Here is a 233089-nt window from a genome sequence, read left to right as displayed (position 1 = left end):
CTGTCAGGTCTAGCAGACGAGGGCCCCACTATGTGAAACTTTGGATTTAACAAAACACTGTGTTTATATTTGATACATCCCACACTGTTTCAGGACCGGACATCGTTTTTATTTGTAGGAAAACTGTTGGTGCCCACTCAGCAGATTATAATCCAACAGTGTGGAGAAAGCACAGATTGTGTAACAATAGAGGAATGAGGATTTCTAAATTCAGAGCTGAACGATAACACCTGGCATCAAAAAGAACAAAGACTATTTAATCCTACACTGTCACTGTTCATCATAGTGGGATGAGAGTTTTAGTAACTTGTGTACTTTTTACAAAATTTATAATCTTCCTTTCAGGGGGCTGAGGTTGCAATAACACCTTAGCTGCATGCAGTATGTGGTGGCAACGAAACCTGCTGACCTGTCCAGGGTGTTCCCTGCCACTCACCCAATGACAGGAGAATACGACATCATGAGGAAGGTGCTAACCCATGGGCCTGTGGGTTTTGAGTGCTGCAGACAGCTGGTTTCAAGGTTGGATAGAAATTTTGGGGCTGGGTGGAGGGGGCACGGTTTTGGGGGACAGGCACAGACAGTGTGTTTATTTGGGTGTCAGGAGTATGGATGGTGAGGGGAGCAGCTGAATTTGCTCGAGTGTTTCAGCAGAGAGGAGGAAACTGTGAAAGATGAGACGTATTGACAATGACTGTGTGTGTGTGCATATGGTGTGTTACCTTATGGGGGTCAGGATGCATCATTAAATGTGTGTGTGCAGAGAAGTGAGAGAGGAGAGTGATCCTGGAGGGCACATGTGTATTTTTTTGGACTTCAGGGGATTTTTTGCATCAGTGTATGTTATGTGTACACATGTACTGTCAGTACATAAATACACAGAACAATTGTGCTCATGTTAAGTATCTGTAGTACCATCTGCTTCTGCATCTTAAACTTTGTATTTCTGTTCTAACATGTTCGATCACAAGCCTTCGTCTGTGCTGTCTGTCACACAGCTTCTCTTATTGTTATTATTGGGACTCTTATTGTTTCATATTGTCCTCCATAAGTTCTGCTTGATACACACACATGTTGTGGAGCACTTTGTCCGCTCTCCGTCTGTTGTGTCCTATATGTTCATGTTGATGGTGAATGTTTCATTGTGTGCAGAGCAGAGTTGACTTTGTCAGTTATTTTATGCATTTTGTTTTAGTCCTAAGAACAAAAGTTGATGTTAGTTTTAGTCATATTTAGTCAACCTCATCCTTTTATTTTAAGTCAGTGTTAGATTTTTTAATGTCTTAAAACATATATCCGGGAATTCTTCTGCACTTAAGACCTTAAAAAAGCACTTTACTTTAAAGTTCTTCTCCTTGGCTTAGATATTTTGCTTGCTTTGTACCTCAGCGCTATGTCGCTTTGGATAAAAGTGTGCCAAATGACTAAATGTAAATATAAATGTTAACCTTAAATTTGGCTTTGAAACACTTCCAACTAGGGCAGATGATAGTTCTCCCATGGTAGAAGAGGATACTTGACAAGTGGCAGAGAACTTTAATGCATGACTTTAATGGGTTTGTTCTCTGAAGCTGTATGTGTCGATCTGCTTTCAGCTCCAAGCTCAATCCTATAACTTTGACTACTTAGCCTCTTGCATTGGCTTTCTAGGCAGTCAGCACCTGGTTACACAATAGTTTGACGTACATGTCTGAATAGCAGACCCAATTGTGTACTGCTCATCACAATTCCACAGCTGCAATTGCTATCAACTGTAAAAGTCATGCTGAAGCCTTGGGATGTCCAAAGTGACTCACTATGATAAACTCTAAACCTAGTCAAGTTTAACTTACCACTAAATAAACAATGTCTGAGAATCCAACAATATCTAATAGAGTTACAGTTAAACACCAGTCAGCCCACAAACAACTAAAAACACAACATGTCCGTGACATGAGAACAACTTGTGTGGTGCACAATGTCATGGATATACAAGATGAACTCCTACAGATTCTTTTAAAGACTGTCTTTTACACTGCCATGACTCTGGAGGTGTAAATAACAGCATGTGAAAGCACAGGGTAGGGTTATGTGTGTAGGTGAGCCCGAAATGTGCCAGTGCCCTGTGATTCAATTGACAATTGTTAGTGAAAACAGAGAAATGGTCAGAGGAAGGAAGGGAACACATACCAGCACAAACAGTACATCATCAATCTTCAACTTATCCGCGCAATTACACCTCTGTTTTCTGAACAACTGTTAAACAGGAACAAGAGTGGGCTGTGGTTTAACTACTATATCTGCATTAAAAGTGTCATTGAGTTGCTTTTTTTTCCCATTTTATTAAATGAATCATGTAAAATGTGTTTATATGTACTGTTTGTAGATTAAAACAACAAACTGCACCTTTAAAGTTATTGTAAATGATCTCTAATTATGTCAAAACCACTATTACTAGTAATATATTTCACAACAATAAAACAAATTATATAATAACCGTTAAAGACGTGACACATAAAAAGTAAAATGTTATTCAAAGCTCATCTGTGTCAAACGTCGCTCTATGTTGAGGTTTTATTATTTTGCGCCCTCTAATGGTCAAATTAATACACTGCAAAGAGAGAGTTTGTCACTGAATCAAATTTAAGATGTGACGTAGATATGCAAACATTTATACACATTTTATTCCTATTTGTCAGGTAAGATGCCTATTTTAGCCTAATCATTCAAATGCTTTTAGTTTATATAAAAAGGAAAGTAATTTTTTTAAAGTATCAAATAAGAAGTTTCAAATAATGAAATAATCTGAATTATATTTTAATTCTAGTGTCAATGGTGTGTATGTAAATGTATAGCTTTTTACAGTTTGCTGTTAGTTATTTTCCTCACAATTTTAGATTTATACAAAATTCATTATGTATCCGAAGCTGCTTTTGACCGGCAGCATGCATTAATGGGCCATTTAAGGTGATTATTTGCAACACATCTTCTCCTGCAGCACTATTTGTGCAAGTGCATGAAACTGTTCCCGTTTCAATGAAGCGCTAATGTCCTCATTTCACTTTCTTCCAGCGCCTCAACAAACCTGTCGCTGATTGGTCCAGATTTGACATCCACCTCGTTCGACCAATCAGATCGCTAGAACCTTGTTGGGGGGGCATTAAGGAAGGAAAAAACACAACTGTCCACAACCTCAACCTGCACAAGTGGATTATTTCCAATCAACCCTGTCCCAGCAGTTTGGCAGCACAGGTATGTCCGGAAAATCTAAGCTGCACTTTTGTTTAACGCCAGTGTTCATAACGGTGTTCGCGCACATTTATATCCTGAATGTATTCAAGGCTTGCGAGTTAGCATTACAGCTAGCAGTATATTGTTAATGCTGTAAGGACGAACTGGTTTCTTTCCACTTGTCATAAGACCCTGGATGTTACAGGATTTTAATTCCCTACTGCATTTATTGTACATGAGAGGTTGTGGAAGGGATATCTTTAAGACGCCAGCTGACTTTTCAGCGGACGAGTTAGCAGCCTCTGTAGCAAAACAGTAGATTGACGACGTGTTGTGCGACCAGTTAGCAATGGTGCAAGGACGGGGGAGCGTCATCAGAGCCAGGTGAAGCCGACGGTGCTGAACGCACTCCAAACCTAAACCACGGTGGCTCATACGGTATATGTTAGTGTTTTAAACACGTTGTTTTAGAAATGCACAATATCTGCAATAAGTGTCATATAAGCCTGTTGCAGATGCATTAAAATAGAAGTACAAAAAATGAAACTGGCCCAAATTATTCAGTATGCAGGCCCACAAATTGTGTAGGAACAGTTTTCGGTTCTGCAAATTCGATATGCGTGCAACACCAAGTCACCTCATCTCTGTCTCAAATGAGCCAAAATATAACGTTAAAGATTTAAAAGATAAAGCGCCTTATTTAACATTTCTCCTCTTGATTACAAGTGAGCGAAAACTGCGTTAGCAATGGAGTAGTTGTGCGGTTCAAGTCAAATAAATGAGCACGACGAGACAACTTTTAAATAAACACAGCACTGAAGGAACTATTGTGCAAAACAGCTTTTGATGCAGTGGTGAAGAGCAGCTGGAGGAATAATGTTGCACACATTATAGGCCTGCCATTTTGTCCTGCCAACATGCACCATATTTTATTATACAGTTTACAGTCATAACTGAATTCTGGCTACCAAATAAAATACATGTTTATCTTCTAGGTGTGCATGTGTGTAGTCAGTGTAGCAGGTGGTGTAAGGCACCTATACCAGAATAATAAGGCACTCATGGGGATAGACTAAGGAAAATGATTCCTCTAAATGACAATGAATAAGCTAAGTTATAAAGCACGTCTATTAACTTGTGCTATGTTTAATTAATTCAAAACCCTGATATGCTTGAGGGACACTAGCATAAGTTACCAAAACAAAACTCAAGGCTTATTCAGTAGCCACCATAAATTACACTTAGCTTAACAACTCCCACACAACATCTGTTCACTTTGACCAGTTTGTGCTTCTGATGATTCAGTAATTTGACGGCAAGTCTCATGTTACATTATGGAACTGATTTCTTAGTTAAAAACAAATCTCTCTTCTTCCAGCAGAAAGCTAAGATTGCCTGTTCAGGCAAAACATGCATTCCACCTGCACTGACAAGTGAAATGGTAAGATGATGTGATAACACTTATAATAACTATTATTTTAACATCATGTTGACTTAGTGTTTTATCATTAAATGCTTTAGATATGGAGACTTCATGGGTTAATTTATAAATAAATACTACATAGACTAAGTTTAAAGAATTAATAACATTGTGGTTTGATATTATGATTAATAGAATATCAGGAAATGTAATAATATGTTATCTATGCAGTACTTTGTTTAATAATTTGATTAAGCAGACAGCACAAACAGCAATTAAACAAATTTCAAAGTGATTGGTTAGACTGCAGCAGTGTTGATGATGAATATATGAGGTAATTTGATATGATCCATAAATGGCTTTAGCTTTCATATGTATCTGTTTACTAAATTAAAATTTATTTTTCCATCTATTTGTTTGTTTGACAATTGCCAGAGTCCTGTGTGACAGACTTCCCTCAGAGAACTAGATATACTCTCCACAGAAGATGGTGGACTCACCTCACATGTACATCTCTGAATTTGCCGACAATGAGGATATGGAGGAGGAGGAAGAGGAGGAGGAGGACGACAACGACAACATTTCTCAAGATGAAACTAATGTGGAACCAGTCATGATTTCGTCTGGGAACCCAGATTATATCAAACATCCCAGTCAGCTTACTGATAGAGGCTGGGACTCTTTTCTTTGCCAGCACTGTGACAGACATTTTGCCAACATACAAAACTTGGAACGACACATGCACATCCATGCTTTGGCAAATAATGAGGAGCAAGCATACAAAAGCAATAAGAGCATCACATCTTTTGGTTCAAATCTAGGTCAGTTGCAGAATGAGAAAGTGGAGTCTCTGGATCCAGGAGGCTTAGTCATGCAGCTTCATACCTCATCCCCCATTAGCTCGAATATGTCTGTTTTGTCAACTGGAGACCACACTGCTCAGCCAGACAAACAAGGAGCATTAGACAGCCATCATGCTTGCAAATACTGCGACAAGATATTCACTACACATACCAACAAGCAACGACATGAACGCAGGGTTCACAAGCAGCACCTGCAGCACATACATGTTGAAAAAACCCAACAGCCGCAGGAGGAAAACCTTCAGAAGACATTTAGTGAAACATCTCAACAGGAAACACAACTCATTGGTGATACTGCACCTGCAGCTGTTCTGCAGAATGAAGGGGAGCACGCAGAACAGTACATGCTAGATGTGTCTAGTAATATTTCAGAGAATCTCAGCTTTTACATCGATGGAAAGATAGTGTCAACAAGTACAGTCAGTAGCTGTGAAGCAGCAGAAGTTCATTCAGGGTCTTCAACTTTAGTTGGACTGGATGCCTTCATTTTAGACCCCACACAGATTACCCAGGTTTTAAATACAGATTCAGTTACATGCAAAGATATACCTGGTCAACCAGTGGTTAAGAGACGAACTGCAACACCACCTCTTCTGCCACAAATTAAAACTGAACTGGAGTCTGAGGTGGTAGTGTCTTCTTCATCGTCATCACTTGTATCTTCCTTAATTGAGAATCTTCTTCCCCAGAGTACAGAGTCCACTGTTTTGCAGAATGAAAGAACAGTGTTTCTGTCTCCTAAACTGAAGCAGCTCCTGGAGAAGCAGGATGGCCTTAAACCTACACTTGCCCTGATCACAGATGGACAGAAGCCTTGTTCACCTGTATCTCTCTCTGTCCTGCCTGCTGGAACAGGAAGGTTTAAAAGAAGGACAGGATCTCCAACAAGCTCTCCACAACAAAGTCCAGCATCTAGTGAGGAAATGCCAGCACCAGATACAGGAGATGTTGACACTGTATGTACAGGAGAGATTGAGACCCAGCGTATCTCACCTGTGCACCAAACGACAGATGATAGAACACCATCTGTGGAGGAACCAGCAGTGAAACCTCAGACCTGGCCCCCCATCACAGGTGGAAGTTCTTGTAACCAGCAGCCACTGGATCTTTCTAACACCGTTAAGAGAAATGGAGATGTAGCTTTAGTTGATGCTGTGCTGGATTTAAGTTTGCAAAAGAAGAGCCTAGGTGATCTGGGTGAAGGTGTTCTGAAAGAAGAAAAATCAAATATGTGCATGATGAAAAAAGCCATAATAAATATTGGAGAGCAGAATGTAGGACTAGGGAATCCTGAGGCTCCTTTAGTCACAGATTTCACCATTGTTGCAAGTTCAGATATGGTGACCCCTGTTGAGCCTGTTGCTGAAGGACTTGTATATGGACTAAGCCTGTCTCCCACTTCTCTGACTCCATCTTCTGCCTCCCTTAATCCTGTTGCTTTGCAGCCAGCTTCACCGTGCACTATAGCATTTGCCTCCCCAGCCTCACATACAGTGCTCCCTACTGCTCCTTCATTAATCACCGTTTTGGCACCATCTATTTCTAACCCTACAAGCCAACCAATCCAGGTGTTGGGACCCAATATATCTCCCAAACCTTTGGTAATCTGCACAGAGAATGCATTAAATTCTTCAGACTGTGATCTAACTACTGCATTTGCCACAGCAAGTACTACAAACCTTGTCACTCTTTCCCAACCCCTTGACCCAAATTTAAATCTACCTGGTCACGTGTTTCTGACTGATCCAATTGCAATCAATCCTCCTATAGTGGAGTCAACTCCTGTGTCAGAAGTGCCATTCACATCCACTGTAACTTTAAATGACCCCCTCATCAATTCTTATAACATCACCAGCAACACAGTGTTGATTGAGTGCACCATAGCTCTTGAAGCCCCAGGGAGTGTAGTCCCCGCTGCAATTACCTTCCAAGAAAACAATGTGGAGCCGCCAGCACCTACACAGATGGTTGTTAATCATATAGAGCAGCAGCAGATTGTATCGATGCCCACCCCTCCGACTTTGGACCCCACTGTTCTTGTGTCCTCCATCGCTGAATCGGTAACTCTGTCCACCACCACATCAGTGGTATGTGATGATCCTCCTGGGGGTGAATCAAGTGCTGCCCCAGAGCTTGATGTTAATATGGAGCCACCAAAAGCAAAAGAGGAGGAAGCTACTGACAGTTCTGTTTCAATTCCCAGAATCCCATCTAAAACCTCACTCCCCTCTGAGAAAGCTGAAGAGGATGAATCATCAAATAACACACCGAGTGATGCACAACAGCAGACGTTCACCAAGAATTTCATCTGCAATGTGTGTGATAAGCTTTTCCATTCAATGAAAGAACTAGGCCATCATGTAGGTGACCATGCTGATGAATGGCCCTACAAATGTGAGTTCTGTGTGCTGCTCTTTGACAAGCCCTCCGCTTTGCTTGATCATCGTTCGAGCCTCCACGGTGTTGGCAAGACTTACGTTTGCAGTGCTTGTACAAAAGAATTTGTCTACCTTTGCAATCTGAAACAGCATCAGGAGGAATTACATCCTGGCCAGCAGTGTACACACACAGAAGAAGAAAAAGGAAAACTGAGACCTCAGAACTACAACTCATCTAAAGCCAGTATGGAGCTTTCAGTGTCTGATGCCCCAGAGGAACCCAAGAAATTAATTAAAAAAGAAGAAGGTGAAGATGAAATGGCTGCTGAAGAACTGTTCACAACCATAAAAATCATGGCTTCAGACGGAGGCAAAATTAAAGGGCCTGATGTTCGTCTTGGCATTAACCAACACTATCCCAGCTTCAAGCCGCCTCCATTTCCTTACCATAACAGATCACCTGCTGCCTCAATGGCCTCAGCCACGAACTTCACCACCCACAACATCCCACAAACCTTTAGTACAGCTATTCGGTGCACCAAGTGTGGAAAGAGCTTTGATAACATGCCGGAGCTACACAAGCATATCCTGGCTTGTGCAAATGCTAGTGATAAAAGGCGATACACACCCAAAAAGAATCCCATTCCTCTGCGCCACTTTGCGAAGAGTCAGAATGGAGTTTTGTCTAATACTAATTCTACTAATGGACTAAATGCTTCGAACAGAGCGAGTCAGTCAAACAGGTCCAAACTTCACCAAGAATCGTCAGTAAAGTTGAAATTCAAAGTGCTGAACAAAAGGAAGAAGAAGTTGGTTCACAGGGTGATGCCACAGCGGAGCAAGTCAGTCCCTTCATCAAATAAAGTATCGTCTACACAGGTGGATGAGGAGCAGGAGATTTTTATCTGCCCACATTGTAACAGGGAGTTCACAATGCGTCGCAGCAGAACCAAACACATGGCAGTTTGCCCTAAGAAACATACAGAGGTGAAGAAAAGGAAACAAGGAGGTCCCTCTGTGACAAAGGAAAATGATGGTCACCTCCATAGAGGAGTGTCTCATATTGAAGAGACACAACAAGCCTCAGCTCAGCAGAAAACAAGGCTTCAGGCTTCTGACCCTGCTAAGAGGCCTGCCATTCTACCAGTGCAGACTGTGTTTTCAAACAAAAGAAGTAAAATAATTATAAAAGAGAGCACGCAGCCAAAAGAAGACACACCAGCTATGAATGAATTTCCAATTGTTCGCACTTTCAACCCGTCTATGCGACAGTATAGTAGAGTGCAGCATAGTACCAAAGGAGTTCCCATTAAAATCACCATAGTGAAACCACAACAGACTGCACCACAGAAGGATGAGCTGCCTCTCACCCAGAGCCGAGAAGACTCAACGGGGGCTCTAACCAGCAGCTCGGAGAGGAATGCTACAGCTTGAAGTTTGCAGGATCAGCAGGTACAATTTTAAAGCACAAAATTAACTGCAAAAATCATAAAAATAACCTGTTTGTGTTTACAAAAAGACGCAGTACGTGCAGTTATTGCAGAATGGATGTTAACAGAAATTACTCATTTATAGGTTTATGAGTAAGTAAGTAAGACAGAAGTAAACAATGCACAAGCAGCCTCTAAAAAATAGTAATTAATTTAGTTATTAAGACCAATGCCCTGTCAAGGTTGAGTATACAGTAGTAATGAGCATGCATGTTTGTGAAGCTGAAAAAGTACATTCTACGCTAGGCCAAGTCTTGTCCACATCTTTCTCAAAATGTTTTTCTTTTGTTCCTTTTAGGACCCCACTGTGTGGAACTCCTCATGCATCTTCAGTCTTACAAGAGGGAGTTAACCGTTAATCCCACAGTAAACCCCACAGGTTGCATTTTACTGTACAATAAGAGAATTCAGGATGGATAAAACATATGACTAATGATACTGCAGTGAGTGGATGTTTCACTGAGTAATTGAGTGCTTTTGTAGTAGCTTGGAGTTCTGTAGATTTATTTTGTAAAATTTCGGTTATCAGCTTGGATTTGCACTTCGAAGTTAATGTTAATCTGACTGCCTCATGTCACAAATTGGAATTGAAGTGGGAGGAATTGAGCTGACGTGGGGGTTTATTTAGAGAAGATGTCAGGTGGCAATCATGTTGAGTGTGCATTTGCACTTTTCCTTATCTGTTCTCTGTGGCCTTTTGGTTTAAATTCTTAATGCATGCTGTGAGATTGTACGGCAGCCACATGAATTTATGATTTACATTGATGCAATTAGGCATTTATCACCAAATCTAATGCTGCTCTGTTGGTGTAATTACAGGAACAACACATCATTATTCAAAAGAATCATAGAAACGTCACATTCCCTTAGTAAAGTGTGATATTGGGCAAAAGATGCCAAAATTCGTCAAGCTATCAGAACCGTTAATTACTAATTGGAAAGTCAGTGGGTTCATTATTCGTGTGAACATAACACTTAGTCAGTTTAATGCTGTGCATTATCTATTTGGCCCAGATGCATTCTATTTTCTATTTGTAAGTGTTTTGAGAATAATGCTTTTCATGTGCCATCAAATGTAATCTATATGATGAGACTACATGTGGCGTAAAAATGAGAAGTGTATTTTGGCGGTCCAACCAAATAGATTAACCGCTAATTAAACACCGTTATTAGTATGTTTCCCTTCAACGTTCAAAATGCACTTGCTTAAATAGAACACAGTGTACATCAATATACAGTTATACCCCTTAGCTTGTGAATGCAATGCTTCTTCCAGATAATAATGTCATATTTTCAAGCACCACAAATAAATGGGAAACACTGCAGGTTGATGTACGTTATTTTCGCTGCAATTCCAACCAGACGTCCTGTAATAATTATCTTGCCACTCATACATTACAAAAATATTCAGAATAGCACTAGCAGAGTTCTAGGTTGGTTTTAGGCTTTGCTTTATTTTGCACTTATACAAACTCTTGTTAAAAATATATATTTTTTGCCCCTCCCCCGCCTCCTTACGTCTCACCCCTTCTGTCTGAAAATCTTCTTATCCAAAGTAGAAGTCTGTTTAGGTCTTTGTCATCTGAAGCATACAAACACTTAACCATTGTTTCTAATCTGTGTCAACAGTTGTCGATAGTTTATTGTATCTAGTGTGCGTATAAAGAATTTGAACATGTATAAAAGACAAATTGGAAATTAATCAATCATGTTTTTTTTGTTTTTTGTTTTTTGTTTTTGTTTTTGCTCAAACCCTGTAGTGACATGAACATATTTGTGGCAAGTTGTCACTGATCTCAAAGAGTGAGTGTAACAATGCATTGTACCTGATTACTTTAAATCTTTATAGCAGCTACTTTGACTATTCAGTGCTTTACAGGGTAATAAATACATTATGGATGAACTGAATTATATTAATTTGGGCAAACTAAAACTTGACTATAATCTATATCTGAGAGAGAGTGAATAATGGTACTTTGTTCATTTTGCTTTTTTAACCTTAGCTGGTATAATTCCTTCTTTCAGACTGCAATGTGTTGGGTGCACTGGATTGTTTGAGAGACTGTTATTTAACTGTGAAAAGTGCTTGTAGAAGTTTGGAGTGCAAACTGAGTTATGTATATTTATTAATAATTTAAAGTCACGTTTCGGTTTCTCTGTATGATTTGCACTAAGGTTTTCTTTTTCAAGTGAGTGTTAAAAATAAATGGAGAATGTTAAGATCATATGTGACGTTTGTGTGAAACCTTTCTTTAGTGAACGACATTAAACTAATCACATAGGAAGTGTATTAATTTAGACATGGGTCAAATCCATAGCAGTCATTAGTTCAGTTACTGAATCATAACTAACTGCTAAGTGCTAAAGCGTCCAGGTGGTGGCACACTTTCCTTACTTTAAGCTGTGGAGCAGTAGCTTCAGCAGTGTTGGGATTTTGTAATACCACACTGCATCTCTGCACTCCCACATTCTGTTTGAAAAATCCATTTACATTCTCATACATCTTTCTGCTATTTTTGAAACACTCGCCACTAGTATTTTTAACATTTTCTATCTAGATGCTAAAAAGTCATGCAAAGGCATCCAGAGTTTCCAGCCTGTGACCTGTTTTGTAAGGAAGCGGTGAGTCATCAGGTAGATCAGCTATTTGCTGATACATACATTCACTAGTACTAGGACAATGGGTTTTTATGATTTTGCCTTTAAACACCTCCACAATAGATTGAATTAAAGCGGTTTCATGCAAAGTACCTTTATGTTTGAGTATTTGGATATTAGACAATAGACTAAACTTGAAGATTAATTAAGCAGATAAAAGGTCGATTTGATATCAGGTATTGAGTTGGCATTTGACAGCTGTTTGACCCTCATTTGCTGCAAAGGATTTTTATCTAGCTATTAAACAAATATGCTTACATTTACAATTATGTCACTTTTGAGCCTCCGAAAATGGAGGTATTTGGCTCAAAATGGTTGGCCATATGCCTTATTTTTGTGAACTTCTGTAAAGCTGAAAGTCTACATTTTGATCACAGCCTCTGTGATGGTGTATAATAAAATAATAATGAATAAAAAAATCATAGAAAAATCATAGAAACTCTGTCATTGCCCAAATACTTCGGGACCTAACTGTATATATATAAAAAAAGCGACAGCGGGAACATCTTTATAAAGAGGTCACCATATTACTCAAAGAAACTAATTTGCAGGAGCTCAGTTTCGTAGAGAAAAGCCTAATTAGTAAAATTGGCTGTAGGAGAAGGAGTTGCTAGAAATGGTAGAAATATCAGTAAATACTGAGTGAGCAGTGAAAACAGGGAACCAGAGATTGATGATTTCAAAAATAAAACTAATCTAGAAACTGGCAAGAATCTGACAGAGATGGCCTGAACTCAGTGTCTTCGTCTACAAAGGGGAAATACTAACCAGTAAGCTGCTGTGATGCCTTTGGAAGCTGTTGTGGCTGAAGTCCAGTCAAGCAAATCCCAAACAGCTGCCGCCACTGGCTGCAATGTTCTATACGACATATTTCTATATGCTCTTTGACAACAATTGGCCATGTGTGCACCACAGTTTAAATATTCAAACAGTATATTCAATCAAAACCTTTTTTATTTGAATGGACAGAAGATCTTTGAGAGGATCATGGATATACCCTGAAGCACTGTTAAATGTTAAATTATGCTCTGTGTTTTGTTCAAATAACCTGCTTATCATAACATGCAGTGGGAATATGCTCTGTGGTTGTAGGTCTGTGTTAATAATGATAATACATGAGGAAGCTCAAGGTAGAAATAAAAAAAGGGAAAACCAACAACTGGAATGGTCTGTTACTTCAATCATCATAATCTTATAAATAGAAAAAAAAAGACGCTTAAAACGAGCTAGTGATGCAGTTATAACTTTTTGATTTTTCTTACTCATGGAGCGTGAACGAATTTTGAAATCTGCCTTTTTTGCTTTTTTGTTTGAATGCTGCCAGTCTTATTCTCCTCTGCACATCAGCGTGTTTATTGGCATGTTACCTGATTAATCCCCATTAATCATGCCTCTGACTTGTCTTTGTTCCTTGTAGCCTGTCTGCCTGATAATTTTTATCATTACCTTATCTTCTAATAAAGTCACTTCACCACGTCTGTCTTCTGCCTCCCCACCTGTTGTGTGACACTACGAGAGTCACATATGCGAGTGATTAGCATCTCCACAGGATGGCCAATGATTATGAGTCCTTACACATAGAAAGGAAACAGTTCTCCTTGTCTGTGGAGAACTGGTCCAAGTGCTGGTCTGTGTCGGCATCCTCTCTCAATCAGACGTTCACACAGAGAAAGTATTCTCGGCCTAGGTTTAATTGTTCATCAGTGTGCAGCACAGTGGGCTTGAATTTAATTGGGTTTTTGGCAGAACCTTTTATTTGCTGCAGGCAAATGATTTAGGGTTCCAGGGGGAAGATCTTTTTATGATTCTGAAGTATTACGAGAAAGCACTGGAAACAGTTGCTGTACTGTACATCAATCTGCGACATTGACGTATCACTGTAATTCCCCCCCATCCCCTTGTGTCGTGGCTATGGCCAACACTGTAATAAGATGCAGAGGACTTAGCTGCAGGTGAAACAAGCTGCAGTCTACCATGTGTATATATGACTTGTGGGTTTAGTCTCCTCCTGAAGGTTGTATTTTCATTCTTCAGAGGCTTTCAGTGCTTCCGTGACAAATCGACACAAGTGGTTTAGCTGTTATTTTGCCTCTCAGACACGTTCAAAGCTCCAGCAAACTGTTTTAACTCCAAATGAACATGTAGGGTTTAAAGCACATGTTGCAACACGCATTGTGATTGAACAGAGCCAAACCAGAAGCCATCAGATGCTGTACCTGCACTGCAGATATGGGCATAAAAAGCATTCATCTCTTTTTAGTAATTAGGAATTGAAAAGTCCAATTACACTCTGTGGGAATAAGGGATCAGCCTTCAGGTGGATTAAGCTGCAGCGACTGGCAGATGATTTTTTTGTTAGAGGAGTTGTGCCAGTGTATAGTGACAAACCACAGCCCTGAGGTGCAGGATCTCCCAGAGCTCACAAGCTCAGCAATAACTTCAAACTGCAAGGCTGCATTTGTATGCTCAACACGGCTTAAAAATTTTAGCCCAGGGCCATGTTGAATTCTCACAGGAAGTTATGATGAGAAGTGAGGACACATAATCAGAGATGGTCAAAAACAAAAACATCCATCCCAGAAGTCCGGGGAGAAACCTTTGATCTGCTTCTCATTAATTTCATCATCCTTACTGAAAGTTTGATACTGAACTGACACCAGTACGATTCTTTGAATCGCGAATTCAACACAGTGTGAGACAAACTGTGAATTGTAGCTCCGTCTTGCACCTGTTTTGTATAAAGACAAAGATTATGGGGACAGTGTGAATGATGTATTGTGTCATCTGGAGTTGCAGATTAGGTTTAACATGTGCAGTGCGTGAAATGATGACAGGGACATGTCAAGATCACAGGGTTTCAGGTAAAGGCGCATGAGAGGACTGAGCCACACCACCTCTGGCACTGCAGGCTCCGGCTGACGTGACAGTGATGTGTTTCAGGGCCGAATCACTGGGATGTCACTGTCTTTAATCAACTTTTTCAACCTTTCCTGTGTTCATTTTTATTTTGGTGTCAGAATTTTTGGCCAGATCTCCCATGAAAAGCAGACTCCTAATCTCTGTGGAGGTAGTCTAGCTGAATACAATTCAAATATTTAAACACTGTAGGCTTGGAGATCTCACAATACAGCAAATTTTCTGCCTCCAACAACTTATGTCGAGTTCAAAAGGCAGACGAACGCATCTCCGGCATTATAAAGATAACCAAGCCTCCTGCAAGCAGCGCTGGGTGGAAATAATAATACCAACAGGATATAGGGATAAAATACTTTTGTACTATTCTCTGCTTGCCTCTGCGCTTGCTGTTCACGTGGGGTGACTGAAGAGACATGGAAATGAGGACATTAATAAAGGATGCAGATCCATTTTTAATGATCCACCATCCCCTTTAGTTTGAAAGAGATTTTCCTGTCAGTGGCTGAGTTTTCTCTTCAGAATCTGTTTCTTGCTTTTAAAGAGAGAGACTTGCAAATGTGTTATTTTTTTTGTGCCTGTGCAAGCAAAGTGGTGCACACAGCCCGCGTATACCTGACTGCGTGTGAATAAGAGAGCGAGATGTGGGTTTTGTCTTCTCTATCTATATTTGGAAAATAATCCTCATGTAGGAAAGTAAAGGGGGTAAAGGATGGAGGAGTTGAAAATAACTTTTCTGTTATTATTATTTGTTATCCTGAAGGATCCTGGATTCAGGCAGTAAACACATATAACAGACCAATGAGAGGAGAAGAATATAAATAGAAACCTAATTAAACTGATAGAATCACAGGTATGAGATCGACATTTTTCCATGACTACTTCCCTCATCCCAGTCCACCTTTCTGTGCAACTGGTCAACAATGTCACAATAGGTGGCATTCACCCTCTTTCTTTTTTATATCTGTGTTTAGCTCCTGCCTAACAAGTCCTCTTTAGCAGTGAGTGACCAAACCCTGGGACACATTGAGGTATTTGCTTGCAGCACATATACATCAGACAGCTGACTGTGAATTAGCCAAACTGGTTTGAGTCTTCTGCCAAAGACAGATGTTACCATGCTCATCTTAAAGACATAAAAGAGAAATGGTAAACCACACAGCCTGTAACCACAAGCAGCAGTGTCACTTTAAAGTGAAGCAGCTACACTGTAATGTTAGAAGTGGCTGTACACACAGTCATGTCTATTCTCACTTTTGACAGAGGAGAGAATCTGTCTTCTCTCTGCAGTGGGCTTCTTCTCATCGCTTTCTCCCTCCCTCTCTCTCTCTCTCTCTCTCTCTCTCTTTGTTCATGCTATGTTTGCTGTGCTCTCTGTCTGAAGCAACGCCGCTCTGGAGCACTAATGAGCAGACTGAGCGCAACCCAACACAGATCTCGCATCAGTTGAGGAGCAGCTGCAACTCTGACAGCATCTGAGGCGACGGCGCAGAGGACTGATCTGCAGTCAGTGGGGAGGTAGCTGCAATAAGCGAATTACAGCCCCGAGAAAAGGCACAGGAGAAGTCGTGAGGTGGCTTCAAAGGCAAATAAGCAGTCAGTTGAGCAAGTGAGAGGATTGCACCAGTGCAACAGCCGACCTTCTCCGCTCTCAGAGGCTGACCCTCAGCGCACTCTCCCCTTCTGAACAGGACCTTTCCCCTCCCGGAGGAGCTCAGCCATGGAGGAGATGCTCACCTGCAGCCGAAGCCCTTTCTCCCAGGTGTTTGGGCGTCAGGGTCAGCTAATGAAAGCCAGTGAGTGTTAACATCTGCAAAATGTCAAAGCAGCAAAGTTTTATTTAGTGTGTGTGATTCTGATTGACTTTAAATTAATTAATGTGTGTTTGACTGCTAAACAGAGCAAACATCAGAAACTCTGATTAAAGCAGGTTGTTGACAGTACTTAGTCAAGAAGTTAGTGCAGGACTGTAGTGCAAAATCATGGCTGGTAGTGAGGCAACAGTTGAAAATGCTGAAAATGTGTGTCCCACTTATAACATTAACCTGCAGGTAATAGTAGTAGTTCAAAAAGCTTTTCTGGTGCAACAATTTAATCATGGTACATTATGTAAGGAGTATCCCTTGTTGTGATAACACAATGTAAAACTTGCTTTACACTGCATATTTTTATTTTAAAACATTATAGAATATATAAGAGAGAGACGAGAGACCCGTAAAAAAGTGTTTTTCTGTTTGACACAATGATGCGTTGACGCTGATAGACTGTGATGCTCCCTTTATGCCCAAGAGAGATGTCAGGTTTGAAAACGTGTGTGTCTGTCTGCAAGTGGATTTGCACGAGAAGACCTCTCCTTTTATACACATGGGTACCATCCTTTGATGTATTTGACAGAACGAGCAATAGAAAAAAAAAAAATTAATACAAAAAAAAAAAAGACAGAAGAAAATGCAGCCGTCTAGAATTACTGCACACAACAGTTTGACTAGAAGATAACTTATATTCACACAAGTTAAATGATGCTTAAAGGTGTGAATAACTAAATAATAAAAAATGCAGTAATTCTGCACCAAATGCTGTTGCACCAACCCTACAAATGAATTTTGTAGATATCATCTTTGCAAATATGTCTGAGGCTGCTGAGTGAAACTAGCAATGAAAAATAGATGATGTTTGTGTGCTCATAATTATGCTTATGTACTTCATGGGAATTTTTAATCAACCTGAAAGAATCCCAGGCAACATGGGTGCCAGACACCCACAGCTGCCATTCAAACTCTGCGTATGTGGGTGCATATATGTACAGTTGTATCCTTATATGTTACATGCTTCTGTGCGAACTGTACGCCCGAGCTTTGAGTTGCTGTGACTGCGTTTTTTTTTTTTTTTTCCAGGATCAAATCTCACAGCATGACAAAGTGAGCCTTAGGTGTTCTGTTACAAGGTGTCACATAAAATTCCTGAAACTGAAAATGGCACCCTTTGGCCATGACTGACCTGATATGAAACATAGTGAGTTGTGATTTCTCACAGGTTTTTTTTTTTGCAGATTCACATGATTGCATGTACGTTCTTGTATCTGCCGGGCAGATCTCCTACTGTGGCACAGAAATTGATTTTTGTCCTTTGTCTGCTTCTATTGTCATGTGAGGCAGGACCTTGAGCTTTTGTTTGGGGACTGAGATAAGCTCTACCTTGTCTAATTTTATTATTCACCAACAAATAATTTCCTTTTTGGCTGCTGTTTTGAGGCAACAGCCTTGTTAGTGTAAGCAGAAAATCATTGGAAAAGACGTGACCGCTAGTGTTAAATGTTTGGAGGCACATCGAGCTTTTTTTCTGCAATTTGCCTTTGGAGTATCACGCACTGAAAAGCAATTCACACTGAATGTTCTGTCTTTGTTGCACATTTATTTTACATATGCCCGGGGGTGTTTTTACCTTCTCCGTTGCTTTCCCGCATTCAAACTTAACTTAAAGACAACTTGAAGTCAAACTGTGGTCCTCGTTCACAGCGACTCTCCTCAAATGCCCCCTTATCAGCCGCAGCGTAGGTGACAGAGCTGGCTGCATTCAACCAAAATGCCACTCTCTGCTTGTGAAAATGACATTATCATTGCATGTGTTGTGGTGAATTGCAGTCAGTCTTGCACTCCTGAAGTTATCTATGCTCTTTGAAGCCAGCCTGTGCTGCATGTCTGCGATTTCGGATGTATGAGAGAGGGAAGTGAAGGGGAGATGGAAGGAGAGAAGAGGGAGGTGAGGCAATGGGGGCAAGAAAGTGAGCAAGCTGCAAATTGTGGGAGTAAGAGATGGGGGGTGTTGTGTTTTTTTTCCCTTCCTATTTTTAGCAACAACCTTACATACTGCTGGAAGACTAATCCACAGTAGCATTGGCTTGCAATATGAGAACAGTAATTATAAGGGGATTTTTTTTTTTGTTATCTTTGGCTGTCACCCATCATTGGATCAGAAGTCCCTCAGCTATATGCAAAGGCCTGCCTGAATTGTGCAGAAAAAAATCCATTACATGAGTCTTGCACATGCCCAAAGAGTTGAATATTAACTACCTTCTGGTGGTACCCTGGCAGGATAAACACTTGACAGATTTTTTTTTTTTTTCTTTTCTCATGCATCACGTTCACGTGGCAGTGCCAGGTGAATGATCCTGCTACAATTCTCTTGCTCCCCACTGTGGAGTGTGATGTGTTCTCTGTTCAGTGTTGTGATGTGTTGTCATAAATCCCTTGGCAGCCACTGTTCCCGTTTGTCGAGGGAGCGTGACAACTTAGTTTCCTTGCTCTGAACTAGTTAAAGTATTTGGGGAAGGTTGATATCTGTCTATGTCTATGACTTTTCAAGGTTAGTCTAGATCGAGCATAATCTCTACCAATCGTGTATAATTGTGCTGAAAAAAATTCACTTTACAATGTACAATAAACACAATAATATCTTGTTTTTCTTGAGGATCAAAGACAATTCTCAGCAAAGTTTACTGCTCAAAAGCTGAAGATTATATAATTATACCTGTAGACTGTTGATAGGATTGTGGATTAATAGCGCCACTTCATCAGGACCTGAGATTTTTTTGCAAAATGCAACTCCTGGCTGTTACTCAGCTGGAACAAAAGTGTCCTGATTTCTCCTGTCTGCCATTGTTTCTTGGCCCACATTCCAAATATCAACCGCTGTCTGTCTGAAAATAGTCTGAAAATAAAGCTGCATGTAAAATGATTAATGGAGAACACTATTTTGTTTTACTATTTCTGCCTTTCTGTCTTCTGTGTGTTTATTTATTTGTCATTCATGTCATTTTTAAAGCTGCAGTGACACACTTATGCAATTAGCTTTTTAAAGGTTCCCTATAATTTAGTAAAATAACAGCTTTTTGAGAGAAATGAGAGTAAAGTTCATTCTCATGTATTAATTGCAATTAACAGTATAAAGAGATCTGGGTAGAATTAGTCAGTCTTGACATTGTTAATTGTTTCTAATTAGAATTTGACAACTTAATGCCATTTTAATCAAGGCTACATTTCCAATAAAACCACAATGACATTATGATTTTCAGAAACAGTGTAAACACTGGAGGAGAATATATGAGTTCAGTTTAACAGTCAACATTGGATTCTGTTTCGTTGCTTTACCCCTGAGTATTCTCTTAATACTTCACTAACCACTGGTAAATCTCTGCTCTGCTCTCTGCGTGATTTGAAGTTTTAATACGTGACCACTGCAGGTGTAGAACACATTTTGGTCTTCTTTGAAGTGATTAATTTCTCTCCTTCTTCCACTTGTGTAATGGTTCCAGCGCACTCACAGATTCCTCACACCTCCTTACCCATTGGGCTTTCCTGCAGTAAGAGATTAGCTTCATGCTCCTGGTGTTGCTAATCATGTAGAAGCAGTCACGTTGCAAGGCATGTGTCTGTGTGTACTCCCTGTAAGGTAACATTTCACTTTTTTCATGTGAAATGGTCATGGATCTGGCCCATTTTTGAAGAAATAAAGTTGCTGGAGACACATTAACACTCAGTTAAATTTATATTTACCCCACAGAATTCACTACACCAGAAACACCATGACTCCTGATTAATGTCAAAAACACACTTCAGGGTTCTGGAGGGCACCGCTCTTTTGCTAGAGTTTGTAGTTTGCAGTGGATGTTGTAGAGTTTAAGCAACATGGAGCATGCAGTGGCTCTTCAGGGGACTGAAATTTTGTTGCCTGTTGCGATAATTAGCACATCCACCATTACCATTAAACAAATTAGTGCTGTGCCTAGTTGACTTTGCTTACCTTATACACCCAGTACCTTGAGGTTTTGCTATTCCTGAGGAATATTTCATGACTACTTTGATCTATAGTATATTCTGTATATTGTGTCTTTCTTAAACATTCTCAGTGAAAACTCTGCGTTAATATAATATGCAGTTTTTTAATGCATGTCAGAAAAGAGCATAAACAACACTGAATACCCTGCTTTGGTACAGTAGTTAGTAAGGATTTAATGTTTTCACTGTGGCTTTGCTGCAGAATTATTATTACAGCAACACACAGGTAAAACTGTGGCAGACATTGTGTGTAGGCATTTGTCTTGGGAGCCCATTTCCACCTCAGTGGATCTCTGGTTTAGAAACATCTGGATTAACAGTGATTTAATGACAAAAGGAGAAGTCTATGTCACAAGAAAAAAAACTTTATGTCCATACCTAATACTGACAGGTCAGTCACAGATGAATACAGATCAGCCATAAATCGAAATCCCTGCAGGGCACAATCACATGCAAATATAAAACCTTGCACTCTGTTCACTAAGACACTCATGCAGAGGACTATGAACTTTGCAAATTATTGCTATTACAAACAGCATATGTGTATTTTGGATTTTAGCTATGCAGATGGTGGGTGCTCGAAACTGTTCCGATATTTCTGCAGCAAAACACTTTGTGTCAAGTTGTTCTGGGAAGTATTTGATTCAAAACTTCTCACAGAGGAAATGTGCTGTCAAGGCAGACATTTGAGTTTAAGCAGCGTACCATGGGACACCTGGCACACTCTGAAAAATTTACAATGCTCCCCCTCCTACCTGTTCCCGAGCTTAGAATTGGACGTCGCTAGCTTCCATTAACCTTCAGATGAATGAGCACGCTGTCACAGGCGCCTGATTGAAAACAGTGTTGGGGTCAACAGGCTCTGTCTCTGCATCTCCTCTGCCTTGTCCTATTTGTCCTCACTTCTATTCTATGCCTTTCTAATACAAAGTTAGTGTGACAGCACACACTGTCACAAAGTAGGGGTAGTTCTGAATACATATTACATGTTTAAAATCGTTGTGGCGTTTTATTCTGTGTTGTTCTTCACCTCAGGAGTCAACATTAACAAGAGATATAAAGACCTTTAGCCTGTAGATTTTTATCTACAGTGTAATGAAGGCAATGAAGAGAAAATGTCTTTGACCTTGTGACAATATTGTACTGCAGAAAGTGGAACCATCTGCAGTAAAGTCATAACATATCTTCAAGGGCATTACAGTAAATGGTATCTGTGCTTGGAGCCTGAGACAGATGTCTCAATTCAAGTGTTTCATTAGCAATGAGCTTTTCTCTACTTGCTGCACCACCCCGTGCCATCTAGTGTTGAATGTTTTGTTAATAGACAAGAATGCATGTCAAGTGCAGTCAAGTATTTTTCTACATTTTGTGCCCAGGTTGCATCAGAATTAGTTGCTCCTGTAAAAACAAGATTTTGTCAAACTATGACAATAAAAAAAGCTGAATAATGACAAGTTTCTGTCAACACAGTGTGTGTTATATATTTTTTCTATATAGATGAAAGAGTCTGTGTTTGATCCGTTTGCTTTCTAGCACATAAATAAATTATTAGTGTTCCACAGAAATATTGAAAAATTGGGGAAATATATCTCTTCATGTAGTTATTTATTTGTTTCTTTAAATATTATTACTAAATGGTATTTTTATTCTGGGTGAGCTCCTAAATATGCCCATTAAATGCTGATATTATGCAGGCCACATGGTGGCACTCTAATAAATACAGATTATTAAAAGTAAAAAAGAAGAAACAAAAAAATCTGATTGAAGGACAACGACCTGACCAAGCCATCGTTGGTGGAGACTGACAGGATTGTTTTGTAAATAATATTTTACAGGATATATTTAGATCATACATGTTCACTTACAGCACTGGAAAGTCAGATAGGATTGAGGTGAGTCTGGACACACCTCTGATTAACCTACAGGTATCCAGAACTTAGCTAATCTAGTATAATCTGATTTACAGTGGTTGTTTGGGGAGTTGGATTTGTTGTTTCTACTGAATAGCCTGCCTGTTGTCCACGTTGACAACAACTTCTCATGATGGGAGTTTGTATTGTGACGTTTGTTAGACCTGCTTCAAGGTGAATCAGATGGTGCTTCTACCACACAGTTTATTATTGACGGTTCAACAGTTTGTGGAACTCGGTGATCAGAGTTTCACTAATTGCCAAAATGAATGAGCGCCATTTGTCATAATTCACCTCTGACAGAGGTGACAGGCAGCTGAGTTTAGATGGAGAATACATCATTTTATAATGATTCATCAGACACCAACAGATGTATGGTGTGAGAGTCACAGGTGTGCACAGACCCTTTGATGTTCCCCTGCAGCTGATTCTATTTTACTAATGATCTTCTACTGCTGCACGCAGGTAAAAAACTTCTGCGTGAATGCAACCTTCTGTTTTTGTGCAAGATACGAGATATTTATGTTTTTGTTGTCAAACAGCAGGAATTTCATATTGGATAGATCAGACCAATTGTGGAGATTAATAGTTTTAGTTGGTATGGGGTTGTTTTATTTGTTGCTTCTTTACACATGGGAATGCAACAATTTGTTGTGTTTTGCTTTCATCTGTTTGCACGAAAGACTTTTTGAGATGAGAGGAAACTTTCCTCTTTATTTTCATTACATTACTTTTGAGATAATCACTAAGTAATCAAGCAGCCCCACATTTGTTAAGGAATAAATGATAGTTTTTTAGAGTCAGACTGACAAAGTGCACAGATGAAAGCAGCTGAGTGAAAACTGCTGTGCTCTCTGAATGATTATGGGTTACATAATCATTTTAATAAATGTGAGGTTTTTTTTTTTTTTGTCCAGTTTTTGCTGATAATTGAAATTTTTGGCTTTTGAGTAGGAGTGATTATTTTTTTTCATCGCACATGGCCATTAAGTAGTTGAAGTCACTGAATTAATGTGGTGTGCTACATTACGCTTTAGTCACATTGTGCTGCTGATACAAGCAGCACTCACGTTGCCACATACACTATAACACAGGATTTTTGTTGCTGTCAGTGGGCAACTGACGTCCAAACTATGTGTTGGATCTCAGTGGTTTTGCAATTATTGTGTCAGCTAGCAGTGATGCACCCCACAGGGCTGGAGGGCAGGATGTTAGATTACTGTCAGGCACCAGTGGCAGCAGCCTCAACCACTCTCTACCTCGGCCACGGACTGAACAATTTATATTATATATTATATTTTTATATTTTGTTTTCTAACCTTTTCCTTTTCTTCTGTTTTCAAATACATTTCCACTTACTGTACTGTGGATGTAACTCAGTTTCATGTTTTGGCCTGATAAAAAGTTTTCTTTTGCAGACAGCTGTTCTCTCAAATAATCTAATTACAATCTTGAGCTTTCATTTTGACCCCCAAAAAAGGATGATGCATTGGGATGCCACATTTTTACTCTGTGCTTTCATTTGAACTAAAGGATTCAAATTAAACTTGACTCTATTTGAGTTATCATAGGCAGTCATGCCATATTATTTGCCTTTGGGTTCTCTGTAAGTCAACTGTTATCCTCGTTTATCTCTGAAAATTGATTATGTTCACAGTTGTGATTGTTTCAGACGTGTTTTCAGGTTCTTTGGTCTTGAGGAGACACATGCATGTTTTTTTTCCCCTCATGGTCTTTTTTCTTCTGATGCTTTAATCTGCAGCGACAGGTGGATGATGTCAGTAGGAACATGTGATGCGTCTGCCAGTCATGTCAATCCTAGTCTCTAATCCTTCACTTTTCTGTGTCTAAATCCTAACTTCAGGCATCTGAGCTCTCCTATCTAGACAGTTCATCTGCGCCAAGCTTTCCTCTGTGAGACGAGCGATCGTTGATGAGTGATAAGAGCTTAGACTTTAATCCCAAACACATACGGGATTATCCGACAAGTGTACTTTGGAGGTATGAAAACAGCTCCTGCTGTGACTTTGAGAACATGAGGACTTTAGTTGTTAATTTGTGCAGTAATAGCAGTAAATTATTATTCAAGAAAATATCCAACCACACATCTGTAAATAGTTGTCTGAGCACTTTCAGAACAGTCTTTGGCCACAAGTAACTTTTACTTTTTGTTTTGTACAGTATGTACGTTACGTATGTAGTAGATCCACATACAGACATTTCTAATAGTGTGTGATGTGTATAAGATACAAATGTTATAGATAGAACATAAAGTTCTTCTTTGAACAGAGTGTTGCCCAGAAACTCACCTCATCAATAGTTTGATTAAAAAACAATGAGTGAAAAGAAGAAGAAGCCGACAACTTGAACAAAGGTTGTTAAGACAAGAAAGTCTTATTTTTCTTTCAGTGCACATAGTCAACAAGTCGAGTTTAACTGTGTGAACAAAAAGGCTAATGAAGGAATGAGGATTGTTGCTTCAGGTAATGAACACAAATGCAGTTCAGATACTGAATTACTAATCTCTCTCCAATGTGAGAAAGACACAGTGAACGGCACATTTATGCTGCCATCAATTAAATCCTCCAACATAAAATGTCAAGTCGGGGCTAATTGTCACAGAAAGACATGATGAAGTCTACTGTGTATATTATATAACCAAGGTTAGGTGTGTGTGTGTTTCATTCCCTGGATGTGTGTAGAGGCTTAAAATCTCACCTTCAGCTGTTATTATCAGATACCCCATCGCCCCAAGGGAGTAATCACACTCTAGCTGAGGTGTGAAGACCGCACAGCACAGCGGGGTACAAAAACCACACCGAGCTCTTAGACTGAACTGACCCCAAAGATCTGCCATGTCTGAACAATTAACCAGTCAGCGGTGGCTCAGCTGCAAGCTTTGAGTCTGAGTTCTGGGACAATATGAGAAAGAAAACAATGTTAGAAAAGAATATATTATACATTTTTCTAATGGGAAAACATAATGTAGTCAACTATCCAAGTTAGTCCAAGATCTAACAGTATAACACACCTGTTCGATGAGTTTTTGGTGCCCTGAAACAATTTAACACACGTCCACAGAAGTGGTTTTATTACGTAGAAGTTCTCCGATGAAATGCAACATTCATTTCTAACCTAAATGCTAAACTCTAACAGAAGGCTGTCATTATCAATGTAATCCCTCTTGTTTATGTTTTGGCAGCAGCTTCCAGCCCCCACAGCCAAATCAGCAGGGATGACAGTGAAAGAAAATAGCCTTGTCAAGTGTGATTCATACACCCAATCCGCTCTCCTGGTGCTGGTATAAAGACTTCTCGAGTGTAGCTGGACAAGCCGCGGTATCTGCTCGTGTTACCGGCAGCCATGGTTCACAGCATCATCTTCGCTGACCATCACCTGTATCACCAAAAACACCCTCAGTGATATTAACATTGTGAACGTTGAGAGGTTGTGTGATACATGGGAAGAGGTTGTTTGTTTATTTATCCAAAAACCTTAATAAATTAAGGCCAGTTCCTCCTGTCATACTCCTGGCATTCCTTTTCATTTGCCATAATATTTTTGCTAATGCACTCAGCATTAGCCATTAACTGTTCATCCGTGAGTTCAGAGAAAGTGCATAATCCTTTTAGAGAGCTTTTGAAAACATCTCACAGCGAGTGCATTTTTGTCTTTAAAATGCACACGGCGTTCACAGTGGCGCCTTTAAAAAAAAAAAAAAAAAAAGATCCTGCCTCGTGGACGTGAGATGTTCAAAGAGTTCTCGGTTCAACTTTGAACTTGCGTTGAAGGTGCTGATCCTGCTATGCATATTTTAATTCACGATTCAACAAACAAATGAAAGTCTGTTTCTGAATCAGAAACAAGCAGAGACTCATCAGCCTCTAGATACTTGGCCTAGATCCACGCTTGACAGTATTTACAAAGACAGTTCTTGTAGATCAGAAACGCACACAAACAGCGCTCTCTCAGACCACCCAGTACGTATGAAAAAGACTCCGCAAAATGTTCTCAACGCATCAAAGCCACATAGTATTGAGTTGACATAACAGTTTAATCTCATGTAGACTTGGGCAGAGGGCGCTGTGTGTTGAATCCTTCCTGTTTGTGCAGAGCTTTGTGTCGGCTGTGACCAAAATCAACCACAGACTACAAAGCATTTAGACATGAGGTCTTTCCTTTTAACTGAAGATCCCCCTGAGTCTGTGAGCCGACAGTGTTCATGAGGCTTCATTATTAGACGATGACATTAATGCACACACAACATTAGTCTAATTATATTGTCCCTTTCTGCTCAGACATCAGATGCTGTTTTATTTCTATTATTCTGCCGCTTGTGCTGGAATAGAGCGCGCGCTCAAGCCGGTCTGTAATCCATTCAACTACTGAAGCTGTTACAACTGCAGCAGAAAAACACAGGAATGAGGGCAGAGAGAAGAGGAGCACTTCAGCTGCGTAGAGCTCAGCAGAAACACAAGTCAGAATTTGAGGGGGATGTATTCTCTGCTGGAGGGGGGAAATGGACAGATACACACACACACACACACACACACACACACACACACACACACACACACACACACACACACACACACACACACACACACACATATTTAAAAAACATTTCAAGCTGGCACAGCTAACCACCTCCAGGAAGCCACATCCCCATTTGTGCTTCTCCCCCTTTATTTCGCCCATTACAACTGTAACAGATACGATTATTGGAGTTTAATGAACTCTGCACTGATGAGAGTTCTGCTTGCTGCTCTCTACTTCACAGACACAGAACCCCCGAGGTTTCGTCTTCGCCAAATGAATAGTGGGTGTTCATTGTTTGCACCATCTCGCCCTCTTTATTGTAAAGAGAGCGAGTCTTGTGTGGTGACTGAAGGTTGGAAGTTGGGTCACATAATGTGCGTTTGCTGATTATTTTCTCTAATTTGTTTGTGTTGTGTAAATGTGCTTTTTAATTTCCTAGAGCCCAAAAGATTTTTTGATCCATCTTTTTTTTAATCAAATCTGTTGAAAACCAAAAAACATGAGATTCAGTTTTCCATTATACATTAATATTATTGATACTTCTGCAATGCTCAATCCGGCTGAGGTCCCCAGGGTTGGTGGAGAGAATCACTTATTATTAAGATATCCTGAAATTCTAGGATATGTTACAGGATTGTCTCACACAGATTCATCCTCTTCGTCACATAACACACACACACACTGTCTTCGGACCACAGTTTTCGATATCGAAAGCCTGAACATAAAAGGAAGGAATGCGAGAACCCTGCATAATCAGCGGTCCATGAGGAGATTTTTGCTTCACTGAATGACTGGGATTCACGCATCACCTTGAAAGACGGAATCTTTTCCAATTTGTGCATGCACATGTGCCTAGTTATCTGTGAAGGTATTTGGTTGCTTTAGATAATCCGCCTTCATATCCCTCACCAGCATCAGCAGTGCAAACCCACACAGCCACTTCTGAAAGCACTTCAAACATCATCTGCACACACATCACGAGTCAAACAGTAATAACGTCCCCTTATATTGATACAATACGCTGAAACCGTCCTTCCGAGGCAATATAGATGAATTCTGAAGACATTACTGTGCATGTGTACAACACATTTCAGTCAGAGCAAACACTGTATTTTCACATTAACAAACATGATGGTAATATAGGGATTGTTTCAGTTTTCATGAGATGAAACCTGAAACAAATGAAAACTACTTGCAGCGTTACTAAACTCAATGGCAGTGGTGTAAACAACAGTAGACTATTGGACTGTAGTAGGATGAGTCGGCCACTGCTGTTTTATTATCAATAGAGGGCAGCGCTGTGTAGCACCACTACCTAAACAGATAATTTACTCAGAAACGATTTTTTAAAGTATTATTCTATTCTATATTATTGATTGAAATCTTTGCCATAACATTTTCTAAAGTTCATAAACATAAACATTGTCCTTAATATTTACCTGCTTGAATTGTCTCTTTTGTTTGTCTGTGCTTTAATGGATAAAACCCCTTTTATACCTTCACACCTGAAAAAAATCTACCTGCTTGTTAGAGCCTATCAGTAATTTATCGTTCACTAAAATATCTTTGTAATTGTAATGTTAATGATGCCTATTTATGATCTTGCGCATACTTGAATGCAGAATTTCATTAGTTTTATCTTTACATCTATAATTACCCATCTGTTCCAAGTGCATCACCTAACACTGTGCTTAATTGTGCACACTCGAAGTCACACGCAGAGCTTTTCATTAAACATAAACTGAATTAGTTTCTCCATTATGAACACAAGATTATTCCCTGGCTGAAATAGTTTTCCAATAGTGAACTGGTCCTATTCAAATCGAAACACTGTATGATAACTATCAAAAAGGAACCCGATGAAAAAAGGCTGTAATTTTGATTTCACAGTTTCAAAGTGTGAAATTATCGCCCAGTCTCACTGATGAAGCTGAGGAATTGAACTTTAAGTTAATGTTTTTTTATGGCCTTTCATAATAAGCCTCAAAGCACTTTGCATAAAAGGAGAAAGCACCGGGTTAGACGTCTGTGAAGATTCTCAGTCCTGCAGGGCGTAGTTGTCCCAAAGGTGCAGTTCAATGGCAGCTGAACTTGCTATAAGTTCTCAAAGACGTTTGACTTCTTCATCATTTCTGTCTGACTGGACTGAAAGACTTAACACTTAACAACCTGCAGCTGTTGTTCCACCTGGGATTCATGTGTGTCCCTGGGACCACGTGAAACACGGTGTGAATGACTGTGGAACTGCTTAGGGAGGGGACAAAGAAACTGCATTGTCGGTCGGTGACAGATTTTGCCTTAGGCCACCTGTGGAGAAAGGGATCTGACAAATGAACAAACACACACACGGACAACTGAGTGATTCATTGTTAAGCTCAGTGGTGATGATTACAGTACTGGTTCATGCCACACACCTCTCAGAAAAGAAAAACTAGGCTGCGTACCAGCTCGTGCTGCTCGGTGCAGAGCAGTAAATGCAAGTCTGACCTCAGAATACCCCAGAATCCAGAAATGGATTTCAGCTCATCACTCTCCATATTTCTCAGTATTACTCCAACATTTCATGTGTGCTGCGAACAATTCCCCTGAAATAAGTCCCTTTTATCTCAACTTCAGCCTGACTACTGCACCTTATCCTCTTAGGTTTCCTGCATTCATTCAGTTAAACATTTTTCATTTGTAGTGATTTTATGACCCCTGTTTTTTTCCTCCTGACCAGATAAATAATGGATGGGGTGTCTTTATCTACCTGTGTGCAGTGATTATCCTTCTCTGTAGGAGGGTATTTAAGTCATGCTTTGTATCGAGAGACAAAAATATAAATGAGGAGGAGAGAAGAGAAACAAAGGCTGATGTGAAATGGCAATTTAATTCAAATAATCTTTGCACCTAGTGTAGTTTAAACACAACAATCTCAGCTTCCTTTTTCCTTCCCACCTGCATACATGTGCACCTTTTTCAGATTTGCTGAAGGCAAGCTGTAGGTGTTCTCTATTTCGGTTTTCAGATGAAGACACAGACTGTTCCTGTAGTTCGGTGTATTTTGCATTGTTATGCTTAGCAGCCATGTCACAGCCTTACCCCGCCTGTCACAGTGATGTATTAGGTCGCTTTTCTAACACAGAATATGTGAAAGTAACAAAGTTTACATCATAAATGTTTAATGTCAACAATATCAGTTTATAGCCTGTTAGAGTTTTGTGCTGCACTGTACATTTAGTTATTGGCCTGACCTGAAGAATCAGTCCAGGCTGTGAATGCTGCTGCTTCTTGAATTGGGATTAAATAATTTAATTATTATAACTCGTATTGTTTAGGAAAATACAGCATATAGAGTATGATGAGATTTGCTTTATAAAGTTTGCACATGCTTCTTATTATTACTATCATTGTTATTATTCAGGATATAGTTTGTGGTGCTATTGAACTGTATCATTTGTCCCACCACATTTATATCAACTCCCTATTTATCTATTTATTTGCCACGAAGTGTCTTGGTTATCTAAAGTGCAAATGACAGAACAAGCTCATAAAAATGTGCACAGTAGCGCTCCACTATCACCACAGCTGGGGCCAGACTTTACATTGTGACATTCTTCTTTTTATTTCCTTCTTCTTCTTTGTTTAGCATCAAATCTGTATGTGTCAAATCTCTGGGTGCTCACAGAACTACTGTTTGCTCGGTTTTGTGTTTTTTCAGAGATATAAACTTGTAAATGAAAAGGATCTGCACATGTGTTGTTCATCCAGTAGAGGGCACTAAGAGTAAGCGTTTGAATTTGCCTCTGCCACAGCTCCACTGACAGACATGAGGAGGCTGTATGTGTAATTTCTAACGTGCCCACGTGTTCTTTCCATTTGGATGAGAAATAAGCAGAATGTGGCATTTTGCCTTCAAGTCAGCTAAAACTAAATAATAAATAATGATAAATGGGACCGAACAGACACATACTCACTTGAAAATGTACTGCAGTCCATCTGCACGTGCTTCGAGAAGCTGGGCTGGCCAGTGTCTGTGAACTCAGGCGACAACTAACCCACTCACATATTTAAACATGCGATGTCTGCTCCGCTCTTCACCTCAAGGGGACACAATCTTCCTCTTTAGCCCCCTCGTTCACTTCTTATCTTTGCCGCCCTCGGTGCCAACTTGTCAAATTTCGTGCTCAGCGCTTGTTTGCTTGGAAATGTCAGCCACGGTGAAAGAATTCTTGGTTATGTAACACATTAATCTATGCCCTTTCTTCTTTTGGCGTGGGATTTTATGTGTGAAAGAGGCTTTATATTTGCATCCTGAAAAGACCCTATGCAGATTCTTGGCCTAAAATGACCCCTCATCGTGTGGTTTTATCGGGTTGGATTTCTTTATTTGGCAGCAATGAGCCACTGCATGATTAAGGCAGAGATTTAATTTCTCACTGTCTGTATAAGAAGACTTCTGCACAGAAGGCCAATATTTGATCACTGCACCTCCACCTCCGCCTATAATTGACAAAGCTGGAGGTCTAAGTTTTAATGTTGGAAAGATGGGTAATGAGGCATTAGGGGTTAGTGCTACAGCTCATGAAAATTACAAAAGATACTTACTGTAAGCTAAAAAGACACAGAAATGGAAATTGCTTTTCTCAAACTCTTTCATTTATCCAACATTTCCACCATGTGGGTGGCCTTGGAAATAGTTGTGGTGACCTTTCAAAGACTAAAGGGGATTCGTCGTAAGTGGAAGATGTTTGAGGAAGTCTGTTAGTGTGTGTGTGAAGAAGGAAATACAGTAGGGGTGCATAGTTTTTAACGTGGGAGCTTAGCTGGAGAGGAAACCTGGAAGGAGAGGTTTGCCAGGCATACACAAGGGCAAGAACAAGGAAACAAAAACAGGATGGCTCTCAGGAACATGGAACAATCTGGACCAGAGAGGGCGTTAACACAGAAAGTCAGTGACAGTCTGACTGTAGGAAACGGATCTTCCACTGTGTTATCCTACTAGTCAAAGGAAGAAAGTGTGTGTGAGTGTGATGGCCATCAAATATAGACTTCAAATAAAACTATATTTGTGAGGTTTAATTGCCTTTCATGATATCATCTTTTTCCTGGATGATCAGTAGGAATAGTTTGAGACTAGTGAAGACGTACACTGATATTATTCTAAGTCAAAAAGCACACTGACCACAGGGCCTGTTGTTCACAGTCCGTTTGTGATGATTTGTGTATTTTTGTCTCCTTCTAGCTGTGCAGTCTCTGAACAGCCTGAATGACCAGATTGCCAGCTTCATGGTGACTGGACCCAAGTCCCTGGAGCAAGAGGAACATGTCTTTATTCCCCCTGAGAAGGAGACCCTGCAGAAGTCCATGACCCTGATGAGGCACCTCCTTGTGGATGCTCAGGTACAAGGAAAAAGGAAGGTAGATGGGGTCAAAGACAGAGGCTGACAAAGTGGGTGATGTTGGAGGGTCCAGCTCCGCAGATATGACACCATCCGGGTGCTGAGCCAGAGGGACACAGACATTCATACAGCAAACATGAAAATAATATTTAGGAAACTAAATTGGATTTTGTTGCTTCCTCTGTTGCTTCCAGTACTTTACAACGTGACTGGCCACAAAAACAAAACATGAATGAACCAGTTTTTTTGTCTAGATAATTGATTAGTAATTTAAGTCACGTTCCAGCGTCTCTAATGTGAATTTGTCTTTTTTTTTTTCACATCACTGTAAATTGAATGCTTTTGCATTTTAGACTTTTGTTCTGACAAAACAAGACACTTAAAGACATTTTTAGTATAATTCTCTCGCTCTATCTCTTTTGCAGATAAAATAATTTAATTGCTAAGTAAATAATAAAAAAATGCTCAAGGCACCATTAGTTTGAAAGATATTTTTTTGCAGACCTATGTAAAATGCAGTGAGATTGTCTAGAGTGATAAGATGAAACGCATTTACATCCACCTGATAAATTACGAGATAGTGAGATGTTGGTGAACAAAAGGATGTCTGAATTTGTTAAACACAACAAAGGAAAGCTTGTGCCGATACCTCGCAGACTTGTGGTGTGGGAGTATGCTTCATGCTTCATTTTGTACCAGTGCAAATTGTTTGTGAAGACACAGAATGTTATTTCTGAGCTGCTCCACCAAAGGGGCTCAGATGAAATGAAAATATTGACTGTGTGTAATAGCAGAGCAGCAACAAGGTTAAGTTTCCTCCATCAGTCCATTGCCGCCTAAATTTCCTCAGTGCAGTGACGGATCTACTAAGTGTTAGAAAGTATTCAAACTTAATTTATTTTATCTTGCTCCACTCCACCCCACTCCCCTCCTCACCTAAATCTTCCTCCACATCCTCTTATTCAAAGATGACCTCAGTGTCCTCAAAAATGAATTTCTGGGGCATTAATCATCCAAGTGAGCAGCTGCGAGAATGATTGAGGATTGATGTTTGTTGACTGCCAGCTCTGGCATCTTAAATTGCCGAACTCTGTCTCTCTCATGTTTTGCTGCTGTTCTTGCCGATGATTTCGCGTGACCTTTTTGAGGGAAGAGCAGAGAGAGGAGGCAGTGAGAGGCTGGATTCCTATGAGCTCCAATTAGCGGAGGGAGGACGCAGCCAGCTGAAGTGGCAACGTCAAGAGCGTAATTGAGCTGGTTGTGATTTAATACACATATGCTTGTGTTAATTTGTGTGATCTGTATTCTCTCGCACGAGTCCAAATTAATTTGTGCTCAAGCATTTGCTGCACGAGCTACAGTATGACAGATGTTGAACTACGATGGTCATGAACTCAAACTTACAACAGTGTTGCTCTAAGTGTATGCTGGCTGCTTATGAATAGTTGTCATTTATCCAGACACTAGCCTTTTTGTCTCTTTAATTTTCTGTCTATGAAGCAAAAACACATGATTAATGATTCAAGTCCAAGAAAAATCCACTTTCCCACTGGGGACAGGAGACACGTGGAGACTGGTTAAGTGACTGCTGAGTGACAAGCCTTTCTCCTTTTAGCTTTATCACTTGATCTTTTAAACTCCCCCTAAAACAACACAGCCCGCTCTGTCGTGATAATTTACTCCAGTGCTTTTTTTTTCCTACATTGTTCTTTTCATTTTTAACACGGCAAAGTCCAATGCGTGTGGTTTTGGTCAGATCCAGTGAGGACAAGAACAGAAAACATTAACCCGGCTAAAATATGAGATGAATATGAACAAAGATGCCAACGGACCTGATCTCCACACCAGTTATAGTGATATAAATTCTATTGTAGTGCACAATTTAAAGCTATTTATTAATCTCTTCCTTGTTGCAGATACTCTCTTTATCAAATGTCTATCTCATGCAATATAATCTACAATGCCATGACCTATCATTAAAATCAAATACTACCATTGTCCTTCAAGAGACAACATACTATAGAGCTGCTCCATGCAGATCTTCCTTTTCCTCCAAAGGCCCATCTGGTGTGTATCCTGCAGTCAAGCTGGGAGAAGACTGGCTGCTGAGCTTTGCCACTGACCCTTCCTCTAACTCCCATTCCCTGTGCTTTACCCGGCTGTGACTACATTAGCTGAGCTGTCACTCATCAGTTGAAAGCAGTAGGGGGAGTGAAAGAGAGAGTTCAGGCACATAGGGGACATGGACCCAGTTTGGAGGCCAGTAAAGGTGACTTTGACATTGACTGAGTGGATACGCTGTATAAATAAGATGCGTCTGACTCCCTCTGACCTCCACTCTGCTCTAATCGTCAGCGGAGAGCTGCAGACACATCTGGCAATCACACACAAAAAGCAGAGCGGCAACATAAACACAGTGGACTTGTAGAAAAAGTAAAAGTGAACCAGTTGTAATATTACTGAACACAGCAGCTCGATATTTCTAGCATTGCTACACTTCAAACTTTGCTTTTCCGTAACGTACTGCAGACTTAAAACTGCACCAGTCAGTATTTTTTTAACTAAATGTCAAATAATAATGTGAAAGACGACGCTGTTGGTGATAATTCCATAGGGAACTACAGCTCAACTCAGAATCCAGTTACCTTGAGCTCTGTGGAACATTTGTAGCAGCTTTCAGATCCCACTTGTTTTCCCTGTACTTACTGTCTCAGTCCCATTGCTCTCCTCATCCTTGTTTCCAGTGAGCTGCTTTTCTTCAAGTAAAAAAAGCTCTGATTAACCCACTGTTTACTACCTGCCCAGCAGCAAGCTGCAGACAAGCAAGTTAGCACCAAACTGGTGATCACAGTGGAACATAAAGGCCTGTATACAGTTTTATGCAGCTGAATATGGCGTAGTTGTAAAGGTTTCAGTCAGGGGACTGTAAGGCCTGTTCCACGTGTCAGCTTGTGTTTCTTGAACGAGTTCATGGTGAAGTTTGAGGTATACTTTGGGTCATAATCCTTCTCAGTTTCACTTTCCATTCAGTGTCTGTATCAGATACAGACGTTGCTTTAGTGGAGTCCATTCTTCCATTGATTCCTTCAGTGTTTCCTTTGCCACACAACCTCAAACTATACTTTCACTCCTGAACTTGGGGAATGGGGTTTTTCTAATTACTGATTCGACAGGACGCCTGAAGGTGTTCACTTGCTATGATTGCTGTTCAGTTTTTGTTAAAGTTGTGTACAGCTTGTTTCACTGCTTGCAGTGGCACCAAAAAAACAATTAGTACAGGAGATTTTTAGCAAGTGCAGATTGAGTGAGTCAGTTGTATTGAATCAAATATCTGTCTTGCAAAATGAATAATTCCACACAAAGGGCCGACTTCCACATATATTAGCCAACGTAATACTGGACCTGTGCCTAGGGTCATGGAAGAGCACAGGCTGCCTGCAGTCTCCGAGGACTAGGGGGAGGTGCTGCAGAGAAGTGAGTGTGTGATGGCTCTGGCTGGGTCATGCCTCTCTCCAACTGGGGCCTCAGCTGGCCCTCCAGAGCATGCTTTTTACCCATGCATAATACATCACCTTGGTCCCATCTGCCCTCTCAACCCTTCCACTGACTCCACCAGGCCCGTCTAATAGGCCCTGCTCCAATGACGACCAGCCAGACAGGCTTGCTACTATGGTGATGGGTTACTGTGGCCCAGCTTAATCCCGGAGTGTGACAAATGAGAATGGAAATTGGGCAATTTGCTTCAAAGTGTCTTCATCTACTGTTGGAAAGAGCTGGAGAGTATCACGGCTTTTACTCTTTTACTTCAGTATTCTCAAAACTAGTTTCAACCAAGTTCACGGCTTCAGTGTGTTGTTTGAAACCGAAAGCGATTCTCACAGATCAAAGGCAGAAAGTCACATTTTCAATTACCTTATTCATATTTTATGTTTGTGTTGCCTCACAGTAATGATAGCTTGATCAGGCTGAATGTTATTTGCAGTGATGGCTTTGATGCCACAAACAAGGACAAATACTTGTGATTCTTAAAGACGATGTGGTCAAGAGTTCTGCACTCAATGAAATGCCCAAGGATTTTCCATTCATGCAACATGCAACATCCAGCAGGAATATATAAAATTGCTTTGCCTACTCTTTATCTGCTACTTGCAATCAGATTTTTTTTTGGGCCACACAAAAATTCAATTGTCGTGTGAGATGCATAATATTACTCCTCTAGCTGTAGGACTTGTATGTTAAGCAAATTGAAAATGACAGCTTATCTTGTAAGGAATAAATTGAAAACATTTCATTATAGGAATACAGTTCTGAATGCTGCCTGTGGTGAAAAGAGCTCCCTCTCTCTCACAGTGAAACAGTGATGGTATGGAAATTGTGATTAGTTAGTAGTAGGAAATAAAACAATGAAAAGAAACAGTATCCTACGTCTGTTTGGACTGTGATAATTCATGGACAGTCATGCCTTATCAAGTGTTTACCTAAAATAATTAAAATATATTATTCTTGTTATGCAGTTTGTGTTTTTGCACACACAGATTGGTTTCAGAAAAACATGTTTGTTTGCAGAAGTTGCTGAAGTTTACACAGTAGTAAACATATTACTGAACAAAACTAATCATGTTTCCATATCCAGTTCTGTCCCACTGAAAGGGAACTACACCCTGCACATACAGTGGCAAGACAAAGTATGTGAACCTTTTGGAATTTCATGGTTTTCTGCATTAATTTGTCATAAAATGTGATCTGATCTGTATCTAAGTCAAGAGTATTAACACATATGATGTGCCTAAAATAACACAAAAAATCTCATCTGATCTTTTGTGTATTTAATTTTTAACAGTTACAAAAAACCTGTCAACTGCGACATGTCCTGCTTTATACACTTGATTGATTCCTTAATAATAAAATCATTCTTATGTTCATTTTAGCCAGCAGTACACTGCATTACTATCTGAATCATGTTAAGTATTTATTAGTGTGTTTACACTTGGTGTTGCCAACATCCTTGAACTACTATAAATACCAGTACTGTCCTACAGTAGAAGTATAGCTGTACAAGAACCCTGGATCTTTTCACTCGATGTACATCTGAAGGCCCATTATATGGAATAAATAATGTCATGTTTAAAGATTGCTCTCTGCAGCAGAAACTGAAAATGACTAGTCTATTGATCAGGAAGGTGCACTTAACAGAGCAAGGGCGAGCGCCGATGATTGTGAAAGCCTTTAACACTCCACGGTTCTCAAGCTCTGCTCTCTGCAAGTGTTAACTCTTTACATCAGAGGTCATGTTCTCAACATATACAAGCTATGAAAAAAAAACAAAACATGATCTTATCAGTCTCCATTGATTCACAATGCAGTGTCTCTGAGGTACTGTGATCACAAGTCCTCCATGTTGTTTTCCTAACACAGCTAGAGCAGTGACTAACTGTCTCCTGGGAAGATGAGGATAAACGTGGCAATTGTATTCTTCAATGTGAAATAATGGCTTGAGGTCAGATTCGAGCAAACCAGTAAGTAACGACATTTAACTCTCAAAAGGATGTTTTATGATTGTAGATAAGAAGATTCCCATGAAACTATGGGAAATAGTTTCCTCCTCAAACTAGTTTTCATAACTAGTTTTATAGTTTTAGTAATTTTGGTATTGAGTGAGAAGGCCATTTCAGCTTAGCTGTATTGATGTATGGTTGGAAATCCCATACAGGTTTGTCTGCCACATGATAATCTGCAAAGGGATAAAGCAAGTTGTTATACCTAAAAGAAAAAACCTCACAGTAGCTAAAGCTTATAACCAAATTCTGTTTACCCACCAAAACGCTAGACATGGCTCATAGATGCCTTTTACCTTTCGATGAAGATTCATCATCCTTTCTCACACACATCCAGGTCTGAATGCATTTGGAAGCCTTGGAGTATTATACTGTATGCTTTTAGACTGCAGGACTTTCTAACAATTCAGTTATTGTTGTCTAATGACCCAGAAAATGGCACTCAAGGGAAATTCAGTCAACTGAATAACTTATGCTTTTGGACTGAATCGAAGTATTTGCATAACTGGCCAAGTCATACCCAGGTTGCTAGGCAACCTGGCTTGTCTGTCAGGCACCGTCACAGACAGCCATGTTGAATCTGTGCTTCAGTATTTTAATTTTAGGTTTTTTTTTGTTTTTGAAGTTCTGCATGTGTGCTCTGGCTTTGCATAGAAGTTGATTTTATTTAAGGTTTTTTTTTTTTTTTTTGCAATGTGCCAGCTCACCAGGAGTACCCTGCACTATGTAGTGGTTCACTTGGTCGCATGCTTGCAGCTTGCAGTGGTGAGTGGTGGCTTAGTGATGCCACTCGTCATGTGGAGAATAATTACTGTGTCATGGCCGCGCCACATCATGCACAATGCTCTCCCAAGCTATCCTGCTCATCTACTGATGTAGCCTAAGTGGAGACCACAGTTGACGAGACTGCTGCCTCAGATGTGTGTTTGAGTGTAACCTACACGTGCACATGAGAGAGTGCGTTACTATGGAAACAGGTCATCAGATGATTATTTAGATGGTATAAACAGGAGATGTAGGCAGAGAGGTGATAACCAGAGCTTGTTTATGTTAGTCTCTCTCTGTCTTTTTGCTCTCTGTTTTCTTATGTTTGCAAGTTTCCTTCATATCATCCCGCAGAACCAGCTATCTCCCAAGATCAAAGGCTCTACCCTCAATTTTGGATGCTGGCTTTTACAGGTATCGCCTCTGATGCACATGTGTGCTGTGCTCATAGCTTCAGTGTTTAGTGGAGGTTAACTTATCACTCTCAGCTGATAACGTGAAAAAGTATAGAGAAGAGTCACTTATTTCTGTAACCTGCAACAAGTGAGCTGGGCCACACATGGCTGTTGTAACCTTACATATGTGCACCATTCAAAATTAACTATGAATACAGAGCTGTCAGTGGCGGTATCCTTGGCAACAGCAGCTTGCATCAAGCTCTAAGACTAAAATGAAATCAAACTAATGCCAGCAGGATGTGTCAAGCGTTGTGCGCGAGTTATCGTAATGTTTGAAATCTTGAAATCATGATGATGTTAGGCGACTCATTGTAAATGATCTGTGCTCCTTTTTGCCCCTGCACAGTGGGAGTAATGTTTCACACACTTTATTACATACCTGGTTGTGAATGAAGACTTGTTTGAAGGTAACAGTCCATCTGATTAAAACGTGGTTGCAATACCGTCACAGCCGACATGAGCCTGTGTTTGTTTAGAAGTTAAGCTGGTAGCTGTTCTTGATTGCAGTAGACCTGCAGATGCACAGGCAGCTGTCACAGAATTACTGTGATCCTGGTTCTCAGGTGTTTCTAATGTTTTGGCCCCCATTATTTCTGTACATAGGATGGCTTAAAAGTCAGAAACTCATATAATACTTTAACAAACTCCAGTACGACTCTACCACCTTCTATAAAATAAACATATAGTAGGATTATCGTCTGTTGAGAAATCATAACCTTGTAAAAGATTACTACAACATTGCATTATAGTGAACAGTTATACCCAATAAAGTGGCCAGTGAGTATGTATTAATTTAGTAAACACAGCTAGATGTGTTAGCAGGAGATGACAAATAGAACATTTCATACTGGCTTAGTCCACAATTTGAAAAGCACTCATGCAGTCGTCAAAGCCCTCATGTCACTTTGGATTATTCTCTCTTGAATGAGATTTAAAGGAATCAATCAATAAAGAGCAAACGTAACAATACACAGCTCAGCAGTGTTTCGTTTTAGAATAATCACTTTGTCAGCAGGTCATGATGAAAAAATAATTAAAGGTTATAGTATCTTTGAATTAACATGTTGTTTTAAAGCATGCGTTGGTGCCAGCTCTTTGTATTTCAAAAGTTCTAGAGAATTTATCGTTGTAATGCAGCTGAGAAAAAAGATTATTGGATTTCATGGAAGCCTCAAGATAAGAATTCCCAGTGCAACATTTGGACTATTGGTTATAATTGTCTTATCACTTCACTTTATTAATTTACTTTTCTTTGTTAACAGATTGAGTTCTTCTCTTATATATCCTGTCTGTTGAAACCCCAGATAAGCCTGGTTTCCAAGGCCACATAAGAAATAAGAAAAAAGAAGTTTTATAGTAACCAAAAAGAAATAAAAAATATTGTCACTGGGGCAACTTAAAATTAAATGACATTCTTCTTCTATCCATACAAAGAGTATTTACAGAAGATGGAGAAAGTATTGAACTTAATTACCTTATTCGTACCTTTATGTAATTCTCACTCACAAGGTCCAAAGGTCACGAGATGGTACAAAGAACAGTTGAAAACAGAAAACACAAATTATGCAGTTGTTTAACGCAACTCCAGTAACAGGTTCCTTTAATATTTAATTTTTACTGTTTGGTGGCTACATCACTTTTTTGATCCACAGTTATCATCTCAGGAACATTTAAAAGTTCCTGCTCCCCTGGGCATATTTGTCTGTCAAGCCTCTCATTCCCAAATATGACAAAAAAATTAAACTTTGAGCAACAGCAAAAAGCTGAGGACTCAAATTGCACGCTCTGAATCAGTAAATGCAGTGCTTATAAACAAGTACCCTCAGTTCTTGAGTTCAATTTCTGCCACCTTCTGATACTTTCCATAAGACGAATTATTTTTATTATGCCTCATGTAGAGGGATATCAGTTTTGTCTTTGATCTTGGGCAGAGATTACAAACTATAAATGTAGACAGGGTAGATCTCCTCGTGGTTGAATACCAGAATAAATAGGATTAGATTTTGGTTTCCCATGAATCCAACTGATCCCGCCTACCAAGCTTTTAACCTTACCAGCATGACCATACCACTGCCCAAGTAATACACAGGCAAGAAAAGGTAAGTGAGCCTTTTGGAATTTCATGTTTTTTAGCATTAATATGTCATAAAACGGGATCTGATCTTCATCTAAGTCAAGAGTATTAACAAATATGATGTGCCTAAACTAATAACACCAAAAACAAATCTCCTAGTGCTACTGAAAAAAGTATGTGTATATTCTCACATTACCCTGAAATGTTTTTTGATATACACCAAGCCCTGATGTTGCAAGGCAGGCCCAAATCATGATGTTTCCTCCACCATCATTTACAAGTGGGATGATGTTTTCATGATGATATACAGTGCCCTTTTTTATGCCAGATGTTGTGCTGTGTGTTTTTTCCAAATAGTTCAATCTTAGTTTCATCAGTCCACAAAACATTTTGCCAGTACTTCAGTGGAGTGTGCTTTTTGGCAAAAGTCAGGCGTACAGCAATGTTCTTTTTGATAAGCAGCAGCTTCCTAAGTGGTGTCCTGCGATAGACACCCTGCTTGTTAAATGTTTTACCTACTGTAGACTCATGAGCACAAATGTTAGCCAGTTTTAATGGTGCCTTCAAATCTTTGGCTGTCACTCAGGGTTGTGCGGTGCAAACTGCAAAGTTTGAGTGTTTTTTGTCGGTCAGAGTAGCTGTAGTCCACACCACCAAACCAGTTTTTTTTTAACTTATGCTAACATCTGACTCCAATTAGCTTTTTTGAGGTCATTATTCCAAGTGTCCATACACTTCTTCCACTCACACTATGAGGTTTTTATTGTTGTTAGATCAGAATTTTTGTGTTATTATTTTGGGCACATTATATTTTGTAATACTCTTGACTAAGATGAAGATCAGATCACATTTTATGATTACATTTATGCAGAAAACCATAAAATTCCAAAAATGTTCACATACATGTTCTTGCCCCTGTACAAATTAGCACTGTTCCTGTGCTCATAGTCTTCAGCGCCACTGTTAGTGCATGTCTAACCCCTTCTAATTTCATTGAGGCATTCTCAAAGGATGTACCTGGACAGTAGAGTGGATTTGCATGAAAATGTGCTAAAATTGATTTCTGAAACCGTGGGCGAACAATGAATTCACATTTTATTGGAGCTGTCTAGTGAGGACCACAGCCAGAAACTTCTAACATTACTAAAGGCAAAGCAGACACAATTTGTCTGACAATACAAGCATTTAATTTGAGTGAGCTTTCAGTCAGACCTATGAGCTAGTTTCATGCACAAATGTCACCTGCATAGGAGGATTCTTGTGCAATAACATGCTATTACCTCTGCATCAGTCTGAGTTCATCTGTCATATACAGTAAGAGACAAGTGCTTCGTGCTGTTATTCATGAATAATGTACAAAATGAAAAGACAAAACTTTAGTTTTCTGTTCTACAGGATATGCAGATTTCATTCTAAATAACTCTGTTAGAATTGCAGGTAAATTTTATTTTCTTGAGGTATTACAGTGAAAAGAGTCCCTGAATTCCTAAGCAACAAATTATTTTTGCATAATCAGTATATGCAACATTCAATCAGGCCTTGGGTGGTTGACTTCAGACTGGAATAAAGCAACAACAAATTCCAGAGAAATGTTAATATTTGTGCATGTCTGTATACTTTATTATAGAAAACACAAAATGCATCTGCTGCAGTGTTCAAGATGCAGCTCGTGCTCTATAATGCACACATACTGTAAAGTGCACCTATCTACTTCTAATACTGTTCCTTCTTTCTGTTAAAAGGACATCAGAGTTGCAAGTTTGCCAGTTTTTCGCTGACTCTGCCTGGGCACGCATGGGCGTCTTTCAATTTAGCCTCTACTGATAATTCAGTCTCTTCCAATAGATAAATATTAAATCAGAACAAATGACTCTCACTTTCTCAGCAGGCAATTGTGTCCTCTTCCCCTGAGGCTTTTAGCATCAGCTAAACAAACACTGCTGCTATCTGTAATTAAGGGTGGAAAAAAACACACACACACACCAAAACACTTCTGAACTGCTAAATGAATGACTTTTGCATTATCAATGGTAACCATCCAGCTGCCTCCTCTGGATAGCTGGACATTTTCCAGACCGGCTCTGTGTCTTTCTTTCACTGAATCTATATTAATGAATATTCCTCAGTTTGGAAGATGATCACATCATGCAAACAACTCGATGTGCTTTGCTGGAATGTTTTTACTTTCAGTGTCTCACATATATTCATAAATAATCTTCTTGCAGAATCCTTTTCATGTTTGTTTTTAGCACAGATTCTAGGTTCCAGAGAAGGTTGTAATCCTGTAAGCCTGTTTGAGTGTGTAACAATATTAGTATAACATGATTTGGATGGCAAAAGACAAGTGAGTTTGATTGGGTATTGCTCCCGGGGATAGACTTTTGGATGAAGGTAATATTGTGTAGCATCTGACTATCTGGCACACGTTATTAGATGGTTTGTGTGATGGGGACATGCTGAAAGCTGCTGCAGATGGCTCATATCTATCTATGTAGCAGCAAGACCTCTGCTCAGAGCCAGTGAAAGCAATATCCTGAAGTAGATATGCAATTTGCTATATGACAGTTTATAAATCAATACTTGTATTATTGATACACATATCTAGATATAGTGATTTATTTATCTCTTTGACAAGTTAGTGGTCTGTTTATGTTATCCTGAATACTTTAAGACAGCCCTTGTCGCAGATACTATACTATCATAAATAAAATACAATGTAAAAAAAGGTCATGCATTCAGTACAGAATATATACTGTACCTCTTTGTGTGTGTTTGTGTCCTTTAAGCCCTTTTGATTTGTGAACAGCATGGGTGGATATGGCTGTCATGCTTCTTCTTGCATATTGCATTTGTAGAATTACACCCAAGAAAAAAGGCACAGACAGACACGTGCTGCTTCCTGATATGACTGTCTTTGACAGGACACGCGGCATATTTCTTTCCCTTCACAGTAGGGGGAAAAGTATAATACTTATAACTCGTGGTCTTTAAGGAAGACATTAAGGAAGATGGATGATTTTGTGCAGAAATGCTTGCTTTGATATGAAATTTGATTTTGTGCTTCAGCCACCCAATGTAAGCCAAAAGAAAATGAAACAGCATATGTTGCTGGTTCTGTAGTGAAGGAATTAAAGCAAGCATACAGTAACAAAGCACTTGGGTTGGGGATGTGGTTCAATAGCATTTTATTGAATCTCAGTCCACTTCCAAATCCACTTATTATCCACTTTCAAAAGCCTTATCAGTACATTGTTGGAGGGAGGGAAACTAAAATGTACTGTTTTTATTTCACTCAGTAGTGCAGTATAAAATTGTGTAACTTGAGCTATAACTTGAGTTTCTTCTTATCATGTTCATATTTTGGTGATTTTAGTTGTGATTTATGGACCAATTACAGACAAGTATAATCTAGAGATTAATGTAATTACATTTCTAACCCATTTTATCAGTGCTGTTTGACACTCTGTAATCCTGCCCTAACTCATTTTCCTTGTGCTGCTGAAGAACCAGAAGTAAAAACAATAAAAAAAATATTTTATTTTAATCATTCAGTGAATATCAATTACATAGCTAATGTGTTGCATGCACAATGCAATTAACATGCTTTATCCTCATGCTGACTTAGGGACAACTCTCATGATCTGACAGGGTCACACAGCATAGTGTGACACTGTCCTTCTCAAAGGATCAAAAATAACAATAGGAGGTAAATAATATTGTGTCTTATACATGAGCCTTTTTTATTCTGTGCCACTGTATTGTCAGAGAGAGAGAGGCAACATATAATAAACTGATGCTGTGACAGTCAGACAGCATAAACTGCAGATAGGATCAAGTTCTGAAATGTAGAGTGCGACTCTTTTTACTAGCTCATTGGTCAAAGGGAACCCTGACCCAAGAATTTCCTTCTCCGCCTCCTTTCAGAATGTGCTCATAAGATAAACAGAGAACCTTCTTGTTAAGCTACGCCTGCTGTCTTCTTCTTCAGCAGCTCTTCTGTGTGCCGCTGTAGACTTTGCCATAGCAGCATTCACAACGTTGAAGAATAATGATCCCAAAGACAGCAGGCAAGTACCAACACATAGCTTGTTGTGGACAGAGCACACTCGGCTGCAGAGGTGCACGTTTGCGTGTGTCTTCTGCTGGAAGCCGTAAGCTTGTTAGATCCTTTAGTGTCTTGCTAAAGGATTGGACAGGAGGAGACAGAGGTTTGAACCACCAATGTCCTGCTATACCCTCCACATAAACACAACCAAAATTAAACTATACAGGTAGCATACAGATAAAGACATATTAGCAATGTTGCTCTGACATTGAGCACAACATCATATAAAGGTCCTGCTATTGTGAACATAAATATGGAATAATATAAACTGGGGAAAGAATTACAGTCTAGACAGTTGACTCATCTTCGGTGCAGTTGCAAAAACAATTGCAAAGCCTTTACTGCTTGACATGGTATAGATTTGAAAATACATTTATTTTAGCTTGCACCATGTTCGTTTCTGTCTTCTGTCTTTCGAGGCTGAGGGTAATTCTTAAGCATGAAAAACAGTGAAAGTGCACACTGGACAGAACAAGGTAATGTGGCACAGCTCTGCAGTCTGTCCTCAGTCATTTAGCTGACCTCTCTGTGCAGACGCCATTCATTATCAAATAAAGGATGAGATAGCTGTCTTCCCTGGTTTGCATATGGATATTAATGGCTTGCAGTAATTTACATTTCAATTCCAGACACTATATGAGAAATTAGTGTTGTGCAAATTATGAGCTGGTGAATTGTTCAGGAAAATGATTGACATTTTTCAATTAATAATGCCTGAAGAACAGGAAGGAAATGGAAATGACCCCTAACTAATGTAGATTCAGCATGATCTTTGAGAGGCTCTGCTGGGGTCGAGAACCCAGCTACAACCAGGAGAGTAAAATACATTAATGCAGAGTCGTATTAATTTTGATGGAAACGTCACTATCAGACTGAGCTCCTGCCAAATTAAAAGAAAGATCAGAGTTTCTAAGTCTGAATTCTTCGCTGTGTTTCTCATTGTCTGGCTCTGGTTGAAAAGGTCAAATCATCACTGAATATACACAGCAGTCTTATAATGGAAGAGCCTGCCTGTCTTTGAAGTGTCACGTGCATTAGCATGTTACGTGGCTGGTGCAACTCAAAGAAGAATGAGCTTTCCAGTTTGTTAAGTGATGATGGTTCATAATAGAATAATAATTAAAAAATATATATTTATTTATTTCCACAGCTTTTGAGTTGTAGATGCATTTTAAATATAGTATACAAATACAGTGCACATCAAATATCTACATCTAACAGCGAAACAAAGTGACCTGTTATAGCAGAGTGACAGACGCAACATTAATAAAAATATATTTAGAATAAGGACTGACAAAGGAGATATGAAATTGACAGTCTACTTTTGACTTGGGCATTATTTGTTATTTCTCAATGCCTTGTGCCCTGATTCTACCTCAGTACTGTAAACGACGTTGACAAATTTCTCCAGGTTTTAACAGAAATGACAGAATCAGACTTCGCTGTGATGTCGAAATGCGAGCCTCAGTCATGAAATATTAATTGCATTTTTTTTTCTTTTGGAGACGTTGTGCATAAAGTGTAGAATCAGAATAGCAGGATTTTTTTTTTTGCATCAGCCCATTGATCTGAGCTCTCACCGACTGAGCTCTACCGCTTATATGTCGTGATCTTTTCTTCTGCCTTTTGGAAACTCTTAAGCCATGCGGCATGTCAGTTATGCCAGCGTCATACACAGGGTCTGTTTGTTCCACAGTGTTTCTCTGCTATAAACTATAAACTGTCAAACACATTTTGTTGAACCTTTGGGTTTGGCTGAGGACACACTCCTGGTAACACGAGGATAGGATTTCAGTGCTCTTCCTCTCTCTCTCTCTCCCTCTCTTCCTTCGGATTTTACTTCAGCTATAGCTTTCATTTCCTCTGCCCTCATTGGGTATGCTCACTGAAAGTTACCTTCTATCTGGCTTCTTTTGACACAAGTAGTAAATAGCAGTGAGAGTAGCCATAAAACATGGTAATTCTTCCTCCAGACCTTTTGTCCGCATTGATCACTCAAGTGCCTTTGAGACCCACCTGTGAGTCTGTCCCACTAATGTAAATTAAGTAGAATCATGGGGACTAATCCCAATAGCACCTCTCTGTATGCACATAATTCTGCAATAGAGCAGAGTGTGGATATGTGTCATGATAGCCTTTAAAAAACATATTTTTACATTCATTTAAAAATGAAATGATGAATTTATCATTCAAAGGCAGATTAAGGAAATCAAATCAATGATTGGTAACACTGATTGTTTTTTAAATGATTTCTTCTTTTTCAGTTCTTGCTTTGTTTGTTTGAATACAAAATTATAGTGTTTATGCCATTAATCAAATTGATTAATGAATAATTACACTGAAAAATCTATAATAATCAAATTCAGTCAAGGTGGATTATTTTAAGGTAAAAAGACAAGAAGAGGATATTTGTTGAAATTCTGAATTTGGGCTTTAGAATGGTTTTGTCAGCAGTAAGAGTACCTTCCCACTGGAGGAAGAACATTAGCATGCTTAAGTGAATCACTGAAGCCCTGGGCATACGAAGGGCAAGCAAAAAGAAATCAATAAAATAATATATCACATTAAATTACATGACATGGTCCTTGGATACTGCAGTTTCAGACATCATGAAGGTTCGTACTGTTTTTCTCACCTTTGACCATTGTGATGTTGGAGAACTATATGCAGACACCAATATATTTGGAAACACAGCTGGCAAGCGGAGTGGCTGACATGTTAATATTTGCCTTTCTGCTTCTTTCAAGGTACAGTTTGTAAGATTTAGTGAAATCTAGCTTAGAGATTTCAACAATCTGTATTCCCCTCACCCCTGTGCCTCTTAAGTGTGAGAAGGCAATTACACAATAATGACAACATGATAATGAATACTACTTTTCATTTCTGGGAATAAATCCCTCCAAATCTTACGCACTGCGCCTTTAAGACTACACTGTTATAAATTACCTCATGGGAGGCTCAGTGTGCTCACTGAGATAGAAAATCATATTTGGATACATAGCTAGCAAACTAATCCTAATCATGCAGAACTCTGGACTGGACTGGTAACAGCTGTAAGGCATCCTCAAGCACTGGTGCGTCATCTCTCCCTATAGGCAAAAGTAGGATTAGTCTCTGCAAAATGTGTTTTATCTCAGTTTTGAGATAATTTTGCACCCCTTCATAAATACTTCCTTCATTTGCTTTCCAAACCCATCTGTTTGGTGCTGGACGATGCAGGGCAAAGTGCTGCTCTGACAGCTCAGGGTCAAACCCTGATGGTCCTTTTACTATATCTGGTTTATTCTGCATAAACAGGACGAATTACTTTGAGACTTGGACAGGTTACATATGTAAGTAACCTTCATACAGAGAGCTGGCAGGAACAAAACATGTATATTAATGGCTTTGTCAGCATGTGCTCAGTGTAATCCTTCAACTTCAGTTGAGCACACCTTCACATTTGGTCTTTATATTTGAGTCTGTACCTACGTTTGTAGATTCAGCTATTTGGATCTTTTTAATGTTAGGTATAATTACTTTTTTCAGTTGATTGATTTTGATTCACTGTAGAACACATAACCATGGCAACACTGTTTCCCACCATTGAGAGTGTGAGTTAGTTACTTGTCATGATGCAGTACTGCCTTCACACAATATGTGTTTCTCGTTTGTATCCTACTGACGCTATCTGCTTGATTAGTAATGGAGTAATGTTGGAACAGGCCACACTTGGCTTGTCGGCCATTTTTCTATCATTTATGGACCCTCAAATATGGCAATAATTTCTGAATGGGTAATGCCACTCTCCTTACATTGAACCTGAAAGTCTTGGCTTTCTTGGGCTGGCATCTTGAGTGTTTTATGTTTAAATTCATTGTGGTGGTGCACAGATGAAAAACCCCACAAAAAATATATCTTTGTACCCTTATTTATAAACTTGACTGTAGCTTATGAGCAAGCAAGCACACTATAGGGCAGACAGGAATAATAAACATTTTCGGGCTGCTTATAGCTCTCAAGGAACAATATAAATGCTTCACTTCATGCAGTCCAGGTAATTTTGACTTGGTAATCACAAAGAACCCATAGGTGTCTACATCCCATTGTTCACATAATCAGCACTTAAAGCACCTTAACTTAACTGCTTAAGCACGCTACACTAATTTAATATCGAAGGCCATGAGTTTGTTTGAAAATCTGTATTATTTGAGAGGAAATAACCAGGAGTGATGGAAAAACATCCTGTTTCTTTCTTTGATCACAGTGACGCTGGGAGCCTGTTGAATTCTCCTGCAAATGACTGAAGTGTAAACATCATCAGGTATTAATATGAATTACATTAATGTACAAGCTGAAGTTTGGTATGCTTCACTGGCTCAACTAATTGCTACTGAGGTGAATCCACCATATAAATATTATTGGGAAATAACCTGTTAATCCAACATCATTTTGGTGTTTTCAGTTGTGATTTGATTCGCATGTTGGAGCAATGATACATTCATAGGAAATGGTTTAGTTCTTACATTTGAGTTTTACTAAATTCTTATCATGTCCATTAGTCTAGTTTAGTTTATGTTAATTATAGCAAAAGAAAGAAAATGCCTGGAAATCACTTTTTCTAAATTAATACATTTAAAGTGTTAAGATAAAATTGGTTTGAAGCTACTTTTGCAAACAGGATTGAAGCTTGAATCTTCTGGGTGGACATTTCCTGTGACACTGGTCGAGAACTGATATTGGAGCCCTTCTGTCAACTTCTGTGGTGCTGACTACTGACTAGTCAATGTCACACAGTTCAGCCTGGAGTAAGAACTTTGATAAGAGGTATTGTACTCCCACGTCTCAAGAGGTCAACATAGTGTTAGCTGTCAGCTGTTTGTGATTTATATTGCCTGATCCTTTACAGCATCCAACATTAGGGAGCACCTACCTCTTAAGTTTGTACTACACTTCGCTTAGCCTGCTTAGCTTAGCTTGGCAAAGTTTGTCCTGGTTCCTACAACATGTTCCTTTTCACAACACCGGCTGAGTCATCAGCAACTCCCATTGTATCTGCAATGCATTAGGAAAAAAGGCTTGCTCTCATTATCCATCCTTCTTTCACATCCAGATGAGGTAATGGCAAACGAGGTCAAAGCTCACAGAGACCGATATTCCTGTGGACTCAGCACGCCTCACAGTGCTCTGTTCGAATCACAGCACAGTGGATTGAAATCACAGACAGGACTCAGCAGTGACAACATCGGCCCCCGGCTGGTTAACAACCTGTTAGGCGGTTGGGGGCGAAGTGGTACACTGAAGTATTTGATTGCCTGACCAGAGCAGCAACGTCACCTTTGGTATCAAATATTCACTGGGGAAATGCTAATTTTGTTGGTACCTTCACTTCAGTATTTTTATTACTAGTCCACAAATCAAAACATGAATCAAAAGTTTGATAGTTTAACTTTATATTGTGGTGTAGGATATTTTTATGGCTCTATGCACGTCACACACACCTTAAAATGGGGTTTTCAGTAGTATAAAACCTCTTCCTCTCATATTGTCATAAATAAAATATTTTTGGTATTTTCCACCACCTTTGTTGTTGAAGTGTAGAGAAGCTTGTCATCCATGTGCTGTGCCTTTGAAGGAAAGTGGTTTTGAAAGGATGCATCAAGCCAGCCATTGTCAACCCCCCTACAGCACCTAAACAGAGCTCCTCTCAATCCCTGTCACAGAGACGACAGCTGCTGAATACTGAGCAGAAGAGACAGGAGCTGCCCTTCAACCTGAAACACACAATTATTCCCTTTCACACAGGTCCGTCTGTGTGTACATGCAGACACATAAACACATGCAATTACCTACGCTGACTCAAACAGCGCACATCTACGCGGGGATTTGATTTCAGAGAACACTAGCAGCAACAGACGTGCAACCACACACTTCCTTTCAGTAGGAAAATAGACCATCTGTGAGCACTTCAGGCCACCAGCCAATGACATTGTTAAGGACTCATTTAAACAGCAGCCGTGAACTGCATTTTGAAACTTTTTTTCAGCTGTCTCTCGCGCTTGGTGATTGAAAAAAGCTTTTTGTTCGAGATGTTCTGTAAACATCTGTTTGTCAGATTTTGTTAGAGCTTTACTAATTTCTCAGCTAGAACACTGTGTAAACCACAGTCGTGTTGTTGTTTTTGTTTTGAACATATTTGGTCTTTTTATGAATATGAATTGACTAGTTTGGTCAAGCTGCTTATTGGAGCTTCAGTAAAACACACTAGACATTTATCAAAATGTCTTGCATATCATCCAATAGAAAGTGGAACTGAAAGGTTAGGGTGCCTGCTCAAGCACAAAATCCACTTCCATCATCTCTAACGGAAAGACCAGTCTTCACCACCTTCAGTGGAAGGTGATTAATGGCATCACACATACAGATTCAAACAAGCATAAAAGCGGTTTTCTCTTTTGCCTATAGACCCGTGTGAGATCCTCTTTCTCTGCCCATCTCCCTTTTGAAGTAGCATGTATCTAAATTCACATCAAAGTCTGCAGCCCTGTTTGTGCCTCAGATTAGCCTTGAGCCTCTACCACTGAGCCAGGGTCCATTTGGAGTTATAGCACGCTGTCCGGATCTGCCTCATGCTGACGGTGGGAACGGGAAGGCGGGAGAATGCGAGCAAGAGCTTAGCGCGAATGGGCCGAGAGATTAAAGAAACTGGGAGAGGTGGGATGAGGAGGCAGGATATTCCAGTAGCACACTTCCTCTCCTCAAACATCCCCGCTCTTGTCAGACAGAATGGAAAACTTATCTGTGTATGTCAACAAGCTGTGTTTACCCGGCAGCATCTGTGTATTTTATTTCTTACCCTGTGCATGCAGTGCTGACGGTGGCAAGGACGGCAGTGGCATCAATATCCACTCACTGGCAACCTGCTTTCTGCCTGACATGACTTGTCCATCTCAGTGTGGTAATTATAATTACAGACAGTCTTTAGGAGAGAACAGGGATAAAGGGAGTGAGTAATAACTAAGGAAACACTGAATCTCTCTCTTGAGCCTTGACATTCAGTTCATTAACACTGCTATTTTTTTTCTAAATACATTTATAACGTAGCACAGTGAAGTTATGAACATGTTGGAAAACATGTGTATTTATAATATAGAATCTATATTCTGCATATTTTAGACCTACAGTGTTTACACACCCGGGAGGCAAAGAGCAACATTTGCATTCATTTAGAGTCCAACATTCAGTCTCTCCTTGCAGTAGCTCTCCGTTGCTGATCTCCGTGTCCTGACAAATATATCTGGCTCTGTAGCGGCTAAATGTTGCTGACTTTGTCTGACATTTGGTGCTGGGCAGGAAGCACACACAGAAGGTCTGCTGCTGCAGTGTTGCAGCCCCCAAACCCGAAACAAAAATGCCACACTGTAAGGCTGTAGCACTGGGTGATTATTTCCCTGCAATCACAGTCTACTGTTCATATAGTATAGAACACTATTAATACTTTAGATAAGTATTTGATTATTGTACTATACCCTGTACACTTTATGTCTTGCATATATTTATTTCCAAGAAAACATTGTAAAGGTTTGTTGTCAATGTTTACTGAAAATAAATTAAGTGGCCCTCAGTAACACTTTCGGAATTTAACTGGCTCAGACTAACACCGGTGTTGTGGGTGTCAAACGTGTTCTTATCAGTTATAATCCGCCAGTAGTGTATAGCTGCCATTGGGTTGAGAGCTGTCTTTCTCTTATCCTCCAGCTGCTCCATTTCAGATAGTTCAAACAGTGAGGCAGGAGGAGGGTTGAGAATAAACAGATTAATGCAGGGAACATAATTCTGTGTTTTCATAAGGCTCATGTCTGTTTTTTGTCTTGGTTTGACCCACACTACTGGAATAAGCTCAGAACTCTTTCTATTTCACACAGCACCTTGTCCAAACCGTCTTTGTACTTGTAGAAATGAGCCTTTATGTTTGCATGGGAAGACTGGTACTTAAATCACCTGCTTTTAAACAGAGAATCACTTTGCTCTTGAGTCATCTGAGTTGTGACAGTGAAAACATCAAAGATGATTTTCTCCTCATTAACAGAGTTTGTCTGTGTTATAACGTGGTTTTTATTATTTTTCTCTGTTTTGTTTGGCCTGGATTCCTGCATTTATAAACTGGGGTCAAATGAGAAGCTTTTGGCAGTTGCCAAGTTACAGGAGTTGAGTCATTTCATTACATATTTTCTATTATAATCATTACATATAATAAACTGCAACAGAGGACAGACCTCAAATAAAGTCAATTATAAACAGTTAATGTGGTTCCATGAAGCCATTAACCACAACCCATAGATGAGTTTCTTAAAAAACAAAAATATTTCCTGAGAAATTTTTGTTTGTTTGGTTTTTAGCAGTGAGTCATAAGATGAAGAACATAATAGATTCTGATCATTCTGGACCTGTCACGTAAAATCTGTAGCCCTAATTTAATCTCTCTATTTGTGGAAGACGCCTTAGGCATGTTCAGTTTTTTTTCCTCTGGGTGCCGTGTGGAGCTTCTACCCATGAGTGTCAAGATGCAAGACTTTGTGCACAACAGCGGTCATAAATGACACAGACTTGGTAAATGTTATGATCTAACTGGGGAACATCTTTCTCTCTCTCTCTCCCAGTGTCTCTCTGCTTTCCTCAGTGCCCTCTTCTGTCCCTTCCCCTCCACCACTGTGTGTGTGTTTATTTGTATGTACAGTGTGTTTTGACTGTGCAGACAGAGTTTTTTTTTTTTTACTGAACCACATTCTCCTTCGAGATAAGATGATCGAGATAGTGTTAATCTACAAGAACTCTATTTCCTTACTCCTGTGGGGACATTAAACCATTTCCTTTTGTTTAAAAAAAAATAAAAAAAGGCCCTGCATTACAGCACCTTTTCCACCTCATTGACTGGCCTTTCCAGATGCTATCAATGAGCAGGTAATTTTGGTGCAGCCCATAAGTTCTGCATTGCAGAGGAATGGACTGAATCACTAAGCACAGATTGCGGTTTTGGGATCTTTACAATATATTTAGATTCCCTGCAAAGCAGTGACCCCAACTGCTGATAGCAGGAGGTTCTATAAATATAATACAGTAGATTCTTCTTTTTTCTGTGAGTTTTTTGTGAGTGCCTCCTTAGATACCTTAGATTGTACTGATTTTATTTTTCCTGTATACAGTAAATGAGTCATGGTAAATGTATACTTAAGTATGAGACCACTAAAGGCTGAATGTAGGATTCCTCTCTTTGTGGTCTCCTGTATGCTGATTTTCACATGCAGTGATCAATTAATGAAGCTTATTTTCGAGGGGAACGTATCTCACTGCTTGATTGTCCTGATGATCATTTTGTAACTCAATAAGGAATCAGGAAATATGTCCTATACCTTTAGTGAGTCAGGCCTGTGCCATGTGTAAAATACCTTATGCAGACATTCTGCAGTTAAAAGCCTTTTCTATAGATAACTCCAACTTTTTCCAACCTTTTTGTCAGTTTTATAATATATTATAAATATGACCCTCATAAATTATTTTATATGACCTCAATTTTCTTAGAGGTGGTCAACACACAACATGTGGTGGTCCTCATCACATAGACATTTAGTTAAAAAATAAATGGTAATAATCAAAATCTTTGACAAACTGGTGATGATCAGTTCTGTCATAGTTAAAAAAAAGGCAGAAAAAAAAACTTTGTTTAAGGTCTAGTGCAAAGAAGATAAATACTTTGCTTGTTAACTACAACAAATAAGAGTAGTTATAGTAGTGTAATGCTTTTTTACAAGAGAAATGTTTGTTAGACACAGTCACAGTTCTGTATTTCCAAAGCTTGATGGGAACACAAGAAGAAAATGTCGTTGAGAACATGAGACAAGGAAACATTTCTGACGGTTGTAACAAACGTTTATACATTTTCTGTAGGTTTTCTTTTTTACCACCATAGCTGAAATCCTTTTTCATTGTTGCCAGGCAACAAATACCATCCCAGTGACTACATGTGTGTCTTGACTGTTATTGCTTAGCAACAAAATTCCACCTCAGTAAGTAAAAAATTAAATCAGTCAGGCTTGAATACGGCTGTATACAGGCCTCAGTGCTGTAACTTTTTTTGCATGACTTAAGTTGAATCCAGTCACTTGGCTGCAAAAGGCCTCAGCTGTGGCACAATGAGGAATGGTCACAGAGCAGTGATCCCACTCCCCACTCTCTCTATTCATATGCTAATCCAAAACCCCAGCACACCAACTAATTACTGATCTTTAGGCAACCACTGGGTCCAGATTCACTTCACTGACCAGCAGACACATTCAAGAACTCATGAGAGAGATTTGAGCAACGGGTCATTTGTGTCCATGAAGGCATAGGGGAAATTTATAACACATGCCTTCATGTTTTGAGCGTAACTTACAATAAACCAGTAACTACTCTTGAGTTGTTAAGAGCAACAACACAAATCTCTTCTGCAATGAAAGTTTTCAAAACTCAGTTTTGGTAACAACCACTTTCTAATGCATGACACCTTGGTACAGCTATACAATTAGATCAGTTTTGGGGAAAGGTCAATTAGTTATTATTGAAAAGTTTCTCCTGAATCCATGGGAACCTACCCACAATGGGAAATATTGAGGTAAAAGGTAAAAGTGTCCACCATGCAGGATATCTAGGAGTGTTTTCACACCTACAGGTTTTAATCTGTTTAAATTGATCTTGCAAACCTCTGAACAACTGCACCTCTAAAAGTTAGTCGTCTGGATACTAACCATCTGGCGAACTCTGGCTTGGTCCTCCTGGTGGAAAACATATCAACCCAAAACAAGACCAAAAGCTATGAATTGCATGATTTTAGAACACTGGACTGTATGTAGACTTTAATTTCTTTAGTTTGTACACATACACATCGAGTTGTGAGGAGATGCAGTGCCTCACAGACATTTGGCCAGAGGACCGTGATATAAGTGATATAACGTAATAAACATGTCACAGAACCGTTAGCAACAAAATCCAGTCCACAATACAGGCTCTTCTTCGTATTCATGGATGTTCCTTCTTGGTATCTCTCAGTGGACTAGAACACAAAGGTGTGAAAGCGCTATACACCTGTCGAACAGCATAAACGAGTTATGAGTTAGATATATATATATAGATGTCAATAAATAGACTTTGATACCACAGAATCCTAATTACCCTGAAGGGTTCAAGAGACATTTGACACCTGGCAAGAGATGAATTTCATTAATGAACATGGAATGACTTTGGGATTATTAGCCCCCTAGTGAGTATGTGTGTGAACGAGTGTATGTGTGTGTGTGTCTCCGCCTGCCCTCCCCTGTGACTAATGTATCATAAGCAGCAGCGGGGTCGTCTATAAATAACGCCATGATGTTCATTTACTGAGCAAGAGGGGTGACTTGTGCCTGGGCAGATGGATGAAGGAGTTCACCGTGTGTTTGCAAGTTATGCCTTATCTCTTAGCTGGCATACTACACTGGGTGGCTGGTAGGTTTTATTTGAGACAATGATATGGACCTCACACACACGCATACACACACACACATGCTCACAGAGTGCCTAAGGTTACAATAACATTTTCTCAGAGTCCAACACAATCTCTCGCTACCCCGGCTTGTGCAGTGTGTGTTGCTTCATCTGTGCTGACCACATGCAGTATGGGTCGGGGTCTTAGTTCACGTAACCTTGGGAAACAACAACACAGCTGTACTTCTGAGTGAGTGGGCATGCTTTGACAGCTGACTGTCGAATAATAGCTAAGAAAGGCGGGATGGAGTTGGGGTATTGAGTGGGAGCTAAGGGATTTTTTTCTCAACCCCGAGGCCCTGAGACAACTGAACTGAGTAGTTAATTACGAGCATTTATTTTTACAACTAACAATTAGAGACTAGTGTCAAAATGGCTTTTCACAGCTGCAGGATTAGATACTGAGAGCATGACATCAGATTTAATGTCTTTTATAAAACAACATTTAGGGATGTTGCAGTATTGTGTATTTAACAGTTACACCCTCTTTTGTCATCTAGACGTCATGGGTTCACGCTCCCCTGCCGTGGGGAAGTTGGATGTGGATTTTCAAGTTGCCATCTGGCTGGTGGATGGGAAGAATTTCAGTTTGAACTCTGTGTTTAAAATTGAAATCTTGCTTTCAATTCCTAAATCTAGATTAATTGTTTTATTTTTGGCCGCTTGGGAGCAGCACGACAAGCTTTAAATGCATGTTTGACACATTTTGCGTGATTTATTACATTATAGCTGCTTATTTACTGAGCACATGTGGGACAACAGTGTCATACATTTGGAAATCCTGGAAATGTAGGTCTTGTATTTACTGTCCCTTTAACTCTGTTTTACTCTTTGCCAACTCCTGGAAAAACAACAACATTTTTACATAATTAATTCAGATGAATGCATCTGTAAGTATTTCTATATAGCGTTGCATATTCATGACTAAATAAGCAACATTTGAGGTTAATCATCCTTAAGATATTTAATGCATGCTTTGACGCGGCTTCTTGTTTGACAGGACTGTGTAGGTGTGATTGGGTTGGATTTAATTGACGTTGTTGTCTCCCTGGTAACATGAGTCCCATAGCTGTCATCCGACACTCAGATTCTCACGGTACTATATAGTGTTAAATCCTGCTTAGTGCATGGAAATATGTGAGATCATAATCATCTCCACCATAGCACAACCTCTTATAACCGGTGAGAAAAGCACAGACAAACGTGGAGTCACAAGAAGAGAAAAGCAGTGCACGGTAATCCTCTAGCACTGTTTATATTGGACACCTATTGACAAACATGTTCAGTGCCTGTCAGCTCAGCATTAAGATCAGCGTACGGCTTTTCTATCCATCTCTTATTTGATTCCTGTGCTATAGTTGACTTTTAGGAAGCAGTGTCTGAGCTTCAAAAACAAAAAAAGCAACGGCAGCAGATACATTACTTTCAACAATACCCCTTTGTGGTGATGCAGAGAGAGAAAGAAGCATTAATGTTTGATTTGCTGTCAACGATCGGCTTTATTCTGTAGGTAAACTAGTGACTGTCAAAGAGGGAGAAAGTAGAACAGAGAACAGATGCACGAAGCAGGTCCTTCAGAAAAAATGTGTAATTATAGAATAAAAAGCCTGGTTAGGAAAAATGAACGAGGAAAAAGTACAAACTTTCAATACCAGTGCGTAATTTAAGACTTAAAGGAGATAAACAAAACTGACAAATATAATGGGTTTTAACACTGTGCTCTGGACCATACCTGATAATTGAATCATTCTTCAATCTCTAATGATTTTGTGTGAATTGATTCATTCTTTAATCAACTAATCCATTTGACACTAGTTGTTTCTGGATCTCAAAATGGACCTTAACCAAACAAATAAGTCTTTTATGTTATATAGATTTTCTCAAACATTATAGCAGCATTAAAAAAAGCATTTGTATTGCTAGCGGAATATCACACTGTGATACTTTGACAAAAGGTATGTTTGCACAACTGTTATTGTTTTCTTCTTGCAAATACCTTTGTCAGACTAATGATTTCCTTCCCTTTGTCCACGAGTCCATGGTGGGAGGCACACGTAGGATGCACACAGAGAAAGGAAAAGCGGCAGTGTTTCACTGGACTCTGTTTTCACAGGGTTTAGGGAAATTGTGTGTCAGTTCACTCAAACACACAATCCCACAACCTTACAGCAGTGTCTCCTGGAGAAAGCTGCGCTGAGGACCTCTGACTTCCATGTGCTTATATGGTCTAGCTCACTCTGCAACCCCCCCCCGACTTTCGCTGCAGTGGTACAGTCCATTTAAAAAGGTGCTTGTCATCTCTCAATGCTCTGTGTCCTTTCAACAGTCAGCTGCGGGGAGCACATTTCGCAGGGGCAGTGCTGGCTCTATAACACACACACACAGACATACACACACACACACACACACACAAAGACACGCACACACAGGCACAGTCTCTCTCATGCTGTTGTGAAACTCTCAGACACACACAAAGGCATGCTCACACACTGACACACTTGCACCACACATAGACCATCTCCAAAGCGTACACTCTTCCTGCAGATACACACTTCCCTTGAGCCGGATGCCTCTCTTTAAAGGACAGGACAAATTGCTCTGAGGATTTTAATTTGGCTTTCCTGTAAAAAGGGAGCACGGACAGACAGATAAGGGAAAAAGGAGGGATTTATTTGGGGACACCTTCCTTCACAGGAAATGGTCAGCTTGTCAGCATGACACCTTGTCTGGATTCCCCTCTCCTCCTCAGGCAAAAATCCTGAAAATGATGGATGACAACAAGCAGTTGGCCCAGCGCATCGATGGTGCCATTCAGTCAGCCAGCCAGGAGGTAACCAACCTGCGGTCAGAGCTGAGCGCCACTAGTCGCAGGCTGGCGGAGCTTGGGGCAACGGACTCCTCTGCCAGCATGCTGGAGACCCTGCAGCACAACCACAATGGTAAGAGAGCTGCTCTGAGAGTAGAGTGAAACTGTGCTGTGTGCTGAGAGGCTATGAGCATGTGGAGAAGGATGAGTGCACTGATGCAGCTGTGTCAAATGTTGCAAGGTGTCAGTACGCTGTCTTACAATGAGTTGAAAAAGCCTCTGCAGACGACTTTATCCATCAGAATAACTGCACACTTGAGTCAGTCAGTGAGCGGATGAGTTGAACAAGACCGTTGAATTGTTTCTGTTGGCTTGTGTCCACTCTGTTCTCCCACAAATGTTCCTTCATGTTGAATAATTAACCTCCTGAACCTTTAAGAGGAGGGGGGTAGTGCTGCACTTTAGTCCGGGCAGAGTGGCTAAAGTTACAGCCTCTTTTCACTCTCGGGCACTCTGTGTGCTAGTTCATTCGGTTCTCCCTTAACTGGGCAATGGATCTGTGTCTCTTGAGGAGGAAGGGAAAGGGGGCAGGTTTTAGAGTTGCCGTGGGTTACTGTTACCAAGAGCTGTTTGAATGGCTGCCCAGTCTGTAAAATGCTGTCTTATGTGTGTGTGTGTGTGTTTGTGCTCCAGCTGCTTTCTTTCCCTTACACCAACTTTGACATGTGCATAGGTGACAGAGAATTTATGTCTGTATAGAAGCTTATGCACATGTGGGCACATGTGTTGCCATGTCCTTTCAAACACTGGGACATGCCTACTCTCTAACTCTTGCTGACTCCATAGCAGTCCGCTGGTACAATAAGCTTTTTGATAGGATAGGATGCACTCAGTCTTGAGTTTGGCAACAAACTGCTTTGAAACCACATCTCTCCTGCATACTTCCTAGATCAAGTTCAGCGATAGGACTGCTGTATTTCCTTTCTCTGACATTCACAAGGGAAAGGTGTTGGCTGGATTTTTTTTTAGAATGACACAGAGTTATTTAGTCCTCAGTTGACCTCTGTAAGGAGGAAAATGAGAACACGGGCTGCCTTACACAGCTGGTCAGGAACTGTTTGGTCGTGTGCCAACATTGTTTTCAATGGATTGCCCCTGTCGCTTCGTTTTTCAGTTATTTCTCTCGGCTTGTGTGTGTGTGTGTGTGCCTTGCAGTATCCCTTTAACCCTGGTGTAGGCTCACACTTATGCCGTTTCCATAGTAGTGTTTATGCATCGGTGTGACTGACGACAAGCATTCCTCCGAGAGGATTTGAGCACTGATGTCATTGTCCCTTGTAACTGCTTGTCTTCACAGCTGAAATGACGCCTAAGATGTGCACGCTCAGTGGTGGAATCACATTCAAGAAACTCACACTGACATCACCAAAGGCTGCAGAAAAAGAGTTGTCCATTCTTACAGTGTCTCCAATGTTACCGAAGTGAAAAAGCTGACACTTATCTGGAAGATCTCTGTCTAGATTGTCGTGAAATACGGTGCTAAGTGGTGCTGAGTGCCCCTCGTCTCAACATCAAAATCAACATGCGCATGTCCTTTTGATGCTGAAGATTACGGTTGCCGATTCCTGTCTCTGATCTTCCCACTGTCATTGTGTCACTGTCAATGAGTCTTTTTTTTTTTTGCTTCACACCTCCCCCTGCCTGTTCTCACTCCCCTCTTCTTCCTCCTCGCTGTTCTTTACAAGCCCAGGGTGTATAATGGAAACAGCTGGGGATAGGAGGATTAGGTAATATATTACCAGTAGCTGTGTTGGGAAGGGAGGTGCAAGCAAAGGGTCGCCGGTTCATTGCACATCCGGCGGAGTGGGAGTCCTGGGGGAAGCTGTGTCGGGGCTGCTACCTGGCACTTCACTACCAGCAGCACTAACCTTGCTATAAGGCTAGCTTACCTTAATTGCCTTTCTACTGCCTGGGGCTTTGCATTTGCATGTTGCTTCTATCACAGCAAGTGGAAAAGTTATGAATAAGCGAGGGTTCTTCATTTATTGTCTTTTTGTGGTGGTCTGCGGAGAGTTATAGTATTTGTTCACAGCTCTTTTTAAAACACATACATAGATCCAGCCTCCAACTCGCTTCCTCGAGCCATCTCAGACCTGGTTTAGCTCACTGGTATACTCATGTGGTAGTTTGTGAGCTTCCCACTGGACTTCCTGGACTACATATCGCTTTCTTGTAACACAATGGGGTTGCTTATATGGACAAATGCTGAGTAGCCTTAAAATTGACCGAAAACGTCTGCTGTGGCCTCAGTTTGTGCCGTTCTAAATTTCCAATCTGTATTGAAGAATCTCACGTCCAGCTTTATTCTTTTAAACTTATTATATTACTCATCCTGTCAGATATTTATCTGTGGTGACCTTTGCTGTCTTTAACTTTTATAAAGTTTGACTGATTGTGGTGATTTCAGATTTAGTCTATTTTTATATTGGTGCATGCATGTGGAAAATTCTTCAATCTGCAGTCTCTAGTTTTGTGAAACACAAATTATCAAACCAAATGTGTGCAAATTTAAATCTACTGTGTAACTAAAATGTTATCTTTTGTATTGTACACAGACCTTTAGACCCCACTGTATGATCCGTCATGATTTTGAGTGGTCTAGACATTTGACATTTTGAGACTACAAAAACATTATGTGATATTTTCCTTAAACCTAGAAACACCAGAAAGTTTAAAATCTGATTCACATGTATTTTGGTTCTGGCTGTGTTCAATGGGCTTTAAATAGTTAATTGTCCATGGCATCATTTTAGAGGACGGTCACTTTTGCATCTCATTTTGTTTTCTAACTTATTATGCAGAGTGCTTTATCATTTGGAGCCTCTATAGACACAACCATGGACCAAACTGAGAAGGCTGTAACATCAACATGTAATTTACCTTAATCAATTAGCCCCAATCACACAGTGATTTATAATCACTTTGTGTAGTGCTAAAGGTAAAATGTACCTTTTGTACAGTCTGACCTGTTTTTGTATACATAGGATTAAGTGATCGTAACATGATACAGTTTTCGGTCAGTTTACACACCACTGATATTACAGAGATTTGTGTTTTTATTTATGTATGCTGTATTATAACAAGTGAGTGTGAATTAATGTTGACATGACCAGAAAATGCTCATAAGAAAAACAGTATTGTTTATTTATTCAGCATTCAAATGTTAAGAGAGAAGGTCAGTCCTACTGCTTTTAATGACTCATCAATGCTTTAGTGGAGAGCGAGGGTATTTGAGTCGAGCATGGTTGGTCAACCATTCACAAGATTATTGACAACATTACCGCCTTAACACAAAGGGCATGCTTTTCTGTCTGAAGCTCATCAAAAGGCTTTGCACAGTGTCAGGGTAATTATTCAGTAAAACAAAGATTTTAACCTCCTGTTAATTAAAAATACCAAAATATATTAATCTTCAAGGAAGGGTTATCCTGAAGTTCAAGAATGAGTTAGGCCTATTATATCATTTAGTAAGGAGAATTTGCTTCTCCCTATACATCATTAATGAGCTGACAAGTTCTGCATGTTAAAATGTTTCTGCAACTGCAGTGAGGCGATGAGATGTTCTGTAATTCTGTTCACGAACATCCTCCTTGGCCATTGACATTAGATATTTAACAGGATTAAGATTATCGGGAGGCTATTTACCTGAAAAGTAGTTTCACCTCAGAGGTGGCGAGATGAGCAACCTAGCCATGACAAGATTACTTATGTTTAATACTGCTAACTAGTATTTAAACCGGAATGACAATAGCATGTGGTATTGGGTGTTTCTATTCTGTTTAACTTAAATTTCCTAAGCATCTTAAAGGATGGCCTACAGCTCTCTCAGACTGGTCCCACCTGAAGTCTCCAGAGCAGTACTGGGATTTGTTAATATAAGCTTTTGCAACTGAAAATGAGAGACTAAGCTTATCTTCAGCAGCTGTGTGGCACATCCCATAAGTCATGTGTCAGTAAAGGAAAATCTTTGCCTCCTATCTGTTCTTATGAACTACAGGCAGTTTGAGAATTGCCATAGAAATGCCCAAGATCCTGTGGGTCATAACCCCTTTCAGTTAGTGTATACATTTCTACTATAAATATACAGTAGTTTCTCATTGATCACATGTGACTACATCACTATTTGACATTGCAAACACCACAAAACAACATTTTTAGAAATCAAACAGTTTGTGTTATTCCTGACACAGTATGTTGAGAATTTTCTGAACTGTGCGACAACGTTTGATTGCTGCATCAAGTATTGGAGCACAAATCTAATTTCCACCATTGCTTTTTTATTGTTAAGTTGTGGGCCTGTCAGAATCCCAGCAGAGTCATTCAACTGTTCAACGTCTTCATAGATTACAGGTTTTTCCATGAATTGCTTTTCGGGCTGTCTTTTGTCTGCTCGACTGTTGTTGAGAAAACCTGACATTTTGCAACATGCCATTAGTTTCACCGCCTTTCATACTCCTTTTCACTGATTTAATGAAGAGGGATAGGTGTAAAGCTGCTGTCACTCAGAGAGGCATTGTGTGTAGTATGCTGGCTGTGTTACAAAAAAACAAACAGTAAAAAACATGAAAGATATAACCGGGTAATGTAGTCATAAAAGAGTGCAATGAATTACCTCAAGCTGTGAAAATGACATCAAATCTCATTAGAGTTTTTTGTCAATGGAGATGGCTTTTATCTGTGTATGGCTATGAGAAACTTAATGACTTGTGTGGGGGAAAATGATAGTGCTCCTCAGGTTTTCATGTTTATGGTACATTTTATTTGACAAAGTCATCCAACAGATGGTTACTCGTCAAAGCAGTCCTCAAAAGCGCAACAAAAACCAGAAGTGCCACAATTGCCTTTGGCAGACTCCATTTAACTCCTCTCCTGGCATCAACTGCAGTAACTTTCCTAATGAATTCCAACTTTAGAAGGAATCACCACCCACTAGAGTTTTATTTTGAATGAAACAAGCCATGTTGGTATAATTTAATAAGGATAAAACCTGAGCATGTGGTTAAGGGTAGTAATTACTAGCCTATAAAGCATCTTAATGAGTGATGTTAGTCTGAAACCATGTGCTTAAAGGTCATTCATTTACATGTACATGCAGTCATCAAACGAGCAGGAATTACACTAAATTACACTGATTACCATGAACTCTATGTTTAAAATATATGATGTGCTGTCTCCTACAAGTGTTTACCATATTCTGGGAGTGTATTTACAGCACTGCCAAACACACACCTCCATCTCTGTGGCCTTGTCACAAATTATTGAGCAGGGGAGAAACATGTTTTCCAGATAGTCATCAGCTACTAACAGGCTTTGACACATCAGCAGTGGCTTTGTTTGACATCATAACCTTAATACTAATTAACTCACCTCCCACTTATACAGGCATGCACACACACACTCTATTTATACCTGAATAGACAATTTCATGTCCTTCATTGCATTTAGGTAGGTTAGGCCTGTAGTGTAAATTTGATGTTTTGGGTTGGTCACCGGACTCACTAATGAGTTTGAGTGGCTCTTGGGTATGTGAATTTATGTTGCTCCGTGTCCTTCAGCCGGCTTTTCTTGAAAACTGATGCTAACAGCACTCTCATGAACAGTGGCAGATGGCATGAGCAAGTGTGCTCCGTAACCGGTGACATTGCACATATTCAGATGTCATGAAGTGCAATGCTGAGCTGTGCCATGCAAAACTAGAGGGAGAGGATGAGAAAAAAAGTTCTTTATTACAACTTATTGTAAATATCACTTCCCTACAGAAAGACATTTGACAGCATTTTGAATATTCTGTAGCTCCATGAAGGTCACAGGTCAGTGTCATAAATAGTACTCTATGTCGACAGACTACTGTGAACAATGATTATGACGCCTGTTAATCTGATGGAAAGCGTCATTATTATGTGATACTTGGTGGTTGGCATCATTGTTTTCATCCACTGAGATCCGCCATTAGCCTCTAGATGACCTTAATGTTATATCTTAGCCACAGGCCCCAGCTCAAGTATATTCAAACAGACATTTTCCTCACGATACAGAGGCAAGAATCTTTTGTAACCCTATTGCTGCCAGTTATCCAGTGATCACAGAAGAAATAAAATAGTAAATTAGAGCAGCTGAATATACAGTATGTGCCAGGCTATACTGCGGTTACATCAGTTGGGACTCTGGTGTAGAAATCTGCTCTGTGGAAGCTGATAGGTCTGCTCTGCAGCCCCAGAGAATGACTCCTAATAGGCTGAGATAGGAGATGAGGAAAGTGTATGCTGATCAGCATGCAGCCCCCCAGTGGTTTTTGAATGATGTGATGTGACGGGGACTTGGGGATGAGGAGGGGACGAAAGAGGTGGGGGGTGTCCGCTGCGGGGCTTCCTAAGATTTTGTCAGCAATTATTCACAATGAGGTGCAGACAGGCAATCGGCTGTGGCAGCAGCAATGATGAAATGACATTTCCTCTGTTCGTCTCACATTTCTGGAAGTGGTGGATTGAAGGGATGTGAGTTTTGCCTATTTCTGTCTTCTGTTCCATCTCTGTGAGGGCGATGTTGTGCACTAAGTGGGTTTGAAGTGCTGCAGCAGTCTGTGGAGACGGCGTAATTCTTGACGTCACCCTTTTACTTCATTTCTCTCTCGGCAAACTGAGAGACCTGCAAACTTCACTAACAAATACTTGTTAATATTTTGTACAGTACCATCTTACCAACCAGCAAGGAGATAATAATGACATTTCAGTGCAGAGCACTGTTCATCGTCAGGTCTCCTACTAGAGCAAGGTGTTAATTTTGGATCTTTGCTCGAGGGTTCATGGCATGTGCAACCCAAGATGATAAGGGTATTTTGGGAGCAGGTACAGCGAATAGAATTACTGCATAGCTCTGCAGAGGCATTGCCTTGCCTCAGAGCATTTTCAGACATATGCACTTGTCCTGGGTCAGACACACATCTCGCTATTGCTACTTAAGCGTTTACAGATAGAGCAGAATGCCAGATCAGCAATTTTGTAAAGCCTTTGCTCAATGTGTGAGACGGTTTCTACCACCTCAAAAGGCCCGGTCCAGGCAGCTGTGGAGGTTTTACAAAGTTTTGTGAAACGTTGCCCCAAATTGCTTTATTGCTCTTGGAAAAGGGCACAGGATGTTATGGTCTTGGTCTAAACCAATGACGCTGAATGTTTACAGACAAGGATCAGTGGGAGTGTAGAGGTACTCATGCACAACGGACACTAACTTAGCTAACATAGCTATTAAAGACATGAGAACACCATCATGTCCACCTCCCACATTTTGCACTTGACATGCTGCTTGGAATGATGCCCTTAGATCTTGCTGATGCTATTGTGCCTGGGTAAGTGATGTGTAAGTCTGTTGATTTAGGAAAGTCATATTGTTTTTTGCAAGTATTTACAAGTGAGGTTTTAGGACTTTTCAAAAAGTTTTTCTGTTTTACTTTTTAACTGTGATCATTGACACTTGTGATTATAATATGTAGCTGTGAGTAGCAGTGTTGCTAATTACAGTCAGACTGAGGTCATTGGGGGCAGAAAAATCATATAATTCATATTGGTATCAAATACAAGGCCTGATAACTTGCTAACTGATAATTATCCTATGAACAATAAGCATACACAGACTGTGTTTGTTCTAGTCAGTCAGGCTTGACTATTGTGAGTATGAGTGAACATCCAGCCTACAATTGTCCATCTATCAGCATGCAGGCTGTCCGGCCAGATGGTGCCTGCTGGATTGGAGACTCAGATTGGGCAAGCCTGGATGTCACTGTGGTGGCAGGTGGGGCCCACCATCGGGTTCCGCGATGCCCACTGGCACAGACGCAGCCGTCTCAGAGCTGCGCAATTGGGAAGGAATGGGCTGTCTTGAGCCATGTGTGTGCCAACCCTGACAAATTGGATAAAGCCTCCAGTGGATAGGAAGGGCAGCGCCAGTGTGAGGCCGACATATAAAGATGACTGGCACAGTGGGGTGGAGTGAGCAGAGGGTGGGAGGGGTGAGGGTGGCAGAGAGCAGATGTGTGTGCCATCACCACCGTGGCATCACGCTGAAGGAGAGGAAGCATTACTTACGTTAATAGCCACAAGCAGGCAGATGCACACATGCACGGAGGAGTGTGTGTGTGTGGAGGAACCTTCTATAACAAGGCTAAAAAATACCTGCCAGGGTGCAATATTTTACACATACACAATGGCTGTCTAGGGATGCTCTTCATTCTTTACCTCATTACTTCTTCACGTGTCATAAACCAATTTATTTGCGTTTCTGCATCTATTACCTCATATGAAAAATGACTTGAGAATCATATATTACCTGCTGAACATGCAGTGTCAGGTTAGCTGTGCTATTTTTTTTTTTTTTTGCAGTTACAAACTGTACAGTATACAGCTAACTGCAGAGAAACTAAATGTGATGCAGTTGTGCTCATAACACATCTGTTTACTTCAAAATCTACAAGGCTCCAAGCTCAATTTGATATTCTTACAACTCTCAGTTTAGGAATACGTTCTTTATTGCACTCTGTGTTTATTGCCATTATTGACAATGGTCATTGTCATATTCATAATCTGTGGCACTTGAGCTCTGTTTTCACTTCTCATACCGGTCCTAGCAAAAGCAGGTGTCTAACTGTCAAAGAAATTGCATTTGTGCATTGACTATACTGCATCATTGCATCAGGCCTTCATTAGCAAGCTACAGCAAAATTGTTTACACTAAATTCTTGCTACTTTTGCTGTCGCCTCATAAATGAGGGGACCAACTCAACCATTTCTCATCATTTCTAATGACTCGGGTTACCTGTTATTATATAAATATCTATTATCACATTTAATTTTATTGATTAGACGAGCACTGTAATACCTAACTTCCAGTATGTAACAACAACATTACACAGTAAGTAAGAAGATATTAGATGATATGTTGAAAGCAAACTGCAGCCTCTCATTAATTGACTGTAACTGCCACTGAATTGATTATCTGAACTGCTGGTCTGAGCAATGATGTCAGTGACTACAACATCCAACAGTGTTAGTTTAGGGTCAATGCATCTGAAGGCATCATTGGACTCTACTGAGCCTACACGACCCCTAGTCCTGGACTACATTTCCTTCACACTGAGGATTTGATGTCAACACAGTCTTTAGAAAGTAACTGTTGAAGGCTATAGAATCTTTATCAGCAGGAAGCTACACAGATGTGTAATCAATAGGCTGAGAAAGTCACTTTTGTTTGTAGGCAGTCACCCAAAGAAAGTCCCTAAACCAATGAAAATACTGTGAGTTTGTATACAGTGTGTATGTATGACATATTTTAGATGTTTATAACTTTTAACTCTAATGCTCATTTAGTTTTTTGTTTTTTTTATATGTTTAACATGTTTTGCACTGCCATGGATTTGGATTGGATCACAGCACTGTAAAACTGTGGGGGAAATGTGAGTGATTTAATAATTAGTTTATTCATTGCTGAGATTTCTGGCATTCAGCAATGCACATTCTGGCCCATACTCTTGTAAACAAACCCACACATTGGTTCATTTTCAACTACTCAGGGATGGAGGATGGTGCTACCAGCGTGACTGTTGGTGTAACACTTTTACCATAAGCCAAATTAGCTTATGGCAAAAAAAACAACAAAAAGAAATATGTTTTCGAATTTGACATATTTATTTTTACAAGATATTTCCGTTACATCTCTTATTTTAAATGATTAGGTTGCTCATAAGGTGACTGGAACATCAAGCAATGCAGATGCCTCTCACTGAAAGTTCTTCTAAAATGCTTTGGCATATTTGTACCACAGAAGTTTGTTCTTATCTGAGACATAACAAAGGGGCAGGTACTGCCAGGTGCTCTGTCACTCTAGCTAGAACTAGTCATGACACTTCATCTCTCTCGAGTGAAGAGGCTTTGTCTCATATCTTCCATCCAAACAAGTAGAGTTCAGCCAGAGTTCAAAAGGAAGTTGAGAGGGAAAGTGAGATTTTTTCTTCCCACTGTGTCAGTTACTCCTTACACCTTTTGGGTCTTGCTCTTCTGGCAAGACAAGTTGTTGGTTTGACAGCTGTTAGGTTGTGGATATGTGGGGGAGACATATTTCTTTCTACCAGCTTCTTTTTTGAAACAAGTGTGCTGTATAGGAGGGTTTGTCATCTTCCAAGGAGTATTAAGAGGGCTCTTTGACTCGGCGAGCCCCAGGAGAATTCTTTTACTCTTTTACCTTTTGCACCTGGCCCATGAAAAACCCAACGTGATATAGTTCTACACAAAAATATAACAGTAGTGCAGCAGGTGAACATTAGTAACATTCATTTTTAAACTGTGTGTTCCAGACGATAAGTTCACTGGAAAAATTATTGGCAGAAGTAATAATAATAATAATAAAGGTAACAGAATTAGGAACTCGTGCTAAAATCCTTTGCAGTAAATAACCTGAAATATGGAACCCATGAACATGAACAAGTCTAATCTGGTCTTTCTGTTGTTTGAGCATTTCCTGTGCTTCGCACCTTGTTTGTATCTATAAAGCATTTATTGACTAGACACTTCTCTCTCTTCTGAAGAGTGTTCTTGACTTGGCTAGATGTTGTAATAGCGTTCTTCTCCACCATACACAGAATTCTGCATTTTCGTCCTCTGTGGTCCTCCAGGCTTTTTGTTTCCTTGTTAATTCCTTCTTTTTCTTTTAAAACTGCTTTGGCCACTCCCAGTGTTTTTGCACTTTCTCTGATGGCTTTATTATGTTTACTGAGCCTAATGACGGCCTCCTTCACTTGCATAGAAACCTCTTTGGACCTCATGTTGCGAGTTCCAGTAAACAGCTACAAAATGCAAATGTAACACTTAGAACCACCTCTAGCCCTTTTATCTGCTCATTTAGTCATGGGGTAATGAGGGAATAGGCCAAACATAGCCATGGAACTGCTTTTTAGCCATTTATAAGCCCCCAGAAAATAGGGTGTGTGTGAAAATGGCTGTAACTGCTCAATGGTTAATACCATACTTTTGTCAGACCCCTTGCATTAAAGCAGAACGTCTTGACCTCACTCACATCTCAAGTGTTTAATTTCAAATTGTGGTGGTTTACAGAGGACAAATGCCAAACTTATCATCATCCCATTATTTATGGACCTAAGAAGTAGACAGGCAGGCACACACACCCTTTCACATACATGGCTTTTCCAGGTCATTTGTTTTGTTCAGTGAGTGATCCATATGCTCTGTGGCCATTAATTGATGCAGCTGACTGTGTAGGCAGGACTGAATTCTGGTACAGGCCATAAAGCACAGTGTTACAGCTTTTTGCTGTCAGAATCTACAAGGTCTTTAACTTGACAGGAAGTGGATGCCACCATTGAACAGATTCATGGATAATGTAGTGGATACAGGAAAAAAATGTACAGCTATTCTGCAATAATCTACCGGCTATAGTCTCCCCGCTGTGTAAAACTCTTGTATAGAAGTCAAATACTGTACTAAATACAGATACTTTAGCCTCATTTACTAAAACAGTTGTAGTTTATATTATAGTATGGGTTGGTTGTTTGGCAAGCTTACGTTATTACTTGAGTTGAATTTTAAATTTTGTTTGTGTCTCAGTGGTCAAACTTTTAAACTTCAGTCTAAAATTGAAATTGAATAGATTTAGACCTGACCAAACAAGAATACCAACTTTTTCCAGTAAGTTAGCATTCTTGCAGTATTGAATACTTGAGTTGTGCTGCCATCTAGCACTGGCTGCAAGTGTATAAAAGTAATTACAGTGCAGAAACTTCCCACAGAAGTTGGTGCAAGACATCTCGACATACAAAATTTTCTGTGAAGTCAAAATTATATAAATCAATTTAAGGAAATATGTTCTAAAACCTTGTACATCATGTACTGTTGTGATACTAAAGAGCTGCTTCAAACTGTGTTATACCTTGTTTATGGCATTGGCCTGTTCATGTTTGTATAACAGTATACAGTATATTTCAGAGATTGATGTCTGCATGCATCTGGATCCGAAGCAATAAGCTGTTTTTATTACAGTAACCTTTAACAACCAAACAACATCTTGACTTTTTTCCCAAAATCCAAAACCAGACCCTGCACACAAACTTTTTTTTGGACTCTCTTAAATTCGCTGATGAATTGCCAAAACCCTCAACCTCATAATGCCCCATAATTCTGCCGCTTGTAATGCGATCCATGTTTTATCATTTGCATTTCTTTCTTGAGAGCTGATACGGCTAGACACTTCTCTGTGGCAGGCGAAACAACTTGTGAGGAAGAATAAAGTCTCTTGCCTCACTGACAATCGATCTTTGTTGGGAGTGACGTACCAGCCTGTGCAGTGTCTGACTCCTTCCACAAAATTGACTTACATTAGGCGTAACGCTTCGATATTGCTCTGCTGCTCAGGGTGTCAGAAAACCATTCCCAGTCTTACTTTACAAAACAGTGATGTCAGTGTATCAATGATTCATTGAAAGCAATAATTCTGCTGTACACAGTGTCAATGTGGTTTAGAGTTTATGAAGAACAACAGAAAAGTAAAAACTTTGCTAAATAGGTTTTGCTTGCCTGGTTTACCAATTATGTGCATGTTTGTCTGAGAAGATTCTCAGGTGACCAAATCATGTAAAATAAAAAATGCTGTTCAGTTCTTGGAGACATTTCACTTTCCATTGAGAAGGCTTGATGTTCTGTGGCAGTCCAGTTGCCACTGAACAACATTTTTTTGGTATACGTGCATGTTTTTTATATTATTTAACATATTGGATGGTATTTTCTGTGTTTATGTATTATTTTCTTTACATTCAAGTGTAAAAACTAAAGTATATACTGTAAGTGTTTCCAAATATTTGGACATAACTATTTTAAGGTACATTTTCATTGTGTTTTACAAAAAGCTCGATAGCCATGTAAAGCACCTTTTAGACTCCCTAAACTCCGTGAAAACGTCACACTTTCTTTAGGCTGGTGAGGGTTTTGCCTTGCTGCCCCAGATCAAAGTGTTGCTTGAGGATTAAAGTCACTTTCTAACCAGGCTTTCCAATCCTGCAACGGCATTATCACAGCCACACGATCACACTATCAAAGCTCATGCCCATGCTTCAGTCTGCAGCAGCCCTTTTAAGATGTTAACGGCCCAACAAAATGAAGAGCCCACGATCATGCAGAGAAGCTTAATTGCGTGTTTTCGCTGTAGGTGTAGTTTTTCGTTCCTCCTTGTGGTTCTTCCTTTAGAGGCTCCACGACAGTGTCTGTGTAGGTGTAAGGTCCTGTACTAGTGCATGGCAGCATGGTTGCTGAGGGCACTGAAAGAAGAAATGTGAGTTTTCTCTAGTAATTAGGATTCTGCAGTGCCCATTGAGTGAGGCTGAGATGAGGAGAGCTGATGAGAGGAAAGTCAGGAGAGGGCCAGAAATAGATCAAAACCGAACTGGAGTCCAGAGCACTAGCGGGCACAGAGAGGGAAGGAATGTTGCCCCTGTAAGGCTGGACATGCTAAATTGAGCTGTGTGGCTGGATGGCAGAGAGGTGCCCAGAAGAATGGCAGCAATAATGAATGGACTAGCAGTCAAACGATGGAAAGTATTTAGGAATGCAGATAAAAGCAAGAAGGGGTCTTAGTTGTGATTGGAAAGGATGAAGATTAGAAAAACCCTCAAGCCTCAAGCAACTCTTTCCTCCTCCTGTTATCTCGCTTTAGTTTTGCTATTCTGAATGTGATTAGCAGCGAGATAAGAGGCTCAGGATTCTTCTATTTTCTGCTCCATTAGTCTGCCTCACTTCATGTGGTTGGTCTGTGTAAGTGGCCAAGTGGCTGGTTGTCCTCTCGCCTTCATCATCTTCCATCTGTTTTTCTGTTTTTTTTTTTTTTGTTTTTTTTTTTGATGAGCCGTAAATCTGCGAGTTGTGCTCTGCAAAGTTTGAGTGCCATTCAGTTTCTGGGGAGTTTGTGATGTGTTTGATTCTACCGAAGAATTAAAGATGTGAGCAAACATAAGCTGGATTGCTTAGGTACCAATTCCCTTTTCTGTAATTAGGATTCATCAAAGAAAGTCTGAAGTGAGTGGGCTGTGCATCCAATATATAAATAAGATGATTATAGCTTTTTGAAAATGTGACCCTCAGTTTAGGAAGTCCACTCTCCCATTCCATCCCTCAGCTTCCCTTCAAACAGACCATTAGTACCATGCTCGCTGCTCTGGAGCTGAAAGGATGAATGACATTTAAGAAACATCACCTTTAGTCATTCTTCTTCTTCATCTTCCTTGTTGTTTAACCTTTCCCTGTGTCTCTGTTCCTTCCTGTGCATATTCATTTCTCACTTCTCTCCTTTTCTCTTTTGCTTTTCTTTCTTCTTGTCCATCTGTTACTTACAAACAGCCTACAACTCGACTCTGTTAGTCTCTCTTTTGCATTTCTGTGCATCTGTGAGTGGAACGGATGCAAATAGAGCACAGTAGCAAAGTAGAACAGGCTACTTCATCTGGTAGCGAGCCTGGAAAGTTCCCAGTCAAGAGTACACCATCTCCATGGAGACAAAGGTAGAGATGCTGGCACTGGCTGCGCCTGGTGTTTGTGAAGGTCTTGGGTAAAGCAAACAAAGCCAAGGTCAGTGCCCCTAAGGGTCTTTTTCAGCATCTCAGACCACAGAGACACACCACAGTCTACGAGTGTGGATGTAGTGGGAGCTTTTTATGACTCACTGGACCACCCTCACTGTGGTTTACCACCCAACTCATTTTGGTTTGTTTTTTTTTTAAGTGCAAAGTTCTCCAACTTTCCATCCTTATTTTATTCTCTGTTAAATCCCAGGGTGAACTTTTCCAAATCTTTTTTATATTACTAAGGCACAGACCATAAGCTCTATACATCTCCATGCAGCCTCAGCCCTGCATATTTAATATGAACTTGTTTGTGTGTTCCTTTATTGGATGTAGCTTTAAGGTTCATACTTAGTCACATTTTTAGCACTACATTGTTATTTTTTTGTGCTGTTCAATTATCTCTTTCTCCTGCTGCAGCCCGTTGTTCTCTCTTGTCTTCCACCATGCCCCTCTGGGCCACCTCCATTTATTGTGCAATTTAATTATTAATGTTTTTAATTCTAGATGAGGGAACAAAGCTGCTGTGTTGTTTATTTATGCCATTGAGTTCTGAGTCATTCCCTCTCTTGCTGCCACACTTACTGCTGCAGAGTCACAAGTCATTACTAGCCGGCTAATTACATACCTGCCCACACACAGAGCACAGACATTTATTTTTGTCACATTTCATCATCACCACTGCCTGTCTTAGACTGTGAGCTCAGTGGGAACTTTGGGTCATATCAGGGACTGATGAGTGCAAAGCTAGTGTGTGTCTCAGACACATGACAACATAGTGGATAGTGTAAATTAGTGTATTTCAGCTATAGGGTAGAATTTAGCAAAAATAAACTTGCCTGTACAGCCTTGTGTCTTAGAAATCTTGTTCATGTGCTACTAATTTGCAGCAGCACGGTTTAAAACTAATGCTGCCTGACTTTGTTATTAACCACACAACAAGTAAACCTCTTTAAATCTGAAGTCACTAAATGTTCATTTTTCATTTCTTACAATATATCATGGCAATATCCTATGCCAGTGAAATGCTTGCTAGTAGCAACTAAAGCATAATTGTTAAATGGTTAGATTTAATTAAAGCTCTTGGTTAATGTTAGGGAACTAATTAAACTCATCATCTACTCGGAGCGCCCCCCTATGACTTCAGTGCATCACAATAACACATGGGATTCATAAATCTGCATTATGTTAAAATACTGTAATCAAAATTAAGCTAAACAATACATTCATTATGTCCATATGTGATTAAGCCTATATAACACATTAAACTTTACCAACTGAAAGCCCAATCTACAGTATGAAAACACTCTGTGCAGACATTTTGATTTTCAACACTCAAACTCTTACATTTGTCTTAGCAAAGAAAAACCTTTCATGGTTCATGCCTGAATTGAATGACATCAAACTGTAAATACATAGTAATACCTGATATACACACCACAACACAATAAAATCAGACAAAAAAACGTCCATGTTACGGTTTATTGTTTCTCCAACAGTCAAAATTCACACGTTGCTAACAAGCTGCAGCTTTTGGCTGCACATATAACTGTAATTCACATTATGTTCTGTGATGCTGTGTTTGTGCATAAATTGTGCAACCCACACGTGAAGAGTGTCAGACTCTGTCCCAGATGCAATAGGGCATATATCTAGCCATTAATTGGGGCGGAGGGCAAACCCATTGCAGATGGTATTTGCACTGTGTGATGAAGAGGATTTTCTGGGTTTACTGCAATCTGCAGTGCAGTTAATGGTGGAGAGGAGAGCCGAGGAGACAGGAAATTGGAAAAGAGAAACGGGGAGATGGAAAGCAAAGAGAGGGCTGAGAAAGAAAGTGACAAATATTCAGTGAGGAGATTGAAGGAAGGGATTCACCGAGAGCAAGAAGGGGAGTGAAACGCAGAGATGAGGATGACGTGAAACACACAAACAGATTGTGTGTAATCCCTTATACCTCTCTGTTTAGCTTTGTTTAGCTGTTTGTTTTCTTTTACAGTTGTGTGAGAATCTAATGAATTTTAGTTCAGATTCTGTTTAAGAAGGTAGAGTCATGTCAGGTACGGAGACCCAAGTCAGGACAAAGGCTAACCCCCACCCTCCACCCCCTCCATCCAGCGCATCCTATAATTACCACTGATAGAATCTCTCGGAAACTCATTCGACTTGCTAATGTGCAAAGTTAACTCGATGAACATCAAGCAATAATGCACCTATACCCTTCATCAGTCACCATTAAAACTGAGAGCTGGCCATTGCCTCTCGATACAGCCTTATTAGCGGCGGGATTTCTCAAGAAGATGGAGCACTCCGCATACAAAACCTGACAAGAAGCCTCAGTATCATGCTGAAAATCACAAAGAGTCGAGATTCAAAACTTAAACTAATTAATAAACTATTGTTAACTATTATTAATCCCACAGGAAAATGGTCCTTTTACCTGGTTAAACTTCACAGTACTGCTTTACTGTAAGGTTTTTGACCATGAGTTATTGCGACCATTTACTTGTACTTGTATAAGTTTGTTGTAAGTTAACGGTAAAGGTAGATACTGGAACTCTAGAGAGACACAGCTGCTTTAGATACAATATCCTCTGACATTTACATTTCATTTTCAGATATTTTAGAGCTATCAGGAAAACAGCAAGGATCCCTCAGTGGCACCCTTTTGTTCAGAGCTTCATGCATTTATAATACAAACATGCAAAATAAGACTCTAAGGATGCAGGGTTCAACCTGCCCCTCCCAGATCACCCATTTTCAGCACAGTTGCACAGTTGCACAGTTTCTTTTTTCTTTTTTTTTACATACAAAAAGATATTCAAATAGGCTTTTTTGTTGAACTAAACAATTATTTCCCCCCTGACTCACACATGCAGCCCACACAACATCCCACATATGCATCTCAGTACGTCATATAGGATGATCTTTTTCTGTTCTCTCTGCAGACAGCCAACATGATGAATGCCTTTCTATTTTATAGCTTTTGTTCTTTTCACATTTTCTCAAGACTCCACACTTATATGTGAATTTCATTTTTTATACTCCGGAGCTAAAGCTGTAATGTCAAAGTATACCGCAATCTGACAAAATTGCAGTATACAGTATACGGTACAATTTGATGGATATCGACCCTGAATGCTCTATCTACAGGGAAAAGCCATTAAATGCGGCAATGGTCCACAGAAAGCTTGAGAGACATGTTGAGACAAAATACCAGTGTGAGGTGGTGCTGTGAGAGAGACAGAAAAAAAAAAAACACAATGAAGGGAGGAGTTGTTTTCAAGACGCTCGGGAACCATTCAAACTCTCCATGCAGATTCTGCTGCAGATGTTAAAAGAATTTTAATGATGATTTCTCCTCCTCCTTCTTCTCTCCTTGGAAAGTACCACTGTAAATTGACGTAGTGTCCCAGTTTCACTGATGTTGATTATTGCTGTTTGTGTTTAAAATGTCAAATGTCAGCTGGGACAGCTGTCACTAACCAGTGTTAAATCCATGACTCAAACTCATGAGTGGTCAACGCCGTGCGGTTTGTGTTTTCAACAAACTTTGAATCTACTGTGTGAAAATCAAAGCTGGTTTAGATGTAAAAGGTTTCACTCTTAACTTTCACTCTTGTACACAAACATAAAGAAGCACCTGGAACATGAATACTTATATATAGGTATAATATAATTACTATGCATGTAGTATGTGTAGAATAATCATATAAAATGGCTGTAATAGATTGTTATGCCTCACAGCAGCACCTCACTATGGAGTAACAGAAGCACAATCACATCTCTCCTCTGCAAACATGATGGATCGTAAAACAGCCAGTGTCTAGAAAAACAAAGGCAGCGTTTATGCTCTTAGCTGCCCACTGTTCTTTTCTGTCATCTCTGGCATAAATCTCAGTCAAAGCATACAGAGTGCTTCCTCTAAGAGGGATGAGAAGGGTTATTTGTTTTACTTTGTGGTGCATCCACAGTAGGTGGCTAGTGGCGTTTTCACCTTGTCTTTGGGGAAGGATGTAGAGGCTGATGAAAGAGGACAGCAGAAAGACACTCAACATATTTGCATGTGTTGTGAAAGAATGTGCATTTTTGAGAACAGTGTCAGACTGGAAAATTCAAATGTGTAGGCCAATGATTAACCACTTTTCCTGTACTACATAGTTACTGCAAAACTATACACAACAATATAAGTAGCTACAGAAGAAAGACCTGGTAATTACTGAATTGTTTATGAGTAGTTCCTGCTTAACTCAGAATGAAGGACTAAATAGCAGAAAATATTGCAAGCTGTCGATTGCTGTCCATAATTGTTTTCGTACACAATAATTTCAGTTCTTCTGGGATTTGCTTTTTTTCTGCAACAACAAGATGAGTTCCCACAGTGTTTACTCTGTTGTCAGGTGTACTGTATGTCAAAGACTAGACTCAGAGACTAGTGTCTCTGTATGTCTCAGACAGACAGCTGTGTAAAATCTACATAGAACTGCGACTTGGGAGAAGAGCTGTTTTCCAGTAAGACTATGACCCCAAGTATAAACTCATAGCTACACAAAAACGGTTCAAAAGCAGCATTGTTACTGGTCTGGAGTGGCTGAGTCAAAGTCCAGACCTCAATCCAAATGGGACTTTGTGGCTGCACTAAAGGAGAGATGTTTACTCGTGATCACAGCACAATCTGACAGAGTTTGAGCAGATTTGAAAAGAGGAAACCAGAATAATTACAGTTTCCTGATGTGAAAAACTTTATTCACACAGGCTCAATGCCGTAAATGCCACAATAACTACATTTAAATACTGAATACTTATGCAAACACCTTTTGGCTTTCAGAGTCCACTTCGACACCATTACCTACTGCCAATGATGATACTACGTAACGGTCAACAGAGTTGACAATTAATGAAGTACATTTAATTAAGTACTGTTAAGTACAATTTTGAGGTACTTTTACATTACCAGGATATTGGAATGACTTTTACTCCACTACATGTATTTGACAGTCTATGGTTATTTTCTGTTCTGTGAGCACACAGTTCCATGCATTTGGAAAACAATGTTTCTTGATATTGCACAAGCCACTTTGTTTTGCATTTACCCCTCTCTCTGTTATCTGTCAGCACTATTTCTGCACCATGTAAACAAACTAGGCTTTGTGTTTCACATGAGACTGTAAGGCCTTCTAAAAGTTTCTTTTCTCAATTGCAGTATGTTGACACATTATAAGGTCATAAAATGCATCATGTTTAATATAATATAATTCTTCTGTGGACACTAGACTAAAATCTCTACTGAGTTTTGAACAAGCCATGTGTTTCTCTAACCCGGCATCTAACACTTACCTTCACTTATCTGCTACCATCTGCTGCGCCAGTTGACAAAATCTTTCCAAATATTTTAATGTGTTTAATTTATTAACAGATCTTCTTTGTCTAGATAGAGACCTCTTTGGGTCCGGTCATGGACCGGTATGACCTAGTTGATGATCATTGATATATAATAACACTGCTTTTGCCACTTTTAGGCCAGGACTATACTTGCTGTTAACTATGCAGACACATATGCAACATGGCACCCTTGCATATCCTGCATTGATTTGGTGCGTTGATTGTGCACATCATCAGAAATGTTTGCGGTATACGTGCAAGATGAAATCCCACGTATACCCAACCTTGACAGTATCAAACTCAACAACAGCTATGAAGAGTTGATTTGGCTGTAGTGTGCCCCGTTGTGGTAAATCCTCCAGACAAACACAAACTATGCAGCACAGTGTGTGATGTTGCCGTTATCTACACATACGCATTGGTGGACAACAAGTATTCCCCCACCTTTATGGGAATATTACTAAAGTCTTGTTTGATTCACTGATGGGTGCAGTCCACTTCATTGGCTGGAGGACTCATGAGATTGACATGTGCTGTGACATCTTTTAGACATTCTAAGGACCTTGTTGTATGGCTCTTAATGACCTCCATATAAAGCACAGTGTCTTGTGAGTGCTTTGTCTGCCTTGTGTGTGTGTTCATGCTGATCAGGGCGTGTCTTCACCAGTCACCAGGGGGCCAGTGCAAGGGTGCCTGGAATGGAGATGCATCTACACACACACACACTCAGGCTCACAGACAGATTAACAGGGTAAGCTGTGCCGCTCATCTGGGATAAATGCGGTCAGAGAGGGGAACAGCTGAGCAAACAGCTCTGGCAAGAGGCAGAGAGCAGAGTGGAGAGGTGGAGATGGAAGCAGGCATGATGGACTATTCATCCCGGTACAGTGCTGGCGACCGGCTGCCACGTTGGATATGCATCAGCCCTGAACCTGGAAGAATGGGGACCAAAGGAGGTAATGGCTACCAGACACAGATACTATACTTGGTTGCCAAGTGTGTGTGTGTGTGTGTGTGTGTGTGTGTTTTTTTCCTGGGGCAAACTGCAATGGGAATGGGAATAGTAAGAGCAAACTAGTTTGCTTTGCCCTGTAAGAAAGAAATAATTAGGCTGCCTGGGAAATCCCTCATCATAGTGTCAAATCACACACCAGTCAGGGTGACTTATTTCTCCCAGAGGAGCAGTTTACCCGGTTTCATCTTTTTTTTTTTTTGTGATACCATAAAGATAAGTGCTGTTAAAATTAGAAAAATTAACATTTTGCTCCTAAATAACAGAATCGTACACTACATAAAACAGAAACGAGTGTTTGAAGTGACATGATTTGGAGAGCCCCAGTTGTGGCACAGCAGCTAAGTGAGAGGAGTCATGTTTTAGATTAAACAGGAGCAGAGGTATTACGCTGTGATACGTACCCTTGTTGCACTGTACATTATGAGGCCAGATGGCATGATTGTGATTGTCAGTTATGAACCAATGAAACCAGTGTCATTAAAATCGCTAGATGCAATGTGCCAAATGAATGTTTCAGCTCTTTGTAATGAAGTAAAGAAATACAGTAACTGTTTAATTTGTCATAACCCGATTGACTGAGTTTATGGTACTACCACTTTGGTGTCACACACATTAGCCCATCCCTCATGTAACCACTCAGAAAAGTCTAAACTAATAGCTATGGCTCAGTGCAATTTAGGTTGGAAATTGAATTGTGACACTTAAAATCCACTTTAGTGTCAAGGCTTTCAGAGGTTGTCATCTCCCGGACCCATTCTGTTGCCCAACTCAATTTACTCACACTGAAACCTTCTTTTCACGGCCGCTACAGGCTTTAGGAATTACCAATTGAAATATGAAAGTGTGATCCTGCAGTCTCATTTTGGCACATTGACATTTCTAGGACGGAATTGTTGTCGTTGAACACGCTGGATAAAAACTACATGAGCGAAAAAACTTTGTCAAAGAAATACCTGCTTAAAAGAAAAGATGTCTCCAAAGGAACATTGACTTGAATGTCTGGAGACATCACGTTCCGTTTTCTGTCCTTAACTTTTGGCATGTAAAGAGTTTGTTTTGCCTGGTTTTCCGCCATTGTTGCCTTTCATGTCCAAAAAAGATTTGACGTCCAAAAACTGTTCTGTAGTTTCAGAGAAAGCCTTTGTCGCCTGCTCCTCGTGGTGTGTGAAAACACGGCACATACACACATTCTATTAAGTAAGACACCTGGGAGGTCTAAGCAACCTTTTGAACAACTTTCTGAGCAAGATGCAGGATGTTTTTTTGTGGATAGATGGTTTTATGTTGTCATACAGTTTTTTGATTACTGCTCTTTATGGCTGCGCAGCTGCTGACTGGGTTTAGTGGGTCATTTTACATATAAGCATTTTAAGTATAAGCCTGTTGTTTTTTCAGGATTTATCTATTGATGGATTTATGTATCGTTCAGAAAATAAGGTTTGCATCCTCTTAAAACCCCCAACTTAGAATTAATTTCTATTTCTTATCCTGAGATTAATCTTTGAGTTTGTTAGCAGGGTTCTGTTATCCCTCTTAATAGAAGAGGCCTCGACATTTGTAGCCTATGCACTGCAACACAACCCTAGGCAACTCTGCATCCTTCTCCTGTAGCAGCAGCAGCAGTTCCATTGTCTCGCACCATCACCTCAACAGATTGGGAGAACAGCTGATGGCGGTTATCAAATTCCCACTGCTTCTCTCTGTCTCTTTACCATTCACGTCTGATGTGCAAACCTCCTGCCTGAGTCTCAGGGGTTTCTCCCAGTTAAACCAAGGTTAAATCAAATCAACTCCCATGTCCACATGATTAGGCCTTACGAAATTGTTAATTAGCCACAGCATGGGGGATCTGATAAAAGTGATGGGCTATGAAAGAGTGGCATGGGGATAGGGGCACTTTGATCAAGAGAGTAGGAGAGTGCTCTGTGGTTATGTGGATTTCCTTATTCCTGCCTCTACAACGTCAGCATTTGTTGCTTTTCTTATTTTATTTGTAGTTAGTATAAATGAAATCCCTTGTTTTTTGGCCTGTTACCTAGTTAATTGTCACATTTTTATTTGGAAACCTGTATACCTGCTCAGTTATTAATAAAAACTTAAAGAGAGATTTCCATTAACACAACTGTGGTTAGTTTTCCTGTTTTACCAAATCACACTCTCAACAAGTCAGTCCAAAACCCAATAATATATTTCCTTCCCTTTCTTGCCTAAAAGTGAGTCATTTGAAATTTTGCTCCGGTGTCTGAGATTTCCGTCTGTTGCTCTGCCAGAGAATGGTTTTGTCAGGCTATTTTAGCTGAGGCTTCAAAGATTACATTTCCCCAGATTTGCTATTCTGGGAGTAAAATGCCCTTTGCGGTGTAACAGGCTTCTGATGGGAAATGCTCCTGAAGGGAGAGAGAGAGCGAGAGAGCCCTGGGTCACTGCAACTTTTGGACCTGTGGAGATGCAAATACGTTCAAGCGTCTCTTGCTATTTGGTTTTCAAAGTGCTATAGCTGTGAGCTTCATATGAGCAATTATACATCCAGACACAAATATACTGTACACACTCATTTTTATTTACAGTGTTTAATTTTGCTTTTGATTGAAAGATAAACTTCTCATCTGCTAAACTTTCATTCTTTGTTGTGAGCATAATCCGACTGGTCTCAGCGTTTCCACATCATCTTTAAGCCACAGATGTCTGTGGGTCTTCACTGCAACCCTCCGGGAAGCCACACTTTGCATGTGTGGTTTGTGCATGTTTGTTTTGCCATGTTTCTCCTGCTCCAGCTCGATTTGCTGACTTTGCTTTTCACACCATTCAGCAGCTGTAATGAGTAGGACACTGGGTGTAACAGGCCTCACACAAGCTCCATGCATTATTTAGGTAATGGTCAGGTGGCAGATGCTGGAGTGCTTGTTCTGAGATAAGTGTGTCAATTGGCAAAGGCTGCCTTCCTTCCCTCAACAGGAACAATGTTTTTTTATTTCTGCATAAGATCAGCAATGTTCCTTATATTGACAGAAAGAACATGTTTATGCTGTACATGATCCATCCCAAACTCCTACATGTTTTCAAAGATAAAGGTGATATTAAATCTTTAGTTTTGAAATTGGTCCAGCAGTACAACATCTACTACTATATACTTTGCCTTTGGTTTTTGGACTTAAGGTCACCCAGCACCACCCAATAATAAAAGTAGTTGATAGTTGTTGCATTGTTTTTACCTTATATTTTAACTCCGAGCACTTTGCTCTAATTACACCAGAGGCTATGTTTCTATGAGGCAGTATGGGGTAAATGGTTCAGAGCAAATTAGGTCAAGTAATTAAGTTCCTTAGTTATCAATCTAACCTCTCTCATTACGCTGTTGCATAAACAACAAACAATCATTTTCATACATGAAGCTGTGTGGCAAAAGCATGAAATGTCTGTCCAACTTTACGCCAGCTGAGGCCCGAGCCCGGAATTTAATGATGCTAATTGCAGTCATTAGCTTGGCTTCAGGGGAGCGGCTCAGATGTTGTTTGGATATGGACGTTCATAGTGACACATTCTGTTGTATTGTCTAGTATCATCCAACTAACTGGAGCACCATAGAGCGCTGGCTGGTGTAATTGGGAGATGTTAATTAGACTATTGGATGGAGCTTGTATCCTCCTGAGCATTGTCTTTGTGCGCTGCCCTTTTCTGTGTGAAAAGCCAACCTAATGCTTATGTCGGTGTAAATGTCTGTGTGTGTGAGTGTGTGTGTGTAAGAAATCATGGGATATTGTGTTTGTCTCTGGTTGTATATATACACATGGCACTCTGGGGGGGTCTCGCTAATGAGGCAGTCATTTGTTTAACGTAATCACCCACTAGTTTATGCCACCCGCTTTCCCTGGCATGGTACAAGTCCCTGTTATAAAAAGGGCGTGTTTGAATCACATTAGCACAGCAACAACCCCCCCCCCACCCCTCGTGTCCATCCACCCTAACTCTCCATTCACACACGGAAATGGACCACCAATACCCGGCTTCCGATTCTCCAGCCAAGTATTAATGATGCCATTCACCGGGGATGCGTCACTGATGCTGTCAGTCTTAACTATTTTTGAGCTCCTACTGTAACTTCCCCTAAAATATGTTAAATACTGAAAAGAGGCTGTTCATGACACTGAGCATACAGCCAAGTGGATTTTATGCACTGGCTGTTATAAGATTCCTTCCATGAGTGGTTGCTATTCATGAAGGATGGAAGGTGGTGAGATGGTAATGAAGCCAAATATGTCTGAATAGAGTCAGTTCTTTAGATTTGATTATGTTTTCAAACTGTAAATTGTTTCTGGCCTTGTTGCTTGTTTAGTTTTTGTTGAGTTTTATTTTCTTTCGAAGCACTGAAAGTGTGCACTCAGGGCAGACCACATTTCATTTTAAACATAAACTGAATGGGAACTTGTGAAATCTATCTTACTATTTCTCAATCGTGACTGAATGACATTTTGCCAGTGCTGTTTAACTTTTAAAGTTATTGACTAATATGATTAATTTTATGGAGGAAAATAACCTTTTTTTTTTTATTATCCTTGCAGTCAGGCGCACACTTGACGACCAGTAAATCAGTCGCACAAGCCGTTTGTAATTCGACAGAAAGCAGACGATCTGCAAATCAGATGACAGAAGGCCTATCTGATCTTCCAGCTGCCTGTCGTCTACAAGATAATAAATATCAGCCGATAGGCCGAGAGCTGCCGCTAATGAAAGCAGGCCTTTCATCACTCTTCTGTCTTGAAGTAAAAAAAAAAAAACTAGAGGACAACATAAGAGCACATAAGGCATTAAGTTGGCCTGAAATGCAGTTTTCCTTGTTTGTAATGGGAAAAGGAATAAACACCTCGCATCAAAGATAAACAGTTATTTCTGGCTGCATCTTTCCTCTTGTTTTTGATCTATCCTTCATGTTTCAGTTTTTAAACTTAGGCACAAATTGCACTTGAGGGAAGCGCTGTGCATATTAGGGTCTGAGTGTAACGAATTGGCTTAATTAGAGCTTACATGGAGAAGGCTGCAGATATCAGTTGATTGCAGGCCTGAAGAAGTTCAGCTGCGCATTCATTCGTATCGAAACCCAGATCATATTAACCAAAAGCTGCTAAAATGAGTTCAGACATGCGCTCACAAGCCACAGCTAAACAAATAGTCTATTATTACATTATTTTATCTCAGTATTGTGCAAATGACAGATAAATTCAGTTTTTGGATTATTCTGTCAAACCTTTAGTGAGTAAAATGGGGAAGTCTACGCAACTTTAGATATCTTGATGATCTGAGCATCTCAATCTGGACAGTCACATATCAAAAGGACCAAACCATTTTGCATCAATCGCAGGCATATACAGTACAATAAGGGAAAAGAGTGATTTAGTCTTTGACAGCAAAGATACATATACAGATACATACATCAGCTGTCAGTGCATTTAACATATTTTATCAGTTATTTATAGCAAATTTAATGGAGGCTCTGTCATAGGGATTGACTTATTTCAGTAATCTGGATTGGAAGTTATTTCATTCCAGTGTTAAGGCTGCACCTAAAAGTGCAAATGGATTCTCCCATGTGAAAACACAGGCTAGTCAAAGCTAATACTTCTAACCAATGTGATACGTACTACATAGTGCTATCAAGCTGTATCCTGTTTGTCTGTGTGTTTATATGGGGATTTGTTTTTACAAGGGAGCACAGTGGTGAGCAGATGATTGAAGATTACACTTTGTCATGTGCACAGTGATTTCTGACCTCATTCTGTACTAGCAGCTCAGATATTAGACTATGACATGCATGAAATGTAATGAGAAAATAGACCTGCAACACTGATACTCTTGCATAAAATTAACAAACTTAACACACTGCTACGCAGATCAGCTACTGTTGCTTGCTAGTGCGACACAGTATCAGACAAGTGTTTTTCAGGTCTTCTAAAGCATAAAAAGCAGTGTTTTTGCTGTGAAGTGCTTTTGATGTGGTATTCTAAGAGAAGACGGCAAAAAGAAAGATGTATGGAAAATGTAAAATATGCTGTCACCGTCTCCACCGGATAATGAAAAGGCCTCCACAACAGAGGAGGAATCCTACTTCAAAAAATGCATCTGAAGTTAGAAGGGGACCTTTCCCTCTGCAGGCAAAGTCATAAACACTTGAATTTCACATTCTTTAAGATCTGGCTGTGCTTGTCATGAAGGCAGACAGTATTTTGGAGATTTTTGGAGTTGGTTTATTGCGTCAAAGACATTTGTGAGAGTTAACTTGAAAGAATTTGTGTCATTCTGCCTCCTCCTTTTTTGTGGAACTGTTAAGGAGATGGCAGATAATGTGATTATCCTCAAGAAAGTGACTGATGGGGATGCTGAATTAATGAGCATACAGGCTAAATAGACAAAAAAAAAAGACGCTCTAAGAATTAAACCGACCATTGTTTCACCAAGTCCCTGCCAGTCAAGTCAAATCTGGGGACACAAGCGAGAGGGGTAGAACATTATGTAATCACATTGGCACCTGGGAATTTTCTTTCTAATTGGAATGATTATTAATGCAAGGGGCCAGGAGGCCAGCTGAGTCCGGCAGTTGCCCTTGTGCTCTCTCCTCCGGGGGCCTAACTGTCCCATAGAGCTGAGGGCCAAATCAATGGCTACAGCTGGGTCTTCTCTACAAACATTATCTCTCCCACCACAGGCTGCCTCATTGAAATAAATGACTGTTCATGGTAACAGCTGTACGGTGCACATGTGAAATGGACACATGGTAAAGGGATATTAGCTGTTATTTACAGTTTAACGATGATGCATGATATAAAATCTAACAGTTTGACCTGTTTTGAACACGCTTTTAATCATACTGTATGAAGTTAATGTGACTGTTATACCGTATATTATAGAGTGATATTATAAATGTATGTGCTATGTATTCTCACAGTGGTAATGAAGTCATTACCATACATAAATTATCTGTAAATTTTAATGTCATACTATTGACAGTTCTTATTTCATAAGTAATTCACAGTTTTTAGCCACTAATCCTTTTGAGTAATGTTACATCCATCCACCTCTTTGCCTGTAAACAGTGTTTATCACTATCCAGAGTGGAAGGAAACAATTTCAGTTTGTTTTATTATTGTGTGAGAGTGTAATGTGTCCCATAAAGCATTGCTATGCTCTTATTCTTTCAAGCTATCCCATCATTGTTATAGACTAAAATCACTCTAAGAGTCAGCACAGGTTCTGATATTTGGTGCAGAGGCTATATATTTGTCACAGGTATAGTACATTGAGCTGGAAAACCATGGGTTTGCTGTCAACAAGCAGTACATATAGGTGTGTGACTTTCTGATATTGATTCTCATCAAACTCTCCGGACTGCTAAAGCTGGCACATATAATTCCCACTGCTCAGAGTGAGCAGACTAATCGGGTGTATGTATTTTTAATGCTTCACTTGCCCATGTTTTTATTGATCACTAATGTGTTGCACTGTTTTACAATGCCGGTAGTCAAAGAAAAAGCATTAGGTTAAATGAAGACCCCATTAAAGACTGGGCCACCTTTGCAGAACTGGCTGTTTTACCACTTGGCTTGCCATGCATGTATGTGGTCGTTAACTATCTGACCTTGTTTCACACTGTCTGCACCACCGTCCCTTTAACAAGCAAATTGTAGCAAACAAAGACAATCTTAAATAAACCATGGTGCTAATGTTCATACCCCAACAGACAAACCAAGTTCTGCAAATAAAATAAATCACCTAGACTCAAAGTATTTTCTTTCTATCAGTACTGAAGGTGTAATCCTGAGTGACAATCTTTGTTGATATTGCCAAAAGCAATTTGTTGAACATATTTGCTTCCAAATGAATTTGGGAATTAAATACAAATGAGCAGAGGAATGTTACAAATCACTGTGTGATTACCAGTGATCTGGGAAGAACAAATATCTGATAGGCAACAAATCAAATATGTAGTTACAGCAGTCTGCAGGTTTTAGTATGTCAATTTCTGCTCCTGGATTACTGAGAAAATCTAAACTCCTCTAGTTTTATAATATGATTAATAGCAACAAGGCAGTTGGGTAATAATGTTTAAACCCAGGGCTTTGGAAGTCAAAGTTTTCTACTTTCACGATATATGATTATGGAAGTGTGCTGTTATTGAGCTGTTTAGGCACTTTTCACTTTTTATAATACATAAAATCCTGTGTTTTCATTTAAGTGTTTGTTTAATTTTTTTTCTAATCATCTTTTGCAGACACTTTTCCCTCTGTCAGGTCAGTTTTTGTTTGAGCTTGCTGTTAGTTGCTGTGCGGCGGAGGAAGATTCAGCCTTGCTTCCTATTCAAAGAAAAAAGTAATTGTAGCGACTTTTTCTGTCCTTTTCTTCTACATCTCATTCTCCCTCTCTCTTTTATCCTCTGTCTCTTCCCCCTGGGGGATTTCTGTCTGATAGAAATGTTTTTTTTTATTTTTTTATTCTTGTTTCTTTTCTCCAAATGTCAGCTTTAAGTGTCTCTTTTCTGCTAGTGCTGTTGTTTTCTACATTCTCTTAATTAAAATTCTTGTTTGCGTAGTTGCTCTTGGTTCTTCAGCTTGTTGTTACCTTCTTTGTTACAGATTTTGTTTTGTTATTTGTTTAAAGGTTAGTCAGTGTGGGTGGACTGATGTATTGCTCTTCTCCTCCTTTGCATCTCAGACTCATGCTTCTGTGTGGTATGCTTTATGCTCTTAACATTTTGCTGAGCTTTGGTGTATCGATCAAGATCTTGTGCCATTCCCCGTCAATAACTTTTCAGGAGAATCTCTTAGATTTTGGAGTCCAGTCATGCCTTATCAGCTGACAGTTTCTTTCTGCCCTTGTATTCCCAAAGTGCTCAGCCTTGCCCAACCTTGCCCTCACCCTCAACTTTGCAATTTGTGGCAGCCACTGTGAAGATGACAGGATTGTTCCAGGTCGGCCATCGAGCTTTGACCTCCACTCCTCTTTGCTTCTTACCGAGAAAATGGCACACTTGCTTGGCTAAGCCAGCTTGATTTCACCTCAGAGCCCTAGCCTTTAGTCATGCTCTGGTAAGTGACGGACTCTAATGCTGAGCAGTCTCTACAAAACCGGACATTCATCTTACAGACTGCAGATATACTGGTCGCCTGCTGATGCTTGGTCAGCAAAATCAATTTAGCAGCAAATCTGAGATAGTGAATGAGTACTGCGGAAATGTGTTATTGTAAAAAAAGAATCTGCTATATGCTTATGTTACTGTCTGACTCTTCCCAATTGGCCTCTTCACCCATAAGCAGTGTGTCAACCTTCGGGGGCATGATGTTCATAGTGTCTCAAAGTACAAATGAGTTTCTTTAATTCAAAAGCTGAATTTGAATAACTTGAACTAGTGTGATCAAGTCTCAGTAGTTGCTTTCTGAACTATTACCTGCAAAGCATCCCCATCTACTGTATGTTGCCTCTGCCTAATGCTAGTTAGTAAATTATGTCATGTGAAAATGCTAAATTAAGTTAGTGAACGTGGTAAACATTACACCTCCTCAACATGAGCATTTCGGTATTGCCATTCCGAGTCCTTTTGCTTGTTGAAGTTGAAATCTTTTAGCTCTAAGCACTGCTTAGAGTTACACAGCTGCCGGTGTGACTGCAGACTCTCAGTCTGGACCAGTCAAAGCTAACCTTCATATCATTGGTTTTGCTTTTGAACCCTTTAGATCTTTAGTCATCTGGATGTTGGATCATCAAGCTTGACTAATAAGAGACCCTATATTACATCACCTTTTAATCCCATGTAGATGGTTGTCATCAAATCATCTATCCTTAGAAACTCTGTCTCTTCCTCCTTTTCTGAAAAGATGTCAGCTGGCACCAGTGTAATTACAATCTACTCGCAAGATGTCAGATTGTGAGTCTTTAAATCTCTGCAAATGGAGTAGTCTGTCAAACACTTGTCTAAACGATGAGATGGCAAGGCTAAGGACTTACAAAGTCTGTTTTGTCTGTAAATCTCCCACACTACCACAGTTTTCACTTATGAATTCAGTGTGGGGAAAACTTCTATCACACCTGTTAGGAGGTACTTGTGTTATTGTCAGAGAAGTGGAATCATTAGCAGGATTGTGTCAGTAACCATGAGTGACTTAAGTGTTGTTATGCACGCTGTAATCTTTTAGCAGTTTAACAGTGGAAGTAGTGTGCTAAGATTTGTCGTTTGATTTGAGCTCATTACACTTTGTAAGTTTGTTGTAGGGAGACTTTTCTGTCGCACATGTGCTCAGGCTAGAAGAGAAAGGCCTATTTTTCTGTTTCGAGAAAGTACATAGTGGTAATAAGAGATGGGTGGACAGATATGAAGTAGAAACAATGCAAATCAAATGAAGAGCTGAAAAAAGGAGTGATTACTGTGTATATATAGAAGCAATTTAAACATCTAATACCCTCTAAACACCTGCAGTTCGACAGAGCTACTGCATTCAATTATTTTGTAGGTGTGCTTATTATTTGTGCATTAAGAAAAGCTAATTACAAAAGATGAATCACAAAAAAAACAAAAAACAAAAACAATGTTGATGATTAGATTGAACGCAGTGTGTGATCATCCCTAGAGGCAAACATTTCTCAAGGTACAACATGAAAGCAGAACAATAGCACGCCTGCCAAGGTATTAATACTATTTTTTGTATGAAGCTGATGATCTGTTGAAAAGGGAATCTGAGCAATGCCTGCTCTGAATCACCAAATCATCAAAGCCCTTCATTAATCTACAGCCCTAAAGTAAAAGCTGGAATGACACCTATTAAACATTACTATTACCTAATTTTCCAGCATGGGTAAATGGTATTTTATTTTTGGTTGAATAATTTACTGCCTAGTTCTGTTTAATTTATTAAGGCAGCTCATCATCATCAAGTGTCTCAAAGCGCTTTACAGCCAATACAGACAAGTTTATCTAGATCTAACTGAAAATGAACACGGGATGAAACAAAGCAATTTATCAAGCAGGAAATAGAACATGGAGAAACAATCTAAATACACAAAGACACTGAATGGCTCAGTCTAATGAGGGACAATGTCTGAGAAAACCATGTGTAAGAAAACTTTAACATCAGTGTAAATTGAGTTGAACTCCATCACTGTCTGCCTCGTGTGTGCTGAAGTGCTAAGAAGATGTAAGGAAGGTTAGAGGGACAAGAAATGCCGACTTCACCTCTAGCAAAGTAAACTGACAAGAAACAAAAGAACAGAGAAGAATCCCTCGACTGCCACAAAATGCTGACTTGTTGGATGACTATCCTTGAAGTGAAGGAGAGCCTGGAGTGACAGAGAGCGAATCACCAGGGAGATCTAACGCTCGAAAGGTGGAGAGACAGCCGGAGACACAGCGAAAGAGAGATCTAAAGAGGGAGAGAGGCAAAGTGACACAGTAACGGCGGGCACAGCGACAGACCTAAAAAGAGTGAGTTTGTAGGGCAGGCATGCCTCAGGGTGTGCAAACCTACTGCAGAGGGATTAATGACGCCGGGTCAGACCTTAAGCTTGTTTACAAAAAGACACACAGCTGTTCTCACTATTGCTGCCGTCTCACATCGTGCTGGAGGGCAAAAAACCAAAGTCTAGAACTACATTACCCAACATGCAGCTAGAGAGGTGGACCTGAAGAGCAGAGGAAGTGCTATCATAAAAAGATGAGAGAAGTTTGTTTCTATTTTTAACCACTACTTCAGAAGAATGTATGTAAGAACAGGTGGATGGGAAATGTACCCAGAGGTCATAGGTGAATATGTGAAGGATGGAGAGGAGAAGAGATGACGTTTAGGTGGACTGGGGGAGTCTCCTGTGGCTTTTCAGGCAAGCTGGCTCTGTGTTAGGTGCTGTGGGCTTATTCACTGGACATATTTAGATCTACCAACTAGGACACAGGTGTAGTGCCTGTAGATAGAGACGTGTGTTACTATATGAGGGCCACAGAGCTTGAGACCAAAGAGAGTGATTTACCTCTTGTTTAACCTTGACCACACGAGTGCAGTGACTGCCTGTACACTCTCTGCTGTGTGCTGTCCTCCACACAAGTAGATTTTTATTCATGACAAGCACATGCAGTTTCAAACACATACTCCACGATGTACTGTGTGCTAATGACACTGACCTCAGTGGTGAGGGTGCACTGTAGTATCCCTTACAAGAAGCTGTTTTTAACCCAGAAGGCCTTCTTTATTTAGCTGAGGCGCTACTCTAGGTGACCTGTGAGCAAACCACCAGACTGGCTGCTCCACTGTGCTATTTTGAATATGGGACAGGATCAAATCCACTCAGTCAGCTCCCTGTTGTCATACCGCTCTGCAGACAGTTGCAGGGAATAATGCATGTTAGTGTAAATGTGATTGAAGGTTGTACACTGTTGTACACCGAGAGCAGTGTCCTCGCTTTGTGCACATTTTACCAAAATCAGCCAATGTTCGGCCTGACCTGATCAAATGCGTTATTGTCAAATTATCAGTCTGTTATTATGAAGATTATGTGACTAATTATGTAGCAATTATCTAAAACCCAAAGATACAACAGCAAGCGTCAGTTCTTCACTTCTGTGAAGTTGCTCTCATGCTTGATTGGTATTCGTCAGTTCATTAGTTCCAGCGGATACATAGTGAAACACTTTGGGTGTGACGTGATCGCTGGTGAGAGTTATGAGCTTCTCTGTCAGTTATGTATTAAACAAAATACCTGGCAGAGAATGGCGGCAGCTTGACAAGCTTCGGAATAGCATGAGGGCAAATAAAGCAATGGAGCGACTTGGCAGGGTCAAAAACCTGGCAGCGATTAGACGCGAAGCGCACAAACCTGCCTGTCGTCTGCTGTTGGCAATGTTTACTCGAAAACTCCACTTCTTGTTGGTGGCAGGCAGACAGTAACATCAACACTCGGTAACTGCAGCACTTATAAAGTCCCCTCCACTTCTTTGCCTAGCAACACATTGCAGTGACAGCTTACATCACCAAGCTCGCTGACAGACCCCTCTGTTTCAAGCCTTTCAGCAGCTATCTGTAGATGGGAAATGGCAAAGCGTGGCATCTGAAAAGGTGACAGGGAAATCTGAAAAGGCCTCCAGCTGACAGCAGTTAGGCCCATTTTGCGATATTGTTTTGTCAGCATGAAATATGACATGAATTGTTGTAAGTGAACTGTTGTTTTGTCTGAAGTTATGTCTGGGAGATAAAAAATCGTCCTTTTTGTTACCGAACACCTTTTGACTTAGTGTGATGGTACACAAATACTTTTACTGATGAAGTACAGTGATTATTACCAATGAAAAACACTTACAGACAGTGCTGGATGGGTGTCACTGTTTACCTGTGTATGCTGGTCTGTCGACCTCATGCAGTTCAGTTAATATATTGTTGTCTTGCAGTAGTGGCTGTCTCTGAATTACACCTATCACCGCTTATCAAATTTTTCACAGCCAAATTTGTCTTTGTATATTTGCCATATTAACGCGTTGTGGTTTAAATTGCAGAAATTATTACATTTGTTTTGTGTTTTGAGGGATTCATATTGGCTATGTTTGGTCTTAATTTATGTGTTAATCTGTAATCTTTGTTTTTTATAGCATGAATCATGGTTTGCTCCTGAAAACGCTACATATATGTGGATAAAAAGATGACTTGTGTTGAAAATCTCATATTTGTTTTCCTTTTATTTATATTTCTGTCCTTCTGTGGATGGGCCCTACAACCTCAGCTCCTATGAACTCAACTGTAATGTATATTCTGCATGTGTTTCCCCTCTGGATGTCTTTAATGTGTCTGCACTAACAATAAGGATATATTGTGCTTTCTAAGGGTTATGTGGGGATGGATGTTTGAGAGTGTAGGGTTAATGCCTGCCTTGTTGTTCATTCGTATTGCTAGAAGCAAAGGTTTTACACCCACCGAGTTTTCCACTCAGTTCTCTCATGGCACATTGACTAATGTGACCGCTCCAGTGCGAACCCCCAGCCAATATGTCTCTTAGGACCTTGTTAGCCGTGGACCCGCAGTGACCCAAACGCCCTGACAGCTGAAAAAGTTACTGATTTTCTTTTTTTCTTCCTGATTTAGTTTTTACTGCCTTTTCTTGATGGCCGAACTCAGATGATTAATTAGGTTGTAATTTTGCAGTTAGTGACTGAAAGAAGGTAATAAGGAACTCTATATTTGTTTTAATTTGTGCTTTATTAGTTTGAGTGCTATTACTTGACAATGCAGCTGATGCTCAGTGTTGCTTGTCCCAGCCCACCGCCCCCCGCTCAGTTTTCCTCAGACCATTGACTGACACCCAGCCCCCTCCTTTTCAGAGTAGCCAATCGATAAAGCTCTAAAATACACCTGAATGGTTGCTGCTCCGACGCTGCTTCAGCTGAGTGCTTTGGAATGATGAAGAGGGTTTGTTTGGTTTTATAGAAGCTAGCGGCTGCCAAATGGGCATCCAGAGAGGTTGTGTGGTTATGGCCAAGCTTTAAAGATGGATTTATTATTTGTATGTGAAAGTGAATCAGAAAATAAAAAGTGGAATGAGGCAGGCAAGTTGCTCATTTTGAAAAAATTCAACACGACTGTTTTATATCTAATTCATTTATATTCATGTTTTTTTCAGTCCACATGCAATTTATACAGTAGCGCTGCTAGTAAGAGATGGCCCATAGGACACGCTGACCTTTTCAGTCTGTACATAATAGGAAAAGGCAGCGCTCATTGTAAATATGAGCATTTTATTTGCTAAGCATCCTTCCTTCTTCGGGGTGCACTCTAGCAGTACGATTACATCCAAGCATGTAAACTCTATAACTATCAAGTGTAACAGTGTATTCACTATGTTGAGTATATCGATTTCATTTCTACTAGCGTCCATCACGTTCCTTCTTTTTTTAAGTTTCCTTACTTATATCCAGATAAAGTTGATAAGCACTGTTATTTCTTAAGGCTGACTCTGTCTGCCACTCCACCACAATCTCCAATGCTTCCTTCCGCTATCTGAAGTTGACTGTTGAGACGCTCTTCTGCAGCAGTGTGGGGTTAAGTGGCTTGTTGAGCACAACCTCAACTGTAGATGATGATGGAGGAGGGATTAATTTGCTTTTGCCACCCACATTTCCCCAACTAGTCTAAAATGTGAACTCCTTGACTCCCTATTTTCTCAGCTGCCACCATGCAGCAGGGGTGGTCTTTCACAGTATTAGCAGATATCTCAACGATGACAGTAAATGTTAGTAACCTTTATTTTTTTCTCCTTATTTAAATGTTTCGTACATTTTTCTGTATAGTCACCTGTCAGAAATACTTTATCTTTGTAAATTAACATTTTTACTGTTCATTTTATACAAGCACATGGATGTTATCCGTATTAATCTGGTCACTTTGAACATCATAGTATTCCACATACACTGTATGAAAAATTTATAGCAAACCACTGAGAGATGTAGACTAGAGTAGTTTATTTCACTCTTCATATCTCATGCCCCCCAGAACTCTGTGGGAATGCCGCAATCATCATTCGGTATTCCCAGTCGATGACTGAGTGCTGAGTTGTGAAAAGATTTCGCTCGATGTGTAACATGCCTCAGAGCCCACCGAAGTTCATGTCTGACAGTTGGTTGGCCTTGAAGTGGGGGTAAGCGATGCTTTACTGGCAATTTGTTTTACGGTCTGAGATATTGAATAAGTAGTGTAGCAGTGGGCACCGTCATGCTCCACAAGCTTCACAGAACATTGGCAACCTGTTTGATTTGTTGTATCTGCACAGATTTTCTCTCTCTGGAGGAGAAGTGTGCTTCCTTCCTTCCTTCTGAGACCAATTTGATGTGCATCTTCACACAGAATCCATTTATGTACCCAAGATAAATTTTTAAGCAGCTGACAATTCCAAACAATTAGATTCAGACAGTGTCAGTTCTGTGCATTGTGGAGCATTGCAATGCTGTAATTTGATTGTGTAAACACACATTTCTGCCACTGGTTACCTACTGGAGAAAAACCATCTGCAAAAAATGACCCTAGATATGTCTGTGAAAGGGAATAAAATTACCTTCTCATTTTAAATCTCATTTTCATAAAACCTAACAACAAACATTAGTGTTTACAAACTACAAAATGGTTTCACTATTTGATTTTGTCCATGCAGGAAGTCAGTGAACGAAGCACAGTTTGACATTTGTGATGACTCTTTACATATTGCAGTTTTTTGAATGTACTAAACTGAGTGTGACTGATGCTGTCAAATATGCAGACAGAACAGCAGAGCTAAGAGATTTTTTTTAGGGCTTGACATCAACTCAACTCTCAGGTAGACATGAGACAAACACCTATTCATTATATTTTTATGTGTTAAAGTGACTTTCTTGAGGGTGAGAAAGGCAGGTGACTCATTCAGCGTTTCTTCTACTGGAAAGCATGCATACGTTTATATGTTAAGTTTGGCCCAGTTAGAGACATTAACATTGATCCAACCTTATTCCACTCATGAAACCATCAATCATCACTACATGATACTGCATACAGCAGTGGTCACTAATAGGTGGGCTATGGTCCCATCCGCAGAGTCCAGTAAATAAATATTGTTGAAATGGCCTTGAACTATAGTTTTTGTGGTTTCATTTGAGTCGTTGACTTCACACAGTGCAGGTGTTGATACTATGACAAAGCTACTTCAATATAATTCATTGTAATGTTTCACTACATTATAATGCAACTTAAACATGATAATGATGCAGACCTGAACATGAGGAAATGTTCTCTCTAAATCAATATGAAATACACATCAAAATACTAACTCTTTGTTCATTACGTGTCAGTTTCGCCATGTTGTATTTTCACTGAGAACATGTGTAGCCGTTTCTGGACAACACAGTGACACATCTATCATACCACTTAAATGTCAGGCACATCAGCAGGAACATACACATACATTCAGACATAATAATCTCTGAATGGACTGGCTCCTGTGCTGACTTCAACAGACTCAATTGGGAACAAAAATCCGTTTCGTCGACTGCATACTGCTCTTCACTATATTGATAGAATGCATCACTAACAGCAAAGATGAGTTCGTCCAAATCCCTATTGATTATTTACCTTTTCTGAGCCAAGCATTATTGTTTGAATCTTTGGCTCTTTACTGCAGTTTTCCCAAATTTTGCTGTTCTCCTGCTGTGGTACATGATCAGATAGCTACAGTATTTTCAAACTCATGCTCAATCACGGTAGGAAATAAAGACCTCAGAGTATTGTGTAACCTATGTTACCTTCACCTACAACACAGTCCAAATGAAAACGTAATGCACACCTGAGTGCAGGCAAATGACCAAGACAATGTGAGATACATAGAAGTTACTTTATTTTTAGTTCAATCCTGCCTTAATAACATTATAATTAACAATGGTATTACAATTTATACATATTATTGTTATTGGTAGGTTTATGTTGTTGAAAACAACCAGGTTACAGTCATATTCCCTACGTAAAGCATTTGTGGTTGCAGTTTAGTTGTATAGAAATGCAGTTTTTAAGAGACGGCTTGTGTTTTCATGTACCAAACTACTGCACGTTTATTTAAATAAATCTCAAATCTGACTACAAGTTGCTCTCTACAAGCCTTCCTCTTACGGTGTTACACACAAAAAAAGACAAACGTACAGAGCAGGTGAGAGGAATACAGAAAAGAAAGAGAATGAACGTGGAAACAAGCCAAGAGCAAAAAACATAAAGAAAGAAAAGTGGATAAGAAAGGAGGGTAAATGTGCAGAAGGTTAGAGGAAACATAGGCAGACAGGGAATGAGCCGGGCTGGGATCTTTTGGAAAGAGAGATAGAGAGAGAAATGATGTACAGTCATCGAATGGAAGAGAAAGTGAGGAAACAGAAATGGGTATTTGTCAGCTGTTAGTGAGTTTCTGAGTGAAGGGAGAAACTTGAACGGAGAGGAGCCTCAGATGATAGCCTCTCATCACAGAGGGATGGAAGAGTTGTTACTGCCGAGGATGAGTTTGGGAGAAGAGGCTACTGTTATCATAATAGGAAGCTTGTGTGTGTGTGTGTTTGCTGTTGAGATGAGGGCTAGTGCCTATAGCAGAACTTTTGCCAGTACAGTTAAGAAATATTTGTATCTTCACGAACAAACATCATCTCATATTCATCTGTTGATATCAAAACCCAGATTTCTTCAATGTGCATCAACAACAAATGAATTGGTTCTGTTGTGGGTGAATGTATACGTCATTCTCACCTCTCTAAATAAGCTGCAATCAATGAAATGCAACACGTGAATTTACCCGGACAGCAGCATGAACAGACCACTATATTGAGTATGCATGAAGAGCAAACATTAGTAAGAGCAAATTTAAAAAAGAAATCAAGAACAGTAAAGTGGCTTTCTAATTGAATATGTGAACATTGAAAATAATGGAAATGAAATAATACAGAATTATTTGGCTGCATATATTTTTTATCACATGAATTTATTTTGCCCATTTCAACTGCAGAGCCATTCCCTACTTTCCCACTTCATTATTCCATTATTTCTTGATTGAGGGGATGGAAACTCCTCAGTGCCTTTTTTCCTGCAATCTCCCTCTTAACCTTCCTCCTACATGATCATTACGCAGAGGCTCTCTGCTCCTCTAATTTTCTCCACCTTCCCTCCTTTTGCTGTTTCTCTCGCTCTCCTCTCACTTGACATATTTCCTCTCATTTAATCCCTTTCTCTTGCTCACTTTCCGCTGTCCGTCCATTAGCTGGCACACTAAGCCATAGAGCAGATTCCCTTTTCCCTGCTGCACTCCTCCACGTGCCACGTCACTTTGATAGAGAAGCTGAAAGCAAAATATGTCCCCCATGGCTCCCTTAACTGCTCCACAATGAGGCTTTGGCCCTCCTTGTATTCTCCTGTTAATCCTCATTATTGAATCAACTCCAATTGACTCCATAATAATCATAGAATAACATAATTTATGGGATTATAATTACCTCCCACCATCAATCTGTTGTTCTTACTTCCGGTTCTTATTTTCTGGCTGTTTAGTTGATTCATCTTATAAAAGAAACTTTAACAACAGAAGCCGCTTTAAACTGCTTTAAAGGTAGACACATAGTTTTGTCCCTCTTAAAATACTATTTTATTTTTCTGGATATATTGGTCAGCTGCAACTTGTTCTCCATCCGATTTGCGAAATCATTTACAGTGCATGCAGTTCATGGAGACTAAATTAGATCCTATCTTTTTTCGAGAAACCAAAGTAGCTGTTACTGTATTATTTTGTACAATATCGTCTTATAAGTATGTGTGTAGTGTAGGTATTTTTTGAGTTGGAAATATATATTGTACTGTGATGAAAAACAAAAACCACCATACTGTATCTTTGGTGCAAAAATACAGAAAACCAGGTTTCTTAGTTGTTTAGCATTTCTCAAATATCTCTCGGATTTATTTTGGGTTGCTGATCTATTTTCAAATGTCACTGTTAAAATGCACATATTTGCCTGATGGTTTAATGCCAGCAATTAAAACAAGACAAAAGGATCAAGACAGAGGACTGAACTGACTGTTTATCAATTCTGAGTGATTCACTTATTCAGTAGGACAAGGCCGTCCATCTAATTTGGACCAGCACATAATATATTAGCTTTAAATAATCTTTCTGTTTTTAAGAGGCCTAATTATCACAAACACTTTGATATATGCAGGTGTCTTGTGAAATGCACACAGAGTATCATATTACTTTTATTACGTATTACAGAAGCAGTGCAAAAAAATACAGGCCATGTACATGACAACATTGTTTAATGTGCAAGAGAAATGAAGAAACTGTCTCTCAAGGTTCTTCGGAGAATAAAACACTTGAATAATTTTGCACTGCCTTTAAGTCATAATCGCTGTTAAAAGCTGCACATCAAACATATTTGCTGTAGATGGTATTTAATAAATTGATTCTGAACAAATTGAAGGGAGCTGAAAAGGATGGATTTTCAATTTTACCTTCTAGATATTTTGCATAATTGCACTGGAATAATTATTCAAATATCTCCATATTCATTCTCAAGGCAAGTTCAAAATTGCTTTATGAAGTATTCACAGATCTGTTTTCTATTGTAAAAGAAAGTAGTTTGCTAAAGCAATGGTGTGTAAAGTCCCGGGGTACTTTTTATTTTTGTATTTAACTGTGTGTTTTGTCAGAATATGGTTAATGTCAAGACAAGAATATTTCAGATTTGAAGTAAAACGTGTCTCTGCAAGACACCAAAATGTGTTGGAAGTATGATTTCTTTCCATATATTTTCAAAAGGTTTCATAACATACATGAGGAAGAATTATAACTGTTATTTCAGGTACTATTTAAAGCTTTTCAGATAAGATCTTAATGCAGAATGTTGTCACATGAGGCCATTTTTAGCTCCGTTCAGCCCCCATACAAGCTGTCACATAGCTCTCCATCACCCAGAGTGCTAAACAAATATGGTGTTGGAGTGGCTGTGCTCCGGCCATTTCAAAGCTGTAGTGCTTGCAGGCACCTGTCTCTGGAGCAGAGCCAATGGTTCATTTTTCACTCTACGGACAGTGGTTATGTGTTCATTCCTCTGATGGGCACTGCGAAAATGGCATTCACGCACCAACAAAAGCCTGCTTCTCCCCGGTTTAGTCTCTCACTCCTTACACCAACTAATAACATCCCCAGCCTACACATTTCCTTCGAATTGCACGCCTAGTACATTCAGCAGCCTTTCATTACAGTATGAATTGACAACGAGTGGTCTTGAAATCGGGAATGGTTAGCGTGGGCGGCTAATCATTAAGCACTAGCCTCTGCAATCACACAGTGGTCCATTAAATCTATTTATCTGCAGGATATTTATAGGGCACCTTGAATTGGGGTCTCGAGGCAGGAGGGGAAAGGCCTGTCCTGGCTGGTGCTGATTAATGCATGAATATGCAAGCTTTATCACACGTCCAGCAGCCTCAACCAGAGAACGTCATCGCAATTAAAGAAGGATGGCAGACATAGGAAAAGAGAGGCAGCACCTATCTGCAGATTGCAGACTGAGCCAGGGAACATGGGCGGCTTGGTGAAGGTTCCAACAAAAGCGCCTATTCATTCCTTAATCACCTCCACTACTCATTAGGGTCTTCTTTTGTTCCAGCTGTCGCCTTTTCCTGCTCTGTGCCAGCAGATAAAATATTGCAGGCTCGGAAAAGAGTAGAGCTCGGGGAACCCCATTAAATGGTGACACTGAAAGGATGGAAAATGAGGAGGCAAAAAGAAGAGGTGACGCCGGAGTGGTGGAGTAAGTCGGCTACGGAAAAAGCGAGGACTCGAGGGAGAGGGGTGGTGACAGGAGCGTGAGATAAAGAGAGAGAACTGTCTGACCATGACAACTTGTAATTCCTCTCACTGCTCCCTTTTGGACCAGAAAAGCATTACAATATGGGATGATTTGAATCATAACCATATGTAGTTCAGCTCATTACAACTGTGAATGCTTGAATTACCTCTACAATAATCTCCACAAACCTGAACTCTGAATGAATGTAGAGCACAGCGGTCCAGTGCCGTAACTGGATGTAAATTGCTGGCTTTATTCAATCAGTCTACTCCTTAATAGAGCATGGGAGACCTATTCCTGCTATGTAAAGGCACCAAGGTCTTCCGTGAGATGAAGTCTTTCATTATTATTATGCCTGGTTAATGTGTTCCACTGAGAGTAAAGTCATCCTGAGTGGCTTGTCTGAGCCTCTCAGCGAAAAAGAAGAATGTTTCACACGTGTTTGTGTCGATAGCTGAGAATCTACATCATCATGATGCTCAGGGGTCGATTACAGAGATAATACATTCTGAATTATAGAGTGTACACGCTGTAGAGGCAAACATATGGACCAGCATAAATAAATTGAAATTCTTCTCACATGTGCTCAAAGTGGAGTAAAAGTAGGCGCAGGTATTAATAATAATGCGAGTTGGGAATCAGAAAATGTTAAATGAGACCTATTTTCAGCAGCCGTAAGAGTAAATATAGTAATAACAAACTAAATCAAACTCAGTGTTGCTGAATATTTCACTTCAGCTTTAAAGATCGACTTTTGACTGAAAATATTTGGCTTCCAAAAAGCTGTCTGAGTTTAAACTAAGTTTCCGAGCAGTGAGGAACAGGAGACGTGTCTTTTGCAGCATTAGTGTATTTTGGAGGATGCATCGCTTCCTGACAAGTATTTTGTGATTGATCTCTGCTGAGATTAAAAACAACAGGGGATCGTTGCTGACGAAGGCTGAGTCAACATGACAGTGTCATACAGTAATACTATTGACAGGACCCTGGGTACTTTAATGTATCTCTTACCTCTTGTAACCTTTTTTATCCAGTAACCTATTTAGCAGATTTTTAGACTGTTATTGTTTTGCCAAATTATAAAGTACGACTTAATTGACGGTACCTTCAATTAGCCTTTCTCACTAGGCTGACAGGTGGAGAACGACCAATAGAAATGCATATGTGTCAAGATAGACAACGTGGTGCTCTTTGGAGTAGGTAGTCACCTAAACATCTCGTCTGTAGCTGAAATCACTCTTATTCATGATATAGTGCACTTTTACAAAGAGGAGAAGATTAAAAGCCTGCAGACACACCGTCTTCCTGGTCTCCTTCCTTGATGTGGAAGGTGTTTTTTAGCCTGTGCTATAAATCAGAAAAATGGAGATGCACACATTGTACGCTTTAAAGACAGTGTCTCTCCAAAGGCATTCACGTTGTTGCATTTGGAAAAAAAACTGTTAAAGCGAAAGAAGTAGCTGTAGCTGCAGAATGAAAAAAGAGAGAGGTAAGAGTTCAAACCCTGTCTACTTACATCACCTTAACAAGCCTGTTTTTTTTTCTGCTTAAAGCTGGCATGATACAGTTTTCTAAAACAGTGTTGTTCACACTTTAAGAAGGAGCTGCATTAATTCCACAGTAACAGTTTGACAGTTGCTGTAACTAAATTTCTGTCAGTGCTCCCTGTTTGGCGAGGATACAGTGATTTGGATAATTATGCCATTACAGTGCCACATGGGGTACAACAGTTGTTTTAGTCTCTGGGCCAAATCATTATTTATTTCATCACAACAGAATTACCTTGTGTGCTCGGCTGGTTAAACTGCTTATCATTGCTAAAGTGAACTGAGGTGTGATGGTGAGGAAAATAGAACTGAGTCATAAAGCGTAATAAATTCTCATCAGTCTTTAAAAAGAAAAACTTTCTTCTGCAATCCAGTTCATTGCTTTCTCACAAAAGCTATAAATCTTGTAAGATTATTAGAACAATCGCCTTCACTGCTGCTGCTGCTGCTGCTGCTGCTGTGTGTTACATATAAGATCACTGCCTTTCCTTTGACAGGCTAGGGTTCAAATGTGGACCACCTCCCGTAGAGGCTCTTAGGCAAGACCTCATAATGTTTGCCTCTGCCTAACTCAGGATATGAGAGAAACATGTGCAAAGAAAGTCATGTCTGCTCAGACGTCAGACCAACCTGTGCACTATATATATAGTATATATATATATGTAACATATTATCTTCTGCAAGGCTGTTGTTTTCTTTGTGGCTTAAAAAACAAGCTTCAGATACTGTAGCGGAAGTGTGATGTTATTAACTGGATTTGAGTTCTCAGGCATTGGGTATAAAGATGACAGATGTAGACGTTCTAAACTTCTCTTTCTTGTTACAGTCCATTATGTATGCATTGTTTTAACTTCTGTAGACACATATTCTCTCTAATTTAATGCGAAAACAAAAATAACTTCTAACAACAACTGCTTAACACCGTGTGGCAGATCTCCTCTCTGGTAGGGAGATGATATGTGGGCTTATTCTGTTGTTGTCAGATAATATTCCTGCTGGTATGTAAGAAAATGAGGAATGAAGACAGGGAAGATGGAAGATGAGAGAGGAAATGATGCTCTTATCTCAAACGCCTTATCTATTATCCCAAACATGAATAATACAACGACTGTAAGTAAAGGTTCGTAGAAAGCTTCACACTAATTCCTGGTGCAGTGTAGCAGGTTTTCTTGTATTGTTTCTACCCCTCTGTCTCTATCATGAGATCCAGACAGTATTTCATCTCAGCATTTCATCTGTATGTCTCTCGCTGTCTGCACTGTGTCTTTAACTTTAGTCAGCTGAAATAAATGACTCAAGATCTTTGTGAGGGTTTTGCATTCTACCACACTCAAATATTCAGGATGCTGAAATCACTGATTTGAAGGCCTCCACAGTGAGCAACAAAACATTACAATTATGTCCTGGATATAAGCAGAATCTTGTTTTTCTTAGCCACACACTTTTATACTTGCACACAAACAATGCAGCACACCACTAAAAGATTTGAAGGCTGAAAGAATAATGATAAGAGTAGCCTGAATACGTATTATTCTTGGAAACAATATACAATTGATTTATCAGTGAATGAGAATAACCAAAATGTTTGTAGTCCAGCAAAAGGTTTCTTGCTTCTTGTTGTATTTTAAACTGCATGGTTATGAAAGAAGAACAGCTGAAGGTACATGTGCGCTGTGTGTCTAAATGATCATGATTATTGTATTTGATCATTAGTTGGAAATCTCTCGAACAATAAAGATCCAAAAATTTAGGTTACATGATTATCAGCCAAGATTTATGGATGATAACATCCAGATAGGTTATTTTGTCAGTTATAGTTCTAGTCAAGTAATTTATAAAGTGCAGACTACATAGACCTGATACATCATTTGATTTAAGTCATAATAGGCCTTTTCTATGTGTAATGACTTCCTTTCAATAATTGTGAAGCAACTGTCACTGTTCAATTCTTATTTTAGGGCTTAGTCCACAATGTTCTTGCACTTTCCCTTGCTAAGCTTCTAAATGTTGCTGAGCGCCTATACAGGGCACAGGGCACGATGCAGAGAAGATAAAACACAAGGCTCGTGGGCAGCAGCAGTCTGAGACTAGCAGATAAGTATGCACTGTGAATTATTACATTATTTAAAAGATGACAACTGTGTTGCTGGTGCCAAAGGCTGTGCCATGGGCAAGTTTGAAAAATTATACATTTTAAAGGTGTTGGGTGGCAAAAATTCATGTGCGGTTTTAAAAACAGCCCTTGTGCACTCTCACCAATCACCTGAGGTGGGGGCGAGCAGCCAGGCTGTTATTTGTAGGCTTATAAAGTTCTTCACGACAACTGTGATGACTAATCTCGCTATAATGACAGCACCACCCCTAGACCTCGAGCTCTTTACCCAACACATCTGTGCTCAATTACTGCAAATAATTCAACCAGTAACAGCGTCTTAATAGGTGGTTGGTGGACTGATGGCAGAAGGAATGGGAGGAGGAGGAGTAGGAGGTCAGAGAGGAAGAGAGGTAGTTTGCAGGAATGTCTCACGGTGTGTGTGTTTGCAAAGTAAAATTATGAATGTTGGAGAAAGTGTTGGAGAGTTTTTTTTACCAACCTAGTATTTTTCAAAAAGTCAAACTTGTAACACTTGAAGTGACCTTTAGCAAAATTTACTTTAAAGTAAAACTCTTCATGCATCTGTGAGCACTGTTGGAAGAAGTGCAGAAGTGGACTGCACATGTTGAAGTGACAAAGTCATTTTAGCAAACACTTTTCTGTGAGCTGACCTGAAGCAATGCATTCAATATGCATTCACTGTGTGCCGCTGGTGGGAAATAAAACTATATTAGAAACTACTGAACCTCACCAGAAATCAAATCACACTTTGGTCATAAAAATGCTAATATTTATGTGTGTATGCAGCAGTCTCTCAAAGCAGTGACTCTGTTTGTGCCCCTGCATGTGTTTAAGCTTGTATGCGTTTGCTACAGCAGTGTTCTCTCCCCAGAGAGAGTAGCTCTGCTGATGAATGGTAAGCTGCTGTGGAGTTAGTACAGTGTAAGGAGTGAATAGTAAAAGTTCATTATGTGTGTACTAAGAGGGATGGTGTGAAGTTGATTGGTACGGTGTGCTGCATTAATCATTTTGTTTCCCCAAGTGTCTGTTTCCTGCACACATGCACTGCAATTTGTAGCCTACAGTTTATTTTTCTTACTCAGATGAGGACTTGAATGCATCATACATTCACACAGGCTTCCACTGTCTCCTTATCACTTTTTCTGTCCCCATTTTACAGCATGCTTCAATAAAAATTAGCAGTCACACACACACACACATGCTTGAACTTACACTTTCAGGAACATTGATCGATTTGATATCTGCACTTCATATATTAGCTCTCAGCTTAACTGGTTATTGTCTCTTCTCAGATCCTCCTCCGCACCCAAGGCAGAAGCCGCCGGCTACTGACCTCTGCTACAAGACTGAAATCAGCAGTCTCATGGACTTCAACTCCCCTGACTCCTCCCTGGACAAAGGTAAAAAGTGAACCACAGCTGGTTGACTTAAAATGAGATGTTCTGCCATGACGTTGGGTGTTGTGTTTGTGTTGAGGGTTGATACACACATATTCAAGAATGGATGCAAACACACATAATGGCATCTGCAAACACAATTTGCACCCAGTAATCCATAACAGCTTGAGTTTGAGATAAAGTGTCTTTACCGCGGCTCCACTAAGATTTCATTATGGGGTGAGCAATAGTAGCTAATAGTAGTGCTTATGCAGTCATCAATTCCTCTCCCATCCTGTTTTCTGCTTGCACCTGTTGGTGAAAAAGCAATGAGCATCCATTATACATGTGATTCTAGCAAATGAGGACAGTAGCTACTGGTCCAGGTTGTTAGTGAACACAGCGAGTCTTTTTGAAAAACAGTTTTCAAAACCTGAACACAGCTTTTCATCTGCACAGACTAAAACAGATTCTTTATTGCACATTCATATTGAACCATAAACACAACTGTAATGATTTGTATTCAATTACATTAAGTTGTCTTCTTGTTGCACTGCAGTATGTCTATGCTTCTTAACTCTCAATTGTTTTCATTTTGTTATACTCGCTTGTTGTTTCTATTCCAAAAACAGTATCATGATACTTAATGTACCTTTTATTCACGTCACAAGTATAAATGTGAATTATAAATAGATGAAAATTCAGTTGTTAACTCTGTAACTATTGCTACTAGAAACATCCTTATTGTCCTTATAAGGATGATTTTAATTGTTGTTGGTTTTAAATTTTATGCATTCATGTCTTCCAGTCATTGTGTAAAATCCAATATGGCTTCATTAACAGTGAACACTATCATGCTCCATTTGTGTTTATAACTCTGCTCTGAGTGTTTAGTCATTTGCATCGTCATGAAACATGCCTAAGAGCAGCCTATAAACTTTAGAGACGTTATTTATTCTCTAACTCTAACCTAACTGGCTGGTGAATTAGATCAACTTGAATATTTTAAGTGGATCTAACTAGTAAGCCAAACTTAAATGAATTAAATTCAACTTACTTAACTCAGTTAAGTGTTGCTTGTTGTTTATCTTTAGTCTGTTTTTCATGTTTCAGCCCTTTCATGACCAGAGGAATAGTCTTGTAGAGAGGATCAAAGTAGCAGTCGATGGCACCAGCATAGAAGCATCTTTGGGATTGTTGATCCTTTAAGGCTGCCAGTTCCATGATGGATCTTTAGTGTCACCCAGGCAACCCCAGGTGCCCTTTCCTCATTAAAGTGTCCTGCTTAGGGGTATATTTGGTTCTCTCCTCTCTATTAAAGTGTGACTGTTGTGATGATGTCATGAGTTATAAAAAAAAAAAGGAACAGGGCTGATGTTTCTTACTGTGGTGTGTTAGTACAAAGCTGTTACTTCTGTGCAGTGGTGCAATTTAAGTACACTCACTTAAGTACATTACACATTCAATTGATAAAATTACAGAATGTGTCAGGACATTTCTGTGCACACATACACACTGTCCTTCAGCTGTCACTAGTTCTTTCATGGGTACTGTAAATGTGCAGACTCAGGAAAAACACATACAGTGCACAAACCAGCAACCCCTATAGTGGCCAAGGCCACCTAGACGCATATCACCACAAGTTCCATCAGAATGAGAACAGGGGCTGTGTTATCAGCAAATTCACCTCAGGTCTGCAGTAAGAGAGATACAGGGAAGGAGAAGGGAAACAACTGAAAGCGGTGAGCACTGTATCATTAGGGAGACAGGTGCTGCTTCTGCACATTAACTGGTAATGATGTCACTAGGTGGGTGCAGCTTGGCAAGTGGGATGGTGAAAATAGGAAGGTCAGTGCAAAAAAGTCAAACTGAAAAAAAAAAACAGGCTTAGCAGCGAAGGACACAGAGACAAGGGGAGGGAGGAATAAAGGCATGAAGTGCATTGTGAGGAGTAGGACAAGGTGAAAAAATGTGTAAGGACACCGTGTTGCCTGCAAATTCATTCTGATTAACAAGAGAAAATCATACTGAGGCAAGTGGAGAGAGAGAAAAATGAACAAAAGAACAATAAAGATTGTGAAGGTGTATGTGTGGGCGCATGTGTAGACTGGTCTCTGCTGAGCACTTCCATTTTTCTCATGCGCTGACACTTTACAGAACACCTGCCCCCACCAAGCCTTCCTGTAACCAATGGGAGAGTTGCACTTAAATTGCCTCCAGTAACAATATCCAGTCCTCTGCACTGTAATTTACACACATCAGAAATCGGAAAAAGTTTGAAGCATGCAAGTGATTCCCTGAGGATATGAAGTAGACTTAACTCGAGCAAGACGGTTGTCATTGGTTTGTGCTTAATTACTGTATATGTTTTAATGTGTGGGTATACTGTAAGTTGCAACTGGTTGTTTTGAGGTACAAGAATCAATAGCTTTTAAAACGGTGCATGATATAAATTGCATGCACACCAGTTTGATCCAAAATTTTCACATAACCCATACAACTCATTACCCTTTAGACTGCTTTTGGACCAAAGTGCAACTAGAGGTATTTTTTCTATTTCTGAATTCCACCTTTGACTACAGCTTGACATGAGCTGAACAGCCAACTAGTAGATCCAGTCACCGGTTGTAAAATTTCTGCCTGCCTTTCAAATAGCTGTTAAAAAGGCCCACAGGCAGCTAATCTGAGCCGGTGTTAGAGAATTTCAGAATTGTCGTGAGAGCGGGATGGTGGTTGTCAGAGCTGACACATGTGGAAGTGAGCTGAGCGGCACATGGAGGCTGGCGGTTCCTTTCCACTGATTACTCAGCATGAAGGTTGAAAGGTGGGAGAGGCAAATAACAGAGAGGCAAATAACAAAGCTGATGGGATTGACCAGAGGGAAAGGTACAGATGTAGGATGCACAGTGTCGTAGTGAACAAGTGATTTAGAAAATATTAAATGGAACAAGACGGATGCTTTTAAGACTCACAGTAGATCAACAATATACTGTTGCTCACATTAAGGTCTTATTTCAAACAAAGGTTTTCAACTTGACATTTTCACTTCGACCCACCCTCCTCATTTATGTGCTGTGCTTGAGGTGAAAAACTCTGGAGTTGAGGGCTATGAGTGAGGTTATGGGAAAGGAAATGACTACTTCATGAAGGTCAACCAATCTGGGACTTCAACATTCCTTGTCAAACCTCTGCAGTTATCTGTGGATGACCCACATAGGTAAAGTATGCACTAACAGGCCATTACTTAGAAAGAAATGCAACAACAAGAATAATTTAAAGTTTAACTTGCAGCTTTAACAAGACCACTGAAACACTGTGGGACCCCTCACACGGGGCCGACAAAACAAAGAAACATACAGGAGAAAAAAAATATCTCTGCTGTTGCAGCACTGCAGCACACAGTCAAGCTGAATTCGTTTTATAATCGTCCTCTCATCGTGTCTGTTTTCGTTTCATCTCCTCTGAACAATAAGAGGCTGACATTTTCTTGGCAGAGTTAGGTGGAGGTGCTACTCTTTGAGGTATCGTGTAAACTGACTCTAGAGGGAGAGATTGGCTGCGTCCATTGATTTTCATTTAAGGGATAGTGCTCTCAGCTCATCACCTCCAGGCATCCCACAGCTCAGGAAACATGTAAGCTGTTGGATGTGTGATGCTACATCACACAAAGACCCATGTTGGCATTAGTAATTTCACCTAAACCGTTTAGGTAAAACTATTTTTCCATTATCATCATGCATTTCAAGCAATGTGTATCACAGAAAGTTAATTTCCTGTTCTTCTCCATTCCCTGTAGTGTTATTTGATGCTGTCTTAATGTAGTGTAAATAGGCAATGCGTGCCAAGTTCTTTTAATTAGCAAACCCAACAGACCTGCTGATTAGCACTTTATCTTCATAAGTGTCTGTGCCTGAGCTGCAGCTGGACCACTTCCTAGTTACGTTACACTACACCAGCTTGTCCCAACAGGTCTGGAACAATAATAGTATAATTAATATGTTGTAGTCAGCTAGTGAGCAAGCAAAGATGGCTTTGCTCGTGTGCTCCGTGTACATTGCTTCTTGTATTTGTTACATGTGCAGGCTTTTCAGCCATACTTGGATGGAAGCTCAGGAGCAACGAATGATGATTAGTGATAGCATTCTGCCAGCATAACCTTGTCATCTCTTTGTCCAGACTCTTTTACCAGCACAGTAATTTAAATAACTACAACCCACAGCTTCACATAATAAATGGCACTATTTATATTTCTTTTCTATTCTTTTTCTCACTTTCTTTTCTCTAAGCGGGTAGTTGCTGAGCCATCTCTCATCCTTGGATTTGTAATCTTAATTCACCGTGTACTCAGCAGAGGCAGATGATGTCCTTAATAGCTACTGCAGCCTTCAATTCACTGGCATTACAAGGCATTTGTTACCATTTCAAGTAATGGCCTTGTGACTGTTGAAGGAAAATAAGATCCAACAAAAATCAATGACTGGATTCAAAGTATGTAGTGCAACATAGCTCAGCAGCTCACGCTCTGCTATCTGCTGAGTAACCATTTGATTGTTATGATGAAGTAATATGCCCATACTGTATACTCAAGTGTTTACAACACAGACTCTCATGCTCTTATCTGGCCTTATAGAAACACAGCTGTACTTTTTGCTTCGGATCAATCATGGTCATAGAGCCATTCAGTTTCCTCACCATTATGTCCAGACACAATAGACAATAGATTATTTTCTTTAGCTGCTTTATTGCCTCAGAGAGAGGCTTGGTGCACCGAATGCTTCTCAAATGTCACTCTGTAGAGGAAAGGATCAAGATTCAATCTAGTTGCAAAGCAACAGACACTAAAGGTGCTTTTGTGTGCTGGTACAGAGAACATGTTCACTTTTGAGCATGTTATAAAACTGTGAACTCCACAGTCTCCACAGTTTTGTGTTCATGCTTTTCCTGTCAGTGGAAAGTCATGTTCCAATAAACCTACTGTCAGGATTTGGTGCTATACAAATATAATTGAATTGAGTTGAATGTAATGAAAGATAGTTGTGCAGCTAATTATTGTTATTTATTAAACATTGAAACTAATTTTTGAATTTAATTAAAGTCAGATTCTACCCAGTATATATTTTTATTATTTATAACTACTCCCTGATTTTGGTTGGTGCACAAAGGGCATAATAGTAATTGTTGAGGATGAAAGGTAAATAACTGGATTTGCCTTTTCTGTAACTAATTCCGTATGTGTACTTAAATTGGAAGGATCACAATAATGATCCAACTTATCATTCCATTGATTTTTAAGAGGTTTTATCTTTTTCCTTGAAGGCAAATGAATAAATCTTAATGAATGCATGGGGTTATCACCTTTTGAAAATCTGCTTGACTACTCAAACAACATGCCACTGCAAGGGTGGCTGTATAAAACAACTCGTGTCTGTGTTAACTGTGAAAACTATTGGTTAAGAGTCTGTTTGCTTGGTTACCACGTGGATTTAAGAAATTCTAACAATGCAATTCATTTAAAATGGAGAGGCTTTTCAATGAGATTGAAACATTTTCAATTATTAGTATTACCATTTTAATTAATCCACTTATATCCTATCCACTGTCGCCTAGTTCTTGCTCAAGTAGGGTTGTTGGGTTTTCTATATAATTCTGTATACAGTTATATTTTTAGTCTTAAACCTTGAACAATGTAAAGTGCCTTGAGATAACTCTTATTGTTGTAGCAGAAATCCACCTATGATCATGCTACTCATACTTCTACTTTACTTGATTGTACATCTCACTTAGTACAGGGTACTTGAAAATACAGGTTAATAGCCTTGACAAACTGCCAATAATCTCCAAGCAATAATGCCATCAAAAGCAAGAGTGTTTCCCCTGCAGAGGTAATTTTAAAAGCATTCAGGAAGGGATGATACCATACAGTAAGTGTTTTTAAAGTTACTGGATTACTGAGACCCTCAGGCAGGTCAACAGCTGGTAGACCTGTGTGCAGCCTGTCAGTGTTAAACTACACACACATTGACAACCACCTGCCTGGAAGCCCACGCCTTAGTTTGACTCCTCCCGTGTTTGAGTAATGTGGGAAATGTAGCAACAGCCCAGCTGAGCTCCTCCTCCTCCATTCTTAGTAAACCATTTGAGTTGAGGGGGAGGGGCAGAGTGTACTGTGTCACCGAACTCGTGGGAGCTGCCTTGAACAGGTACACCGAGAGGGGAAGACACAGCTCCTGGATGTGTTTCCTGGAGTTAACTGAGCTGGATTATAGTTGGAGGGAAATGGTTGAGGTTTAAGTGAGAACCACTTGGGGGAAAAAGGACTTTTGGATTTTGTCTTTGTGGCTGTTCTGAAAGTCCTTTGCACACACCTGACAGATCCTGGACTCCTCTGGAAAACTCCCCTCGGAGGAGGGGATGAAGTCGGGTGGAGAGCAGAGACAATCTGGTGAGTGAATGTAAACCACTAAGTGCAGTGGGCAGTCTTCAATACAAAGCGAGGTCTGCACATTTAGAGATTTTATGGTTAAAAGACAAAGGTTTCTTCTTTAGCCTCTTTCTGAACTAAAGATCCCAGCAGGCAGGATGTGTCTTTTTACCTGAAGGATGTTCACGTGTTGGCAGGTGTCAAGTCTGATAGTGACTCACACAGTCAGCTTTTGGTGCTCAGCCGTTGGGAGACTTTAGACCTGCACTGACCTCGGACTAAGGGTTACTGTGTGAACATGGAGACAGAAACTCGGCCATTATGTGACTATTCTGCAGTCAGTTGTCATTAATGTTAGCTTGAACTGAGACTCTTTCTCTTTGCAAGCTGGAACAGATGTTGTCTAGGATCTGCAGACATGCAGTTTGATGGCCCATCTTTAACTTGTAGTATGAAAAGTATGAAGTTTAGTTCTGAGTGTTTTAAGGACAGTCGTGCTACAGCTCCAAGTAGGTTGTAAGAGGCTTTAGCTATCTGTCAATGAGGAGGTCACAGTGTTGGGGGTGCATAGTTTGTCTCTAAACGGCCTCCAAGGTATTGTGTTCTGTTTCTACTGTAAACACTGTAGTCTTGTGTAATTGCAGTTTTTTTTCCTGAATGCACATTTTACAATACATAAACATTTTTGCCACATCAGCTCCTGTCGACTGGTTTCAGACTATTTTAACTGTAAAACAGAAGCTGACAGATGTGATAACTGGAGTTGGTTCTCTGCTGATTACCTGTATGTTTTCTGTTTACGGGTATAGTTCACTTGCTTTTCCACTGTGGAATAAAAACACCCTGATCTCAGAGGTAAAGGTTCACATAACGAGATAGAGTATTTCCGTTTCTCAAGCATGTTTTAAGTTGTGGTGGTGACACAATTTAGTGCAAAGCAAAACAAACTAGGGGGTGTAGGTGTCTTCCTTTACCTAACCCTTACTATGCCAGGTGTGGTTGTGTGTTCGGAATTGTTCTTACTCACTTTTCGGTCTCATATTTCTGTGTCAACCTCTGTTATACCGCTGAGGTAATGTGTGGCTTGTTTTTCCTAACTAGGATTGGACATTAATCAGGCAGCTGCATTTACTTGTAACCATAGCAGCAATTTATGTATAATCATACCTGCTTTTGATAGTTTCCAAGCAGAATAATGGAGATGAACTGGTTAGCAGTTAAGCATCAACACCACTGACATTTCAGATTTTGCTGCTTAATATCTCTCATGTGTCTCTAATAGAGAAAGCAGTGTTTCAGATGAGTGATGTGATGTTAATGTGCCTAACTCTGCTGATTAACACCAGTGAACCAGGCTGGAAATCAGAAGCCTGCTACTGAGTATGTACCTGAATGTGAATTAATACATACATCTTTGTATATATGTAAGAGAATGTGCAGTATTCATGTATGTGAATTAGCCAGTGTGTGTTTCAGCCAGGCTCAATTTGACAGCATATTTGTAAGAACAGCTGAGTTTGGTTCTGCTGTTCTGTAGGTTTGTAATTGTCTTTTTTCACTGACTGCAGGTGAATACTCCAGGCGACTCCCTTGGGTGCAAGCTACTGTAGTTTCCTCCCATTATGGCAGACATAGACGATAGATACAGCAGATACACCTGTCAGAGTCAAGTCAAACATAATGGTAAATCATATATAATTATTATGATAGGTGCTAAGTCAGATGTGCCACTACTTTCTAAAAACATGAAGCACCTTTACTGATTTGACTAAGCATCACAATTGAGCATCTAACTACAGTGAAAAATATAAATTTACTGTGCTGCATGTCTCTTCCTGGTTGCTGAATCACCTTTCCAGTGACTTCACACTCATCAAGCCACACCCAATGTGCACCAGCAGTCAGCTGGGTGATGTGTCCACTTTACCAGTAATGACAGAGATGGGCAGTCGATAACCAAGGCTTGTTCAGTCCGGTGACGCTCACTGTTTTAAGGTTGTAATGGAGCTTACAGCTAATGTCCAGACTTCAGTGTTATTACACTTTTTTACAGTTGTGTTGAGACACTCACAGAACTTGGTTAAGGTTAGGAAACGATTATGGTCACAGTCCTGATAAAAAGGAATGTTATAAGAGTAATGCAGGGCTGTTGTAGCTGTTTTCTGAGGTGCACAGTTTCCTTTTTTCTAGAAATTTTATTAAACCTTCATACTGTAATATTTACTCATTGTTGTCATCCTGACTTTTCTCTGGGACAGTATTTACTTTTGGCGACAGAGCATGTAGTTAAAATGTTTGTTTAGTGAGTTTGACAAAGTGCAGGGTTGTGTCACAGTAGTAGGAGCCACTTCATACAGGTGTGCTGACTACTGTGTGTGGACTCATCCATGGTTTGATGAAATATCCATGGTGATATAGAGTCTACACTCCCATTTGGCCGTAGACTATAAATAACAGCATTGTCACCTTTTGGCACCAAAGGGAACTTCTCAATTCGATATGCACAAATGCACATACTCTACATAGCTCATCTTTTAATCCACCTCACAGCATGAATCAATTGAGTTTTAAGGCTTTCTGTGCAGGCATTGGCATACAGCCCTGGTGGCAGTCACACAAATCTGCCGCCAAAACAGATATTGTTGATTATTGCTATTGCATCAGAAGTTGTTGGTTTGTTATCTAGGTGACTCCCACTCATGCATAACAAGACTGTTCTCTAAAAATACCAGTTTGTTTGCAGTATGCTTAATAGAAAAAAAAAAAAAAAACATAATAGCACACTGTTATCAGCATGTCCTGTAAGAAAATGGAACCAAATTCAAAATCCAGTGTAAATAAATGTTACAAAACAAGCTAATTTTGCTAATTTGTGTGTTTACATACAGATGCTATTTCATATCATACCTGAATTAATTTAATATTCCTATTCAACTAAATACCAGCACAGCTCATCAGGTACAACTGTGTGCAGCTGTGGCAGCAATTACTGCCGGGCAAGATGCAACTGATTAACATTCTCCTCGTCCTCTTTGGTATAAGGTGTCCAGAACAAAACCACAAATAGTCTTAGGAAAGAACCAGTATATTAGTGAGTTAGACAGCAATGTGCACAAGTGGTTATCTCCCAAAGTAAGCAAATAATCCACATTTCTGCAATTGCTAAATGGTCTTGTGTGTGTGTTATATTTACTTGCCACCTGAATGCCGACTTGTACAACATGCTGGTGGATGATAAATAACACGGAGCTAATAAGGAGATCATGGGGGAGGACAGATGCCAGCCTGTACCTTCATAATCACTTCTGTGAAAGGGATGCCACGTTGGCTCATTTGCACTCTCTGACTCCTCCAGTTTTGTTTTAATCGCTCCATCCACCCATCCTTCTATCTGTCCAACCATCCAATTCTCGTGACCTCAGGACCACCCCTTCCAGTTTCACTGAAACTCTGCAGCTAATCTCCATGTCGGAGGAATTTGAAAAGCTGCCCTGTGTATCTGTGTGTCTGCAGCCTCAGGAGGGTATAATCTCACTGTTTGTGGTTTTCACATCATAGATGGGAGCTTTTGATACAATACATTGTTTTGACGTTTTTCTGTGAATCTGGCACAAGTACAGACTGTGGTAATGACGAGATGGGCTGGTTATGTAATTCTAGTTGTACATTCCTCATTTACATTCCACCATAGAAACATAAGCCTTTCTCAAGTAAGAAAAATGCAAATATGAATTTATGTTTATTAGTAAGTATAGTTATTGTGCACATAGTGAGCACTATTTGCATGTTTGTTTTTTTCAGAACAGCAATGCAAGTTCTGGCCAGTTGTGGCTGATACTATCCACAGACACATGAGTCTGAGGTTTTAAGATAACGCTCGCAAATCTTGGTGGAATACAGCAGAGATTTCTGCCGATCTTTTTATCTGATCAGTTTTTTTTTTATGTTCACCGTTGAGCTCTAACCCCACTCTCTCACATCTTCAGCCCCCTTTTACTCCAAGGACCTGAAGCATGAAATAGACCCGCCAGCATGTGGATGTCAGATTCTGTGATGTTAAAACAGAGAGCACTTGATCGACGCTATCTGAGTAGAAGTGAGGGAGTCACGCAGTGAGTGGCGTCATCATTTTAATGTCTCTGCTGTGACAGCGTCAAATTCGGGAGGATTCAGTTTTAGAGAAAGCATTTAGTGATGCGTAATAGTGAGTCCTGTTTTTACTGGCTGATTGATACTAAACATTCACCACTACGCTATAAGCTTCAGATTCAACTCTTCAAAACATTCAGAGAAATGATTAATGTATATCAGGCTAAAAACCATGGAGATGTGAAGCTCCCCCTCCACCCTGGGGTGCTCATCAATAAATTGGAATCCATCACCGTACGTTATCCTGAATACCAGTCTCCCTTTATCATTGTCTCTGTTAATACGGAATATTAGTGTGTGATTTCTGTGATGGAATGCCCCAAGACAAGGTGTGTATTTTCCTTTTTTGTCTTCCCGCTTCATCAGGCATGACCCTGTCATCTCCTCAGGAGACGCTGGGAGATTGTTCTCCTCATGAGAATTGACTAGCTAATCCAGAGTGAAGCACTCTCAGACACAGCAGACACTGCAGGCTGTCTTCATCAGTCAGAGCTTAGGCCTTACTACCGTCATGGCCAAGTGATGAATTTGCTATCAATGGTCCACAAAGATGAGTGTGTTCAAGGCAGACAGACACACACTTTGACTTTTATTAAAGACTACAGCATCTCACTCGATATGAGATATATTTTGTCTTTGTCTTCATCTTGAATGATGTGAGCAGGATTAGATATAAAAGACATGAGAATTTTGCATGTGATAATGACGCATTTTGCAGCAACTGCCCTTCTGGCAGATTTTTAACACCTTGTTTGTATCCGTGACAATCACTATTTTTGTGTTTAACACTAAAATTATAATAAATAGCTCCAGTCAGAGGCAACATGTCTCAACCAATTAATATTTTTTATAATTTAATTCTTTATCAGTTGACGATGTAGCTCTTTGAGTATTTTTAATTATAAACAGTGTTTTTTTATTGGCACCTACTGGTTTATATTCATTTCTGTACTCAAACCTGCTCGAGCTAGTTCTTCACAGAATCCTGCCTCAATCTTTGTCACTGTTACAGTTAAAATGCAAATTAAATTAGGAAGTCCGCACTGTGTAAGCTCAAGTAACTTTGAGGAAAAATTAAAGCAGACTTGATGTTCAGTTTGATGAATTACACAACTCAAACAAGTTGCAGGAGAATGATGCTAGAGTTTCATATTAAATGAAAATCAACAAACAGTTAGAAAAAAGCAGAGAAGCATGGTCTGTCATAGTTTGTCCAGTGACTCTTTTTTTAGTCTGCTCTTAAGAATAAAAGGTCAGATAATAGCTGCTCTTATACATGCCTGCAAAGGTCAAACATTCATCAGTATCCCTTCATGCTGTCTGTGCAGAGTGGGGGTTTGCGTATACCTGAGTTTATGTGTATATTAGAATCATTCACATTAATTAAAAGTCTCCTTCAGTTGAACTGCAATTGCTCATCAGATCAGAAGGTTTAAGCTATTAAAACAAATTGTGTTCCTCTGTAAGAATCTACAGTGTAAGCTGAATTTTCAAAGCTCCTTCTCCTCTGACACTCATGTACAGATAAATACAATTCCAATTGAGCAATTATTAAGAGTACATTTTTAATACTAGTTGCAATTTAGAAAGTAGCTGCTTTAAATTTTTCATCAGTCAGGAGTTGGCGTGGCTGAAAAGTAATTGATGAGCTTGCATGCTTCCCTTTGTGCACTTCGGCTTACATACACATGTATAAGTTGTGTGTTTTTGCCTTTAAGCACATCCCTTGGATATAGTGAATTCTTCTCCCCCCAATTCTTAATGAAACTAACACGAGTACTCTAAAATCAATCATCTATTTATTTTAGATATATTCAAGGGATTGCGGATGGGTTAAGCTTTTAACCCAGCGTGGCATCTCTGAATGGTTTTATAGAGATTCTGTTTGAACATAATCATTCAAGCAGGGCCACGGTTCAGTTGCCAAGTCCAAAACAAATAAGAGGATGTCGGCTGTTGCTTCTCCATCATGAAAGAACTGAGTGCTCACATTGTTGACCCAGACTGCTCTCTCATTCCCTTTTTTCTATTGTACACGTTTTACCCCTGATTTGGGTTCATTCTGCACAACTGAGGTACAATGGATGCTGATAATGTTGGACCTAGATACAGTGCATTATTCTTTAGATGTTACAGCCTAGCTCCACTTTTTTACTGCATTTGTCTGTCATTGAATCGTGATTTTGTATGTTTGGATGTAATTGATTACGTAGCACAGTTGCAGGACTCCAGCCTCTTAATGGTGTGTTGATTTTGTCAATATCACAGAAATCTAAGCAATACACACTCGTATTGTGTCTAAATTGTGCAGTAACAGGAATTATTTTATTGTACTTTATGTTACAAATACATTCAATGAAGTAGTCTGCAGCTCTGCATACCGTATGTGTAACTGTTGGGGCTGTCTGTCACAGCAGTAGCATATATTTTGCCATCATCTGCTCTATGCTGTGTGTGTATGTCTGCATTCTGCAACTGGCCGAATGAGAATGCTGTGGGAACAATGGGCTTGTTAATTGATTTTTGTCTCCAGTAATTGGCAAAAATTGAACCCCGTGCCATCTTTCCCTCCCACTCACTCTGGTGGGGGAGAACCAATCTAAAAATCCTTCTCCCCTCTAGATACTTTGTCATTACTCATCAATTGTAAACCTCCAGTCCTGGTCCAGCCAAGTCCAATTTCAGCTGCCTCATGGCCACTGGACTCTCTCACAGATTGCTGGACCTTTTGCAACTTTGGTTTCTGAGCTCTGCTCCTTTTGTAGAAATGGAATAGGAGGAACTGGAGAGACTATATTTATATATAATCTTCAATATATTTCCACCAGTGGATGACTGCAGGTAGACTTGCTTACGTTATACAAACAGGAAATGACACTGATCAGGTTCATAATTCACCAGTCCCAACTACATGTCAGCTGATGCATGGCCACTATTATGCAAATGCACACATTTGAGCAGTCATTTACATCTGTGGTCGAGAATGGAGATTTTATTTACAGTTTTGATGAATCATAATAACCAGGAGCGAGAAAAACGTTTAGGAAATTGGAATAGAGTGGAGGCAGTGATGGAGGAGAGGTGGGGGGTCAATGAATGCACATATTTGCTTGCAGATTGAGTCAGAAACAAAGATCAGTCGTCATTAGCCTCAACTTTATCCCTATGGCAGTTCAAAGATGCGTAAGATTTCAGGCAAACACACATTAAGCCTTTGCTATTTAGGGAAACATCTAGATTTTATATATTTCTGGGCATTAGAAACAGAATATATAAACACTAAGCTAATTCTTTTACTAGGAACCTTAGACTGAGTCAGTTTTTATAATTTGCTCTTATGTAAACTTTTTGTGTGCCTGATGAGCTGCATTTCGTTCCTCATCTTACCGTATTTACTCCATTGTGTCGAGAATTCTATTGTATTGATTATTCTATTGTATTTTGACTTTTGATTATTTCTTATTAACCGTATTTGTTAAAAATGCTGCATTTAATTTAATTTTTTAGATGAAATTTTTATAGATAGTATAGTATAGAATAGTTCATATCATTCCTGTTTGTTATAATACCATTGTTATTCAAATTATTATTCCTAATTAAATGCCGAGATTTATTGTAGAAGAGCTGTAACATTGCTAAAGTGACGTGACTATTACTTACTGGGGATTTCACGTTTCCCTTACAGTACACATATAGAGTAACAAATCTGGTTGGTATTTTTTCACTCATTTCACTAAAGTTTCTTTTCCTGTACCTTTTTTAATTAAATTGAGAGCAATTAATAAAAATAATAGCAGAAACCAGTGGGGGAGCTGCAGCACTACTTCTCACTACTCAGATGCTCACTACTTCTCTGCAGCAGCAGAGAAGTAGTGAGCATCTGACCCTCATACATGATCTCTTCCCTAGTACTGTGGTTGTGATGGCAACAGAGCCACACCAGTGCAAAATAAAACCCAATTCTGTGTCAAATTGTCTGTGTGCTCACAGTCCTGCACACTGACAGAAGATAGATTAGATTTGTTGTCCCTTATTTATCACGTTTTCTTTGTTGACAGTTGAGCTTTGGTTGAGATTGTAACATTTCACTGTGGCTGCTGTGGTTTCATGAAAATTCATGCCTTTTTCCTTTCAGGGTTAAGTGCATTACATCGTTTTCACTTACACCATTGTGCAAAATCTAAGGTCCAAGTGTGTGTGGATGTGCACAGTATCTTATATAGTGAAACAGAATGTGTTAACTTATACAAAATAAAAAATAGAAAACAAATGGATGATGTCAAAAATAGGAAAAAACATAATGCTTGAACAACTAATTACATACTTTATTGGGGAAAACTAACAAGGTCATTGTGCTAACTTGGATATGAATAAACATGCTTAATTTGTGAATCTCACTCTACCATGGTCCGAAGGTTGAAGCAGCTTTTGCCATCAGGACCCTTCATGTGAATGAACTGTATGGAGTCCTGGAGGTAGGAGCAGGCGAGATAGCACTTATCAGAAAGCTTCCACTCTATCATTTGTAATGCAGAGCTATGTGCCGTGTGCTTCTTGAAAACCTAGAGGCGATGCGGACATTGAAAAATAGGTGTCTGTCTTCACTCCACTCCACCCCACTCTCTTCCTCAACCTCTGACTGTCTTATCTAGAGTGCTCCAGCACAAAACTGAAGGACACAACAACAAATCTGCTTTCACCTCACACACTCTGCTAATACTGCCGTGGCATATTTAGACAGTCACTCTAGCATTTCCTATCGGTTGCTAAAGTGCAAGAAGTTAACCATAATCCATCACTGATACAAACAGGTTGGAATGTTTGATTCAGTTTTGTAACACATAACATGAGTCACCAGGTGTTTGATATAAGGCAGGAAGCAAGTATGTCAAATCATGATCTCCGTATAGGTTTATTTGTATCGGGAAACACTGTGTCCTGATCTGTGTGAATGGATCAGAATTAAAATACTAACAAAAGCCACTTAAGTGTTGTAAGTTGTGAGTATGTAATAGAAGGTGTGTTCTCTGTAACTGATATATTATTGTACATTACAATACATCATTGTATTAGTTTGTGTAGCATTGTAGTGCTGTAAATTATTGTTTAATGATAGTTTTTTGCCTGTTATACAGTTTAGTAGTTTAGTTTAGGTATAGTGTTAAACTAAGCACTAAGTCGTTTCTTAATTACGCATGCACTGTAGTTCTCCAGCAGAGGCTGAATGCACCATGTAATATACTGTACCACTACTTTCAAACAGTAATTAGTAACAAAAGGTAGTGCGGGGTACAAGTTCACAGTGGATAATGATGAACGTTTAATTTTTAAGTCACTGTCAAAGGCAGTGCAAACAGAGGTTTTACCCTGAATTGAAAGGTCAGAGATGGTCTCTTACGTCTGCCTGTTTGTGCAAGCTCAGTGTTGCATAATAACTATAATAAATTCTGTCTCTCTGTTTACTTTGGACTGCGAATGGTTATCAGACGGCTACTAGTAGGCAGCCAGGTTACTGTGTAATCTGTCTGTGGATGGTATTTATTTACACGTTTGCACTACAGGATGTATCTGCAGTCATCCGTTTCACCACTGGTCAAATTGTTTTGTTATGATGAAGTTGTGTTTTTTTGTCAACTTACTGGTGGAAGTAAGTAACAGTGCAGACAGGATCAATTAAGAAAATCTAAAAGGTAGAAGAATCACATACTGAAGTAACAGCGTTTTAATTGTCTCCGCATTTAGAGTTTAAGCTAAGTAGAGCAAGAGTTAAGTTTAAGTAGTGAAGAGTTTAACTGCAAGTCTTTAAACACATTAGTCCCATAATATCAGCCAAAACCCCAAGAAGCAACTTAACACTGGAGGGGAGTGAGGGTCACCTTAAACAATAATGACAATCACAATTAAAAACTTTATCCTTTATTTATGACTCTCAATGTTGCTGCCTTTGTACATTCTATACATGCAAACTTCGAGAGTGAGCAGTCGAATCAAGTCTGTGACTGGGATTTTTAAACACTAACGCAGTCTTTGGCTACTTCCACAATAGGACAGCTCTTAGGTCTTTGCCAATAAGGGTGCTGCTGCTTGATTTCCTCTGTAAAATGTGGTTCTATTATCAGGTCCATTAAGTATACCTCTGTGTAATGACACTCCACTCGCCAACATTTTTCTCTCCACCCTTCTCCTAATAACCCCTTTTACATTTCATTTTCATTATTTAGTGGGCAGCCCTTATCCTGAGCCACTTACATTTAGCCAGTGAACACAAATTAAAAGGCCTGCAAGCCCTGGCAAGCAGGTACAATCACGTACAGGCAGTGAACTGGCCTTAAAGGATCATTCAAGTTTCACTGGTACAAAGGTTGAGAGCTAAAGTGATTTGTGTGGTGCTAAAAGGTCTCAGAGCAAGGCTGCATACACTACATATCCTGTTATAGTTGGTGTCACACTTTGTTTGAATCCATCACTACTGTGAATCCAGGAGGAGAAGACAGAAGTGTAACAGCAGGTCTGTTGTGAGATTAGTAACGAGTGAACTGTTAGTGTCATGGTCAAACCACAGGATTAAAGATAGTTGTGTCACCGACACAGACGTCACGACTGTCTTAACAGTGACATCAGATACCGTGAGGGTTTCTGGAATGATCAGAAAAACACAAACACCCAGCAACAAATACTAGTTTTGTGACCTGCCTTTAACTGTCTGAATTATTTTAAAGATAAAATGTAAAAGAACTGTTCAGAGTTACTGCGTCTGTTTCCACTGTGACATCAGACCAGGTTGACCAAATATTGACAGATGTGTGTTAGTACTATACAAATAGTTCCCGCTGTACATACTACTGACAGCCACTTTCTGCTGTCACAGCTTTTTAGATGTCGCTCGAAGCTTTAAAATGTTAAATAGTAGGATAATTTACAGCAGAAATGTACATGCAATTCCTCCTCAAGTCACAGAATTTAGACTAAAGTTTAAAATAAACTCCTGTCTGCCCTTAGCTATAAACTATAGCTATAAACACAGATTTATAGCTCAGATGCAAAGTACATGCACTAAAGAAGCCCTCCTTAGTTTGTTGTCCCAGTTTTACAAAACCTACTGTAATAATATCAGGGTAGATATCTACTAAACAAAAGATAATATAAAAATAATACGTGAGCAGTATTTTGGTAAAAAAATGTATAGTATAGTTTTCTATATTTCCTGAAAGATCATTTATCAATTAATGTAATCTCACTGGTGTTATGGTGTATTAGTGGTGAAAGACAGACAGTATAAAATCAGCAATAAGGGCAAACATACTGTGTGAGGATTATTTCAGATTGCATACAACATATATAGGTTAGGTACGCACACACACACACACACACACACACACACACACACACTTTCATTAAAATGCTGAAGTGCAGGGTTTTGTCTTTAATTTGTCTTTCACAGTATTTTGGCATATTCAGTCTCCTGTTCTCACTTCTCCCATTCTACTCTGATTAATTTTATTTTTTCAGGCGGCTATATTGGAGCTGGAATATGAGAGTATGAAGTGTGATTTATGCTAGGCACTTGATAGTGGATCCATTCAAGTTGGGGCTGAGCAGTTTTCCTCAACCTTCCCCCGTCTGCCCTTAGCGTGCATAAAATTGAGTAGAGTGAAATGACTCTCCATATGCAGGCAGAGTGTGCAAAAAACGTTTTTAGTTTAGATATTTCATTTTCAAGGTTTGATTTCAAGAAATAGAAGTTTGACATTTGTCTGTTATGACTTGTTTTAAAGGCAAGTGAAGTTCTGTCTCTGTTGCTGATGCTTTAAAAGTATTTTCAAACTTTTTCAGGGGAATTAAGAAGAAAAATCAGCTTCTGTCTTCATTTTATTATCTGCTTCTTTGTGACAACCCAGTGGAGGAAATATCTAGACGCTGGTTATTAAATGGATCTTTTCTCACAATTCCTGCCAAAGCGGAGGAGGTTCAACAGGCGGCTTCAAAGGCAAATTTCATTCTCATGTCAACGTTTTGTCTCTACTCGTCTGTAGTGAACCCCACCTATGCACGTGATGCAACTGTATTACTGATATTAATTCCCCGCAACTGAAAACTACTCTTTTCCTCAACTGTAGAGGCTGTCGGGCAAAATCACAGCAACTCACACAAGTTTACTAAGAAGATTTTGGGCCGTGCTGTCAGCCTGTTAAAACTCTAATGGTTTTCTGTGTTGTAGTCCTACTGCGTGAGGAGGTGGCCCAGCTCCAGGAGGAGGTGCACCTGCTGCGGCAGATGAAGGACATGTTGAGTAAGGACCTGGAGGAGACCCAGGGAGGCTGCTCAGCCGACGTGCTCTCCGCCACCGAGCTCCGCGTGCAGCTTGCCCAGAAGGAGCAGGAGCTGGATCGAGCCAAGGAGGCTCTGCAAGGTGAGGACTTTAGCAGGAAATAAGAATCTGTGCTATTTAAAACACTAACATCATCCTTATCATAAAATGTGGACAATGGCACTTGAAGAGATAAAAAGCCAAGAGACTGCCTTCAAAGGCACTTTGAAGGCCATTGTGCTTCATAGTATTTGCACGTGAAGGACTTAAAACTGATCTTAATCTTATACATAATGTATAATAATTCATTCTGGAGCATCCTGAAGTCCTCATGTACCTTGAAAAGTGAATAAAAATACATTTCTTGCCAAGTTAACTCATGGAAACAACAAATGAAAAATTGACAGACATGCTGCACAAGGCAGTACAGTATACGCACAATAGGAAATTCTTTCTTCAAGTTCTAACCAGGTGTGACTGTGTTTAAAATGAAATTGTGAAAACTTGTGCAAAGAGGAGCGAAGTGGCAGAAATTCCAGCTTCCTGTTCAAAACATTCGGAAATAATTTAGCTTCCACTTGCTGGTTTTCTCACCCTCACAGGAAAAGTGTCGCATTTTACTGAGTAGGGATTTAAACCCCAGCATTTGTTCTTGTCACCATGATGATAACACGAGTATCTACAAAACTGTGTTTGGTGCTGTCCATTAACTTCATTGCTGGGCATCAGCATTTGTTCTGCCAACCCTGACTTGCAAAAAGTGCTCTATCTATTTAAATCAACTGTGATGGCAAATACATTTTGTGGGGTACGCAATTGCGACGTGATTATGTTTTCTATGAACGTTATGATATGTATTTAATTTATGTAAAAGGCAAGTGGCAAATAGGCTGATACTAAACATATTACTGAAATGTACCCAGACAAAATGTTTTAAAGTTACTTTAACCAAATGATTTGTGTGACTCAGGAATCTGAAGTCAGATTTGAGTCTGGTGTGGCAGTTGTGATTTATATAGCTGCCATCCTTCCCAACCACCTCTGTGTGATTCTGTTGTGGTAAATGTAGCATTTCATTCATTTGAAAAATGGCCTCGGATATAATGCAGCCAGAAATGACTTTTCCCACAAAATGTATTTGTTGTCAGAGTTTAGTGGAATGCTGAGCTACCTAAAATGTTCCGGGAGAAAGATATGGAGCATGAAATTCAACAAATGTGCAGTTGGAACCACAACAGAGACACCGAGGTGATCACCAGGCTGTCAAGATGCTCCGGATCTAATAATTAGAATGAACATGCCACACACAAGAGAGCCACACTGCTTCAAAGTGAGCATATATATTTCACAAACAGGATTACAGAAGCTCAGAATAATGCAGTTTTCTGGGAATTACATCCCTAAGTTTGAACTTAAAAGCAAAAACATTTAAGTCTCATGTTTTCACCTGAAAAATCAAGAAATGTGCAACGTATTAAAATGACCTGTTCCTGATTAGGTGGAGACAAACACGTTCAAATGTTCAAGGACTTTGGCATTTTTGTGGTCGGCATTCAGAAACCTTCAGACTTGTATATTAACTTGCAAGTTGCTTTATCAAAGGCTGTTGACGTAATAATGTCTAAAAGTACAGTAACATCCTTTGTGTTTTCTTACTGCACTGTGTCAACTTTATAATGAAAGTTTATCCACCTGATAGAATACTGAGAAAAACAAAGGCATAGACACAGAAAGGACAAATATGTAATGTTTTATTAGCTATGACGTGTTTAAGTACAGGTGAAATACAGTATAATTAAATATCTAAATACTTTCTCACTACAGGTTGTAACAAAACTTTCTTTAGCAAAAGAGACGTGCCCTTGGAGAGGGCTTTACCATTTAAAATGGCCATAATCTTCTTTTCAGAACTGATGAATTACCCATGTATAGTGCAGATTAATCCAGACCTCTCTGTTAATAACAAACAACCACAGTATTTGGTGCTTTGTACGTGTTTCATGGATGAGTGTATGCAAAATGGTCACATTCTTAGTTATTGCTTTCATAGAGACTGTGCACAGGGTAAAGTAATGAACAAGTTCTGCCAGGCAGTGCACAGCGGATTGCAGGGCATCAAGCAGAGATGTCATCAGCGTGGCGGTGAATCATTCTTTTCAAAGAATTATTGCCCATGGAATGAAGAGAGCACAAAACCACCATTTGGTATCAGACAAACGCATGACGCGCTGTCAGTGGATTTTGTTGCAGCAGCGTTTTACTTGACAATTGCAGCCTACGTTTGGAATGAAATAAAAAAAAAAAAGAAAGAAAGATAGAAACTCGGTAGAATAGAGCAAATCACATAAATTCAGAAAATATTTCTGGATATTTGGCTGTCTGAACACGCTGCACAAAAGCTCATACAGTCATGTCGTAAGACACAGGCCTGTTAATGAAGGGCAGGTCCTGCCAACCCCAGCAGGCCCTGACAGTAATCAGTGGCTAATGAAAGCTTTATAAAAAGGCTTACGAGGTTCAGAAACATTAAGCTGGGTGGATCTGGTGCACGGTTACGCTGGAATATGCGGGACGACAACAGGAAATTGGCTGTTAAGTTAGATTTTGTCGGAGTAGGATCAGAGAGTAATGTGAAGCAAATCCAAATTTGACTGAGATGGCATTCCTGCTGCTATTTGTTCTTTTTGTTGTTAAAGCTCTTGGATAAGTAATAGAGGAGACGTTCAAGTGATTTATGGCCAGAGAGTAAACCATGAAAAAAAAAACAGCATTCAGTGGTGAAATCAACAATATAATATATATAAATAATTTGGAGTTATCCTCCATATGACCTGGCAGGAGCTGGTCTCCAGCTTTTCTGTAAGTCTACAATTGTTACACTTCATCTTCTTACTCTGGCCCAGCAGCTTACTCACACTCAAAGATATATTTTTTACTACAGCTATAGAAGTATTAGCTAGCTTTTTTTATTTCTTGCTCTCAAGTTGCATGTGGTGCATATAGCTGCCAGTGGATTTAAGTGTCGTCCCCAGCAATACTCACACTTGTTTCCAAGCAGAATGTGGAAATGCTCCCGTGATTTCATTATGTCCTGTTTCTTTTCCAGCTGTTTCCATAAAATACATTCACGTTCTTGCACATGGTGCTGGACGTTTCTGGTGCGTAATACCAGGGTGTGGGTTTTGTATGATAAGGACAGCCGGCTGATTGAAATGTGTGACGAGGTCCAGACAGCACAAGTTTATTTTGTGTATCTCAATAGGACACCACCGTCCTGCTGGGCGTGAGGGACGGTGAAGAGAAAATCAAAGGTAGCATGTGGCAGCGACCACATGTTTTGAAAAATGACCTATTAATAATTAAAGGCATTGGAGGCGGGAGGCAAGGAAGCAGAAAAATATATGGCTGGTTTGAACTAGCTAGTATTGTTTTATTATAAAGTAACTAAGTATCTGGGAAGACGTTTAGTACCATTACACTATATTTCTCTTAAAGAATGTCTCATTTCTTGGCCTAAAAACAGCTACAAAGAGCCTTAAGGTCTCAGTATGGTTCCAATGAACACAAGCTCACACGGATTCTCACACTGCTTGATGTCCAGCAGTTTAGCATTTAGAAAGAATACTTGAGAACAGAGTGAATCACCCAGATAAAAACCTGCACGGTTCACCCGAAGCCAGCACACACATGGTCAGCCAACTTCATATATATTAAGATGAGATTTGACATTACCTCTTGATTCATTGTCGGTCATTTCAGTAGTTTATTCACTGGTGCGTTAAAGACTATTGTACCTGTTTAAGAGAAAATATTTATTTACTTATTTATTAATTTATTTGGCCTTTTGGGGCCACATTAAGCAGCATTAAGTAGATTCACAGCACAGTTGGATCTGTGGTGTGGATTGTTAAGAGTTAAAGTTTTCTTAAACCTTTAAAAGTATTTTTGTATTTCAAGTGTGAAATACAGCAAAAACACAAAAGAGTCAATAGCTGTTGGAGTTGGAAATAGTTGTGTTTAAAGTGGTTTCTCGTGGGGAAAAAACAAAGGCCAAATGTTCTTGAGAATACCTCATTAACTACAGCAATTTCCGTGTGCTTCCAATTGATTGGAGGCAAGATGTCGACTCTATTTGAATTTCCCCAGTTTTCACAGGGATGGCATATTGTGAGCATCCCACCAGATGCTCCAGCAAAGAATGAGAGCGATGCACGCTCCTTTAAGCGCCCTGGGTGTTTTCATTGAAGTGTTACCAACAATTATTGTGTTTTTTTTTTTTTTTTTTTTTTTGGCCATGTTTCTACTTTGGATGAAAAAGCAAAAGGCTGGAGTAATGATGTAGCATGAAAGAAATGCATCATGCCCTCTTTTGCTTTATGCCACTTGAGCTCATACCTGTTTACTTTGGAAATACTTTGGAGTTCAGACAGTTGGTGACTAAATGACATACTGATTTTCTGGTGCGGAGAGGGACACTGCTTTTCAGTCTCTTTTCTCTCTAGTAATTCTTCATTTTCTTTTCTCTGGCTGTCTCTTCCTTGATCTCTCCCTCTGCCTTTGTTTGTCTGAGGCCCACACACAGTTTCAGTGCTAAGGCCTGAGCTCACTCCCACTGTGAGCAAGACATCGGCCTGTGAGCACTATAATTGTAATCGTGGGTAATTGCCAACCTCTCACAATTGTAGGTTTTGTTATGATGTCCGTGGGCACTCGATTCAACCCAGAAGATGATGCTTAGAGTCATTCCTTTTCCTGCTAATACTTTAAAGTACACAATACATTGAAACTGCTCTAGCAATCCAAAAGTCGAAAGTGAAAGAATGATGAAAAAATAGTCCAAAGCTTAGCTAACGTAGTTGGACAGTTGTCTAACAGTGTGGAAAAAGTATTTGCCTTTTTCATTAATGTTGTTTTGTGTTGTGGCTAATTACCATCACTGAGAGACTCCCAGTCAAACCAGAGCTCGAACGAATGCAGCCGACAGTGATGTATCATTAAAGCACGGTGTGCCTCTTTAGAGTCACATGGAAAGCGGCTCTGTCCTTGACTATAAGGCCTCTTCCCTCATTAGGCAGCTTTACTCAGACACCAAAGCTCATCAGGCTACTTAACCTGATAACATTAATGTAATTGCAGCAGTTTTAGTGGTGGTTTCTTATTTTTAAGCAAAGGAGAACCCAGGGAAAATTGCTGTGGTTGTCATGACTCTTTTGATTTATTTCGACAACATTCGCAGCAGCTTCTTAATAACAAGTAATGAGGGTGATGTTGCAGTTCAGTATGCACGACAATCTGTTATAGCTGGATGGTGTCAAATAAGAATGCGTATTTGAATCAGCCGCAGCAGTCTCTAGTTGTAATGAAGGGCACTTCACTCATCAGTGAGGCATTCAATCAATGCCACTGAATCTACACAATCTACTGTATGTTGCACCACTTACCCATTACAGTGTTGTCACATTGCTTCTACCTAGTTGGGCTCATGAGGTGGGATATCAACTTCGAACAGAGGAGGTATGGAGGGGAGCTCACTGTACAATATTATCCAGCTGGCAGATATAAAATCCCATATTGTAAACCATGGACTTCCTCCAATGAGCCAATGTTTTTTTTAGTTGCCTTCCCAAATAATTTTGTTAAGAGCTAACTAAAAGCCTGTCCTTTCTGTTTAGGACAGAAGTCATATGAAACAGTGTCAGTCTGGAGTGGTTTCATTCATTAATGTGAAGAACATCATTCACTGTGGGGGAGTCAGAGATAAGTGGGTCTATCTTTGTGATCCTGTTGAAACTGAACTTTCTAGAATAGTAATTTTAATGAAATATGTTATTAAATTCACCGAAATGCACACAAACTGCACATGCTGTGGTCATTAGTTCCTCGGAGATCCCTGTATTGTTGGAACACTCATTTATTTTTCTATGTAGAAATCCTTTTAAGTCCCTGTAGACACCAAAGGGCATGATTATTAGAGTAAGTTGAAAACAGAAGCACAGGAAATGTTATTTAGATGAAATCATGGCTGGGATCTTGTTATATTTGTTCCATAATAGATGGGCCACACCAGATAATCAGTGTTGTTATTTAACCAGAGACAATTGGAGAGTGAGATGTAAAAAATGAACCACAGTGCTGGGTACAAACAGCTGTGTGGTTGATTTTGTTTTTTAATCATCAAGGATCATCAAAGTCTTTTTTCTGGAACTGAATAATGTTTGACACTTGATTATTTCCGAAATTACACACAGAGTATTCTGCACTGTAATATGTTTCACAATCTGCAGCTAGTTTATCACTTATCATAAAGACTGGAAGAAGGCCGAAACAGCTAACTGAGCTCTGTCGGACTATTTTATGGCCAAACCTCCAAACCTCCAAAACTCTTGCCTTTACCTTCACATGACTATGCAAACTATCGTAGCCGATGGCTATAGTACAGTCAGTGAGTGTATTACTTTTCTCATCTAACTACATTTATTTGTAGGAAATCAAATACAAATATTCCCCAAAATATCAAGTTACTGTGAGTAAGTTGGTTGCAATAGGAGGGTGAATTAACCGAGTGGGAACTCCCTATGAAGTCCATTGTTTCTGTCTTGTATCTAATGAGTTGACCCACTCATTGCAGGCAATCTAAGCCCTCTAGCAGCAAAGCATCACAGAGGGGTCCAATGGACAAAGGCTTTTAGCACATCACAGCAGTAGATGCTCCCATTAAACTACTTAAAAATACAAGGGCTTTGGTAACAGAAGAGCCCCAGTGAGTGAGATAAAACCCACTTATGCAGATTTTAGAGAACGTGTCAGGAGAGGTTGTTACATAGGCAGATTTTAGTTCTTAACATTGTGTGGTGGGAACAGCGGCATGGATGTTTGACGCCCGTGTGGTTTGAATGTGCCTGTTTTGCATGAATCCTCATCAGCTCATGGACTCGAGCACCTTTTAGTCTCTGAATTTGCATGCAGGCACACAAAGACCACCACTGATGGCACACAGGAAAGATGACTCTGACAGAACCAGTTATATTCAAGTTCATAAACACACAATATATATTTGTACAGTGCACGGCAAAGGAGAACATTGCCGAGTAACAGTCTTTAATGAAAAGGCTATTAGACTAAAGCCTCTCTATGTCTACCTCCGTCAGCACCTCACACATTAGCTTCAGTTCCCAGGTGGCTCCCTCTTGTTTCATCTTGTAATAATTCTTGAAGGCTTGGTCCGAGCCACAGAATACCTGAGTCATTAATACTGCTGTCAGCAGCAGGAGACATGATTGTATTTCCCCATCACATCCACTGTGCGTTCTAGATGTAACCCCAATGAGCACCAGGACCACCTTTGTTCATTAATAGAGTTTATGCATAGCGTATAAACGGTAAGGAAAAACTGCTAAGTTAACAAGATTTGCAACTGTGAATGGACTCTTTTATGGAGTCCCAGTCAGTGCTTTTTTGTATCCAACACCAGGAGGATTGTTGTTCTCTATTGGTCACAGGTGCAGGATGTGAGGCAGCAGCAGTGGTTTTTGGCTCATCTCAAAGACAGCTTTGATTTCACTTCCTGAGGCAGGTGCTAGGAGGTTTCCTGTTTCTCTTGGCCAATAAGGGATGTTTCTTGTCTTCATTTGCTGGCTACTTTGGCCTGCACATGCCTTTGGCTTGAGGATTCCATCTCTGAAGAACGGGTGAAAGGGAGGGATATGAAAGGGTGACAGGGAAAAATGCAGGAGAGGAAACAAGAGCATGAGTCTGTCCTTGTAAAACTGCACTTCAAGTCTACTCGCCTGAGCATGCTCCCCAGATACAACTTGTGAATGTCACGCAATTAACCAGGCTGTGATATAAGTTAATTACTGACATACAGTTTGCTCTGAGGGTTTATAAATAGAGAAGAAAAGTAAAGGTGAATGCATAATATGCATCAAGAGGAAATCAGAACTGTGTGATGATATGAAATATCCAACAGTCAAGCTGTAGCCTAAAGAAATAGATGTCAAAGCGAAGAAGACAAAAGTGGACAGATACACTGTGAATACATAAAATATAAATAAAACATATTTTGTCAGTTTGGAGAGGTAGCTGGAGAGAATCTCAGCTCTAAGCAGATGCCTGGTAACAACCTTGCATGAAGAGTAGGAGAACATTAAGAGAAAGCAGGAGGGGAGACAGATGCAGAGGAGAGAAAAGGAAGATGTTGCCTTTGAGAAAATTAGAGCTCCTCTGAATAACTACACTGAGCCATATTCTTTATCATGATGCGTGGGTGAGGTGCCAGAGGATTAGAGAGAGCATGTAGCAGAGAGATAGAAGAAAAGAGAGCCAGCCTCCAACAAAGCCGGCAGCAAAGAGTAGATTGACGGGAGGGTTCATGTGAGAGTCACGTCTTCATCATGGTGTAGTCACGCCACATTAGCCTAGCGAAGCAGGTGTGTTTAATGTATTTACTTAAACCACTTCATATCTCGAAGTGCTTAATTACTTACTTACTTATATAGTGTATGAAGAAATGCTCCAACTTGCCGACAACACATACTTATTTAGGATTTGTAAGTATTTTGATTGAAGAAATGTTGACCTACAGAACAAATCAGTTATTACAAATGCTTCCAGGTTGTGTCCATACTGAAATGATTATTTAACTCATCCTTATTTCTCATTTTCTACGTGAATTTAAAGTTTCCTAACATACTGTACAACCACATGTTGGTGGTGTCTTCTGCTTACCCACTCTCACCTTTCCTTGCAGCCATGAAGTCGGACCGCAAGCGTCTAAAGGCAGAGAAAGCGGACCTGGTGAACCAGATGCAGCAGCTTTATGCTACACTGGAGAGCCGAGAGGAGCAGCTCCGTGACTTCATACGCAATTATGAGCAGCACAGAAAAGTATGGCACCCATGCTGACACAACAAGTTGTGTTCTGTTGGCTTTGTGAAATGTTGTGAATGAATAAATCGATTGAAGATTAAAAACAATGACGACATCATTAGTCTCTGCCATAGCTCTCTGCATACTACTGTATATACCTGCAAATACTTTGCTTATTGGGATATTTACCAGGACATTTTTGTTTTGGTGTTAAGACAAGATATTTCAATGCTTTTCTTTTGTGCAAAACAAAATAATTCCTTCTGGGAAATAATAATAACACTCACTGATTTTAAATGTGGGTCACTGCCACTGTTTGCAAGTTATACTTGATTTGTGAATCAATCCATCAGGATCTCTGTGTGTACTAGGAGAGCGAGGATGCGGTGAAGGTATTAGCCAAAGAGAAGGACTTGCTGGAGAGAGAGAAGTGGGACCTTCGGCGGCAGACCAAGGAAGCCACAGAGCACACGGGGATGCTGCGCTCTCAGCTTGACCTCAAGGAGAACCGCATCAAGGAGCTGGAGGCAGAACTGGCCATGGTGAGACAGAAAGACAGACAGAGAGTTAAGTAGGCAGAGTGAAAGGAAAGCAAGGAGGCAATCCCTCTTTAATGCTTTTATCTGTTTCTTTCACAGTTGCTATGTGTAAAATAAGTTGCCGATAAGAAGGGAGGAGAGATAAAAAGCAGAAAACTAATTCACACTGAGTGGAATCAAAATACAGAAACCAAGGCTCCGACCCCTGAAATATTTATCACAACAACTACTGAAATTAACAAGAATGAGATATTTACGAGGACACAATAACAGTACATACGAAAATGAATGAGGAAGTTCAAACACTGTTTCATTGCTGTTTTATGGGTGTGCTGCATATAATCAAACACAGAAAGCCTTTGAATGTACAGCACAGCCATCCCTCATGTCTCCAACCCCCCAGATGAGTAACTGTGTCAATCAGAGAATGGAGTCCCGGGTGTTTGAGCGACTTGTGGACAGGGACTACTCTCCTAGGGTCATGGCGGTAAGACAGGTCCCACAACTTTGAAAATCTGACCTTTTTTTGCCCCCTCCACTCCCTGAAAACTCCCTGTTTGTGAGTTAATTGTGATTTTGAAACGCCCCTTTGCACGTTTTTTGACTAACCCTCAGCCAACCCTGACTGATCCCAGTGATCCTAACATCCGTGATTCTATGGGTTCCTGCTGTGATTGATCAGAATGTGTTTCAGCTCTAATTAAGCAAAGAAATGCTTGGGGAAAGTACGACAGTATTCTCAAAACTAATGATTACTCCAGAGGTTTCTGATTGTATTCTGTTTTGCATGTCACACACTGTAATTTGTGATCATTTGACCGGTGGTAGGTGGTGATGATTGCAATGAAACTGATTGTGCCCGTGTTGATTTGCAGCCTGCTGTCATTTGGCATGATAAGATTTGCACAATAACAAGATTTCAAACATTTGTAAGATGCCATTATGTCAAAGCTAATCCGAAAATAGACACAGAATATATACACACAAGCACATCTCCCACAGCCACAGCACTTCATCGCTGTTCCTGCTAATAGATGGTGAGTTGTGTCTTCTGACAAAGCTCAACCGAGCTAATCCATTCATTAAACTGATTCAAGTGTTTGCATTAATTGCTGCAAACTCATGCTACTGATATTTTGCCTCTTGCTGTGCCTTCAGTGCTTTAAGGAGCTGTACCAGGAGATTTCAGACAACTGCATTTTTCATAAAACAACAACACATGAAAATCCCAGAGGGGAACTCATAAGTCTGCAGGAACTCAGAGACATTTTGAAGGGCTCTGGATACATAACTCAACATTTGCTCGTTTGCACACATACAACATATAAAACAGTGAAAGAAATTCACAAACTCACTCAAAAACAGAGAGACTTGAAGACTTAAAAACCTCTCCAGGATTGTTGACGTTGTGAGTTTGTTCTCTAACTGATTGCATCTGTTTTTCCACCTTGCTAAGGCCAAACAGTCACTAGCGACGCTGACCAAGGATGTGCCCAAGCGTCATTCTCTGGCCATGCCTACGGAGACAGTCGTCAATGGCAACAACGAGGAGTGGGTGATGCAGGCAGACCTTCCCCTGACCGCTGCCATCAGACAGAGTCAGCAGACTCTGTATGTCCACACGGGGCATCCCACTGACAGACAAGGTAGGCCAACATGCACGCATCTAACAGCCTCATCCTGCACATGAATCCACTCGCACAAGGTGGTTTTGCCATCATTTACCCTCTGCATGCTCCCGCGAACCTCCTCACATACATTCAGTTCTGCCATCTGCTCAGTATAACCACGGATGATGCTCCAGTCGTGACATTTCATGTGCTTTATGCAGCAGTTATGTTAAACATATTTTTTGCTTTACAGCTTTATATTCGTCTATTTGAATGTTGGCTGCTGAGGATTAGTTAGGTGTTTCTTTCTGGTTAAAGATCTGCAACTGTAACTTTTCTATTTCTTTATCTAAATTTCAATTGTATTCTCTTGACAAATTTATTAGTTCGACTTTTCAGCCCCTTCACAACATTTACCACTGTATGTTGTCATTGAACTGACTTGTACAGACATATGTCACAAATGAAGGAGGGGAACTAACATCTTTGCAGCCATGGCTCATCCTACTTGGCATTTGCTGCTGAAATGCAACACAAACCACAAACATCCACTGTCACTTACTCAGATTTGAAATTCTAAAGAAAAACAGTTAACATGCAGATTTTCCTTTTTTATTTTTCCCCTTTCGGAAAAACACTGCATCCAATTATAAAATGGTGTTGTTGTTAAAATACAAAGTGAAATTCAGTCACTGTGTCTTCCCACATAGGTCAAAGTGAGTTGATCAGCAATATACATAATAACATACGTAGATTATATACTGTAGTTATCCAGTCATTCCCTTTCACAGGTCATTCTAAACTTGGAAAAAGATAAAACTGCACTAAGCCACCAAACTGAGCCACTTTTACCTCCTATGTTACACATTAGCTTTATAGCAGGAGTCCATCTCGGTCCTCCCAGAGCTTGTTTCAGAGGGCCGCCACGGGTTCAGATGGGTTGCTTACTAATTGGGGACATCTGAAGAAAGAAGCAGACAAAGAGAAAAAAAACAAGGAAAACGTGTGAACAGTCACGAACCCCCAAATTGCTAATGCAATTGGTTATGTATCAGTCTCACTGGTACACACACGCACACTCAACCTCTGTGAAGCTGTTTTCCCTGTTGCTTAGCAACTGCTGATGATTGCAAATAATTTCAGACTTTTGGTTGGGGACTTATCATATAATTTTTTTATCTAAGGGTACTTTTGGTGCCCAAAACACCCGGGAAAGAAAACAAGACTTTTCTCTTCTCCCTCTTGTCTTAGTGGCTGCCGTGCGGGTGAGCCCATGCCACTCGCGTCAGCCCTCCATCATCTCCGATGCCTCGGCAGTGGAGGGAGACCGATCATCCACACCCAGCGACATCAACTCACCACGCCATCGGACTCACTCCCTCTGCAATGTAAGAGCTGCCCACCACTGCACCCTCCCAAGTAATCACATCCTTTGCAGAAACTGCCGGCTGTTCTGCTGCCTGGCTGTTGTTGTTTCTATGCGCCATCGTTCTGGCTGAATTCATGTTTGCCCTCACTCAGCCTGTCGTGTATTCACTCTGCAGCTGTGACTTGAACATATGTAAAAACCAGTGGTGGTTGAAAAAGTGCATGCCTGGCAGCATGTGGAGTGTCACTTCCCCTTTGTGTTTTGATCTTTATCATTACTGGTTTTTATCACCCACTCCGAATCCCTTCACTGACTTTTCTGCTCTTGCATCTCTGTTCTTTTGCCCGACTCTTCATCTTCTTCTTTGCTCTGCTCTCTCTCTCTCTCTCTCTGCCTCTTTCTTCATTCAGTCCCTAGAAGATCTGGAGGAGGCGAAGCGTAAGAAGAAGAAAGAAAAGATGGGGCTGGGGTCTCTGTCGCGTGTCTTCGCCCGGGGAAAGCAGCGGAAGTCTCTTGACCCTGGTTTGTTTGATGGTACTTCAACACCTGATTATTACATAGAGGAAGATGCAGACTGGTAAAGCACATGTCCAAGTGACTCACCTGGGGAGCCTTTGTGCCAATTGTCAGTAGACAGAATTTCGTTGAAGTGTGTGCACGTGTGAAAGGATGTGAGTGTGTGTGCGTTTCATGTATGTGTGTACAGATATAAGAATGTGTGTGCTACCGCAGTCACACATGCATACGTAATGTGTGCATGTGAATTTCATCAGAAGCCGGAAGCGTGTCTTGCTTCGCTGAAGTGTAACCCTTAACGAGCAAATTGCACCTGTATGTATGTATGTATGTATGTATGTACAGTCCTGTAAATAGTGTAACACAGTGACCATGTGGACATGTTTTATTGTTTCTGCCCTCCAAAATGGCTGTGTTAATGGGTCTTTTAATTGTTCTTTACATTTTGACTTTTTGTTTTCACTCAACTGGAAACTTGAAGGACTGCTGTACTTGTAAATAACAGTTGATGTACACTCTGTGCGTGTAAATGTCTCTTTGTCCTGAATGCCTTTTGTTATTTTTGATCAGTACTCCCCTCCTCTCACCACCTTTTAACTTAAACTCCTCCCTGTTTATTGTCCTGCTTGGTCCATCCCCCTCCTTCCACACTGCCATGATGAGAAGAGTTTCCTGTAGGCAGCATGCAGACTCCTCAAATCCATTTCTAATTTGGTTGTACAACAGATCCCTTTACCACCAAGAAAACTGTGCAGAGGCACTCCTTGATGTTTGCTTAAATGAGACTTCAAAGACGCTGCTAAGCAAGGAATGAACTTTCTGTGCAGAACAGTTCGTTCCACAGCAACATGAAGCCAAACAGGAAATATACTATACGAAATGTGTTTTCTATCTGATGAGATAGAAGGTACATGACCAAGGTACATGTGTGACATGCATGCACATAGTCCCAGTCCCCAAATGCATGTTGAACAAATCCCTATTAAACACAAATGTCTTTCTCTGGGTATGTTGTTGAGAAGGTGATAAACTGTCTGTTTAAACAAAGAGAGGTCAGTTACTGGTTTCATGATGTTTATTCATGATTTCCTCCATTATAAAGTAAATATGATTTGCAAACTTGACCCTCTGCGATTGGGAAAGTGCTCTGATTAATGTTCAAGGGCTTCAAATACCAAACCGTACGTAGAAGGTTTTCATCTGCACCTACAAGTCTCTTGAATGCAAAATTACATTCGAAATAGTAAAGGTCAGCGAAGTCACAAAGAAAACCCGGCACTACACTCGGAGTCATTCAGTAATTATTCATCTTATTCATGAAGCTTCGCTCTATTTTCTGCCTGTGGGATGTTACAGTATCTCTTAGATATTGTTTAAAAAACTTAGAGATTGGGAAGGAAGATTACAAGAACAAGTAATCCTAGTAAGAGTGATGCTGCCCAAATGAGGGATAGCATAACCATCGACTATACTAACACAGTAGATATTAGACAGAAGGCAGAGACTTGTTCAGATCTCAAAAATTAGGTCAGTTTACCAGAAAATCAGACCTTCGGTTTAGAGAGCCGAGCATGGAGCAGACAGCGAACGGCTTTAATGAACTGTTATAATGAGAGCCGACTCTGGAGGTGAAAAATAAGAAATAACCTTGTGAACTCAAAAAAAAAAAAAAAATCTGATGCACAGTTCAGGTCACTGCTGAAAAAGGCAATTAACTCTGTGCCAAAGGTTAATAACATTCTTCAAGGAAAAGAATGGCTACAGACAGCGGATTATTTTCATCCTTTTACTGGATTGAGCTGGAGTCTGCACTGCCCCCACAGGAAATGCTTTCTTTCCCTGATATTAAACTAACACTGGGCATTTGTTAATCTCACCTGAAACACTATAGAGTCGCAGATTACATTGGAGCTGTATTTAACCACAGTGCTTATCAAACGAGCATCCTTGTTGAGCGGCGGAGGGATTATCATTTAACCCTTTGCTCAGCCTACATTTCAGCTTGCAGATATTGGATTTAGAGGTGAATCACTGCAGTAATTAGAATATAAGTCACGTATACAGTAGGAACAACGGCTCATCCAGTTTATCGTAAGCATTTAGTGTTATTTTTACTTTTACGTGTAACCAACCTGTATGATCCTCTGCTGATGGGAGACAAAAACATATCAAATGAAAAACATTGTCATTTTTTAGCATGTTTTGAGCCACTGTCTTTTTATTTTGTTTTTTTTGTTTTGTTTTTTTGTTCACAAAGATTTTCCTTTTTTGTAAATGAGATAGCATTACACAAATGAAATTATTATTATTATTATTATTGAAGAGTTTTATTTAAAGTTATAGATGTAGGCCTCATTGGAGGACTTCTATTGTGAGGTCCTGAAGATGTTTAGAAGTGGATAGTAGCAAACTTTTAAAGGCATGGCAACAAAATTAAGCTCTAAAGAAGTAAATGAGAAAAATAAGATTATTTTAAAATAAAATAAATAACGCTGAATTTCCACGTGGCTGTCCTCTCTTTCCCTGTGGTAATGTTTGTGTGTGTATGTGTTCATTTGTTGTGGTATGGCTCTAATCCCGACTCGTCCCTTTGCGCTGAGGGGCCTGCCATTTTTAACATATGCGTTAGCTTCCCTCAGCTCTGCAAGTCCATCTGTGAGAAGACTGCATCCCAAAAGCTTCCAAATGGCCTCCTTTCCTTTTTTTTTTCCTCACAATTTTAACTCCAGACCTAAACCAGAAGGCATTTCATCCGCTTCTGTTGTATTAAAATCGATAATCAGAAAAGGGGAAAGGAAGCCATATCAGGTTGTTGGAACAAAACTCATCTGTGTCAGAACATTGTGTCAATAAAGTTCTGCTTGATTTGACCCCTGACCTCTAACACAGACCCCTCTTGCCTGACCTCCACTGGACTCTCAACACAGTGAAGTGACCCAAGAAGTAATCAATCAGACCCGAGGTATATCAAGTCCAACCGCTGGGTTGTAAGCTGTGTTTGCAGATGCCTTCTAACGCTCGAACATCACAAATTGACCTTGGATTATAGCACTTCTTCAAGTTGAGTCTATTTCTGATGCAATCCATCTGAAAACAACTGATATTTACAGAATAATGTGTTTTGGGGGGCAACAGCAAGTTGTTATTGTTATATTTGCTGGATTAACATCTGCCTGAAGCACTAACAGTAGTTAAATACAGTCTTTAGACCTAAAAGATTCATTTGACAAATGCTGAAGCTTGACAACAATAACCACTTTAGCAGGTAACATTTTGGTAAATACACTTTTATACAATGCAATTTTCTTTTGTTTCCATATTACTTTAGGCAATTTGCTCTCCAGGTACTTAGCTACCATACCAGATGTCTATGGCACCTTGGGTGTGGTGTATCTTAAATTGGAAAAAAAATGTTTTATGGAAAATGTTTTTCTAACAAATGTATCATGCAGCTTGGTACACTACACGACACTACCTACTCCTTAATATGCCAACTTGTGTGGTCAGAAAAGCTGCTGTATTGTAGCAATAAGGTCCATCACATCCGCAATTGAAGGGGATTTTAAGCATTGTTTGTGTAAACAAAACATCTGCTGTGTCCTAAGTGTACCAAAGTCCATTCTCTCCTTACATACAGTAGGGACTCACACTCCATGAGAGCACTAACCCAACACACTCAAATGTATTGCCTCAGATAAAGCACAAAAAAAAAACTCTCCACAGTGATATAACCATGTAGCGGTAGACTGTTCTGCTGACCCACTCTGCTTTCAGAGGATTTTGAAAAGACATAAGAGTGTCAGCCCTGCAGGACGACCTAACACACGCAGTGCAGTCTCCAACTGTTTGGCCTTCGACTGGATGTCAGACAGTCAATTCTGCAGTTTTTCATGTCCGTTGCTGTTTGTCAGGACTCTCTCAGGTGGAAACAAACAGACCCTGTATCTGGACAAGAGTGCATCTCTGGACGGCTTAATATGAGCTCCCACAGGGGCACTTAGAAGTGTACCTCCAGTTTTGTGCGTTTCTCTTGGAAGGAAACTAAAAAGCATCCAGCGTAAGACGAATTACTGGAGTTGATTTTTATTCATGCTCTACATTCAATTGTGAGAACAGACATAGTGGTGCAATGAGCCAAAATGTGGGGTTTCCATTTACTGTACAGTCACAGTAGGAGACGAGATCACAGAGAATGTTTATTTTGTGGTCTTTCGCTTGGTGGCCTGAGGCAAAACTGAATGATTCCAGTAGAGAGCATCACTCAGTCTCACGTCTTGTTTTTTAGCCTTTGAAACAAAGTGGATATTTTGAAGAGGCCAACAACAGAGATTGTCTGGCCATCCTTTACGAGTGAACTCTCAGGTGAATGCTTTTATCCGAGCTTGAGTAGTTTCCTAGGAGTCCTTACATTTATAACTTTAATGACTAATGCCCATGTACAGTCAGAGAGTGGGCTGTCCAGTGTCTGTGTTGTGGTTTTCAGGAAACAGGTGGCAGGCAACTTTGAGGTATGTCGTTTCTGTCATCAAATAGAAAAAGGTGGTGACACAGATATGAATAAGTGTACTCTAGTTTATTGAGAATAACTATGTCCTCCAGTAAATCCACCCTTTCCTAAGGTGATCATGGTCACATGTTTTGGAGACGTGTTGATTCAACTGCATTTTTTTTCTCACTCATTCGCTATCTCGAAAGCTGTAGTTCTCTGTAGTTCCCGCTGTTGAGCTGTAACACATACAAGGAGGTTGATCCCTAGGCTCGTGTATATAAATAGGATGGACAAAATAAGAGAAACACCTTTCCGCGTAATGAAGAACAGATGAACAGCAGCACGACTACGGCTTCCTAAATTGTGAAAATGAGAAAGAAAGAGTTGAATTAACATTTGATACTGTGCAGTGTAGTTGAACATCATCACCTTTGCGAAGGTGAGACTTATTGCAAGGCTGTTCACATGCATTACATTAATTGTGCATGTTCCTATTGTAATGAACTGCCAACTGCGTCAGTATGTTCAGTATTGCCTGTTGCTGAGACCAAAACTGGTACTAGGTTGTCACCTGGTGGTAAAGACAGAGAAGTGTGATTCTCAGTAACACAATAGTGAACTGTTTGACTGGTCAATGTTAGGTTGAGTCCACCAGAGACTGAAATTTGGAGAAAACGTAAACAGGACGTACTTCACTAGTCAGTTCATTAGTTAGTAAGATAACAGGTCAGCATTAATAAACTGTAGGTTATAATTTAAGTAACACTTAAAGAACATATGATAACTTTAACAAACATTTACAGAAGACTACAGACTTTATGTCATAATGCACCAATACATAACACGAATTTCCTAATTACAGGCTTTTTGTTTTCATCAAGCTGTAACTGCAGGACAATTTAGACAGATGACTGATATGAATGCAAAAGCTCAGCTGGCTATTTAATGGACTTCTTAAGTGAGGAGCTTGTTCATATGAAAAGCTGCAATGTTGTTCACAGCATCACTGGCAAATGTTTGGTTTGTTAGTGTTTGATTTTATCGTAACTCTATTTATCTCTTTTGTCGTATGTCTGAATAAACATTTTGATTTTTCATTACTCACTATACCCACTACCATTTCTACCTTCACTCACACCCTACCTTCACTACGTCACCCATATCTCTCCTCCCACCCACTGCCCTCACCACACAGACTCAGATAACCTCTCCAGCCCCACCCGCCTCAGCCTGTCAGACGGGTCGGAGGACCAACTGGACCGTCTCCAGCAGGTGGAGTTGGCCAGGATGACGCCCATGTCTCAGTGGAGGGCGGGCACTGTGCAAGCTTGGCTCGAGGTTGTCATGGCAATGCCAATGTACATCCGCACCTGCTCTGAAAATGTCAAGAGCGGCAAGGTAGGATAAAACCACTGACAGGGTACAGGTGGACTCACTTTGGGTTTTACTTTACTTTTATGTTAATGTGCATTACTGAACATGTGTGTTGTTAATTACAAGTGCAGCATTTGTTTATAGAAGATTTGTGTGACTCCCTGTGCTTTACACTGCCACAGATCCACTGTAACTTTTTGCAGGTTTTACTGGGGCTAACAGATGAAGACCTCGAACTGGGATTAGGTGTCAGCAGTTTAATGCATCGCCGGAAACTGCGCTTGGCCATCGAGGATTACAGGGATGCTGAGAACGGTAGAGGGTGAGGAGGAAGATGCAGAGAATTCTTGGACATTTTTTAGTTAGTTGGTAGAGTATGAGCGCCATCTGTTGGTGATGTACTGTGGCCTCCTCATCCCTTATAAATTCCTTGTAAGTCATAATATTTACTTTAAAGAGAAAACATTTCCAACAAATCCGGCAGTCTCACTGAGTTTATCACTGTTTGAGTGTTGCCTCCTTTACATCTCACAAGAGTCGGTGCAGAGTTTTTTAACAGCAGTATTAAATATAGTAAAAAGGTTAATGGGCCAGTTGACGCAAATCATATCAAATAAATAAGTCATGCTTTTCTCACTTAGATTCTGTGGCATTATATCCATGCAGCTACTTTGGATTTGTTGCTATCTCTGTGTTTACATATCACAAATAGCAGGTTCTGCTGAAGTTACCTATTAACAAACTGCTGTACTCTCTGTCTGCAGGCTGTCCAAAGCTGCAGATATGGACCACCACTGGGTGGCCAAGGCCTGGTTAAGTGATATAGGGTTGCCTCAGTACTCCCAAGCCTTTCACACTCACTTGATAGATGGGCGCATGCTGAACTCCCTCACGCGTCGCGACCTTGAACGTCACCTTAACATCACCAAGAAGTTCCACCAGGTCAGCCTGCTGCTGGGCATCGAACTGCTGCACTTACTCAGTTTTGACAAGGAGGTGAGTGTGAATCCACAGAGCTTTCACCAACAGGAGAAGGCAATGATGAACTCATACAACAAGTAAAAATTGAACTTGTGTTTGTTAAAATGTTTTCTAGGCGCTGCAGGCTCGTCGGATACAGTGCGAGCAACAGAACTTGGATCCACTGGTGTGGACCTCTCATCGGGTCATCAAATGGGTCAAAGATATTGACCTGAAGGTGAGAAAAAATAAATAGACTGCACCATACACAATGAAAAAACGCTCAGTTTACAGATGGACAGACAAAAATAAAAGCTGAGTCTACAGGTTAAAATAGTGTATTTTAATCAAATATTAAGTAGTATAGTATAATACAGTATTTTAAGAACACTATCATGTGACATTATGAGTAATAGAAGCTCTCGTGTTCAGCTCTCTCTATCTCCATGGAGGGATAGAAAACCTTTGTTATTGCACTTCTAAGCTGCTATTAGTTGATTAAAAAGCCTTTCACATCACAGCCTCTATGGTGACGCTGCAGTCTGAATATTCCCGGTCAACACTGTCGGCTGTCTTGCCATAAGGAAACATGCTTCTATAATAAGCTATAACCTCAATCATGGTTGGGTAGAGATAAGGCTTTCTGAGCTGACATCCTGTTAATATCCTGAGGACATTTGAATGTATACTGATATCCACTTATCAGTCAATATATCCTTTGTCTAGGAACAAATCATGTTTGGGAGACTTTCAATGTTCCTGCCTTTTGCTATAACCAGTAATGCTGCAGCGTTGTTAACTAAGTATTTTAGTTATAAATGAAAGAAAGAACTCTTTGGTCGTCTTTCTGTCTTCTTTTTTTTAGGAGTTTGCTGAGAACCTGCTAAACGGTGGAGTTCATGGAGCCGTCATGGTGCTTGACCCTACGTTCAACACTGACACCATGGCAACAGCACTGGGGATTCCTAACAACAAGCACATGGTTCGACGTCACCTTGTCGAGGAAATGAAAACACTGATTGGCCCAGCCAGGTAAGAGAAGGAATTCACATGTAGACACCAACATAGACCCACCATAGGCACGACTTCCTGAGGTTTCTCTTGCTGATTTTAGTTAAAACTCGCTGCAGCATTTTGGATTAACTCCTCACTAAAGGATTTGTGAGGAGTTACTGGGACATCCTTTTACTAGTGAATTATAGTAGTCCAGTCTAGTTTTTCAGCTTCACTTTTAGACAGGATGCTCCTAATTTTAGTCATTCCTCGTGTTGTACAAAAGGTATGTTGCTAGTGTATTTGTGACTGTCCCCAACGCCCTGAGCCTCCCATTTTCCCTCTAGGGCAGATGCCAAACAGGACTATGAGCGTTTAGGTATGGGAACACCACCAACCCTGCTTCGTCAGAACTCCCTAGGCAGGCCACCCAGTTCTACCGGCCGACACACTGATGATGAAGGCTCCCTGAGAAGGCGTGCTGTCAAGGTGGGTAAAAATAACAAAGCTGGAAACTTTTAATGGTTGTTTCTCTCAACTTTAGCCTATGTTTGGGAAATGGATCAAAATCTAGCTTTGACAACTTTACCCAGCAAATACTCAAACCTAGTGCTGACATGTTACAAGATGTTAAAAAAAAACTGACACAGCACAGCATTAATGCTGAGTGCAAGACAAGACAAGACAAGACAAGACAAGCTGTATGGCTGCAGGCTGTACATACTCATATGAACACACTGTACAGAAAATAGTACAATAGGTTGATAAATGAAACAAGTTGCATCAGTCCCTGGCATTATAAACATACTCATCAGTAGCAACAAGAAAATGCTTAATCTTCATTGTTCAATAGTAAAAATAAATGTGTGATTCTGTTCCAGCCTCCAACAGGGTTCAGCCCCAAAGCCCGCAGTGCACGAGACTTGAGTTGCCACAGCAGTTATGGCTCCCTGCCTCGGGAAGTCCGAGATCAGACTCCACCCAGAGCGGAGGGAAGCCCAATTCATGGTTACACCAGCATCGAGGTCACCAACGTGTGAGGTCATCAGAGTGTGACAAAAACCAGACATCAGCTAAACAAACATCATGAACATCATTTGTTTTCCATGTGGAGTTGAACATGGGATTGAGACTTTTTCTAAAGATGAGCATTTAGGGGACAGATTGCACTTTTTAAAAGAAACAGGGTTTTTGAATTTGCTGATTAATAAATCACTGTGGAAAGGCGGGGTTTTGATGTTTTTGAATGCAGTAATTTCTCTTCCCCAAACCCAGAATCAAGTGTGAAGGATTCAAGCTAGGTGATTATTTTTTTATATTTCTCTTTGTAAATAATCTTTGTGAGCCATGATGTGACTGTGCAATTTGTTTTTGTTGACAAGTTGCTATTATCAGACTAAGGGAAATGACACAAAAACTATTTGTTTGATACAGGGTACTTGGTGACAGAAATAAAAAAAAGTTTAATATCCATGTAAATTGTTCTTGTTTTGCTGTTTGTGATGCCTTGTCAATGTAGCTGAGGACAATGGATAAAAAACAACTTGAAAGGTGTTGCATTCAAGAGTTTATGTTTGATTGTCATTTTTCATCTTGCACATTCACACTGTTGTGTCTAAACAAATGTAGCACATCTTCTGATGAAATTTTATACTGTGCTGTAAACATGGAAAAAATATTTGAAGGATGCCAAGAAAAGATGACTGCAGAGGTGTCCAGCCATGGGAGCCTGCAGGCTAAAATTCAAGTGTTCCTTTTAATGTAATAAAGATGACATTTCAAATGTAACTGACCTGTTGTTTTTAATAAAGTAAACTTTATTTTGAAAAGTATGAAAATATTCATCCTAAACTGAGAAAACTATAGTAGGAGGTTTGGAGATTAGATTATATTGAGAAGCTACCTTCTGCTTGACACCTTCCAAAACAGATGGTTCCAGGGCGATCTGCTAAACGTTAATGATGGAGAGCAGAGAGATTGCACAGTACATGATCTTAAAAACAGAGCCAGACTCATAATAATATTTAAAGAGCCCCACTCTACAACTCTATGAAACTTTTCAGCCTCTTTTAGCTCTTTGTTTTAGTTCTAGTGTGACCCAGCACTACCAGTCCAGTGAACCTGTAGGCCTCCTGTCCAGCACCAAATGAAAAGGACAACAACTAGTAACAAGAAAGTTACTGGAGGAGCAACTAGTAAGACACTTTTTCTGTCCAAAGCAGAGCTGAAAGTAGAGTGAATATTGGACTTGCATCCACCAAGTGACCAGAAACATGACTCTGACAACTATTGTTTGCTTTGCATCCACAGTGTTGTAACAGATTAGCTATAAAAACTTTAAGGTGACAATATATCAGGTCATCTATCACCTTTAAAGATAAACATTCAACAAATTGGCTTGTAGAAGATTTTATTTACAGTTTATTGGTCCCATTTAGCAACTGAGTGAATTTATGAATTAGAGGAGCGTTGACATTGTGGGAAAGAAGAAATGCCAGGATACGATAAAGGATGTAAACAAGGTGTGGGGATTGGAGAAATTCATCATTAAAAGAGTAATAAATTTATGGCAAGACAAACAAACCTTTTCTTTTAACTCATTTACATGAGGAAGTGTGCGAGGTTCACTGACTCTGCCTACTGTAGGAGCCAAAGGCAAAACGAAAGAGGTATTTCCGAAAAATCCAGTCATGATCTTTTGGTGACTCACGTCTTTCTGTTCTCTCTGCTGGACATGTTAACTCAAGTGTTACACTTGTGCGTACATGTTGCAGCTTCCTCCACTTAGCCACAGTGACTCAATCACTGCGGTGATCTAAGGGTGACACAGCACCAAATGAGTTAGGTACTTCCTTGAAGGCTGCCCTAACTCACTTTAAACCTTTCGGATAATCCAGCTACTCTGAAAAAATAAATTTATAGAAACTAATTTATGCAATGCTTCTTTGTACTGTGGGATATTAAAGGCATGATGAAGGTTCCGCCAACTGTTGGAAATTTACTGAACTATGTATAACAGTCAGAGGACAGATGTAATTACAGTACGTCATCAAAGTAAGAGCAGCTATTACACATCAGTGGATGTGAATGAACTTGTAAGTCAGATTGCAACAACCAAAACAAGAGTTGGTTATGTATGAGTTTAGTTGTAGCTGTAGGTACAACACGTTCAATATGTAATACTGACTGAATAATATAATGTTTCATTTTATTAATAATCTATTTTTAGCATTAGATTATTTTCCTACACCTGTGAATGTTTACTTTCATGTACATACTTGTTCTACTTGTTGTGAGGATATAAATCTGTTTCATGTTAGATAATTAAGATAATTCTCCATAAAGTAAATCATTATATTTTTGGTTAGCTTTGTGGCAAGGTCACAGTTAGGCATGTAGTGATTACGGTTAGTGTCGAGGTAAGGAAATTGATGTAATTCTATGTAATTTCCTCTGACTGAAACTGTGTCTGTGTTTGGTGAAACAAAGGAACCAGATAGCTTAGGAGGAAGAAACCCCCCCCCCCAGAGACCACAACAACATAGTTACACAAACAAACAATAAATAATCAGTCAGCTGCACGTAGAGCCCATTTTACCATCTTGAGTAGCTATCTTGCAACATGTAAATCACAAACACGCAAACGTCTACTACACCCACTGAATAGAACACCATCTGTGTCATGTGAGTCCTCGAGGTTGATTCTGTCCAAAGGGCTCAACAGGAGTGACGGTGAGGAGGTGGTAAATTTGTAAAGAGGATTTTCTCACGACTTCCCGGAGGCCAAGCCCTTTCTGTTCTTCTGGTACAGAAGTTAGACTCTGTTTTAGTATTTTATGAGAGTCAAAAAGCAGCATGGCAATAAATAAGCGGACTAATCAGTCCAACGGTATAGTTGTTAAAGTCACATTTTCCTAATGCAGTGTGCGTCATTTATCACAGTAACACCTTTAAACCAATTATTGACTAGAATAAAAAAAAAATGTGCACATTTTTTCAGGCGTGTTCAAATCAAATAATTGAATCTACAACAACAAAATCTAAAAGTTTATCACATTCTTTAGTTCATGGCCAAATGTTCACCGTCTGTGTACAAAGCCTCACCAGAGATAACAACACCATGTTTCTGCATAGAAAACACAGGTTATCTTATCTCCTGATAGAGATGCCAAATGATGTGCCAGCAAACGGAGGAACTGGAAGATGTATCAAATGCACCAAAAGCATTTGTCAAGTCATAATGAACATACATAGGTCTATTCAGATGGCTGCTAACACTTCAGTGTATTGTTCACGCCAGTGTTTTTCCTCTTGCAACAGGTAAAACTGTGTCTCATGTGTCAAATGATTCATGTGGACGGACAATAGTGTGTTGCGTTTAAAGACAGTAAGAAAACTGCGCCTCTGTTCTGCGCTATAACTAGAGCCTCTATCTTATTATCATTTACAGGTGGCTCAGACTCTGTAGCTGGAAACACATTAATTACAGAGTGTAATTTACATAAAATCAGAGTAATGATTGAGCAACAAATGCCATCAGCAAAGTCCCACACGCTTGTTCTGCGGCTGGCAACACGCCCGGGGAGGAAGGGGTTAATCCAGCTCACTGGAAGTGGGACCCCCCCCCCCTCCCTCCCTCCCGCCCTCTGTCTGGGCCCATCCGTCTCATAGAGGAAATTAAGTTCCCGACAAACGCTAAAGGTTGTTCAACACCAAATTATGCCACATAGACGCTGCTCGGCGCGGACGGACTCTGGGAACAAACTCCGATCGTCGCAGCTCTGAGGAGACGTGAAGTGAAACTTATCGGCACACGATGCACTGAGGTGAGTGTTCCGCCCAGACAGCTGCTCTTTCGCTTAATTGTGCGTTTTGTGTCGCTGAAATGTGTGTTAATAGGAAGAGATCGCGCAGTGTTTTCACTCCTGAAAGTCGTGTTGCACCGTGTTACTGTGTAAAAAAAAAAGGACACGAGGCGAAAGAAGCGTAAAGCACGACGGGAATCTGGTCCTCAAAGGGGGCCGATCACTGCATGTGGAGGCTTCAGTGGATCAAGCGTCAAACTTTTACTCCTGAGTGTAATGTTTACTGAACCAAAATGGGAAAGGATCGTTTTAGAGTGGCTGTGATGCAGAACTGCTTCAGTCTGTGGTGAAAAACACACACACACACACACACACACACACACACACTCTCTCTAATTACATGTTACAGCTTTGGAGGAATGCTTTTTTTTTTTGATGAGCAGCCCTGTCAATAAGTTACATACATTGCTTTAAAATGTGTCCTTTGCTGAAATATAAACTTTAGGCTGCACAGTAGTACAACCTATGGGAGTAAATAACTGGTCCTTTGCACCTCTGGTCTGCAACAGCTTGTGATTGATTGTGTGTGTGTGTGTGTGTGTGTGTATGTAGGTGCATGTCCTATCCCTTCATGTGTCCAGCTGTCAGGATGAGCATCATTCAGTCGCATGTCATGCGCTTTCAGAGGAAATTCCCACACTGCAGATGTATTTCTCAACTTCATATTACCCCCTCACTCATAGCAAGTGTTTGCAGGCTTCACACACAACAAGCTTTCTTGGTGTATTGAAGGGGAAACCTGTGGTATTAGTATTTAATTGGGACTGTCACATTAATGTTCAACAAATATCTCCTTTTAATATTTAGTCTGGATTTACACAGATTAAATGGCTGCAGTTTAAAATAATAATAGCAAATAGCAGTGCATATTTTATAGCCAAGATATTGCAATATTTCTTCTGGTCCTCATTTTACCGCGTCTATAGCTGCCCTTATCTTCAGTACCCTTGTAATATGTTGACATTGGATAAATAGTAACTTTGAAAGGCACGTCTGTTGTAAAATTTTTACCATCTAACACACCCATTCGTAGAATCCTCTGTTTTACTTCGGTGAATTTTATGTTCTGTCGCTTTGACTGAAAAATGGGCTTGAATTCCCATAAAGAACAAATCCGTGGGCACTAACGTCATGTTCCATAATTGCTTCGTGCAGTAAATGACGTTTATTTTGCAACATGACAGCTGGTAAGAGCCAGACTACTCAAGATAAAAGCTCATAAGAGTTGGAGGGGTTTCTTTGTGTTTTACAGAAAAGGGAGGACAGAACATCTCAGTTGAAACTAACTCTTCAACTGGATTTGACGTTTAACTGTTCTCTGTCTTTTGACTCCAGTGCAGCTCATCTGATTGACGTTTAAGGACTGACAAGATGCGTTCCACTGCGGATGGACCACCAAGCCCTCTTGGCAGACAGACCACGGGCGACAGTAGCAACAACAACAACAACAACAACGGCAGTGAAAACGGTGACAATTCAGGATGCCAGTATGCACTGTGTGCTCTGGGAGTTGGGCTTGTCGCCCTTGGCATTGTGATGATTGTGTGGAGCGTGGTACCCGCAGACGCAGCCAGTAATAGCAGCAGCAACGTAGGAGGAGGTGGAGATGCTAGTAGCAAGAAAAATAAAGTGTCTTCCGTGGCTTTTGTCTTGGTGGGTTGTGGGGTGGTTATGCTGCTGCTGTCTTTGGGTTTGGGATTGATGAACAAACAGCGGGAACAGCAGAGGCTCCAAGAGGCCCAGAACCGTGGAGGAGTGGCAGCAAGGGAGCAGGAAAGAGAAACGTAAGTGAAATCTTTTTTTGTCTAAGATGACTTCTTTTTGTTGTTGAAATGTCTGCGAGCAGAAAATCTATTTGAACAATTTAAACTGCTAATTTGGATCATGAATTGTGTTTTGTCTTTTGTAGATTACTTTCTTAGTGTCTCTGTGGGTTTTGTATATCATTCTCTATTGTAAGAGTCATTATTGGACAAATAATATATATAGGTCATTCTAGAGGATACCAAAAAACCTGCCAGGCATTCTTTTTGTCAAACATAATGATTCATGTTTGTCATTTATATCTGTCTGCAGTGCTGAGGAGCAAGCGCAGCGTTTTGCTGTACCCACCTATGAAGAAGCAGTAGGTAGCGGCCAGTACCCTGTCCGTCAGAGCAACCATCGCCCAAGCTCTTCCCAGTTACCTTCATATGACGACCTGGTTGAAGTTGACGGTGTAGAGTATGAATACGAGGGCTCGGAGGTCTCAAATACTGGATCGCAGCGTGCTCCTGCTTCCATGTCAAATCATAAATCTGGGAAAAGTACCCGCAAGCTCCTCCCCATCAACATCCGCAGGATTAAGTCGGAGAAATTGCACATAAAAAACATTGATAACTCTCAGCCAGCAGCTGGAATCAGCATAGAACCACTTACCCCTCCGCCCCAGTATGAGGATAAAGTGCCTCCAGTTTAAGATCAAGCCAGGATCATGCTGAAAACAATCCACCGAAATTACAGGAACCTGTTGTGATCACTTTTTAAGGATGTGGATCTGCCTTGTTAAGCCAAGACTTGAAGATGGCACTTTGTTGATGGAGTACCTGTTCAAATTTATACTTCACTCCAACAAACTGAACAGAAGAAACTTCTTTTTAATTTGGATCTCGCTGGATCTCTGGAATAGATGTGTCCACGCTGTGGCCCCTTTGGAGTAAAAGCACCCACCAAATGCATTTTTCCTTAACACTAAGTAGTCTGCTGTTAATGAATTGTCTCTCCACTGTGCACTGACGACATGTCAGAGTTGGTGCTGGAAGAGATCATAAGACATCAATGTGTGGTTATAATGAGCATTTCTGTGCGCACGTAAAAGGATACATGCAGGGTACTCATTTTGTGAAGTAGGTTGTGTGCAGCCTTAATACTTACTGCTACTTAGGCTAACTTGCCAGCAGTTCACAATCGGCAGGAGTTGAACGCGCCCATTGTATGTCCAGCGGGATTGATTCCATCCTCCATTATTATGGGTGCAACGCAGAGAAATAGCCTCATTTTTCAACAGTAAATTGTGTCTTCTATTCGTGCAGAAAAATGGTGCAAAGCGATGCGGGCACTTTTTGAGAAACTGCTCTGACTGGTGTGGTGCGGGGAGCCTCTGTGTTATACGCCTGCTTCATCTTAGCTTCTGCTTTTGGCGTTTCCTTTATCGATCTGTCTGCAAACACGAAACACGGCAGTGAGGTTTTCTTTGCAAATACTAAAATGACATATCTACTGTACTGCACTGTTAAAGAATATTCTGGTTTTAAGACTCTAATATATTACATAGTTTTAAGTCACTCAAACGTTACCATCCAGTGCAGCAGTACATGAATTTGCAAATGTGAAATCCCTGGTTTATGTTCCTCTTTAGTAAGACATAGAAACACAACCCTCTATAGATTCTGGACCGGTCTAGTGCAAAAGAGGCAAGCTTCAAAATGGGTTAGAATATACATTTTTCATGAGGTTGTGGTTGTGACTGTTTCTTTACTGAGTAGAACATGGTCCAGAGTTAAATGAATGAATTTAAAGGTATTGTTTTATTAATGACACCACTGACAGTCACTGTATTTCCTATGAATTGTCGTAACCTACTTGGTAGCCCATCCAGTTCAAGTTTAGCTAAGTTAACACTTTGTGTTACACTTGAGGTGAAGACCAAAACTGATAATGAATGAAGTTTTGTGTGTGGCAGGTAGTTCAGGTAGTGGACTTCACTATAAACAAACAGTGAGCAGCTGCTGCTGGCAAAGGCGTGTTTAAAAAAAAAAATCCATCATGTATTTAATGACTGAAACTTATTTTTAGAATCACTAATGCTGCACCCGTGGCTATTAAGGTTACCATTAGGTTACCATTTAAGGGAAATTGCTTTCTACGAAGAAACCATTTTCCAGGTTCAGTTCAAGGTCTCATTTTATGGAGTGGCAGTGCAAGCCGCAGCTACAGCGGAGCGTGTCCTCCAGTTGTATACACTAATGCACAGTTAAGTGCCCTTGTGTTCAAAACGCCTCTGCTGCTCTTCCAAAACCCTTTCAAAAGGAGTTCTGTTGCTGTTCCAATGCAGTGTTGCTTTTACTCCTGCAGGAAGCAGGTAGGGGAGGAAGTATGGGAGTGCATGATGGAAGGAGCTCGTGAATGGTTGAAAGCCTTTGCACTGTAGCCATGGTGAACCCTATTGAGCTGTGAAGGCACTAGTGTAGTCTGTTGCGTCTCTCTGGGCTCGTTTTGTTCTTAGATGAGATGACCAACAGAAAGACTCTTTGACTGTGCAGCTGCTGCAGAATAACAGAAACTATTGCTCATCACTGTCGCCCCAACGACAGCTTGACTTGCAGCACTGTTTTCACTTAAAGTATGCAGGGAATGACTAGAAAGACAAGAGAGACGACTCATGATTATATTCAGGGAAATCATTTGAGTTCCATCAGCACACACCCTTTATTCTCTGTTCGTCTTCGGGTTAGACTTGTTTCAATAAAACCAGCTGAAGCCATATAGAGTAATTCATCAGTCATTTAATTAAGCATTAAAAACATCCAGCGCCACGTAATGTTTGAATGTAACTTATTGTACTTATTGTCGTCAGCAGATAACGTTCTGTCAAGCTAAAGGCAATAAAATCACTGAGTCACTTCAGGTTTGACATTGGAATTTACAACCATGTCTACATTTTTCTGACTTGTTTTTAAAGTAGACTTTGCCACACAGTCTATTGATCCTTTATCATTATTATTATTATTATTATTATTATTATTTTGTTCAGTACTGCAGACATGTCATCATACCTCCGTGGCAAAGGGCTGAATCATAATTATATGATTGATTTTTATTGCTATGTGGTCAAATGTTTTACACTGATGAATGGCGCGTTCTGCCTAAGCAGTGACTTTGTTTTACTTACACGAGTGCCTGAAACATTCTGTTTGTCATCTCATTTATTGTTGCTGTTTTTTTTTTATTACTTAAATCTGTCTTTCTTTTTATATGTACTGTGAAAATATCCTTTTCTATTATAATGCTATTTTGTTTTCTGAAGATTGAGAACAAGATTATAATTGTGAATATTTTATAAGAAATTAAAGGAAGGGTTTGCTAATTTACACAGTGTTTATTGAGTGTGTTTTGCCATGATTACTGAATCACTGTAAATATAATTCTGTGTTTACCTGGATGTCATTGCATGCAGGAAATGTTGTTTCTCTTCACCAGTTCTTGGTTAATGTTTAGCTACTGTACTGACAGCTCAAGGTGAGAGACATGTTTATATACTTCTTATTTACCTGTTTTAAAGTATCTAGGAAAACTTCTCCATATTACTTGTTAATGGTGATAAACAACATCTACAATTTTTTTTGCAGAGAAAACACATCATGGATGATATTTGTTTTTATTGCTGACTAAAGTATTTGAATTGTTTCTTTAGTGCTGGGTCATATCCTGCATAGTGAGTCCCCCTTATGGTGGGCGAACACTCACATGTTGGTTAGCATCTTGTTTACAGACACCTAATTCTTATGGCTATCGCACATCATTTAATTCTGATAAACAATTTCCTATTACTTCTTTAAAATGAAATACATTTCCTTTTAGTGGACTTCCCCAGATATTTAGTACAAGTCTAGATGGAAATTTTACAGGTAACATAAGCGATGCTGTATTTGACCATTATCTTACTGGTGCAATTTAAAATGGCTTTTCTTAAATGAACATACGTTACAGCCGGCGGTGATCAACCATCTCCTCCAGCACAGAACCAGGATACTCAGCTGACATCAGCTGGCAGATCACTGACTGTGGGAAAGAAACACACTTCACTTGGGTGAGAAAGTTTTGCTTTTGAGTGAGGTTCATTTGTATTAGATGGGTCAAAATACAAGAGTTAAAGTAATTAGAGCTTAAAAAAAAAAAAAACTAATAGTATCTGTAATACTTTTAATCCTCTTGAATAGAACTATACTATACTATACTACCCTAGTCTATTGCTGAGGCAGCTCCACTTATTCACTTAGATACTGATGTCTACTCAGACTTACCCTAGGATAAAAAGCTGTTAAAAAATAAATAAGACTAAAAATTTTATTTGATAAGTTAGGACCCCTGGTCAAATTTAAGATGTGATAAAGAGACATTTCCTCTACAAGGTTCTGGGATGGTTTAATTTAAATGTGTGTGACTGTGCAAAACCACAAAGGTAAAATCATCATTATGTACTGTAAAATCAACAATTTACAGTACATAAGTACTGTAGTGTAAGTAAGTACATAAGTGTTGGTGAAGATTCTCAGTCATCCAGGTGACGTTACTGGAAGTTGAGTCATGGCATCTAGAGTTAAGAAAAAATTCCACTTGCCATGACTCAGCTTCCAGTTTACATACGTGTATAATCAAATTTATTTTTTTCTTCTTTTCAACTTCATTAATTATCTGCAGATTTTTATTGGGACCCTCTGGAGGGTGGAGGTCACTATCTTTGAAACCTTTACATTAAAATGTAGTCTATAGGTGGCACTGGCTCTCTTCAGCTATTGTTTATCATTGTGTATAGCAGAACTTCACTTTACAGTGTTAGTACTAACAAACTCTCTCTTCTTTGTTCGTTCTGCTGAGATGCATCCACTCGCTGAAAAGTCGACCCCAGCTGCTGCCATAGCGGGGTGCACCTGGCAGGACAACACCCCGGACTTGGAGGCTGGAGGACACGGTTTGTCACAGAAGGTGAGAGGGGAAGAATGGCTGATTAGCATCACTTCTTTCCAGTAACATTCTACATTTAGGAAGTAAAGATATAAACGAATCTTCTGTGTTACATTAATGAGTTGCTACATGAGGTTCCCCATTTCAAATAATATCTGTTAACTGATCACTACTCAGTTTACACATGGCCTGTGACATGGCAGATGACACGATGTTTCACAGGGCATTTGGACTGTAGAAGTGACTTTTCTGCCCGTGTGGAACTGTGATTAAGCCGTGATTAACTATGCTATCAGGCCAAACCACAACTGGAAATCAGAGCACCAAGTATGCAACATTGAGTAGTCTGTAATTAACATAAAATCTAGAACAACTCTGCTTCCCACCCTAGGTTTTGTGAGCCTTTTAAAAAGAACATGCTGTATTGTTATTTTCCTAGTGTTAAGATAATCTGAACGCAATGTGCAACAGTGAGGACCCTGTCAGAGAAGATAAGGGTGCTTATGCACATAATCTGTGTCTGCAGACATGCCTCCAGCGCCCACTGCTGTATAATTGAAGAAAGAACTGAGTAGTGCGCTTCACTGTACAATAAAATCTCACTCCGACACCCTGACAATCCATTAATCTGTCCATCTATGCTGCTCTACATGAAAAAAACATTATTAGATGTTCCACATTCCTAAAAAGAGAAGTGGTTTCACTTGTGCTGTTTAATTATCAGAGTAAACGTGGTTGTTGTAAAAATTTAGCTCAACCTTTACATGCTAGGGCCTGACATCAACTTCTGCCACAACAAAGTTAGTTGTGATTATTATTATTTTTATCTCAGACTACACATTAAAAACATCAGGTAATTATTTTATTGTAGGACGTTTTTGACAAATTACAGGCTCCATCTAATATCTGAGTTCAGAGAAGCTTAAAAGTTTGATTTTTTTTGACTAAGGAATATGTTAGTAATACTTCGAAACTAGAGATTTATCTGGATTGGATCATAACAAATTAGTTCAAGTAGCATAAGTGAGCAAATTCAAACTGCCCTAAGGGAACATACTGTAGCTACCACAAAAGCAAGAACCATTTGCCTCCCTAAAGACTGTACATCATGTAATGTGACTCAAAATCTTGTGTTAAAAACAGGCTCGTTTTATGATTTTTATTGCTATGTGTATGCTGGCAGCTTCTGTACAGAGGGTAGACTTTCCTGGAACACCTGGCTGACACAATGAAGTCAACAAGTGCTGGAGTTTGAGAACACAGCAAGTGGTTAGTGATAGTATTTTCCCATCGCTGCTCCCACTGAGAACATTTTTAAGTATAATTTAACGAACTACAGTATTTAGACACTACATAGTTGTTAGATGAGGGAATTCAATATTAATTTCTCAGGTTTAAATATTGAAATATTGAAACAAAATAACACAAAGTCATGAGATTTTACAGTTACACACTTTATTTATCTTCATGTTAGCATATATTTTATCCCAGAAGAAGGAGCTCTCAATAGGATGCCATTTTCTGTGGAAGATAAAGACGTTGACATGTTAGATTTAGTGCAGCATATATTTAAAAGAATATTTATAGTTGCTATGACTTCAAACTCTCAGTTAATCAGTGACAGAGGGCTTCAGGAACTTACAGTGCTGATCCAGTCGATGTAGGAGGAGACTCGGGTGAAGACAGTTGGCTTCTTAGGGAAGTTGCAGCTGAGGCCAGAGCCAAAGCTGACAATACCTTGAACCTCCCAGACACCATCAGCATTTTTGCAGTTCAGGGGGCCACCAGAGTCGCCCTGATCATATGATTGTGAGAGAAAACATATGATCAGTGTGCAAATTCCATGTGAAATGTAATTATTTATTGGAAATGTACGTCGAAGGGTAAGTATAGTGTACGTTAAAATGAAAAATATACCCTCTTCTTCATAGTAAGTACAGAATTAAAACAAGCAAAGTCTCTGAATAAATATAACTAACTTATATTTTGAGGAATCTCGCCTTGTTCAGTTTGCAGATGTCATAAACTATTGACACTCAAGTGTCACTTTGTTCAAAATTATAAATGTGTCATGCAGCAGTTTAGACTCACATTGCAACCAGACACAATTCCATCTCCGCCTGCACAGACCATAGTTTCCTTCACCTGAGAACCCCACCAGTCAGACCTGGTGCAGGTAGCATGATCCACCACAGGCAAAAGAGCCTGCTGCAGGATGTCAGCAATGGGACCTCCAGCTGTGTGAAGGAGAGACAAGCTCAAGTTCAGCTCATGTAAAATGGTGGTGAGAAACACAAACTCACTAACAAGGGGGGCGTGTAGTTAGATGAGACAAAAACAAAACACTCCAGAGTGTCCACCCTGAGACTGACAATAAACCAGACTGTAGCACACAATTAGGGAACGATTAATCTCATGACATATCAACTGACTAATAAAACCAAAGCTATAAACCTAATTCATCAATAGGACAGGAAAGAGACTGGGCACTCACTGGAGATGCGACCCCATCCAGTGACATAACAGGGATCGTCGTGGGGGAGGATGAAGTCGGCAGCAGGGAGACAAGCGGGAGTGATTGTGTCAGAGAGGGCAACTGGTGACTTCAGCTGGATCAGGGCAATATCATTACTGTAATACACATTTAGATGAGTCAGAAGAATCTTGCGATTCACAGCCAAGTCCTTAGGGAGATGTCTTTTTTTTTCTTTACCGAATGAACAAGGAATTCCACTTCTCATGAACAATGATGTTAGCAGTTCCCGAGAACACGGCATTCTCCTCTGTCTCTATCAGGTTGTGCTTTCCCAGAGCCACTCTGTACTCCCTGCCGCTGCTGTAAGGTGACACACACAAGATATAATTAGGTATAGGTATAGTTCCATACATCATAATCCATGTCACTGAGAGTTTGCATGGAGTTACAATATAATAACTTATCGTGTATTGTTTTGGGCTCCACTGTTTCATACCTGATACAGTGAGCAGCAGTGAGAACCCACTGGTCAGAGATCAGAGTACCTCCACAGGTGTGTCTCCACTCACCCTCTCTGTTGTATTGCAGGGAAATCTGAAATATGCACACTGTAAGTATCACATCACACACAGATCACAAAGTTATGGCCCTTCGCATTTTACAAGGCTTCCAATGTGTTTTGGCAACAGTCGGGCAGCATGCTCATATTCTGGCATCCTTGTTATGGGCACTTTGCATTGGCTCTGTGTTTAAAGGTGCTGTAAAATTACCTTATGACGTTACATTGCTCAATATTGTGAGAATTTTAGATTCTTGGCTACTGGTGATATTGCTCAGCAGTAGAGGAAGAAGTAGCAAGACCATTTACTTGTGTAGAAGTAGAGCAGAAGTACAAAAGTTAACATATTCTTTAAGCATAATGATTTTCCATTAATAAGTAGTGTATTATTGGATTATAATTATCATGTGCATTATTGTGTTAACCACTTTACTGTAACTTGGTAACGATAAAGCTTATTACACGTTGTATTGACAATCACACAGTTTTGGATCTAACAATTAGAATTTGGATTACTTTATGTACTGTTGGGTAGCTTGGATATTTCACACTTTCTGTAAATATAGATCATGAAACTTAACTCATAACTGTAGTTATAAAATAAATACAGAAATCTCTCTGGATGTAGTGAACTACTGAAGGAGCTACAAGTATGAAGTAGCAGAATATGTCGGTGAAGATTCTCAGTTCAGGTTCAGTCCAGGCGACTTTATCTGGAAGTTGAGTCATGGCAACTGGACTTCCTTCTTGTTCTTGTAACAAGAAGTAGACTTCCTTCTTGTTCTTGTAACAAGAAGGAAGTGACTCAACGTCCAGAGAAGTAGCAGAATATTCAAATACAAATAAAATAGAAATCTGTCAGAATATTTACCAAAAGGTTTACATAGACTTACTATCCACCACTGCTGCTCAGGTACAGGCCTGTAATTAACTCTTTCTGCAGCTTCAAACAAGCCCTTGTCTAAACATTATATGTAAAACTCCACACTCATGATGTTTTACCTGCCAGGGCCAGCTGTGAGGCCTGACATCCTCTCCTCCAACCACCCTGGTCTCCAGAGGCGGGAAGGTGGGTTGGCCGCACCCGTAGGCTGAGGAGACAGACAGAGACAGATTGTTTTACAATACGGAATCGATGCAGCTCAGCTTGTAGAGAAATCTTAATTGTAACTGAAATAGTAGTTGAACAGAACTTAGGACAAGTGAGTCATATTTTTTAGCAACTGAAAAATCCTTACCACCAGCAACAAAAAGAGCGAGAAGCACAAACTTGTTCATGTCTGTATCTCCACAGTTTGCAGTAAAATTTAGAGTACTATATATATCTCTCCCCTTTTGTTATGCAACCTTCAAAATCAGCATAAAATTCTTGGAATATTGTTAAATCTTAACACTGGGTGGAGCTAAGTGGCCATCAAAAACGACCAGAAATGAACAGGAATAGTAGGTCAAGGCCAAAAACATGTTTGTTGAACAGTCAGTGGAATGAAGGGTTTTTAGCTTTTATCATCAAGACCTGGAATTCAAACAGAAAAGGCTTATTCCATATCAAGTGTGGCACTCCTTCCTTCAGTTTCCTTTATAAAAACTATTGCCTCCCATAGATGGAAGTCCCATACAGACCAGTCAGAAGGTTGGAGTCACACACGACCTTTCATGTTTCTCATGAAAAGATACATGTCAGCAGCTGCGTTATCATCATTAGAAAAAGGATCTTCTAATGATCACTTATCTTTTTAAATTAATGAAATTGCATTTGCAAACATAACGTGCAACTGTGAGACAGCACAGTTTGCTGATAATAGGTCTCTGTACATTTACATAAATATTCCTGCTTCCAGCTACATAGTCACTCTAAATTCTTCATATAAGGTCCAGCATTTGTCCTAGTTTTAATATAAAAAAATGAATTAATGTAATAAAGGAACGTTTGTAAAATATCCATTGAAGAATATCACTACAATATAAGCTCCACTTCTACTGCAAAATCTGTGTATGATATAGTGTTATTGTGTTATCAAATTAATTAATGCCTTTTCCATAATAAAGTTGAACCTTACACATTGCGTCACTAAGGCCACAAACGTTAACGTTTAACAATCAACCTGTGTGATAATCTGCAACTGTTGCCGGGGGTTTATATTGACGATATATTGACAGTATATCACGTTGTTACAGGAATTTCTGCTTTAACCTTAAACATTCCATCATTTGCCAGCACCGTGCGTGTTTACAGTGAAGACATTTCCTAGTTTGAATATGCTTTGAAAACACTAAAAATGGCATAAAAAAGCAGTTAATTGAGACTGTTCATATGCATACCCAAAACACAACAAAGTATGAAGCATAATTTATGTTAATGGTGTTATCCCCACCAGAAAATAGTCTTTCATAGAGTAAACAACCATAAAAAACTGTAAATATAGCCAACAGCATGTCTTATTTTCAAGTAAAAAAGAGCTGACAGACTCAGTTCGCTGTGAGACATCTGTGAAGTTCACATAGAGGTTGAGGTGGGCAGATAAGGTGTATTTGGGGATATCTGTGGTTGCTTATCTTCAAGGTTGATTTATTTTTCCCACCTACTTTTTGTGGCTGTGCCGAGGCAAATGTGAAGCAACACACCAGATCTTCAGCAGGTCGGTTAAAGCGCTATATAAGTAGAGAGCAGGTCTCCCTGAACTGCTGAAAGACAGTCATAATGAAGTTCGTACTCTTGGCTTTGTTTGTTGCCGGTGGTAAGCTCTAATTATTCTGGCCACACAATTACATGTTTTGCTGCACACAGCTATTCACATTCTTTTACATAAATTTTAGTAAAATTATACAAATAGCAGGTCACAATTTAGCTACTTGAGTTTTTATTTTTAATTTGTGCTGATGTTAAGACACCATTATAAATAAATCACCATAATGTGCATTGTTGTCTCTCAGCCTACGGGTGCGGCCTGCCCACCTACAAACCTGTTGTCACCAGGGTGGTTGGTGGAGATGATGTCCGTCAGCACAGCTGGCCCTGGCAGGTACAGTATATTGTTTTGGATCTTCTTTACTTTCAGTCCATTAACTTCAGTCACTAGATGTTCATTTGTCGTTGTTGTTTGTTCTCCTCAGGTGTCTTTGCAGTACCAGAGTGGCAGCAGCTTCTACCACACTTGTGGTGGCACTCTGATTGGCAACCAGTGGGTCCTCACTGCTGCTCACTGCATCGGGTATGGATAAAGATTTCAAGCAAACTGAAATTAGAGCGGACATAGGCAGGAAGAAGGAAGGAAAGAAGGAAAAATATGTTTGCGTTAAAATGTATACTCGAACTTATACTTGAATAATTGAGTAAAATAGGTTTTGAATCGAGGAATGGTTACCTGCCTTTAAACAATGTTTCTCTGTTTTTTGTGGCCAAGCAGCAGTCGCACCTACAGAGTCTACCTGGGAAAACATAGACTGAATGAGAACAACGAGGCTGGTTCCATTGCCATCAGCCCTGAAAAGATCATCGTCCATGAGAACTGGGACTCCTACAACATCCGGTGGGCTCATGATAACATTATATATAGTGGGCAACATAATACTTCATGGTGTAAATGCACATTAACGTTTTCTAAATATGGTACTGTATTTGTATTCATGCTTCAGTAACGACATTGCCCTGATCAAGCTGTCAACCCCTGTCAAATTCACTGATGCCATCATGGCTGCCTGTCTTCCCAAATCGGGAGAAATCCTGCCTAACAATGCTCCCAGCTATGTCACCGGCTGGGGACGTTTGTGGAGTAAGTTCTGTCAAAAAGAAATTTCAACCAAGGCCAACAACATTCATGTTTTGTTCTATTTTTCATTTCCTTTGATCAAATTTTCAGGTTAATTTATGTGAGCACAAGAAGTTAATCATCCACTGAAATGGCAGTGGCCACAGTTAGAACAGGGCTGAAGTGGTTCAGTCCAAACTCTAGATCCCTTTCAATTATTGTGTCTGGCTGATATTATTATTTTCATCTACAAACATTTGAATGTGCTGTTACTACAACCTTGAGTCTCAAAGACTTGTTCTTCACTGAAGCTGGAGGCCCACTTGCTGACATCTTGCAGCAGGCTCTTCTTCCCGTGGTTGACTATGCTACCTGCACCAGGTCTGACTGGTGGGGTAACCTGGTGACCAACAACATGGTTTGTGCTGGAGGAGACGGACAGCTGGCTAGCTGCAATGTGAGTCTGATTCACTTTAATTTTACATTTTTCAATTTGACTTGTATATTAATGAATAATATCTCCTTTGGAACTAAATCCGAACATATTTCTGCACTGAATTGTCACATTTTTGAACTACAAAAGTTCCTTTTTTTAGACAACCCTGCCATCTTGTGCTTATTTTCTGCCTAATTGACCTTTAGGGAGACTCTGGCGGACCCTTGAACTATCAGAACTCTGATGGCTCCTGGTCTGTCCATGGTATAGTGAGCTTTGGCTCAAGCATGGGCTGCAACTACCGCAAGAAGCCATCTGTCTTCACTAGAGTCAGCGCTTACATCTCCTGGATTAACAACGTTAGTAGAGAAGCTCCTCATGATACACTAGATAAATACTTGTTTACTATAAGCTGAATAATTCAAACTAAAAATAGGGACACTTGCTGCAACAGTGATGTTGCTTATTTTGCACACCTTAATGTTACATAAAATGAAAAAAATCTGAAAAACTAAAATATAATTTTCCATATATAACAAATGTGAAAGTAACATTCACTTATTTTATTTAAGCCTATGCAGATGCTCTAGTTTCTTCCACAAGAACATTTAAAAATATTTTCTTTGTGCTTTTTTTCTAGGTGGTGGCCAAAAACTAAGATGTGGACTGGTTTGTGTCAGTTTTGGTTGTTGCACTTCACCACCAAATAAAGAATTAAGTGACTAATATAGTGTCCTTTGACCTTTTTTAAACCACATATCAGATTGTATTTATATATTGTTTTTAAAGACAATGACAGAACACTGATCTTCCCCACGTCATCTTCTGGAAGCTACAATCAGAAATAAATGGTACAGAATAGGCGTTATAATAGTCCATTGATGGGTTCCCAGATGTGAATCAAGGCCCGCAAATATTGATGCAAAATTTGTTGGACTGTCCAAAACAGTCTTTTTTGCTTTATCCATTTATAAATTCTCAACTATAGGTATTTATCAATATCACCAACTTTAATTGTTATTTCATGTATAGTTATGTCAGAGACGCAGATCAACCACAGGAAAAAGGCAAAACGTATTTTCTCAATAACCTGTAATTTGTACATGATCCACAACCGAGTAGCCTACATTAACTAAACGTGGCCACTAGATGTCTCTGTAAAACCAGGATTTACAGGCTACAGTCACTGCTGTATATAAGTTATTTTATGAAGACTACATATTCTCTTGTATATTTCTTTTCCAGAGTTAAAGCTAAAATCATATTCTGTTTTTGTTGTGCAGTAGCAAATGTTAAATGATACAAAAAACACCATTTAACTAGGCTTATTATTGTAGTAGCCTCAGTTAAAAAGTTTCAGATACCAAATAACAAACTGTGATATTGCATATCATGGATATACCCAGAGCAGAAATTTTATTAAATAGACATAGTAATTACTAGCACTGTATTACCACTCAGAGTAAACTGTGGTATCATAAAAACTGAATGTATGTGGTGTTAAATGATATTGGATGTTTCTGTGTATTACATTGTATTTTACTGAAGAATTACTGAATTCTTCTTGAAAACCATGTTTTGAGCACTGTCCCCCATTTTCTGAAGGAATCAATAAACCTGGGAGACAGTTTTAGGTAAAGTGGGACACTTTTCACATTATGTTTAATGCAGAAAAAAACTATTCTGTATGACACTAATCCAAAATGAAAATAAATTGTATTTAATTTTGTTTTTTGTTTCTTTATTTTCAATTTAAGTCTATATAGCCTACATTATTATAAATATAATCTAAACTCTCCTGCCACTTTACTAACAAACACGCCTACATGCATCTGAATGAAAAGCAGAAAAGAAGTGTTAAGTTGTAAATAAACCTTTAGTATTTTATAGTGATAAAATAAACAAAAATAACATATACAAATAAAAATGTATCTTGTTTATCATTAATTAATAGACATTAACTTATGACCAGTTTATTATAGTACATTTTATTCAACTTTCTTATCTATTTCATATGAATATAATAAACAAAGTGACTTGTGTCACGTTGTCTTTGCATTAAGATAAATAATATTTCGAGTCACGTCTTGTAGTTTCAACTGTGTCCACTAAAAATACTGCAGCCAGCTGTGAGGAGCGTTTAGTGCAGTGAGGAAGAAATGATTCGCCATATTGTTTTTTGTTTGTTGTGTTGGTGGATCTTTGAATCATGGAGGGATTAAAAGAGCGAATAGCAACAACAACAACAACAGCAACAACAACAACAACAACAACAGCAACAACAACAACAACAACAACAACAACAACAACAACAACAACAACAACTTGTGTTGTGTTGGAGGCAACATCTTTTAAATTAGGGCTCACAACCTGTTGTTGAATGTGTCCTCCGGTAGGTTTGTTTAATTAGTGTTTGTTCTTTTAACAATTTAATTCTCACCGTTGTGTTAAAGTGTTTGCACAAATGTTTGTTCTGAGTGTTATAATCAAGCTCTAAATAAAAAATGTATTATGCTAAGCAAACATAAGCTAGGTTAGCTAAGGTTGGTAACTAAGGTTAGCATGGTCTAACGCTAGCAACAGTCATATGATATCACTTGACATTTACTACATTTGCGTTTCCTTAATTGTTTTTCACATTTAAACGCCTTTTTTTTTTTCCAGTTTTCAAACTTTCTAATATGCTAACTATGTAGCTACTAGTCTCACTTTGTGCCTCTTATTTATCCATCCAGCTAAAGCTAACGTTGACACTAGCTAGTGAACCACCTGTTTCTTTAAAGCTTGATTGATGTTTAAAGAACCATTAATCATTTAAATCTCTTACTTCTGCTCGGATGATATGTTTAATTGCACGATAGAGAGAAGTTAAATTGTTTTACAAGTTAGGATCCTAGAGTTTTTGAGCGCCATCTTTGTTGTGATCTGAAAAAGGTTACAGCTTTGTATTTCTTTGTACATTCAGAAAATAAGGTTAGATTAGGCCTAAACGATGGTCACTCAACTGTAACCACATTGATAAATTAAAGTAAACAGGCTATAATTTAAGTGGGCTCTCAGCTTGAAGCATGTTTAGAAACATTACACTGTTTACACTTTGTACTTTTGTGCAGCTTTTGCAAATGTATTTAGCAGGACATTATTATACTTGAACAGTAGACATATTTTTAAAACAATGGTTATGTAACATTAAGTTGGTTGTCTACTAAGTTTTACAAATAAGGATGGATGACTAGTAAAGCTAAGACGGCACATTTAAGTACATTAGTTATGAGTTCACAGTTAAATGTCCAGTTCAGTTTTCAGTTCACTGCAAAAGACTATTTGATTTTGTTTCATTTATTTCTCAGTTGCAGAGGCATCATGCTCCTTCTGCAGCAACCATTCAACCAAGACCTAGGCCCCACACCATTTATTTTGTAAGTATAATACATTTACAGGTTTATAAACCTATAGAGTTTAAAGCCTCTGATAACGATACTGTATCTATGCCTATATTGTGATGAGGAAATACTTACAGGCAGTATGCCGCTTGTGAGATGTTAACCACAATATAAAATAGAGACACAAAGTTGATAAGTGTTTTGCAAAAATGTAATTATTTTGAGGGTGTCACCAAATTGTTTAGCATTAGTCCGTACAAGGAATTTAAACCTGTTTTAAATGAATACTAGGACTCCACGCATTTCCTTTGTAATTGTCCTGCAAAACTACTTAATCATCTTTGTACCAATGGCACAAGTGGCAGAAATGGCATTTTCTTGTTGTGATAGTTTGTGCTTTCAGAATGACCTGTGCATTTAAATGATATAATTAGGTTAGAGTGGATACCTTTAAAAATATGCTTTCATTCATTGATTTTCTTGAAGGTTAAAGAACCTCCCCACTGAAGTAAATAATACAGTGACCACTTATCAACTAGGTTTATTCATGTAATCTCCTTTTCTCTTCTTTAAACAAAAAACCAAAATGCCAGGGATTTCCTTGGGAAGTCTTTCCTGTGTAGTTTCATGTTAAAAATGGATGTTGAGTCATAACAACCGGACCTCTTCCATATAATGAAACGTTTCAAGAAGGAAGTCCTGTTGCCATGACTCAACTTCCAGATAACCTGATCTGGATGACTGAGAATCTTCAGCAATAAGGAAAAAAACATGTTTACAAGTTTGCTTTCTGGTGATGTATCTTCAGATTAAGATTCAAAACTTGTAATTTAAACTGTAATTTATTTAAGCCACAAGTACTCATATTAAGGAAGCACTTACTTGCTAGGTACAGAAATGACACAATAGAAGTAAGGCTAAAAAAGAGTGCATCTGTGCTATGGTAAGTGAAAAGTCCCAAAGGAAATGCATTGTGAGCCGATGCAGCTGCAGCTGAACAGAGTTGCACCATTGTCTTGATATTACACTTTTTGAAAAAATGTAGCATCCTATTTATCAGTTGTGGATAAGCCACTTTATTTATCCTCTCACTAAAGCTGGAAGGTTCTACTTTGGCCCAGTCGTCCACATAACATCCTCCCAGTAGCTCTCTGGATTATCCACATGGCCTTGTGCAATCTGTTCTTTGTGGAGAGTTGGGGCCTCCTCTTTGCAAATCTGCAGTACATCATGGTTGCCTTCTGGTGATGGACTCAATAACATTGTAATTAGCCATAACTTTAGTTTTGTTGACATTACATTTGTTTAGCTGGTTTCCATTTCATTAGTGCTAGGACTTCGAATCATGTTTCAGGTCATATTCATTCTGAAATTCTAATGGGTTTACAATCATTCATATGTGCTCATTTACAGTACAAAACTGTAAAACATTTGATGTTCCTTACACTATTTTAGTGGAAAAAGTACAACATTAAATGCTCAGCTAGCTACATTTGATTATCTTTCTTTCAGCTTTGATATTTAAATAAATTACTGTCCTGAGCTGGACTTTTTTGGGACATAAATAAGCGGTCAGTGAATACTGGTGACTACAATGCATTAAGTGTACTACTTCAGATTATTAAAGAGTTTTAATTATAATAATTTTCTATACCCATGATGGGCTTTCTTTCCATTGGAGCACATATACATAAAACACATTATTATACCCACTTTCCAATACTGTTTTATATGTTATGGGTTCTTTAGTCAAAACTGTAATTACTGTCCTGTCTTGTACCTGGAAGAACTAATTATTAATGGTGTTCCACAGTAATTATTAACAAGAACTGCTGTGCCTCTAGTTTCCTTCCATGGCTCATTTGCATGTTAATTATTATTAGAGACACAGGAAAAAAGTCATCACAGTTAGATGTGCAAGTTTATCTTTCATTTACTTGCTCTGTTTACAATCTTTGTTTTAATAGAATAGACATACAGTAAAGTCGTCAAGTGACTTCATGCTTTTGGGCATCTTTGACATTACTAATCAATTAGCCAGGAGAGCTTTGATGATCCTTGTACATTGTTGTTAAGAAAAGGGACTTTCTATATAAAACGCTTAAACTTCCTCAGTTCTAATTGGTTGATGGCCAGTTAGACATTATTAGTTTTTGCCAGACAATAATGGTGTGGAAAGGTGGACTTATAGTTGCCTGTTTTTAGAAAACACATGACATGAATTTGTTTTAACATTAAATAAGAATCATCATGACACCTGACCAAATGAGTAATTTTATCAAGAAAAGGCAGGGGTTAAATGTTTCAGTTTCCAGCATGTATGAAAATATTTTAGTTTCACCACAAGATGGCGAGAGATTACTATTTAATTGTACTTTCACACAGGGACGAGGCTGCTTTAACATCAGAATAAAATGTGCTTCATAAATTAGAACTATATAATAGACTAAGTGTAAACTGACTACAGCAAAACACAGTTGTAGACACAAATTTAAAATAATAATACCTTTGATGACTTGTAATAGGAATGATTTTTACAAATCAGCTATTTCTCTGGTTGCTGCTAAACATTATTTACTTTACAAGCAGATTGGCTCTGTTTAGATCTATAAGTGAAAAAGTGATTAAAATAGAGTTAAATCTTTTTAAGCAAAAATGTAGTCACCAAGTAATGAAGAACTAAGTTTACTAGAACTCAATTTAAAAACTTAAGTAAATCTGCGGTGCTACCAACAATATTGCCTGAGATGCAAAAACTATGCGCATAGTTAATTTTTCATGACATTTTAGTCTTGGTTTAACTCAATCAGATTCAGTACAAGGGCATGTGATGCTGTCAGTGCTTACATGTAGAATGGATTTGTCAGAAAACAGAACAAAAATCTGTGTTGTCATTAAACAGATGGTCTGTGATATGAAACAGCCTGTGTCACAGCAATGGCTGGCTGAGCCTCGGACACCAGCAGGTGTGAGGTTTCCAGTCCTTGCACTGAACTCAACAAGCAGTAATGTTGAACAAATGTAACCTTACAGCCTTTTCTGTGCTGCGATGAGATGTTTTCGGCACTCGAATTCATGGTTAGCACTTTCTCACTCCCTTTAACCCTTTGCTTTAACCCATGCCCATCTGTTACCATGTCTAAGGTTAGAAGGCTACTGAATGTTACACATGTTATTGGCCTCAGTGTATGATCAAAATGTTTTGGATGTAAAATGAATGCTGCAATATATATATATATATATAGATAGATAGATAGAAATTTGCTATGCAGTGTATCTGCATCAGATGCACTTGCACGTAGTCAAATTTTAAATAGCATACGCTGCACTCTTTTTAACTGTAGCATTTATGTTTGAATTAATTTATCAATTACTGTTGTAATTCACAGTTAAAGTTAAATAAAGTGATTGATGATATTTCATTTCAGCAGTGTAAGTAATATCAAAAAAAAAAAAAGCACACGTTTCACATGTGCTACTCTGTGCCACGCTGTCAATTAGTCTGGGCTTGTTGGGCAGGATAGATTTGCTGCTGGGACATAGCAAGTTAAAACATAGCAGTGGGTGGAAACTGTTAAATGGCCTCTCTGCACTAGTTCTGTCAATGCATATGACCAGTGTTTAGCACCACATAAGTTCTGCAGAACATGATTTAAGTATGCCAAGTGACAACCACAGTGACTTCGTGCCAAACATCCTCCAACTTGCCTTTCACTTTGCACTCCTGAGTGTGCTAATCACCTCCTTCAAATAGGGCCATGAGATCACAATCACATTTTCTTGTTGTAAAGGAACACTGTGAATGAACAGAGCTGCAGGTGTGATGCCGTGTTAGTCACATTAAATGTGTTCACTTGTCACCCCCTTGTCTTCGTACACTTTTCCAAACTGGATTATTGGCTGAAGAGATCCCATTGTTACAATTCAGTATTTTACAGTTCCATATTGAAGTTTTATTTGCTTTCACGTGCACATATTTAATTCTTTTTCTAAGTTCTTGTTTTTGCATTTTATTAAATCCCCTACTTAGAATGTTGGATCTTTATTAGTTTCAACTCTGCACATGGCATGGTGGCACGTCTGTTTTTACTTTTATCCATTGTCTGTCATGAGCCTGGGATTTGGCAGTTCTGCATGCAGTTTTAGCTGCTGCTGGTATTCTAGTATGAATACAGGCAGGCATAACATTACTTTAATATTGGAACAGTAGAAATGGACAGTACTGAAAAAAATTACCCATGACTTTTAGCTGTGCTGTTTCAGAAGAGGTACAGTGGTAAAGTATTAACATCTAGGTGGAAAATAGTACCTTTATCGACATGGGCTCAATGGCCTTGCTGATGTCATAATCACCTTGTGTGTGTGTGTGTGTGTGTGTGTGTGTGTGTGTGTGTGTGTGTGTGTGTGTGTGTGTGTGTGTGTGTGTGTGTGTGCGCGCGCGCAATGGGGCAGACTCTTCCCGTGTGGGCATCAGGGGACAAAGTAGTCTTTATGCAGTATGTCGAGCTCCAAGGCAGAAACATTGTTGAGCAGTAAAACATTCTGTAACTAAAACCACATGTTCCAGAGTGGAGGACAGACAAACACAGGCAGTCTCTGCAGTTCCACATCAGGAGTTGGTGCCCTATCATCAGGGACTCAGGGGCTCCTTTTTGACTCCACTGCAACACTCTTGTTCAACTTTCTGCATTTATATTTATCAGGAAACTCAAATCAAGAACAGATTTTTCTGCCACAGATGAGTGTGTGATCGAGGGAAATTAAGAAACATGTTTGGTTTGACACATTTTTGCAGAAATTAACATCATTTGCTTTTTAATATTTCCATCCATAGATATATAGAAAGGTGCGTTTTGATTAAATACATTATACATATGGCTATCAAAATGTGTCAACTGGCCAACAGCCCATAGTTTACAGACTGTTACAGTACACTACCTTAACCATAATTACCAATCAGCCATGGAATAACTGCATTGAGGATGGTGTTTTGTTAGGGGAAGAGTTTTGCAGCAAAAATACTTACCATACATGATTTATGAATATTCTCACGGAAATGTTTTCTTTCTGTTCTGCAGAAAACAGGTTCCAACTCTGTGAGGGCAGATTCAATTTAAAAATGTAATTAGATTAAAAGGTATCAATCTTTATTGTACAAAAATAGTTTAGATAAATCAACACAAACAAATAACACATTGGTTGGCTACAAGACATCAAGAATCGCACACAATCACCCCTCTGTAATATACACGTTGGATTATAGGAGCAGGCCTCACAAGCTATATATCCAATTAGATGACTACATTTGACAAAAAAGCAAACAAATTAAAATGAAACATAATTAGTCTTCTATAACTACTCCTCCCAACAAAACAAACCTACTGTAGAAGCCACCAATGGCAATCCTGAGTCAGATTTACTTAACTACCCTTGCTTGTATAGACAAGAGATAGAAGTGTTCTCAACACATGAAAAAAGACAAATGTGCAAACGTAATCATGCAGATACCTTCACAAAATTTCCCATCTGCATACATCAAGGCAAAGCATCAATGCAAAACAAATTTGGGACACAGACCTCTCCCACAAGCAAGTTAGTTTATTTAATTTCTTTCCCATCCAGCAATACCTAAATATGCAGCATCATAACAGGCATGTGCATCACCTTCTTACCATGTAGGTAATGCTGATCATGTTATTGCCCGCCTTTATATACAATTAAACACTATTAACCTATTAACAGCATTGCATATATTGCATGCTTTATGTCAGTCTTGCACTGAGAAGACAAAGCCCAGTATGAATTGCCATGCTCACCAACAGGTGCCCTTACTACCCAATGACTGCCTGCACAGTGACTTACTTGCTAATTCCAGCTGGAACAACTGCACCCTCTACATGAGTTCTACTTGGATACAGTAATGTTCAAATAAAGGGGAATAAAAAAGATAAAATAAAGCAGAAGTCATCCTCCAAAAAGTTCTAAAACATTTTTCCATAGACTCATGTTTAGACTTGATTCTCCTTTGTGGATAACTGTTACCAGAGCTTCTGTGTTTGCTGAATGGTGGCTTTCTAAATTATTGGAAACTTGTCATTTGTGGTGTTTTCCTTCATAAAGTTGATGTGTTGAAGTGGAAGCTAGAGCTGCTTATTCACTTCTGTTGTTCAGTTTTGTTTCCATTCTTCTCCCGGTCCAATAAAGTTTTACAATTCCCTCACAGAGCTCTTAATGAGCGCAGTGGTAATTAGTGAGTTTGTAGGAGCACATTTTGATTTGATTCTCCACACTACTCAGATCATGTGAAATGTGGGGAAATAGTTTTTAAATATTTTAAACTACCTCTGGCTCCCTAGGAGGTCAGCCTTGATTAAATGGACAGTGTGCCACATTAGCCATGCATGGAGCCAAGCCAGCAACAAAATTTAGATCAGTCAGCCCCAGAGGTTAAGGCTGAACCCTTGACCCAGACCCAATGCCCCCATCTTTCTGCTGCTTGTCCATTCTGCTTTGCTTTGCTTAAGCCACTTAACCTGAACAAGAACCAAACCTTTAGTCTTTCTCTCCATCTCTCTCTAAGTTAAAACTGTATTGCTTCTTAGCTCAAATTAGGGAACTGCTCGGCTATAATCAATAGGTTTCTGTGGTAGTCGCTTTGGCCTCCATGTCAGTCTTTAATTTGTGTGGAATGAAGGTTATGAGGTTGGATAGAAATTGAATGACAACAAAGACAACTCACACCACTATATGCATTTTGATAACCAAACATTTAGGAATTCAGTCTTGGACTGACAAGCTTGTTAATAGATTGGAAATTATTTCAAAATGCCCCTGAACTTGTATTGCTTGGGGGTGGGGTGTTGGGGATTTGGGTTATGTTATTAATTTGTGATTGTTAAAATGTGTCTTTAACTGCTTCAGCTAAAACTCATAATGGTTTCCTTTGAAGTGCTGAAGCTGTGTGTCAGAGGCCATGTTTGTGTTATTGCAGATCCTCTGAGAGCCCATTGTTTGGAGACCTCACAGGTTCCTCCTAATCTAATTGGCCACGGATGTCCCAGATCAGGACCTTTCTCCATGCTCTGGGGATTGATAGAACAGTTCAGGGCTTGAAAACTCGCTTGTCCAAATACAGCCTTGTTTAATTACAGGAGGGGGATGCATGCATATCACCCCCACCACCACCCCATAACCCAATAAACCCATGGTCTAACTCTTTTCCAAATAGATTTTCAACTGTACCTTCAAAAGAATCTCTGTCTAAATAGGGATTGGATTTGAGTCTACTCTACTCCCGAAACCCTTAAGCACCCTCCACCTTTCTTCTATTCACTTTCACTTTACCAGTGACATACCTTCTAGTGGTTCTCCACCCAGTGTGAGCACAAGATCCTCCTACGCTATTACGTACACTGTGTTTTCCTGATCCTCACTCCCACCTCTGCCCCCACACCTTTCCATCCCCAGCCAATCCCCAGCCATTTCAGCCTCCACCTCTATATTCTGAATTGCCAATCCCAATCTAATTTATGGAATATTTTGGTGGTAACTGTATACAGCGGCAGGGTAGATAACATCTCCAGGCCCCTGTAAAGGACAGGAACTCGGCAGTGTGTGCTTAATAATATAAACTGCTGAAAAAGGGTCCAGGCCGGTGCATTGGCAGAGGAGCAGGCCAGTGAGACGGATAGAGAGAGCACAGAGAGGAGACCCAGTGTTCTGAGGTGGGGTGGGGGTAATTGAGACCATGTGAGCCTCCCCCTGTGGAGGGATTAGAGAAGAAACGGAACTCTCTCAGCCCCAAGATCACTTTCAATTAGATGCGCCCAGAGCAAAGGTAGAGGGGAGATAGGGAGGGTGAGAGACCAACATGGCCCAAAACGTCTGGGCAAAGGAGGGGGAAAAGGTGAAAGAGACATTCGGGTTATGTTCCCACCACCAATTCAGCATGTCAGTGCCAAAGTCTGAGCTGTCTGGGTCACGTCTGTCGCAGTACACCAAATTTTTGTCCAAGGGCTAATATGTAGTGATTATTAGCATCACTGCTGGTTAATTTTCACTTTTTTGATGCACATTTGTAAGTTTACCACAGCTACCATTCTTATCTTCTGCTGTGGCTGCTGAGTTAATCCACTGGATTAGTTGTGGGTTTAGTGCCTTGCTGAAGGTCACATTGGCAGCCCTTAGGCCACAAATTCACTCCTGAGTTCATATGTGTCAGAAATAAATTATGTATTTATTAGATGAGACTAGTGTAAAGCATAACAACCTACCTAAGTTGTAATGGCTTTAAATGCCCCTTGTTTGTCATCAAAGGCATTTATAGATATAAAGGGTGTTATTACAGCATCATCAACTATAATCAGGGATGACATATTCGCATTGTACCAGGTTTAACATGCCGGTCTTATCCTGTCTCTTGGAGGCTTAATTCCTAAAGCATCACAGATGTAACTCATATAGGGAAGTGGAACTTTTCAGTCATGATGCTTGTTTATGTGACAACCATTGGGCATGCTGCCTGTTGTACACACAGAAGGTTGAACCACAGAGTGCTCTGCAGTTACATGTATAATATGTGTGCTTGGTGACCTGGAGCTGGGCCTCTCAACATCATAGCTGCCATGCATCTGTATTGATGGGTTGTTAGTTATACAACAGTACATGTCTCATCTGGTGGTTTTTCCAGTTCCCCTACTGACTGCCTTACAGATTCCATTTGTTGTATTTAGGTTGTTTCACAAATCACTACCAAAGTTCGAAGGCCAAATTAAAAAGGTCACACATGGAAAATGTGGAAGACATTATTTTGTTAAAACTGTCTCAAACATTTGATCTCAATACTTAAGGCAGTTGGAAGAAGTGAGCAATTTACAACACAAGATAATCCAAGCAGAGAGCAGGAAGATTAAAAAGGTGATCATGTTCAATGATGCATTGGCACTTTGAGGAAAAACAATAGGCACTTAATGTTTGATGATATAGATTAATTTTGGGTTGCATTTTCTTTTGGTTTTATTTATCTGGGTAGCTTTAGTGCAATTTCCTCAGGGTAACCGAAGCTTTCTAAGAAAATGATAATGTTGCAAAACAAATACAAATCTATAATTTGGCAGATATGCATTAGAAATCAGATAAGTGCTCTAAATATAGTTGATGAAACTAGATGTTGTTAATGGAGTTTTACAAGACATTGCTATATTCCTAAGAATATTTATTTCGCATTTCTGTTTATTTTAAGTCTTTAAATGGTATAGAGGAAACCCTCACTGATAGAGTGACAGTTCAAAATCTCTGTGTTATCCTTTCTGCATCATTTAAGTGAAACTGAAGGGTTTGTATGGATGCAGTTTCATTCTTGCTGTCTACCTTAAGAGGTTAGTCCTGTAGGCATTTGTTTAACATTTTCCAAGGGTCATAAACTCTCACTATGGCTGAAGAAGTGTTGCTATAAAAGACTTGTTTAACTACCAATATTATTACTGCTTTAAAAAAATTATGATATTTTGTCCTTGAACAGATACAGTACTTGAATATTTAAGACCTGAAACTTTAATTTTATCATATCAATCTGTCAGTAAATTTTAATTAGCTCGTTTTCACAGAACAGTATATCATAACACCACAATCGTGTGTAAGAACTATAACTAAATCTATACACCTGGCATATAAAACACAGTAACTGTCTGTATGTATGTTACCACTGTTAAGGTATTCACTGATTGAAGTTATAAGGAGGCCTAAATTCCAAAGGATACAGATATTTTAAGTAACTATTAGTCAAACATTTTACTGCCATTAGTCAACCTGGCTAAATATTTTACTTTTGACTAGCAACAAATTTATTTCAAGCACCAGTGGGTCCTATCCGTCTGTGTGCAGATGTGTGAGAAGGCATCTAATGACACAACCTATGATACGTAACATAATTAAAATAGCAAAGACAGAAAACAAAAGTTTTTGGTGTTCACCAAACACTACAGTTCTCTATACTTCATATCTTATAACTAAATAATGTGCAAAAGAACAGCAGCTAATTACTAGAAATACTAGGAAATTAACTGAAGTTCATTCTTGTTTAATTTGTATAACATTAATAATGCTATATAATAATAATAAGGCCATAATGCTGTTGGCTTCTGCTTGTAGTTTGTTCATATTCCGGGCTGTTTACAGTTTCATGGTTCCGTGATGTGGCCACATCTGATGGGATTACAGTATTTTAATTAAGGTTGCCTTCTTCGTGTTAAACTTGATATGACTGGGTAGGAGCACAGTAGATTTACCATACAAACTGATTGATTAAAATAGGGATTTGAATAAATGCCTGTGGAAAACAAAAATCCCATCAGTATCAGCTCTCCATCTCACCCCCCTTTACACAGACTGATTACTAATAGTTAAATTACTGTAACTACACAACTACAGTTGTGATTGTAAAAATCTGGGGTACTACAGCTGCATGTCAATTATTCTTTTGTCTTTCTGTAAATATTTAACTGCCAATAGCAAAAATAGAAAAAACTGTCTCAGACCAAATAAGTTTTCACACCATACAGTATGTAGTCTGTTTTTATTATTTGAACATTATAGAGTGTAGAGTATAAATTACACTCAGTTTACATTTTTCTTCCTGAGCTAAACGGCTGGTGAGCTCTAAGTGTACAGGTTTAAAGGCCAGAGTCATTGTCAGCCCCTATGAGGTAATTATGTGTTTGTGTTTATAGCATGTTGACTCCCCACTCTGATTCTCTGGTGCACTCCATCTTTCTGCCTAAGTCCCCCACCTCCTCCTCCTCTCCTCTCCCTTTCTCTCTCTCTGTCCTTTGCACAAGTCGCCTCCCTCTGGGAAGAGGTGCCTGAGATGTTGGTTCGGCCATACATCTCTGTCAAAATCTCTATGAATAAATTAACCTTTTAAAGATTAGTCCACCCTAATACCTCAGGGTTTTTTAAACAGAAGAGCGGAGCCCCTCCAGCCCCCACCCGTTCTCCGCCAAGCCTCACCAACTTGGTGTTAATAGTGTAACAAGAACTTTTAAAGGCACAGACTTTTTTCTTTTACTATAAACTAGTGACTATAAGTAATAGGCTATGGTTATCATTATTATATACTCCCTTTCATATATCTTTTGTATTTAAGTCTCATTGTTCAGTTTCAATGATACTGAGTTTGTGATGTCTCCTCAACCCAGGGGTCTAAGGTGCATAAAAATGAAATACTAAATTAAATACTCTGCGTATCCAAAAAAAGTCTGACACTCTAATATTTCATTGGACCACATTTATCTTAGATTACAACAAGCATTCACTATGGCATCATTTTGATAAACATCTGCAATGTCACAACATTTATTTCCATTCAGAGTTGCATTAATGTTTCGCCAAAATCTTGTATTGATGATGGAAGAGTCAGACCGCTGTGCAAGGTCCTCTCCAGCACATCTCAGAGATTGTAAATGGGGTTAAGGTCTAGACTATGTGGTGGCTAATCCATGTGTGAAAATGATGTGTTATGCTCCCTGAACCACTCTTTCAAGATTTGAGCCTGCTAAATCCTGGCATTGTCATTTTGGAACATGCCCGTGCCATCAAGGAAGAAAAAATCCATTGATGGAATAAACTGGTCATTCAGTATATTCAGGTAGTCAGCTGACCTCATTCTTTGACTTGGACCTGACCAACTGCAGCATTGGACAGTTTTTAACCCCAGATTATAGCACTGCCTCCACAGGCTTGTACATTGACACTAGGCATGATGGGTGCATCACTTCACCTGCCTCTATTCTTACCCTGATTCATCAATCTCCTTAGATGTTTTCTTTCTTGATGCCAATAATTTGACCTTTCTGAAACAGATGAACATTTTTTCCACGACCGCAGGATGTGTCTTCCGATATGGTTGTTTAAGAAATGAGAAGGTACTCACTGCATCAGTTAGGGTCAAATAACGTGATGTTAACTTAAAAATAATCATCCATGCAGTAATTATCCAGTGGGAGGCTCTTACCTATTCGCTTAGTTAAATCAAGTTGGTGACTTTTTTTTTTTTTTTGCACAGGCAGTGTATATTTTTTTAAGTGAAAACTGTATATCATACAAAATGTATTTTGTTTTCTTTTAAGCAAACATAATCTTTATACTGTAGATATTACTAGTAATTATCTTCCATTGATAAATTAAATAAAATTTAAGTTTTGGCATAAATAACATTCTTTCATCTACTATGTTTGAGAAATGTTGATTAGGGGAATTAAATTCTTACATTACTATAATTTTAACACCACAGAAAGCCTGTAAGCAACAAAGCAACAGCAGATCATTTGCAGAAAAGGATACTTGTGTTTGTTATTGAAAATGAGACCATTTTTATAGACCATTTAAACCCTTCAGTTGCACAAGTTTAAACATGTTTCCTACAATCTATTTCAGCATAGCTCTGGGAGAATATCCAGTAATTCTTGTTGTTCCTTTACATAAAAATGTCTCCTTGAGACCTAGATATTTCGCCAAAAGCAGGGAGCAGTTGGATCAGACTCTCTGGCCCTTTTCAATGACTGGGGTTATTTAGATGGAGAACCGCACCTGGAGTCACTCCAAACACCCATAAGCACTCAGACTGAATGTATGTGACTCTGACTGCTTTTACAACATGCACGTTGATGCACCAATATTTTTTTCTTTTTAAACGGATTTGCTGAATCTTTGAGTAGTGACAACTGCTAAGAAGATATTTACTGGCTTCACTGCAGAACAAGACATTTTGTCATTGTTTTGGAAATGTGAAAAATTATGTTTTGCTGAAAGCATATATTTTTTTAACAACCAAACATAACAGTGGTCTCTTGTTGGCAACTGGGCCAGACCTATCCACCTTGGTTTTTCAAACAAATCAGGATAATTATGAAGAACAGGTTTTAGGTTGAAATTCCTAGGAAAATAAACCATTCTTGACTAAGAGAATATGACATGTATTGGCTATGTCACTGGTTTTAGATTTCACTCTCAGGGCAGGCAGAGGCGTCTCCTGGACTTCCTGAGCTCCAACTTGTGCCAACTCATGAACTAGAGGTCCCCTCCTCCTTTAGTTTGGGGGGGGGATCAGTAAGGGAGGGGAGAAGGACAAGAGTTTCACCATTCCGCCAGTCCTCCTGGTCCTCAGTCTCCCCTGTTCGACCTCATCATTCAATCTTCGTTTAGCCTCTGACATGTTTTAGCCCAGCTCTTCTTGGCTAATTTATGTCTGTAAAGACAAGCTTGGCAATGGGGAGCTTCCAGTAAAAGGCCACTGCCTGAGCCACTGACCCACACTGTGGCAAAGTGGCTAATTTAATTTCTTTTAGATGGAAGGAAGAAGTGGTAATGTCTCTATTACTAGGAGAGGGAAAAAATCTGCCATCTTGGAAAAATTGTGGCTATGCAGATGTTCTCCTAAATGTTTTTTTTTTTTTCTCTACCCCATGTAGAGAGTGAGTGTCAAGAGGGTCATGGTGAACTTGGCTGTGAATCTGCAACATGTGGCTCCCTAATACACGAAACTCATCCTCTTATAGTAGAAAAGCCAACACTAGACAGAACACCAACCAATTATCTTAGCTGGGCTCTAGACAAGGCTAGAGTGCCCTTTAGATTTATGGTCCAAATTCCCACATCTAATGGTAAAGCAGAAGTTATTAACTTTTCAAAGCAAGTCTTTCTCCCATGCCCATGCACCCATGTCCCCCTCCATTTTTGTGTCTGCACAAGCTTACTTTAACTGCCTGATTAACAGCTGCTCTACAGACCTGGGGATTTGGGCAAAAAGTAATAATGGAGCTGTATTTTCATGTAGCTGATGATGTTTTATGATACATCAGTAGTATTTCTCTATTAATCCATATTTCTAAAATCTTGGGTATGTTGACTAAATGACCAGAGATGGATTATAGCCTTAAATGTGACAAATACTGCAAGGGACAGTTCCTGATCTTTCTCAGTAGGAGGCTCCAGAGATCACAAAATGCCCCTGTCTTTCACTAGGCCAAAGAGCACAGCCCATCTCTTGGCCCATCTTGCCCTGCCCCTATGCTGCCAGACCCACAACAGCAGCAGCGGTCCACATATGGAAATGCTTGATTTGATATAGTGTCATTTTACTTTGCCGAAATGAGTATATGCATGTTCTCCCCCTTTCTGAAACCCACTACCTCTACCAGTGAAACCCATGGAGTGTGAAATTTAATCCAGGGTTACTGCAAGTGCTGTTAAAAAAAGAACACACTTTTTATAAATAATTATTTACTGAAGACTGTACTTTTGTATGTTGTAGATATTCTCTCTGAGATTCAGACGCTGTCTATCTCATAAGAGGACATTGTACAGTATCTCTTGTAAAGCGTGTTTAAGTAGATTAGTCAAACTTATAAGCCAGTTATCTTTCCTTTGGTCCTGCTCATAGACATTTAGGTATTTTACATGCGTGAACAATACTGGAAGATAAGTTCCCCGATTCATCAACCTTGGCCATAATATTTTCATGGGAATTCCATGCATGTCACTTCAATGTTATGTTGCTTCTGACATTACACATAGATTTAAAGTTACACATTGTTTTAGGTCAATGTTGATTAATAAAAAGTTAATATCAAATAATTTGTGATTTACTACTTTACGTACTCTTTATATATACGTGATACTGTATTTTTGGGAGTAGAGTACAGTGTTTGTGTTAATCTCAATAATATTCACTCCATTATATGTTTAAAGCAACGATTCTAATGTTTCAGAAACTTCAAATGTTAGCCTTCTCTGTGTGTATTTTGGGAGTAGAAACCCTGCAAACTCCTACCGGCAGTGCTAGTGTTGTCAGCTTGTTAGCAGAAAGCTATGTGTAAAATATGTGTTTGGGAGGAATTCTGCACCCATAGACTACTGTACAGCACAACCACCAGCCAAGTTTGCTTTAGACCAGAGGAGAAAGCAAGAAGTACAATGTTATGATGTAAGCCATCAAACCTTCAAAATAACAATGCCAGTTGTGATTTCCTGAGATTTTCCCGGAATTCTTTCAAGCTGCTGGTAGTAAAAAGCACTGCATCATCAAAAAAACTTTGTTTTCCCCTTTTTGAGCTATAAGCTGTTGTGAGTGGAGAAAAGCTCCCTGCTCTAAGTGGTCAAATAACTGCAGATTTTTTAGCTTCTGTATACAGCCTGCTCTACTGACATGTATGCAAGAGGCCGGATAAAACCAAACAACAGTAAGCATGCTCAATGGATTGTATTATCTTTGCAGAGACCAAGTAAGAACAACAATATTTTTGTAATGTGCATATTAAGGAGAAATATTTTTGCCCAATGTGTGAAAATCTGTGAAGATTTTAGAAGTACTATTTCCAGAAGTCTCTTAATTTCATCTCAGCCAGAGAGTTGTCAGTCTGGGACTTTTGTTTCTTTATAGATATAATGATCAGTATTAATGGGACATTCTATTCATTATAGTTTAACACATTTTCCCTACATGTGCAGTTGTTGCAAAAAAATGGAAAGGGAAGAAGTGATTGGAAATATTTCTGAATTTCCTATTAATATTATTATTATATACACTATATTACACTTGTTTGATAGAAGTATCCCCTAAAGAATATTTCACGATTGATTCACATTCCCAGAAAGTTTTTTTTTTACTCCTGATATCTTGTAGAAAGAGCAAAAAGATTACTATCACTTGCCTCTTACAAAGGGAACCAGAGTTCCTCCTAACTGAACAAATGGAACTGTCTTGTGCAAGAGGGGGACAAAGGCATTCTTACTTTCAACACCCACACCACTGTAGCCTCGACTGATGCCTAAAGACCAGTAAAACTGTTCAAATGTTTCCTCTGCTCCAGAGTCTAGGCTAGTTCCCCTTAATCTCGCACTAGTTGAGACCTCAAGAGTCTGCCACCTTTTCTGTCACACTCGGCTGCCTGCAGCCCATTGGCTGGCAGCAGATTTATTTCTCCCTGTCAGGGCCAATAGCATGGTGATGTGGCTCAGCCCACTGTTTAGTTACAGTGACAAACATGCTGATTAGAGAGGCCCCGATGATGGATGACTCCTCGCCGGAGAGCAGCCTGAGTTTTTAGCGGGTCATAATGGGCCTGACACTGCACAGCCCCTCTCTCTCTCTCTTTCTTTCTTTCTGTCCCCTCCTGGCGGATAGACCCTTCCCCCACAGGTCACACTCAAAAGGTCAGGAGTTAACGGGCCAGCCTTTGCAGTATTGCCGCCAAATCAAAATGACCCTGTTTGGAGTCATATTTGTAGACACTCCATCATCATCATGGTCACAGCGACACCTCTATTCCCTTCTTCCCTGTGGCCTTTTCTCCTGTGAATATGAGCTCCCACACAGGTAAATAGGAGGTTACCCAACTCTGTTGGATTATTTAAACTGCTGAGCTTTCTTACCCACTTCTGTGCTCCAGAGATGCTTATGTGCACACAGACACACAAACACCCACTCCTTTTGTGAATGCAGGCTTCTCATAGTGTTGTATTGAATTTATTTCTACCGATTGGACTGAACATGTAGCTTGCAGAGTGTGTCGGGCAGTGTTTGGTACAGAGTCATGCTTGAGAGATTGTTCTAGCTCGAAATATGGGTCTACTACTTAATCCACTCTGGGATCTGTAGCACTCAGGCCTCTGCTGGAAGCATGTGCCACTAAAACCTCTGAGATGATTTCACCAAAGAATATTTCAGCTGACCTTGACATTGAGGCCAACTCTCTTTCACTCTCTGCTACGTGGCTCACATTTGATTCACACAGATATGGCTGAAAGTGTTGGTACCTTTACACTTGCAAACAAAAAAACATACTATTCTCTAAAATAAGTTGAAATTGACAAAAGTAATTGGAATCTAATATTCACTTTCACATATTTAATGGAACAGCAGAAGTGCCGTTGATGTTTGATGTAACATGTTACTGTGAACAGTAAAACAATTTTAAATGGCATGAGTAAACTCTTTTGAGGCAGTCTCTGCAATTAACAGTATAAAAGAACTCAGCTGCAAAACATGACCTGGGATTAATACACAGCCCTCTGACATTGTGCAGTATTCTCTCCAAAATACCTTGATAAACATCTGTATTTGGCTGCATTCATCCTTTTCTTATTTCTAATCAGTTTTCCTGTCTTTGCTGCTGAGAAGCTCTCCCATGATGTACATAGCATGACATTTCCACCACCATGCTTCACCGTAGGGACGTAGTAGCCAGTTGATGAGCACTGCCTGGTATTTGCCAGTTACTGAGGCCAGTGTGCTGCTGAGATCACTCAAAGCTTCAATAGTTTTATAGCCTGTTCCTGATCTTTGCCTACTCACAATTTAATTCTGGAAGTCTAAAGAGAGCTGGAGGGTCCCTTTTACTTGATGGCTTTGTTTTTTCATGATAAACAGTGTCAATTTTGGGACCTTAATTCCTTTTTGAACAGCAACCAGTCAATTCACCATGCCATAGTTTGTAGACACACCTCAAGATTAAAAAAGGAAAATGGGATGCATCTGACCACAACGGAATGCCACAGCAAAGAGACTGAATGTTTTTTTTAAAGTGAGACATTTCACTGTTTAAACTTTTATACATTTACAGTCATAGGTGGCAAAGCTATACCCTAACCAGCACCAGAGTAGATGTGACCTGCGACTGAGATGGCCAAAGCATACAGTCAAAACAACCCTGGAGTGGCTTCAATCTGAAGGAGCTTCAGAAGATCTGCCAAGAAGAAATGGATAATACTTAAGACTTAGCTAAAGAAACTCAAAGCTGTAATTTCAATGGATTCTACTGCACTGAATAAAGGTTGTAAATACTTTAAGGTGGAAAAAATGTAATGCAATTATGATGATTTGAAAAATAATATATTGAATTTGAAATTAAATCTGTAAAAACTAGTACAAGAAGGTGAAGAGGTCTAAATGCTTGATGAAGCAACTGAATATACATTTGATGGCAGAGTCTAAACCTATCACTGAGTCAGTAGCAGACCAGTGTTTGTTATTAAGCTGCAACTTCAATGAGAGGTAATCTGAGCAAGCCAGTTGATTTGTAAAAGTTGCTTTGTAGCTTTGAATTTGAAAGGTCAGATGTTTAACCTGACTAGTGAAAATGTGGCTAGTCAAATCCAAAGAGAAGGTTCTGACTTAGCAATGTGGAGTCCAGGTCCTAGGGGCCACTTTTTTCCCTGAACATCAGGATGCTGTGCCCAGAGGCTAATTTTTTGTGTGTGCATGTATTACTTACTGTGTGTGCGTGTGTGTGTGTGTGTGTGAGAGAGAGAGAGAGAGAGAGAGAGAGAGAGACATAGAAGCTGGGAAAGTGCACAGCAGGACAGCACCTCATTTGTATTCTTTTCGAAACAGATGCTTTGCTGCATTAATGACTTCTAACTAAAACATTCATAAAGTGTTATTGGATTTTTAGCAGTGGGGTTAAGAGTGTGACCTTGGAGGTCTGAAGGTTGCTGGCTCTTCTCTCTTGTTCCCTTCCTCTTGGCCTCCTCCCCTTTCCTCGTCCTGTTTGGACGCTTCGGTGACATCACAGCAACTCCATTTCAAATTGGATGCAGAGAGTGAGAAGTTCAGCAGTAGCCCAGGGCAGTGAATATTTTTCCATTTATTTAGGGCAGGGGGTGGAGGAGAGGAATGGTGGGTAAGCAGGACATGCAGACAAAAAAGGGGGCAGAATGCATTACAGGTTAAGTAATAAGTAATCAAAATAGTTCCTTCTGTGTGTATGCATAGTCCACTCAATCTCATGCTTAAGTGAGCCATAGCTGTTCAAGGGTAGAATCCCCTTTGGACACCTAGAGGTTTTGATGAATAAATCAGCAAAGAGGTACAAAGATTGAGAGCACACAAAGCAAAGAGCTAGCCATGGTTGGTATTTTATTTGCTTGATCGTGTTATGCAATGTTGGCATTGCATATACCCCACTGATATAGTAGTAACAGTTACACAGCCATTACCTGGCTATTGATTAACTTTACATATTAAAATATTGTTCATTGTTCAATTTTCCTTTTGAAAATTTCAAGCAATCAAGTATAGTATAAAATAAAATAAAATAATTTCAGACATCCCCAGTATCTAATTTTATTTAATGTAGCATCAGGTTTCTGTTGTGCTAGGTTATAAAATATATTTAAGCAGTACAGTTCATAAAATACTAAGCAAAAACCTTGCTCATCAAAGCAGACATTACACAAGATTAGATCTAGGCACTCTGAATTTAGATTAATTCTTAGAACTGTGGAAGATGTACAGCATATGCTGGATGTTTTACTAATCAGAGTTGAAGGTCAGTGCTACTGTTTCTCCTGTATTTCTTCTTTGAAGATCAATGTTTAGGCGTCTTTTAATACAACAGGAGGGGGATTATTGCTTTTGAATTAAATATTAATTTGATGCTTCTAGAAAACATTTTTGTAAATTAATTCAATAATATTTAGTGTTTTGAGACACTACAGCTGTTACCATCTTTGTTGTGCCATACGTAGTGATGTTGACAATATAAGAAAAGCGACATTTTATTTCAACATAAAGCCAGCCACAGTGTCCATATTACTCTGCCTTGTAGTAAAAAAACAAACCGACTCCTCAGAACTTCAAGTTGATGTTCCCAAGGTCAGGATTTGTGGGAAGAGTGATTCAGTCATTCCTGCTCACCTAGCATTACTGCATCCTGTTACTCAGAAGCTGGTTTCACTTGTTTAATTAAAAAACATTATTAACAGTCTCTGTTAAGCTTGAGAAGAGAAACTGAAAAGTTGGATATTGTAGCAAAAATATAGCGTAGTTTTAGATGGTTGACTGCTGACATTAATCCTGGAATTTTCATTCCTTTTGATAGAACAGGCAGAATAGAAAGTAATGTTAAAGTTGCACCAATATCCATAGCACTTTTATATATATTTTGCCCTAGTCTGCATATTTAATAGTTTAGTCTCGACTATTTTGTTATGTTTTCATGTTTTTTGTCCATCCATTTGTCCATATTGCCACCCAGTTGTTGTAAATATGATATCTAAGGAATGCTTGAAGAAAATGCCTTCATATATGGCACAAATGTCAACTTAGACTGGCTTAGGCTCTTACAACTTTAAACAAACTTAGGTTAGCAGAGGTATACAATGGCAATGCGGTAATTCTAGTTGCTTTTTAGACCTTGTGCATAAATAGGATGCATTTAGTCCATAAATCTGTATAGACAGATCTGTAGACTAAATTAAGAATATACAGTCAGATAGCATTACTCGTATTGACACAATGTCACTAAGTGCAAGATGATTCTTAATGGTAACAGTACTTCAAGGAGTTCTGAACATATTTTAACTAGCATGCTTTGCTTAACAGGGTCTATAACATACAATATGTAACTCTGCAGATCTTTGCATTAAACAGTAACATAGCATTTGTGCATTTATCTGGCTTTTACATTATCATTTATATTTTCTTTATTGACAAAAAACTGTTTGGTTTTGTTTTTGTCAGGAAAAATAGGCTGTAATTTTGATCATAGTTAAAATAAACACTCCTGTGATGACACAACAATGGATCAATTGGCCACTGAGCAGTAATTAACTCAAATGGTAACTATGGATCCTTTTCATAAGCTCCACATTCCTCTCATATAGACCAGTATGTGTCAATTTCTTAGCCTTCTCTTTGCTGACTGAATCTACGTGTGTGTGGTTTATGTTTATGTTTATGCAGCCATACATGTGCAGTCCTGGGTGATTTCACGTGTGGCCGCATACACACCACATAGGAAATCCTAGGATATTGTCCCATTCTTTGCAAGGATGTAAACTTTCTCTGTGTCTTGTGTATTGTGCACTTTATGTATGACTAGTTTTCAGCTGGGCCTGGAGGAAAAAAAAATATAGAGAGATGCTCATACTCACCTATTAACACAACAATATTACATTATGCAGTTTTTGATTCATGTATTTTGTATGAGTCAAACTCTCTTGTAGCAGGTATGGCTTTATTCATCTCGACTTTATACCCACACCTTCAAAATGAATAGTACTTGCATTGAATAAATACGGTTGTGGATTCACTTGGTTCGCCACAATAATCACAATCCACAGTAATATCTGGCAAAATGTATTGGTCATTGGATTGGTAAATCAGCCTGAAAGGCTGGACCCTCGTAACACAGCAAGTGTAATCTAGTGAGAAAGAAAGTGCTAAGCCACCATGAAATAAAGGTCGGGTTTGATGCCAGGCCCAGTTTGTCTTGTCACCCAGCCAAACCATCTGTATAGACCAGAAGGAAACTCAAAACAGCATTTGCTCTACTACCATCCATCTTTAACTTAACCGACCAACCACAGGGACCAACCTACTAGTGGGACCCCACAGCCTGAACTGAATGTGGAAACCCTTAACAATGAAAAAGCCACTTTCAGTGAACATTTATTGCATATATGAATGCTGTGGGTTACCATGGAGGCAAAATAATTTTGACATTACGCAGCTGTATTTGCGTGGTGGATTTTGGCTGGAATGAATCTCGGTTGTATTCCTGAAGAGATGTAGCCCAGAGACTGCTCATTAAACTGGCCACCCATGCAATAAACATATTAAATAAGCTACAGATTAGAAAAGGCTGTCTTTTTGTTTTACCAGCTTCTCAGCAGAGAAATCGTGTTGCCCAGTTTGAGATGGATTTGATGGCCCTTAATAGTGTCTGCCTCTTTTTAATAATGCCTGGTCTACAATGCTAGAATGTACTTTATTGGCCTGTTTTAGTCCAAGCAGAGAGCCATTAGCTGGGGCCAAAATGGCCTATAAAAGTTGGGCCAAGTCTAATTATGTGCCAGTCTTATAATATTAAGTATTTTGAAATGCATCAACATTGCTCTATAGTCTATATCTAAATGGCAATTAGCATAAAACAGTCAATAGCTGGTCAGTCATTCTTGAATTTCCTCTTTCAAAGATCTACAGTGATGTAGATCATACCCTCATTTTTAGATGTTAATGGTCTGCATTTCAAAACAGGGGGCACATTCTTCACTGGGGTTTTCTACTCAAGGTAGTGAACTTTATTTCACTTTAGAATTACGTGCTTGGATGTGGAATGATTAGCATAATTGTCCCATGTTCACATATGGCTCATATCGACAGTGGAGCTGAAGTGCATATCAAAGAGGACTCCATAATCACCATAATTACAATTGAGGATGCAATTACTGATATTATTGCCTTATTAGCATTGATTTTGTTTTGCACACTTACTTAAGCTGAACAAAGAAACGTGGAAAGGAAGAGGTTGTGCTGTATGTGAACTGCACTATACTTCTTTACTGCTTATGAGCAGTTGCTGGTGGTGTTAATTTTTAGCCCTCACTGACACAACTTCCTTAGCCTCTTTCTCAAGGTTAATGTCTTTAATATAAGTTAAAATGTTGAAGAGCTTGCACTCTCCCAGTCTGTCCCACCAGACTAAATTAGACATCTCCTTAGACCCGGCCTCTCTGTCATTTTTGGTCATGTGTGAGGAGTAGTAAATTGCTTTCTTATGCTGAATGTTCATTCTGCAGATGGCTGTGTGTTGTTTGTCTGTCTGATTTTAAGTTTCATAGTTGCAGCTTGGGGTTTAGTGGAAACTACAGTCACACAATGTGTGTGCAAACCTGCTCATAACCCTAACTAGCTCCCCACCTTCACATCTTTCTCCACCAAATTGCTGTACAGATTACTTTTAGGACCACTCTGTTTCTTCTAAAGGCATTTTCTGTACAGCTCACTCTTGCACTTTAGCAGAGATTTTATTTTTCTTTTGCCATGAATTCACTTTTATTCTCTTTTATTTGGAAACTTTTAGGTGAGATCATTGCCATTTTTGTACCCCTTTTAATTTACTCTTGATGCCCTAAAGAAGATGATTTGTGTGTACGCACGCACGCACACGCGCGCACACACACACACACACACACACACACACACACACACCGCACTCACACACAGCTTATTAAATTTTCTATGTATACATATGTGTGTAGACAGATGTGCATGGAAGCGTAAAGGCAGCATACCTTGCATGCAGCCACAGTGAAGGCCTCAGGCCGTGTTTGCACTGGGTGACAATAACCCCTTTTATTCTGCTTCTGCCTTCACCAATGTTTTGATTTCTACTTAAAGTTTTATGTCAGTGCCCTCCCTCAAGGGTGCCATTACCTTGTATGCTAATAGAGCTATGCATATTCTATTACTGCTGTCAAGGCAAGATAAGGGACACATTCAGCAAAGGAGCACTTAGGGGCCAATGAACCCAGCGAGGGGTCCTGCTGCTCCTGCATTATCAGTCATCTTCACATCTGAATGGAGCTGGCTTATGGGCCTTCTCTTCTCTCTCCCTCTCTCTCTCTCTCTGCAGTAAAGACTAAGGACTCTCTTCCGTAATAATCAGTCACTGGGAAAACGCCTGATCCCTATCTTACACACACCCAGACACAGACAGCTATGTGTGCACACACATAGACACACACTGGAATCATGCACAGCTGCAGGCTCAATCTAAACCGACCACAAAGAATGCATGAGCAGGGCAATAACACTAACACTGTCACACAGAGACAAACATGTCTCATTTGGGGTCAGTTTGGATGGGGCTAAGTAGGTCTTTATTTTCAGACTGACTGAAGTCTTCTCTCCCGCATAATGGTAATGAAGCCATATGGTATGTGGAATTGGATTACTAACAAATGTTCCATACCACCGTCTTTCCCCTGGCTTGGCTTTCTTTTTTTCTTCACAACCCCCTTCTCGCTCACTCTCTCTTTCTTTTGCTTTCCCCCTCTCTCTCTCTCTCCCCTGTGTCACTGTCCCCCAATAAAGCAGCCATTTCAAATTGGAACAGCATGTTGTCTAGGAGTGCGCACCTCATTTATAAGATTAAATTAGAAGCCAGCCATGCTCGGATAGCATTTTGTGATGATGAGAAGGAGGGTGGTTATGGGAGGAGGGAGCAGTTTCAGCTGCACACAATCATCTTCCTGTCATGTGATTTGCTGGTTCCTGGTGGTGACACCTTCTTCCTGTCACCTGCTATGATGTGTCAAATGCCACACCTAAGACCCTAAAGTTAAAGTATCCAGGGTTATGAGCTTTTACATTTTTTAAGAGTTTCACCATACTTCTGAAATGTTTTAGAAGCCTTTTTAACACATGTTATAAAGTAGCTAAACATGGTTACAGGTTTGTGCCTTGTCACAGACACAATGAAATGATATATCACACTCCAAGCTAAAAGAGCTCTGCAAATTATGCTTTGTAAATGGAAGAAAATCTCATTCTGTTCTCTACCTAAAAACAGATGAACTTTTATTGAAAACGTGGAAGCGATTAGTTTAAGGGGCGTCTTTTAGTGTAATTCCCAAATGAAACGAGCAGACCCTGTATTTATGAAGCCCGTAGCACAAAGAAGGGAGCTCTTAATGAGGCAATTAAGCTGAGGGGTCGAGAGACTTTGATCTAGAGCGCAGTGATTTTCACAAAAACATTGCACAGTGATAGATACTCATAACTCAGGACCCGTAATTGTGCTTAATTTGTTTGGAATAGGAATGTGCTTTCAATTAAAGTGTGGATTTGGGCCTATGTGTTTAAAGGAGGCTGTCAGAAAAAATTAAGAAGCAGTTTGGTTCCTCTCCTGTGTTACTGTTTTTTATCATGGCCAGAGAGAGACAGCGTCAGTAGATACACAGATGAAGAGACCAAACAGAAGGTAGAGAGAAGTAATTAGGCAACAAAAACAGACCCCTCAGATGACGCCATGGATGGATGGATGGTTAAACACAGGCAAGTTAGGGAACTGTTGCATGTCTCCCCTTTATCTGGGTGTCTGGCTTAAGAATAAACAACCACTGTTCTTACATTAACACAAGAAACGGTAGTATCAAGATAACTGGTGTTTTTGTATTCATTTATTCATCATGTGTAGACTTGATGACAGTGCTTCAAATGCCAACAGAAGGCCCTCAGAAGTCTCCAAGGAGCTATCGTAATATTAAATTGGACAGCAATACAACTGATGTACACTTGATTGCAATGTAGCTAACCCTTTACCCATATGCCTGCACCTCCTGGTTTTGTCAAGGACTGCAGCTCAAATGGTGAAACATTTGTTTTTTACATGCAGAAACAACCACTATAGACTATTACAGACTGTAGAAGCAATTCTATTGTGTGTTTTAGGTCATTGTCCTGTTGCATCACCCAACTTCTAGTTTCAGCTGAAGTACAGACATTTTGACATTTTTTGATACACTTGGAAAATTTAGCTTCCTCCCAATGACTGCTAGCTGTAGGTACAGTCTCTCCTATCTAAGTTGCTGAAGCTTGTAACTCCCGGAGAGTAGTCATTGGTGTGTTAGTGGCCTCTCTCACTAGTTTCCTTCTTGCACGGTCACCCCATTTGTGTGGACAGCCTGTTCTAGGCAGATGTAGACGTGCTATATTCCTTCTATTTTTTGATGATGGATTTCACTGAACTCTGGGGGATGTTCAGTGCCTTGGAGATTTCCTTGTATCCATCCCCTGACTTATGCTTTTCAAGTTTTCAAGTGTTCTTTTGTCTTCATGGTGTAATGGCAGCCAGCAATACTGATTAACCAGTCACTGGACCTTTCTAGACACAAATGTCTTTATACTGCAATCACTTGAGACACATTCACTGCACTCAGGTGATCCCCATTTCACTAATTGTGGGACTACTAGGTCCAAATATCTGGACCTCTTTTGGATTAGGTCAGTCATTTTAAAGGGGGTGAATATTAATGCAAACACTAATGTCACCTTACATATTTTAATTTAATTGACATTACTTTGTTGAAACCTGTTTTCACTTTTTGTCAAAGTTACCTACTTTTATTGACCGTGATTGATTTATAATATCAATAAAAGGATGAAACATCCAAGGTGGTGAATACTTTTTATAGGCACTGTAACCCATAGAAAATCTTTTTTGCTTTTATTAATATGCTGGAATAACAATTTGTATCACATAATTATCTTACAACTAGTCTGATTTAAAATTGTAGCAGGGATTTTTCTAATTCTCCTCATTTTACTTCTGTCATTTTTCCTGATATATGTTCTTCACTACTGTTCAGGTACAATTTAGTGACTGGCAGCCGATTTCCAACAGTTGTCAGCTAATTGAGGGGATGAATTGGGATTCTTATGTTAATTTATCTCTCTTGATCTCACTGTGTTTGCATGGCTGTATGTCAATCTGAATAACTGACCCACTGAGAGTGTAAAAGACAGACAGAGAGAGAGAACATTAGATAAGAAGCTGTGGTGTGTTGACAATCAGATGGTCTCTCTCACTGTCTCTTGAGGTCTTCCACTTCACACCCCATTACACCTGCTTCTTCCCATCAGCCTGTTGTCCATCATTCACTGTACTCTAGCATCCTCTCGCTCTCTCTGCCAGTCTCATTCTCTTGCTCATTCTCATCCCTCCATGCTTGTCTGCTTGTTGGCTACATGTCAAGTGTCAGGTGCAATCCCAACTGACTGATCCGCTGTGGCGTGTGCGTGGGTGTAAAACCAGTAAAGTGCTGTCCCCCACTCCCTCCCTTTCTCTCATCTCTCTCTTGGGGCTGTCTGCATCGGTAAAGCTCCTGCTTTTCGAGAGGCCACCAGGCCCTCAGCAGTCTCCAAGGAGCTGTTAAGGTGAAATCCCCTTAGCAGAGATACTTGGCAGCCATTTATAACCACTGGGGACAGAACCTGTACTGATCCCACTGTTGTAGCACTACTGTTGGTGGCTATGTATCACAGACCATTCATGGTTTGCAGTCTCCCTTGTCTTTTGACCACATTGACAACTGACTTGTTAATTTAGGGTTGGCAGTTACTTGTCTTGCATGTTGATGATGATTTTACCCTTGAAACCTAAAATTGTATGTGGATTGTATGTGGTACAAATAACCAATGCCCTATACTGTACCATATTATATAATGAAATGATCAAGTAAAAAATAATTAAAAGACATGAACATTGTAAATTAGGTAGATTTATTTAGTACACAGCATTTTAGCTATTTAGTAATGTATTCCCATATATCTTTCTACTCCTGTCTGCCACCCTATCAGTTGCTCAAATACACAGAGGCCAGTTAATCAGTATTTCTTTTATTTTATTTTTTATTTTTATTTTTTTATTTTTAATTGCTGCACCTGTAGCTTGCTTCCTCCAGCTCAGTATGTTGATGCAAACATCCAACCAACAACCTTCCATCTACAATATGGTTTAACATCTAAAACACAGTCCAACCTGCGCTGATGTTTTGAGACTTGAGGTATTACATGTACATGAGCCTTGAGTATTTACAAAATTGTTTATTATCCAGTATTGTCTTTGTTGAAAATGAGACCTTAATTTTGTTGTTACTAAAGTATGTACTGAGCAGGACGTTTTACAATTGGGAAAATTAACCTCAGAGTGGGACCATCTAATTGTCAAAACGTGCCTAAACACATACTTGACATGTCTACAGTATGGTTTGTTGTTACTCGCTATCAGACATCTGCAATAACTAATATTGGTCAATATTATTCATTTTGGGCTCAATCTAAAATGTCAATTCATGTTGACTTCGTGGAATTTGTTTTTTTTTTTAAGTAAATAATCTTCATTTTAGTCCGTCGTTTCCTACCAACATTGCCTACAACCATGCTGCTCTTTTTTTCTTAACACATGTTTTAAGATGTTCCCATTCAGCAGCCATTATTTGTTGACATCACAATGCTGTGTTGCATAAATATAGTTTTTTTTTTGTTGTTGTTTTTTGCTTGCTTGTTTGATTTCATTTAGTCTAACTCCACCAGCAGACGTATAGACTCGTTAGAATTTACCTAACCTTTGGTGAAGTTGGGTAAGAAAATCATGACATAATGTATAAGAATAGATTTAATGAAAAATTTTGAAAGATCAGTCCTGTGGGGATGCTTTTAAATTAGCTTGTCATATATTAGATTTCAATACAGACAAGGTTATCCAAATTGTTCAAGTCATTGTCCCTTCGGATCAACGTATGCTAAAGATTTGCCAGCTAAGCAAAATAGCCTGAGCTGTTTCCTGCTTCATTCTTTGCTGGCTTTGTTGTAGAGGTAAACCTGGCCTCCCTGAAAAAGAGCCTTTAATTAGCTTGAATAATAGCCATGCATCTGCAGACTTAATCCCTCTGGCCAGCGCTACTCCATTAATGGTTTCCTTGTCACTCACCGGTCACTGCATAAAAGCACGCTCTGCTTTTCACTCCCAACACCTTTCTTCCTTTTTTATGCACCTTCCCTCCTACCCTCACCCACTATTCCCCAGATTCAAGCATCCTTCCTCCTGCTGACCACCACAGACTTTTCCTTTTATTCCCTCCTTCCATCCCTTGTCTTTTGATTGACTGCCCTGAATTATGATGAATCTGGCCCTCATCTGCTTTAGGAGGCTCTCTCACTCCTCCCTAACAAGAGAACAAATTATTTCTGCATCTGTGTTAACTACTTAAGATTAATACTTAATCTATTTTTATTTCTCAGTGCTGCCACCACAGTGACTGAGGACTTGTTCAGGAACAGATTTATTTTTATGAATTGCAGCATTTAAAACAGTATGACAATTAGAAATTCTGAAAACTTAACTAAACTTTAAAAAACAAACAAACATAAAAGCATGTCATTTAAGTTCACAGTAATCTCATGTCGGTGAATGCTGAAATGCCACTGATGCACTGATTTTGTTATAACTGCAGTCCGTTGAATGTTTTGATTTTGATACAGCACGACAGTTGACATTTATTCAGCATTTAATATCCTTGTGTTTTTAACCTGACTTTTTTTGTATTAAAATATGCCAGACTCCATGGGTTAGTCGCAGGTATCAGTACATATTTTGGCCACTGACAGCAGAGGTGAGACCTGAAGCTATAAAGCACTTCACATCCAAGGAGTCTTAAGACGTAAATCAATAAGAGATGGAGCAAGGCAATACATTTTCATTGTCGAGGCTCTGTCTGAACTGCCAGTGCATGACCTGCTCCAGAGGGAGATGGAGCATAGTACCTCAACATCTAACCAGGAGCAATACTAAGCCAGATTGTTCTTCCTATTAATTTTCTATTGTCTTTCTACTTTTCTATTGTTTTCTCTTTCTGAATGCCAAGAGGCAGAGGTTTAACATTAAGAGACAATAAATAGCCATGCATATCTGCCTCCTAAAAGTCTGTTTCTCTTGCAGTTCTAGGTACCCATTATAAATCTTTTAAATTATAAATCAATAAATAGTTAATACTATAATAGGAATCTTTATAAATATTTAACCAAAAGGATAGAGACATAGTGGAGTGGGAAAAAAGTGAGAGGATCTGTGTGTGTGCTTCTCAGCTTCTCAACAAAGTAACACTGCTATATATGCACACACGTGCAGATTAACTATGAAAACACAAAAAGGCACGAGTAGACCCACATTTTGTGTAGTCTGCCTTTATAGTCTGACATTAATGTGTGAACACACGTTTTTGCGACTATAATGAAGAATGCTTTGTGTATGTGAGCATGTAGGCTAGTCTGTAATAGATGTGCACAGATGCGTGTCTAAAATGATAGCATACAGCCAGCATGAAATTAAACTGGCTAAATGTTTAGATGTTAGCACATAGTGTGTATTTTCAAATCACAAATTGGACCCACACAGTTTTTTGTATACACAAGTCTGATTTTGGCATTTATATTGCTAGAATGTAAACAGCCATCTTTTAGCAGCACGCAGGTTGCAATCGTAAACCAAATGCATCCACTGACAAATTGTGTTTTAAAACCATAACTGAGCAAAAGAAAACATAGCAGATACCTTTTCAAAATATACTTGCACACATTTTCTCTCCACCTCTCTGCATGTTTATCCTCCCATCCTTCTGTCTCTATGACAGGCCTGCCATCGTTCCCCATCTCCTTCGGGAGTTAATTTGCCGGAACATTCCCACTGCACACTGTGATCACCTAGTGAATACCACCATAATTCTTTCTGCCTCTCTCTCTCATCCAGCCATGGAAATGACACAGAGGGGTTGACAGTTCAATTTACTCGTAACGGATGACGGCTATCATGGCAGCACCCATGCGCCAGCCCTTTCCTGTTGACTTTTATTTTTACCTGCCAAGAGAGAGATGCTGCCAGAGTGCGTCCCACTGTTCACCTCTCTAGACTCCAGCGACGCCTCTTCTCCTCATCATCACTGCTTGTTCTCTGGGGAGAGATACTGCCACTTGTTTATGTGACCCTGTCTGTGCACACACTCTTGTTTATTTATCAAGCTAATTTTTACTGCGGTATTGTTATCATCCCCCTGTTTATTGTAATGTAATAGAAGAATTATCGATCTATATCTCTGGTTGTGATGCCTCTCAGCTTGCTGTCATTACACCCTCAGCATGCCATTGATATACTCCCCCTCCTCCCCTCTTGTTCTAAATGATTTTCTCCTTCCCTTTGCCTTTTTCCTATTATCCAGCTCCGCTTTACATAAATCCACTTGGTCATTAGATCTATCAAAAGCTAATGATCATCATATTTTTTTCCTCCACTGCTGTCTCGTTTTCCTCCCTATGGCTGATTCTTTTCTTGTGCTTTTATGTGCACACACATTCTGATACACATGTGCTGCATTTTTGTGTGCACACATACATTATGCTGTACATGCTTGTAAAAATAGTATAATAGTCCTTATTTTCTTACCTGAAACCTAACTATTTTGAGAGACACATATGATCAACAGTTGCATACATTTACAGTATAGTTGTTTTGTAATCGCAGTTTTGCACAATATTGTGGTTGTAATGTAACCACAAAGTATGAAGATTCAGAAATAAAGTAATATGTGTGAGATGCACACACATGTGCACATACCCACCTCATTGCTCTTTCTCTCCGTCCCAAGGAGACGCTCCTTCATCCTGGCACACATGTCAGCCGTGGAGGACATCTATTTGTGTCATTCATTACCCTTCCTTCTCCTTTGCTAATAATGAGTTGCACTTTTAATAAAACAATTAAAGAGTGGGTGCAAATTGACTTGTACACCTCTGGCCCTACCATCTCTCTTTCCTTCCTCTCGAATCGACATTAGCATTTCTGGTCTATATTTTGCTTGGGCTGTTTCACCAACATCCCAAGTGTGTGTCTGGCATATAAATGATAAGACAGAGACACATGTCACTCATTTGTAATATTATACAGGCAGTCTGGTGGCTCCCCCACCCCTTAGCTCCTGTTCAGTGTGCCATTTGGTGATATATAAATGTCATAATGTGGAACTTACATCCACTACTTTGTCACTAAGTAAAGGTCAAGGTCTAGAGAACAGCTAATACATAATTGTGCAGTATCTTCAGTATCTAGTTGGTGTGGATGTATCATTCCCTTCCACTGTATTCTTTGTTGGTAGCTGGGATTAAATTGGTGGTGAGCCAGCAGGAACTGATCTTTGACACCTGACGACTGAGCTCCTCTATTCATGCCAGCCAGATACAATATCCCATAGATTCCAATATTTCATAGATATCAATGTATAATCAAAGATAGGGTTTCCTTGCCTCCAAAAGTCCAATTTAACTGCTGGCACTGAGGCGATACAAAGGTGGGCACATGGGTACACACAGTTCTCCATGCAATTTGATCTAATCAGGGTTTGATTCAGATTCAGTCAGGACACCATGTGAGAAAGACTTTGAGCAGCTTGCCAATCAGCCGACCAGCAGCAAGAGGGGACATTCAGCGCTTCTGGAGGAGACCCATGGTTTCTATAATCACTGTAACAGAATGGGAACTTTTGGGATAACAAGGCTCTTTTCTCCCACCTGCAGGGTGGTCTTGACACTTTTAAGGTCTACATCAGTCAAGTGATTCAGGAAATATCATTTTTTACAGTGCATGGGATAAATTTGGAAATGCAATGTTGAATGTAGTGTTGCTGTAAGTTGCTATAGGCTAAAAATATTTTCTAATGCTAGTAAAACTAATAGAAATACTATTCAATATCTTTGCTTCTGCCATATTAGTAGCATTGTCTAAAAACCATATCATTTGGAAACTGTATTATAGCCCTCAAAATAATATGTGATTAACCAGTTATAATTCAGAGAGACAAATTGTATTTTGTACCTTTGCTCAAAAAATCATCAAGTTACTTGGATGCTCAAATGTCTTAATTAATTATAATAAATCTTTATATAACAATGACTGGCCTATAAAAGGCCATTGTATATTAAGCATAGCAATTAAAAACACATCTTTTGAAATGACATTTGATCAAGCAGATATCCAATGGACCAGCTTAATTGAGGGATGTTTAATCCTTGAATGAACTACACGTTCATTAAGATTTAAGACTTACTAATATAAAAATATGCCATGCAAATCAGTTTCAACAGTTAAAACATTGTCTAATGAGCATAACTTTCATGCATGAAAAAATACCATCTTTTTTATTCCCCATATTAGATCATCCTGACTTTGGCAAAGAAGTAGTTTTTTGAAAGTGATTCTGTAATTTATGTTTACTGGTCATGTGCAACCCAACATAAAAGTATTGAGATATACATTTACAGTATTTCAGTCAACGTCCAATAGTTACATGCACACCATGAGAGTGTATTGTGTGTGTGTGTGTGTGTGTGTGTGTGTGTGTTCTGTGAGGTTATTATCAGCCTAAGTGGGGAAGAAATCCCCACTCAGCACTAGCAAACCTAAAACTGCAGTCGTAGCAGTGTACTGTAATGGGAGGGAGAGAGAGAGAGACCTGGAAAAAGTGAATTTTCAGCAGATTTTAGGCAAAACATTCCTCCTCTGCTTCCTCTGTCAGCTTGGTTTAAACATTAGGGCCCGTCTAACCTGACCATCAGGCCATTTGAATCTTTAAGTAGAAGAAGATGAAATGCATCTCCAACAAAGCCATGGTTAATGTTTAAAGAGAAAATAATGGAAATACAATGTCACGATCACACCAGAGAGAATCAAAAATGTGTTTTATTACTGGGAGAATATGACTAAATAATATATTAGATGTGCATGTTTTACATCATTGTGAATATTGAAACACCGCTGAATGGGTGGATTGTATACAAGCTGGTAACAACCTTGGGTTTTGGCAGAGACATGTAAACAAATAAGCAAACAAGATGTTTTAATGGATGGCATTGCATGTTTGATAATGCATGCACGCCTATAAGCACATGGTTTTCTAGACAAAAAGATTGTGACAGTATTGCTTAGTTGTATTTTTTGGGATGCTTTAACAGTCTTAATGTATTTTAAAACCTGCATTTCGGTGCTCACCTAGGTAAACTTGCTCATCTGTGAACATTGCGTAAGACATTAATGCTTTCCAAGGCAGAGGTGCACACACAAATAGTGCTAAAACACATTTGTCTAGCAATAACCACATGAAAGAAAATTCTTTCCAATAATTTATATTTCGAGTTAAACTCCATTTCACTTATGGTGACCCTTGATCTTATTTCCTAACATTGTGTTGTGTCAATTCCCACCCAAGCAGAACCAAACATTAACAAACATGCCCCCAAAGTATTCAGCAGCACTATCTATTAAATGTGTTCAGGAAGGTCAGAGCACACTGGCTGCCCTGAGGACAACACTAAAGTCACTCAAGCCTGTTTTAGTGTCTGGACACCCTGATACTCACTCACAGCTTAAGTATGACCTGTGGCAGTGAAACTAAGTACAAGCCAGTGCTCTGGTCACTCACATGGTGTCCTTGGCTTTATGTTTGGCCAAAGTACCAGAGTATTTAAATACTTTTGCCATTGTACAGTCATGGATTAATGTTAAGTTAAAATGCAGAAGTAGAAAAAATAACCAATAACCATGAACAGAAATGCAAATCTATAAACATCTAACTGAAATTAAAGCCCTTGGCACTAGGGGGAGCAAGTCTATTAGAAGTGCTCTTACAAGAGGACTAGGATAGAGGACACTGGTGAATTTGCAGGGGGGATGCAGTGAATTCACTGTAGAATCATGCATCTGTTTTAAATGTATGATTTTCTTTTTTACTATCAAAACACACAGTCTGTTATTTTTCTAAAATGTAGTACACACTACCAAATGCTCATACAGGTATTATAATATTACTAACAGGCTCTACCTAGGTTTCAGTAAAAACAGCTGAAGTGTCTTTAAACTCAAAACAAAACTGCAGGATGTTATATGCTGACCTAGGGAGAAAACAGACGTTGGTTTTGGCTGCAAGTTTTTAAATCTCGCCAGTCACGTCTAAAAATAATCTGCTCTGCCCAAGAACATGGAAAGAAAGGGAGGTGCAAGAAAACCAAGGCAACTACAAAATGGTGTCATTAGTTTTTATAGTTTGCTAAGGAAACACTAATAAGCCGTAGCTGGTAAACCATACCTGTAATTAGATGAGAGCTGAGGTAGGGCATGCTATTTATTTGTAAGCTACGTAATGCCAAGCTGTGGCTTGGGTTCCCACACCTTCACTGGGATAGTTAAGGTTGCTTTTGGTGAGGCTTTTTTATGCCTGAACTAGGAAGAGATACATACTTTTAGTGGTTCCTGAGACACTGTGGTCAAAGCACTATACTTCCCAACAAATCATTAATATTACCATTTTATAATTTCAGTTCCCATTTCTGAATTTGATGCAATTCATTGGCTATTTTTGCTTAATGTTACCCTTTGAAATTAGATCTTAAGCCATAACTCAGATTTTCTACAAATACAGTAGTAACTTAATAAAACTGTTTAGAAATCCCAAACCCTTTAAAACTTAGGGCCTCTGATCTACACATCGTAGTGCCGGGAAAGTGAAGTTGGGCCTTAGGTGTGTCCGTCTGTGTGTCCGTTATTACTTTTTCTCTTACCCAGTTGTAAACCCTACTACAGCGTCTCCCATCTCCTCAAGGTCCAGAGTGTCTGGGAACACACTGGAGCTCTTTACCTGTAACATTCAAATTAGGTCAACTGTGCAGCATCTAAAACAGCCATGTGGTATACGACCAAACATATTTCCATCATCACCGTGTCTCAGCCATTATGCCTTCTTCCTCTTTCTTTCCCCCTATTGGCACCCCTTCAACAAAAACTTGTGAAAGTATCCAGAACTTCCCAACCTTCTATGAACTGTGAATTGCTTTATGGTTGCTTCCTTCTAGGCCTCTTCTTTGGTTGTACATTTATTTGTTGAGTGACTGATCAGGTTCAATGGAGCGTCCAAAGGACATGTCATGAGCTTGAACAGATGCCAGTATCAGCGGCACTTCAAAGCCACAAGCTACCTGTACTCCCTAAGGTGACAGTAGCCTCAGAGAGTTTGTGGTTTTAGTAGTTATACCATTATCCGGTCTGTGCCTTTTTACTTTAACCCCTCACTAGATCTTAAAAACAAGAATATAAGACTGCAGCAAGATCTGGTTTTAAACAAGTGTCTTACACACATGGTTGATTTCTGTTTGGCAGTTGTTGTTGTTGTTGTTGTTGTTTAAAGGCTGAGATGTTTTTGTTTTTTTTTTTGTTAGACCTGTTTTCCAAATAACTGGTTAAAAAGCAATTGCCGGAGAAAGTCCCTAGTTCTGAGGAATTGGTCAAGGGCAGTATTACACACCCAGATTAGTCACTCATCTTTTTGATAAAAGATACACAGCAGCTCATTCAGAGAAAAAAAAAATCCCCCACTGAATTCTATCAGGGCAAGCTCCAGGTCCAGTCCAACCGTACGCCGACAGATGACATATCTCCCCTGAAGTTAGGTTTGTGTTAATGGGAGACCCTCGCAGGTGGAGGTCTCCTCTTACACAAACACCAGCCGGTGATTGCTTCCACTTAGGACCAGTAAAAGTAATAAATGATGACCGATCAGGTCACACTGTAAATTCTGTCCAGTCAGCCTGATGGATGGCCAGGTCTAGGTGTGGTCTGAGCTAGGTCTTTGGTTTAACGAGTCCTTGTTTTCCTCCCATGAGCTGGTCTATCTGAAAATCATTCTAAGGGTAGTAATATGGAACATGTTTTTCCTTGGAGAAGAATCCCATTTTTTATGATACATTGTGAGTTTCCCTCACTCAGCCTTCCTTACTGTAATGTAAATACGTTTTGCTGAATTGTGGTCTCTGGTTTTTCTCAGGTAGGATGGCTAAGCTAAGTCAACAAGAATATTAGTCAAGCTTCCCATTATGCTTATTTACATGCTAGAATTTTACTCATCAGCCACTTTAAATAAAATTCATTTTCCTTTTGAAATCCGATTGAGTTCATTTTGAAACCTGCACTAAAATTACTTTACCAATTACTTTGGCATTTTGCCTGAATATGATCTTTTCACAGGATTTTTGTCACCATCAGAAGGCAGCTCTCCTGTACTCCCGTTTTATTTATAAAGCCATTCCAGATAAACCTCTCTCATACATTGCGTGCAAATCGATGAAACTTTAGTTCATCTTCCAATCCTAGATCTTGGATCACAAGATGGTGTTGCTGCTCTAGCCACTTGGAATAGTTAGCAGTGGGAAATTTAATTAAAATAGTTCATGTCTCATATTGAAGGCTGTTGTAAATTCCGTGGTAAATTATTTCTTTCCTGTGTTTTCAGCTATTCTTAATTTTGACAATAAAAGATAGACTGTAATACGTACTGTAAGTTTAAAAGAATATTTAATTAGCACCCATCTATGACTGTGTGTCTCTGTATTTGTGTGGCAACAGTATGCAGAAACATATTGGTAAATATCTGGACTCTTGTTTGACTTGGCTGCTACACATCCTGTGGGGATTGTGGCGAATCCCTTACCCTGTGGCTGTGTGGTAATCTTGGTTTTACATTCAAAATCTCTAACACATTGCAGAGTACTCTGTGATTTCATGGAAGTCCATGCAGGACAGACTTAACACTTGAGAGAGTAAGAGCTTAGCTTAAAATGATGTAACTCAGGCGTGAATATAGCCTTGGGATGTGTGAAATGGGTCAATGCCAGAAAATAGCCTTCTACAAGTTTGATGACTTTAATTAGGACTAATTTAAATCTATTTTTATAAAAAAAAAAAAAAAAAAAAAGGTTATTTATAGGTCTGAAGTAAAGTACATCATCTTACTCTTAAAATAACTTTATGCAAGAGTGAGGATTAAAATGGGCATTCGAAGCTGTTATCAAACTGCAGTTTTACTCAAACAAAATAAATCATTTTTGTGGCCACAATTAAAAAATCCCCCTTCTGCTGTAAAACTCTGGCAATATTATGTTCGTTTCTGCAGGGTTGTGTATAAATCCATGCTGTCTGCCGCGATTCACTACGCCACATTAAATTCTTTTAGATCAATTAAACTTCCCAGCTCACTTTACAAGCCACTATTCTTAATAGTGGCTCCCCCTTTCCTTTTGAGTAGGGGAATACTCTTACAGGGTAGGCAGCATGTGGTGCTTTGCAGAATTTATTGAGCCATTGCCAAATTAACGGTTGGGCTTAAAAGAATGCATGAATTAGTCATATTCAACATTTTATGTGTAGGAAGTGTTGAAGGTGCATGGAATTGACTTGGGATTTTTTTATTTAAGTCTACACGAGGAGTCATACACAAGTGAACGTGTTGGGTGCTACTAACGTTAATACTATATTAATGAAATGTGAAATATCGAACAAAAATGATCTCAATATCAGAGAGTGGTGGAAAAGCAAAGTCTGTAATGGGTGACTGCTTTCTGAAATTCCAAACATAACTGAAGCATAATTCTGTCCCTTGCACAGTGCTGACTCCTTAGCAGAAGTGTGTATGCATGGATCTTCCTCAGTTGGTGTTTATGACAGAGACTTGTCTGGATTCCTTTCTTTGTATTTATAGGGCAGGGATGATCTGAGAGTGAACAGGTGGTCTTGGACTCTGTCACCAGTAAGCAGACAGATTTGCAGCTCTGTTGTCTGTGAATGTTTAAAATGCTAGTAGACTGAAAAAGTGTTGTAACTTGTGGATATTATAGTCCTGCAATTTTACCTAAGCACATAAACTTTACTGTCTACTGTGTATTTCAGTTTCATATCCTGTACCTGAGCTCTCTTTTTGTTTGTGTGTAAACACATTGCACTGTGCTTTGGTTGTACTGTCATACTCACTTTCTTAGTTTTACTCATAGTTATTCACATTCACAGACCATTAAATCTTTAACAGGCTGTAAGCCAAGCCTGATTATCAATTATTCTTTAATATGCAATATTAAAGAAAAATATGATTGTTCTCTGTTGCTAATAAAGTGAATAGAACCAGGTGTGCACCCTGAGTACATCAACATATAGTGCTCTTTTTGGGAGCCATTTTAAGAATTAATTGCTGTAATTTTGTCCACCACCCCCACACCCAACTGCCCCCTACAGAGACCTAAAGAGTTAATGTGCGTGCTGAAGTCGAGCTAAGTAAATTTACTTTATGACACTGCTGTGACATGTGCATCTGTGATTTCACACGCTTAATGTAAAATTTACAGTTGCAGTATTGAATGTCACGCAGGCTGTGGGGAGAGCTGAAAGTAACTGGAGCCCCCAGAGAACAAAGCTGGCGTTTTGGCCTAGACCCCCTTGCGCATGCCTCTCCGGCTGCCACCCCTCCCTGCCACTCTTTACAGCTGTGGAGGTGTGATCCAAGCACGATGGTTGGCCTTATAACCGTTAAGGAAGCACCACAGTGCTTCTAATAACCAGGGACCCTAATGATCAAAACACCTGGATATATTGGAGTACAGGGAAAATTAGCTTTTCTCAGGGAGCTACTAGACATTTGGGTGAATGGGCACATACAGAAGAGAGGCCGGTCCAGTTCCTATCTCTTACATGGGGCAATGACTCCTGCATATGATTATTCGAGTGGCTATGTCTTCTAGCTAGCTTTGGAGGGGTCTGGTGGAATGGAGTGGTCATGTTAAGGAGTAAGAGGCCCACGCTCACTTAAAGTTCAAACATGGATTAGGCACGCTTGTCCCTTGGTGTCATGTTCAATGGCAAACCTCCCCCACTGGGAATTGATCCCCCTCACTACCCTCCAGTATTGATTTAGTTCTATATAGATTATCAACCTCAATGCCGAGATAAAGCAGCAAGTCCTACATGGCATAGATGTAAAAAGGATTTTAACAGGTATTGTTTTCCAAGTCACTCAGGTTATTTGAGATCTATTGCCATTAGGGAGACTGATATAATTACTTAGTGTATGAGCAATGAAATTCACTCTTGAGCAATACTGACTTGATGCAGGGTCCATTTTCATGTCTGAGTGAGTTTAGAATGTATCTGTTGTTTTTCCTTTATTCAGGTGACTGCTTGATATCAATTACTCTTCCATATACTAAATCAAAAAGATTAAAAAAATAAATGATAACAGGACGAAAATTCTCTGTTTCCTCTGTTTTGCTCAGCAGTTGTACATTTGTTCTGCTTGCTCTTTCATGATTTGTGAAGGTGCCGAGCGAGCCAAGAGGTTCGGTGTTTTTGAGGTGCAGATGTTTTTGTGTCGTTATCTTCATTAATGAATGACTAACTTTAGACTACTGCTTTTAGTTACCTAGTATTCTCATACACCTGGTACACTCTAATGTTTTACTTCTATTTATTTTCCCATCTTCCACCTGAGGAAACTGTCTGCTGTTATTCAACCAGCCTGCTGTAAACCTACAATAAAACTGTTGCACAGCCCTTATGTGCAGTAGGGGTAATGCACCATATACTTTAATGGTACATTGGGCTAGGTCATATATTTCTGTTTTTATGTGAGATTGAAAATGCTAGGTAGGAAATGAGGTCCAGCGTAGTGAGTTTCAGGGTCTGTATTCATAGTAATGAATAAATAAATCAGTAGTATTGAGGAAAATCAAAGACATTCTGTCTCTTCATTTTGTATTGGTTTACACAACAAGAAATCTCATTGCTCTGTAGTAAAATATCTAAATAACATTCTTTATTGCAAAATGACACGTTCATACTTTCAGAAAACAAACGTTTATCTAACTGTTGTAAAGCAGGTAACCACATGAAATAAAAAAAGAATTGAAGGGAGGGACAGGTCCGGTTGATAAAGTCATGGTAGCATTTCAGGACTATAATCTAAACTTTAACCAAATACACATGTAATATTTTTGAAAGGAGTGGAAGTAGAATTCCTGTCATCTTTTTTTCAAGCACAAGTGTGTGTTTAAAGTTACAGTACTGCATCACAGAACAATTTATAATGTATTGTAATGTTAAATTACATGTCTGACTAATTTTTTAACACTGTACCACACGCCTACTCTTATGCTAACCATCTCTTACAAATTTCATAACAACAAGAGAGGATAGGTCTTTCACCACCACGACCACTAAACACTCCTCAGAATTAGATCCAAATGTGGTAATAGATAGCATGTATTTGAGCGAGCAGATGTAACTCCAGAGCACAGCCACATGATACTGATGATCAGTGCAAAATTGTGGTTGAAACAGATGTCTAAACACACAACAGCGTTGACAGGCTCAGGCCCAATGTTTACAGTTGCCTGGGGGAAAGATGCTGCTTTTTGGTTGTGGGGAAAAAAAATAACTATGCACAAATACAGCAACACCCTCATAGACTCAGAGGAAATCAATTAGAAACACATTGCCTGGTCACAGAGTAGGGACTTCACTGCCTCTCTGTTAATTAGTGCTTTGTTAATTAGTGATCTTCCTGAAGATCAGTTGCAGTTTGATTAAAGACTAATAAGATAATGTGCTACTTATATTTTCTAGTTAAAATCTTGATGAAATAAATCACAAATGATGCCTTGTAGCAAATGAAATGGAAAAGTACAAATTCTGAATAGATTTCCTCCAAAAGTGTTTTGCAACTTCACCTCCTCGTAAAGTTTGTTCATTAAAAGGGACACTAGTAACTATTAACTCCCAAAGACTTTTCTAGGACATAGTATCTTGCAGTGGACTGACTTCATTGAATAGTGAAAGGGTTAGCATTCCTTCCCCACCTAGTTTCAGCTGTAAATATTTCAATTTATAAGAAGTAGTTTTCCCTGTCTGTTTGAAGTTTTGACAGATGAGATAGAGAGTTGCATTCCATCATGCATCTGTTGAACCAACCACTGACTTTTTGTCAGAGGTCAGCCAGGTTTAAAGCCTGATCATTTCACCTGTCTAGCCTTAGTTACCCTAAGGAAGGAAGTTGCATGTGTAAAACTGCTCTAAAGGAAATGATCCAACAAAACATTTTAGTCTCATTGTACTAAAGGAATGTTGTGTTGTTGTCATGCACAATTAGAGCTTTTTTTGCAGTCAGCTCTGCTTTTTTTCATCCTACTTGAGAAATTAGTTCATGCACTGTCTGTCCCCTAGATTTGGCACTGTTTTACCTTCACACATACACACAATACAAATAAACACAAATACATATATTTTCAGACATTTTATTCCTCATTCCTCCATGTGTGCTTATTAATGTACGAATGAATGAATCACCAATTCACCAGTACACAGGACTTCTCATTCATTACATGGTATTTCCCCACTTCATGCATGAATCACTGTCCTCATATTGTTAAATAAAAAAAATAAAAAAAAGTAACTCTCATTCTTTTTTTAATATTCAGGATTAGACTTTTTAGTAGCGATTATATACTTTAAACATGTAGAGTAAACGTAATCTTTAATTGTTTTATTTAGCGAATTTATGAAATGGAAAAACACAATAATCAAAAATCTTTATTTACCTTTGGTAATCATTTGAAATACACATTATGTTTCAGAGCATAAATCCTTCAATCATTAATTGGATATGTATTCAGAGTAAACTTCACAACCGTGGTCGTCTCCAACTGCACTCCAAAAAGGATTTCCTCCAATTTTTTTCAGTGACTCCAGGTTATGTTTAATGTAACAAGAAGGACAATCAAAACAGCAGTCATTCAGGCCTAAATCTGGTGTTGAGGCTGTGGCTACACAGGAAATTGATGTGGAGAGAAATGGCTTAGTGGCAAACCTTTACTATTAACTCAGCCATGTATGATACAGATAGGTGCCGTCAGCAAAAATTGGACTCCACACAGGCAGTTTTAGGTTTTTGCCAGAGTGTGCTCCCTTCAGCTGTGGCCTGTTCACACCTCGTTGTCCCCATCCACCTCCACTCGCTGATAATCACAGAGCAGGTCTCTCGTTTTTACACTCCTTTTCTCCCACTACAGCTTTATCCAGGAAGGAGCTTTCACAACTCAACTTGTGTGGCCACCCAAAAAGTGAGGCTGAGTCCAAACTTTTGCAGGAACTTTGTACCGCTAGTCCTTGGTTTTCCACAGGCTTGAGGAAATGAAGAGAAGAGGAAGAGTGAGTGTGTGTGTGTAATACACAGAGAAACACAGACGAGAGAGAGTGAGAGCTGTGTGGAAGCACACCAGCAGAGAAAGAAACCTGATTTATTATCACCAAAAATCAACTGCAGATGTCAGCTCACAGATTCTCCCTCTGCTGCCAATTATAGACACTCACGCAAAGATCTGCTCAGCTCCAGAGTCTGCTTCTTTATACACACATACACAAACACAGAATTACATTGAGCCACAGTGTATGTACCTGCGCACGTATTTCTACACATATTGTCAGCATGCACACAGTCTTAAATTTGGTAAAATCAGAATCTACTGTCGAGTCATAAATTGAATGCCTTTTAACCAATTCAGTTGTTCCCTATTGCTCTCTCTAATTCTGTGCCAATGATGGATAATGAAGATGTCCATTAAAAAAAAAAAACACCAAAAAAAAACAAAAACATTAGCAGTGTGATGTCAGCAGTAATACTCCCAGGATAGATCTCTACCCTCAAGCTTTTTTCCTGTTGCATGTTCCACTGTGTCTGTCATTATGTGCTATTTCAAGTCGTTACAGTAATCACCAAACCATCCTCTGGATTTAGCATAATCTGCCTATAGATTTTTGGATTTCATTGTTTAGAGGAATGAACTCGATAATGTTTCACATAACTCGTGACTGAAATGCTGATTGAATGCAGTGTGTGCATGTGATCATAGTCAGAAAAAACAGTTTAATTTATTGGATGATATAAAGAAATAGAGAACAACATATCTAAAGGTAACACCTTTAAATGTAATATTCACTGCATCCCCTATTCACTTTTATTGAAGCCTAAAAGCAGACCATGTATGAGTTTGCTGTTCAGATGGCCAGGTCAGAGTTCACCCAGTGCATGTGCTTGGTCGGACAGCAGAAAGCGATGTGCTATACTGTGTTTGGAAATGGAAACATTACTATTCCAGTTTCTTTCTTCATCTTTTAATCATGTTGCTACACTAGTGCTACAATGAACTGTAGTGTTGCTCTCAGTGTACACTAGTTTGTGATGGCTTTGGGCAGAATTTGTGTATTACCATGTCAGAAAAGTGACATCATGTTCTTTTTCAGGGCAGAGAGTGGGGAAAATTTACTTGAACAGAAATTAAATGTGACCATGCCTTTAGTGTGTGCCAGACCTCTGTATGATTGGGACCAGTACTGATTTTGTGGATATTTTCTCTGTTGCCATTAATGATTCTTCTGATGTCCCTTATCTCTAAAAAAATGTGAGCATCGATAGCAGTGCAGGTATCCAAAACACTGTTAACAACATTAGCAGAAAGGATAATACAAGATAAACCTCGGGCAGATGTGACCAGAAGGAACTAGGTAAGGATGTTAGCAGGCCTTTGCATTGTTTTAAGATTGATTCTGAGGTTGGAGAGCCCCAGGATGTTTTGCTGTGAGATGGTCATGCATAGCAGTGCAGGTCATTTCAGTTTTACAAAGCACTATTTTATTAGGTCTGTGTTTAAAGAATCGCACACTTTTGTTAATACAGTTTGGGCTTTCTTGAATAAAGATGCATTTTCAGCATGCTGGAGCTGAAAACCCCTCATTCTAAACTCAATGGTGTTTTGCAGAACACTCAGTGACATGTTTATGTTCATTGTAACTAGAGTTAGAGCAACATTGGCTCCTTACAGTCAGCAAGAAGTACTTAAACATAGAAAATGTATTGTGATGTGAGTACGTCCAACAGTCTCTAGTAACCTTGTGTAACAGCATAGATACAGAGACCTGTTAATGTTTTTATGTCACTAACTTCATCTAAAGTTTTTAATAAATCTGTTGTTTAGAACTGCTGTGCTGCAATAATGCATCCAGATTGTAATTTGGGATATAAATGTGATTAATGAGCAGTTTATTGCTGCTACAGGTGACTGACCCTCTGATGAATGTTATTTTCAGTGGTATGATAAATGGGGTGCAATGATGACATAGTATTAGTACCGCCAACCTAATGAGAGGTTAATATGTTGGTTTACACTAACTTGACGATCTGTGGACTAAACAACAATAAAGTACTGCCTAATTAGTATGTTTATGCAAACACTTTCATTTTGATAGACGACCATGCAGTGTTCAGTGCCGCTAGCTAGCATTGCTAGCCTAATATAAACACGTCAATGTCCCGCACGTTCAGTGACAGACAAAGTTGTAAAAACATTTACTGGATTAAGAGGATGGTGGGGGTCAAGACTGTACTGCGTGTGTGTGTAAGTCGGTGTTTGACGGGGGTCACCTGATATACTACCCAGGCAGTTTTCTGCTGAGCGGAGTGCTTTGGAACTGTTAAGTCGTTTTTTTTTTCTCATTTTCTTTTTTTGTTAGAGGAATACACGTACAGTGCCCCCAGTAAAATCTCTCTAGTAAAGTTAGAGTAGAAATCCACGGGGAATATGTCTAAAATAAAATGTGTGATATCGATGTTAATATTTAACATCACTGTACTTCATCTCTTTCATCAACATACAGTACAGTCTGCTACCTTCTAGTCCAGTTGAAGAAGTGAAAACACAGCATTTTAACATAACACCTGACCTAAGAGCACTGCTATGTTTCAAAAGAGTGTTTCCATATTTTGATAAAACAAGGCTAAAGTGAGACCACCACTACATACTGTATCTTTAGGTACAGATTTTTAATGACCAAATAAATAGGGCACAGGTAAAGTATAAGTAAATGTCCTAGAGATATAAAAAACATGCACACACCTAAACCCTGTATCTATCATGTTGTATACATTTTATAATTCATTTTAGTTTGATTTATTCTTTTAATTATATGAATTAAACTGTTCCCTCAGAACATTTAAGTTGGAATACAAAAATATTCTCTATAGAGAAATTATAAATTTCTATCTGAAAGTTTTCTCATTAGATATTTAAGGTTTGTCTATTTAAAATTAAAGAAACTCCACCAAATAAAACATTGAATTAAAATGACCCTTGACTTTCAGCTTCTCTTACACGCAGGGTAACTGAGCAGTAAAATACGATGAAATAGATTTGAAGGTGTTGTACTATCTGCAATCAGTTTTCATGGTGAAAAGTTGGGCAGAATAACAAATGGCTTTTAAATGTAATTTGGGAAATTACTGGCTAAGGTTTTCTCTTAAATAGAAAAATAAGATAATAAATTATCTTTGAAAAACACATTTACCCACAATGTAGAAAACAAAATGTTCAAAGAAAAATCTTTGAATCTAACAGCTGATTTGTTGTATTTAACCAGTAGAGACAAATACAAAATATCTTAAGATATGTTTTTTAGGCCATTATTAAGCTTGGATGCTCCCATTTTAGTCACATTTAACCAGTGTTTAGTCATAGATGAGTGAACATAAATGTTCTGCTTAGTATTTCAGCTCAGACCCCCCACCCTCTAATTAGTTTAACATAAGCAACCACAATCAAACATACTGTATGCTGTTCTCGATTACGGGAAGTCGTAAACCTCAGTATTTACTTTGTGTGCCCCTGTTTGCACCATTAAAACAGCTAATAGGTAATAATGCCTTTCCCCCAATTGATAACAAGTGCTTTGAGATTGTGTGTTGGTAGCCATTAGTCTGACTTTTAGAAAGTATATTAATGGCACAATTAGGGTTAATTTTAGGGCCATTTATTTTGGACACAAGTGGGCAGCATTTTGATGTTAAATAGACTGTGCTGTTAGTATTGTAAATAAAAGGCTTACCAAGGCACTATAATGATCAGGTTAATAACTTCAGCTTACCTCCTCATGATCTGACGATTTCACCTTGCTCAGCATATCTATCAATTCTGAGACACAAGCCTACCTCCTAGTCTCGTCCAATCTTACACCCTGACACCTACTGAAATCTCATCTAGTATCACCAGCTAATGGCTCAAGAGTGACTTACCCCCTCTGCTGTTTTATGACTGGCATCTTTTATGAGACCACAGTGTGCCTTCCAGCCCTGAGAGGTCAGGCGGATCGACAGCAGTGGTCAGAATGAATGGCTCATTTCCCAGCTGTGGCATGATGAAGAGGATACAGTTCCTCTAGCCTTTCCTCCAGGCTGTCGGTGTCAAACCACTGTCTACTACCCCTGTTTCATGTACTGAACACTACATGGCTCATTATGAGCTGTTTCTGTGTGACACATCTCCTCAGTAGACACAGACAGTAGATCTGTTCTAGGTTTAGTAGAAAAAGTAGCTAGTATTTAGCCACCCCTGGAAGATGTGGTTGATTTCATTTTATATGGAGTGAAACAATGAGTCAGGATGGGCTACTGCTGAGTTCCCAATATAAAGTGCAGCCATCCTATCTGGAGGTGACTGAATGGAATTTGTCTCAGCCAGCATTGGATCTCCTCACTGTCGTCTTTTATATGTTCATTAGAGTGCAAATGGAGGCAGAGGAGCTCAGAAAACGTAAAAGAATTGTAGCTTTTTCCTTGTGCATTTTATGAGAACTCAGAACAAACGTCATTGGACAGCCCACTTGCAGGTCAAGCCTCCACGGTTATAGGATATCTCTGGTTTCCATCATGAGGAAAGACGTGTGCACAAAAGTACAGTATAAAAGGACAATTATACACATGTGCCTTGCAAACACACAGACTTGCTTGTCTATCAGTCTCAAGTACAAATGAAAACTCACTTGCAAACACTGGCTCTCACAACATTAGTATCAGTTGAGTATCAATCTCATATCAAACACACAATCTGTTCTCTCTGTGTCTCTCATAAATACACACACACACTCACACACACACTGCAGTAAGGGTCTGGGAGCAATCAAATAGCTGCACTACACAGCCCGTCTGAATCCTGTTTTCCTGTGCGTCTGCACCCATGTACCAGCGGTTCCTCCCCAATGCGCCAATAAAATGTCACTAATGATCCCCTTCACCCCCCTCACCCACGCCCTGGCTCTGGCACCGGGCCTGTAGATGCACAAACCAAGGGGCACTTTACGAGTCAAGCGGCCGTCCTTACCCGTGATGTCATCCACAGCTCTCACTTAATCCCGCCAATCCCTCGAGAGTTGCCAGCCAGACGGACCAGAAGAATACAGCTGTTATTTCTACCTCCTTTTTTCACCTCTCTCCATCTCTTCTTTTATGTTTGTTTGTTTGTTTATCCTTCAGGCTGTAAAGAGTGCTGCCTGTGTACCACACACACTCTTCGAGTCTGTGGGTGGATATTTTTATAAAGGGCTTTTCCTAAAATATACTGCTTGTCCAATTACTGACACATTAACTGCCTCTCATCTGACGCACTAAGTGGTGAGCGGACACTGATTTCACTGTTTTCAGAAAGAGTCTTTTCACGCAGCACAGAGGGATTATAGGTTTCTTTGTGTCGTCCGCACAGCTACTTCTATCCAAATAGAAAGTACTCAGACACACACTCACACTCTGTAAATCTCTGACCTCTGTTTTTTTCAGATCATATGTATGATCTGCTATGTGTGTTCTTCAGATTTTTAAGTCATCCTCCATCTTCAATTATAAGAATGGTAAAGAAATTTTCATCTGTGCAGAAAAGTAATCAGTCTCAAACTTTTCTTATGTAAAATCTACATTCAACAATGTTCCAACTGGGGCTTCAAAGGAGTACCCAACTTGTACTATACATATTTTCTCAACTTTCAGCATAAAAGCCTATTATTTTCTATTAATGTCAGACTTTCAACCAATCTGAAATAATGAGTTTGGCATTTTAACTGTTTCACACTAAGGTGCAATAATATAGATATTTTAAAGATGGTTAAAGCAGTAGGGCTGTTGCTTTAGTCCATGAGTGGTAATTGTGTAAATATTTGTTCCAGATTCAGCACCACAGGCCACAGGGTGATGTATGACTGCTGTCGCCTAATCAGCTCTGGGAAATGAGCACAGATGCACACACATTTAGTCAGGCATGCACACACAAACCAAATGTTTTGTTGGAATAAATGTGAACAGTCTTTTTGGATATTTTAGATATATTGTTCTATGAGGTCAGTAATTATTTAAGAAAATGTAGTAAAATCAGTTTAAAAACTAATGTAAGATGTCAACAATTATCTACATTTGCTGTTAAAAACAATAAATGAATGAGAATAAACCTTAACATACATTATTGTTTCATATATGCAATGTTAACATCCTCTGCATGCAACTGCACACACTCACACACACATACAGAGACTTGCTCACACACAAATCCTATGTAGGTAGCTAATTATGGGGGAAATGACCCTTTACTCATTTGAAACGAATCCAGACAAGCTCTTATAACACCTACTCAATTAGCTGCCATTTGTCCTCATGAAATGAATGACTCTCTCTCTTCTCAGTCACCCAAAACATGAACACGTCAGTCTTTGATCTGCTGTTGAGTTAGATCACATCTTCCACAAGTGATGAATTGCAACACTTTACACTCACATCCTAGCATACATGGAAAAAGAGTGCACATTATTTGGATCAGTGTACAAGTTGTATTTTAAAATACAAAAGGTAATTTAAAATAATATAAATACCTTTTGTTGAAACTGATTTTTATGTTTGACAGTTTAAAGGCTTTGTAAGTTGCAAACAGATGGCAGATTATGAAAGGATTAGCTGTATTTTAGTTAAAGTGTTTCACTTCATCTTAAAAGAGAATCAGTGATTGAGTCAGAAGTATGGTCAGTGTACAATAACATTTAGAATTTGCGTGCAGTTTGAAAAATGTAATCACATTGCACAGATGCTTCTTGATATACATAACTGAGAAGCCTGTTGAGTAAATAGCTAGATATTTCACTAAATTAGGAATGGTTGTTAATGGGTTGATATATATGTGAATGTATAATGTACTTTGGTAAGCATGTTTTATATCAGGGACAACGGAGTATGAATCTATGAATGTTATAAAACTGTACTTTGTAAGGTAAATTCGTGGAACTGCAGCTACCTGTCAGTGAATGACATTCACTTGGCTAGATAGTTCATTGTATCCTTGGTTCTTTTCTTTATGAAACAGCTTCTGGTCTAAGAAGGCGTACAGACCAGAGAGGACAGGTGACTGGCCTTCACCTCCCCTTCCTCTTACCTCTGAAAAGAAAACAAGTCATAAACCAAAAGGAAAAAAAAACATCCTCAGCTAAAGAATCCACTGGGTGAATGGAGAGGGAGGAGTAGATGGAGCAAGAGAGTCCATTAAAAAGAATGACGGCCACAAAAAAAGGGAGGAAAAAAATCCCCATGGCAGCACACAATGCCATAGCTAGGGTTAAGTGCTAGGATTTCAGTCGATGGGGGATTTGGGGTCCCTTCGTTTTTAAGCCTCTGTACCCAAACCTCGCCTTCGTCCTGCCTCCCTCCCCAGTACACTCTTTATTTCTCTCTCTCACTCACATGTATGTCTCTTCCAGATCTACCATCTCCACCCCTCCTTCCCCAAGTTCCAGTCATCTGCCATAATCAGAATGATGATATACTGGCCCCATTAAAAGAGAGGGGCTGCTGACATGCAGGACAATAGTCCCTCACAGCGTGTCCAGGAAGCCTGCCCATCCAGGTGCACTCTCCCTTACAGCCAGAGGCCTGCCGCTCTCCCTCCTTCTCTCCCTGTCTCTTTTTCTACTTCTCTCCCCCCTTCCTAACCCTCCAAGCGCAGTGTGAGTCCATTGAGAGGGTAGGAAGAAACAGGAGAGTAGCAAATGGGAAGCAGAGGACTTGTGTGGGGGTAAGGAGGGATTTGCAAGCCCGAGATTTGAGTGAGAGAAAGCGGAGGGTAGTGGTGGAGACGAAGGGGTGAGGGAGAGCTCAGGTGTGTTGAAAAGACAGGACATTTGAGCAGTCAGCAATGGGGGGGGAGGAATCAGTGAGCTTGAAACAATAGTAATAATAAAAGTCTCCCTTTTCACCCTGTGTGCTTCTCTCTTTCTCTCCTTTTCCCTCTCTTTGTTCATCATCCTTACCTGCCTGACCTACCGCAGCGCATCACGGGGCACAGAAGAAGGTTGAAGTGAGAGAGGGATGGCTGGTGCGACATGATTGGTGGCGACAGGGGGGTGGAGCGCATCGCTGGTTGCCCATCAGCACATCCTCACTGACAGCCGCTGGCCCATCCATCAGCAGGTAATTTAGACCAAGGAGGTCTGCATGTGCGCGCACACACACACACACAGCATTCATGGAGTGGAGCTGACTTACACACTGGAATGAAGTTCATAATGTAAAATATTTTAACATGTAAAGTGTTGTGTAATGATTTTTTAAAGAAATTAAATATTACAAGTACATTAATAATATGCAATGTAATCTGTTTTCAGTGAACCTTAGAGGCATATGGTCACATTTTCCTCACTGGTTAGTGACCTTAACACTGTCACCAATACTAAGGGCCACCATCAGACCCTCAAGATCCTCCAAGGTCCACTGCACAAATCCTCTTCAGCTAGTTTCCTTAATACACACTGGCTATCTGCACTCAGCTCTCTGTGTGGTCTTCCACTGTGCTTCAACAAAGAGAAAAAAAAACATAGAGAGTGTTGACATTGCTGTCTGAAATCAGCTTTTTCTGTTGGTCACCTGTTCTGTAAATTTAGACAAGACAGAACCTGTGAATATATTGATATAATGATATAATTTGGCCTTTTTTTTTTACATTGTACTCACCCACTTGAAAGTGACCTAAATAATTGTCCCAGGGTAACCCCAAATGGATTAATAAAATATCTTTTATTTATTTACTTTAAAATACAAGGTACCTGCAGAAAAAACCCAAATTTTTGGTACCGCGGTTCTTTCATTGGTTTATATCTGAGGTAGCATGCCTGGCTAACATTACAAGCGAAAGATGGGGTACAGAAAATCAAAAGTTTGCCTTTAAAAAAGAAAACAATCGCAAGCTAATTGGCTGTAAAGTCTAGTTGCACATCAAATCTGACATTCAAGGCAACATGAAATCAACGTGAAAGATTGTACAGTATTGATATCTTATGGTCTCCGAGCCCCAAGTGTCTCATCAGCCAGTAGTAGCACCTCACAGACACCTCCAATGGAGCCAGGGAAAGTCAGCTGCAACACACCGATCTCTTTGGCAAAAGAGGAAAGACAAAACTGACTGTCACAGAGAGGGAAGAGCATTTGTGGTGAAAGGACTACATCATATCTCAGATGTCAAAGCTCCATCATCAAACATTATGGTAGTGTACTATAGTTAAAGGTTTCCGAAATAAAATAAATATTTTTAACATTTTTTATTTATTTATTACTTTTTTTATTTTGGAATTGAAGCAAAGAATCAAAAGGCCGAATCTGAATCAGAAATGGATTCAGACATTCAAACCCAACCTCACTCTGAAGTAAACTAAGTCAAGATTTCAAGGTCTGATAAAACCTCAATTGAGCTTGCACCAACACTGAAGCACGGTGTTGGCAGCATCATGCTACATGAATGCTTCTCCACAGCAGGTCCAGGAATGTTTTGGAGGGTAAAATAAATGCAGTGAAATCCTGGAGGGAAATCTGATGTAGTCTGCAAGAGAACTGCAACTTAGGAGAAGATTTGTTTACCAGTAAGACAATGACCCAAACTTTACACTCTCTGCTCAGAGCTCAATACTCAGACCTAAATCCAAGTGAGGGTTTGTGTCCTCACTTGGGAAGGACTGTTCACTCATGATCTCCATGCAACCTGACAGAGCTTGAGCTAATTTGCAAAGAAGAATGGGAGGAGACCTGCAGTGTACAGATGTGAAAAGCTGATTGAGGTCTAGCCACACAGGCTTGGAGTGCTGTGGAAGTTGCTGCTACTACTTAGAGTGTAGTACTAAGAGTGTGAATACTTCTGTATTCACATATATACATGTTTTCTGTTTTCTCTGTGTAAAAAACAAATACTCTATACAGTGTTAGATAATAAAGGGTAAAAACGTCCATGCAGGATGAACACATTTTGCAGCCACATAGCTTCTTTCTTGGCTGGTTGCTTCTTCTTTACAGAATGGAAAAACTAAAACAAAGACACATAACATCTCATGTCTTACTTGATGCACTTGTGTGGACCAACTTGTTTTTGCGTTGTTTTGGTATTAAACATCAAATGTGGCATTGACGAGAGCTGAGCTAACATTTGTGAGTAGCTTTCTCCAGCCTTGAAGAACTGTTTTCCAGGACATCTCTGCCATGTCCAATTTAAGGTTTGCCTCTTTTCTCTTTAGCCAAACTGCACTCCCTCACCGTCCCTCTCCTCCAGGTCCTGAGAGGGAAATGAAAGCTTGTTGGGGAGATGCAGTCAACAAGGTGGTAGGAATTTTAATGACCAGCTTTTTGCTGCCTTTTCCTCTCCTGCCGTTTTGGCATTCAAATAACGATCAAGCAGGCTTTGCCGTTTGGCACCCACTGACTTTCCTTGCTAAAAAAGAAAGCTTGCAGACAGAATAAAGGGCAAGTCCACCTCACCCTCCTGGTCCAGACTCTGATAAAATACAAAGCATATTTTAATTAAAGTCAAGCAAAACAGCTTGAAAAATAGATGGACTTTATTATTTATTATTATGTAGTTTAGATTTCAGAGTTGTTCTTGTTTTTGTATTTTTTATCAGATCTTTTTCTCTTACTTTGGTTCAGTCTAGATGCTTCTAGCAAACATTACTTAAAGCTTATGCTTATTCACATGTGCAGACATCTTGAAAAAAAATTTCTTCAATCACTCATTATCAGAGACACATGATGACAGGCCGTTAGACATTACTGGGTTCCGGTGAGCACCGAGCGTTCATCATGAACAATCAGAGGAGTAATAGTTTGCTATTGCAGTTACATTGGGCCAGGGGTTTTGATACACTCAGCGGTAGGTAAGTCCTGACGAAGTCCTGACGTCGTGTGTGTGTGTGTGTGTGTGTCTCAGTACAAGTGTGTTGCACACTCTTCTTATCAGACCTCTCCCTCCTTCACTTGAAGCAGAACAGATCTTCTGGATAAACTCACCCAGTGGCAGAGAATTCCCTTTACCCCCACCCATATGTGTACACATGCACAATTATTTCTGTACTGTATTCTATCCCACAATTTCTCCTGTCTTTGTTTAATGCTCAGTACATAATTAAACAAAAACACGTGTGATTTTCATCTTTTTGTCTGGTTGTGTCTTTTCAGTTTGTACACCATAGATGAAGGTTCCCAGCTGTGACAGCAGCCGATTGTGGATTGAAAGAAAGAAGATCAGTCTGCCCATCTACAAGTGGCATGGTATTTTTCTGTGTGAAATATGACTGATGCTGTTGCATCGACACACAACTCTCAGGAAGTGTGTGTGGGACACAATGTCTTTTTTTTTTTTTTTCATATTTTTGTCTTCATTAGATGGTGGATTTTCCACATCAGGTTCCAAACAGAGGGGAAAATACATGTCTGTGTAACTATAGACATCAGATTACCTGATAAACCTGAGGTAATGCTTCTTTCCAAAATGGATTTAGAGCATTCTGCAAACAAACACTTTTCCATCCCATAGACACTGCCTCAGACGTTCAGCTCCCCGATCTTGTCTTAACAAAAATAGTTTAATACATTTTATCTCTGTGTGGCAACAGTTGACACAGTAAAAAAGAAAAAAATGAATTATTTGGATTTGCATGTTTGACTGTAAAATCACTGCACAAGTAAAAGAACAAGCAGATTCACAATGTGTTGTGAAACCAAAAATCTGTTTACTTTTTAATACCACGACGACGACAGCTGGCGTTACCCATGTTCACTTAATTTCCTCCTCGTTGGCTTCAGAAAGTTGACTGTAGCTGAACTTATGACATCGCACATGAGAACAATGTTAACAACCAGTTACTGTAAACCGGTCTTTGAAGTCACAACACAGTGATGTGGTGGCTGATAGTGTGAACACAGCAGAGCATGTCATTGAATGATAAAACTACATTTTATATCTCAGTAACTTTTACTTAAATACAAACTCACATGACAATAGAGAACAAATAGCAACAGTGAACACTGTTTTAAAGTAAAACTAACCTATTGCAGTTGGATTCTGGAGTTTTCTTACATGTAAGTGATGCCCTGTAGGGTAGAGTTACAGAAGCACAGACAGACACACACACAATCACAGCATAGCAGACCTTCCCACAGGACTGGAAAAGTTGAGAGGTGCCACACTGACCCCGGGCCCACAGGTGTCTGTAAGTCCAGTCGTCCGCCCACAGTGGCTGACAGGCTGTAAGTGTCCAACAGTAGCCACGTTCCAAATGACAGCGTCAAAGGTTACACTGCATGGGTTGCAACAAAACATTATTTTCATTGTGTGTGACATGATGGGGGGAAAAAATCCCCAAAATAGAGTGGCAAATTGTCCACTTTTACCACATGGCAAATGTCACTGTGTGACATATATGGGCTTATGAAAATGGCATGCGAGTTCAGGGTGGACTGCAAATCCAATCGCCTGTCACACTTTATTAGCACAACCAGAAACACTGAATCTTTCCCATCTTACTTTGTGACACATTTGGTCCACAGATGAGCTCTCTTGTAAAACAAGCCAGTGGATGTTAACAGAAACCACACTGCCAAATAAAATCCTTCCAGTGATGAGCAATCGGCATTAGGATGCGAGCCATCAATTGCACGTTGGTGTCACACTGACAAACTGTGCGTTTGCATTCCTCCTAAGCCTCATCTGAACAAACATAATTTAAAATTCACAATGGAACTGAATATGCTGCACTTTGACATATTGGACATATAACTTTATTGTTTTTTTTTGTTCTTTCTTTTTTTTCAGAAATGAGAGGAGAGGGCCCAAGTGGTAACAATTTGAAGTCAATAAACTCTTCTCATCTGAAATGCCCTGGCTTCAAAAGAGTAGTGTGGGTGTTCCACACGGCAGTAATGGAATTGTTAAGCATGCTCAGGGATTTGGCAGCTGACTCCCTTTGGAAAAGAGCAGGAGTGGAGGATGACAACCTGTTAAAATCCAGTGTTTCTCTTGCTCTTTCATGTTTAGGTAAAGAAAAGTAAGTATGTAACTGAACCGCAATGCCTGTGGCGTATGTCTTAAATAGAATATCTTTCTTGGTGCGTATGCAGTCTTTGTTTACATGTTATACAGTATGTATTGTACATGAGTTGAGACTGAATGTTGTCCTTTCATCTACAGTTCTAATGTTTAACTCCAGTACATATATATATTAGTTTATGGTATATTCTGTGTTCTGACTTGGGTTCTGTCTTCGTGCACAGAAGCTACGTCTCTTAAATGAGGCAATGTCAATAACGAGAGAGAGGAGGGAAACAGACTGAATATTCGTTTATTGTGCAACATGTGTTTGTGAATCTGACACAGGAGGGCAGTCTTTCAACACTTCCCTTCATCTGTGGAAGAGACCAGCTCGAGTCAAGGCCTCTGCAGTTGTTGTTTTTCTCTTTTATGAAGTCAAGTGTTTAATCATGGTCATGATTTCATTCCTTCACCTTCAGCACATGAGAGAAAATAGAAAAAACTTGTCTTATACTTACCAAAGAAACCTCACCTTTTTGAGTTTAACTTCCTGTTGCCTCTTTGCTCTCTTCTTTTGCCATTAGCTTCAGAAGTCACTTCCATGCGTGACCTTCACCTTTCACCACCACTACATCACCTGTCCCTCCGTCATGTGTTTCAGCCAAGCTCACTTACAACTCCTGCTTGAGTTGTCACAAGTGAAATGGTTCCAGAGTCAATATTTATTCAGGTTGTGCATGAAACTATCTGCAATTTCAGTACGTGCTAAACTTATTCATCAAACACAATGGAGCGCGGATCCACACTGAGATTCCTCCACATGCTTTCCTTCCTCATGCTTCTTTCTTCGTTCACCGTATATAGAATTAGCAGACTCATTTTGCAGTTCATCTGCAACGTTTCTGGGACTTTTCATTAACTCTTGACTGTGAAACCCATCGGGCTGCCCAGGTTTTAAAGGTTGGGGTGGAGGAGATTTGGGGGGTGATGCAGTCCTACAGAGGAAGTGGCAGCAAATCCCGGTAATTGCTGTTGTTTTTGATGTGTTGCTAAAGTCCCACCCAGCCCCCACCTCCACCTTCATCCACCATCAACCCCCCAACCCCTAGCTGGTGCTCCTATTAATCATTCTGTCAGTCCAGCAACACACACGTTTGCTTTCTCAACGTGGACACGTATACACTGTGCAACAAAACAAACAAATAAATAATGTAGCTGGTCACTGCCTGGCTGCAGGAGTCTAAAGAGAAAATAATCTCTATGGAAATGGAAATGGTGCAGAGAGCTGCTGGGTTTGTTTGCTACTTGCAGCGCTTGTGCTTCAGTCATTGAAACCTTTATTGGCCTTTGTTGGGTTGTAGAGTGTTTTATGGTTTATTTCCTATGTGATGTCAGGCTCATAGTGTAAGTGGGCAGTTTGGTAATTGTTTGTTTTTTGTTTTTGTTTCGTTTTTCTTTTTTTCACTCATGCTAGGAAGTCATCCACATCGCTAAGAAAAAGAGACTAACTTGAAAATCTTTGCCTCAGAGTAAAATACTCTGTTCTTGCTCTCGGTAGAATAGTGCTGAATTGAGTGTGTGCGCACATAGAGAAGTGTGCATCTGTGTTGATTTGTATCAGGTCGACTTTTAGTCATCTTTGTGATTTGCTGAAATCCCTTACAGTGCCCCCTGGACTTTGGGTCTGCATATCTTGGCAGTAGAATCCGAAAATCAGATCAATTTATCCAAAGAATGTCAACAAGGCTCGTGGTTTGGAAAAGAAATAACAGCCTTGCTACAGCGAACAGATTCTTTACCTACATATATTTGAGTGAGAGATACACTTATATGTACTTTTAAATATATACTGGACTTTTAATGTCTCAGATTTTTTTTTTACTGATGATAAAAATCTGATTAATTAGCTGTTAAATTGAAACTGCATAATTAAATATGATGTATCCAGTAAATCCACATTGCATTTTAGCAGTGACTTTCGCTTCACTGGCTGGAGCAACTACTTCAACACTGAGCTTTCCCCATCCCTCCTGCTAAGCATTTTTACAGCTGTAAGCGTGTGGGTGTATGTGGTGTTGTGGGGCCCCTCTATAGCTTGCTGCAGTGACGTCACTCTCCACATACAGTATTATAATGCAACCAGACTATTTCAGAGCTTGTGTGGAGCCTGTGCGATCTGGAGCTCTAAGATTTCTCCCCTGCTCCTGAAAAGAGATTGTCTTAGACCACAACATTGTTTAGAAATTGAAACCTAAAGTGGACACACATCTTGGATTTAAAGCTGTTTTAGCCATTTGATTTCATGATGTCTTTGACTTAAACACATTTTGGCTCCTGTGTGCTGGGTTTCTGGGATTTATATCTGACTCATTACATCAATTAATTGCTCTTTTAGTGGACAGTGTTGTGGTTAGGATTGGTGGATTAATGTAAGTATTAAACAAATAGTAACAGTATCCCTCATTGTCCACTACATCTTGTAACTACACATTTCCCTAATCTTCACAGTTTTCAAAGCCAGTAGAAGTAAAAGAAAAAAAGGGGTCATTGAAGCTGGCATGATGAGAACAAAATCCCCGATCCGATGTTTGCAGTAGGTGAGAGCACACATCTCAGGTTGGACCTTCAAAGGGGTTTGTTTCAAAGATGTGAACCAGAAATCCCAGAAGCTGGTGTGCTGAGGGGTGGCAGACGGCTCTCTGGAGTCCTAACCTGCTGCCATGCCAGGCTGGTGTGAAATGGACACTTGTGGGCTCGGCCTGTTCTGCCTGTCCACAGTCATTAATGATAACATGCACAGGCCTCAGCACTTGATGCTGCCCATATGAGCCTCTTGTAGTGTGCCAAGTAGTGTGTATGTTCTTGGTGCTAATACGTCTGCACTTGTGTTTGGTGGATTCTGTAGCTCTCACCGGGCAGCTTTACTGATGGAATCGGCCGCAGCAGCCTTTATTTCTTCTATTCCTGACCTTCCTGTAAAAAAATATATATACATATTTTTATTTTCTATTCATATATTCATAATCAAGAATTTAACTCAAGACCCGTGAGCCTGAATTTTAGCATGTTTTACACAAGGTTGACCATATTAACTGAATGCATTTATATTCCAAAAATGAAGCAGTGATTCAATTAGATGTCCCTGAAGTATTTCTAGTTTGTTTTTGTTTTTTTAAATAAATTCCAAGTGAGTTGTGGTCTTTTGGGAATTTTAGCCAAACCTTGTGAAAAATAATCACATTTCATGTTTAATTTATATAGATTGTAAAAATCGGTTTAGTTATTATAATTGATAATGTTGATCTAAGTTTTCCAAATGCTACATCTTTTCATGTGTTCATTTTTACTTATACAAACTCTTTTGTGTCACTGAGGGACATATTTGAGCCAAGGCTGGAAGGCCAAGGCCTGTCCCACAAAATGGCTGGGACCTTCCTGTAAAACCTGCCTGGATCTATTTCCTCCTGCACTCTACACCTCATATTTTGGTGCAGAGAGCTTTCCCCCATATTTGCCACATAAACGGGCTCAGTTGTAAAATATGACAGGCTATTTTCCCCCCACCGCTTCAAACTAAAAGATTAACATTGTGATTCCCAGTGTCCCAGCAGACAGCTTGATTGATTACATCATATTAAGGTCATTTCTACATCGGGGTAATTTTCACACAAGCCTCACGGCGATATTTTAATGTGCATTTGTTTGGCGGGGTTGTCGGTTCCTCGCTCCTCTGATCTGCGGGGAAATGGATGGAGACATTAACGAGCGATTAATTAACACCAACAACATTAATGATGATGAGATGGGAGGCGGTCTCCATCTTAATGCTGTGCTGTTTTTTTGGAGACATACTTAATGCCCAGTCAGAATTAGTCCGATTTAACATATTCTTTGTTTACATTTTGTAAATAGCTCGTCAGTTTAGGTTGTTTTCTTTTTGTTGTTGTTGTTGGTTTGTTTTTGCGCTAAATAGTCTATAATAATAATAATAATAATAATAATAATAATAATAATTAGAATTAGAATTTGAATTCAATGATTTGTTTTAAAATAGAGCTGTTGGAGAGGCCTCTTCGTCGGCATTTGTCATAGGAAAATATAGTGACAGATACCATGTGGCCTAATTTTCACTGGGTCCATTAAACGTGATCTTTCATTTTTAATTAGCCAACATCTGTCACTGAAAATAAATCAGGCAAGATCAGAAAATAAAATACATTTTCAGACTCGAAGCATAAACGAACATGATTAAATAGGGCCTATTTATTGGTTTGTGTCTTGACTTGGTCTATATTAAACAAAATTAAACAATAAACAAATGTGATGCTGCAAATCGATTCAGGTGTTAATTAAAAAATAATAGATTTTTGTCAATCCCACCGGTCTGTCCGTTATGCTGCAACCCCATACTTTTTTTAGTTTCATTTCTTGTAGGGTAGCTTTGTTAAAAATGCTTTTCTAGATGTGAGCTGCTCCGGTGCAGGCCTCCTGCGGTGTGCCTGTGTCTGCACAGTGTCTGCACAGTGTCTGCCCTCTAACCACTTCATATTTCTACTATCGGTAGCTGTAGCGCAGCGTCCGACTGTCTCTGACATCATGTTAACAACTCCACAAAAGTCCCCAAAGAAACGTGGTGGATTAGCGGTCAGATTTCTCATTTCCCATAGACGCACAAGGTCCTGAACCCAATTAATGGCTAATAATTACCAAGACAACTTCACTATGACCGCTTCTAGGGACGTCATTAGAGGAGAGGAGGGAGCGGCCCGCGGTGGAGAGCCACTCCAGACTCCTGCTTTAGAAAAGGAAAAGGGCTTTTCTAATTGATTAACTGCTGTGATCTTAGGGAATTTATACTTATCGATCTAGGAGAAACAGTGCGGCTCGGAGTGATTGTTGTTGTGTTTATCATTTTTCTTGTCTGAGATGACAAAAGTGCAAGTGGTCACATCCCAGTGGCGTGCGCGCACGCATGAGCGCTCGCACTCCGCGCACCTCCCCGCGCCCCGCCGCAGCTAGTTATCATGTTTACTCTCTTATTACACCGACCGCGGCAGAATTACATTTAGCAAATTTACAATGCTCACAGCGCTCACAAAAGGAGCCGCTGCGGCTTTTTGATGTCTCATCCGCAGGCCGAACCGCGAGGTGCACCATTTCACATATCTAGTGCGCGCTGATGTTATCTGCGCGTAATGTCTAATCCAGAGACCCAGAGCCTTTTCCACCGTGGATAAAGCTTGGGTTTCAGCAGACTGTGAGTTTGTGGGTGTGTATGTGTGTGTGTGTGAGGGTGTGGAGGAGGGTTGGGGTACAGTCACCGCAGTCGTACCACAGTGTTTTAAACACACACACACATACACACACACAGCGTCATCAGCGTGCGTTCCTGATTGTTGACTATGATGATGATAACATATTTGTGTGTGGTTCAGAGATTAGTCTGTCACACCAGTAGCACTATTCATTTTGAATAAATGCCCATATAGTGTTATCTATAACAATATTAACCTCTTGACAGTACTTGATTTTTTTTTTCTAAGAACCATCCACCAGATCTGGGCCTGTTGTTGCGACGTCAACGTTTGTTTGTTGTGGTTGTAAATATAGTGTAATGTCAAAAAGGAGAAGAAGAAACGAGGCTACTGTCAGCTCAGGTGATCATCGTCTCTTCATCAGGAGGAGATTAAAGAAACCGAACCTAGTTGAAGCAAATTGTGTTGTTCAAGCTTTGTGGCTGTGATCCGCCAAACCATTAGTGTCCATATGTTAATAGGCCTCAGTGCAGCGTCAAACAGGAGCCGTGCAGAATATCTCAACGTACAAATAATGCAGTTTACACAAGTGTAGGCCTAGAGATGCAGACCACCTGCCACGGAGGTCGCACGCTTTTAGTCTCAGTTAAATTGTTGCCAGGTTAAACAAACATAAAAACAATAACAAGGTTTAATGATGCAAACCAAACTAAAGGGCGAACTCTGTGCGTTTTATTTAACTGGATCTTACTGTTGTTTGTGTGCTGTCGCTGATTATAATCGTGACCCCTCTTCAGTCTAATTAGACGGATTAATAAAACACAGAGGGGTCCTGTGCAGATTAGCGCCGGTGCAGCAGCAGCAGCAGCAGCAGCAGCAGCAGCAGCTCACCTCACCTCTCTTCCGGGGACGGAGCCAACACTGTTGCCTTCCTGCGCTCCCTCAGCCGCAGCGCAGGAGGAAAAAAAAAAAAAAGCAAAGCCACAGATCTGGAAAGCAAATACTCCAAAACACGACTTTCCTGCGCAGACGTTGAACGTTTCCACAAAGGTCGACGTTTAAATGACGCAGAAAAGTGTTCCCCGACGGGCCCGAGTCCGGGAGCGACACGTTTTCTGTGCAGGCGTAATTACAGTTAATTGCTTCTTTAAAAAAAAAAAAAAAAAAAGGTGTCGGACGCTGTGAAATCGTTTGTCCGAGTAGATGTGAGCGAAATATTCAGAGGCCTGAACTGTCTCTGGCAGCTGAGGGAAATCATTTCGACAACTGGAGAAAGTTCTGCTCAATTATTATTATTATTATTATTTTTAAGTTGTCCTGTGAAAACTGAAGCAGGATGAAGGACGTGGTATCGATAGAGCAAATCGATTGAGACGATGATTATTGACAGCTTGTCGCCAGGCTCCCACGCTTCCCCCAGACACTAAGGAATAAACAAAACCTTTGAACACCTCTGTTATTCACATGATTTATTATTTGTTTATCGACCCGGTCCCTTGTCTTTTTGTCAGTGTGGCGCTGCCCACAAGGCCGTGGGGTCTTTAAAGTGTATCTGTCCAGTCAGCATTTTTATTAAATAGCTTTTATGTTTTTTTAGTAGTTTACAAAGAAAATGTTCTGCGCATAGTGGAAACAAACCTAGATATCATGTGCTTCTGTGAAGCCAGTTCAAATGAAGCTCCCCGGCCCTTCGTGCCAAAACAAACTCCCTAAAATGCAGCTAATTTATGCTAATTACTGATGGTGGTTATTGATTAATGATTACGTCATTCACTCATTTCATTTCGACTCATGGGAAAAGAGCCCGTGTGTGTTGATGAACTCGAGCCTTTATTCAGATCAGTTATTTCATGTGCATTATAATGAGCAACAAGCTGCTGTTCGACATGAAGCCAGAAAATCCGAGAAATGTCCGACAAATAGCGACATATGTGCACTGATTTCATGCCAATAATAATAATAATAATAATAATAATAATATTAATAATAATAATAGTAATAGATCATCTCTATGCATGGGTTTGAAAGTAGCCTATCCCATAAAAGTGCAGCGTGATTAGTGTGCAGAGAATTGATCCCTACCGCTCTCCCAGCAGACTGCAGTTGCTCCATCACCACCGATCTTTAATAGGCTCCAACACAGAGTCGCCTTTATTCAGCCAAACTAAACGGAAACCATTCCCATATGACATGTAGGCTACAGGCCCAGGCACCACATGAATATGACGTCCAGCCTACCACCATCATTCATACTGGACTGTAGTACTTTTAGAAATAGTAGATAAATTCATATGCACAGCTTCTGTCAAGCCTCATTTATTTGTTTTTAGAGATGGTGATTTAACATTTAGGTCAATAACAACAAATTGGCAGCATTATTTTATCAGTACAATATAATTAATTGAATTATTAATAATAATTATTATTATTACTGTAAATATAATAAATAATAAATAATGATTAATACATAAAATATACTATTACATTTTGACATATGCAAGTACAACAATTAAATTGTATAAGTAAAAGTTACCAGTTTGCTTTTTGTAAATACAGTAAATGACCTGATTTGCAACGACAATGTTGATAAGTTGATAAAAACAAAAGAATAAATTGTGCAAACTTGAATGAATAATTGTATGTTTCCTAAATGGAAATCAAAAAATTACCTCGTTGTCCTTCATCGGGCTGCTGGTTGCACAGGAATAATGTAAAGGTGGTCTCCTCCCGCCTGCAGCAGACAAAACAGGTGCAAGGCAAATATGACATGAGAAAGTCTGCAGTCCACCTTGGTTCAGGTGATATGCGCTAAACTTTACACGTCACTGGCGCAAACAGTGAGTACAAGCACTTCTCCAAGAAAGAACTGCTGCAAATACGATTGTTAGAAATGTGAACATTGTGTGAAAGAAGGCAAAAAAAAAAAAAAAACCTGGACTTCTCCCCGGTACGGAATCTTCTGGTGGAGGCTCCGTGCATGCGTCAAACAACTGCTGGCCGCTGCTTGTCCTGAGGGCAACAAGGTCCTCACACACACACACACACACACACACACACACACACACACAGACACTCAACCAAACCATAGCCTGTAAAGTGCAACTCCCAATCGAACCTTGCACCTATTTATGCTGCACAGGAAATAATCAAGTTAAAAATAACCAGTGCAGTTGGAGCAGTTTTTGGCACAACACGAGATTAGCAGCTGCGTCAAGAGCCCAGGAACACAAAGATCTGGGAATCAGTAACTTCACAAAGAAACTTCTGTTTTAACGTCACAGCAAAGTATAAACATTACACTAATTTAAAT

General features: G+C 39.6%; 6 protein-coding genes and 1 long non-coding RNA gene across 13 annotated transcripts; 6 read left to right on the top strand and 1 right to left on the bottom strand.

The window, feature by feature from the left end:
• The first annotated feature begins 3134 nt into the window (after positions 1 to 3134).
• Positions 3135 to 11586, top strand: prdm2a (PR domain containing 2, with ZNF domain a). 2 transcript variants are annotated; one of them, XM_026368239.2, is made up of 4 exons: positions 3135 to 3231; positions 4589 to 4651; positions 5066 to 9323; positions 9660 to 11586. In XM_026368239.2, exon 3 carries the CDS (start codon positions 5118 to 5120, stop codon positions 9303 to 9305), a length of 4188 nt encoding a protein of 1395 aa, XP_026224024.1. In that variant the 5' UTR covers positions 3135 to 3231; positions 4589 to 4651; positions 5066 to 5117; the 3' UTR covers positions 9306 to 9323; positions 9660 to 11586. The 2 variants fall into 2 exon arrangements, with proteins under 2 accessions (XP_026224024.1, XP_026224025.1); XM_026368240.2 differs by having other exon boundaries at positions 3144 to 3231; positions 4592 to 4651.
• Positions 11587 to 16595: 5009 nt separating this feature from the next.
• LOC113167575 (kazrin) lies at positions 16596 to 142191 on the top strand. 6 transcript variants are annotated; one of them, XM_026368318.1, is made up of 11 exons: positions 16596 to 16728; positions 32440 to 32597; positions 59841 to 60030; positions 107264 to 107371; positions 126136 to 126327; positions 134975 to 135111; positions 135465 to 135635; positions 136036 to 136119; positions 137089 to 137278; positions 138494 to 138630; positions 139022 to 142191. In XM_026368318.1, the coding sequence occupies exons 1-11, from the start codon at positions 16653 to 16655 to the stop codon at positions 139190 to 139192; spliced, it is 1614 nt and encodes a 537-aa protein (XP_026224103.1). In that variant the 5' UTR covers positions 16596 to 16652; the 3' UTR covers positions 139193 to 142191. The 6 variants fall into 6 exon arrangements, with proteins under 6 accessions (XP_026224103.1, XP_026224105.1, XP_026224102.1 ...); XM_026368320.1 differs by lacking the exons at positions 16596 to 16728; positions 32440 to 32597 and having other exon boundaries at positions 59423 to 60030; positions 135985 to 136119; positions 139022 to 142189; XM_026368317.1 differs by lacking the exons at positions 16596 to 16728; positions 32440 to 32597 and having other exon boundaries at positions 135468 to 135635; positions 135985 to 136119; positions 139022 to 142190.
• A 2502-nt stretch (positions 142192 to 144693) lies between these two features.
• LOC113167175 (kazrin-A-like) lies at positions 144694 to 148707 on the top strand (the record flags this gene model as incomplete). Its single annotated transcript, XM_026367589.1, has 7 exons — positions 144694 to 145014; positions 145194 to 145312; positions 145755 to 145986; positions 146087 to 146188; positions 146816 to 146982; positions 147291 to 147432; positions 147825 to 148707. Coding segments are annotated over 7 exons (1242 nt in total), but the record flags the coding sequence as incomplete, so codon positions are not given.
• Positions 148708 to 151597: 2890 nt separating this feature from the next.
• Positions 151598 to 154722, top strand: tmem51a (transmembrane protein 51a). Its single transcript, XM_026368713.1, has 3 exons — positions 151598 to 151769; positions 153144 to 153592; positions 153885 to 154722. Exons 2-3 carry the CDS (start codon positions 153180 to 153182, stop codon positions 154264 to 154266), a joined length of 795 nt encoding a protein of 264 aa, XP_026224498.1. The 5' UTR covers positions 151598 to 151769; positions 153144 to 153179; the 3' UTR covers positions 154267 to 154722.
• A 5247-nt stretch (positions 154723 to 159969) lies between these two features.
• LOC113167826 (chymotrypsin-C-like) lies at positions 159970 to 162880 on the bottom strand. The gene is made up of 8 exons (XM_026368710.1): positions 162805 to 162880; positions 162569 to 162657; positions 161504 to 161601; positions 161245 to 161367; positions 161026 to 161162; positions 160623 to 160768; positions 160174 to 160326; positions 159970 to 160052 (listed from the first exon to the last, which is right to left on the bottom strand). The coding sequence occupies exons 1-8, from the start codon at positions 162842 to 162844 to the stop codon at positions 160035 to 160037; spliced, it is 804 nt and encodes a 267-aa protein (XP_026224495.1). The 5' UTR covers positions 162845 to 162880; the 3' UTR covers positions 159970 to 160034.
• Positions 162881 to 164183: 1303 nt separating this feature from the next.
• On the top strand, positions 164184 to 166477 carry LOC113167827 (chymotrypsin-like elastase family member 2A). Its single transcript, XM_026368711.1, has 8 exons — positions 164184 to 164304; positions 164501 to 164589; positions 164681 to 164778; positions 164974 to 165096; positions 165203 to 165339; positions 165627 to 165772; positions 165958 to 166110; positions 166392 to 166477. Exons 1-8 carry the CDS (start codon positions 164268 to 164270, stop codon positions 166407 to 166409), a joined length of 801 nt encoding a protein of 266 aa, XP_026224496.1. The 5' UTR covers positions 164184 to 164267; the 3' UTR covers positions 166410 to 166477.
• Positions 166478 to 168004: 1527 nt separating this feature from the next.
• Positions 168005 to 222759, top strand: LOC113167829. Its single transcript, XR_003299307.1, has 4 exons — positions 168005 to 168143; positions 169102 to 169170; positions 219507 to 219648; positions 222673 to 222759. It is a non-coding gene; the product is annotated as an uncharacterized LOC113167829 (long non-coding RNA).
• Positions 222760 to 233089: the final 10330 nt, after the last annotated feature.

Source organism: Anabas testudineus, chromosome 7 (genome assembly GCF_900324465.2).
Source record: "Anabas testudineus chromosome 7, fAnaTes1.2, whole genome shotgun sequence".
Classification (NCBI taxonomy): Eukaryota; Metazoa; Chordata; class Actinopteri; order Anabantiformes; family Anabantidae; genus Anabas; species Anabas testudineus.
The sequence above is the reverse complement of the archived record's forward strand: the minus strand, read 5'-3'. Positions and strand labels throughout refer to the sequence as shown.

Bases quoted from the DNA above. Each gene is read 5' to 3' on its own strand.
- prdm2a (XM_026368239.2), top strand. From the start codon at position 5,118: ATGGTGGACTCACCTCACATGTACATCTCTGAATTTGCCGACAATGAG.
- LOC113167575 (XM_026368318.1), top strand. From the start codon at position 16,653: ATGGAGGAGATGCTCACCTGCAGCCGAAGCCCTTTCTCCCAGGTGTTT. The intron at 60,031-107,263 runs GTAAGAGAGCTG...GTCTCTTCTCAG, and splicing joins CCTGCAGCACAACCACAATG to ATCCTCCTCCGCACCCAAGG. The intron at 135,636-136,035 runs GTGAGACAGAAA...CCAACCCCCCAG, and splicing joins TGGAGGCAGAACTGGCCATG to ATGAGTAACTGTGTCAATCA.
- tmem51a (XM_026368713.1), top strand. From the start codon at position 153,180: ATGCGTTCCACTGCGGATGGACCACCAAGCCCTCTTGGCAGACAGACC. The intron at 153,593-153,884 runs GTAAGTGAAATC...ATCTGTCTGCAG, and splicing joins AGGGAGCAGGAAAGAGAAAC to TGCTGAGGAGCAAGCGCAGC.
- LOC113167826 (XM_026368710.1), bottom strand. From the start codon at position 162,844: ATGAACAAGTTTGTGCTTCTCGCTCTTTTTGTTGCTGGTG. The intron at 162,658-162,804 runs GTAAGGATTTTT...CTGTCTCCTCAG, and splicing joins CGCTCTTTTTGTTGCTGGTG to CCTACGGGTGCGGCCAACCC. The intron at 161,368-161,503 runs GTATGAAACAGT...GTCACCTTACAG, and splicing joins ACTGCTGCTCACTGTATCAG to CAGCGGCAGGGAGTACAGAG.
- LOC113167827 (XM_026368711.1), top strand. From the start codon at position 164,268: ATGAAGTTCGTACTCTTGGCTTTGTTTGTTGCCGGTG. The intron at 164,590-164,680 runs GTACAGTATATT...TGTTCTCCTCAG, and splicing joins AGCACAGCTGGCCCTGGCAG to GTGTCTTTGCAGTACCAGAG. The intron at 165,097-165,202 runs GTGGGCTCATGA...TTCATGCTTCAG, and splicing joins TGGGACTCCTACAACATCCG to TAACGACATTGCCCTGATCA.